This window comes from Nomascus leucogenys, chromosome 21 (genome assembly GCF_006542625.1).
Source record: "Nomascus leucogenys isolate Asia chromosome 21, Asia_NLE_v1, whole genome shotgun sequence".
In the NCBI taxonomy this organism is placed as follows: Eukaryota; Metazoa; Chordata; class Mammalia; order Primates; family Hylobatidae; genus Nomascus; species Nomascus leucogenys.
In genome coordinates, this window is record NC_044401.1 from 55,666,450 (window position 1) to 55,891,094 (window position 224,645).

Here is a 224,645-nt window from a genome sequence, read left to right on the forward strand (position 1 = left end):
TTTTATATTGGATTTCTCTATTTCATTTTTACAAAAGGCATGTCAAAAACGTATGACACAGAAAGGTTAAAGGTAAAGGAATATACACCAGAGAAATACTAGCCAAAAGAATCCTATTTTGAAGCTAACAACTTAGTCTAAATATATGTAGCAAAACTTGACAGACTCACTGGAGAAACTGGAAAATCAACAATCACAATGGGAGATTTTTTTCCCCAATATTTTAAAGTGAAAAATTTCAAATATATCAGAAGTTTAAATAATTTTACAGTGTAAAATAAAAAGTGAAAAAAAGAAAAAGAAAAAATTAGTTAAATAAGAAAGAATCTTACAGTGTACAGCCATGTACTCATTGCCTAAATTCTACCAATAACATTTTGCCATATCTTTATCACATATCTCTTCATCTCTTCATCTTTCTATGTATTAATTCATTTTATTTTTTATTCATTTCAAAGTAAATTGAAGAATCAGAACTCTTCTCCTTTAGGCTTCACTAACGAAGTTGAATATCTGATTGCAATTTTTTCTTTTGAAATAAATTTTATAGAAAGTGAAATGCACAAATATTATGTACATATTTGCTAAGTTTTGACAAATGTATATGCCCACATAACCTAAATCCTTGTTAAGATATAGGACATTACCACAACCCCATAAAATTCCTTCATATCAATTCTCTATTGTCCAGTCAATCATAATGGGAGATCTTAATACATCTTTCTTAGAAACTGATGGATCAAAGAGACAAAAAAATTAGTAATGATCTACAAAATGTGAACAGCAAATTAACAGGCTTGAGCTAACAGACATACAAAAAACTTTCTTCCATTAACAGAGAATGCACATTATTTTGTTTTATTTTACCTTTATGTGTTTATTTATGTATTTATTTATTTAGATAGGGTCTCACTGTGTCACCTGGGTTAGATTGTAGTTGGCTCGATCACAGCTCATTGCAGCCTCGAACTTCTGGGCTCAAGTGATCCTCCTGTCTCAGCCTCCCAGGTAGCTGGGACTACAGGTGGGAGCCACTGTGCCCAAATCATTTTTTTTTTCTTTTTTCTTTTTTCTTTTTTTTTTTTTGTAGAGATGAGGTTTCACTATGTTGCTCAGGCTGGTTTCAAACTCCTGGCCTCAAGTGATGCTCCAGCCTTGGCCTCCCAAAGTGTTGAGATTATAGGTGTGAGCCACTGGGCCTGGCTCACATTATTTTGAAGCACACAAGGAACATTTATGAGGATAGACCATATACTAGGCCTCAAAGGGATACTCACAAATTCCGAAATATGAATATCACACAGCCCACATTCTCTGACCACGATGCTAGCAAAGCCCTATTGCCATGGCTTGGGAAGATCTTGCCTGAGCATGCAGAGAACCATGGACAGGAAAGCAGCGTCCATGGGAAGCGAATAATTTCACAACCCTATCACGTGAGCAGCTGGATCCTGCAGGAACCTATTCCTGCTAATGTCAGTTTTCATCAGTGCCACCTGCACCCCAAGAGTCCCGAATGAGGCAGATGCTTACAAGTAAAGACATGGTACAGTTGTGCAGGCATCTTGCTAGTGTATGACTAATTCCTGACATTTTCCTTTTTCTTAAAGTGTAAAGCACTTAGCTCGGCATGGTGGTGTGCACCTATGGTCCCAGCTACTCAGGAGCCTAAGTAGGAGGATCACTTGAGCCGAGGAGGCAGAGATTGCAGTGAGCCAAGATTGCACCACTGCACTCCAGCTTGGGCAATAGAATGAGATCTTGTCTCAAAAGAAAAGAAAAAAAAAAAGTACCCTGTCTCTACAAAAAAATTTTTTAATTAAAAAAGTATAAAGCACATTATTTTATTTAATCATCCATAAAATAGTATTTTTTGCAATAGCCTCTTTGCAGATGAAGCAACTGAGATTCAGAGAGTAAGTTTAGGTGATTCATTCAAGATCTCAGCTCCAGTTGGCCCATTCAAATGGTTCTCAAAATCTTGGAGTGACCCTCTGACATTCTAACTATGCTCCATCTGTTCCCTTGTTCTTCTGTTATACAGTGTGCTCCTCAAAGGCATGGACTAGGTCTTATTCATCTTTGTGTCCCCAGTGCCTGGCATAGGGCCTGTTATACATAAGGTAGCACTGACATTTATTGACATAGGCATAAAATAGTGTCTACCTGTATTAGTTTACTAGGGCTGCCATAACTACAGACCATATGGCTTTACACAACAGAACTAATTTTCTTTTCTTTTTTTTCTTTTTCTTTTATTTTTATTTTTTTATTTTTTTATTTTTGAGACGGAGTCTGGCTCTGTCACCCAGGCTAGAGTGCAGTAGTGCGATCTTGGCTCACTGCAGGCTCCGCCTCCTGGGTTCACGCCATTCTCCTGCCTCAGCCTCCCGAGTAGCTGGGACTATAGGCGCCCGCCACCACGCCTGGCTAATTTTTGTATTTTTAGTAGAGACAGGGTTTCACCATGTTGGCCAGGCTGGTCTCGAACTCCTGATCTCAAGTGATCTACCTGCCTCAGCCTCCCAAAGTGCTGGAATTACAGGCGTAAGCCACCGCGCCTGGCCAAAAATGAATTTTCTCACAGTTCTGGAGGCTAGAAGTTCAAGTGTTGGCAAATTGTGTTTCTTCTGAGGCCTCTCTCCTTGGCTTGTGATTGAAGGAATAAATGACTCGGTCCCCAAGTCAAAGAGCAAGAGATAATATGTGGGATTGAGGGAGGAAAGAGAAAAATACAGCACTAGCTAGGACTGCCAGGACATGACCCAGAAAGCTAATTCAAACCATTATTTGAAAGGGCGGTTTCAAATTAAAAAGAGAGATCTAAGCAAATCATTGAACGCCAGGTGTAATTTTGGAAAGCCAGGTACAGTTTTGACCACAGCATCTCAAACAGCATTAAGAATCTCTCCATCAGCTGGGCACAGTGGCTTGCACCTATAGTTCCAACTGCTCAGGAGGCTGAGGTGGGAGGATTGCTTGAGCCCGGGAGTCCAAGACCAGCCTGGGCAGCACAGCAAGACCCCGTCTGAAAAATTAAAAAAAAAAAAAAATCTTCCATCTGTCAACCCAGCTTCTGAGAACATGTTGACCTTATTCTCTCAGGCTCTGCCACGGAATTGTGGACATGACCATCTGCAACCTAAAGTCAGCATCTTTACAATGTATGATTTAAGCAATGAAAAACTGAGCCCATCTCTCTGTCTCTCTCTCTTTCTCTCTGTCTTTCCTCTTCCCCCAGGGAAGATGCTGATTGATTAGAATGGGCTCAGTTGTCCATCCTGAGGCCACAGTATTAAAGCCAGGTGGGGCAGGGCAGTATGATTAGCTGAACTGGAACACACATCTGCTGCTATGACCCCAAGAGGGCAGGAGAGGCTATTATCAGAAAAAAAGGAGAGAGTAGAAGAAATCCAGCCAGGCGTGGTGACTCATGCCTGTAATCCCAGCTCTTTGGGAAGCTGAGGCAAGAGGATTTCTTTAGCCCTGGAGTTTGAGGCCAGCCTAGGCAACATATGGAGACCCAGTCTCTATTTAAAATAATAATAACGGCTGGGCGCAGTGGCTCACGCCTGTAATCCCAGCACTTTGGGAGGCCGAGGCAGGTGGATCACGAGGTCAGGAGATCGAGACCATCCTGGCTAACATGGTGAAACCCCGTCTCTACTAAAAATACAAAAAAATTATCTGGGCATGGTTAGCGGGCACCTGTAGTCCCAGCTACTTGGGAGGCTGAGGCAGGAAAATGGTGTGAACCTGGGAGGCAGAGCTTGCAGTGAGCTGAGATCTCGCCACTACACTCCAGCCTGGGAGCCTGAGAGCGAGACTCCGCCTCAAAAATAATAATAATAATAATAATAACAACAATAGACAAATCCTACAGGCTTTCCATTTCAGCATATACTGATGGCTTCATACACACATTTAATTTAAAGACTGATACCTTGAGAGATGACTATCCTGTTTATCTTTATCTTCACAAGCACAAATTAATCTATTTTATGTATTAATGCTTTGTAGACTTCATAAAGGATCTATAAAGAGCAAATTCTATAGGTAAATATGAATCGTTTAGAATTTTCCATCTCTCCCATATTTTCAGAGTAATAATGATATTTTAAAGGCAGAATAGTTGAATGTTTTCACATCTGCAAATAGACTTTCTTGTTTCTTTCTTTAGTCTCTCTCAGTTTTCTCCAACTTTAGTACCTGTGAAGTACAGGATGGGCTAATATACATGAAACCTTGGTTATTGTATTTTTGGGCAATTAAGGAATTTTTCAAGGATAATTTACACGATACACCTCCCCAATTGCATTTGTCTTTAGGACCTAACCTCCTACAGAAGATAAAATCCTCTGTGCTAATGTTAACTAGAGCATCTACTGTGTGACCAGCTCCTTATGTATTTTACCATGTGAGGTTAAGCAGTTGTAGGTTCAATTTTGTAAGTAAGAAAACAGAGGTTCAGATAATTTACATAAACTCATACAAGAGGAATGATAGACAATGAAGAGTCAGAAGGGCGAGGGGATGGGAGGGGGAGGATGATGAGAAATTACTTAATGGGTACAATATACATTATTTGGGTGAGGAGTACCCTAAAAACTCTGACTTTACCACAACACAATCTATGCATGAAATAAAATTGCACTTGTACTCCACACATTTAATTTTTTTTTTTTTTTGAGGCAGAATCTCGCTGTGTTGCCCAAGCTGGAGTGCAGTGGTGTGATCTCGGCTCACCACAACCTCTGCCTCCCGGATTCAAGCGATTCTCCTGACTCAGCCTCCCAATTAGCTGGGAATACAGGTGCACACCACCATGCCTGGGTAATTTTTTTTGAAATTTTTAGTAGAGACGGAGTTTCACCATGCTGGTCAGGCTGGTCTTGAACTCCTGACCTCAGCTGATCCACCTACCTCGGCCTCCCAAAGTGCTGGGATTACAGGTGTTAGCCACCACACCTGGCCTGTACTCCATAGATTTATACTTTTTTTTAAACAACAACAACAACAACAAGCCAAACTCACACAAACTCTTAGGTATCAGGGTTAGAATACAAGTATCTATTTATCTGACTTTAGAATAGCTCTGATTCCTATCCTTAGGGGCTTAGGAACTTTGGAAAGTTTGATGTAAGGGATGCATGCACAAGGTGTGGGTGAAAACACACACAGGTTTCAATCCTGGAACTCCCACTTTCTAACTATACAATATTAATGGCAAACAGCTTTTGAATGTTTTCCAAGTGCTCAGCACTTTGCATGCACAGTATCTCATTCAATCTTCTTGAAAACTTTTGGAAGAAGCACTACTATTGTTATTCCCACTTTAAAGATGAGGAAACTGACACTTAAAAGTAGTTAATAAGGTGCAGAAATGACACTTGAACTCAGATGGTCTGATGCCAGTGCATGTATTTGTAACCAAATGATATGGATATAAAAAGGAAACCAGCAGTTGTAAAGAATTGAATCATAGACCAGGTGGGCCTGGTGGTTCACGCCTGTAATCCCAACACTTTGGGAGGCTGAAGCGGGTGGATCATTTGAGGCCAGGAATTCGAGACCAGCTTGGCCAACACGGTGAAACCCCCATCTCTAGTAAAAATACAAAAATTAGTCAGGCATGGTAGCACGCACTTGTAATCCCAGCTACTTGGGAGGCTGAGGCAGGAGAAATGCTTGAACCCAGGAGGCAGAGTTTGCAGTGAGCCAAGATCATGCCATTGCACTCCAGCCTGGGTGACAGAGCAAGACACCATCTCAAAAAAAAAAAAAAAGAATTGAATCCACTCTTGAGAATGGTTTATATGACATGGCAATTAAGAATGTGGGCTTTGGGCCGGGCGCGGTGGCGCACGCTTGTAATCCCAGCACTTTGGGAGGCCGAGGCGGGCGGATCACGAGGTCAGGAGATCGAGACCATCCTGGCTAACACGGTGAAACCTCGTCTCTACTAAAAAATACAAAAAAATTAGCCGGGCGTGGTGGCGGGCGCCTGTGGTCCTAGCTACTCGGAGAGGCTGAGGCAGGAGAATGGCGTGAACCCGGGAGGCGGAGCTTGCAGTGAGCCGAGATTGCGCCACTGCACTCCAGCCTGGGCGACAGAGCGAGACTCCGTCTCAAGAAAAAAAAAAAAAAAAAAAAAGAATGTGGGCTTTGAAGCAGATTGCTTGGGGACGAACCCCAGCTCTTCTACTTGCTAGAGGTGTGACTGGGTAAATCAAAGAACCTCAGTGTCCTCATCTGTAAAATGGGTGTACAGTAGTGCCTACCTGTATTAGTTTGCTAGGGCTGCCATAACAAAATATTACAGACTGTGTGGCTTGAACAACAGAAATTAATTTTCTCACAGTTTTGGAGGCTAGAAGTCTAAACGTTGGCAAATGTTTCTTCTGACGCTTCTTTCCTTGGCTTATAAGTGGCTGCCTTCTTGCCATGTCCTCGCACAGTTATCCTTGGTCTCTGTGTTGTCCATGTCTTAATCTCTTTTTATAAAGATTCCAGGCATTTCGGATTAGGGCTCACCCGTATGACCTCTTCTTATCTTCATCATCTCTTCAAAGGTCCTGTCTCAAAATATGGTCACATTCTAAGGTACTGGGCAATTGGACTTTAACATATGAATTTTGTAGGGGACACAATTCAGCCATAACACTACCTCATAGAATTATTGTGAAAATTAAATGAGACGATACATGTAAGGCAATGAACAGGGGACCTAGAATGCAGTAAGAGCTACGAGCAAGTTGCAAATCATTCCTCAGCAGGATATTGGCTGGAAGTGCCCAGGGCTTCACTTCTTATCCAAATGCAGTCCAGCATCATCCTTGCTTAAGATCTACAGTCCCCATTTGAATCGCACAAGTCTTCCATTCTGGTCTGGCCCCTCCCTGGGGTCGATAAGATGTTCTTCCTGTAGACAGCTCTCAGATTTTCTTTCTGTAACTGCTCTAAGTTTAGTCTTTAAACTGAGAACACGTCCTGTCCCAGCTCCTTACAGCTCAGCAAGTGCATTTCCAATACTACTGCTATTTCAACTCTTTGGACAAGTTACTTATTATTAAACTTTAATGATAATCACTTACATTCATAGCCTCTTTCAGTTTACAAAGCTCTTTTCCTATCCATTATCTCTTTTAATCCTTACAACATCTGTGGGAAGGAATTACGTTCTTCTCCATTTGACAAATGAAGAAACACGGCTCTGAAGAGTAGCATCGTCATCCTGGGTTACACAGTTGACATGTAGCAGAGATGGGCTTCAAATTCTGGTCTTTTACTTTCAGTCTATCAGGAGTAGCTCACCTATCAAGGCATCTTTCTTTCTTTCTTTCTTTCTTTCTTTCTTTCTTTCTTTCTTTCTTCCTCTTTTTTCTTTCTTTTTCTCTTTTTTCCTTTCTTTCTTTCTCTCTTTCTTTCTTTCTCTTTCTTTCTTTCTTTCTTTCTTTCTTTCTTTCTTTCTTTCTTTCTTTCTTTCTTTTTCTCTTTCTCTCTTCTTTTTTTTTTTTTTCAGAGTTTCACTGTTGTCGCCCAGGCTGGAGTGCAATGGTGCAATCTCGGCTCACTGCAACCTCCGCCCCCAGGTTCAAGCAATTCTCCTGCTTCAGACTCCCGAGTACCTGGGATTACAGGCACATGCCACCACGCCCGGCTGATTTTTGTATTTTTAGTAGAGACAGATTTCGCCATGTTAGCCAGGCTGGTCTTGAACTCCTGACCTCAGGTGATCCACCCACCTCGGCCTCCCAAAGTGCTAGGATTACAGGTGTGAGCCACCATGCTTGGCCCAGGCACTTTTCTATAAAAGTGATATACTAGATAAATAATGCCCCTGCTCTCTCTCTTTCGGAGGAATGTAGGTAAGTTATTGAGGTTAGTTATTTTGATTGGAAGTGATTAAAAACTAACTCAAACTGACTTAAGCAAAAATTGAATTTATCAGGTAACCTTAAAAAAACAATTCAGAAGTAGACTTTCAGGCACAGATGGATGCAGATGCTCAAACTATGTCATCAGAATGCTCTCTCCATTTCTTCTTTCTTTCTTTCTTCTTTTCTTTCTTTTTTCTTTTCTTTCTTTCCCTTCCTTCCTTCTTTCCTTCCTTCCTTCCTCCCTCCCTCCCTCCCTCCCTCCCTCCCTTCCTTCCTTCCTTCCTTCCTTCCTTCCTTCCTTCCTTCCTTCCTTTCTCTCTTTTTCTTTTCTTTTCTTTCTTTTTCTTTTTGAGAGGAGTCTCACTCTGTTGCCCAGGCTGCAGTGCAGTGGCGGGATCTCAGCTCACTGCAACCTCTGCCTCCCAGGTTGAAGTGATTCTCCTGCCTCAGCCTCCCAAGTAGCTGGGATTACAGGTGCCCACTACCATGCCCAGCTAATTTTTGTATTTTTAGTAGAGATGGGGTTTTGCCATGTTGGCCAGGCTGGTCTCAAACTCCTGATCTCAAGTGATCCGCCTGCCTCGGCCTCCCGAAATGCTGGGATTACAGGTGTGAGCCACCGTGCCTGGCCTCCCTCTCCATTTCATAGCTTCCCTTTGTGTCAACCTTATTCTTAGACAAGCTCTCTGCTGAAGCTCTGTCTCCACTAGCTTCAGCTCACAATTCCCTCAGTTCAACACACTCAGTAGAAAGAGAACACCTCTTTTCTGTAAATGGCAGTGCATGAGCTGGATCTGATTCTCAACTCTTTGACCTGGGTTATGGGCCCACTCATGAACCAGTCACTGTGTCCAGGACAATGGAGTATTCTCATTTTCCAGGCCTGATCATTTGCCCCCTCTGGAGTGGAGTATGGGGTGTGTGTGTGTGTGTGTGTGTGTGTGTGTGTGTGTGACAGAGAGAGAGAGAGAGAGAGAGAGAGAGAGAGATCCACTAGGGGATCAAGTGAGGAGAAAGAAGATTCTTCAAATAAAAAGCACTGTTGTCAGAAGTGAGTGGGTGGTAGGCAGATCTCTACAGGGTGTCTTTGCTCTGCAGAGCAACCACAGAGGAACTGGGGGTCCATCTTAGCAAGAACTCTCACTTCTTGCCTTGAGGAAGAGTAATAAGTGGACTTTTATGATTTTTTCCCAGGACTGCTTAGCTTGGCTCAGCAGGCTAGACAATAAGGCAATACTTCAAGCAGAGTATGGAGTAAAGAGTAATGAATAACCTGGTATGTTCGGGACAGGGCAGGACCCAAAACAGGAGCATCCCCAGAGGGGACTCTGAGATGCTCTTTGATGATGGCCACCTCCCTGCTCCCTGCCCCCAGCACCCTCCATCTCCCTGTGAAGCTGTGAGCTCCATGAAAGCTCACCGGCAGGGACCATGTCTGTTTTACTGACCACCTTCTCCCCAGTGCTTAGACTGGTAACTGTGCCTGGCACATCACAGAGGCCTCACACATTTATTGGATGATTGAATAAATTAATGAACCAGGTTGATCAGTCTGACTGGCAGGATCTATCTACCTCTCTGGATAAGTCAACCACCTTCTTTGACCTCTGTTCCCCATCTGTAAAGTGGGAGAAGGTATAGAAAGAAATGCTCTCCACAGACCCTGCAGCTCATGATTCCAGGATCGCAGGGTTCTCAGGAAACAGCTAGGATGCCTCTCGAGAAGCCAAATGGAAGGGTAAATCAAATTTATTGAGCACCTCATGTTCAGGCGCCGAATGAGACTAATTCACATGGTTCCCAGGTCTCCAAATTGTGGGATTTTATGGATCCGTAACTTTAATAAAATTTGGGATTGAAATAGGCTATTTACTTTTTATTTTGGCAAATAAAGACATTTTAAAAACCTCCCATTAACTATCACCACTATTTCTTAAAAGAAGTGGATTTTTTTGCACGAAGCAAGTAGGAAATACACAATTTCAAAACAAAAAGAGCAGTCCGACTTCCCCACTGGAAAAAAGACAATTGGCAATCTTACATGGTTGTTTTTTTTTGTTTTGTTTTTGCAGATAAAATTGTATTTCTTGTTGAAATTTCTTCTAGAGAGGAGGTCTGTCTCTGTAGCCCAGGCTGGAGTGCAGTGGCACGATCATAACCCACAGCAGCCTTGAACTCCTGGCCTCAAATGGTCCTCCGACCTTACCTTCCCTAGTAGCTGGGATGACAGGCACAAGACACTGTGCCCAATCCAGAATACATTTTGAGATTGACCCGTGTATGGGGTCCAGTATTTGAGACCTGCTAACATGGATTGCTTTTTGTCACCCCACCCCACTTACATACCTGTGAAGTGTGACTTAAGCCGCCCACTTTACAGATGAAGAAACAGAGGTTTAGAGAGAGTGGTAGTGCATGGTCACAGAGACAGTTTTAGACTCAGTTTGTCTGGGTTCAAACCCACATCATCTTGACAGATCCTAAGCCAAAGGCTATTTTCCAGCAGGGAAAGAAATGAACCACGCCGGCTCCCCCTTGGGGTGCCCCTGGGGTGTTCTGTGGCCTAACCCTGTGCCTGGCCTTTGATGCTTTTTCCTTAACATATCTTTATGGTGTGCCTTTGTTCTTTAACACATCTTTATGGTGTGCCTACTTCATGCCAGGCGCTGGGCTGGGGGCAGGGGAGAGTGTAGGGAGGGAAACCAAAAATGTCCCAGCCCCTTTCTCTCCTGTCCCCTAGTACTCACTGGGTCTGGTTCCCCAGGCCTCGCTCCTTGCCCTGGCAGCCAACGAATCCCCATCGCAGGCGTGGGCTGCTACCAGTTTAAGGGGTTCCCTCTCCCAGGGGTGTTGGCAGTTTCCTAGGAGACTCTGGGAACCTTCAACGCCTCCAAGACCCAAAGGACTGAAAGCGTAATGGTGCAACTTCAGGCACTGTGATAGGTTCCAGGGGAGGTAATTGGGAGTAAGAGATCCGTTCAAATCCTATCAAATAATACCCCCTCCAGCTCCTCCCCCACTCCCGTAGGCTTTGTGGGGCCTCACAGCCCCTCAGCTCAGGCTGGAAGAAGGGAGTCCCCTACATCAGGGGGCCCTACTGTAGAGGGATGCTTGCTGCCCCGGCTAGGGGACCCCAGGTATCGTGGCCACCCTTCCCCCCAACTGCCAGAACCAGGAACACCCTTCCCCGGTTCCGCCCCGCCCCGTCCCGCACGCCCGCGCGGGAGCGCGCCTCCGCCGGGCCGCGCCGGTGCACTAGAGCGCGCGCCTCGGCGCGGGAGCGCGCTCCGGGGAGAACCCGAGCAAGATGGAGGCCGCGCAGAGGCCGCCGCCTGGGCCGAGGCAGCCGCTGCTGGGAGCGCGGAGCCGCGGCGCCTAGGCCGTGCCAGTTCCGGATTCGCTGCCCCCGGCCGTGCCCAGGTTGGTCTCCCCGCACCCTTTCCCCGCGGCCGCAGCCTCGCGCGCGTCCGGCCTTGGCGCGGGGCAGCCGCCCCCCCAACCCCGGCCCTACTTGGGCCCGGCCGCTCCCCGGCCCCCCGGGGACAGCCCCTGCCCACCGCCTGCTCCTCGCGGGCCCCTCTGCTCACCAGCCCCTGTCTTTCGTTCCTTTGGCCTGGAAACCCCCTCTCCCCAACCCTGGCCCGCCAATCCTACCTCCCTCCAGTCCAACCTACCTCCAGCCCTGGCTTCTGAGGACAGCCCCCCCCGTCCTCGCCCCGTGTCCAGCAGTCCCAGCCCCCGATCCCGCTCTAGCTGTATCCTAATTCTGCCACTTTGCCCTCTTAGACCCTCATACCAGCCCCCATTCCCCGTCCCAGCCCCCATATTACCTTCCCAACCACCCAGTCCCAGCCTCTTAAATTCCCTCTTCCCCCATCCTAGAAGCGCCCACCACCGCCTCATAGTCCCTCCTAGACACCCAATACCAGACCTCCTTCTACCCCTTAATACCAGTCCCCAAATTCCCTTCTGAGCTCCCTAAATTCAGCCCCTCTGCTAGTCCTCCAATACCAGTCTCCAGCCTCCATTCCACCTCCCCTTGTCCCCTCCTACTCCCGTAATACCAGCTCTCAAACCCCCTCCCCAACTCCCCCATGGCCACTTTCAAGCACCTCCCCCCGCACTTACAGGTCTCATATCCCCATCCCAGGCGCCCCCCAACTTTCTCATGGCCCCCTCCTAGGCCCCCCAGTAGGAGACCTTTGCCAGTCCCTCTAGACACCGCTCAACACTCTCATGACCCCTTCCTCTCTCCCCTTATCAGCTCCCAGACGCCCCCAGCTCTGCCCCAGGACCCGCCCTCGCGGGTTCCTTGACTCAGGGCCGCTTCTCGCGTGCGTCCCCAGCTCCCGCCCGGCAGCCCGGCGCTCCGTCCCGGGCCGGCGGCCCCCGCCAGCCGCCGCCGCCGGCCCCGCCTCCGGGCACCATGCTGCCCTCGCAGGAGGCCTCCAAGCTCTACCACGAGCACTACATGCGGAACTCGCGGGCCATCGGCGTGCTGTGGGCCATCTTCACCATCTGCTTCGCCATCATCAACGTGGTGGTCTTCATCCAGCCCTACTGGGTGGGCGACAGCGTGAGCACCCCCAAGCCTGGCTACTTCGGCCTCTTCCACTACTGCGTGGGCAGCGGGCTGGCGGGCCGCGAGCTCACCTGCCGGGGCTCCTTCACCGACTTCAGCACCATCCCGTCCAGCGCCTTCAAGGCGGCCGCCTTCTTCGTGCTGCTCTCCATGGTGCTGATCCTCGGCTGCATCACCTGCTTTGCGCTTTTCTTCTTCTGCAACACAGCTACGGTCTACAAGATCTGCGCCTGGATGCAGCTCTTGGCAGGTAGGGGAGGGGGTGGGCGGAAGCCCCAGAACAAGCGCCAGGGACGGGGCTCCTTCCTGCCAGGTCCCCTTCCTGAAGGAGTCAGATAGATTCTGCTTCTCTGTGCTAAGACACTCACCTCTTTGGCTGACGGACCCTCAGTGGGTACTGGGGGGGTGGGGGGTGGGGGGGTGCGCTGGAGAGAGACACTTTAGGGCAGGGGACAGAGCCTTGGGACTGGGTAGGTGGGTCTGTATGCTTGGATATGGGTACACTGCATTTATTGCTGGGTTGGCATTAAGTTAGTGTCTGTAAGGGTCTCTGTTGGCTGTCTTGGGGGAAATATTTATCTGAATGAGGGGTTACTGTAGGTATGATCGATTTCTGTTATGTTGAAAAAAAGCATGAAAAGGTGAATCAAGAGATCTGGCTTGGACTTTTAATTTGTTGACACTATCAACTTGGGTGTTTCACTTTACTTCTCTGAGGCTCGGTTTCCTCATCTGTAAAACAGTGGAGAAGATTCCAAAAGGACAAATGAAAGAGTGTTTTGTAACCTTTAAAATGCTGTGACAAGGGGGAGAGGCTGTCTATTGTGCTTATCCAGTGTTTGAGATGTGAGTGGTTGAAAGCATTGGGTGACATGGGTCTCTGGAGGGCAGGTCTCCATCCCCACCTCCCACCCCTGCACCATGCAAGAAAGGTCTGGTGCCATGCCAATGGGAGTGAGTCCCTGCGGCCCTCCAAAATGTTTAACCAAGACAGTCATCTTACCCTAAGAAACAGAGAAGGGCCTTTTGGGAATGAGAAATGCTGAGACAGTTTTCCAGGATCCATTAGAGTCCCCCACTTCCACCCACCTTTCGATCAGAGATAGATTTTGAAGACTCAGCAACTTGGGCTTTTGCCTAATTGCTGGCAGGGAAGAGAGTTGGGCTGGGGAAAGTGGGACCAGGGGATGGGAGGGGTGGAGGAGGAGAGCTGGTGAAGGGAAAAGTTTGGAGTCTTCCAGGGATGAGAAAGAGAAGGGGGAAATGTGATTATCATGCAGCAGAGATGGTTTTTTAAAATAAGCACCTCAGGACATTCAACAAGTGACTGCCATTCCAAAAGAGACCCCATGGAGGACGCATTATATCACTTGCTGATGATTCCATTGCTCAGAGCATTGCAGGGAATTAGCTTTGGAGCATGGGGTGTAATCACTTGAATATCTTCATTGAGGAGAAACCTCTATCTTTTAAAGGAGGAATGTAACTTTTGGAAATGGCTGGAAGTCACTCCAGTATAGAGAATACAATGGGTCATCAAATTGATAATTGTCACTTGGAATGACAGCCAAGGTGTGAGGACAAAGTCATGAGGCTGGTCTGTTTCCACAAGAGGAGTTTTACAAATCCAGGGAGGAATTACCGCCTCATTGGAAGAATTGCCCAAACTCCTAAAAGGACTACTTTTAAGAAGGCAGATGTGGACATTCTAATGGGCTTGTTTCAAATTCATCTCACCCAACTCAATTTAGATGTGGATCTTTGAAGAGGGTGAGAAAGGTGAACTATAGGATATGGGGGATATGGCTCCATACTTCTCTGTGGTACTCAGGGAGGTGATATTATGTATTTCCGTTCTATTTCTCCTGCAAAGGCAAGCTGGAATCCTCAATTCATCAACCTTAATTTGAAGTCTGCAGATGGGTTGCTGACCTCTTGGCCTTCAAATTCTCTGTAATCTGTGTGGGTTTAATCTTGGGGATTTGATGAATTGTCCAACAACCCCCATATAATAATAGAATTTCAGGCACCTTAGAGATCAGCTCCTTCAAATCCCACCTTCCCCTCCCCCTGTTTTAGAGAGAGGAAACTGAGTATAGAGACGGGAAGGGCTTACTTGAGGTCACACAGCTGGTAAGGGAGGAAGCTAGTTCTACAGCCGGGGGTCCTTGACTTCTGGCCCAGGGCACTTTTCCTTGCATTACTGCCCCACCCATGTGGGCTGAGGGGGCAGTTGGCAGAGTTGAGCAGTTTATTCCATTTTGTTCAGAGATTTCTGAGTTCTCTGGGTGAGTGACTGATTCACTTTGCTTAATAAAGTGACACCAGGCCAGAGGCCAGAGCACTCGACTACGAGTCTTGGGGTGGGGGTTCTTGGCTGACTTGGGTCTGTGACTCACCTTGCAGTGTTAAGTAAGCCTTTTAGTTTAAATCTCAATTTCCCATTTGTACAACAGGGGACTGGGAGCAGGTAGAGAAGGTGATTTAAAGTATCTCTTGGCCAGGCATGGTAGCTCATGCCTATAATCCCAGCACTTTGGGAGGCTGAGGTGGGAAGATTGCTTGAGGCCAGGAGTTGGAGACTAGCCTGGCCAAGATAGCAAGACCCTGTCTCTGCCAAAAATAACATAAAATAAGTAAAAAATAAAGTATCTCTTTCAGTCCTGTGGGGATCCTGGGACAACTCTTTCATCAAGATCATTCCATTCAGAAAGTGATAAATCAGTCATCCTCAGAGGAACTGTGGCGAATCAAAGGGCTCTGTTTTTGTCAGATAAGAATTAAAGTGCCTGTCATGCGATTTTGTACCTGTTAACTTTTTTTTTGAATTTCGAGACGGAGTTTCACTCTTGTTGCCCAGGCTGCAGCGCAATGGCATGATCTTGGCTCACTGTAAGCTCCGCCTTCTGGGTTCAAGTGATTCTCCTGCCTCAGCCTCCTGAGTAGCTGGGATCACAGGCGACTGCCACAATGACTGGCTAATTTTTTGTATCTTTAGTAGAGATGGGGTTTCACCATGTTGGCCAGGCTGGTCTCAAACTCCTGACCTCAGGTGATCCACCCGCCTTGGCCTCCCAAAGTGCTGGGATTACAGGCATGAGCCACCATGTTCCTGTTAACTTTCATTCAAATATTTTAGGGTCTTCTGAGTGCAGAGCCTGGGGGCATTGGGAAAATACAAAAAGATATTTATTCTTTTGTTTGTTCTTCACCTGCTCTATAACCATCCCTATGCTTAGTCCTGTAATACTGAGATGCATAAGACATCATCCCTGTCTCCAAGGATCTTAGGTCTATAAAATGCAATTCCTGCTCTCAGGGAGCATGCTGTCTAGTTAGGTCACTATATTAGTCAGCAGTCTTTCAGGGGCAAATGACAGAAACCCAACTCGAGCTGGCTTAAATAAATTGGAAAAAAATAAAGAGGCTAGGGTTTATCGGCTCACTTAATTTGAAAGTCAGGAGTATTTGGCTTCGGGCATGGACAGATCCAGATGTTCAAATCATGCCATGAAGAATCTGTCTCTCTCCATTTCTTGGTTCCTCTGTGCTCCCTCATTTTAAATCCACTTCTGTCTTCAAGGTGACAAATAAGGCTACTAGTAGATCTAATTTACATTGTTTCAGCTTAGCAGTGCCTGTGGAAAAAGAATAATTCCAGCAAATGTTCCAGGGCTGAGCCAGATTGGCCCAGCTTGGTCAAGTGTCCACCTCTTAATTAATCATGGTGACTTTGTCTAAGGCCCGAGCCACATGCCTATCCCTGGAACCACACATGGACTGATAGTGGAGAAAGGCCAATTCCCTCAAAGATAAATCAAGTGTGAGCACTGGAAGAGGGGTAGCATGGGCAAGACAAGGGCCAACAGAAGTTTTCCCCTGGGCAGTCTGAGCACTAATATGTGCAGGCTGGAAATGCCGTGGAAACTTGGAGCAGCAGAGGGGGCTGCCAGCTTAGTTGGGAAGTGAGGCTTGACCTGGGCAGGGTGTTAACCAGGTGGGAGGTATGAGAGAGCATTCTGAATGGAGAGGAAGATCATGGGCAAAGACATAGCAGTGAGAAAGACACATCTGGCTTGAGTGTGGCATCCACATAGGGGAGCAGCATGAGGAGAGGAGAGGAAGGACTTATGGGGGCCACAGTATGCTGGGTCAAAGAATTTCGACTTTAATCAGCAGCAGTTGGATACTGCTATGACTGTTATCATTATTAAAGAAAAATAGCTAACATTTTACATGCATTATATAATTTGATACTCACAACAATCTTGTGGAGTAGGTACCATTATTCATATTATATAGGTGAGATCGAGCCGAGCCTCAAAGAGGAAAAAGTCATTTGTCCAAGGTCATACAGTTGGTAAGTGGTGGAGCCCGAATTGTAACTCCATATTTCTGACTCTAAAACCTGAGATCAGCCGGGCTCAGTGGCTCATGCCTGTAATCCCAGCCCTTTGGGGGGCTGAGGCAGGCAGATCACTTGAGCTCAGGAGTACAAGACAAGCCTGGGCAACATGGTGAAACCCTGTCTCTACAAAAAATACAAAAATTAGCCAGTTGTGATGGCATGTGCCTGTAGTCCCAGCTACTTAGGAGGGTGAGGCAGGAAGATCACTTAAGCCTGAGAGGCGGAGGTTGCAGTGAGCCATGATCATGCCACTGCACTCCAGCCTGGATGACAGAGTGAGACCCTGTCTCAAGAAAACAAAACAGAACAAAAAACAAAACAAAACAAAACAAAGAACAGAAATCTCTGAGATCTTGGTTAAAGGAGGATTAATGGTGGGGATAGCAACAGCATGTTTTTGCCAGAAGAGTCAACTGCTAACTAAGTAGAGAGGCAGGATATCTCTGCTACGTTTTTTACCTGGTTGTTCCCATTTACTAAGAATATCCAATGTGCCAGCTTCTATGCTAGACATTTTCACACTCATTGTCATTTAATCCTCATCTGTTAAAATAACTTGCTCCAACATCACACATTTAGTAAAAGATGGAGCTAAAACTCAATACAAGTCTAATACAGATCTAGAACCTGTTTGTATCACTGAACTGGAGCCCAGGAAGTGAATACAAAAATTACAGAGCTATAAGCTCCATGGACTAAATGTTACCTGTAGGCCTGGTGTAGTTAGCCAGGAGACACTCCCAACTGGGTTAGAGATTCAAGCTGAAGTGTGATTAAGGGTCGGGGTGCCAGGATAAGTATGTGCTAGTCGTGTAAGAGCACAGGACTTATGGCCAGGCACAGTGGCTCAGGCCTGTGTAATCTCAGCATTTTCGAAGGCTGAGGCAGAAGGGTTGCTTGAGGCTAGGAGTTTGAGACCAGCCTGGGCAACATAGTGAGACCCCATCTCTACAAATAATTTAAAAATTAGCCGGATGTGGTGGCACTCGCCTGTGGTCCCGGCTACTCAGGAGGCTGAGGTGGGAGGATTACTTGAGCTCGGGAGGATGAGGCTGCAGTGAGCCATGATCATGCCACTGCACTCTAGCCTGGGCAACAGAGCCAGACCGTGTCTCAAAAATAAAACAAAATGAACCAAGAATAGAGGACTTAGAATCCTTGCTCTGCCACTTTCCAACTGTGGGCCTTGGAGAAATGGGTTTGCCTCTCTGAATCTCAGTTTCTTCATCTATAAAAATAGAAATTATCATTGCACCTGCTTTGGAAATGAAGGGGGTAAAATGCTGAGTGTGGTCCTGGTGTATGAGAAGCATTCGATAGATAGTCGCTGTTACTCTTGTGACATAGTCCGAGGGAAGAGCAGTTTGTGAGGGATCCTTGATACTTAAAGTTTGGACTTGCTGGGATGACCAAAAGGCTTTAAGAAGGCATAAACTGTCAGCTGGAAGGAGTCTTATCAACCCACTTCCCCCAACTCCCTCATTTTAAAGATGTAAGGATTGGGTCTGAATCTCAGAGAGAAGGGACAAGTTCATGGTGACAGAGTGAGACTTGTACCCAGACCTCTCCTCATTCCATGGAAGGGAGGTGGTTCTGACCACATTCATTCAATACTAAGTGCTTATTGTATGCCAGGCACCAACCACCCGGTGCCTGGACCACAGCAGAGAATAGAATGTGTAGAATGGAATGGAAGCTGGTGGACCCTGGAGGTGGGAGGAGGCAGGAAGGGGGGTTTGGGGGATCTAGAAGTGAGTACCTTTCAGCCTTCCAGATATGTGTTCTTTTTTTTTTTTTTTTTTTTTTGAGACCGAGTCTCCCTCTGTCACCTAAGCTGGAGTGCAGTGGGCGATCTCAGCTCATTGCAATCTCCATCTCCCAGGTTCAAGCGATTCTTCTGCCTCAGCCTACTGAATAGCTGGGATTACAGGCATGTGCCACCACACCTGGCTAATTTTTTGTATTTTTAGTAGGGACGGGGTTTCACCATGTTGGCCAGGCTGGTCTAGAACTCCTGACCTCAAGTGATCAGCTGGCCTCGGCCTCCCAAAGTGCTGGGATTACAGGCGTGAGCCACTGCACCTGACCCAGATGTGTGTTCTTAATTATCAGGGTCTCTGGGCTAGGAACCTCAACCAGGAACTTCCATCACTATGGCATAGAATATTCATCTACATTTCTCTCCATTTCTTTCTTTCTTTTCTTTTATTTGAAACTGAGTCTGGCTCTGTTGTCCAGGCTGGAGTGCAGTGGTGCGATCATGGCTCACTGTAACCTTGGGCTCCTGGGCTTAAGAAATCCTCCCACCTCAGCTCCCTCAGTAACTAGAACTACAGGCACACACCACCATGCCTTGTTAATTATTTTATTTTATTTTATTTTATTTTATTTTATTTATTTTATTTATTTATTTATTTTGAGACGGAGTCTCGCCCTGTTGTCCAGGCTGGAGTGCAGTGGCATGATTTTGGCTTGCTGCAACCTCCACCTCCTGGGTTCAAACAATTTCTAGCTAATTTTTGTATTTTTTAGTAGAGATGGGGTTTCACCATGTTGGCCAGGCTGGTCTTGAACTCCTGACTTCAAGTGATCTGCTCACCTTGGCCTTTATTCTATTTTTTGTAGAGACAGGGTCTCACTATGTTTCCCAGACTGTTCAACTCTTGGCCTCAAGTGATCCTCCCACCTTGGCCTCCCAAAGCGCTGGAATTACCGGCCTGAGCCACCATGCCCAGCACATTGCCCTGGGTCTTGTTTCAGATTTGATTTGGAATTTTATTCTTCCACTGTCTTTGTTGTATGTGCATGATACTGATAAAAACATTGAGAGAATTTCTTTCCGCTTTCCCTCCTCCTCTCCCTCTTTCCTCTGTTCCTCCCTCATTTCTTTCTTCCTCCCCCAACTCTCCCTTCCTTCCTTCCTCTCTCTTTTTTAGTACTTTTGAGTCACTGTTTTACCTTCTTTCCTCTCTTCTGTTCTCCTTTGCTTCCCTCCCTTTACTTTTGCCTCACTTCCCTCTCCCCACCCCTCTTCTTTTGTTTCTCACACCAACCCTTTACTGACGGTGTTGTGTGTGTGTGTCAGGCACTGTGCTAGCTAGCCTCTAGAAATCCTGAGTAAGAATCCTTGCTCCTAGGGAGCTCATAGTCTGATGGGAGAGGCAGGAACAAAAACAGATCATCACAATATGGTACAATACATGAAATGGGAGATTCATGCACCGGGTATTCTGAGGGCAGGGAGGGGACTTCCAACACATTTAAAGGGAGCCAGGGAAGTCTTCCCAAAAGGGTAATATTTGAGCTGAGTCTTAAAGGATGAGTAGGAAAAAGGAACAGGATGATCACAGGCATGGAGGTGGGAATAGTTGCTGTATCTGGGGACTCTAAGCAACTAGGCCAGGAAAGGTAAGAGTTGAGACTGCGGAAGTGGGCCAGAGCTGGATTGTAGAGCCCTTCTAAGTCATGGTAAGGAGTTTAGACTTTATTTGTTTTTGTTTGTTTGTTTGTTCGTTTTGAGACAGAGTCTCACTCTATGGCCCGGTCTGGATTGCAGTGGTGTGATCTCGGCTCACTGCAACCTCTGCCTCCCAGGTTCATGCGATTCTCCTGCTTCAGCCTCCCGAGTAGCTGGGAGTACAGGTGCCCACCACCATGCCTAGCTAATTTTTGTATTTTTAGTAGAGACGGGGTTTCACCATGTTGGCCAGGCTGGTCTTGAACTCCTCACCTTGGTTGATCCACCTACCTCAACCTCCCAAAGTACTGAGATTGCAGGCATGAACCACCATGCCTGACCCTAGACTTTATTTGTAGACAGCAGTTCATTGTTGAAGGGTTTTTTTTTAAATTTTTATTTTAATTATTTCCAGACTTTTGACTTTTTGGAAAAGTCATACATGTACATGAGACAAAATTTGGAAGGTAAAAAGGGTACACAGGCAGACATAAGTCTCCTTTGCATCTTCACCCCCACCTGTTTCTCCCAGAGACAACCCCCATTACCAGTTTCTTGAGTATCGTTTCCAAGAAATTTCTTAAATATGCAAGCAAATGTAAATGGTGTTTTTACATAATTAGTGTATTGTTTATCTATAGCTGCATAACAAATTACCCCAAGCCGGGCGCACTGGCACTCATCTGTAATCCTAGCACTTTGGGAGGCTGAGGTGGGCTGATCACTTGAGCCCAAGAGTTTGAGACCAGCCTGGGCAACATGGTGAAACCCCATCTCTACCAAAACCAGCTGGGCATGGTGGCACACGCCTGTAATTCCAGCTACTCAGGAGGCTGAGATGGAAGGGTCACCTGAGCCCAGAGAGGTCAAGGCTGCTTTGAGCCGTGATTGTGCCACTGCACTCCAGCCTGGGTGACAGAGTGAGGTGTTGCCTCAAAAAAAAAACAAAAAACAAAAACAAACAAATCACCCCAAAACATAGTCGCCTGAGTCAATAAACATTTATGATCTCTGTTTCTTTTTTTTTTTTTTTTTTTTTTAGACAGAGTCTCGTTCTGTCACCCAGGCTGGAGTGCAGTGGCGCGATCTCGGCTCACTGCAAGCTCCGCCTCCCGGGTTCACGCCATTCTCCTGCCTCAGCCTCTCCGAGTAGCTGGGACTAAAGGCGCCCGCCACCACGCCCGGTTAATTTTTTTGTATTTTTAGTAGAGACGGGGTTTCACCGTGGTCTCGATCTCCTGACCTCGTGATCCGCCCGCCTCGGCCTCCCAAAGTGCTGGGATTACAAGCGTGAGCCACCGCGCCCGGCCTATGATCTTTGTTTCTATAAAGTCACAGTACTTTGGGAGCAGCTTAGATGGGCAGGTAGCTATGACTCAGGGTCTCTCATGAAGTTGCAACCAAGACCTCAACTGGGGCTATAGTCATCCTAAGGATAACTGGGCTAGAGGTAGAGGACTCACTTTGTTTTGTTTTGTTTTGTTTTTTGTTTTTTTTTTGAGACAGAGTCTCACTCTGTTTGCCCAGGCTGGAGTGCAGTGGGGCGATCTCAGCTCACTGCAAGCTCTGCCTCTTGGGTTCCGCAATTCTCCTGCCTCAGCCTCCCGAGTAGCTAGGATTATAGGTGCCCGCCACCATGCCCGACTAATTTTTTGTATTTTTAGTAGAGACAGGGTTTCACTGTGTTAGCCAGGATGGTCTTGATCTCCTGACCTCGTGATCTGCCTGCCTCGGCCTCCCACAGTGCTGAGATTACAGGCGTGAGCCACCGTGCCTGGCCGTGGACCCACTTTTAAGTTCATTCATGTGGGTGCTGGCAGGAGACCTGAGAATGAGTGCTCCGAGAGAGAAAAAGGAAGAAGCCACACTGCCCACCCCCTTTTTGTGGTATCAGTTGTATTGAGATATAATTCTTATGTCATATAATTCACCCATATCAAGTGAACTATTACATGGTTTTTAATACAGTCATGGAGTTACGCAACCATGACCACAACCAGTTTTAGGATATTTTTCATTACCTCAAGAAGAAACCTCATATACTTTAGCTATCACCCATTAACCCCTGACCCTCCATCCTCCTCAGCCCTAAGCAACCGCTAATTTATATTCTGTCTCCATGAATTAGCCTATTCTAGACACTTCATATAAATGGGATCATATAACATGTGACTTTTTTTTTTTTTTTTTTTTGAGATAGGGCCTTGCTCTGTTACCCAGGCTGGAGTACAGTGTTGCAATCATAGCTCACTGCAGCCTCAATCTCGGGCTCAAACGGTCCTTGCATCTCAGCCTCCCAAGTAGCTGGGACTACTGGCACGTGTCACCATGCCTGGCTAATTTTTTTTTAATTTTGGTAGAAACAAGGTCGCTCTATGTTGCCCAGGCTGGTCTTGAACTCTTGAACTCAAGCAATCCTTCCACCTCGATCTCCCAAAGTGGTGAGATTACAGGTATGAGCCAGGTGTGAGTACGTCAGGGCACTATATAGTCTTTTGTGACTGACTTTTTTCGCTTAGCATAACATTTTCAAGGTTCATTCATGTTAGAGCACATATCAATATTTCATTTCTTTTTATGGCTGAATAATATCCCCTTGAATGGACATACCATGTTTTGTTTATCCATTCATCAGCTGATGGACATTTGGGTTGTTCCGCCTTTTGGCTATTATGAAGAATGCTATAAACATTTGTATACAAATTTCTTTTTTTTTTTCTTTTTGAGATAGAGTCTCACTCTGTTGCCCAGGCTGGAGTGCAGTGGTGTGATCTCAGCTCACTGCAAGCTCCACTGCCTGGGTTCAAGCGATTCTTGTGCCTCAGCCTCCCAAGTAGCTGTGATTACAGGCACATGCCACCACGCTTGGCTAATTTTTTTAGTTTTAGTAGAGATGGGATTTCGCCGTGTTGGCCAGGCTGGTCTCGATCTCTCGACCTCAGGTGATCCTCCCACCTCGGCCCCCCAAAGTGCTGGGATTACAGGCATGAGCCACCACGCCTGGCCTTGTGTACAAGTTTCTAGGTAGACACATGCCTTCATTTCTCTTGGGTACTTACCTAGAAGTAGAATTGCCTGGACAAATGAGAACTCTGTATTTAAAATTTTGAGAAAATGACAGATGTTCCCAAAGTGGCTTGCCAAATCCAAGATCACAAAAATTTACCCCTATTTTCTTCTAAAGATTTTGTCGTTTTGGCTCTTACATTTAGGTCTTTGATCCACTTTTTTTTTTTTTTCTTTGAGGCGAAATTTTGCTCTGTCACCCAGGCTGGAGTGCAGTGGTGCGATCTCGACTCACTGCAGCCTCTGCCCTCCGGGTTCAAGTGATTCTCCTGCCTCAGCCTCCCTATTAGTTGGGGTTACAGGCACACGCCACCACACCTGGCTAATTTCTGTATTATTAGTAGAGACAGGTTTTCACCATGTTGGCCAGGCTGGTCTCAAACTCCTGACCTCATGTGATCCACCCGCCTTGGCCTCCCAAAGTGCTGGGATTACAGGCGTGAGCCATGGTGTCCAGCCTTTGATCCACTTTGAGTTAATTTTTGAATATGGCGTGAGATACAGGGTCCAACATCATTCTTTTGCGTGTGGCTATTCAGTTTCCCAGCACCAAGGTTGTTCTTTTTCCATCGAATGGTTCTGGTACCCTTGTCCAATGTCAATTGACCATAGATACATAGATTGCTTTCTAGACTCTCAGTTCTATTCCATTGGTCTATATGTCTATCCTTATGCCAGACCAGACTGTTTTTTAATAATTTTTATTGTGCTGGGTGCAGTGGCTCATGCCTGTAACCACAGCACTTTGGGAGGCCAAGGCGGGTGGATCATGAGGTCAGGAGTTTGAGACCAGCCTGACCAACATGGTGAAACCCCGTCTCTACTAAAAATACAAAAAATATTAGCTGGGTGTGCTGGCACACACCTGTAATCCCAGCTACTCAGGGAGGCTGAGGCAGGAGAATTGCTTGAACCCGGGAGGTGGAGTTTGCAGTGACCCGAGATCATGCCATTGCACTCCAGCCTGGGTGACAGAGTGAGACTCCATCTCAAAAAAAAAAAAAAATTATTTTATTTTTAAAATTGATTTTCATTTCTTATTTTTTATTATTTTATTTTTTTTGAGACAGGGTCCCACTCTGTCGCCCAGGCTGGAGTGCAGTGGTGTGATCACGGCTCACTGTAGCCTTACTCAACTGATCCTCCCACCTCAGCCTCCGCAGTAGCTGGGACCACAGGCATACATCACCATGTCTCACTAATTTTTTTTTTTTAATTTTTGAAGAGATGGATTCTCGCTGTATTGCCCAGGCTGGTCTCAACTTCCTAAGCTCAAGCAATTCTCCCTCTTAGCCTCCCAAAGTGCTGGGATGACAGGCATGAGCCACTATGACCAGCCCAGGCTGTCTTGATTACTATCACTTTCTAGTCAGTTTGAAATCAGAAAGTGTGAGTCCTCCAACTTTGTTCTTCATTTTCAAGGTTGTTCTGGCTATCACACTGCCTTTTATGTCCTGATAGCAGACATCACACACCATCACTTCTGCCACACTCTATTACAAGAAGTAAGTTCCTAAATCCAGCCCACATTCTAGAAGAGGAGAATTAGGATCCTTCTCTTGAAGGGAGAAATATCAAAGAATTTGTGGACATATTTCCAAGCCTCCGCTAATGGTAATATACTAAACATTTGGTTCTGTGGCTTGCTTTTTTACTCAACAATACATCTTGGAGATAGTTCCATATCAGTGTATAAAGAGCCACCTTTTTCTTAACAACTGCGTAATAAACTTTTCTGTAGATGCATCACAATTTAATTAATATTTATTTACAATATTTTGCTATAATAATGCTTCAGTTAATAATGTTATATGTAAATAATCTAATACATATGTAAGTATAAGGATAAAGCCCTAGAAGGGGAATTGCTGGATTAAGTGGTATATACATTTACAATTTGACAGATCTATCAACAGCGTCCTTCGCAGAGGTTGTACAAAGTTATACTCCCACCAGTGATGTATGATAGTACCTGTTTCTCCATGTCCTTGCTAACTGAGTGTGTTATCAAATATTTCATTTTTTTCCACCCTGATAGAAAACACTCTCTTACTGTGGTAATTTGCCTTTCTATTATTATGAATGAGATCAAATACCTCTTTTATATATGTAATTGTTATATTATATATATATATTTTAAACTGTCATTTCTTAAATTTTGAAAATCAATGTAATGGCATTTTTCCACTTTGATTTGTAAGAGCTCTTTACTAAGAAAGGTAGCCTTCTGTGTGTGAGATGAGTTACAAATATTGCTTCTCAGTTTATCTTTTCACTTTGTCTATGGATTTTTCCCCCATGGGGAAATTGTTTTCTTTTTACTATAAGCAAATCATCAATTCCCTCTTTTACGGTTGCTGGGTTTAGTGTTATACCTAGAAAGGCTCTGAAGTGTTTCAAGTCTGAGGGGAACATGATTGGATCTGGTTGTTGGTGGAGAGGATGGATTGGAGGTATCAGGAGGACAAGGGTTGAACTATTCTTTTTTTTTTTTCGAGACGAAGTCTCACTCTATTGCCCAGGCTGGAGTGCAGTGGCGCAATCTCGGCTCACTGCAAGCTCCGCCTCCTGGGTTCAAACAATTCTCCTGCCTCAGCCTCTCAAGTAGCTGGGACTACAGGCGCCCACCACCACACCCAGCTAATTTTTGTATTTTTTAGTCGAGATGGGGTTTTGCCATGTTGGCCAAGCTGGTCTGGAATTCCTGACCTCAAGTGATCCCCTCACCTCAGCCTCCCAAAGTGCTAGATTACAGGTGTGAGCCACCATGCCCGGCCCCAGAGGAGTTTAATGCATTATGAGTGCCCTGGATCAGGAATCTGTACCTGGCACATAGGTGCTTAATTAATGTCTATTGAATGAATTAATGATGATATCTGATTTAAGTCTCAGCTCTGCCACCCATTCCTTTGGAGGCAGCACAGTTTAGTGGTTAGAAAACCTGAATTTGGGCCAGGTGTGGTGGCTCACATCTATAATCCCAGCACTTTGAGAGGCCGAGGTGGGCAGATCACCTGAGGTCAGGAGTTCGAGACCAGCCTGACCAATGTGGTGAAATCCCATCTCTACCAAAAATACAAAAAATTAGCCGGGCATGGTGGTGCGTGCCTGTAATCCCAGCTACTCAGGAGGCTGAGACAGGAGAATCACTTGAACCGGGGAGGCGGAGGTTGCAGTGAGCCAAGATTGCGCCACTGCACTCCAGCCTGGGTGACAGAGCAAGACTCCGTCTAAAAAAAAAAAAAGAAAGAAAACCTGAATTTAAACTCTGACTGTGGTGCTACCAACTAAATGTTCTCAGGAATATTACCTGATTTCTGAGTCTCCGTTTACTCACCTATAAAATGGGGACAATAATAATAACTGCCTCATGGCGCTGTTGAAGGATTGATTGTGAATTTGTGTGCACACCATGGCACAAACAAAACACTTAATAAATGTTAGCAATTATTATTTGTTGTTGTGTGACCAGAATCAAATCACTTTGGCTTCAGCTTTCCAACATTCCATGGCCTGTGCTAGAACAAGGGAGAAAAGGTTGAAAAGTGGGAACAGTTGGGAGAGGAGCCTGGAGAAGTAGTTAGGGCTGGCTTATGGAGGGCCTTGACAGTGGCTTTGGAGTTCGGGTCTTATTCCTAGAAGATGGACAATCACTTTCAGGCATGGGAGTGACCAGGGTCAGATGTGGGTTTAGAAAGATGACTTGGGAGGCTGCTGTGGAGAATGGACCAGTTGGAGGCTTGATGGGAGGAGGGAGCCCGGGAAGAAGGCGGTCCAGGTGAGAGATGCCAAGGATGGTGGATGGAGAGGAGGAGAAAGATTGGAGACCTATTTAGAAGACCAATGGGTGTGTTGGTTTTGAGGACAAGGCAGTTGTTACAATGACTCTAAGTTTCTTATAGATAATTGGGTCTATGGAGTGACATTCACAAAGGACATAGGATGAAGATTAGATCTAGGGTGGAGGAAGAGAAGGTCCGTTTGGGAAACACTGATTTTGAGGTTCTTACGGGATGTGCAAGAGGAAAGGTCCAGTGAGTGTTACTGAGGTCTGGGGATGAGAAGGTCTCAGCTGTGGATGGCGATTTGAGGCATCATTGTATGAATCTGAGCATAGATGAAATTGCCCAGGGAGGATGTATGGAGGGAGAGGAGACAGCCTAGGGAACAGCAACCTTAAGGGGCAGGCGGAGGAGGAGGAGCCAGAAAAACCAACTGCCAGACAGGAGTCAGAGCAGGAGGAGGCAAATTAGCAATTGAGGGGCTCAGGAAGATAGGCTTGAGGAAGGCCACATGTCTGCAGGAGAAGGTGGACTTGGAAGGGATGGTGAGAGCGGTGGGAGGCTTTTCACCAAATCCTAGAGGTGGATGTGGCAGAGGCAGCCTAGGACAATAGGGAGACCCCGAGAAGGGACAGATGCCAAGGTTATTAACAGGCTGTGGACTCCGTGCAGGCTGGGCATAGGGTGTCAGATGAGAGTAAATGCTTTTACCAAATAATTACCCCACAAAGTGATGGGGGTTCCATCTCTCCACAAGTCATCTGTGATGCCAGATGCCATTATTTGTGTTCCCAAAAGTGCCCCCCTCCAAAACTGTGAGCCCCTCAAGGTCTGGAACCACAAGGTGAGACTGAATGACTTAGAGAAAGAGTGTCCCAGGGAGAGGGGATGAATTTGACACGTTTTCAGGAACAGAAAGGAGGGCAGTGTGGCCAGAGCGCAAGCGAGAGGCTGAATGGCACCAGAGGAAATGGAGGGAGGCTGGGGCCTGGAAGCCATGGTCAGCTGTTGGCAAGATTTTATTCTGAATGCCATGGAGAGAAAGTTAAGTAGGAGAGCTGGTTTCTTTCTTTTTTTTGAGACAGGGTCTTGCTCTGTTGCCCAGGCTGCAGTACAGCGGCACGATCATAGCTCACTGTAGCCTCAAATTCCTGGGCTCAAGTGATCCTCCTATCTCAGCCTTCTGAGTAGCTGGGACTGCAGGCATGCACTACCATACCCGGCTGATTTTTTTTTTTTTCTTTGAGACAGAGTCTCACTCTGTCACCCAGGCTGGAATGCAGTGGCACGATCTCAGCTCACTGCAAGCTCTGCCTCCCAGGTTCACGCCATTCTTCTGCCTCAGCCTCCTATTAATTTTTTTTTTTAGAGATAGGATCTCACTGTGTTGCCCAGGCTGATCTCGAACTCCTGGCCTCAAGCAATCCTCCCATTTCACTCTTCCAAAGTGCTAGGATTACAGGCATGAGCCACTGTGCCCGGCCATGATACCATTTGTTTTTGAATGTTCATTCTGGATGCTGAATGGGGAACAGGTGATGGTGGGGCAAGGGTAGAAGCAGAGAAACTAGTTTGAAGGTGACTGTGCTAAGCAGGGAGGAAGGTCATGGGGCTTGGAGCAAGGTGGTAGCTAGCAGCGGAGATGGAGAGAAGGGGTCTGGTGCTGGACGTTTTTTGGAGGTTGAGTCAGTCAGCTTTGTAAATGGATTGTGTGTGGGAGGTGAGGGAAAGGGAGGATCTAGGATACCTCCCAGGCTGGCCTCAGCATCTAGGTTGTTGAATGGGACAGGAGTCGCCTCCTAGGAGCTGATAGGGGCATTAAGATTGGGCCTGGATGTCTCAGATTTTAAAAGGAGAAGCTCAGTCTCCCTTGTAAGATAAGTTCCTGCCCTGGATAGGCAGGAACAGAGCCGAGTGCTCAGACCTGGTAGGGAGGGCCTGTGGACAAGCATCTCCAACCCACTTCCTGAACTTCCTTCTTCTGGGGGATCTCCCTGTGAGACAGTTGTCACCACGGCCCCCTTGTGTCCTGGGGAAGCCATTCCGTTTGAAAGCTGTGGCCCCCCTGGCCAGACCTGGTGGCTCACGCCTGTAATCCCAGCACTTTGGGTGAGGCGAGCAGATCACCTGAAGTCAGGAGTTCAAGACCAGCCTGGGCAACATAATGAAACCCCCTCTCTAAAAAAATACAAAAATTAGCTGAGCGTGGTGGTGCGTGGCTGTAGTCTCAGCTACTCAGGAGGCTGAGGCAGGAGAATCACTTGAACCTGGTAGGCAGAGATTGCAGTGAGCCAAGATCACGCCACTGCACTCCAGCCTGGGCGACAAGAGTGAGACTCTATCTCAAAAAAAATTATAATAAAAATAAAGGAAAGCAAGCAAGCAAGCAAGCTGTGGCCCCAGTGTGGACAGAAATCATTCACTGGACTCCCCTCAGTCCCAAACCCAGCCAGGTCCTTCTGGAAAAACCTTCCTAAATTGAAGGAGGGACTGTCAGCATACACAAACAGATGGCTGTGTATTCTGTGCTACACTGATTCTTTGTATATCTCACCTTTTCTAAGAATTTTATTGCTTTTAAAAAATTATCATTGTTCTTTGTGGAAACATTGGAGAATATATTTTGAGCAGAATTACACCCGTAGTCTTACTCTCTCAGCAATAGTCATTCTTCACTGCATGGTCTATACTCGTAACAGTATAGAGTGCTGGTTAGAAGCAGGCTCTCTGGGTCCAAATCCTGCAACTTAACCAGTTGTGTGACCCTGGATAACTTGGATAACCTCAAACCTCTTGCACCTCAGTGTCCTCATCCGTAAAAAGAAGATAATAACAGTATCTATTCCATTGAGTTGTAGAGATTAAATGAACTAGCATGTGTAAAGTACTTACTATAGTGCCTGGCATGGTAAGTTCTATATAACTATTTGCTGTCACTGTGTGAACATTTTTTCGCAAAAAGAAATTAAGTTGTTTGTTAGTTTTAAAAGCCTTTTGAGACCTAACACATCATGAGTATTTCTTATATATCATTAAACCTTCCTCGGCCAGGCACGGTGGCTCACGCTTGTAATCCCAGCACTTCGGGAGGCCGAGGCGGGCGGATCACGAGGTCAGGAGATCGAGACCACGGTGAAACCCTGTCTCTACTAAAAACACAAGAAAAATTAGCTGGGCCTGGTGGCGGGCGCCTGTAGTCCCAGCTACTCGGAGAGACTGAGGCAGGAGAATGGCGTGAACCTGGGAGGCGGAGCTTGCAGTGAGCCGAGACTGCGCCACTGCACTCCAGCCTGGGCGACAGAGCAAGACTCCGTCTCAAAAAAAAAAAAAAAAAAAAAAAAAACCTTCCTCAATATACTTTTAGTAGCTGAATAGTACTCTGTGGTATGAAAGAGCTATATTCCCGTATCGATACAGTAGTTTTTGTCTTTCCTCCCTTCCTTCATTATTTCTCCTCCTTTTCCTCCCCTTGCTCTTACACTCTTCCTCCTCCTTTCTTCTTCCCTTCCCTCTTTCTCTTTTATAAACAGCAACATGATGAACATCCTCATAGTTAAATCTTAGGGACATCTGTGAACATTTTCTTACGATAAATTCCTGTAAATTGGCAAGCTCAGTCAAAAGAGGTTTAAAGGTTTCATTTTTCTGTTTTTGAGATTAATCCATGATTTCTATAAGTTACATTTGACCTCTGCATTGCCTTTCTTTGCTGCTTTAATTATTTCATTCCAAGCGAATGAAAATCTCTGGTAATAGTCATTTACTAGCAGTCAACCCCCACCCACTTTATGGTTTCTGTCGGTAATTTATTTACCCGGCTTCAAATTCAAAAGGTGCAACAGGTTATCAGAGAAAAATCTGCTCCTCCAGCTACCCAATGCGCCTCTTTAGAAGGAGCCAGGGTTGTCAGTGTCTTATAAATACGTCTGAAAATATTTTATGTACCTGCAAGAAAATATACCCCCACATACATATGATTTCCTGCCTCTTTGCAATGGGAACACTGTGCAGTATTTGTTACCGTGAGCCTTGCCTTTCACTTAGCAGGGTATCCAGAGATCATTCCACATCAGCACACAAGGAGCTTCCTCATTCTTTTTAATGACTGATTTTATTATTGAATGCTACTGCAAAGGGGCACTATACCTAATCAGTTACCTATTGGTGGGCATTTAAGCTATTTCCAATGTTTACTTATTACACATCATGGTATGCAACACCCCCCCCCCTTTTTTTTTTGTTAAGTAAAGGTCTTGCTCTGTCACCCAGGCTGGAGTGCAGTGGGACAATCTCAGCTCACTGCAACCTCTGCATCCCAGGTTCAAACGATTCTCCTGCCTCCCAAGTCCCAAGCTGGGACTACTGCATGGTGGCATGCACCACCATGCCTGGCTAATTTTTTGGTATTTTTTGTTGAGATGGGATTTCGCCATGTTGCCCAGGCTGGTCTCAAACCCCTGGACTCAAGCAATCCACTTGTCTCAGCCTCCCAGAGTGCTGGAATTACAGGCATGAGCCACTGTGCCCGACCCTATGTAACCTTTCTTTTTAAAAAAAAGTCATAAATCTACAGCCCAAAGAAAATCACAAAGTGAACATGACTATGAAAAAAGCACTTAGGTCATAAACCTCATTCCCCCTTCCAGTCATTCCTCCAAAGGTAATCCTGACTTTTTTTTTTTTTTGAGGCAGAGTCTCGCTCTGTTGCCCAGGCTGGAGTGCAGTGGCACAATCTCAGCTCACTGCAAGCTCTGCTTCCCGGGTTCATGCCATTCTTCTGCCTCAGCCTCCTGAGTAGCTGGGACTACAGGTGCCTGCCACCATGCCCGGCTAATTTTTTTGTATTTTTAGTAGAGACGGGGTTTCACCATGTTAGCCAGGATGGTCTCCATCTCCTGACCTCGTGATCTGCCCACCTCCGCCTCCCAAAGTGCTGGGATTACAGACGTGAGTCACCGCACCTGGCCTGACTTTTAACCCTACAGACTGGTTTTGCCTGTTTTTGAAATGTATATAAATGGAATCACACTTTTACTTCATATTAAGATTCATCCAGGTTGTTGCAGGTAGCCACAGTTTGTCCGTCTTCACCGCTGTATACTATTTCGTTGGATTAAACTGCACAGTTTATTTATCCATTACATTGTTAATAGACATTTGTGTTGTTTCCAATTTGGGACTGTGAGTAAAGCTCCTACGAACCTTCTAGCACATATGTTTTGGTGAACTCACCTACACAGTTCAGCTAGGGACAGCCTGAAAAGAGGGGTCTGGGTCTAGGGGATGGTTCAGTGGGTTCAGCCCCAGCAGATGCTATGGCAAGCAGCTTTTGGAGACTGTAATACCTGGTGCTGGATCACCTTCCAGTGCCTGCCCCCTTTGAACTTGTAGACATTTTCCTTCTCTTGCTGAGGAGCATCCTAGCACACAGGGGACATGTGGCGTGGGGTGGGCAGGCGAAGGCTCCTTTGGTAGCTTCTGCAGCCCTGCACTGTCCTCCACGGCCCCTGCAGCAGCAGAATCTTCTGCCCCCACTGAGGCCTGTTTCTTCCCTATAGCTGAACTTCCATCTGCAGGGCCTGGGAGACAGGGACCCAGGTGAAAAAGCGGGAGGTGGCAGATCAGAGAGGCCACATCAGGGGAGAAGGGAGTGGGGCCTCCGGAGAGTCTGTTCAAGGACAGAAGACCCTGAGCACGCCCAGCCTGATCCCCTATAACAGGTGGCAGCTGTGTTGAGTCATGTACAGAGGGGCAGCTGAACACAAAAAAGGCCTCCCTCTAGGAGTGCCCAGCTGAGCAGGGGCCTCTTGAGGATGGTGTAACATTGTTTAATGAAACCCTATTAAAAAGCTAAGCATAGGTCAGGCGTGGTGCCTCATGCATGTAACCCCAGCACTTTGGGAGGCCAAGGAGGGAGGCTTGAGGCCAAGAGTTTGAGACAAGCCTAGAAAGAGAGTGAGACTCCATTTCTACAAAAAAATTAAAAATTAGCTGGGTGTGGTGGCTTGTGCCTCTAGTCCCAGCTACTGGGGAGGCTGAGGCAGGAGAATCACTTGAGCCCAGTTGTTTGAGGCTGCAGTGAGCTATGATCACCCCACTGTACTCCAGCCTGGGTGACAGAGCAGGACCTTGTCTCTAAAGTATAATAATAATAACAATAACTCAAGGCCGGGCACGGCGGCTCATGCCTGTAATCCCAGCACTTTGTGAGGCCAAGGCAGGCAGATCACCTAAGGTCAGGAGTTCGAGACCAGCCTGGCCAACATGGTGAAACCCTGTCTCTATTAAAAATATTTTAAAAATTACCTGGGTGTAGCGGTGCACACCTGTAATCCCAGCTACTTGGGAGGCTGAGGAGCAAGAATTACTTGGACCTGGGAGGCAGAGGTTGCAGTGAGCCAAGATTGTGCCACTGCACTCCAGCCTGGGTGACAGAGACTCCATCTCAAAACAACAACTAAAAAACAATAGCTCAGAATAAAATGTATTATGAAAAGGCTTTACATAAAAGTACATTGATAGCACAAGCTTTAAAGAAAACAAGCACCTGAGTATAAACTATATGTTCTCTTATTCTTTACCTCTTCTTAGGCTCATCCTAGTTTTATTCCCTAAACTCAAGTAATCTTCCTTTGAACTCTCCTTTAGCTTTTTAGTCTTGTCTTTTCTTTTCTTTTCTTTTCTTTTCTCTTTCCTTTTCTTTTCTTTCTGAGATGGAGTCTCACTCTGTTACCCAGGGTGGAGTGCAGTGGCCCATCTTGGCTCACTGCAACGTCCCCTTCCTGGGTTCAAACAATTCTCCTGCCTCAGTCTCCCAAGTAGCTGTGATTACAGGTGTGCACCACACGCCTGGCTAATGTTTGTATTTTTAGTAGAGACGGGTTTCACCATGTTGGCCAGGCTGGTCTCAAATTGTTATTTCAGATGATCCACCTGTCTCGGCCTCCCAAATGCTGGGATTACAGGCATTAGCCATCATGCCCAGCTGAGTTTCATATTTCTTAAAAGCTCTCCTTCCCTGCCTCCTTCCCTCTCTCCCCCAGGCTACTTCTCAGAGGTAACCGTCGTTAAGCTGCTTCCGTATCCTTCCAGAAATGCTTATAGATACTCAAGCTTATATGCAGGCATACCTCGTTTTATTGTGCTTTGCTTTATTGTGCTTTACAGATATTGCATTTTTAATAAATTGAAGGTTTGTGGCAACCATGAGTCAATCAAGTCTGTCGGAGCCATTTTCCCCACAGCACGTGCCCACTTCGTGGCTCTGTGTCACATTTTTGGAATTTTCACAATATCTCAAACCTTTCTATTATGATTATATCTTTTATGGTGATCTGTGATCAGTGATCTTTGATGTTACTGTTGTAATTGTTTTGGGGCACCATGAACTGCACCCATGTAAGACAGCAAGCTTCATAAATAAATGTGCGTATTTTGATTGCTACACCTGCTGGCTGTTCCCCTGTCTCTCTCCCTCCTTTGGCTTCCCTATTCCCTGAGACACAACAGTTTTGAAATTAGGCCAATTAATAACCCTGCAATGGCCTGTAAGTGTTCAAGTGAAAGGAAGAATCATACATCTCTCACATTAAATCAAAAGATTGAAATGTGGGCTGGGTCTGGTGGCTCACGCTTGTTATCCCAGCACTTTGCAGGAGGCAGAGGCAGGAGGATTTTTTGAGGTCAGAAGTTCAAGACCAGCCTGGGCAACACAGTAAGACCCTGTCTCTAAAAAATAAGTAAATAAATAAATATTAAAAAACAAAAGCTGTTAATGATGAAGTAGTGAGGAAGGCGTGTCAAAACTGAGATAAGCCAAAAGTGAGGGCTCTTGTGCCAGTTGGCCAAGTTGTGAATGCAAAGGAAAAGTTCTTGAATGAAATAACGTGCTACTCCGGTGAGCACATGAATGATGAGAAAGAAAACAGCCTTATTTCAGATGCGGAGAAAGCCTTAGTAGTCTGGATAGAAGATCAAACCATTCACAGCATTCCTTTAAGCCAAAGCCTAATCCAGAGCAAGGCCCTAACTCTGTTTCATTCTGTGAAGATTGAGAGAGGTGAGGAAGCTGCAGAAGAAAAGTTGGAAGCTAGCAGAGGTTGGTTCATGTGGTTTAATAAAATAAGCCATTTCCATAGCATAAAAGTGCAAAGTGAAGCAGCAGGTGCTGATGTAGAAGCTACAGCAAGTCACTGGAAGATCTGGCTAAGGTCATTGATGAAGATGGCTAGACTAAACAACAGATTTTCAGTGTAGATGAAACAGCCTTCTGTTGGAAGAAGATGCCATCTAGGTCTTCCATAGCTAGAGAGGAGAAGTCAATGCCTGGCTTTAAAGCTTCAAAGGACAGGCTGACTCTCATGTTAGGGACCCATGCAGCTGGTGACTTCAAGTTGAAGCCAGTGCTCATTTACCATTTGAAAATTCTAGGGCCCTTAAGAATTATGCTAACTCGGCTGGGCGCGGTGGCTCACGCCTGTAATCCCAGCACTATGGGAGGCCAAGGCGGGCGGATCACGAGGTCAGGAGATCGAGACCATCCTGGATAACATGGTGAAACCCTGTCTCTACTAAAAATACAAAAAAATTAGCCGGGTGTGGTGGCACGTGCCTGTAATCCCAGCTACTCGGGAGGCTGAGGCAGGAGAATCACTTGAACCTGGGAGGCGGAGGTTGCGGTGAGCTGAGATCGTGCCATTGCGCTCCAGCCTGGGCAACAAGAGTGAAACTCCATCTCAAAAAAAAAAAAAAAAAAAAAGAATTATGCTAAGTCTATTCCGCCTATGCTCTATAAATGGAACAAAGCCTGAATGACAGCACATGTGTTTACAGCATGGTTTACTCAATATTTTAAGTCCACTGTTGAGACCTATTGCTCAGGATAGAAAAAAAAAAGAGCTGGGCACAGTGGCTCACGCTTGCAATCCCAGCACTTTGGGAGGCCGAGGTGGGTGGATCACAAGGTCAGGAGTTTGAGACCAGCATGGCCAAGATGGTGAAACCCTGTCTCTACTGAAAATACAAAAATTAGCCGGGTGTGATGGTGGGCGCCTGTAATCCCAGCTGCTCGGGAGGCTGAGGCAGAGACTCGCTTGAACCCGGGAGGTAGAAGTGGCAGTGAGCCGAGATCATGCCACTGCACTCCAGCCTGGGCGAAAGAATGAGCCTCTGTCTCAAAAATAAATAAATAAATAAAATAAAAGATTCTTTTCAAAATATTAGTGCTCATTTACAATGCACCTGGTCACACAAGTGCTCTCAGGAAGATGTACAAGGAAGTTAATGCTGTTTTCATGCCTGCTAACACAATATCCATTCTGTAGCCCATGGGTCAAGGAGTAATTTTGACTTTCAAGTCTTAATATTTAAGAAATAAATTTTGAAAGGCGATAGCTGCCATAGATAAGTTGTTCCTCTGTTGGATCTGGGCAATGCAAATTGAAAGCCTTCTGGAAAGAATTTACCACTCTAGATATGCCATTAAGAACATTGGTGATTCATGGCCGGGTGCGGTGGCTCACATCTGTAATTCCAGCACTTTGGGAGGCCAAGGTGGGTGGATCACAAGATCAGGAGTTCGAGACCAGCCTGGCCAACATGGTGAAACCCTGTCTCTACTAAAAATACAAAAATTAGCTGGGTGTGGTGGCGTGTGCCTGTAGTCCCAGCTATTTGGGAGGCTGAGGCAGAAGAATCGCTTGAACCTGGGAGGCAGAGGTTTCAGTGAGCTGAGATAGTGCCACTGCACTCCAGCCTGGGTGACAGAGTGAGATTCCATCTAAAAAAAAAAGAACATTGGTGATTTTCCTGAACCCAGGAGGTGGAGGTTGCAGTGGGCCAAGATTGTGCTACTGCACTCCAGCCTGGTCCACAGAGGGAGACTCCATCTCAAAAAAAAAAAAAAAAAGTTGGGGGGCCGGATGCAGTGGCTTACGCCTGTAATCCCAGCACTTTGGGAGGTCAAGGTGAGCAGATCACCTGAGGTCAGGAGTTCAAGACGAGCCTGGTCAACACGATGAAACCCCATCTCTACTAAAAATACAAAAATTAGCCAGTGTGGTGGCACATGCCTGTAATCCCAGCTACTTGGGAGGTAGAGGCAGGAGAATTGCTTGAACCCGGGAGACGGAGGTTGCAGTGAGCTGAGATTGTACCACTGCATTACAGCCTGGGCGACAGAGCAAGACTCCATCTCAAAAAAAAATAATAGTAATAAATGGAACATTGGTAATTCATGAGAGAAGGTCAAAATGTCAACATGAACAGGAGTTTGAAAGAGGTTAATTCCAACCCTCATGGATGACTTTGAGGAGCTTAATGCTTCAGTGGAGGAAGTAACTGAAGATGTGGTGAAAATAGCAAGAGAACTAGCATTAGAAGTGGAGCCCGAAGATGGGATTGAATTGCTGCTATCTCGTGATCAGACTTGAATGGATGAGGAGTTGCTTCTCATGGATGAGCAGAGAGTGCTTTCTTGAGATGGAATCTACTCCTGGTGAAGATGCTGTGAGCACTGTTGAAATGCCCACAAAAGATTTAAAATATTACATAAACTTAGTTGATAAAGCAGGAGTAGCGTTTAAGAGGATTGATTCCAATGTTGAAAGAAGTTCTGTAGATAAAATGCTATCAAATAGCATCACATGCTACTGAGTAAACTTTTGTGAAAGAAGAGTCAATCGATGTGGCAAACTTCGTTGTTATCTTATTTTCAGAAATTGCTACAGCTACTCAAACCTTCATTGCAACTTGCTGAAGGCTGGCTCAGATGATAATTTAGCAATAAAGTATTTTAAAAATAAGGTATATACATTGGGTTTTTTTAGACATATGCTATTGCACACTATTAGTATATAGTGTAAACATGACTTTATATCATTGGGAAACCAAATAATTTGTGTGACTTGCTTTATTGCAATGTTTGCTTTATTATGGTGGTCTGGAACCAAACTCGCAATATCCCCAGGATATGCCTCTGTGTGTGTGTATTTGAAAAATTAATTTGTACAATTATTGGTTTTCTGGGTTTTTAAAAAAATTATTCCACCACACTGGTCTACTGTATATGGGTTTTGTTTTTGTTTTTCAGACAACATCTGGCTCTGTTGCCCAGGCTGGAGTGCAGTGGCATGATCTTGGCTCACTGCAACCTCTGCCTTCTGACCTCAAGCAATCCTCCCACCTCAGCCTTCCGAGTAGCTGAGACTACAGGCGCTTGCACCATGCCTGACTAATTTTTTGTAGAGATGGGGTTTCACTATGTTGCCCAGGCTGATTTTGACTCCTGGGCTCAAGCAATCGTCCCACCTCAGCACTCCCAAATAACTGAGACTACAGGCACACACCACGACGCCCACTAACTTTTTGTATTATTATTACTTTTTTAGTAGCAACAGAGTTTTGCCATGTTTCCCAGGCTAGTCTCAAACTCCTGAGCTCAAGTGATCCACCTGCCTTGGCCTCCCAAAGTGTTGGGATTACAGGCATGAGCCACGATGCCTGGTCAAAATTATGTTTTTAAATTTCACAAGTAATATATGAATATACCCACTCTGTAAAAAGCTGAAATATTCCAAAAAGACTAAAGTCCCCACCCAAGCCCCACCCAGAGGCCACCACTCTTATAAACTTCATTTCTATCTTCCCTGATCTTTTTCTGCACATTTACATACATATCCATAAGGAAACTGTATCATGTCATCTTCTGTGTGCCCCTACTTCTTTCTCCCTTCCCTTTCCTTTCCTTCCTTCTGTCTCCTTCCCTCCCTCCTTCTCTTCCTCCCTTCCTTTCAGTGAAATACATGTACATGAAATTTACCATTTTAACCTTTTTTTTCTTTTTTTCTTAAAACAACAAAAATTTATTCTTGTTCTGGAGGCTAAGAAGTCCAACATCAAGGTGTGGGCAGGGCCTCACGCCCCCTGCAGACTCTGGGAGGGAAGCTTCCCTGATCTCATCTCCCTTCTTTTGGCTGTCAGCCTTCCTTTGCGTTCTTGACTTACAGCAATCTCCAATCTCTGGTCTTCACGTGTGTGTGTGTTTCTCTTCTCTTCCTATAAGGACACCAGTGATTGGACTTAGAGCCCACCCTAATGACCTTATTTTGTCTTGCGTCTTAATTATATCTGCAGGTGCCCTGTTTCCAAATGAGATCACATTCACAGGTACCAGGGATTAGGACTTAAACATACCTTTTTGGGGGAACACAATTAAACTCATTACATTCACCATCACTGTAAGAGATGCTTGAAGGAGGGAGATGATATGAGGGATGTTAGACCACAGCCGACTATAATTGTGAGCAAAATAAAGACAGTTATTCAAACTATTGTTAGATTCGTCCGGGGACATTTTTTTTTTCCCGCATTTTCTTATTGTGGTAAAATACACATGACATAAAATTTATCATTTTTACTGTCTTTTGGTGCACAATTCTGTAGCATCAGGTACATTCACATTATTACTCAGTCATTACCACTATCCATCTCCAGAACTCTTTTAATCTTGCAAAACTGAAACTTTGTGCCCATTAAACACTAACTCCACATTCCTCCCTCCCCCGAGCCCTGGCAGCCACCATTTCACCTTCTGTCTCTATGAATTTGATTACTCTAGGTAGGTCATATAAATGGAATCATACAGTATTTGTCCTTTCATGACTGCCTTATTTATATACCTAGCAAAGTGTCTTCAGGATTCCTCCATGTTGTATCATGTGTCAGAATTTCCTTCCTTTTTAAGGTTCAATATATTTCATTATATGTATATACCATCCCCTACTTTTTTAAAACTAAAGGAATCATGCCTATGTATAGTCTTTCTACCTGCTCAATATGTCAGAAAACAGAGGTAGTTAAGAGCATGGACTCAGGCCCCAGGAAGGCTAGGTCATACTCATTATTTAACCTTTCTGTGCCTGTTTCATAACATATAAAAACGGATCACGAGGTCAGGAGATCGAGACCACGGTGAAACCCCGTCTCTACTAAAAATACAAAAAAAAAATTAGCCGGGCATGGTGGCGGGCGCCTGTAGTCCCAGCTACTCGGAGAGGCTGAGGCAGGAGGATGGCATGAACCCGGGAGGCGGAGCTTGCAGTGAGCCGAGATTGAGCCACTGCACTCCAGCCTGGGTGAAAAAGCGAGACTCCATCTCAAAAAAAAAAAAAAAAAAAAAAAAAAAATTAGGTAACAGTGAATTAATACATACAAAACAGTTAAAACAGTGTCTGGCATGTTTCCCATTTTTTCCCATTTTTTCAAATGTATAAACACATTTGATTTTTTTTAAATTATGATTGCTTTTTTTCAGATGACATTGTGTCAAAGAAATCTTGCTCTTTCAGTCCTTAAAGTGCTACCCATTCTTTCTCATTGTTGCAATGCATTTCATAGTATGCATATCCTTTTTATAAAAAACATAGATGAGTGGACTTCTGGTTTCTGGTCAGAGATGTAAGAAGCTTGGAAGCTGCTACTCTATCCTAACAGCAAGCAAAAAGCCAAACAAACTGAAAAATCAACACTCTTGCTAGATCCATGAGAGATGTAAGGTCACAGGGCAAACTGCTGCCCCCAAAATTGGAGCGACAAACAGGTGAGTGCAGAGAATCACAATTTACAGGAGCAGAAGGAACCCATGAGCAGAAACCTTTATGGGAACCAATGCCCAGGCAAGGGAAAATTGAATTGTAATGGACAAATTGCTGGAGGCTCAGTGTGGACAAGTGTGAGACATTAAAAACTCCCAAGGGACCCCGTCATTAGGGGGGCTCCCACACTTTTGTAAGTTTTACTTCCTGAAGCTCTACCAAGTTCTCATGGTGAATACTGGAGAAAAATCCCCTCATGGTTCTGGCAAGAGGAGGGAAAAAGGAACAATTCTGATGTATGCCAGGCCTGTCCTCGGGAGAAACTAGGTAACTAGAGCCTAACCTGCTAGGATTATCAGAGAGAAGCTAACTGATCTTGGGGGAAGGAAACTCCATCTGCCCCTAGCCATGCTGTCCCATCTAAGGAGGGCAAGAAAAAAACAGCAGCAACTGAGAAGCATTTGCGAAATTAACAGTCCAGGGCAAAGGCTCACTAAAAGACGGAGACCTCTTTGTAGGACTATAGAATGCTTCCCCTCTTCCCACATCTTACCACCACATCACTAAAAGCCTACTTATAGCAGTTTCTTTTACCCAGTACATTATTTCCAGCTATCAAGAAAATATTACAAGGGATACTAAAAGGCAAAAACACAGTTTGAAGAGACAGAGCAAATATGTGAACCTGGCTCAATTATGGCAGGCATGTTGGGATTATCAGACCAGGAATTTACACATATAACTATAATTAATATGCAAAGGCTCTAACAAATAAATTAGCATGCAAGAACAGATGGGCAATGTAAGCAGAGAGATGGAAATACTAAGAGAGGACCAAAAATAAATGCTAGAGATAAAAAACATTGTAACAGAAAGGAAGAATGCCTTTAACAGGCTTTTAGTAGACTGGACATGCCTGAGGAAAGAATCTCTGAATTCAAAGACATGTCAATAGAAACCTCTAAAAACAAAAAGCAAAGAGAAAAAGACTAAAACAAACTAACAAACAAACTTGAATATCCAAGAACTATATGATGGCTAAAAATGTTGTAACATTTACGTATTTAGAATAACAGAAAGAGAAAAAAGAAAGGAACCGAAGAAATATTTGAAATAATAATGACTGAAAATGTCCCCAAATTATTGTTAAACACCGAACCATACATCCAAGAAGCTCAGAGAACACCATGCAGGATATGCCAAAAAAACAAAGCAAACAAACAAACAAACAAAAAACCCTACACCTAGACGTACACTCAAACTAGAAAAAATCAAGCATAATGAAAAAATTCTGAAACAAGCCAGAAGGAAAACAAGAAACAAACCAACCAAAAACAACAAAAACAAACATCTTACCTATAGAAAAGCAAAGATAAGAATTACATCTGACTCAAAAACTGTGCAAGTAAGAAGAGAGTGGAGTGAAATATTTAAAGTGTTGAGAGGGGGGAAAAATACTAGCCTAGAATTGTGTACTCTCTGAAATTATCTTTCAAAAGTGAAGGAGAAATAAAGACTTTCTCAGACAAACAAAAGTTGAGGGAATTTGTTACCAGTAGACCTGCTTTGCAAGAAGTGTTCAAAGAAGTTCTTTAGAGAAAAAATGGGAAACAGTATAGGTTAGGAGCTCAGATGTCGGCCGGGCGCGGTGGCTCATGCTTGTAATCCTAGCACTTTGGGAAGCCAAGGCAGGCGGATCACAAGGTCAGGAGATCGAGACCACGGTGAAACCCCGTCTCTGCTAAAAATACAAAAAAAAATTAGCCGGGCGTGGTGGCGGGCGCCTGTAGTCCCAGTTACTCGGAGAGGCTGAGGCAGGAGAATGGCGGGAACCTGGGAGGCGGAGCTTGCAGTGAGCCGAGATTGCGCCACTGCACTCCAGCCTGGGCGACAGAGCGAAACTCCGTCTCAAAAAAAAAAAAAAAAAAAAAGAACTCAGATATATACAAGTAAGGGAAGAGTACTGAAGAAGGAATAAGTTAAGGTAAAATAAAAGCTTTTCTCACTTTGGGAGGCTGAGGTGGGTAGATTACCTGAGGTCAGGAGTTCGAGACCAGCCTGGCCAACATGGTGAAACCCCATCTATACTAAAAATACAAAAATTAGCTGGGAGTGGTGGCACACGCCTGTAATCCCAGCTACTCGGGAGGTTGAGGCAGGAGAATTGCTTGAGCCAGGGAGGTGGAGGTTGCAGTGAGCTGAGATTGCACCACTGCATTCCAGCCTGGTGGACAGAGTGAGACTCTGTCTCAAAATAAATAAATGAATAAATAAATAAATAAATAAATAGACTCTGTCTCAAAATAAATAAATAAATAAATAAATAAGAGACTGTGTCTCAAAATAAATAAATAAACAAACTTTTTCTTCTTTTCTTTTTTCTTTTCTTTTCTTTTTTTTTTTGAGACGAAGTCTCGTTCTGTTGCCCAAGCTAGAGTCCAGTGGCGCGATCTCCACTCACTGCAACCTTTGCCTCCCAGGTTCAAGTGATTCTCCTGGGACTACAGCCATGCCCACCATGCCCGGCTAATTTTTGTATTTTTAGTAGAGAGTCCTGACCTTGTGATCCACCCACCTCGGCCTCCCAAAGTGCTGGGATTACAGGCATGAGCCACCGTGCCTGGCTCGCTCTTTCTTTCTTTCTTTCTTTCTTTCTTTCTTTCTTTCTTTCTTTCTTTCTTTCTTTCTTTTTCTTCCTTCCTTCCTTCCTTCCTTCCTTCCTTCCTTCCTTACTTCCTTCCTTCCTCTTTCCTTCCTTCCTTCCTTCCTTCCTTCCTTCTTCTTTCTTTCTTTTTCTTTCTTTCTTTCTTTTTTTTTTTTTTGAGACGGAGTCATGCTCTGTTGCCCAGGCTGGAGTGCAGTGGCACGATCTCAGCTCCCTGCAAGCTCCGCCACCCAGGTTCACACCATTCTCCTGCCTCAGCCTCTCTAGTGGCTGGGACTACATGCACCCACCACCACGCCTGGCTAATTTTTTGTATTTTTAGTAGAGACGGGGTTTCACTGTGTTAGCCAGGATGGTCTCAATCTCCTGACCTGGTGATCCGCCCACCTTGTCCTCCCAAAGTGCTGGGATTACAGGGGTGAGCCACCATGCCTGGCCTTTTTCTTTTTTTTTGAGACAGAGTTCCTCTCTTGTTGCTCAGGCTGGAGTGCAATGGCACAATCTCAGCTCACTGCAGCCTCCACCTCGTGGGTTCAAATGGTTATCCTGCCTCTCAGCCTCCTGAGTAGCTGGGATTACAGGTGGGCACCACCATGCCTGGCTAATTTTTGTGTTTTTTAGTAGAAACAAGGTTTCATCATGTTGGCCAGCCTGGTCTCGAACTCCTGACCTTAGGTGATCTGCCCGCCTTGGCCTCCCAAAGTGCTGGGATTACAGGCATGAGCCACCACACCCAGCCAAAATCTTTTATTTTTGTTATGCATAATTGATCTAACAGATAACAGTTTGTTTAAAATAATTAGAGCAACAGTGTTTTCAATTATACACATACACACACACACACATACACGCTTATTTATGCTTAAAGTGAATGAATGACAACAGTCATACATAGGATTATTCTGTTATTATAAGGTACTTGGCTGGGTGCAGTGGCTCATGCCTGTAATCCCAGCACTTTGGGAGGCCGAGGCTGGCGGATCACGAGGTCAAGAGATCAAGATCATCCTGGCCAACATGGTGAAACCCTGTCTCTACTAAAAAAAAAAATAATAATAATAATAAGGTACTTATACTGCCTGTGAAGTGGTATAGTGTTATTTGAAAATGGATTTGCATTAGTTAGAAATGTATATTGCAAACTTTAGGGCAAATACTTAAAAATTTTTTTAGGTATAACTGATATTCTAAGAAAGGAGAGAAAAATTGAATCATTTAAAATGTTCAGTTAAAACCACAAAAGACAGGAAAATAGAAAATAAAAAAGAGATAGGTCAACAAATATAAAATAGTAACAAATATGGTAGATGTTAATCCACCTATCTCAATAATCATTTTGAATATAATGGTCTAAATCCACCAATTAAATAACAGGTTATCAGAATAGATTTTAAAAAAAGACTCAGTTATATGTTGTCTTTTAAGAAACTCACTTAAATATAAAGACATATATTGATTAAAAGAAAATGAATGGAGAAAGATATACCATGTTAATACTAATAAAAAAAAGTAGAGGCTGGGCGTGGTGGCTCATGCCTGTAATCCCAGCACTTTGGGAGGCCAAGGCAGGCGGATCACAAAGTCAGGAGATCGAGACAATCCTGGCTAACATGGTGAAACTCCGTCTCTACTAAAAAAATACAAAAAAACTAGCCAGGCATGGTGGCGGGGACCTGTAGTCCCAGCTACTTGGGAGGCTGAGGCAGGAGAATGGTGTGAACCTGGAGGCGGAGCTTGCAGTGAGATGAGATCGCGCCATTGCACTCCAGCCTGGGCAACAGAGTGAGACTCCGTCTAATAAAAAAAAAAAAAGTAGAAAAAAAATTAGCCAAGCATAGTGGTGTACACCAGTAGTTCCAGCTACTCAGGAGGCTGAAGTGGGAGGATCACTTGACCCCAAGAAGTCAAGGCTGCAGTGAGCTATGATCATACCACTGTGCTCCAGCCTGGGCAACAGAGCAAGACTGTCAAAAAAAAAAAAAAAAAAGAAGAATAAGAAAAGGAAAAGGAAATGAGAGTGCTATATTAATTTAAGACAAAGCAAACTTCATGGCAAAGAAAGTTATCAAGGATGAAGAGAGTCATTACCGAGTAATAAGACATAATGATCCTTAACATGCATGTGCCTAACAACAGAGCATCAAAATACATGAGGCAAACTGATAGAAGTGCAAAGAGAAATAGATGCATCTACTCTTGTAGTTGGAGACTTCGAGACCTGTCTATCAGAAATGGAAAAATCCAGGCAGAAAAATCAGTAAGGACATAGCTGAACTCAACACCACCATTAATTAAATGCATATAATGGATATCTGTAAACTACTTCATGTGACAGCAGCAGGATACACATTCTTCTCAAGTTCACATGGGACATTCACCAAGACAGATCACATTCTGGACCAAAAAACACACATTAACAAATGTAAGAACCAGAAATTATACAATGTCTGCTTTCAGAACACATTGGAGTTAAAATATAAATCAATAACAGAAAGATAGCTGGAAAATACCAAAATACTTGGAGATTAAACAACACACTTCTCAATAACACATGGATCAAATAAAAAATCTCACGATAGAGGCTGGGCACGGTGGCTCACGCCTGTAATTTCAGCACTTTGAGTGGCCGAAGCAGGTGGATCAGGAGTTCAAGACAAGCCTGGCTAACATGGTGAAACTCCATCTCTACTAAAAATACAAAAATTAGCTGGGCGTGGTGGCACATGCCTGTAATCTCAGCTATTCGGGAGGCTGAGACAGGAGAATCCCTTGAACTCGGGAAGCAGAGGTTGTAGTGAGCCGAGATTGCACCACTGCACTCCAGCCTGGGTAACAGAGCAAGACTCCATTTCAAAACAAACAAACAAACAACAACAACAACAAAAAACCTCAAGATAAAGCTTAAAATATTCTATTTATTTATTTATTTAAATTAGTGATGGAGTCACAATATGTTGCCCAGGCTTGTGTCAAACTCCTAGGCTCAAGTGAACTTTCTGCCTCAGCCTCTCAAAGTGCCAGGGTTACAATTGTGAGCCCCAGTATGCAGCCAAATATTTTGAATTAAATGAAAATGAAAACACAACTTATAAAAACTTGAGGGATGACATGATAGCAGTGTTTAGAGGGAAATTTATAGCATAGAATGCATATATTAGAAAAGAAGGAAGATCTAAACTCAGTCATTTAAGCTTCCATATTAGGAAGCTAGAAAAAGAAGAGCAAATTAAATTCAAAGTAAACAGAAGAAAATAAATAATAAAAATCAACCAGAATGGTGACTCACACCTACAATCTCAGCACTTTGGGAGGCCAAAGTAGGAGGATCACTTGAGCCCAGGAGTTCAAGACCAGCCTGGGCAATATAGTGAAGCCCTTCTCTGCAAAGAAATAAAAAATTAGCCAGCTTATACTTAGGCTGAGGCAGAAGGATTCCTTGAGCTCAGGAATTGAGACCAACCTGGGCACCATAGGGAGACCTCATCTCTAAAGAAAAAAATTAGCCAGGCATGGTGGCACATGCCTGTAGTCCTAGCTACTCAGGAGGATGAGGTGGAAGGATTGCTTGAGCCCGGGAGTCTGAAGCTGCAGTAAGCCATGATCGTGCCACTGCACTACAACCTGTTGATGAAGTAAGATTCTGTCTCAAAAAAAGAGAGAAAGAATGAGAGAGAAAGCAGAGAAACAAAAGTTAGAGCATCAGTTGAATTGAAAACAAGAAATCGATAAAGAAAATTGACAAAACCAAAGTTATTTTTTTGAAAAGATCAATAGTCCTCTACCCAGGTTAACTATGACAGAGAGAGAGAGAGAGAAACTCAAATTGCTAATATCGGAAATGAATAAAGAGGCCAGGTGCAGTGGCTCATACCTGTAATTCCAGTACTTTGGGAGGCTGAGGCGGATGGATCACCTAAGGTCAGGAGTTGGAGACCAGCCTGGCCAATATGGTGAAACCCCATCTCTAGTAAAATTACAAAAATTAGGTTGGGCACGGTGGCTCATGCCTGTAATCGCAGCACTTTGGGAGGCTGAGGCAGGCAGATTGCCTGAGGTCAGGAGTTCAAGACCAGCCTGGGCAACATGGAGAAGCCCCATCTCTACTAAAAATACAAAGAATTAGACGAGATGGTGGCATGCACCTGTAATCCCAGCTACTCAGGAGGCTGAGACATGAGAATTGCTTGAACCCAAAAGGCAGAGGTTGTAGTGAGCTGACATCGTGCCACTGAACTCCAGCTTGGGCAACAGCGAGAGATACTCTGTCTCTAAATAAATAAATAAATAAACAAAAATTAGCTAATGTGGTGGTGAACACCTGTAATCCCAGCTACTTGGGAGGCTGAGGTATGAGAATCACTTGAACCCGAGAGGCAGAGGTTGCAGTGCGCCATTGTACTCCAGCCTAGGCGACAGAGTGAGACTCTGTTTCAAGGAAAAAAAAAAAAAAGAAATGAACAAAGACACATCACTACAGATCTTGTGGACATAAAAAGGATAATAAAGAAATGCTTTTTTAAACAACTCTGTGAACACAAATTTGACAACCTAGATGAAATGGACCAATTCCTAGAAAGACATAATCTGCCAAAACTCACACAAGAAGAAATAGGCAATATAAATAAACCTATATCTATTGAATTAGTAATCAATAACCCTCCAAAAGAGAAAGCACCAGGCCCTGATGGGTTCACTGGTGAATTCTGCCAAACATTAAAGGAAGAAATTACAAGAATTCTCTACATTATCTTTCAGAAAATAGGAACAGAGAGAAAACTTCCTAACTCATTTTATGAGGCCAGCATTACACTAATACTATAACTAGAGAAAGACATTACAAGGAAAAATAACCTATAGACCAATATCTCTCATGAACATAGATACAAAATCATCAACAAAATATTAGCAAGTCAAATCAATAATCTATAAAAAGAATGGTACACCGTGACCAATTGGGATTTATTCCAAGTATGCCAACCTGGTTTAGCATTAAAAAACAATTAATGTAATAGATCACATAAACAAGCTAAGGAAGCAAAATCACATGATTTTATCAGTAATCACAGAAAAAAAGCATTTGTTGAAATTTAACACCTATTCACAATAAAAACTCTCAATGAACTAGGAATGGGGGAAACTTTCTCAAGTTGACAAAAAAACCTGCAATAGACATTATATTGAATGGTAAGAAACTAAATGTTTTCCCACTAAGATCAAGAACAAGGCAAGGGTGTCCCCTCACGACTGCTTTTTGAAATAATGCTGGAAGTCCTTAATACAATAAGAAAAGAAAAGGAAATAAAAGGAATACAGATTGGGAAGGAAGAAGTAAAACCATCTTTGTTTGTAGATGATATGATTATCTATGTAGAAAATCCCAGAGAATCAACCAAAAGAAAAAAAAAAAAAACCCAACCTCCTATAGCAAGATTGCAGAATACAAGGTCAATATAGCAAAGTTAATCATTTTCCTATGTACCAGAAATGAACAAGTGGATTTTTTTTTCTTTTTTGAGACAGAGTCTAGTTCTGTCGCCCTGTCTGGAGTGTAATGGCTCAATCATAGCTTACTATGGCCTGGGCTCAACCAATCTTCCCACCTTAGCCCCCTGAGTAGCTGGGAACATGCCACCACACCTGGCTAAATTTTTTCATTTTTTGTACAGACAGGGTCTCTGTCTGTTTCTCAGACTGGAAAAAGTGAAATGAAAAACACAATATTATTCTAATTACCACCCCCAAAATGAAATATTTAGGTATAAATCTAATAAAATATGTACAAGATTTATATAAGAAAAATTACCAAACTCTAGTGAAAGAAATAGAAGAAGAGCTAAAATAAAGGGAAATATATACCATGTTCATGGGTAGGAAGACTCATTATTTTCAAGATGTTTGTTCTTGCCAACATGATCTTTAGATTCAATGCAATCTCAATCACAATCCTGGCAAGTTATTCTGCCCATATTAGCAAACCGATTTTAAAGTTTATATGGAGAGGCAAAGGACCCAGAATAGCCATACAATATTCAAGGAGAACAAAATCAGAGGATTGATACTACTGCCACTTCAAGACTTACTAAGACTTACTATAAAGCTATAGTAATTAAGAGGGTGTGAGCTGGGCATGGTGGCTCATGCCTGTAATCCCAGAACTTTGGGAGGGTGAGGCAGGCGGATCACCTGAGGTCAGGAGTTCAAGACCAACCTGGGCAATGTGGAAAAACCCTGTCTCTACTAAAAATATAAAAAGTCAGCCCGGTGTGGTGGCGGGCTCCCCTAATCCCAGCTACTCGGGAGGCTGAGGCAGGAGAATCACTTGAACCCAGGTGGTGGAGGTGGAAGTAAGCCAAGATCGAGCTACTGCACTCCAGCCTGGGAGCAAGACTCCCATTTCAAAAAAAAAAAAAAAAAAAAAAAAAAGAATGTGTGGCTGGACGCAATGGCTCATGCCTGTAATCCCAGCACTTTGAGAGGCCGAGGTGGGTGGATCACCTGAGGTCAGGAGCTCCAGACCAGCCCAGCCAACATCGTGAAACCCCATCTCTACTAAAATTACAAAAATTACCCAGGCTTGGTGGTGTGTGCCTGTAGTCTCAACTACTCAGGAGGCTGAGGCTGGAGAATTGCTTGAACCTGGGAGGTAGGGGTTGCAGTGAGCCTAGATCACGCCACTGTACTCTAACCTGGGCAACAGAGTGACACTCCACTGTCTCGAGAAAAAAAAAAAAAAGACAGTGTGATACTGGTGAAAGAACGGGCAAATTGATTGATAGGACAGAATGGAGAGCCCAGAAACAGACCCACATAAATACAGTCAGTTGATCTTCGACAAAAGCTCAAAGGCAGCACAATGGAGAAGAGATAGTCTCTTTAACAAATGGTGCTGGAACAACTGAATATCCACATGCAAAATAATAATAATAATAATAATAATAATATGGACATAGACCTTACAGTCTTCCAAATGTTTCACAGATATAAATGTGAAGCCTATGAAACTCATAGAAAATAATATAGGAAAAAAAAGCTAGATTGCCTTGGGTTTGGCAATGACTTTTTAGATACAACACTGAAGGCCCAATTCGTGAAAGAAAATGTTGGTAAGCTGGACTTCATTAAAGTTAAAAAGTTCTGCTGTCAGAGACACAGTCGAGTGAATGAAAAGACAAGCCACATACTGGGAGAAAATCTTTGCAAAAGACATATCTGGGCCAGGTGCCGTGGTTCACACCTACAGTCCCTGCACTTTGGGAGGCTGAAGTGGGTGGATCACTTGAGGCCAGGAGTTTGAGACTAGCCTGGCCAACATGGCAAAACCCCGTCTTTACTAAAAATACAAAATTTAGCCAGGCATGGTGGCATGTGCCTGTAGTCCCAGCTACATGGGAGGCTGAGGCAGAAAATTGCTTGAACCCAGGAGGTAGAGGTTGCAGTGAGCCGAGATCGTCCCACTCCAGCCTGGGTGACAGAGGGAGACTCTCTCTCAAAAAAAAAAAAAAGACATATCTGATAAAGGACTGTTACCTAAAATATACAAAGAACTCTTGAGGTGGGGTGTGGTGACTCACACCTGTAGTCCCAGCACTTTGGGAGGCCAAGGCGGTCAGATCACCTGTGGTCAAGTTTGAGACCAGCCTGGCCAACATGGTAAAACCCCATCTCTACTAAAAATACAGAAATTAGCCAGGTGTGGTAGAGCATGCCTATAGTCCCAGTTACTTGGCAGGCTGAGGCAGGAGAATTGCTTGAACCTGAAAGGCAGAGGTTGCAGTGAGCTGAGATCGCACCCCTGAACTCCAGCCTGGGCAACAGAGTGAGACTCCATCTCAAAAAAATTTAAAAAAGAACTCTTAAAACTCAAAACTAAGAAAAGAAACAACCTAATTAAAAATTGGGCAAAAGACCTTAACAGACACCCCAAGGAAGATATACAGATGGCATGTTAGCATATGAGAAGATGTTCCACAACATATGCATCTGGGAAATACAATTTCAAACAACAATGAGCTAGCACTACATACTTATTAGAATGGCCAACATCCAGAACATTGACACCAAATGCTGGTAGGATGTGGAGCAGCAGGAACTCTCATTCCTTGCTGGTGGGAATGCAAAATGCTATAGTCATTTGGAAGGCATGTTGGCAGTTTCTTATAAAAATAAATTTACTCTTACCATATGACCCAGCAATCATACACCTTGGTATTTACCCTAAGGAGTAAAAAACTCATGTCTACACAAAAACCTCCACATAGATATTTACATCAGCTTTATTCATGATTGCCAAAATTTGGAAGCAACCAAGATATTCTTCAGTAGGTGAATGTATAAATAAACCATGGCATATCCAGAATATAGAATATTATTGAGCACTAAAAAGAAATGAACTATGAAGCCATGAGGAGATATGGAGGAACCTTAAATGCATATTACTAAGTCCCAGTCTGAAAAGGCTACATACAGTATGATTACAATTACGTGACATTCTGGAAAAGGCAAAAGTATGGAGGTAGTGAAACAATCAGCGTGGTTGCCCAGGGTTGGGAGGAGGAAGGGATGAATAGGCAGCGCACAGAGGATTTTTTAGGGCAGTGAAAATACCCTGTATGATATACTACAATGGTACATAAAAGTCATTACACATTTGTCAAAACTCATAGAACGTACAGCACCAGGAGTAATACTTAATGTGAACTATGATCTTTGGGTGATAATGTGTCAATGTTGGCTCATCTGTTGTAATAAATATGCCACCCTGGTGGGGGATGTCAATAGTGAGGGAGGCTGTGCATGTGTAGGGTCAGGGACTGGATGGGAAATCTTTGAATATTTTACTCAATTTTGCTGTGAACCTAAAACTACTCTTAAAAAAAGCCTATTTAAAAATTGATAGGATTATACTATATACAGTATTCTGTACCTTGACTGCCTTTATTTTTAAATTTTTTGTGGAAACAAGAGTCTTGCTATGCTGGTCTTGAACTTCTGGGCTCAAGTGCTCCTCCCACCTCAGCCTCCCAAAGTACTGGGATTACAGGCATGAGCCACCGCTACTGACCTTCTTTTTATTTATTAATATATCTTAGAAGATCATGACAACATATACAATTGTACCCCATTCAATCAAATGGATTAATACTATGCCATGGCATAGATACCACCATAAGTTATATAGCCAGATGCCTCTTGGTAGACATGTTTTTGGTCCCTTGTTATAGATGGTGGTGCAGTGAACACCCTTGTATTCATCCTTTGTGTATAATCAAGGGTATAGCCATAGGATAAAGTTGAGTCAAGGGGTAAGTACATTTACAAGAGTGCACGTGCCACCGTTACATCCCAAAACCAGTGGAGATGTTCTACCATTACAGTCGATGATGATGACCACTCAGTCTACCTTGTGGCTTGAGAAGTAGGTATCACCAAGAGGTGAAGGGACTTGCCCAATGACACACAGTTAAATGATTTTTCCCAATAAATACGCATGATACAAAATTCAAAAAGAATACAACATTATGCCAGTTAGGACTAGGTTTGACTGCATGTGAAATGAAAAACCAAAATAATTGCAGTTTAATGACCCAAGGCTGGGTGCAATAATTTACATCTATAATCCCAGCAATTTGGGAGGCCAAGGTGGGAGGATCATTTGAGGCCAGGAGTTCAAGACCACCCTGGGCAACATAGCAAGACCCTGTCTTTACCAAAATAATTTTTAATTAGCTGAGCATGGTGGCAAATACCTGTGGTCCCAGCTACTTGGGAGGCTGAGGTGGGAGAAGCTCCTGAGCCCAGGAGTTCAAGGATGCAGTGAGCCATGATCCCACCACTGCACTCCAGCCTTGGTGACAGAGCAAGACCTTGTCGCAAAAACAAAATAAAATAAAATAAATGACCCAAGGTTATTATCTCTTATATAAAACAAATGTCCAGGCCGGGCGCGGTGGCTCATGCCTGTAATCCCAACACTTTGAGAGGCCGAGACAGGCAGATCACGAGATCAAGAGATCGAGACCATCCTGGTTAACACGGTGAAACCCCGTCTGTACTAAAAATACAAAAAAATTAGCTGGACGTAGTGGTGGGCGCCTGTAGTCCCAGCTAATCGGGAGGCTGAGGCAGGAGAATGGCGTGAACCCAGGAGGCGGAGCTTGCAGTGAGCCGAGATCGCGGCCACTGCGCTCCAGCCTGGGAGACTGAGCGGGACTCCGTCTCCAAAAAAAAAAAAAAAACAAAAAAAACCCCAAAAAACAAAAAAAACAAATGTCCTAGAGTGAGGCAGTCCAGAGCTGGTATGCTAGCCCCTGAAGTCATTAGCAACTTCCTGCTTTATGCTCACCACTCCTGGGGTATAGCCCCTATCTTTATTGTCAGAGATGCCTGCTAGATTCCTGACCATCACATCTGCATTCCAGGCAGCTGAATGGAGAGATGGATGAAGAAAAATGGGACAAAGAGTACCCGGTAGCATCCTTATAAATCTATTTATATAAAGTTGTTTCCTTAACACCACAAAACACATCTACGTGTATTTTGCTTAGTCATATGGTCACATCTAACTGCAAGAGAGGTTGGAAAATGCAGTCTTTATTCTCTACAGTCAAGGTCTTAGCTAAAAATTGAGGGTTCTAAATACTAAGGGAGAAGGGATGAATAGATATTGTGGCAAGCTATTTGTCTCTGTCATGGTTAAATTGCAAAAAAATAAACTTACCTCCTTCCCAGGCAGCCATTGTTAACATTTTTTGAATGTCTAGAAAAAGTCCTTTGTTCAGGATTATTTTCCCACTCTGCCAAGAGTCACCATGACCTGCTCACACTCCACCCTTACGAAATTGCCGTGCCACTTCTCCTCTCCCATTTGATTCTCACAGAAGCTCTATGAAATGGGTTGGGCAAATGTCATGATCCTCATTTCCTAGGGGAAGAAACTGAGGCCCAGAGGGGGAAACTGACTGCCTAAAATCGCCATGTAGGCTGGGCACGGTGGCTCACCCCTGTAATCCCAGCACTTTGGGAGGCCAAGGCGGGCAGATCACGAGGTCAGATCGAGACCATCCTGGCTAACACGTGAAACCCCGTCCCTACTAAAAATACAAATAATTAGCCAGGCATGGTGGCGGGCACCTGTAGTCCCAGCTACTCCGGAGGCTGAGGCAGGAGAATGGTGTGAACCTGGGAGGCAGAGCTTGCAGTGAGCCGAGATTGCACTACTGCACTCCAGCCTGGGCGACAGAACAAGACGCCGTCTAAAAAAAAAAAAAATGAAACAAACAAAAAAAACAATCGCCATGTAAAGGATGGAGCCAAGCCTCCTGTGGAGGCAGGACAAAGTGGGGTGTGTTTCCCAAACACCGGACACATGCAAGATGCATCGGGCAGCCAGTGGTGAGCACATGGTTCCATTTCCAATTTCTTCCATAACTTTAAGGAGAAAGTTTCAGTTTGGTGCTAATGCGTCTTTAACTCCTCTCACACTTACTAATAGGTCTTTTAAACAAAGAGAAATCGGCCCTCAGGCTCAGAGCACTCGGCAGGCAAAAGTATCTGGCTAGATTCTAAGAACATTGTTTTGATTTCATTATACCTATATTTATAGTGTTTTTCTATTTATGGCAAATGATCCTGGTTTCCTTTTCTTTTAAATTTACTTTTTAAGTAAATGCATCTAAGTTAAAAAGTGAGTTTATTCAAAGAAAAACATGCAGTAAGGAACTATCTGTGCTTGAATACAGATTCCCTCACTTACAAGCTATGTGACACTGGGTAAGACACTTGGTGCCTCTGAGCCTCAGTTTCCTCATTCGTATAATGAGGGTGGTATTTTTTCCCACCTCATGGCTTTTTTTTTTTTTTTTTTTTTTTTTTTGAGATGGAGTCTAGCTCTGTCACCCAGGCTGGAGTGCAGTGGCGTGATCTCCGCTCACTGCAAGCTCCATCTCCTGGGTTCACACCATTCTCCTGCCTCAGCCTCCCGAGTAGCTGGGACTACAGGCGCCCGCCACCACATGCGGCTAATTTTTTGTATTTTTAGTAGAGATGGGCTTTCACCGTGTTAGCCAGGATGGTCTCGAACTCCTGACCTTGTGATCCACTGCCTCGGCCTCCCAAAGTCCTGGGATTACAAGTGTGAACCACCCTGCCCGGCCGAATTTTTTAAATTAGTAATAGGATTAAATGAGATAATGAAAGTCAGAAACTTAGCACCCTGGCACATAGTTAAGTACTCAACACTATTTATTTATTTATTTATTTACTTATTTATTTATGTTTGAGATGGAGTCTTGCTCTGTCACCCAGGCTGGAGTGCAGTGGTGCAATCTTGGCTCACTGCAACCTCTGTCTCCTGGGTTCAAGCAATTCTCCTGCCTCAGCCTCCTGAGTAGCTGGGATTACAGGCATGTGCCACCAAGCCCAGCTAATTTTTGTATTTTTAGTAGAGATGGGGTTTCACCATGTTGACCAGGCTGGTCTCCAACTCCTGACCTCAGGTGATCCACCTGCCTTGGCCTCTCAGAGTGCTGGGATTACAGGCATGAGCCATCGCGCCCGGCCACTCAACACTATTTTTAGCAATAGTATCACAATATTAAAAATATTAACATTGTTCATCTTAATTTTGTCATAACACCTCCTGGCTGCTTGGAGCAGAGAAAGTCAGTAGGACTGTGGGGTAGCTGGATAGAGATCTCCCATCCTGGAGCCTCTGCCCCTACACCAGTGGTTTTCAGCCAGGGATAATCCCCTACATTAGGGTTTTTTTTTTTTTGAAACCATGTCTTGCTCTGATGCCTAGGCTGTAGTGCAATGGTGCAATTTTGGCTCACTGCAGCCTTGATTTTCTGGCTCAAGCGATCCTCCCACCTCAGCCTCCTGAGGAGCTGGGACTACAAGTGCATGCCACCATGTACTTGTGGTTTTCACCATGTTGCCCCAGGCTGGTCTTAAACTCCTGGCCTCAAATGATCCTCCCACCTCGGCCTCCCAAAGTGCTGGGACTACAGGCATGAGCCACCCATACCCAACTGATATTTTTTAATCAGTATTGACTGGGTTTGGTGTGCCCCTGGCATCTGGCGGGTAGAGGCCAGGGATGATGCTAAGTATCCCACAGTGCATTGGTTGGCCCCTCATGAAGAATCATCTAGCTTGAATGTCAAAAGCATTGAGGCTGAGAAACCTTGTGCCATCCTGTACCCGTGTATGTGCCTAGCAGCAGCTGGCTCTTCAGCCAGCTCATTGTTCCAAAAGAGACTTGAGCTTGGAACCCAAAAGCCTCAGCCTCAGTTTCTTCATCCAGCAAATGGGAACACTGAACCCTACCTTATCTGCAGTCATTCCATCTCCTGATGGTTGGCCCTCTTGGGCACTTCCCTGGCCTAGGCTATCTCTACTGGTCCCTTTCTGTCTTTCCCCTAGGTGCAAGGAACCCATCTAATTGGCTTTTCATTTGTTTGACTTCTGATATTTCCCATTCCCAGAGTGGCCTCTGTGGCCCCACAGCCACCATCTGAAACCCTGCAGCGTGAGTGCCCCAGCCATCTCCGAGTACCCCTGTTATTGTGGGCGGCAGCTGCTAGTCTTTTTCCATTGCACACCTTGACATGTGTAACTCTTCTATTTACGTGTTGACTTGTTGGCTGTATTCCTTCCCACATGCCTCTGCCCTGAAGACAGACACCCAGCCTGCTCTCCTCGGCACACTGCACAGTGCCTGGCACATAGTGGGCATGCAGGAATGTATTTGTGGGATCTTTGAGGTGAGAGGCAAAAAGAGAGGATAAGGTGAGGGAATAGATATAGAGAAGGGAGAAAAGAAATAGAGAGAAGGAGGAAGTTGAATGAATATTAAATGCTGAGAGATCTAAATAAAGGGGAAAGCGGGAGGGGCGGGGGTCCAGACTGAGACTTGAGCACAAGGTAGACAAGCCGGGGCGGGGGGCGGTGGGTGCGAAGAAAGATGAAAAGGGCGGGGAAGAGAAAGGAATGGAGACACAGAAAGAGAGAGAGAGAGACAGAGGCAGAAAGAACGTGCAGGCGGAAAGCAAAAGGAAGAAAACCTCCCTGAGGCCTCAGTGCTCAGGTTGCGGAGGGGAGGAGGACCGCCCGCAGGAGCCAGCGCTGAGCAGCTTGGAGCGCCGGGATGCAGGCGCGGTTTCCATGGAGACGGGGATGCTCCCGGCGGAAGCCACCGACTGCTGCAGGACCCGCGCCTCTGGCACCTTGGGAGTGGACGACCAGAGAGGTGGCGAAGGGACGGTGTGGGTTTGCCCCCTTCTTGGGCTCGTTCCCACTCCTGCCTCTTGCTGGAGATTTAGAGCCCGGGAATAGGGAGGCAGGAGCGCACCCGCCTGGGAAAGTGCCCTGGGAACTCCGAGGGCGGGGAAGGACTGGGGCTGAGATCACTCCTCGCCCTGCCCCGTTCCCTTCCTTGGCGTTTGACCCTCCTTTCCTTTCAGATAGGGTCCTGGAGGGTCTGGCAAAGTGCAGCGCTATGTGGAGAGATGATGGCCAGGCCTTCTCCGCAGGCCCCTCTTCCTTCTCCTGCCCTGTTAATGCTGGAGCATCAGGGCTCAGTCCTAAGCCTTCTCTTCAGTTTCCACCGTGTCCAGTCCTTGGGATTTAAATACCTGAAGTGCCCACAGTTCCCAAATTTGCATGTCCAGCCCTGGTTTTCCCCTGAGCTCTGGCCTGTTCAAAGTTGCTAATTCTTTAACTCATCCAGCTTGTTCCCGCCGCAGGGCTTTGCTTTTGCCATTCCCTTTGGCTGTAACTCTTTTCCCAGCCCTTAGGTGGCGAGTTCCACTGGAGTGGATAATTGACTTGGAGGAGGAGCATTGGTGGGAGGAGGAGCCCTGCTGCAGTGTCTGTTCGACCACAGAATTGTGGGGGGAGCCTGCATCTGGAAGAGGAGCACGTGTTGGGGAGAGGGGGAGGACTGGCTGGAATCTGGCAGTGCCACGATGGGGAGGAGGGCCCACTCCGTTGGAAGCCAGAAGAGGCTGAGGCCTGGGAACATTCCCTCCATTGTAGATGTGGGAGGGAGCTGGCACAGCCAAGGGCCCCTTCCCACCCTGGGGACTAGATGGGCCAGGTGGACAGTGGGCAGAGCTGACCATCACCCCCACTTTGCATTGCTGTCATCTAAAACCCAGGCTAAGCACGCTGTGGGCCTGGTGCAGGCTCAAGGTCCCCACGGTTCCAAACAGAGCCCTATGGAACCTTTGGGTCTCAGATACAGTAACCCAAATGTTGGCAGGACTGGCAGTACGAGGGCCCCATCAAGCCGGTGATGCAGAGCTGGTGGAGGGGAAGACCCCATCTCTACAGTGGCCTGCTGAATCTGGGGGTTCTGACTGCCTTGTGACATGGCAGGTGCCACTCTCCAAGCCAGTCACTGTTACCAGAGGAACGCAATGTGCTGATCAGCTCAGGCTTGGGTCTCATCCACTAGGCTAAGTGCTGGCCAAGGGCCCACCTGGGCCGGGATTGGGACAGGTGGGTTGCTAAATCCAAAGCAGGTGGATGCTAGCTAGGGAACCATTGCCAAGGCCCTTCTGAGCCTGCTCCTTCTCTTCCTCTTTGCCTTTGTCCTCCTAACCTGAAACCAACTCTCCAAATTACTTTCTTATTTGTGTAATTATTACTTTTGGTGTTATGACTGGTTTTGATAACAGCCAAGATTTACCCAGAACTTACTGTACCAGGCACTTTACATTTTGCTGCCTTCCATAATCTTTACAACCACTTGAGGAAACCATCATTATCCCCATTGTACAGATGAGGAAACTGAGGCTTAAAGATGAAGGAACTTGCTCAGTGTGGCATATCTAGAAAATAGCTGAGCCAGGATTTGAGACCCAGCCTTCTTAATCACTTTGCTATTATGTACCTCTCTCCACACTACATTGCAAGCTCCATGCAGCTAAAATCCAAGTCTCCCCACCCCCCAGGCCTGGTCTAGTGCCTGACATATGGTAGGCCCTGGATAAATGCTACCTGAGTGCCTGGCACTGTGCTAAGTGTTTTGCACGCATTACTTCATTTAATCCTCCTAATCGCCCTTGAGGTAAGTACAATGGTATTGATTGAAACAGGCCTGTTCAGGTTCAGCGGCATCCCCCAAGGTCATACAGCCAAGTTAGGGGAAGAACTAGGCTAAATCCTATCACTGGCACTCCATAGTCTGTGCTCTTAGCAAAGTGCTCAACTGCATGAATGAAAGTGTATTCTAGCATCGTGAATAAAAGGAAAATGATGCCCAATAAACGTTTGATGGGTGAAGGACAAGAATTTAAAAAATAACAATGAGGGCAGGTGTGGTGGCTCACTCCTATAATCCCAACACTTTGGGAGGCCGAGGCGGGCAGATCACTTGAGGTCAGGAGTTCGAGACCAGCCTGGCTGGTGAAACCTCATCTCTACTAAAAATACAAAAATGAGCCGGACGTGGTGGGAGGCACCTGTAGTCTCAGCTACTCAGGAGGCTGAGGCAGGAGAATTGCTTGAGCCGGGAGGTGGAGGTTACAGTGAGCCTAGATCATGCCATTGCACTCCACCCTGGGCAACAGAGCGAGACCCCGTCTCAAAATAAATAAATAAATAAAATAATAATAATAATGAGGATGGGAGAGATGGGAGAGGAAGTTGGTCCCGATGCTAGAGGAAGTTGAAGGAGGTGGCTGTGGGTGGCTATGTTCTCATATTCCCAGAATGCTTCCTGGAGGAGGAGTTGATCTGATGGGGAAGGGAGAGGGCATTGCGGGTTCCAGAAAGTTTCTGCTACCCATCCTAGACCTCTTTCTCTCTCTCTTTTCCCTGCCCCTGCCGTCTCTTTCTCCCGCCCCTGCCCTCTCTTTCTCCGTCTCTGGAAGTGGGTAACAAGCATGTGGTTGGGTTGATGTGCCCTCAATAGGGTGGGGCCCAGACTGCGGACACTAGGGAGTAATGATCTTTTCTCTTCCTTCCTGACCGTGATGGTGGGCCCGGTGCTCTGCCCCTCAGCTCTGTGCCTCGTCCTGGGCTGCATGATCTTTCCTGACGGCTGGGACGCCGAGACCATCCGGGACATGTGTGGGGCCAAGACGGGGAAGTACTCCCTGGGGGACTGTTCAGTGCGCTGGGCATACATCCTGGCCATCATCGGCATCCTCAACGCCCTCATCCTCTCCTTCCTCGCCTTCGTGCTGGGCAACCGGCAAACAGACCTGCTGCAGGAGGAGCTCAAGCCGGAGAACAAAGGCGAGTGTGCTGTGGGCTGGGGGGCAGCGGCGGGAGCCAGGCCTGCTCCTGGGAGGCAGGATAATTTCAAATAAAAGGAGTAAGAGGGTTGCATGAATTGGAAACCCTGGCTGGGCGTGGTAGCTCACGCCTATAATCCCAGCACTTTGGGAAGCCAAGGCAGGTAGATCGCTTGAGCCCAGGAGTTCAAGAGCAGCCTGGCCAACATGGTGAAATCCCCTCCCTAAAAAAATACAAAATCTGGGCCGGGCACGGTCGCTCATGCCTGTAATCCCAGCACTTTGGGAGGCCGAGGTGGGTGGATCATGAGGTCAGGAGATCCAGACCATCCTGGCTAACACGGTGAAACCCTGTTTCTACTAAAAATACAAAAAAATTAGCTGGGCATGGTGGCGGGCACCTGTAGTCCCAGCTACTTGGGAGGCTGAGGCAGGAGGATGGCGTGAACCCAGGAGGCGAAGCTTGCAGTGAGCCGAGATTGCGCCACTGCACTCCAGCCTGGGAGACAGCGAGACTCTGTCTCAAAAAAAAAAAAAAGGCCGGGCGCGGTGGCTCACGCTTGTAATCCCAGCACTTTGGGAGGCTGAGGCGGGCGGATCACGAGGTCAGGAGATCGAGACCACGGTGAAACCCCGTCTCTACTAAAAAATACAAAAAATTAGCCGGGCGTGGTGGCGGGCGCCTATAGTCCCAGCTACTCGGAGAGGCTGAGGCAGGAGAATGGCGTGAACCCGGGAGGCGGAGCTTGCAGTGAGCCAAGATTGTGCCACTGCACTCCAGCCTGGGCGACAAAGCAAGACTCCGTCTCAAAAAAAAAAAAAAAACCACAAAAACTAGCTGGATGTGGTGGCAAGTGCCTGTGGTCTCAGCTACTCAGGAGGCTGAGGTGGGAGGATCACCTGAGACTGAGAAGGTTGAGGCTGCAGTGAGCTGTGATTGTGCCACTGCGCTCCAGCCTGGACTACAGAGTGAGAGGCTATCTCAAAAAAAAAAAAAAAAAAAGAAGAAAAGAAAAGAAAAAAAGAAACCTGCTTGACAGTACAACCACCTTTTAAATGATTTGATGTTCTCCCTCAGATCTGATCATTTGCCTGTGACCCAGCAAACCCACCTCAGGTGCAAACCCATGAGAAGCGTTCAAGGGTGCTGGTGGCCGCAGCTTCACTGTAGCAAACAGCTATAAACAGCCCAATGGCCATGGACAGGAGGCCAGATAAATACATGTGACATGTTCACATCACAGAGCAGCTCACAGCCATGAAAATGTCACACTTCAGTTATATGTACCACAGTGGATGTATCTCAGCAATATAATATTGAGGGGAAAAAAAAAAAAAAACAAGTTCCAGAAGATGACAGAGTGATATATTTACTGAGCTCGAAACTAAGCAAAACTAAGCAATGTATTGTTTAAACACACATGTATTTGTGGCAATATATATTTTTTTTTTTTGAGAAGGAGTCTCACTCAGTTGCCCAGGCTGGAGTGTAGTGGCGCGATCTCCGCTCACTGCAAGCTCCGCCTCCCGGGTTCACACCATTCTCCTGCCTCAGCCTCCTGAGTAGCTGGGACTACAGGCATCCACCGCCACGCCCGGCTAATTTTTTGTATTTTTAGTAGAGATGGGGTTTCACCGTGTTAGCCAGGATGGTCTCGATCTTCTGACCTCGTGATCTGCCCACCTCGGCCTCCCAAAGTACTGGGATTACAGGCATGAGCCACCACGCCCAGCTGTGGCAGTATATTTTTTAAAAAAGCAAAGAAATAATAGATATGAAAGGTAGGATGATGGTCATCTGTGGTTATGATGGAAGGGGAGGAAGTCAAGTGTATGAGCTGGAGCATGGAGGTATATGCAAATTATGGGTAGAGTTAGAGTCCTTTTTTTTTTTTTTCTTGAGACAGAGTCTTGCTCAGTTGCCCAGGCTGGAGTGCAGTGGCATGGTCTCGGCTCACTGCAGCCTCCAGCTCCCGGGTTCAAGTGATCCTCATGGCTCAGCTTCTTGCTCTTGAGTACCTGGGATTACAGGCATGTTGCCACCACACCCACCTAACTGTTGTATTCTTAGCCTCCCAAAGTGTTGGGGTTACAGGCATGAGCCACCACACCCGGCTGAGTTATAGTTATTGAATGGTGAGCTCACCAGTATTTATTATTGTATTTTTTTAAAGAGATTGGGGGAGGGGGTCTCCCTCTGTTGCTCAGGCTGGAGTGCAGTGGTGCAATCATAGCTCACTGCAGCCTCAAACTCCTGGGCTTAAGCAATTCTCCTGCCTCAGCCTCCTGAGTGGCTGGGACTACAGGCATGCGCCACCACGCCTGACTAATTTTTGTATTTTTTGTAGAGACGAGGTTTCCCCATGTTGCCCAGGCTGGTCTTGAACTCCTGGCTTCAAGCAATCCTTCCGCCTTGGCCTCCCAAAGTGCTGAGATTACAGGTGTGAGCCACCTTACCTGGCACATTGTATGCTTTATAATTAGTGTATTGCATATAAACTTTCATATATATCAAGTAGCATTAAAATACAATAAAGAAAAAAGACCAGGTTCAGAGAACTCCAGAGCTCCAGTAACTTGCCCAAAGTCACTTAAGTGGTGAAGGCAGAATCTGAACCCAGGTCCAAGTCCAAAATCCAAGCTCTTCCCCTCTGTCATGCTGCCTGTCTCAACCTGGTGAAGCCAGAGATTTCCTGCACGGCTTTGGGAGCTCTCCTGGAATGCTGATCTGCTAACCTGTACTCAGAGGCAGGTTCTAAATACCTGATGCAGTCCTTCAGACCCCGGGATTTCTGTGGTTTTGGTGTGAAGTCAAGGCCTGCCCTCTGGCGGCAGCTTTCAGAAGTGCAAGACTAAGACAGATCCGGCCTTTCTCAAGAAGGGGTGTGGGGATGTGACTGATGTGAAGTGGGCCCCCTCAGTGTCCTTCTCCTCCCTTCCCAAAGCCCCCTAACAACTCGGTGTTAAAAATCGATGTAAAGGAGCCCCAGTTTTCCTCCCTTCAGTGTCCAGGGAGTCTCCGTCCCTCACTGGGAGTTCAAGATGAGTGAGCCTCTCACTTCAGTTTTAACCCAAAGACCTCCGAGTCAAAAGCCATGGCACGCACCTGTGGTCCCAGCTACAGGCTGAGGCAGGAGGATCGCTTGAGCCCACACGTTCAAGACCAGCCTGGGCGATGTAACAAAACCCAGTTTCTATTAAAAAGAAAGAAATATATGTATATTTTTAAAGAAGACCTCTGGAACCAAAGAAAAAATAATTGCTTCCATTTCCAGCATATTCTATGACCAAACACTGCCAAGTCCTTGGCTGTCATTATTTGTCTCTTTTTGACCCTTTGGAATTACCCTGTGAGGTAGGCTATGATCCTCATTTTGCAGATGAGAAAATTGGGGCTCAGAGAGGTTAAATGGCTTGCTCAAGGCCATCCTGCTGGTCAGGTGAGGCTGGGATTTCAGCGCTTGTGCAGTCTGCCCCTCTGACCTTTTTTTTTTTTTTTTTTTTGAGATGGAGTTTCACACTTTTTGCCCAGGCTGGAGTGCAGTGGTGCAATTTTGGCTCACTGCAATCTCTGCCTCCTGGGTTTAAGCGATTCTCCTGCCTCAGCCTCCCAAGTAGCTGGAATTACAGGCATGCACCACCACGCCCAGCTAATTTTTTGTATTTTTGGTAGAGACAGGGTTTTGCCATGTTGATCAGGCTGGTCTTGAACTCCTTGACCTCAAGTGATCCACCCACCTCAGCCTCCCAAAGTGCTGGGATTACAGGCATGAGCCACCGCGCCCGGCCCCTCTGCCCACTTTTGCCCTGGAGAATGTGCAAGGAAAGCCTGAATGCCCCGGCAGCCTCTGACTTTCTCTAATTCTCTCTCCTTGTCTCTCTCTCTCTCTTAGATTTTGTGGGCTCTACAGTAAGCTCCGTGTTGCGGCCCGGGGGTGATGTCTCTGGATGGGGAGTCCTTCCCTGCCCCGTGGCTCACTCACAGGGACCCTGAAAGGCCAGGATCACAGCCCAGGAATTGGCATGACCTCAGCTTGTCCTGCCTCCTGCCCTGTCGTCACTCCATTCAAGCTCTGAGGGAAGACCCTGATCTCAGACTTACTTCTCACCGACTACCCTGCGAGCTCCAGGCTTTGAGGAGAGGAAATCCTGGATGTGGCCTGGGGGAGAAGAGAGGCCCTCCAAACCTTGGGAGGGTCTAATTCTTGCTCCTCCCTCAATTTGACCTAAGGGAGCCTGCATCCGCCTAGGCCCTTGGGCTTCTCCTCTCCTCTCTAGACTGGCCTGGAAGTCCCTGCAGATCCCCAGGGAGAGCGGAGCTGTAGTTCCAGCTCCCCAGGCCCCTTCGGTCTGGAGAGCTGCTGCCTGGCTGTATCCACACCTCTTCTGGTCCCTGCCTCTTCAAGAAATTTATTCTAGATACTGCCCCAGGGTGGGCTGGACTCTTTCCTACTTTTTTTTTTTTCTTTGGCTGATGTTGGTTCCACCACATCTGCCACAAAGCTCCAGGTGCCACCAGTCTCCCCTGGGACCTCCTCTGCCCCATTCCAGCCTGCTCCCAGCTCGCCCTGAGTGAGAGCTACACCGAGGGACGCACAGGGCCCTGCTGTCAGCTGCAGACCGGGGCCCTGATCAGCCCAGAGTCAGAAAAGACCTTCAGGCTCTGGAGGTAGCGGGAGGGGGTACGTGGCCTTGGCAGTTGGAGCTTAGAAGCTCCTCAGCCCGGGCTGGCCTGGCCTCCTCTTCCTCTCTGCTGGAACATCTCGCCGATGACTGAGCCTTGACCTTGGCCTCTTTTGCCCAGGCCTCCTCTCTGCTGAGATGTCTCACCAATGACTGGACCCTTGACCTTGGCCTGTTTTGTACAGCACAGACTTCTTGGCCCTGTTGTCAGGGTTGGGGTTGGGGTTGTGGAGGGGACCCCAGAGGTGGGGAGTTGGGGGATGCATTACCCCTTCTGCCCCTTTTCATGCCCTCCACACCCCAGGCATCTACCAAGGGCAGAGACTGTCTTGTCTCTTTGATACTTTTCTGCATAACTTGAACTTGCAGGTCATCTCTGAACAGGGTACCCCTGTCCCCCTTCCTAGGCCTTGTTACCCTGTCCCAGCCTCTTCCTCCTTCTGGCCCACCTCTCGCCTTGCGATATGCCCAGGGTCTGCACCTATGGGCAGTGCTTGGAGCCGAGGCATGAGTGTATGTGTATGTGGGTGAAATGTGTGTGCGTGTGTGCGCGCGTGAGCGTGTGTGTGTTGGGGGCAGGTGAGAAGTTTCTCCCCCCTCCTCCCACTGTGGGGGCGTCTCCCTTCCCCTTGGCAGGGAGCAGGTGAGGGAGACTCCTGGTATTTTTTGAACACCCCTCATTCCCCTGTAGGTCTGGCGGCAGAGCCATCTCGCCCGGGGAGCCTCCCTGCCCTGGGGCCTGGACAGCTCCCCTCAGCGCTAGTTGCTGGTGCAGACCGGCTTCGTCCAGCGCCCCCTCCTGGCTGCCTGGACCTGCAGGGAAGGGGCGGTGCCCTGCAGGATGCTGGGGAAGCCGCCTCGGGCCTCGGCGGTGGGGAGAGGGTCGCTTGAGCGCCATGTGTTTGCCAACCTTGTGTTCATTTCCACAGGACTTGGACCTGAGAGTTAGGGTTTCCAAGAGAGACCCTAGAAGTCCCCTGCCTGTCTCCCCACTCTGGACCCTAGCCGGAATCAGATGCTGGGACCTGGTGGGTTCCTGCCACCTGTAACTTACCAAGTCCCGACCCCACTCCTCCACTTACTCCTCCCGGGCAAAGCCTCCCCGCAGTGCTCTGGTCCCAGCGCTGGGCTCCTCTTCCCCGCCGGCGCCTTCCCGGGCAGTCCAGTCGGCCTGGGGTAGGGGTGCTGGGGGACAGAGGGTCCGAGTTAAATGCGGGAGCGTGCGGGAGTCCCGTGGGAGGGAGTTGGGGTAGGAGGGAGTTCCTCAAAGATGCAAACCAAAGCCCAGCGTTGGAGGGGGAGAGCAGAGTTAGGAGAGAGTGAGGGGAGGGGCGCAGCAAGCGACTGGGAATGGGGAAGACAGTGGGGTGAGGAGGAGAGAGGTGCAGAGACAGGGAGATGAGAGATGATTGGAGAAGGAGCGAGGGGGACGGATAGGCACAGAGAGAGATAGTGCGAGGAGGAGAGATCGAGAGAGACGGGGTAGAGGCGGAGAGAGATGAGAGACCAGCTGAGAGGCTGCCCGAGAGCCTGGGGTGGGGGAGGGGAAATGGATGAAAAGGCGGAAAAAGGACTCGGGAGCCGGGAAGAGGTAAATGGAGATGTGGGTTAGGGGGCAAGAATGGGATGCAGAGGAAGGAGAGGAGGATGAAGGAGCCAGGATGCGGGGCAGTGGGGAGGGGGTGCTGTCTGGGCGCTGGATGAGGGGAGAGCTTGTTCCAAGGACGCCTGCCACCAGGTGTCCTTGCCACACCTTGTTCCCCAAGGACACCCACCAAACCTGTGCCCTTGTGCGGGGGTTAGAACTGACCCCTCAGAGGCTGGAGGCCCGGGGCACAGGCAGCCAAGGCCGCATCCTTTTGGGGAGAACTGGAGTGAAGGAAGCCACTTCAGAGGACATAGTGGGTCCAGCTGACTTAGGAGTGGGTCAGCGCCAGTAGAAGAGGGAGGCTAGTTCCCTGGTGGGGTAGCCTGGCCACATTCCCATGCCACCGCACTGGGCCAGCTGCCGTCTTGGCAGAGCCAGGGGGAGATACACCAGGGAGTTTGGGGTCAGGAAGTCAGAGTTGTGTGGGCTGAAGTCTGCGGGAACCCCAGGGTGACACAGGCAAGGGATAGAAGTCAGAGTGGGGACCAAACCATAGACCGGGGCCCTGGGTTCTGCAGAGGTGTGGATGGGGCGGGTGGCAGGTGCTCCAGTGGGGGCCCCAGGTGAGGCCCTGATGGCTCTCCTGGGGCAATAAAGACATCATGGGAAGGGGGCTTTGTGGTTTGCCTCTGCTCTCGTCGGGCGATCTGGCTTTAGCCTTCAGGAGGAGATAAGCAGAGATCAGTGCCTGTTTCTGACCCCAGGAGGGCCTTGTTGGGCTCCAACCTAGAGCCTTCCGGCTTCAGGTCCCAAGAGAAGTCCCCCCCAACTGTGACCGGATCAAGGGTCTGCCATTGCCCGCTTTTCTCTGCCTGATCTGGGGACTCAGGAGAGGCCACGGCAGCCACAGCCTAGGGGTGGTTCAGTCCCTGGCCCACAGTGCTGGTCAGTTGAGTCATTCTGGGAACTGGGGCTATGAAAACTTTCGTCTTTGGGGACCGGTACCCATGAAGGAAAACTTTCCTGAGGGGGTGAGGACCAAAGAATCAAGATCCTTTTCAGGCCTAGCCAAGATGATGAGAACTTTTAGATAAGGCTGTGGGGAGAGTCCCTGGCCTTTTGAGCATCCTGCTTGGGCACGCAGGGAATAACCTTTCTCCAGCTTCCAGTGTGAACTGAGAAAGGGAAACCCTGCCTTTGGAAAAGCTGGGATCTTCCCAGCACCAGAAACTTCTGCAAGCCCCTGCCTGGCCCATGGCTAACTTTTGAGTGGGACTGGGGTTTCCTGAACAGGGAACAAGGGAGCCTTCTGCAGAGCTCTGATGGGCAGCCCTCCGAGGGCCTGTGCTGTGTGTTGTTAGGATAGCTTGGTGTTGTCTACACCCATTAGTAAGCTCTGTTTGAGTGTGTCCTCGCTGTTCATTGTCTAATTTGGTAACATTTATTTTGGTCCTGACCCCTTCTGCTGCTGCTGGGTTTAAGCTTCAGTGCAGGTGGAATGACATTCAAATAAAGAAACACTTTCTATCACCCGTGCTGGCTGCCACTTCTCTGAGTCACTGGGATCAAGAGGGGTAAGATTCCGACCCCATGGATCAGGTTTGGTTGGTATTAACAGAGCCCTACTACTGTGGCTTAACAAGATAGTTTATTTTACCATCACATTAAAAAAAAAAAAAAAAAAAAGCCTGGAGGTGGGTAGATCATAGCTGATATGGCTCTCAGTGTTATCCAGAACCCAGGCTCCTATCTTTCTGCACTGCCATTTTCAATCCCGCCTACATGCTCAAGAACACCTCATGGCCCAACGTGGCTACTGGAGCTCCAGTGACCTGGTCCACATTTCATTTGAAGACTTCTGGAAATTTCACAGGACTGTGTCACTTGGGCCACATAACTGTAAAGGAGGCTGAAAAAATGTGGTCTGTTATCTCGGCGCATTCCCAGCCCAAATAAAACTGAGGTTCTTGGCCGGGCAAGGTGGTTCACGCCTGTAATCCCAGCATTTTCAGAGGCTGAGGTGGGTGGATCACCTGAGGTCAGGAGTTTGAGACCAGCCTGGTCAACATGGCGAAACCCTGTCTCTACTAAAGATACAAAAATTAGCTAGGCATGGTGGTGCGTGTCTGTAATCCCAGATACTTGGGAGGCCGAGGCAGGAGAATTGCTTGAACCCAGGAGGTGGAGGTCGCAGGGAGGTGGGATGGCGCCATTGCACTCCAGCCTGGGCAACAGAGCAAGACTCCGTCTCAAAAAAAAAAAAAAAAAAAAAAAAAAATATATATATATATATATATATATATATATAGGGTTCTGTTACAAAGGAGAAAGGAGTGAATAGAGAGAGGGATACAGTAATCTCTGCACACCTCTGACAGCACAGGCACGACTTGTCCAAGTCCACACAGGCAGAAAAGAATGGAGCCTCATTTGCTGTAGCCAGAGTGCTCAGTCCAGTCACTTTGCCTCTCTCTAAAGCCCCACTGAATAAATAGAGAAAACAATAGTGACTCCCCGCAAGGGAAGCTGTAAGCAACACACCAGGGAATGTATGCACTTTGCTCTGCAGGGTGTCTGGCACGCTGTAATGTGCGCAGTACCAGGTAGCTACATTGAAGACTTGGAAATGGAGTCCTCTTTCAACACATTTTAAGCACTTAGTGTATGCTAAGCACTTAAGCTAGAAAAAAAATGAGCAAAACAGAGATGCTGTCTTAAGCATAATTCTGGCTGGGGAGATGAACATGTGAAAATAACGCATGACTTGCTATATGCAGGGTATTGTGAGTGTCCTAGGCAGGGACACCTTAAATGGCTTTTGGTGATGTGGGCAGTGTAGGAGGAGGTCTTGCTGTAGGATGAGAAGTTAGGCAGGAGGGGTCAGGAAGGCCATTCAAAGAGAAGGCAGCTTGAGGAAAAAGACTGAGGTAGGCAGCAGAACTGTGTATGGAGGACGAAAAGCAACTTAGTTTGAAGAGTGAAGTACGAGGCAGGGAGGAGTCAGAGGTGAGTCTAGAGAGACAGGCCAGGGCCAGACCATGAGAAAGCTTGGGGGTCCATGGACAGGAGTTTGGACTTAAGAGCAATGGGGAACCGCTGAAGGATTTGAAGCAGAAGGAAAAATGACTCAATTTGCATTTTAGAAAGAGCACTCATGTGGTAGCATTAGGGGGCTGGATTAGGGGTAGACTGTTAGTCCGTTTTTGCATTGTTATAAAGCCATACCTGAGACTGCATAATTTGTTTTATTTATTTATTTATTTATTTATTTTGAGATGGAGTCTCCCTCTGTTGCCCAGGCTGCAGTGCAGTGGCACAATCTCAGCTCACTGCAACCTCTGCCTCCCTGATTCAAGTGATTCTCCTGCCTCAGCCTCCTGAGTAGCTGAGATTACAGGCATGCACCACCACACCTGGCTAATTTTTGTATTTTTAGTAGAGATGGGATTTCACTATGTTGGCCAGGCTGGTTTCAAAACTCCTGGTCTCCAGTGATCCACCCGCCTCAGCCTCCCAAAGTGCTGGGATTACAGGCATGAGCCATTGCTCCTGGCCTGCATAATTTATTTTTATTTTTTTGAGACAGGGTCTTGCTCTGTCACCCAGGCTGGAGTGCAGTGGTGAGATCACAGTTCACTGTAGCCTCAACTCCCAGGCTCAAGCAATCCTCCCACCTCATCCTCCCAGGTAGCTGGGACCATAGGCACCACTATGCCTGGCTATCTTTTTTTTTTTTTTTTTTGAGATGGAGTCTCACTCTGTTGCCAGGCTGGAGTGCAGTGGCATGATCTCAGCTCACTGCAACCTCTGTCTTCCGGGTTCAAACAATTCTCATGCTCCACCTCCCGAATAGCTGCGATTATAGGCGTGCACCACCACGCCTGGCTAATTCCATGCCGGGCTAATTTTTGTATTTTTAGTAGAGATGGGGTTTCACCATGTTAGCCAAGCTGGTCTCAAACTACTGACCTCAAGTGATCCAACCACCTTGGCCTCCCAAAGTACTGGGATTATAGGTGTGAGCCACCATGCCCTGCCATTTGTTACTTTTTAATGTTTTACCTGCATGTCTTTGGCATACTTTCATTGTCTCTATAGATGTTATTCCACTCATTTTTATTTGTAGGTTTTTAAGACTTGCGTTTTTTTGTTATCCATTTTTATATGGAATTAGCAATTTTGCACTTTTAAAAAGCAGGCATGACTTATGATAGTTTTTCGTTTCATGGTTGTATTCTCATTTTTGGTGTGTATGTGAAATATTGAAATATGGACTGTGTGAACCATAGCTATTTAAATTCAACAATTCAACACAGAATATGCTTGCAACTTTATGAACAATTATTTCTCTCAGGAGTTAAAGAACAAGTTATTTAATATCCTTATATTATTTCTGTAAGGATAGTACATTCTGAATTTTATGGGATAATCATAATTTAGTTTTTCAAAATACTTCATTTAATCTAATAAATTTAATCCCTCCATACCCCCTTCCATCATTGTGCGTGTCCTATTCAGTTTGGATTCTAACAAGGAATTTTGGTGTGAGGCATTGTCCTGTAAAGGCTTTGAATTAAGTTTCTTAGGTCCAGACCACTCCAGCCCTTTCAGGCCTAATCAAGAATCCTTTGTACTCACTGCAAACGCCACCTAGTTTCAGCTGCTGTTCTCAAATTGGCTTGGTGAGCTTTCAAGTGAGTACTTTTTTTTTTTTTTTTTTTTTTTTTTTTGAGACAGTCTCGCTTTGTCACCCAGGCTGGAGTGCAGTGGCGCGATCTCGGCTCACTGCAAGCTCCGCCTCTTGGGTTCACGCCATTCTCCTGCCTCAGCCTCCCGAGTAGCTGGGACTACAGTCGCCCGCCACCACGCCCGGTTAGTTTTTTGTATTTTTAGTAGAGATGAGGTTTCACCATGTTAGCGAGGATGGTCTTGATCTCCTGACTTCGTGATCCGCTCGCTTCGGCCTCCCAAAGTGCTGGGATTACAGGCGTGAGTCACTGCTCCTGGCCTCAAGTGAGTACTTGTTATTTTGAAGTTCTGAGAACCATCAGATGTACCATTGCTTCCACTGGAACAGACGGTGATACCATGCTGGTCTTGTGGCTATTAGTGGTTTATCTCTACCCGTTTTTTGTTTGGGGGTTTCTGGGGATACCTAGTTTTGCTGTCAAGTTGTCCAAGGTTTCCAGGTTTCCTATCATGACTGCTTTGTGGTGCTTTAATGGGTAATTTCAGAAATAGTAAAACTATGATTTCAGAATCCCTGCCAGTTAAGTTTTTAATGCAGGAGCAGGTAAAAGTTACAAGAGCACCATCTCCTTCAATGACTATGCTTTTCTCCAAAGTGTTTCCATCATCTATCTTTAGAACTGACCATTTTAAGAACCCTTAGGTGTGCAGGCCGGGTGTGGCGGCTCATGCCTGTAATCCCAGCACTTTAGGAGGCTGAAGCAGAAGGATCGTTTGAGCCCAGCCTGGGCAATATGGCAAGACCCTGTCTTTACAAAAAAATAATTAGCTGGGTGTGGTGATGCAGGAGAATTGCTTGAGCTCTGGACGGTTAAGGCTGCAGTGAGCTATGATTATGCCACTGTGTTCCAGCCCGGGTGACAGAATGAGACCCTGTCTCTTAAAAGAAAAACAGAACGAACCCTTGGGAAACTCCTTTCTCTCTCTGAGCCTCACAGCAGATTATGGAGGTTGTCATCAATGCAGTTTAAAAGCAAAGGGCCTGCTTCGTTTGGACAACTGCATTTTTTTTTTTCTTCTTGGTAACCTCTGCTAAACAGAGAACCCTACACTGTCAAACTGATACCTGGGGGGCAAAAGGGCCAGACTGCTGTTTTTAAGATAGTAAAGGGTATCATATAGTTTTTCAGCTAGGTAAGTGGTTTCTGGTCATAGTGCCACAGCATCTCTAGCTGTTTCTATTTGTTTTCTGGGTTAACTGCAAAATTTCCAAAACTGTTGGTTTGGGTCTGCCACTTAAAAGAGAAATCTTGAATAAGTTGTATCTTCTGAACTTCTACCTACCTTGCACATTGTTACATGTAAATGAGGTAGCTGATGACTTAAGAGTCCAGGAAAGTGTAAAGTGACATAGAAGGTGCCACTGTTGCACTGGCTTCTTTAATTAATATTGTCTAGCTTCTATTTACACCAAGCTTGTCCAACCCACAGGCCACGGGCTGCACGTGGCCCAGGATGGCTTTGAATGCGGCCTAACACAATCATAACTTTCTTAAAAAAAATTTTTTTTAAAGCTCATTAGCTATTGTTAGTGTATTTTATGTGTTGAATAATTCTTCCAGTGTGGCCCCGGGAAGCCAAAAAGATTGGACACCTTTGATTTACACCATATCAAAAGCAAAGTCCCTAGCAACACAGTAAGTACTTGAAAAGAATAGCAAATAGGTTAACTCTGAATGGGCAGTTGACTGTCTTACCTTGATATTCTCAGCACCTCAGATATAGCCTAGCCCACAGTAGGTGTTCAGCCAATGGTCATGGAACAGAACCTTCTAATTATGGCAGAAATCAGTTAGTTTTATTCATTATCAGAAGCCCAGTGCTATAGCTGAAACACTGTACTAGGTCTCAATTTCTCATCTTTAAGTTCTGGCATTTGGCTTACTTTCTTCACAGAATTATGAGTCGAAGTGAGGCACTGTATATGGAAACACTTTCTAAAGATCATGCACACTATTCTCTTCCTACCCCAGGTGGAATAAGGTTGTGGTTGGTGGTAGGTTACCTAGGTATTCCTAGGGCATTTTGGAGGGGTCTTCTAATAAAACAAGTGGTTTTGTTATGTTTCCACTCTTTTTTTTTGAGACGGAGTCTCTGTCGCCCAGGCTGGAGTGTAGTGGCATGATCTCGGCTCACTGCAACCTCTGCCTCCTGGGTTCAAGCGATTCTCCTGCCCCAGCCTCCCGAGGAGCTGGGATTACAGGCACGCACCACCACGCCCGGCTAATTTTTGTATTTTTAGTAGAGACAGGGTTTCACCATGTTGCTCAGGCTGGTCTCGAACTCCTGATCTTGTGATCCGCCCGCCTTGGCCTCCCAAAGTGCTGGGATTACAGGCGTGAGCCACCGCACCCAGCCTTCCATTTCTAAACTCCTTCAACTAATAAATAGCATCTTCATCTTTGAATCCCTTATGTGCTTTGCAAAATGCAGTCTACCTTAGTTACTCAGTAAACATTTGTCAAACAAATGTTAGAACACAATACTGCCAATTCAATCCATTGGCAAGTTCTGCTGTGTACTTGCAAAACATATCCTGACTCCAATCACTTCTTATCCCCATCATTACTGTCTTAATAGAAGCCACCAATGTATTGTTGCTTGCCTGAACAACTGCTCTATCTTCCAAATCAGTTTCTCAGCTCCTATTCATCTCTTCACCAACAGGATCAAAACAATCACAGTAATTTTTAAAAATCAACCAAATATAAATTAGACAATGTCACTTCTCTCCTTAAAATCCTGCAATGACTCCTCCACTGTACTTATTGAATGCAGATTATTTAAATTATACCTACAAGGTTCTACATTAGAGACCAGCAAACTACAGCCTGCAAACCAAATCCAACTTGCCACTTGTTTCCTGTAAATAAAGTATTATTGGAACATAGCCACATACTGTCTATGCCTGCTTTTGCACTGCAATGGAAGAGCTGGATAGTTTTTTTTTTTTTTTTTTTTTTGAGACAGAGTCTCGCTCCATCGCCCAGGCTGGAGTGCAGTGGAGTGACCTCGGTTCACTATAACCTCCTCCTCCCAGGTTCAAGATTCTCCTGCCTCAGCCTCCTGAGTAGCTGGGATTACAGGCGCGCACCACTGCGCCTGGTTAATTTTTGTATTTTTAGTAGAGACAGGGTTTTGCTATGTTGGCCAGGCTGGTCTCGAACTTCTGACCTCAAGTGATCTGCCCTCTTGGGCCTCCCAAAGTGCTGGAATTACAGGCATGATTCGCACCCAGCCAAAGGGCTGAATAGTTATGACAGAGACCATACATGGCTTGCAAAGTCTAAATATTTACTATCTGGCCCTTTATAGAAAGAGTTTGCCGACTCCTGCTCTACATGATCTGTCCCCTGTCTCCCTCTTACAGGATCTTCTATCCTCTTTCCCAGCCCCATCCACTTATTACATCTTAACCAAGCTTTTTCTACCACAGAGTCTGCAATGTTCAAGAATGAATTTCACTCACATCGTCCCAGGACTGCCTCCTTGTCAATGAAGTCTCAGTTTAAATGTCAACTCCTCAGAGACTTTTCTTGACCAACCAATCTAGAGTGGCTCCTTCAACTGTCTTAGTCACATATCTGCTATGAAACAATTAACATGGCAATGACTATTTAAAATTATATACTAGTTTAGGTCTTTCCTCCACTAGAATGTAAACTCCATGAAAGAAGAGACCTTACTTTCCCCACTCACAATCAGCATTCTAATCACCATAAGCCCAGCACCAAAAACAATGTCCAGCATTGTTTTTGAATGAAAAAGACCAATAAATAGTTGCTGAATGAATGAGGCCAAGGTCAGGAACACCACTCAAGTTCAAGGCAGTTTTTAATGTTCACTTGCCTTGCTGCAGGTTTGCCTTCACACTGTCCTGACTGCAATAATAAAAAGTGAAGGAAGATCAGACAGTATTCCTGGCCCCATTATGATGGGCAAAACAACTCCACCAAGGGCACATTCTCCTCAGATAAAAATGGCATTAGGAAAACCAGGCAAGGCAGGGCCACAAAATTGGACAAAGAAGTTCTCAACTTTATGATTATTATGGTTAAGAATTTTATTATCAAAATTATTACATCTCTTGTGAAAGTTCAAATGTTACAGCAAGGTGTAAACACTCCACTTGAGAAAGAAGTGATACTTCTTCCCTTCCAAGAGTTCCCCCCACCCCCCCACCCCTACCCCCCCAAGAGGTCTGGTCTTGACAGCACCCTGCCCACACAGAGTGGCTGGGGTCTCTGCACGTGCCAGGCAGGGTGAGGGCCGCCTGCCCGCTGGCCTCTCCCCTCAGTTAAATAGCCAAGGGGAGAATGCAAACCCCAGCCCAAATGGAGAGACATTTACATACGTTTTATATAATATACAAAGAAACCAGCATCCCAGGCAACATGATTTCCACTCCCAATGCTCTCCCAGACTGATGGGTTTGTGGGGGAAACAACAAAAAGAAAAGTACTCTGCTGAGGTCTCAGCATTAAAAAAAAAAAAAAAAAAAAAAAAAATCTCCCCTCATTTGAGCAAACACCTGATTTCGATTTTGAAAAGTGAAATTTTGTAACAGTCACACACAAAGAGAGAAGACTGTGCATATGATAGTTGTAGGACAGGGTAGAAAAGAAGGGGATGCAAGAGGCTGGGGGAAAAAGGAAAACAAATTAGAGGGAAGGAAGGAGGGAAACTCACAGTATTATCTTGTCCAAAAGAAAAGAAGGTCCACTGCAGCACCAGGGATTACACCTGTCATATATTCACTACCCCTACCATGGTTATAACTGAATACAAAATTAGATAAATAAAAACACGCCAGATATTACAGTAAACAAGTGAAAGAAATAAGCTGGCAACCATATGGAATTTAAAAAGATTGTGTACCCCACCTGGGCTGGCTCCAGGGCTCCTCCAGGGGTGTACAACAGGCACAATGCACTGATGGGGAGAAGCCGGTCTGCTCTCGTCTCTCATCCAGAACAGTGTTAGGGGTGTGGGTGGCTTGGTAACTCTTTCACTGGGCCCACTCTCACATAAGCATCCCCCAAAGAAATGTGGGGCAGGCCCACACACAATCACAGTCCTGTCGGTGCCACTCCACAAACCTATCTTCCCACTCTTACCCTGCAGTCACAAGTGCATGCTCCCCAATCATGGAGGCGGTCCTGCTCATGGGATCATCAACTCCTGATTAATTGGGAGTAGAAAAAATAAAATTCGAAGCATTCCCAAACCACTCGGTATCCTTCCTAATGAAATTTATTGCCAAAAGCTGGTAAGTAGCAATGCAATTGGCCTATATCATGTCTCATTCCTCTTTTTCTTGTCTACTTACTTCATGGGTTACTGAGCTGTGAAATAGCTTGGGAAGGGGGAGTAGGATGGTAACAGCTGGAGGCTCAGACAATCTACTCAAATAATCTGCTCCCGAATAATCAAGAGCTGACCATAAGCTTTTCTTCAAAGAGCCAGGCACCCTCCAGTTGGTGCAGGTTCCAAGCTTTACTATCCTTGCCTATTTCTTGGTGATCTTAAGACAAAGATAAACAGTATTCTTGGTGGACACACATTGGCCAGATACCTGCTTTTGGAATGGTTGTCTTAGGATGAACATTTACATACCTACCTTTTTTCTTAAGTGCATAAAACCCTAACAGTACTCAGATGGCTTGGGGCTTTGAGATTGGCTCTTTTAACTTTTTTTCCTTTGAAAACTTTTTTTTTTTTTTTTTTTTAAATTTAAAAAGATGTCCTCACTGCACAAGTGACTACAGGCTACAGGCAAGGATGGGAGACGGAGGCTTCAACACAACTCATTGCACTTAGAACCGTTACTAACCGAAACACCATTTGCTTGTCAACAATGTACCCTTGACAGCAGGGAGAAACTTCTTTATAGTCTCTGCTTCAGACAAGATTTACATCTTTCTCCAAGGCCAGAGGCCAACTGTGACCACAAGTCTTGTTTCTTGTCCACCAGACCCAATCCTCTGGCACCTTGTACCCCCCCTTCCCCAGCAATATGCTCGGCCTAGGTTCCAGAGGCAGCTGGAAGGAAGCAGCTATGGGCTCATTCAGTTCTGTTTGCCCAAATCCAGAAGCCCTAGGAAAGTCCTGTCTGAGTCTTGACTCCTGACCCTTGTAGTGGCTGGAGTCGGTACTGGTGCACACCCCCACTCCCACGGTGTGGGTAGTGCTGTGAATTGGAAACTGCAGATACCCTGGAGGCCTGGTAGACAGCTGACTGCCCAGCACTGGGCAGACTGATAGTCCGTAAGTCTGATGGCAATGACGACCTAGAGTTCTGAGGAAAGGAGGTGGAACTCAGAGTTCCTGTGCTGGACTGAGAAACCGAATCTGAGGTTGGCGAGTCTGAGGGTCCCTGCAGGGTAGGGCTAGCAGCACTAGAAGGGCAGCTCCTCCTTGGAAGATTGCTGCCAGTGCTGTTTCCAGAATGTGGCTGGCTGCTAAAATACCCTGGTGTCCCCGTAAATGGGGCCAAGGAGTCTGTGGACACAGGGTGGGCGGGGCTGGAATAGGACGTGGAAGAGAGGGATGATTCTGAAGAACCGTGAGAGGGGGGGTTTCCAGGTCTCAGTGCAGTAGTTCGATAACTGTATCCTGGAGATTGTGTAGGATGTCCTCTGAAGGGGGAGGAACTCTGCTGAAGGAGGCTTTGTGATTCTGTCCGAGGACTATCACACTGCAGGAGCTAGACAAAGTTGGGAGGAAAAGAATAAGGAGGTGAACAAGTCCCTTAAATGGCTGGTGAACGTTTGTAATACCCTAGGTTTTTTTTTTTTTCTTCATCTTTTAACCATGTATTCTTTTTAGGAAACCAAAGGCAGTAAAATGTCTGTCTTTGATCACCTTATTCATTTTCTGGCATAATTTATTACCTGAGGACAAGCAGATGATGACTTATTTCCAAGGCTGCTGAAACTATATGCAAAGACAGCATCTCAAAGGATGACCAGGACAATTTGGGACCCAGAACACACTCCTATGTCTAGAGATCAGCAATTTCTCATCTCACCTGGTAGCTGTATCTGGAAGGGCTGTAAACTGTTGCTCCTTTAGAGAGTGCTGAGCTCAATGTCTCTGGGCCTTCTCCATCTGCAGGGTCTGGAAGGTAACACATAAAAAAAAATCAACTTGGCTTCTTAGAATAAGTAAGAAAGAGCCATTGTTCATTTAAATCACCAGTGCCATCACCAACCCATGCTGCTCTCTTTGTGACAAACTGGGTGAGTGCAGCATGCCAGAAGGGCAAAATGAGTGGTTAATTATGGGCTATGTTCTAAATGCCTGATCTGATTCCCGTCTTCTTTCTCTTCATCCTTCATCGAGGTAGAGTTCCAGGACTTTGGAGAGATGAGTTACAGAAAGGTATTCCTTGGGGAAAAAAGAGCAGACAGACAGCAAGCAATGCTAGATCTTACACCAAATGAGCATAAGTGGGCTGGAACCTAGCATATGGCAGAGCCCAACTGCATCGGAAACTGACTCACCTCAACTCAGCACTTGGCATGAACTGTACAGGACTTGGCTCATGTGTCCCTGAATGTGGTGGCAGTAGAAGCCCATGGGCTCACCTGAGTCTTTCTCTGTGATGTTGGTCTCCCACGTGGGAGAGGGCTCTCCCTTTTGGGCCACCCTTACACTGCTTCGGAGGACCTTGGGGATGCTCCCTCCTTCTCGGAGTCGTTCTACTGATGTGGGAACCATCCTGTAAAGGCAACACAGTGCAAGTTCAAGCCACAGGACTTAACCAAAACAAATGAGGCCCTAACCAAGTGCACAGTGTATTTTCTTAAAACATCCTCTTAAACATTACTTTCTTCAGAACCAATTTAAAACAAGGTATTTCCTCTGCCTCCAACTATGTCAGGCACAAAAGAGAAACAACATCAACAACAACCACTTTTAAAGAAAAAGAAATCAAGGAAAAAGTGGATTACAGATGTCAACTTCCCTTAACCCCCATTTAAAATGTTAAAATTTCTCCTTTAGGAAATCATGTGCCTGATACATAGTAGTGGTTTAATAAAGGTTTCATAGATTAATGAACATTAAACATTTGAGCCAGGACTGTTCTTTCCCAGACTTATTTTTTTCAGTTCAAGATCCTTGAACTCCTGTGCTTCATTCTCTATTTCACACATTTGATCCTCAGTATTTGCCACCAGTATTATTAATTTTTAAATTTGTGGTCTCCCCTAAACCAGACAAGTCCTTTCAGAATGTCTTTTTGCTCTGTATATGCTAGCTGTGTGGAAGAGAGACATCTGTTGTTAATTCATGTGGAACTTGGCTGGATTCTTGACTCACCTTTCATGTGAAATGAGAAATAGGAGAGGCAGTGCTAGTGCCCACCAAATAAAAGAGCTCATCTGCATCCATAACTACATGTCATCCAAAGTGCTGCTCCACAGGCATGTTGGTAATTCTTAATTCTGCAAAGCTGGGGGGTTGCAGCTGACATTATTAAATCAGCTGAACAGGACAGATGGTACTGTTGGCTGGCTGTCTCAGATGTTCCCATCAAGTGTTCCCATAGATTTGAGGTAAAACTGGGAATGATCTTAGATATATACTCCCCCCACCCCCAATTTAACTATAAAACATCAAATATAAACTTACCACCTACTGCTGATATTCTCTTGAGGTCTGCAGTGAGATGAAGAAGTGCCTCTGGAATCTGATGGGCTTACTGCCTCCAAATGGGACATAGAGGAATGAGATGGGGAGAATTTTTTGTGAGGGGAAGATGGAGTTCGGGCTGAGGATCCCTGCACACCATGGGCACCAGTGTCAGAAACTGAGTTACTGCTGCCTTGCCCAGCTCCTGCAGACTTGCTTTTGCTCTGTGCAGAGTCACCTCCCCCACCAGCAGAATTTTCCTTAGCTTCTTGTTTCCGTTTTCGGTACTCCAGCAGGGATACCTAGAAAGGAAAAAACAAACAAACAAACAAACAACAGTACTCTAGCTAGATATCATTAGTGGATCACTAGCAACAGGGAAAGCAGGAAAGATGGTACCTTAGTAAACCACTAGCCAAGCCACGCAAACAAAGCAGACACCAACCCTGACAACTTTTTTTGGGGGGTATGAAAGAGATCTGAGCACAGCTACATATTTAAGACAGCTGGAAATTGGTAAGAGGAAGAGAATAAACTAGGAGACAAGTTTCTAAAGAATGTTTGCCAATTAGACCACCATCTTTTTTTCTGCCTTCAGAAAAACTTGTGAGGTTACCATTACACAGTAACAGAAGCATGCTATCATAGTTATTTGCAACAATGGGAGTACCTAGAGAAGGGAGAATTGGAAGCTTGTATAGTTTAAAAAGCCTCCCAGGTGACTGATGGCTGTTCTGCACTCCTTGGGAACCCCTAGAGTTAGCTGTTTGAGAGAAAGAGAGAGAAGCAGGGAGAGGAGAAGGAGATGGAAGAGAGGGAGGTGAGGAGAGTGAGGTGGGGAGAGGGAGGTGGAGAGAGAGAGGGAGAGAGAGAAGGAAAAAAACAAAACAAAACGAAAGAAAAAGCCAATGCTCCAGGGTACTTAAATATGCTCAATTCTTCAAGATATAAATAGGAATTTATTACTGTTTCTGTCTTACACATAGATGTAATTAATGTAAAAAGAGAGAAAATTATTATTTCCAGTTTATAATTTTAGCAAGCTAGCTCTAGAAAACAACTTGGTAACTTCTCCCTAACTTCCCCTTCATCTCCCTAATACTTGCTCGTTCTTTCCTGACAGCAGACCCCCCATCCCACCCTGCCCACCATAATCCGTGCCCTGCCTAGTACACCTTCTCTTTGTTGTTCTGGCACACTGCTTACACAGGCCGTAGAACCTATTACCATGTCTTGATTGTTCCCTGACTAAACTATAAGTTCTAGGAGGGCAAAGGCCAAGTTTATTTGGCTTTTTATCTTTTAACATCCAGCACAGAATTTGGCATATGCTTAAATTTATGCTTAAATGTGCCCAATAAATTTCAGAAGTGTTTCTGAAATAACATATCATGATTTCTATGACTTTTGCACATAGTAAATATTATAAAACCAGAAATCCAAAGATTGTTTTCATGTTTGTTTCTGGTAGTCAATGCTGTTCATGCAACAATCTTCGAAATCAATTATTATCTTAATCCAAATTATCTGCCAATGTTTCCTCCTCCTTCTATCCCCTTAGGGTTCTCATTTTTCTGTCCAAATGTAACAAAAATATAGACAGTTTTCCATATGCATTTTCTAGAAATAATTTTGGAAAGAAGTTCATAAATTCTGGTAATGAATATCATTATAATGAAAATATAAAAAACCACTAGGTTTCATTTCAATGAGGATACTACAGATGTTTGGCCATTACATGGGACTGTCCCCTACACAGGACATTCAGCATCCCTGGCCCTGCTCAATAAATGCAAGTCACTGGGACAATTCAAAACACTCCTACACATTCCCAAACACCCCTAGTTAAGAACCACTTATACAAAAGCACATTTTTGGCTTTGTGACTTCTAGATCAGGCATTACTTAGAAGTGGAGTCCCAACCCATTAGCAAGCTCTCTATGGCCTGGCTCAGCCCAGCACTCTCTGCACTTTCCTCCTGGCTCCCCCGGCCTTCCACCTGATACAACAACATCCAACTGTTTGCACCATACTGCATGCCTGCTGCCCGCCCAACGGAGTGCCACCTAATTACCTGTTCTACTCCCTCTACTGTAATATACCTCACCCTCATTTGTTGGTTGGCTGACTCCTACTTATTGTTTGAGATTCAGCTAAATCAGTAACCTGCCACCTCTCACTCCAGCCTTCTCTCTCAAACTGGGCAGTATCCTGGTCCTTCCATCTACTAGCTGTGTGACCACGGGAAAGTTACTTAATTTGCCTTAGTTTGCTCATGTGCAAAATGGAAAACTGCCTATCTTATAGGCTTACTGTGAGGATAAAACACATTTAAAGAGCTTAACACAGTGCCTCTAACTTGGGACACACTAAATAATAGGTAAAATTTCTTTTTCACTGTTCTAACCTCTCAATTGCCTAGCAAGTGTATGGCACATACAGGCATTTACATTTGCTGAATATTTACAATACTCACCAAGTTGTACTAAAACAGCCTGTCTTTCACTGGATTCGGCAGAGACTATGTCTCACTTGTCTGAGAGTAGTGCAGAACACATAGCAGAAACTCATGAATATCTACTAAATTACTTGGTTAACATTCTTGAAAAGTTCGCCGATATAACATGAAACACTTACTTTTTTCCTCTGTGGTGGGTTCTGGGGGGCAGATGGGACTCCTTCACAGGCCCTTTCACCACCAGGTGACAAGGATCCACGAGAGAGGTCTTTCATTAAGCCATGTTCATATCTGCTGGAAAATCCTTCTGCAGGGGAACAATATCCCCCATCCAAATGTAAAGGCTTCCTATCCCCCACTAGAGGAGATCCTCGATACAGTCCATCTGCTCGAGGCATAGCGTTCAAAGGGGAGTAGGCATACATCAAGTTGAACTCTGTCCGAAATGCCTGGTCTGAGTTTCTCACGAGGGTCTGATGTCCATCTCCACTTCTGCTTGGGAAACCAGTCTCAGAAGTGGGTCCGATGGAGGGATGAGGAGCCAGGTCAGAATGACCTGAGTTGAGTAGGGAAGGTCTATCAGCACAGCTGTTAGTGTTGGAGTCAAGGTATCCTACTTTTGCCAAATCCAGGTCTTTTCGGTGACAAAGCTGAAGGAACAAAAATCAATGGAGACATGGGGTAGGGGAGAAAGGAAAAAGTCAAAGGGCAGAAAGGAGGGGAGAGGGACACAGGTGAACAGGGAAAGATAAGAGGGATGGAAGTAGAGTAGATAAAGCCATTATATTCTGTAAAAGTCCCACGTAGCAACAGTGTACATAGGCCAGAGTACTAAAGAATCCCGGCCTTTCCAAAATTGCTTTCAAGTCTTTCTGGATGGGAAATACTGGGAAAGTTAGAATTAGGTAATTGGCTAAATGTGACTATTTTGCCTGCTTAGCCTTTCATCAGGTTGCTGAGTCACCTTGTACTACACTAAGGGACAAGTGATATAATTAGGAATTTACCTTAGCCCCATGCACAAAACAAAGGTGAGACTGGTGTCTTAAGATAACTGGCTTCCGGGGTTATCAATTTCTAAATTAATATTGATGGAAGGTAGGGGGAAGGGAAAAAGGTGGAGGAAGGAGAAGGCAGACGGAAAGGCAAGTATTTAAGTTACTGGTTCAGTAAAGGAGGATGGCATTAAAGACATTAACCAACCAGTTCTTCACTCACTTTCACTGTTAAAGAAGCTGTGTTTCTCATACAACTTTCTGGCCACTCAATTCTTCTTTCTTTATCCTCTAATGTACGTCAACATACCACAAGACCACTAATGCTCATCACTGCAGATTCTGAAATGCTGAAATGTACCAAAAATAAACCCCACCTACTATTTGGTTATCATAACCTCCAAACTTCCAACACCAGGTCAACTACAGCTAACCGACAAAGAATGGTACCAGAAAACCAGATACCATACCATATCAGTCTTCAAATTATGTTATCTTAGAATCTTTAACAACTGAGGAGAGAGAGCTTTACTTTCCTAACAAGCTAGAGTCAAAACACCAAGAAAATCTCTAATATACTAGTGGAATACAACCTTTTTCAGTTTCACATTAACCTATGAACTACCACTGATTCAGAACTTAGTAGACTGTCACTGAATTATGCCCTAATTTTTTATTGGAAGGGGGTGGGGTTAAAGTTCAGTTGAATACTTCTGAGAGACTCTAACTTTCTCTTCTAGAGAAAAAAGGTCCCATGTATTAATAGATTCAGAGTTAATGTTACTACATCTGAAAGCTTATCATAGAAACTCTAGCACTAAAATCTGAGTTTGACATATCCACAGCAGTAGCGTTTGTGAGAAAACCACTCTACTGATATCCTAAGAGATAACACTTGTATAGCAACCATATCCTAACCATTGCAGAATGGTGGCCTGTGACAGAAAGCCAGGGACTCACTTGGTTTCCTTGTGTACCCAGTAAGGAGCTGCAGAGAAAATGTAGGAAAGCTGAAAGACAGAATGACTTTCCCTTCCTGAAGAAGCTACTCAATCTATCAACCAAAGGCCAAAACATCTGGTTTTACAGAGCTGTTAGATTAACCCTAAAACAAGGCATAAGTCACCACCCAACTCAAAAAACAGCTCTTATCAACTTTTGACTCAACTTTCCTTATTTATTAGCCTTTCTTTAACAAGGCTCCTACCACATATCAGCATCTTGACTTCTAGATTCTATTCTTTAATAGAACTCCAGCCACCCCCTCCCCCAAACAACAAAAACCAACCCCACCAAACACACACACAACACACACACAGAAACACACACACCCCTACCTTCATTTTCCTCCATCTACATTGACAGTCCTGTGTAGTCAGTCACACAGGAAGACTCATTCAACTTACTGTGACTGAGTGGCCGCCCTCCAGCCCATCACCCCACTGACTCAGATCCCCAGCCCTCCCCACACACTCAGGAACACATTCATGAACACTCACTCTCAGCCTCCAAGTGTGATTGAGATGGTGTGATAACTACCTCGGGTGACAGGGACTCGGGCCTATGCGCAGGGGAACTCTCAGGGGAGGATATGTTCTAGAGGAGGGAAAAGCATCTTGTTATTATTCATCTACTCGAAGTCAAGAAGCAAAACAAAACAAACAAAAAATAAAAGCAAGCATAGATGTTAGCCACAACTTTTTTCAGGGGCGGGGAAGTTGAATAAGAATGCATAGGGGAAATATTTAACTGCAGAACTCATCTCAATGGACAGAATAACTTGTTAAAATGCTTCCTGGTATCTTTGAAAGCATTTAAGGATAAATTGGTTATAATGTTTCATGCTGTAAGTAAACATCTCAAGCACATATAAGGAAAGAGTTAGACTGGTGAAATTTTAGTGTTATACATCTTTGTATTTTAGATGAGAGTTTAGCAACCTATAGTATTTGTTATTGAAGGGCACCCTACCCCTTATTCCTCCTTAGATGGGCCTTGTTCCTTCACCCAATGCCTCTTCTGCTTGTCACATTTCTTTATTCTCTTATATGCCTCAGGCCCTCCCAGTGCTATCCAGGGGGAGACATTAGTGTGCTGGGGGCTGACATGGTTAGGGAGATGGCCAGTTCTTCTTGAATGACAGTTATAGGAAATGTGATTGATGGAATCCCTAGCTCACAGGCTAGAGTTGGTTCTTGGCATAATATAATTAGACCTGAGCCACCCCATTAATGTTATTTTGTAAAATCCATTGTACTTTTGGCAACAGAGCAGACAAAGCACGTATGTATACACTTAAGTCCCTGCATCCTACAGAGGTAGGACTTCACCTTGGGACATTCAGGTGAGGCAGCACTCCCATAACAGAGACTGAACAGTGAATGCTTAATGAAAAGATGTAAATGGGAACATGTGAAGAGAGTGATGGTGGTAGTGTGACAACGACTCAGGGGTGCTAGGGCTGAGTTAAGGAGAGGGTGCCTAATGTAGACTCTGAATAACTGTGGCCTAGGTGGCAGGCATATGCTGAGGTAGGGGAAATGAGGCTGCTTCAGCAAAGCAGGGTTTTGGCTGTGAATTTTACTTGGCATGGAGAGTGGGTGGTGTACATCTATGTGCACATATGTGTGAAATGGCGGGTGGAGTATGGCTCTCAGGGCAAGAATAGGAGGGGAGGGTTATTCTGGTAGAAAGGAGAGGCTAACTAAGCTTGCCCTCCCAATGTTGCTTCCACTCTTCTTTCTAGATGCTTTCCCCTCCTGAAGACCTCATTCTCTTCCACTGTTTATCTTCTTACCTTCTTCCCCTTAGCACTTAAGACTTCTTACCATTTCCCTGAATGCTTTTTTCCTTTTCAAAAATATCCTTCCCCAAACTAATCTGGTAAGGTGGTTTTTTTTTTTTTTTTTTTTTTTTTTTTTTGAGAGACAGTCTCCCTCTGTTGCCCAGGCTGGAATGCAGTGGCGCAATCTTGGCTCACTGCAACCTCCCAGGCTCAAGCAATTCCTGTGCCTTGGCCTCCCGAGTAGCCGGGATTACAGGTGTGTGCCACTGTACCTGGCCTAAGCTGGTCTTTTAATTATTTTTAGAGATGGGATCTCACTGTTGCCCAGGCTGGCATGCAGTGGCACAATAATGGCTCACTGCAGCCTTAAACTCCTGGTCTTAAGTGATCTTCCTGCTTCAGCCTCCCAAGTAGCTGGGACTACAGGTGTATGCCACTGCACCTGGCTAAGTTTTGTATTTTATTTTTGGAGAAATGTGGTCTCACGATGTTACCCAGGCTGGTCTCAAACTCCTGGCCTCAAGCAATCCTCCTGCCTCAGCCTTCCAAAGCACTGTAATTACAGGTGTGAGCCACCATGCCCAGCCTAAGCTGGTCTTTATGTGTGACACCTTTTTGATATTTCACAATGTGTCACAGCCTTTGCTACAAAAAAGCCTCCCCACCTCTCTGTACTAGAACACAGCAAAGAGTATGGCCATTAAAATGGTGATTAGAATGGGTCAGGGTGGTGAAATCTGTTCTATTATTGATGAGAAAGGTAAAATTTCCTTAAATTGCAAGTGAAACCATGCCTTGGACCTTTTACTATTTAATATTTTCCTTCCCTCCTGGTATTCTAACATTATGCATGGACTGTATTATTAAAATGATCACCAAGTAAAAAACAAAACAAAACAAAAAAACCCAAAACCACTTTATATTTGCAGTGTTTAATAGTTATCCCAAATACTACAAGGGATAAGGAATGCACTGAGTGCTGAACCCGCTTGTTTTGCAAAGTGACTTACCTTCTAATTTTCTTTTTTTTTTTTTTTTTTTTTTTTGAGACGGAGTCTTGCTCTGTTGCCCAGGCTGGAGTGCAATGGCGCGATCTCGGCTCACTGCAAGCTCCGCCTCCCGGGTTCACGCCATTCTCCTGCCTCAGCCACCCGAGTAGCTGGGACTACAGGCGCCCGCTACCACGCCCGGCTAATTTTTTGTATTTTTAGTAGAGACGGGGTTTCACCGTGTTAGCCAGGATGGTCTCGATTTCCTGACCTCATGATCCACCCGCCTCGGCCTCCCAGAAGTGCTGGGATTATAGACGTGAGCCACTGCGCCCGGCCTCCTTCTAATTTCCATAATTCCACATTTATAATAAAACCTGTATTGATAAAGTATGAAACTCTATTCCTATAATCTTATGCCCTCCAGGGAGAATTCCTCTCATGATACCTTACTATAAAGCTCTAGGTGCGAACTGCAAAGTCAGTTGCAAGTAGACAAAGTCAAGTTAGAAAGGCCTGAATCAGCTGCTTTATTATCTGGCTGAAAGAATTCTGTAACGACTCTGGTAAAGAGTAATTTCCCTAGATAACTTATATGTAACCAGGAGGTTTTTTTCCTCACCCAGAAAGAATTCTGCTCCAAAAGTAGAGGTCTAGGGTAAGAAAGAATATAGTTCTTTCATAGTGCTTTCAATGTTGCTAGCTACCTCTCAGTTACTCATAAAAGCTAAGTATTCTGAATCCTCATACTTGGAAAAGCTGAATAGGAAACATAAGATTGGTTAAAACGTTCACCTTTCTCAAAAAACACATCTGGAGAAGTGCAAACAAGGGGGCAGAGCAGCAGAGTGTGTTTAGTAGTCAGAACAAATTTTTCTGAGAAGGAAAAAAGAGACAGTGTCCATTTTAATTACAAATCAAAGTAACATGCAATAGATGAAGTGTTTTAAAAAAGTATACATGGATTCTATTGAAACCTGCTGTCACCCAAACCTGAACACTAAAGTGATTCAAAATTACTTTTTGAAACAGCTGACGCAGACATTTCTAACTTAATCCAACAGTGAAGGTAATAAATTTGTCTCGTGAATACATGTTGCTAGCCTCTTGTCTACTTCTGATTCCTAAGACATTATAACAAAGAGGGAAAGTAACCTGGAGTGGAAAAAACCTGCATTCGCCATAAGCCATACCCCAGTGTTTTCTAAATCTCTGCTCACTAAGGCCACAATGAAAATACCAAACAACCTGGAAAAGACACTTCACTTATTTAAAGGCCTAGAAACGAAGACAAAATCAATCAGTATCATCTGTGCTCTCAGGCTGGTGTTACTAACAGATACTACAGGCAGCTAGAGGCCTATTTTGACCAAAGTATACAGTAAAGATAACGATGGAGATCTAGCATGCTTACCACCTAAACTTATGGAGACTGATGGACTGCATGCAAAAGATACACGAATGGGATCTGTGGTAGCAGTATGCCTATTTTGGGAAGCATAGGGGCTGCCAAGATGAGAGGCTACCAGGTAACAGGCCACAATGACCCTGAGGTTTCCCATTCTCTTACTGAGATGGGGAAGGAAGATAGTAAAGAAACATTTGGAATGGTATTATATTTGAAATGAGAAGGTACAAATGATGACTTTCATATCCAGCACTCCCAGCAACCAAACCCAAATCACCTCAAACTGCAGAGGAGTGTTGCAGCGACTAGCAGTAGTAAGAGATGTAACTGGTGAAAACATGAGGGTGTATCCATTTCGACACTCCTCTTCTCCTGGGTGAGATGAGCCAGGTGTGGCCAGCTGGGGGCTCTTTGAGCCTGAATTGGGAGGGGGTGGTGTGACTGGAGACAGAGGCCGAAGTAACTTGGTGACATTCTGCTCCATCAGATAGCGAGACTTCCATTTCTTTAACGGGCTCAACAAGTCTGTGAAACACAAAGCTTGGATGAGAGTTTGAAACCACAGATTAATTTAAGGCTCTACAGTGAAGCATTAATCTGTAATCTACAATGGCTCTTAACTGTTTTCTGTCTCATCCCATTAAGTTATCTCCTCCACTCAAACCAAAATCCCAAAGAAACTCTTTAATTACCATACTTAAAATAACTCTGAAAACATTCTATCTCCCAAACTCCAGGTAAATCGAATGTGACTGATCACTAATTTAATTTCTACCAGTGCAAGATATAAAATTCTTTCATTTATTCATTTATTTATTTATGAGACGGAGTCTTGCTCTGTCGCCAAGGCTGGAGTGCAATGGCATTTACTTGGCTCACTGCAACCTCCGTCTCCCGGGTTCAAGCAATTCACCTGCCTCAGCCTCCCGAGTAGCTGGGATTACAGGCATGCACCACCACACCTGGCTAATTTTTGTATTTTTAGTAGAGATGGGGTTTTACCATGTTTGCCAGGCTGGTCTTGAACTCCTGACTTCAGGTGATCTGCCCGCCTTGGACTCCCCAAGTGTTGGGATTACAGGCATGAGCCACTGCTGAAGTTCTTTCTTTTACATTGAGTTTCTGAAAAGTCTTTGTTACTGTGTTAAAGTTACCCTCTACTAAACTGCTATATCACCAACTACAAGTACTGGGATGCTAAATCCAAATTCCTTTCACCATCTCATATATTTGTGTCCCTTTTCAGAAGCTCTTTCTATTCTTATATGATTCCCTGATCCATGTCTAGCCCCTTTTCTACCTAAAAAGCATGAAATGATTTCTACAAAAACTTCTCCCAACCATTAAAAAATTAGGTTCACATTCTTTTTTTTGACTAGAATAATCCTATTTTCTATACTTCTTAGATCCACTTAAAAAGCAAGTTACTACACTAAATATTTTAGTGACCATTTAGGTCAAAGCACCTTTCTCACTTGATTCTCAGAATAAAAATAGAGTTTTATTCATTTACAGTTAAAAGGATATATATTTAATACCTACGGATTACTGAACTAGGTATGAGGGGAAAAATGGTCATCATACATTCTACTTTCAAGAGGCTTAAAATTTGTAAGAAATAGAAAGAGGGCCAGGTGTGGTTGCTCACGCCTATAATCCCAGCACTTTGGGAGGCTGAGGGAGGCAGATCACTCAAGCCAGGAGTTTGAGACCAGCCTGGCCAATATGGCAAAACTCTGTCTCTACTAAATACACAAAAAAGATTAAGCAGGAGCGGTGGTGGATGCCTGTAGTCCCAGTTACTCAGGAGGTGGAGGCACAAGAATCACTTGAACCCAGGAGGCAGAGGTTGCAGTGTGTTGAGACTGCACCACTGTACTCTATCCTAGGTGACAGAGGGAGGAGACTGTCTCAAAACAAAACAAAAAAAACAACAAAAAAAAGTGAACATATTAGTATTAGCATGATCAAGAAAGGTGATCATACTGCTATGCGTTAGTTAAAAAAAAAAGCTGTATTTTCTAAATTATTATTATATACCACGGACTATGCCATGTGCTTTACTGTGAAATATCTAATTTTAACAACTCTATAAATCAAGCACTATTATTATCATCCCCATATTAAAGGTGAGAAACTTGATGTGTGGAGAGAGACAAAACAGGTATTCTTGCTCCCATATATCTACATTCTTAATTTTTGTATTTTTAGTAGAGACGGGGTTTCACCATGTTGGCCAGGCTGGTCTTGAATTCCTGATCTCAAGTGATCCACCCACCTGAGCCTCCCAAAGTGTTGGGATTACAGGCGTGAGGCACCGCGCCTGGCCCCATCTATCTATATCCTTTATTTTTGAGACGGAGTCTTGCTCTGTCACCCAGGCTGGAGTGCAGTGGCGCGATATCAGCTCACTGCAAGCTCTGCCTCCCGGGTTCACACCATTCTCCTGCCTCAGCCTCCCGAGTAGCTGGGACTACAGGTGCCCGCTACCACACCCGGCTAATTTTTTGTATTTTTAGTAGAGATGGATGTTGGCCAGGATGGTCTTGATCTCTTGATCTCGTGATCCACCCGCCTTGGCTTCCCAAAGTGCTGGGATTACAGGCGTGAGCCACCACGCCTGGCCCCATCTATCTATATTCTTAATCAATAGGTTAAAGTATATCCCCAAGGCTTGGTGGATGGAAGGAGTGACATTTATTCCAGGCCTTCAAGGAAAATTTTTGGGCCAGGAAGATTATCTGGAAACAATGGTCAGTATGAGACTAGTAACTGGGAAACCATCTGGAGTTAATACAGTAGTTAGCAAAGAGTTATGAGGCACTAAACTAGGGTAGGAGATGTTTAGATGAAGAGGGAAGAATAAATGCAAAAAATTATTGAAGATGCATATTTTTCCTTTCTGATATCTCAGGATTTTTAATATTCCTAGATTGGAAGTATATTCACATCTTCCTTTTGTTCCAGATACTAAATTTTCTTCCCTCCTTTTAAAAAGTGCCTAGGTATAAAACAGAAACAAACATGTAATTCATGGCTTATATTCGGAATAACTTTTATATATTTAATATTTCAAGGGTCTTAAACAATGGAATCTTTCAGATCTCTATACTGCTAGGTCCAACACTATTAACTACCAAAGTCAATTATGTTAAGTGATGAAGTTAGTTGTAGAAAAAAGTTATAAGATATAGGTGAAATCTGCCACGTGCAAATCAATGTACATGGCATTCACTCAACATATATTTACTGAGTACTTATTATGATACTGTATTCAACAAGAGACCTGATGTCTGTCCTTAAGAAGTTTACAGGCCAAAGAAGGCCAAGTCATTTGCCTACTTCTTCTCTTTTTCCTGCATATATAGTTTCCAAATTTTATGTGGTCAAATCTATCCAACTTTTATTATTTTTATTATTATTATTATTATTATTAATTTTTTTTTTTTTTTTTTTGAGACGGAGTCTCGCTCTGTCACCCAGGCTGGAGTGCAGTGGCGCAATCTCGGCTCACTGCAAGCTCCGCCTCCCAGATTCATGCCATTCTCCTGCCTCAGCCTCTCCGAGTAGCTGGGACTGTAGGCGCCCGCCACCACACCTGGCTAATTTTTTGTATTTTTAGTAGAGACGGGGTTTCACTGTGGTCTCGATCTCCTGACCTCGTGATCCGCCCGCCTCGGCCTCCCAAAGTGCTGGGATTACAAGCGTGAGCCACCACGCCCGGCCTATTATTATTTTTAACCTTTACTCAAAAAATTACCAAGGTTATACAAACACATACACAACCTGAAAATCATATCCACAAATAAACGCATGCTAATATCCTGGTAAATTTTTATCCAGACATTGCTTCACTGACTCTTGCCTTACCTAAACTACTCAAAAACTATTTTCACTTGGAAATACATGGTCGACATTTTTTTTATGACAATGAATAGAAATCTACAGTTCAGGTTTAATGACTGCGTGACATTATTATTATCAAAATTTAACCAACTTTTTTTTCATTTTTTGCTATTAGAGCAAATGGCTACATGTAGGCTTATTAAATCAAAAGAATATCTATATATGTGTAGTTTATATTTAGTCCTGTGAGAACTGCTAGCTCATGTTCTTCAGCCTGCATTCTACTGGGGTGTTGGGGTCTTTTTCTTCATCTGTAAGGGCTCTTTAAATAGTAAGAATGTTGACCCCTTGTCAATAAAATTACAAATGTATTTTCCCAGTCTACTGATTGCCTTCAATTTTATTTGCAAGTCTCTGCTATATGTTTTGTTTCTATTTAGTCAAATGGACCACTTTATTTTCTGCTTCTGATATCATGTCTTTGCTAACCCACCCTGACACTGTAGAAATGCCAGCCTATTTTCCTTTTATCTCCATGCTTAATTTTTAATTTAGATTTTAATCAAAAAAGAACATTTTATTCCACACTGACAAACTGCCATTACAAAAAAGGAAAAAAGAACATACTTAGGTATGGGGTAGCAATTAATCCATCCTTTCCCCATAACAAATAGCCAGCACCTTCTTCCAAAATCTTCTGTAATTGCAGAATAACTATAATTTCCCTATTAATTTGAAATATATTTATCTTATTAGATTCTTACATACACTGGGCTTATCTTTGGAATGTTTATTTCTGAATGTTATTCTTTCCACTTATTGTCCAATACCGAATCAACACCAGCATACTTTTTATTAAAATTGTTAGAGAAATTCCGGTTATTCTATTCTAGTTCTCCAAAATATTTTAGCTATTCTAGCAATGAACTATAGAAGTCATTCAATGACCATGCTCATACTATTGAAAAAAAAAAAAAGGTTAGGATTTTGATTGGTGTTACATGAAATTCAGGAGTAATTTGAGAAGCATTCTTACCCAGGAACATGGCATAATCTTTGTTATTCACATATTGATTTATGTCCCTCTTCATCTATACATACCACATGTCTAATTAAGTTTACTCTCCAGAGTTCTTTAGCTTTTTTTTACTACTATGAATAAAACGTATCTCTCCTTTTGTTATCTAAATGTTATTAACATTTAAAAAGTTTACATACTTATTTTTTATCCAGTTACCCCATTAATCTCTAGCAGTTTTTCAATTTATTCTCTAGGTAGATAAATAGTATTTGTACATGATAACACATTAACCCTCTTTACCAGTACTTATATCTTATGTTGATTTTTTTTGGGGGGGAGGGGGGATTGGTATAATTACTTTGGCTAACAATTACACACTATATTAAATAATAATGGTAATAGGATAATTTGATAGCCTATTTTGATGTTTAACTAGTTTTCATGATGCATGACAACTGGCAATTTTTTCAGCTAGATGTTAAAAGATCGTAAGTATGTTATTTTACCTTTAAATTGATAAAAGTCACTGTGTTATGACTTCTCCTCCCCCATTTGACCTGCTAACAAATAAATATTAAATTTTCAAATATTAACTCATCCTTACATTCCTAGAAGGAACCTTAGTCACGTATTAGCCCGGATAATCTCGATCTCCTGACCTCGTGATCTGCCCGCCTCGGCCTCCCAAAGTGCTGGTATTACAGGCGTGAGCCACCGCACCTGGCTATTCTTTTAATATTCTTACAAATTCAAGGTGCTAGGTAAGATCACAAATCTAATTCAAAAGTGGTACTATGTTGTTTTGGGGGGTAGAGGGATTTAATTTGATAAAATGAATCAAAAATAAAATTTTCAATAAATAGTATATGATACTCCATTACAAGTATGTGCACAAGCAGATAAAATTACAAATTCTACCACTCCTGGGGTTGGAATTCAGATTATTTTTAACCTATAGTTTTTGCAGTTGTTAATAACTAAGAATTAGTTATTCTAATAACCAATTCATTCAATTTTTGAAGCTGCTGAACAACTCTGACTACAGAGTTTTGTCTCACCCATGTTCACCTGACCTCTTGCCAACCAAGTACCACTTCAAGCATCTGACAACTTTTTACAGGGAAGGTGCTTCCACAACCAGCAGGATGCAGAAAATATTTTCCAAGAGTTTGTCAAATCCTGAAGAATGGATTTTTATGCTACAGGAATAAACAAACTTATTTCTCATTGGCAAAAATGTGTTGATTGCAGTGGTTCCTATTTTGATTAATAAAGATGTGTCTGAGCCTAGTTATAGTGATTTAAAATTAACGGTCCAAAACCGCAATTACTTTTGCACCAATCTTATATATGAATTTTGGTTTCTTTGTCTATTTCTGTAGGAAAGATACCAAGCAGAACAAATGAACGACTACTAGGTTAAGGATTATGAATATTTTTAATGCACATGATAAATTTTATCAGATTGCTAGCAGGGATATTACTCTCCTGTCAGTTTTACTGCAAATCCTTTCCCCAAGGTATTAATCCTCTATTAATACAGAGGCAGTATAGACACAAAAACATGGTTAACACAGTTTGAATTATTTATTTTATTATTTTTAGAGACAGATGTCTTGCTGTCATTCAGGCTGGAATACAGAGGCATTATCACAGCTCACTGCAGCCTCAAATTCTTGGGCTCAAGCCATCCTCCTACTTCAGCCACCTTAAGGCTACAGGCAACACACCATCATGCCTGGCTAATTTTTATTTTTTGTATAGAGATGTGGGTCTCTCTCTGTTGTCCAGGCTGGTCTCAAATTCCTGGCCTCAAGTGATCCTTCTGCCTTGGCATCCCAAAGAGCTGGAAATTGCAGGTGAGAGTCACTATGCCAGGCCCAAGTTTGAATTAAAAAATATATATATATTTGAATGTGCCTAGAATTTTCTTTGGCAAAGGACCTAGTTCTTTTGAAGACAAGGTCTTGCTGTGTTGCCCAGGCTGAACTTGACTCCTGGGCTTGAGTGATCCTCCTACCTCAGCCTCCCAAGTAGTTGAGAGTTACAGGCACATGCCACCGTGTCCAGCTAGAATCTAATTCTTTTTCAATCTCCTAAGTAAAAATTCCACGACAATTTACCAACTTTTCCATTTATATTTAGGCCTGTTCTGAGTATTTTGTTCCATATATACATCCATTCTTGCATCAATATTATACTAAATTTAACTATTAGCTTCATACTAGACGCTAGTCTTACACCTCAAGAGAAAGTACTTCGTTATTATTTTTTCAATTTTTTTCTTTTTTTTTAAAGGTAGACTTCAGAATCATTTAATCAAATTCCAAAAACAAGGCAGTTTCATGGGAATTATATAAAGACAGAGAGAGAGAGAAAGATATATATACACATATATATATTCTTTCCACAAAGAACATGAAATTTATCAAAGGCTCATGTATGATTCATGAAAAAAAAAGAAAAAGAAATTTCCATTTCCTCAGACTTTAAAAATACTTCTCAGTAACAGTTTACTCCATATACCCAACTAAGGTTATTCCTAGGCAGTTTCTTAGTTTTGTTAAGTTTGGGAACAAAAAAATTGGTATTCATTTACTTTCTTGGTATATAAATGATTTTTAAAAATATATTTATACTTTTTATATATTTACTCTTCTATCCAGTGATATTAATAAACTCTTACTATTATTATTATTAGTATATATATATATTTTTTGAGATGGAGTCTCACTCTATCACCCAGGCAGGATTGCAGTGGCGCGATCTCAGTTCACTGCAACCTCTGCCTCCTGGGTTCATGCTATTCTCCTGCCTCAGCCTCCCAAGTAGCGGGACTACAAGTGCCCACCACCACGCATGGCTAATTTTTTGTATTTTTAGTAGCAATGGGGTTTCACTGTGTTAGCAAGGATGGTCTCGAACTCCTGACCTCGTGATCCACCCATCTTGGCCTCCCAAAGTGCTGGGATTACAGGCGTGAGCCACCACGCCTGGCCTAAACTCTTATTATTAATTCTAAGTTTTTCAACTGATTACTTAGGCTCTTTTAAGAATAGATCCACATCATTTACAAATAATGAACATCATGCCCCTGCCCGACTTTGATAATAACTTTTATTTCTATAAAGTTTCAGCTTTTAGGAACTTAAAATCTTTAATGTATTTCTTTCTTCTTTTCTTTTCTCTTTTCTTTCTTCCCTCCCTTTCTTTCTTTCTTTTTGAGACAGAGTCTCACTCTATTGTCAGGCTGGAGTGCAGTGGCACGACCTTGGTTCACTGCAACTTCCGCCTCCCAGGTTCAAGCAATCCTCCTGCCTCAGTCTCCCGAGTAGCTGGGACTACAGGTGCACGCCACCACGCCCAGCTAATTTTTTTTGTATTTTTAGTAGAGACGGGGTTTCACCATGTTGGCAGGATGGTCTCAATCTTTTGACCTCATGATCTGCCCGCCTCAGCCTCCCAAAGTGCTGGGATTACAGGCGTGAGCCATTGCGCCCGGCCAGAATCTTTAATGTATTTATTAATCCACAAATACTCTACAAGAAAGAGTATTCTGTGTAGAATAATGACCTTATAATAATTACTCTTACAGGCCTGATACTATACGGAGAACTTTATATACATTATTCATTCTAATGTTAGCCCTATAAAGCAGGTATTGCTATTCCCATTTTACAAATGAGGCTCAGAGACTTTTTTTTTTTTTTTAAAGACAGAATCTCCCTCCGTCACCTAGGCTGGAGTGCAGTGGCGCAATCTCGCCTCACTGCAACCTCCACCTCCAGGTTCAAGCAATTCTCCTGCCTCAGCCTCCCAAATAGCTGGGATTACAGGTGCGTGACCAGGCCCAGCTAATTTTTGTATTTTTAGTAGAGACAGGGTTTCACCATGTTGGCCAGGCTGGTCTCGAACTCCTGACCTGAGATGATCCGCCTACCTTGGCCTTCCAAAGTGCTGGGATTACAGGTGTGAGCCACCACGCTTAGCCTCAGAGACTTTTAGTAACATCATATAGTTAGTAAAGGGGACAGCTGGTTTTCAAGTAAAGGTCTGTTTGATTCTTTCTATTATAGAAATCCTTTCCCCTTTCTTAATGTCTCTTTGGTATTCTTGAAAAAAACAAAAGAGAGCCAACAAATAAAAGTAATTCCTCAGAATTTATGCTATTTTGTAGCAATATAACTTGCGCATTTGACTGCTGCTTGATTTTAAAAATCAAATATTTTCCTACGTTGCTTTTTAAGGGCAAGGTGTGTCCTGTGAATGTTTCTCACTGTGAGACTAGGGCAGAAGCTCAACAACAACAAAAAAGGCTGGTGACTAGGAATCCTAATTTCCTTCCAACCAGGGTATGCGATAACAAAGACACTTTTCCTATAATCCTTTGCTAGTCAGGATGTGAACTGCTATACAAACTCCTGTTCCCAACCTTAACTATAAACATGCATTAACACACACACCAGATAGATACACAAACATGATAGTCTATTTCAGCTAAGTTATATTCTTACTACACCTTAAAAGCTGTTAAAAAAGAAATAATACAAATGGAAATCTGGTACCAAGATTTCTTTATACTATTCTTATTTGACTAAATCTCCCTAATTTTTGGTGAATACTAGAAGAAAATATTTTAAATAAACAGTATAATTTATCTTTCAGATAAATGGAATTTTATTATCCTGAGGTATATAGGTGGTAACTTATGAGGTATAATCTTTTTTTTTTTTTTTTTGAGACGGAGTCTCACTTTGTCACCCAGGCTGGAGCGCAGTGGCGTGATCTTGGCTCACTGCAAGCTCCACCTCCCGGGTTCACACGCCATTCTCCTGCCTCAGCCTCCCGAGTAGCTGGGACTACAGGCACCCACCACCACGCCTGGCTAATTTTTTTGTATTTTTAGTAGAGACGGGGTTTCACTGTGTTAGCCAGGATGGTCTCGATCTCCTGACCTCGTGATCCACACGTCTCGGCCTCCCAAAGTGCTGAGATTACAGGCGTGAGCCACTGCGCCGGGCCCTTATGAGGTATAATCTAATCTAGAGACAGAAGAATAAACTAAATCCATAATTTAGAAACTGGCAATTTACAGCCAGGCATGGTGGCTCATGCCTGTAATCCCAGCACTTTGGGAAGCCGAGGTGGGCATATCACCTGAGGTCAGGAGTTCGAGAGTAGCCTGGCCAACATGGCAAAACCCTGTCTCTACTCAAAATATAAAAATTTGCCGGGTGAGGTGGCGGGCGCCTGTAATCCCAGTTACTCGGGAGGCTGAAGCAGGGAGAATCACTTGATTCTCCATCTCAAAAAAAAAAAAAAAAAAAAAAAAAAAGAAAAAAAGGCAATTCACGTTTTCCAAAATAAAATCTAAAAAGAAGTAAAATCCAAATGAAATAAGAACTTTAATAAAAGTTCTGATTTTAGTTGCAATATCTGCTACTAAAAATTTATCTAATTAAATTTAAGTTCATTACATTTATTCAGCAAGTTGGTAAACAGGAACATGAAGTGGGTTTTTTAATGAAAATTTGAAATATTCTGTTTGTTGCAACCTGAGAGGTTGCTTTAGCATCTAATTTACTTTGGTATTTTGATTGTCTAATATTTAAAAAACTGATCTAGAGACAAAGTTATGAAAATCACAAAGAACTTTTCAATTAAGCTGATATTTGCAGGAGAAACTGGTAAAAAGATTGTCACAAAATACATTAAGGTATCACAAGTGCTTTCAATTACATCCTTTGCAAGTCACTGTCAAAACCAATGGACCAGATGATTTTTCATTGACATCTAGTTTAAAAATGCACAAGGACTTTAGATTTAAAGCTGTCTTAAAAAAATTTGGTTTTTTTTTTGAGACGGAGTTTCGTTCTTGTCGCCCAGGCTGGAGCGCAGTGGCACAATCTCAGCTCACTGTAACCTCCATCTCCCGGGTTCAAGTGATTCTCCACTGCCTCAGCCTCCCGTTTAGGGAGGGATTACAGGCACCTGCCACCACACCCAGCTAATTTTTGCATTTTTGGTAGAGATGGGGTTTCACCATGTTGGCCACCTTGGTCTCGAACTCCTGACCTCAGGTGATCCACCCACCTTGGCCTCCCAAAGTGCTGGGATTACAGGTGTGAGCCACACTGCCCGGCTGTTCTTTTAAAAATTTTATGCTAATTATACAAGCCCCTTTGAAAACAATCAATTGATAATAATTTCTCACTTATTTCATTCATCCCCTGCTCCCTCAACCATGTCCCACCCAACTTAATCACTCAGAATTTTAATTCTTTGCTGAATATTAGTGTTCCACCACTTTCCTGCCCTCACCCCATCTTATAAATATGAATATAAATTTCCTAAACTTACTACTTTAAATGTATCTAACCTTTTTTATAACCATTTCTGCTGTTATCTGTACACTGTCTAGTCCTTCTTTGTCGTCCTGGGAAAACTGATCCCTGACTTGAGATCTCTCTCTTCCTCTGTAAAGACAGATGTAAAGTAACTATTTAGAAAACACGCCATTTCTTTTTGTATCAGAAATACTCATACTGAAATTTTTTATGCAGACCTGAAACAATCATTGGTCATATATTCAGAAAGGTTTTAGATACGTACCTGCATTGTCTTTGCAGATACTAGAAGAGCTACTATTCTCATTGCTTTGGTATAGGTGCTGAGTTCTAGTCTCTTGGGGTACAGATGATGTTTGAGTCATCCCTTCTTCTAAGGCTTGTTTTATCCAGCGCTATAATCAGAAAAGAACCAGAGAATTATCAATAATTATTTAAAACTATTTAGTACACCTGTTTTAAATGTACATCAACTGGTGAGTGATACAATTCAACACACTAATTCAGTTACACAGTCAAGCATTTTATTGTCTTGTGTCTCAGCATATTGGCCCTATCAATTCCTTTTAATGGACAAAATTGAGGAAATCTGGATTACATATAATGAGATCCCATCAAAAGACAAAAACCAATAAAAAATGATTACTATTCAACTTTTCATACTGTTTGGGATGGTGTAAAATGGCAAGACTTAGAAAGAAATCTTAACATTTATTTAGGAGAGACTGTGATCATATAGAATAAAACTAATACATAAAAGAAGTGCCTAGAAGGAAGATAAAGATCTCTTAAAAGTTGTCTGCCCTGTGCTAGAGACGTGTGAAGAGGTAATAAAAAAGATTCACAGGAAGATTTTGGATGAGGATTAATAGCTCTTCACTACAGGTACCAAAAGTGTTTCCAAAAGGTTTATTTCAATCAAATGAAACAACCTATGGGAATCCCCCCTCCAACAAGTAGTTTGGTTAAATTATGCATGAGTAATGCAAATCACGAAATGAACTTCAGTAGAAATCAAAAAAAAGGGAAAAAGTCAAAAAGAAGACCTATCAGTCACAAGTTTTTGGTAGTAAAGATTAGAATAAATTGACGAGAAATAAATTTAGGCCAGATAGTAAACCTGCAAAGATTAGGATAAGATTATGCATCCTGTGGAAGAGAGAAAATTTCTTACCTGTAATTGTGTTCTCTTAAGATATACAGTTGTAGGTTGCTCACCACTCTGTGGCTCTCCTGCCCTGACATAAGACAGATCGAATTTTGATAAACATCAATTTCTGAGTAAGACCCTCCCCCAATAGGAAGAGCAAAGGTGAATTATTATAATTTATACCTTTAGAGAACATGTATTACAGGTAAGTAAATATTCTCTTCGCCAAAGAGAGCAATTCTCATAGATTTTCCCTCTTAGAAACCTAGGAAATAATCCACAAAAATTTTACCAAAAAAAAAAAAAATCTTACATCATACAAACGTCATTGTGGCTGGCCAAATGAAAGCAAAACTAAAACTGTAAACACTTGGAAGGAAGAGTGAACAAGGATAAAAAAAGAGCTCTTAATGGTAATTTGAATCACGTAAACATTTTAGGATACAACCAGGTCTCTGAAAAGCAAACACAAAAACAAAATAAAAAATCCGAAGAATGAACTATCTTAGATACAGAATATTGATGTAAAGCTGAATTGTCAGAACCACACATATAGCCTTAAAGCTTAGAAGAGAACTTAGAAGTCATCTTGTTCAAAGCACTCATTTTATAAATGGAAAAATTAGGCTCAGGAGTGAAAAATCTTTTGTTATAGCCACCTTTAAGTTTTTCTTTTCAAAGCAGAAAACAATCATTTGGGGTCACTGAGCTTTCCTATCTGAGTAATTTTTTAATATTTCCAGGGTCTAGTAGATGTACTCGTAAAATAATTTACATTCTGGATCTGATGACTACAAAAAGGGAACATAAAATCAGAACAGGAGTATTCTAGAAGAAAGATGCTACCATGGTTAGCTATGAGGTGAAACACAGCAAATATGATCAAACCTACTCCTCCAGGTTCTGCTGTATAATTTTACAATATTTCAGGACTCATATAAAAAAGGAACATGGACATTTGTTTGTATCTAACAAGATACAATTAACCTCATGGATAATAAGTTAATTTTAGATGCACCTACTCGGCAAGTTGTTAAAATCAAAAGAACACTTCTCCCTTCTCTGAAACTCTATTAAAGTATATTGCAAAGGAGTTTTCTGGGAGGCTTCAAGATGGATAAATATTTTAAAGGTCTCGTTATTATGGGGAAAGAGCAAGGAAGTAATACAGGTTTTGGAGTCCAGAAGCCCTGGCTTGACACTTGGCTGTGAGGCTGGGCTCAGTAGCTCCTATCTGTAATCCCAGCAGAACGGGAGGCCAAGGTGGGCAGACTCCTTGAGCTCAGGAGTTTGAGATCAGCCTAGGCAACACAGCAAAATCCTGTCGCTACAAAAAATATGAGTATTAGCCAGGCGTGGTGGTGTGCCTGTGGTCCCAGCTACATGAGAGGCTGAGGTAGGAGGACCACTTAAGCCCAGGAGGTCAAGGCCGCAGTGAGCCTGTGATGATGCCACTGCACTCCAGCCTGGACAACAGTGAGACCCTGTGAACCCCTACTACCCCCAACCAGAAGAAATTTGGCTGTGTCACTTATTAGCTGCTTCACTTTGGGCAAGTTACCAAACATTTCTGAGACAAAGCTTCTGGATATATAAATTTAGGACAATGATCCCAATTTCATGAATGGTAAGTGAGATAATGTATGTGAAGAAAGCTTATAGTACAGTACTGAATGCTCAGAAGATTTTCAACGAGTCCTGGTTCAACTAAATTTCAATGCTTTATTTGGAGATCTACAGATAATGCTCCAGTGTATAAAATAAAATATTAATTATCAATGCAAAGCATCAGTCAGACTGGTTTTTCTAAGAAGTCTGGAGACCAAATGCCCTATACACAATAGGAGATGGAGGTTACAGTGAGCTGAGATTGTGCCACTGCGCTCCAGCCTGGGCGACAAGAACGAAACTCCGTCTCAAAAAAAAAACCAAATTTTTTTAAGACAGCTTTAAATCTAAAGTCCTTGTGCATTTTTAAACTAGATGTCAATGAAAAATCATCTGGTCCATTGGTTTTGACAGTGACTTGCAAAGGATGTAATTGAAAGCACTTGTGATACCTTAATGTATTTTGTGACAATCTTTTTACCAGTGTTTAGAAGAGGAGTTTAGAGAGAACAAGGTGAAACACTACTGAAAGCCTTGTTGGCCACTTATAAATGTTTTTAAAATAACAACTGAGGATCTGAAAAATGTAAAATGCTTTTTAAAAACTATGATTCAATTTAGAAACTCCAGGGATATCATAAAATGTTCTGTCAAATACTTGAACTCCTCCTCTTTTCAGAAGTTGCAAAATAATAATGATAAAAATAAAAATAAGTAGCATAAGAATCTGAGTACAACTATACAGATACAACTTTAATTTGTCCTATACTGGTAAGCTTTTAACTTACGAGGCCAGGCCCTTACCTCTTTAGTGAGATATGAAACAGTGAGCCTATTAGAAATACACATTGTTCTAAATAATCCCATGGAGGGTTTCCTCATCTATATGATTAACTTATACTCTGAGGGATTTTCAGAATTTTATTACAATTTTGTTGAATAATGAAAATGTTCTTAGGTTCTGCATTAGGTAAGTCCTTTCTAACCAATTTTAAGAATTCTTCTTCACTGCCATAAAGCCAAGTTCAATTCTAGCTAAAACATTCCATTTCATTTTATTTTGCCTCATAAAAAGCTGTATTTTAAAAAATAGAATCTTGATATGTGAACAGCACACAATAAAGCAATGATTTAAACTTAAACAGTTTTTAAAGATCCTATTTAAATAGTCTTGTTATGATAATCCTGTGTATGCAGCCTAAACTCTTCCTAAAGACTAACCATTATACATAGATAAAAGTGCTTGAGTAGAGCCTGTATAAATGAGATTAAGGATAGTCAGATACACTTGGAGAATATAACACGGACTTGTGTTAAATGGAATTTCTATCTGTTGCCCGTAGAAATTTAAGGATGTGCTACAGATACAAGTATAAAAGCAGAACCAGGTTAAAAAAGCTTAAAGAAATGCATTTTCTACCAGATTTGAAGTTATAGTCCTAGACACGTTTTTGGTTTTCCTAAGTCTCTGCTAGTTGGAAAAGATGGAAACAGAAAAACTGCAAGCCAGCATTAGAATTATCAAGAAGGAATTTCAATTCAAGAGCCTAGTTCATATTATTTGCAGCTCAGACTTCATTACTCATCTGTAATAAATAATTGCCTACACTCCTTAAAGAACTAAAATAGGAGATTGTACGACCTGGCTTGATAAGATGCTTCAACAGTTAACATCCTTAGAAATGGTCAAATTTCTCTTTGGGAGTTCTACGAGGGTTTCCCCAAACAAACCAATAAGTGATTCTAATATTTAGGTAAGATGTGCAATTAGGAAAAGACTTTCTGCAATGTGCTGCTCATTCAGCAGTAGTGTCCTTCCTTTTTGCAGGTTCCTATTGCCCTCCTCCCCTCCATATCCCACACCACTTTGGCTCATCTTTCACGCCCCCCTCCCCCCGAGAAATAATTTCTGTTCTTTGGAGAAAGAGAAAAGCTTTAAGTTTGGAGGAGTCAGGGAAGACCTGCCTGGAGTTGGAGACTTCATCACATCAAATAATCTACATGCAGCATCCTCATGTACGTGATGCCAGTGGAGGAGGGCAATGGCAGACACTGAGGAAGGCAGCCTGAATCCAGATCTGAGGATAAGAGAAAAGGGTGTTCCAGGGAACAGACTCTACCTCAAAGGAAGACCAAATGAAAGGGTATCCTATACTTCTAGAAACACGGAAAACGACATCATAGATCTGAGGGAGTGATCTATTCCTAAGAGACACCTTTAGAAAATATGCAGGGCTTCTGGGAATTAAGAAAGAGCATTCCAAAAACACCACCAAACGCTATTGCCACTAGATCCAAAAACAGTAAGTAACTAGAAAGAGGAGAAAGAGGCAGAAACAGAGAGGGAAAGAGAGTCTTTAAGGGTAGATTCCGTATTCTCTTGGAATAAACAGTCCGACTTGTCATTTGATCAAGGAACAGGAATTATGCCAATTACAATAGGATTTTTCCTCTAATTTCCTTCAAGTGATGATAGTGGATAACAATGGTTGAATTGATTCAAAACACAATTTAATTTTTTTCATTTATGCAACAGTGTTCTAGAGGACCCAGGGCCTAATCTCACACAATAATCATAAATGGACATGTTAACCCATATCACATGAGCACACACAAAACATATCCGTCCCTACCCAGTCATCCACTGCTGTGTGCTCTCATTCAGGAACCTCAAGGGTTCTCAGAAGAGACATCAGTGACCAGTCACAAATCTGAGCACCAAAAATGCAATATATTCATTCCACCACAGCCTCACAGACTCTTGATGAATTAGTATTTATGGCTGAACAACTAATTCATTATAAACTCACATGGGCAAAGTGGCTATCTAGAGAACATGTTATTTATGTCATGATAACAGGAATCTTAGGCTTAAAAAAATAAAGCACACACGCAAACACAACAAACACACAAAAACACAGACATACCTTCTTACAGGAGCTGAATGTGCCATCAGGCAGAAGGGGCCTTCGACGTCTCTCAGGAATAAAGGGTGAGCCAAAGCGAATGTAGTGTTTGGGGGTGGTGCAAATTAACGGGGAATGGATAAGACCTGGTAACATGTTTAGGGTCGTTGCCAGTACAGTTGGATCCGTCGTGATACGTAAAGGGCACTCAACAGGGCACTCTTGCTTCTCTGCTTTGTCATTCAACCATTCTGTAACTAGATACTAAGGTAAAAAAGAGATCATTAGTTTATAAATCAAGAGGTAGCAGTGTAGTTCAGAAAGACAAACGTCATCTAGAAACTAGGACAGAAGGAGATGCAGCAGCTGCAGTTAAGTATGAATTGGGCAACCAGAACACAAGGATATCTTCCTTCACCCTCTCCATGCCCACTAAGAGAGGAATAATTTCAGCTATCAGTGATTTAAGCTGACTAAAAATAAGGAAACAGGTAGCAGGATGACTCCAGCCTTTTGTGTCAAAGCATTTTAGAACTTTCAATCTAGTAATATTGAGATTAGTTTCTTCTGGGGATTATAGGTCCTCTCATTTCACTAAGACAGCCCTTGCCAGACTGGACTTATACAAGATGCATTTGTGACTTACCTTTTTGGTTTTGGGGTATTTAGATGCAGCACGGTTGACATGGGATCCAGTAATTGACACCACAGTTGGGTCAGACCCTGTTAATGGCCTGTTTTCTCCTGAACTGTCTATACTTCCAGCTTCAGTAGGAGTTACTAAACTGTTGCTTCCTCCCTCTTCCAAGGCAGCTTGTGACAATTCTGCCTGCTGTGCATTGGCCTGCTTCTGACGCTTTAGTCTTTGGGCTGAACTGGTCCTGTACCGAGAAATTCGACTCTTCGGCCGGGGCCTAGAAGGCTTTGCTGGAGGTGGCTTGGGGACTGGTTTTTCTGCAGCAATATCCTGTAGCAATAATAGGGTCAGATGCTTTACCAGAAATGTTTTATCAGCAAACAGTCTAATTTCCTATTCACTTTAAGCATGCAGAATGTCTACTGATGAAAAATATAAGGATTAGAAACACTAATTTAAAATCTAATTTTTAAATACAAAAATGTATACACTTAAAGCTAAAAAGGCTAGGGACAAATGTTTGCGTTAATTATTTCTAATAAGCATTTATAAAATAGGCCAATGAAATGGTTCCAGTTAAGCTGTTAACGGCCTTATTTATTGTGATATGGAGCAAAGCTGAAAATACTTATTTTAAAAATTCCAAAAGTTAGGTAATTGACATTAGCAAAGGTGAGGATGAGCAAAGGTGTTGAAGTCTTTTCAGCTCTTACCCCTGCTTGGGAAGACCTCCGGGTGTTCACACCAACACTCTGTGGGGTGCTTGGGATGGTAACATTTGAAGCAGAGTTGCTAACTTCAGATTCAGGGGCTTCAGTTTTTGTCTCTTCACCAAGAGGAGTCTCTGAGGTGGTTGTAGTAATCTCTACATCAGAGTTGCTCTGTTCCAAGGGCTGATCCCGCCGCTTCTTTCTTTTCTCTAAGTTTTCAAAAGCATGCATGATGGCTTCTACCTTTCTATCTTCCCTGGTCTAGAAAGAAATAGTATTGGTGTAGAAGGAAGCTTCAAATGAGGACGAGTGGATAGCCTTTATAAAAGTATTTTTAATGGAAATTTATAGAAATTCATTTAACTACCAGTAAGATGACACATATAACTTGGAAAACACAAGATTAAAAATAAAATATTTCATTTTAAATGTGGGGAATAGTTGTAAATAAAGGCAAGGTCAAACATAAACTTTTCAAAAAGGGTCAGTTATTTTGAAACTTTTTAATATGAAAGAAAAATAGGATGGGCGCAGTGGCTGACGCCTGTGATCCCAGTACTTTGGGAGGCTGAGGTGGGAAGATCATGAGGTCAGGAGATTGAGACCGTCTTGGCCAACATGGTGAAACTCCATCTCTACTAAAATACAAAAAATTAGCCAGGCATGGTGGCGCATGCTTGTAATCCCGGCTACTTGGGAGGCTGAGGAAGGGTAATTGCTTGAACCCAGGAAGCAGAGATTGTGATGAGCTGAGATTGTGCCACTGCACTGCAGCCTGGTGACAGAGCAAGACTCGGTCTCAAAAAAAAAAAAAAAAAAAAGTGACAGGGTCATAAACACACAGGATTGGTTTCAGCATAAAAGTAGAAAATTTTAGTTCATATGACTAAAAGGGTTTAAAAAAACTTCAAAACTCACACAAACCTAGAAAATTCCTAATTCAGAGCAAACCAACTATAATACATTTTGATTCTGACCAACCAGTTTTTCGGAAACCAGATTTTTTTGTTTGTTTGAGACGGAGTCTGGCTCCGTCACCCAGGCCGGAGTGCAGTGGTGCTATCTCCGCTCACTGCAACCTCCACCTCCCGGGTTCACGCCATTCTCCTGCCTCAGCCTCCCGAGTAGCTGGGACTACAGGCACCCGCCACCGCGCCCGGCTAATTTTTTGTATTTCTTAGTAGAGACGAGGTTTCACCGTGTTAGCCAGGATGGTCTCCATCTCCTGACCTCGTGATCCGCCTGCCTCGGCCTCCCAAAGTGCTGGGATTACAGGTGTGAGCCACCGTGCCTGGCGGAAACTAGATTGTTAGTAAAAAAACAAAACAAAACAAAACAAAAAACCTCTTAAAACCATCACTAGATAATAATCACTAGAAAACTACTGTGTGTATAGAGAAAAAGAAATAAAAAAATTATAATAAAATCTTTATTATGGAAAAAGCCCAAATTATAACCTCCAGGTCAAATCAATGAGATGATACAAAGTCAAGAGAACAGAAGAGGTTCACATGATGGAGGTAGCAGGAATGAGAAGGAGCAAAGGAATGTCAGACAGTACTCACCCTCCTGCTATGAGCTAGGTTCTCCTGGTCATCTATAACCTCTTCTTTCTCTTCTTCTGGTTTTTCTTCTGGATTGTCTACTTCCTTTAAGATAGAGGCAATATTCAGCTGTACTCAAGCTCTGAGAAAAAATCAATCTGTTTTATTCTGGTAGCTTAAAACTCTCTATAACAATCTCTAGTGCTTTAAAGTGTTAACTCATGTGAGGCCACATGGTAAACACAGATGATAACCCCTACTCTCTGGTGCAAAACCAGCAAAGGATGTTTTTGACTTTGTAAAACAGAAAGAAATGTATGAACACAATACACCCACATTGATATAAAGGGCATTAAGTGTTACTATAGCTCCCCTACTTAAACCATGTGGCAACCCAGGTTCCTCTCCCTTTGGAGGACTGATGCCATAGCATCATCATTTGACCATGGGCAATTACCTCATGATCACTGGATACAGTTACTTTTTCTGGAACTTCTTGTGATTGCTGGTCATTATTTTCCTCCGAAGCCTCATTCTGCTGCTCCATCTCTAGCTCTTTCCGTCGTGCTTTTCTACGTCTAGTCTCTGCTCCAATGGTGGGTAGGCTTGGAGGAGGTGGTAGGAGTGGCAGTTCTGTAGCATTAGGATTCCTTTTTTGTATAGGACAATTCCGGTTTCCCTTGTGACAGGCACAGTCCACTTTATAATTACTGCTCCAAAGAAACAACCAAAATGCCTGTCTCAGTACCCTTGAAATTCAGTTACATTATCCATTCACCCTCTTAAAATTATTAGTACAGTAACTTCCTCTGATACTGTCTCTGAATAAGTTAAACAGAGACATTAGCGAGTCCTATAAATACTTTTGTTTTTCTTTTTATTGGAGACGGAATCTCGCTCTGTCATCCAGGCTGGAGTGCAGTGGTGCATCACAGCTCACTGTAACCTCTGCTTCCTGGGCTCAAGTGATCCTCCTACCTCAGCCTCCTGAGTAGCTGGGACTACGCGCCCAGCTAATTTTTTAATTTTCGGCAGAGACGGGGTTTTGCCATGTTGTCTAGGCTGGTCTCCAACTCCTGGACTCAAGTGTTCCTCCAGCCTTAGCCTCCCAAAGTGCTGGGATTACAGGCATCAGTCACCACGCCTGACGTAACACTTTCAATATTCTGTCTTTCTCTGTGTAACCCCAATTCTACTCCATGGTCAGTGGAAAAAAAAAAAAAAAAAGAAAGCCCTCCCTAAATTCAATCCCCCCAATGGTTTATTGCCTATTTAGTAGGCAGTTTATCAGTGATAAAGGCTGATGTGGCCGTACTCATCTTGTGCCCACCATTACCATGTCCTCACTTTTACCTAATTCCCTACTTCTTAAAACCTTTTAAAACCTCTTAAAACCTTTTCTTTTTATTTTCCTTGATGAATTAAGCAGAACATCTTTTTTCCTTATACCTGGGCCAAACATCACTTTACTACATAACCTCTATTTTGCCCCAAATGACCAAGGGACAAAAAGCATATACTTTATAAAATCCACCACATATTCATCTATGAATTGCCATTTATGGTTTTCTGCATTGTCATATACAGCTAGATAACATGGTTTCTGTGGACAGGGTGGATCTTTAAATCTCACCCCTAGCTTTATAAGGGTATAATTGACAAATAGTAGAGATAACATATTAAATTATCTCTCTCTCTCTCTCTCTTTTTTTTTTTAAGATGGAATCTCCCTCTGTTGCCAGGCTGGAGTGCAATGGCACGATCTTGGCTTACTGCAGCCTCCACGTCTCAGATTCAAGTGATTCTCCTGCCTCAGCCTCTTGAGTGCCTGGGACTACAGGCATGTGCCACCACGCCCAGCTAATTTTTGTATTTTTAGTAGAGACGGGGTTTCAGCATTGGCCAGGATGGTCTCGATCTCATGACCTCGTGATCCGCCCGCCTCAGCCTACCAAACTGTTGAGATTACAGGCCTGTGAGCCACTGCGCCTGGCCTAAATTCTCATTCTATATGGTCCCTGACATAAGTACTCTGTGCATAACAACAGGATGCTATTGTAATTTCCAGGAGTGTCTCATACATATATATATATATATCCATTTTGCTATTCTTGCTAAAAAGGCATAAGCGAAAACACTTCTGTCAGGAAACTTGTGAGCAGTATCATACAAGGTATCCATATCTCTAAAAAAAATCTTGTCTGTCTTTTCCTTTACAATTTCTAGGCAGAAAATTCATTAGTCATGAAAAGATTAAGTAAACAAAGGAAAAGGCAAGAAACAAAAGCAGACTTTAAATAGAGTGAATAGCTTAATATGTAAGACAAGGATATTCCTGTTAGGAAAGGTTTCTGAGGTCTTACCAGTTACTATACTCATAATCAAATGCTATGGTGACCTCAGCATCCTTGGTGATGGCAGACACAGCATAGATGCACAGGTGAATCATCCCATCTGCAATCATGTGTCGCACCTGTGTGAAAAGGCTTCTGGTTAGATTTTTCATAAAGACCATGAATTTTCCGTAAGAGATAAAAAAACCACACTTTCTCTCCATTTAGAGTTATGGTAATCTGTTATTTAACCCCTTCGTTTCATCTGAAATTATTATACTGTACTGGCTTGAAAATTTATAATACTTTCTTAAATATGTAGAGAAACCTTGAGATGTTAGAAATCAGGGTAAAATCTCTACTTTCACATCTTTTTTTTTTTTTGAGATAAGAGTCTTGCTCTGTCGCTCAGGCTGGAGTGGAGTGGCGTGATCTCGGCTCACGGCAACCTCTGCCTCCCGCGTTTAAGGAATTCTCCTGTCTCAGCCTCCTGAGTAGCTGGGAATACAGGCACAGGCCACCATGCCCGGCTAATTTTTGTATTTTTTTTTTTTTTTTTAGTAGAGACGGGGTTTCACCATGTTGGCCAGGCTCGTCTCGAACTCCTGACCTTGTTATCTGCCCGCCTCAGCCTTCCAAAGTGCTGGGATTACAGGCATGAGCCACCACACCCAGCCGCTTTCACATCTTATAGCTGTTTCCAGCTCCACCAGAGAATTACAATTCCTTAGCCAGTAAGTAAAGCTCTGTGTATTTTCTTGCTTTATTTGATGTGGTTGCTCTGAGTAATCAATTCTAGAAATGTCTAGATCCTCTCATAGAACACTACTTAATAAAATCTAAAAAAACCGCAACCAAATAGCTTAGTTAGGCCTAACGACATCTACTTCCACCGTATGGCAATTTCTTTAATATAACTACACTTGATTTTCTTATTCAGTCTAGCTTTTTCTCCTTAGCAAATGCTAACTTGCTCTTTTCTATTTCTGCCTTCTCTAAAGAAAATTCTTTCCTTGCTCCCATTTTGTCAGTATAAAAGCACCATTACTTTTGTTTTTCAGCTCTCACGATGAAATATCACGACTATTATCTACAGACCTTTATCTGAGTGAAGTTTTCACACTGCTTCTTCACTAAGCTTGTCATTTGATGGTTCCAGTCAAAGGGAAGTTGCTACAGACATCTTACCTCTGCATTTGGTGTACATGATCTTCTGATGAACCGAGCATCATTACCGAAAGTACGGGCATCCACACACATCTCTACACCATTGAATTTTGAGTAGAAGAGCACAAAGGGGTATGGTCTAGGGATACAATTAAAATTCCTGTAATTCTCAACACAAATAAGAAGGCCACCCCATGACTCCAAATATGAAGCATATGCTGAGAGAAGCAGCAGCAGTCTTTTGCAACGCCTGAACTTGGAAAACATCACATGCTTGTCTGCTTTTGATTAAAGAACAAGCACAAAGCAAGGAATGCTTGGCTTGGAAAGGAGCTGTCACCATTTTATACATTAAACAATTTGCAGATTTACTTGCACTTCTCTACAAATAGCAGACAGGCGTGAGCTTATCTGAGTTGTGATTTTTTTCTCCCAAGAGCATCCTATCAAACAGAATGATTTTTACAACACTGGTCCACCAGGTCCACCTTAGCCCTCACTGCTCAATGAATGACGTTCTTACTTTTTGAAGAAATGCCCATTGACCTCAAATTGCTGTCGTAACATGACTTTCCCACGATACTCTATTATAAGAGTGTCCAAAGCCAAATCTCTTGCAGCCCTCAGGATCTTCCGGTGCTTTTGAACACGAGTGACTCTTCCCAGCTGTAACTGAGTAAAACCAGAGCAGTAACATTAAACAACAGCAAGAACACCTTGGCAGACACTCAAGTTATTTCATAATTAAGGAAAACATGCTAATATTTTCAGGTTTTATCTGTATATGTTATTTACATCAATGATGAGAAATTTTAAGATGTGATGAAAGCTCAATTTTTCTAAGAGACATGCCACATCTAGTGAAATTGCCTCCCCAGAAATGGCAAGAAAATATTAAAAAAAAAAAATACATGATTAAGATTTCAGTGACTTTATCTCTAAAATAAAGATGAGAAAGAACATGCTTAACTTTCTATAAATCTTACATAATTCCTACCTAGGGTATATAAAATTTCCCATACTAAGTCATCTCTCTCTCTGTTTTTTAAATAGAGCCAGGGTCTCGCTCTGTCACCCAGGCTGGAGTGCAGTGGTGCAATCATAGCTTACTATAACCTCAAATTCATTCAAGTGATCCTTCCACCTCAGCCTCCCCAGAAGCTGGGACTTACAGGTGTGTACCATCACAACGGCTAACTTTTAATTTTTTTTTTTTGTAAAGAGAGGGTCTCACTATGTTGTACAGGCTGGTCTTGAACTGCTGGCCTCAAGCAATCATCCCACTTGGCTTCTTGCCAAAGTGTTGTATTATAGGAGTGAGCCACTGCACACAGCCTCAATTCATCTTTTTTTTTTTTTTATTAATAAAGGTAGTTTAGAAATATGTATCCAGATAGTTTTCAGTTATAACCTACTTTTGGTTACATATGATCAACACCTGGCTAATCTGTTATTCTATGGCCTTGTACATTTGGAAGGAACAGTAATTCCAATCCATTACCCTCTTCCTGGGTTCTTAAAATTTCAGCTACTTAGTCTTCAACCCTTTGGTGCTTACCTGCATTTGGGAACCAATAACTGTGTTATTACAGGCCAATTCAGTCTTATTAATAGTGTCTAAAATAGTAGGTTTGCCCACAAATTCCTTGCTAGAATGTAGGTGCTGTTCAAGTGCGTTCTGTACATCTGCACTGTACTGATTAGTGAAAGCTTCTTCATACTGGTCAGTCCATAGTCTTATCCGATTTTCCCAGCCCTCAGTTGTATTCTCATCTAAATTCTGTGCTTCAGAGGGAGAATTCTGTAGAAAACAAATTCAGGGAGGTTAGTAAAGTCCATGCATAAATAGAGGGTTGGGAATGGGGGTGGGACAAGCTGGGGTTCCAGAGAAAATTTATCACTTGGCAATTGATGTGGCATAAAAGAGTAATGGACTGGGAGTCAGAGGATCTGGTTTCTATCATGCTTTTGTTACCAATGAGAGGTGAGACCTTGAATAACTTCTTTAAATGGGGAAGCTCAGTTTCTCCATTTATAAAGTAAGAAATTAATCTGGATCATAGTTTCATCCCATCACTGTGATTTTATGACCGTTTTAAAGTCACAAAAATCAATTTTCTTATCAAAAGACTGACATCAAGTTCATAAGAAAATTTTCATAAAAATGAACAGTAGAGACCTCAAATTTATCACTGCTTAAATTTTTCATACTCACTGAATATCTGTGTTAAGTGTTAGCCCAAACTGGTTTTTTTGACCATTCTCCAGGAGAATGCATGTTTTTGTGTCACTTATTATTTTCATAATACATGTTCATTCTAAACCTACATGTGACCTTAATCAATCTCATCAATCCAATCCCAATCTTACTACCCATATAAAAAGTTATTATTTGAGTATATCTTTCTAACACTCTATTTTCAACAATTTAAATTACCACATTCTAAATAATCTGAAGAGGTGAAGTGAGGGGAGAGGAGTAGGTAGGGAGAATACAGAACATGTCTAAGAGATACTTTGCTATACTCCTCTAGGAAAACCATTGCCCTCTATGGTGACAGTATTGAGAAAAGATTACTACAACTCAGGAACGGCTTCCTAGGCAGACAGTGCCTGAGCTACAGAGACAAAGCGTAAGCCTAATACATGTTCTCCTTCATGGTGTTCAAGACTTAAGTGCTATCAGAAAACAAAACAAACACTGACAGTGATGATGTCATGCTACTGATGATTAGAAGGAAAAGACACTGTAGTACCAAAGCTACTTGAAAATCCATGTCCACATTAAACTTGCAAACAGGCACAATAAAATTAAATATAGTTTCCATGAATGGCACAGAAAACACTGATGCTTGTCACGACACTTTCTTTTACCACTTTTGCATCACTGTTGCTGACTGATTATTGTCTACCATCCTTTCTGCAAGGAACAGGAGTATAGAAGAAAAAAAATCAACACTATTGTTTCCACATTTCTTACTAGAGTCCAAAAGACTGAACAATAAACAAAGGGATCTAAAGAAACACCTAAGGCCAACGTACTGACCATCAGAGTATCACCTGCTTGACATCAGTAGCAGTTGTGCAAAAGAATAGTGCAAAACCTTAGGCTTAATGGAGCCTACAGACTAGGGGGATTGGCAGTGTCCAAACAATATTCCCAGCTTTAAGTGGCAATCGTTAAACTTACGACTTGATAAGTGTACTGTATTCTGGAAGCCTCTGTCACAGTATTAGCCATTATTCACTAATCTCACTGTGTGTTTACTCTGCTGTCCCATCCTTCAAGGCATTAGAGACTCTACCTCAGTTGGGTTTAGAGTAGTGGTTCTCAATTGAGGGAAATTTTGTACCCAGGTGACATTTGGTAGTATCTGAAGACATTTTTGATAATCTCAACTGAGTGCATGAGTGTTACTGGCATCTAGTGGGTAGACACCAGGGATCGTGTTCACATCTTGAAAGCACAGAACAGTCCCTTCCACAACACAGAATTATTTGGTCCAAGCTGTCAACAGTGTCAAGACTGAGAAACCCTGATTTACAATTAAGTCTTCAGTAGGGAAGCTGCTCTTGACACTGGTATTAAAAATCCAAATGGTAATTTTTTCTAATTCTTATGGCTCCCACCTGGATCACTGGAGTTTTAAACTAGTAATTCTGAGCATAAAATTTATAACTCAATTTAGAATTAAAAGAATCAAAATGACTAGTAATATTTTTTTCTAAATTTTAACACACCTGTGAGGCTGTCAACCTCCCAAAACTGTAAGCAAAATATGGGGTTTATGTGCAGTTTTCTGGTAAAGCCAGTCTATAGCTTTTGAAAGGTTTCGAGCTTCTGGAGGTAAGTTATGATAGTTGCTTGATAAGAGAAAAGCATTTAGAAGCCAGGATTAGGGCTATTGATCTGCCTGCAAAGTCTATCTAAAAGGTCCCTCTCTAAGCAAATGAGACAAAAATAAAGGGGCAGCTAAAGCAAACTTGGCCACTTGCAAGACATGGATCCAGCAAAGAAATGATTGATTTGTCTTCCAAGACACATCCCAGCCCTCTGATGCTCTGTAGCTCTGAGTCCTCTCCCAACTCTTTCACAGGTATGTGCAAGTCTATTTAAAGATAGATACTAAGTGGGGCCTTCAAACTTTAGGTAAAGTGCTACCTGTAATCTTTGCTAACACCAGTCACACTGGTGCTGCACATAAAGCAATCCTAAAAAGCTTATCCTTACTGAATTTTTTTTTTTTTTGAGATGGAGTCTTGCTCTGTTGCCCAGGCTGGAGTGCAGTGGCGTGATCTCGGCTCACTACAACCACTGCCTCCCGGGTTCAAGTGATTCTCCTGCCTCAGCCTCCCAAGTAGCTGGGACTACAGGTGCCTGCCACCACACCTGGCTAATTTTGGTATTTTTAGTAGAGATGGGGTTTCACCATGTTGGCCAGGCTGGTCTTGAATTCCCGACCTCAGGTGATCCACTTGCCTTGGTCTTCCAAAGTGCTAGGATTACAGGCATGAGCCACTGTGCCTGGCCTTACTAAAGATTTTAATATTTATGCCCTATAACTCTCAATAGGAAAGATCCTGCTTTTGTATCATTTAGGAATATGAATACTCATAAACTCGAATTTAATTCTAATTAAATGCTTTGAAGCCCTCAGTAATAATTTGGGAGGCATGTTTTCCTCATACACACACACACACACACACACACACACGTAAAGGAGGATACCAGACAGCATAATCTTTTTGGCAAGCTATTTTTAATCAACCAGCACCTTACAGTTCTTTTAAACCATTCCACATACTTGCTCTATTCTCCAAGTTCTTTACAAAATCATACTTCATAAACTCTTTTATTTGATGTCTTAAGAAACACGCTAGCATTACCTAAGTCTTTTCCACCAAGCAGATATGCTAAGAGAAAACAGTAATTCTTATCAATAATACAAGCTTCCTGCAATTAAAGCCCACACAGTGCTAGGGTAGATGCACAAGAGATCCTATATCATTACCAGAAAAACTCCACTCCTAAAGTTGAGTTCAATCACAGTGACAGAACACACCAGCCTCATTTTGTTTGGAAAAATGTCACTTACCCCCTAGAAAAGCAATGAATGAAAAATCAATCAATGAAGGCTGATTACAGAAAGGGAAAATATTTCAGAAAATGGCCAAGAAAATCTACTTTGGAGAAAAGCTCTATGAAAACTGAATGGCAACAACTATAAACTAATGAAAAGCAGAGTCCAAGATTCCCAGACCATCAATGTCAGGAAAGAAGCTGACCAAAATGCAAGATCACAGTGAAGTAAAACACAGCATCAGCGAAGATTACCCCTTACCTTCATCCGCAAGGACTTCCGGGATCCCTCTCGAAATGCCTATCCCAAGGAGGAAAACAAGTAGAACAAACAAAACTTGGTACCAAGAATGACAGTTATACCTATCTGAGACTAAAACTAAGGCACAAACTAGTGTTCTATTCTGTCCCCCTTTCTCTAGGTAAAAAATACAATGGAATTCCCCAAACTATTATCAAGAATAGGGGTAGCTCAAGGCCAATGAACTCTGAGACTAATTTTAATACTTTCTACTGTGAAGCTAGGTAATTAACAGGGAAGAGCATGCATCTCTTAAATCCTATATGCACCTCTGATACTAAGAGAAAAAGTAAATAAAAAAAAAACTTTAAAGTTGCAGATTTACCAGTTTTGAAACTAAGAAGGAAACAAAGACCAATCCCCTTAACAAGGGATGGATGAATAAGTCACCTAGAAGCAACAAAGTTGCTGTGATGGGGAAGAAAGAACACAAACCAGAAGAAGTTTCTCCCATAGACATTTTAGCTGAGAATACAGGAAAGTGACCATGACACTGAGGAAGCCTAGACCATTCAAGAGATGTTTCCTGATTTTTATTTTTTTTGAAACAAGGAAAAACAATCAACCCAAAGACATGAGGCATGTAACCAGGACAAGAGTTTCAGACTGTACTTTGGGGTTGAGAGGTGGGGAGATACTGTAAGGATAGTGGAAGCCTAGACTTGAGGCTGCAACACATATGGGCTTGTGCCAGGTAGGGCTGGAATTTCATACCTGGGATGGGGACTGGAGTAGAAGAAACTTTGAGCCAGTGGTGATGATATGGTGTGGCAGAAGAGAGGTTGGTCTACATGTACATAACACAGATTAGCTGATTTTTGCAAGTAGAACAAAAGTGGCCCTTCAAACACCTGGATCAAACTTCTTAAAAGAATTTTGGTGCATTCTTGCTCCAAAATTTAAGCTATTTCAGACATTTCTATTTAAGATATTTTTACCCTCCATACCTTGATTTTCTTCGTCTTTGGTGCTGCACGACCCTTTTCTGGACTCTTTTTCCGCTTCTTGGGTTTGGTTCTTCTAACAGTTAAGGTGATGCTTGTAGGTGTGTGCTGTGTTGCTGTATACAACACAGTGGAAGGAGAAAGCTCCTCATCCCAGCTTTCTGTTGCACTGCTATCCCCACCTGAAAAACGATGATTTCATAGTTCAGGTACTAATAGCCTCAAAAGTACATTAAAGTAGCTTATTCTTTTAGGTGTGCCCCACATGCAGTAAGCCATTACTTCCACTATTAACTCTTATCTATAAAGCAACGTTAAGTACTCATCTTCCTTATGAAAACAAGATTCTATGTCATTGGCATTAAGCATATAAACCCTACTCCTCATGGTATTTATTTCTCCCCTTGTATTCAGTCCCTAAGCTTCGCTAACTCAATCTATAACAATTTAAGACTGGCTAATTTTTACAACAGGAACCCATATTTTTTGTGTTCACAAGGAATACTTTGCTACAGGGCTAAAATGTTCTCAATACATTTCGTTTACAATGAGAGAACTATACAGTGGTCTTGAGAGGACTTCTATCTCTTTCTGTGAAAAGAGCTGGCTGGGGGACCATGGGAACTTGTAAGAGGGGTTCTTTTTTTTTTTTTTGAGACGGAGTTTTGCTCTTGTTGCCCAGGCTGGAGTGCAATGGTGCAATCTCAGCTCATGGCAACTTCTGCCTCCCGGGTTCAAGCAATTCTCCTGCCTCAGCCTCCCGAGTAGCTGGGATCACAGGCATGCGCCACCACACCTGGCTATTTTGGATTTTCAGTAGAGATGGGGTTTCTCCATGTTGGTCAGGCTGGCCTCAAACTCCCGACCTCAGGTGATCCGCCCGCTTTGGCCTCCCAAAGTGGTGGGATTACAGGCGTGAGCCACTGCGCCTGGCCAAGAGGCATTCTTTAAATGAACATTCAGATCACAGAATATTTATATGTCAAACTGTGGACCTAACCCATCTTCTGCTCACCTGATATGTTGTCCTGCTTCCGCCGATGAAGTCTAATAACCTTCCCCCTGCTCATTCCCCTAAAGAGGGAAAATAAACTTAAAGTAGTCCTTCCAACAGCATGCATCACATCATAGCACACATGGGCGAAGTGTCTCTGCATATGCTACCCCCTCCCTCCCACCTACCAAATGTTTCCAGGACATTAAATTTCATATCAAATTCAATAGCTTTAACATCAATCTCTCATTCCTTGTTGTCAGCAATTCTCACCTAGTGCAGAGAATTCGAGCCAAGGAGCACTAAGGAATCATCTACATTAACAAACACAAGAAAGAATACTTTGAGCTTTTCCCTACTTGTAAGAAACCCTAATCCCAGCAACCCAGACTTAAATTTAGATGGAACAGGATCTTACCTGCACTTGTCACAGTTGAGAAGGAAGCCATCCTGAGAAAGACCACAAGGACACCAGGTAGGTACAGTTTCTCCTTCAGAGTTCGGGCTGTCTCCACAGCGTTCCTCTACAGGCGACGGCAGGCCATTCAGGTCAGAACGAGGGATGATCGTCTGGACAGGGGGAGAAGCAGGAGGTGTCGGAGGAGGAGGGGCTCCGTAATTATGATCCTGAAAATAAGATTTTTTAAATCAACAGTGTCCAAACACTGGCCCCTCTCTCCCCTAAAGTATGGTACATATGGAAAGAAAGAAGAAAGTAGTACCCTTCGTTTTTTGGCTTCAACCAGGAAAGTGATAAAACAAAATGCCAAGGTCAACTGGGACATAAAAACAAGAACAATGATGCAGGGCTAGACGTCCGCTGGAGTCAGGGAAGTGCAAAAGGGGCAACTTCGTCATGCTGCATATAAACATTTCAAGAAAGTCACAATGTATAAGAATGGATTATACTCCAGGAAGATCACTGTTCTGGAGAGAAACAAATGCATACTCACAGCATAAGGCAGTCCTCGACACCCATGCCTCTGAGTGGTCCCATAATTATGAGTGGAATACACGCTCTTCTCATTAACTGCTGGACTAGCCTCCACAGATTCAGGGCTGCACAAAGGCGAAAAGCAATGCATGATAGCATAACACCTAATCTTCGCTTAAACTAACACTTCATTTCCCATTCTAACCCCTCCTCTTTCCACAACCACTAGCCACTAGGATAAGAGAAATAACTCAGTGAAACAATCTTATTCACATAACTAAGCCTATAAATAACAGTAGGAGTGTTATTAAATGTGGATTTGTGTGTAACATGAAGCCAGTACAGGCAGATGTCTGAAGGCAGGCACCTGAGATACAAGGTGTCTCTAATGACAAACACAAACGTACCAGCTGAGCGGGGAGTTTCCCCTAGAGAAGCCACTCTGGGCTGGTTTAGACTCAGAACTATTCTTCTTAATTGGATCTCTTAATACTTCCATGAAACCTCACATGACATTTGCAGTGAGTGAGATGATGAAAGTGCCTTCTGCACTGCCCCAGGGACCAGGCCCTCTTCCATTCACTACCAAGACAGGATACCCTGAAGAAAGTACAGGTAAAAACAATGGCATCTTATATTTATCAAACCTCTCATCTTGACGAACCCCCAACACCTTTCAAATATTAGAGTAATAATTTCTCATCCACCAATGACATGCAAGCATATTATGGACAAAATTATTTATCAGCTGCATGATAATACCATAGAATTTCAAAATAAAAACTAAACTGGAAAGTTCTAGTGACAAATAATAACAACAGTAATGGCTACCATTGTGAACTGCTCAATATTTGTTAGGTGCTTTAAATATATATTAATTCATTTAATTTCAGCAACCACTAAACATGGTATATACCCCATTTTTACAAAGTGGGAAGATGTGGTGGTGAGATGACTTCCCCAAGGTTACACATTGACACAGCTAAGATTTGAAACAAAGTCTGACTCCAAAGTCTATGCTCTTTCCACTACAGAAACGAGAATGACATTCAGTCCTTTAAAGAAAATTATTTGAGACCTTTATTAACCAGGCTTAGTGAGAAGCTTGGTTTAGTCTCTTTGTACCCTTTGTGAGTAGAAAATAAACTATTCAAGAGCAATGTATTATTGCAGAATTATACATGTATTCAAACTTAGAAAATTAATGTTAAGCCTTTACAATAAAAAGGCTTTAACGGCAAAGGATAAAATTCAGGTTTATGGGAAGAAAGAACCTCAACTCTGATTGTTACCTGGTTAGGTTTTAGGGAATACTGAAGGATAATTCAAAAATATAAAGTTTGTATGGCTTTGCAGAATAGAATAGTAATTTGTAATTTATATTAATTAGAACACAGATTCACAAATTAGAAACTCCAATGATTGGTATAACTCAAACTTAGAGATTAATGGGTCTTTCAGGGAGTCAAATAATGCATATTTTTTGCTTGAAATAATAGTCATTTTTTCCTGCTTAAAGATATACAATATATAGTACAGCAGGAAGAAGTGTGCAGTTCAATGTGGTGCAATGTCAATTGAGAAGTGAGGGATCAAAGAAAATTCTGAGATATGTATCCAACTCACCCAGTTATATGCTCCAAAACTGTGAGAAGGGATCTTATTAATAACAGCAAAGGAAATTTCTAAGTGAAGAAGAACTTTAGACAGAGGAAAGTATTCTCTGTTAGTGAGGTGCATGCATTTTATTACTTAAAAGTGTCTGCAAGATGGAAACAGGGGAGGGGTACATCAAGAATGCAGGTCAGTATTCTTGAGAAAAAGATGATCTGAACATGGCTCACTGAGAGGCAATCATCTCTGAGTATTAGGAAACAGGTGGGGTTTCCTAAATGAAACCAAAGGCAGACAAGCATTAATAAAATGAAGGTATAATTTAATTTCTATGATGGACAGTTAAAAGTAATAAATTTATACATTATTAATTTACTAGGTACATTACTAGATAAACAAGTATTCCAAAAAGCTGTACATATTTTATATAGATTTTGTACCACTGAACACATGGAGTGAAACATGATAGCTGTTTATTAGGAATGGATTTTTTTTTTGGTGCAGGGGGGACAGGAAAAAGGAAAGTTGCATGAAATCAAAGATGGCCATGGAGATGGAGCTATGCTGGTTGTATCTTACCCATCTCCAAACGGGTAAATATGAACATATGCACTTCATGTGCAAGTCTAGGGAATAAAAATAAAATGTATATTGTGGAGGTTAAAAGGCCATCGCACTGCCCAATACTTTCTAGTTAAGCACAGCATTTAATATATTGCTGTGCATGCCAAATCTAAAATTTCAACTCATATCTTCTGATGAAGAAACTCTGCAATTTCCATATTGGTTACTGATTAAATACATAGTTAGACACTGACAGGTAACTACAAGATTTCCTAAAATATTCCTTGATATATATACTAGTTTTTATATTTTTAAATATGAATTAAAAGTTTGGAATAATGGAATTACATCTCTTTAGCAGCCAAACACTTTATGCAAATGCAATTACAGCCTTTCTTCTCCTATCACTAAACTGGACACATACACAGAAACCAGGCTCACAACAGATATACTCCATCAACGGTGTTCTAAGTACAACATGCAACCCAGCTGCTATCATGCCATTTGTTGGAAAATGCCTGAAATTCTGTTATGGTAGAGTTGGAAATTCAGAAAAATCTTTGTTTTGCTTGTTACATCTACAAATTTTCCTATAAACACACACAAAAATAAATGCATATTGCATATAGTTGCCATCAGATTTAAAATCCTATGAAGTCTACATCTAGTTGAGTATGCTGCACTTAATACCAGGTTTAATCTTAAAGTGCCCAGAACAGCGAAATAGGCATGATGAAACATTAATAAATATCATTAATAATTTAACAGAATGGTACGTAGCTAGTTATTGACATTCTTTCCCTTTGCAGAAATGCATAACTATGTAGCTAGTTATGACCACAGTATCATAAATCTGTCTGGAGATCATGAATGAAAATGTTTCAGGAAATCCTAGGATATGCTGGTGTTAACAGAGATAGCGCAGTCACATTTGTAGACCAGAAGTATTTTTATTTCTGGAATTACTCCTAGACTCCCTAGCAGTATTTATGGGCAGTCATTTCTATACTTTGGGGAAAACACCAATTGTAAGATTAACTGCTCTGGGTCTTTTATCTACCAATTCCAAACGTATTGGTTTAACTTCTTTGTTGAAATTTCTCACAAATGTTAATGCTATCTATCTATATAGTTAGACAATCTACATAGTACCAGGTTAGTAGCTGACTTTACAAAAACCTATAAACACAATACAAACTGGCTACCTACTAATGCAGGAAGAGTTTTAAGTACTTTATTTGGGGAAAGAGTTGTAAAATGGTAAGTAAGTCTCAGTTACTGACATAACTAAATACCTTTTGCATGCAAACAAAACAAACAAAAAAAAAAAAAGAAAAGCTCTAGAAGAAACAAAATCAACCCTTCCCCACCCCCAACCCTCCTTTCTATATGGGAATAAGCCCAAACACTGCTTTCCATTTTAGACTACCCCAGAATATTATATACTATTTCTCAGGGTAGCTTTACGTCTTCCTCTTTAAGGAACTCAGAAACAGGTAAGTTATATTAGGTGGCTTTATGAAGAAATATACATGCTCTTTAATAATATTGTTTTAAGGAAGAAAACCACTTATTAATCAGGGATGTCATTCAACCCAGAAATCTGGTACAGTTGCTTTGCTTTGCTGAAGGGGGAAGAATCCCCAGGGACTGTGAAAATGGCAAGAGAAACAGGGGAATTAGAGCAACACCCACCTCACTCAAGAAGTGGCTGTGGGATCAAGAGTCTGAACTGGACCTGAACATATTCAAAACACCAGGATTTTTCCAGCCCAGACCCTAATCCCTGGTACTGCCTGGAATAGACTTGGCTTCTGGGGGTGTGCTGCCCCCTAGGCCCCTTGGGTCTCTTTCGCTGGACTTTCACATCCTGGTGTAGTGCCACTTCGTCTTGAAAGGTAGGGGGCTTCCACTTCCTTTCTGTAAGCAAGGAAGATTGGGTACAAGGGAGGTAAAAGGACAAGAGGGGGAATCTGTGAGCAGGGGGAATCTCGGACAACTTAAAAGAGAAGGGATACAAAAGACTAAAAATTTTAAAACTGTGAATAATATATATAAAGTTGTATAATGAAGGCCTACCTTCATTGTCATTTGGCATTTACATTCTTCAAGAATTGAGAGTATAATTTTAGGGATTGGGCCTTTGGACAAACTCTGAATTCCTAAAGCTGCTCTTAGCTGAAAAAAAAGTTTGGTACCACTGATTTTGAAGGTCCTCTTTCTAGGCAATGAATATTATGAAAAAACAGATGACGCTGCTCTCCATGTTTTCTACCCCAGATGTCAGAAGGTCTAGGCAACCTGCCCATATAGTTTCGGCCCCTTTACTCTAGAACAATGGGAAGTACATAGGAAGAGGACTTCAAGGAAAATCAGTTGGAAAGAACACCTTCTTATCTCCCTCCATCAGAATCATTAACTCTACAGAAGCAGGTAGTAACACCTACTTTATTCCAATTTTCTCCACCCATTAAAACAAATGAAAATGAATTCCTACTTTGCAACTTTGGTTCTATTAATTATTTGCCCAGAAATACCCCTCTGAAAACTTTTCCTTCCCCTTCTAATTCCTTTTTTCCACCAGCTTCAATGGGGGTAAAGGGAAAGGTCTAATGTTAATTACAGTGGGATAGGATCTAGTTAAGAAAATACTACATATTATCTTATTAGCTATCCATAAGAAAGTTGTCTCCACACAGACTGGTAATGTACCTACTACCTAGAAAGTAGCACTTACTCTGATCCAGCAGCCATATCTGAGTAGGATGTATCTGGTGTGGTGACTCCCAGAGGGATTGCAATGCTCATGACGTCCAACACAGCAGAGATTGTAAATCACGGGGTCCAATTAATGGAGACTGACCACTCTGAGAGTGGGGGTGAGCTGCAGAGCCTCATCCAACATGTTATGGACATGAGGAATCCTGCAACAGAAAAGGAAAATATCTAGTAAAATAAATAGCTAGTTATCAGATAGCTCTTCATCTTAAATGCTACTGAATATTTTTCTGCATTCTTGAACAAGGCTTTTAAGGGGTAATTACAAAATAAATACAGCCACAGTGTCCCATGTTTACTATGCATTTCATTAATGCTTCACAAAGTAGGGGGCGAAAAGTTATGCTTACTTTTTTCTTTTCAGTTGAAGGGAAAGGAAGAGTCTGCCTATCTCACTAACCAACACATTCTTCCCATTCTAAAACTGCCCAAACAAAATTTTCTGGCAGCCTAGGATGTAGCAAACAAGTTTTAAGATAAAGGATGGTTATTAAAAATATCCTAGTTTACCTAAACTCTTTAAAAATTCAAGATCTTCATTTTTTTCCTAGGCCACAAATAAATGCAGTTTCACAAGCAGTCAATAATGTTATTTCTTCCAAATTAAAAGAGATCAATTTGTTGCTTATACTTGATTGGAAACAGCTGTTTCTTACTGCCTTCTTTTGTCATTGAATGCTCTCTTTCTTCTTTTAAATCATCTTAACTATAATTTAGGGAGAAGATGCAATCATCTTAGCAACTTTATTTGTGGGGTAATAATACGCTGCTAAATATCAGGAGGAGGCTATGCATGCGTGGGTGCAGAGGGTGCATGGGAAATCTCTGTATCTCCTGATGAATTTTCCTGTGAACCTAAAACTGCTCTAAAAAAATTGACTGTTTTTTAAAAACAACGAAAAAACCCCCGAAATCACGAAGAGTACAGTTTCATGATAAAGACTAAATAACTGTGTATGAAAAAGAGGTGAGGATAGCTTGACATGGTGACCATAAACCAGTGAAAGCTGGGAACAGAAAGACTCAGAAATTACTGAAGTATAAAAAATGCAAAAATAGATTAAGAGATTTGGAGGTATGGTGCAGAGGGAAACAAGTGTTCTTTGTGTGACTTTACATTAGTAGTTTTACAGTAGTGTAAAAAAACATTAAAAGGATGAAACAAAAAGCATTTTATCTGGGGGGGAATAAAGTCAATGTGAATGTCAAAGACCCATGTTAACAAGGACTTTTGCAAAAAAGACTACAAAGAAAGTCATGACTGATACACTGATTCATAATAAGACATTAGAACAATTATTAATACTAAAAAAACTAAAGGAATAAAAAGTACATGATACTGACTGAGTCAACCCAGGAGGTTAATGTAAATTTTATTTTATTTTTTGAGACAGTTTCACTTTTGTTGCCCAGACTGAAGTGTAATGGCGCAATCTTGGCTCACTACAACCTCTGCCTCCTGGCTTTAAGAGATTCTCCTGCCTCAGCTTCCCAAGTAGCTGGGACTACAGATGCCTGCCACCATGTCTGGCTAATTTTTGTACTTTCAGTAGAGATGAAGTTCCACTATGTTGGCCAGGCGGTCTTGAACTCCTGACCTCAGGTGATCCACTCACACCTCAGCCTCTCAAAGTGCTAGGACTATAGGCGTGAGCCACCGTGCCTGGCCGGTTAATGCAAATTGTAAATGGCAGATGGTCTGAGATGCTCCAATCTTACTTTGATATTAATGCAAATAAAAAAAATTGTGGGCTGGGTGTAGTGGTTCACAACTGTAATACCAACACTTTAGGAGGCCAAGGTGGGAGGATCACTTGAGCCCAGGAATTTAAGACCAGCTGAGGCAACATAGTGAGACCCTATCTCTACAAAAATAGTAAAAAAAATATCAGCCAGCCATGGTGATGTGTGCCTGTGGTCCCAGCTACTTGGCAGCTGAGGTGGGAGGATCACCTGAGCACAGGAGGTAGAGACTGAGGTGAGCCATAATCATGCACTGCACTCCAGCCTAGACGATGAAGTGAGACCTATGGGTATGACAATATGCCTGTTCCTACGCCCAACCGGAGGTGACATATAGCTGGGCCGGGAAATGACTGGGCCAGATGAAGTGGCTCATTCCTGTCATCCCAGCACTTTGGGAGGCCGAGGCAGGTGGACTGCTTGAGCTTGGGAGTTTGAGACCAGCCTGGGAAACATGGCAAGATCCTGTCTCTACTAAAAATACAAAATTTACCTGGTGTGGGCCGGGCACAGTGGCTCACACCTATAATTCCAGCATTTTGGGAGGCCAAGGTGGGTGGATCACTTGAGGTCAGGAATTCAAGACCAGCCTGGCCAATGTGGTGAAACCCCTTCTCTACTAAAAACACAAAAATTAGCCGTAGTGGCACATGCTGGTAATCCCAGCTACTCAGGAGGCTGAGGCAGGAGAATCTCTTGAACCCAGGAGGTGGAGGTTGCAGTGAGCCGAGATCACGCCACTGCACTCCAGCTTGGGCGACACAGTGAGACTCCATCTCAAAAAAAAAAAAAAAAAAAATCTGGTGCGGTGGCATGCACCTGTAGTCCTAGATAACTCAAGAGGCTGAGGTGGGAGGATTGCTTGAGCCTGGGAGGTGGCGGTTGCAGTGACCTGAGATCATGCCACTGCACTCAGCCTGGGCAACAAAGTGAGTCCCTGTCGCCAAAAAAAAAAAAAAAAAAAAAAAAAAAAAAGAAAAGAAAAAAAGGACTGATGAAATTTTTTGCCTTTAGGCCAGTCTTACACATGTATGTTTCCTTTCCCTAACAGTATATCCAAACAGAGACCTTGGCAGTACATCTTCTAAGCCTTTGGGAAATTGAAGTAAAATCTGTAAATGATAAAACAAGAACACTCATCAAGTAAACCCAAAAGACACAGTTAATACTGGGGGCTGTTGGTTACAACTCTTTCTATTAGTATTACTGTATAACTCAGATTAAAAGAAAAGCCCCAAAGCTGTCTGAACAGATAATCATATGAAAGTCTGATTATCACCATACCTCCCCGATCAGCAAGGGGAATCTGAATTGTATTATATTTTTCAGTAGAAGACTTAAACCAAAAACCGTACTCAATATCATTAAAAACCCTTTGTTGTAGCCATTAGTATTGTACACCCATTTAAAAAATGCATGGTTTCATGGTGAAACCCTATCTTTACTAAAAATACAAAAATTAGCTTGGCATGTTGGCATATGCCTGTGATCCCAGCTACTTGGGAGGCTGAGGCACGAGAATCGTTTGAACCTGGGAAGCAGAGATTGCAGTGAGCTGAGACAGGGCCACTGTACTCCAGCCTGAGCAAAAGTGAAACTCCGTCTCCAAAAAAAAAAAGTACAGTTTCTAGATAAAAGACAAGTTATAAACCCAAGATGATAGTTGATATTTTTCCTAGAGCAATTTTTAAAAGATATACTAAAAGGAAAAGATGGAAAAGTTACTTCAGATAACATCTTAATGAGTGAATAAATGACTGCTACATTCACTAATGAAACACCAACCCAGCTATTTTGGATAGTTGATAAAATAATTTTAAGAAACATTAAGTCAGCTGGGTGCGGTGGCTCACGCCTGTAATCCCAACACTTTGGGAGGCTGAGGTGGGCGGATCACCTGAGGTCAGGAGTTTAAGACCAGCCTGGCTAACATGGTGAAACCCTGTCTCTACTAAAAATACAAAAAAATTAGCCGGGCACAATGGCGGGCGCCTGTAATCCCAGCTACTTGGGAGGCTGAGGCAAGAGAATCGCTTGAACCCAGGAGCTGGAGGTTGCAGTGAGTCGAGACCGTGCCATTGCACTTCAACAAGTGCAAGTGCAATTCCTAACAAGAATGAAACTCCGTCTCAAAAAAGAAAAAAAAAAAAAAAGAAAAGAAAAGAAACATTAAGTTGGTAACTATAAATTTCTATTTCATAAAAATTATTCCATTTTCCTTGTGTCTAGTTTAACATGACTGTTTCATTCTTCTGATGAAAGCAACCATAATAGGTTAGCTTGACCATCTCATTCTAACTAATGCTTTAATAATGATGAGGCTTCTTAATTCAAATTCTGTTAATAATCCCAAATTTCTCAAATATTACCCTAAGAATAGTTCCCTCCCTAAGTAACTCTGTAAAATGTAGCTATTAAAATGTTAACTGAGGAACATTTAACAGATCATCTAAATGCAGTATTTTCTTATTATAATTTGTTTGTTTTTTCCTACCAGAATATAAACTCTATGAGGACAGGGATTTTTATCCACTGCTGTAGTTCCAATGGCCAAAACAATAACTGACACATAGAGAAGTTCAAGAAATATCTGCTAAGTAAATTATAATCACAATTTACTACAACATGATTCCAGCAGTCATTAAAATGCAAAAAATAAAACAGAAATTAAAAGGATTTACTTGGGTCAGTCACCTTTATATAGACTTCTGAATATGAAGTCCCCCCAAATGATCTGCTAGTAGTTCTGAAGACCTAGAAAAAGTTGAGACACAAATTAGTATAGAAAGAAATAACATTGATGAACACACAGAATGGAATTCTACAGCTATATTATGTTTCTGTATACTGTCTTGTTTATCATCCTACATCTATACTATCTTGTTTACCACCCTACGTCCATCCAGCACTGAATTTTTTGCCCTTTTTTATTTTTCCATAAAGCCAGAAATGAGAGGGTAAGGAAGGAAATTATTTGACTTAAATGGTAAATACTTATATCACTGGCTAATTGTTCCCCTTCCTTCAAATTAGAATTCTCTCATTTTCCAAGGGATCCCTTCTTTTTCTCTCTCCTAAAAGGTGCTTCCCTTCTTCATTGAACACTTCTCAAATTCAGAGATCTTTCTTTAACCCAATGTCTGACAACTGTCCAGCCAGACAAGGGCCCATCATCACCCATTAAATTACAAGTCCATATTTATTACTCCTTTCTTTCCCTTCATTCCACACCATCTAGTTTCTTGTCCTACTATAAAAAAGAGTGATAAAAAGGAGTCAGTTCTATTTGTGGTCAAATGGAAACATGCTTAAAAAATGGGGCTTAAATTAATTTTCTACCTTCCAAAAAGGAAGGGAAAATAGGTGATCCAGGACTTTGGGGGGAAAATGATCAGTATCCTTTAAGCCTCTCGTGTTTTTTTCCTAAAAGTCAAATTTAATGCTAGCCAGAGTTATTAACACCTTAAAGATTAACATATCATAAACATGAAAAGAGCTGTTCATAGGATTCCAGTTACCAAGCATTAGAACACACGCATTTCATTTATGTTGATGTTTTATGATTTCTAATTTAAAAAAACTAGAAAATAAACTATTTTTTAGAAATAATTTAAAATAGTACACCCAGAATTAGAGAAATAAAAAGTATCAAAGTAACAGTAAAAGGAAGGAAGAAATAAAGTAAATCAAGGAAGAAGCAATAGCAAATAAGAAAGAAAAAAAGGAAAGGAGGAAAAGAGAGAAATAGATGTGAGTGTACAGTAGGGGGTAAATGAATGCATCACAGTTTCAATTTATTATTAATTTAACTATTTCCAGAACAATCCATCAGAATCCACAGGAACACTAGTAAGTTCTTGGATTCAGAAACAGACATAGCCTATATCTTCCAGTAGTACCGAGTACTCTCTTTAGGAGGTGCCATTTACATACAGTTTCTAGGGAAACGGATGTTAAATAGAACATGCCAGAAATGTTTCTTAATTACCCCATCTTTTTAATTGGGTTCAGAAATGGCCAACAGTCTCTGTATCATCATTCTGACAGTCTCTTCTCTATATGACTTGCTGAAAGCACAAGACCTGTATGATCTCCCTGCTCACTCACAGAGAAGACAAACAAAAAGTGTTTTATGAACAATTCCAACAGAGATTTCAGAAGAAGAAATTGCATCAGACAGGTGAGGCGGAAGCAGCTGGCAGACAAGAGTCCAATAAACAACCAATCCAATGAAAGAAATTCAGAACAAGTCTGCTTCAGTAATCCTGTGAAGAGGACTGGCAGGAAGAGGAGTGCCGCTTCAGAAAGAGAACAGGCCTCATATGCTTCAGACAGTCTTTGTACTGAGGCTGTGGACCTTGGCCATTCTCCCAGAAATGATGCAATCCTGATGAACAAGATCTGCTGCCAGAGAAACAATTGTTAACAGCCTATGCAGACAGCAACTCAGCCAAGGAGCAATCTCTGATCAACTCTCTCCATAAACCAACAGAATGCCAAATCTCTCTTCCTCAATTTCAGTGTCTGACAAAACATAAGTGAACACAGTATATATTAAAATACACAAGAACAAGCCATTTTCTCAAAGGGTCCTTTTTCTTTTAATTCCTTAGGCTGTACAATATCCATTATTAAATTTCAGATAAAATACTGAACATTTTTTACTTTTATAAATACAATTATCCAAGCACATCAATAGTAATAACACAAATATGAAAATTTACACTTATGTTCCTCATTCTCATAAGAAAACCTTTTTGGGAGGTAGTGGCTTCCCTAAGCATAAAAATTGCTCTGAAATCTATCATCCAGCTATAACATTTCAAGTAAAGACAAATATACACACACTCTAATTCAGGACAGAAAGTATATTTCATAGATATTTTTGAAATTAGATAAAAGTCAATGTTAAATATTGGCATCTATTAGAGAAAAGAGAAAATCTAATCTTGCTTAGGCTGACATAAAAGGTAGACTGAGCAGTATCATCTCCCAATAGTACTTATAACAACCACTTTTTTGCAGGGCAACAATATTACTTCAGATCTTACTAAAGGATCAGATTATTTTCATCTTATTAGCCATGATTTACTAATTTAGAATCTAACTTAAAAATATCCTCAATTTAATAATCTTCATCTCCTAGGCCTGGTTTCTTTTTCAGAAGTTTTGGTATCAGGTTTTTCACACAGTATTATAAAATTATAAAAAGTTGTCATGACTAACCAAATTTCTTCCTTTTGAAAGTAATAACCCTTAAACTGGGATTCATCAAAAACACAAATATCTAAGATATATCCTGAAATAAATCTATTCAGCCTAATCTACTACTTCTACATACTACTAAATAACGAAAATGAACAGATATACAGAATAGCTCTGAAGCACTAAAAAAATCTTTAATAGGTCAATAAATGAATAAATTTAACTCAGGAAGAGAAAACACTTTTTGGGAATATTTCAAAAGGGTTAAAGTAGCTAATAATTTTTTAAAAATCCAATTTCTGAACTTGATTATTCAAAATTTTGTTATTGCATATAGGCTGAATTTCTTCTTAAATACATCTATAGTTCTTTGATTTATCTTTTGAATGACTTTACAAAATAGTAAAAAGGGGAAATGGGGAAACAATATTGGGTTTTCTGGTATGATGATTTTTACTCTCTACTTAATTTTTAAATCACAGAACAGTCCAGAATACAATAAATATATGATGGCATTTTATCTACATGACCAACTTGTATGAGAATGAATGTGGCAGCTGCATTATATACTTATCTTCATCTCCATCTCAAAGTCAAATATCTCAAGTAAAATCACTGTAGCTGTACCATGACAAACAGCCTTTTACCTTAGGAGAAGAAAAGTATGCTAGGAAAAAGCACTATTAGAGGCCAGGTGTGGTGGCTTGCACCTGTAATCCTAGCACTTTGGGAGGCCGAGGCAGGAGGATTGCTTGAGCCCAGGAGTTCAAGACTAGCCTGGGCAACACAGTGAGACACATCTCCTAAAAAAATAAAAAAAGAAAAGAAAAAAAAAGGCACTATATTAGGAGTGAGGAGACTTGAGTTCTAGCCTACAACATAATTAGTGACCTCAGAAAAATCACTTTACATAGATGAACCCTAAATTCCTCAAAGTAAAATCTTCATTGTGTGTCTTCCTGCTCCAAATTTCTATGAATCCTGGCACTGCTGCCAACTAGCTTAGGCAATTCATAGAATGTCTCAAAGTCTCAGTTTTCTCATCTGTACAATAATAATAAAAAAAATACCTGTTGTGCTGACTCATAAGAGCACATGGACTAGCATTTGTAGCAAGTAAGAGCTTAAATAACTTTCTGGTCCCTTTAAGTATAAGTGAAGAAAGAAGAGCTGCTGCTAATAACCTGAATATGGCTAAACACTGTTTTTATTCTTCTCCAAAAGCATGTATTTCAAGTTTGCTACAGCAGATAATGTGGAAAGAAAAAATGTGAGAAACAAGAAAAAAAAATGAGAGAGAAGTGTTAAGCATCAGAAGAAACAAATATGAGTTACTGGAAAACAAAGAGATAAACTCTAAAAGAGCACTCAGAGATACAGTGAAAAGTTCATGTATTTGGAACAGTATAAATTAGGCTTATAATCTGAAGCAAGTTAATGCAAGCAAAGAATTTTAGGGGTTCGGGACTGAAGGGAAAAAAGAAAAGAGAGAAACACTGATTGGGGTAAGCACTGAGAGACAGGAAACATCATGATTTAGTAATTTAAAGCAAAAATAAAAATTTCCTTTTCTCCCATCTCTTCTACAATACCAGTTTATTCCTTGATTCCTTTGCCTAAATTTATACTCCCTCTAGGAGCTACTGAGCTCGGCACAATAAACCGATGTCTATAAGAAATCTAAGTTTACTAGAATAAAAGGCCATTAAAAGACAACTTAAAAAAATCCTACTTTAGTCTATATTAAGAATTTCCTTCTCCATAAAAGACTTCATAATTAGTGAGTATTATAGAGACCAAGTCATACTTAGTAGTACGTGGAGCAGAAGAGGGGAGTGGCAGTAGGATAAGACTACCTACCATAAATAACAGAATTATTTTTATGATCTAAATATTGTGATCATAAATTATTTTAACACTGAAGAAAAATATTTTATTTACAACCCATTTAACAATGATAAAAAGGTATTTACTGCTCAACTAACCAACAATACACAGACTCTTTATAACCTTAACAAGAATCAGGAAGATTTTAGACTTCTAAGTGCCAAATAAAGATGATGCCCTCAGATAATTCAGACTGACTAAACCTCTTTAAAGAGTTATACTCTCAACACTTTCTGAAGGTTCTGTCCTACTGTGTTCTGAGGCTCAGAACATGTGTTAGAGACCAATGTACCAAACTAGCGTAGGAAAATAACTTCTCATATCTCTACACGTGCCTCCTCTCTGTGAATTCAGATCTTCTTCATTTTCGAACCCCAAAATGGGAGCCACTTTTACTTACTATAGATGAAGTGGGTTGCACACATTTATGAGCCATTAATATCTGTATTTTTACTTTCATTAATTTAGGCAAAATTTCTCCAACCGATGAAGAAACAAAAATAAAGAAACAAAGCTACAAAAAGATTAACTTGTATGAAGTCTACTACACACCTACAGTAGTAAAGTTCAGAGGAAAGAAAATTAAGATTTTGTTTATTATAGTAATTACTTACCTTAGATAGCAACATCTGAGTTATAACTAATTGTTTTTATTTTTATTTTTGAGACACGGTCTGTTACTCAGGTTGGAGTGCTTTGGTGCAACCACAGCTCACTGCAGCCTCAACCTCCTGGGCTCAAGCGATCCTCTCACCTTAGCCTCCCAAGTAGCTGGGACCACAGACACGTACTGCCATGCCCAGCCTTGTTTTTATTAAGTACCAATTGGTGCTATGTTAGACAATTAGGTCCAGATAAAATTCCTGGCTGTCTTGGGATTTATATTATGTAGATTTGCTACTTTTTTCATTCATTCATTCAACAAACATGATGTAACTACTATTAATATATATATATAAACTATGTTAAGTGCTATTTTAAGACATTTATTTTATCCAAAGTAGAAAAGGGTAGGCAACTTGCAAACTGTTCAGGTTTGCCTATGTGCCAAGTATTGCATTATACAACCATGAAGGGGGAGAAAAATCCTGTAAGTGGGCCGGGCGCGGTGGCTCATGCCTGCAATCCCAGCACTTTGGGAGGCTAAGGCGGGTGGATCACCTGAGCTCAGGAGTTCGAGACCAGCCTGGCCAAGATGGTGAAACCCCTTCTCTACTAAAAATACAAAAATCAGGCCAGGCGCGGTGGCTCACGCTTGTAATCCCAGCACTTTGGGACGCCGAGGCGGGCGGATCACGAAGTCAGGAGATCGAGACCACGATGAAACCCCGTCTCTACTAAAAATACAAAAAATTAGCCGGGCGTGGTGGCGGGCGCCTGTAGTCCCAGCTACTCGGAGAGGCTGAGGCAGGAGAATGGCGTGAACCCGGGAGGTGGAGCTTGCAGTGAGCCGAGATTGCGCCACTGCACTCCAGCCTGGGCGACAGAGCGAGACTCCGTCTCAAAACAAACAAAAAACAAACAAACAAACAAAAAAAAAAACAAAACAAAAACAAAAATCAGCCAGGCATAGTGATGGACACCTGTAATCCCAGCTACTTGGGGGGCTGAGGCAGGAGAATCGCTTGAACCCAGAAGGTGGAGGTTGCAGTGCACCAAGATTACGCCACTGCGCTCCAGAAACCCTAAAATGAAAGTTATCTGCAAATTCCTCAATGTTTATGTATGTGATTCACATTTTTTTTTTTTTTTTTTTTTGAGACGGAGTTTCACTCTTTGTTGCTCAGGCTGGAGTGCAATGGCATGATCTCGGCTCACTGCAACCTCCACCTCCTGGGTTCAAGCAATTCTCTTGTCTCAGCCTCCTGAGTAGCTGCGATTATAGGTGCCCACCACCACACCCAGCTGATTACTGTATTTTTAGTAGAGATGGGGTTTCACCATGTTGGCCAGGGTGGTCTTGAACTCCTGGGCTCAGGTGATCTGCCTGCTTCAGCCTATGTGATTCACTTTTAAGACTACTACTGACTGGATGTCCTGTAAAGTTCTTACACACTAAATATTAGATCTTAGTTGCATTTCTACAAATTTGGGCTGGGAGCTTCAAAATAAACCCTAGCTGAAGCAATATTCAGAACCAAAGTACTTTCTCATAGTTGTCCTTTGACATAACCTTTAATTCTTTTAATAGACCGCACTAAGCTCTAAATTTCTTCTTTCTGTAATGAAAATAACTTATGCTAGCCATCTGTAATCTAGCTGGCATCTGTAGAGGTCTGACTGCAAATGCAAGTAAACTAGAAGATTTGAGTGCTTCATCTCAAATTATCAAAACTGTTCTAGCAGTTCTGCCTCAGAAGTATAAAATATGATGCTTCATTTTTAATCACCTTTGGAAAGAAACCTAGACACTGTAAGAGACTTATCTTAGAATATGTGGGAAAAAAATAAAGAAGAAAATAATTAAAAAAAAAAAAAGACTTGGCCAGGCACGGTGGCTCACGCCTATAATCCCAGCACTTTGGGAGGCTGAGGCGGGCGGATCACGAGGTCAGGAGATCGAGATCATCCTGGCTAACATGGTGAAACCCCATCTCTACTAAAAATACAAAAAATTAGCCGGGTGTGGTGGTGGGCGCCTGTAGTCCCAGCTACTTGGGAGGCTGAGGCAGGAGAATGGCATGAACCCGGGAGGCGGAGCTTGCAGTGAGCCAAGATCATGCCACTGCACTCCAGCCTGGGCGACAGAGCGAGACTCCGTCTCGGGAATAAAAAAAGAAAAAAAAAAAGACTTATCTATACTGATTTACTAAAAGACAGGAGACAAAATACGGACTTCACTTTCATCATAGGAAGAAAATCACTTGGTATACTCCATTATGACACCCACATGGTCCAAATCCATGCCCTGGCCAAATGAGGGAAAAAACCCTCTTTTTTGTTGTGCTGGCACTAGCACCTGACTGAAGAGCTATTCTCCTTTGAAATTTTTGCAGACTTTTAGCAATCCACATCAGTCGCCTCCCTATGATTTCAAGGTAGCATTATATAATAGCAGTGAACTGGTCTCACTACCTCTGGGGTGTGAACCCTCCAATCTACTCTATATTCTTCCATGACGTTATCCCTTCTAGAACATAACTTTGGTTACTATCATTGCATTATTTGAAATCTACAAATAATGGTTTCCTTAATGCTTAGTGGGCTAGTCCAAACTCCTTTGCCTGAATGGAAAAAGAACTTTTTTGTTAATTAGCTACTAACCTGTTTCCTTCTCCTTCAAAACTTTGTTTACACTATTCATGCTTTTTTTTAATCTTAAAAAAAAAAACTTTATGGTGAAAAACTTCAAATAAATATAAAACCAGAGAAAACCCAATGGTCCCTACCCAGCTTTAATCAACATTCAATTCGTGGCCAATCTTATTTTATCTATAACCTCTCTTCCTTTCAGGATTAGTCTACAGCAAAATCCCAAAAATACCAGTTGTGTCTATGACATCTGGTGGGTGGAACTATCCCTTGTTTATCCTTATAATGGGTATAAGGATACATAAGAGGGGCATGGTTATCACGATAGGTCATGGTGATAAGAAATCAAAGGTCATCATTCTTTAGCAAAAGTTCCGATGAACAAAAAGCTTATGCAGTTCAACAATTGCTAGATTTGCTGAGTAATGCTTAGGTTTTACAATTATACACTTGTGATTATTAAAAAAGTCTTAATCACTGAAACATTTTAAGAAAAAAATCACTGTAAACTATTTTTATGACAGGAGTTTGTTGATAAATTTCTTGCATTCTTGGGAAAGCAAATTTCTCCTTAGAGCAGAGCTAGCTGCAAGTATATACATGACCCACAGCTGTGACATAGCATTCCTGTATTTGCTATATGCCAATATACAAAAATGAATGACACAGGAGAAACACCCCAAAACAGGCAGACAGTGAGTGTGATATTCCATAAATCTGTGTACTAAAGATAAGGAACTGATTATATCACAAAAGTGATGGCTCACATTTGAGGTTGATGGCCAGCTGTTCTTATTTTTAGTGAGCAATCTCTTAGAGTACTTGGAGTCTTAGAGTGCTGACAGACTTAGGGCAAAAAGGCTCACCCACTCTGAGGCACACCTTCCAATGGAAAAATGACTCAATAATAACCCTAAGTGTCACAAACCAAAAATATTTTGGATGCATGTGGAAGATTCCTATTTGAACCACAAAAAAAATTACAAAGAAAGTAGCCAGGCATGGTGGTGCACACCTATAGTCCCAGCTACTCAGGAGGCTGAGGTGGGAGGATGGCTTGAGCTCAGGAAGTGACGCAGTGAGCTGAGATTGCACCGCTGCAATCCAGCCTGGGCAACAGAACCAGAGCCTGTCTAAAAAAAAAAAAAAGTTCAACAGCAATGGGGCTGGGCAGGGTGGCTCACACCTGTATCCTAGCGCTTTGGGAGGCTGACTTAGGAGAATCACTTGAGGCCAGGAGTTTTGAGGCCACCCTGGGCAACACAATAAGACAGCCAGGAATGGTGGTGCATACCTGTAGTCCAAGCTATTTAGGAGGCTGAGGTGGGAAGATCCCGATCCCTTGAGCCTAAGAGTTGAGACTGCAGTGAGCTATGACTGTGCCACTGCACTCCAGCCTGGGTGACAAGGAGATCCTGTCTCCAAAATTAAAAAATAAAAATAACAGCAATGGAAGACAATGACCAACTCAAACAAACACTAATATACGTCTAGTAGGTTACTGAGCAAAATAAAATCTTCGAAATGGTAAGCACATTTGTCTTCCTAGAAGCCCATAAGGCCAAATGTCTTTGGATCAGCTAGGTAGTGGCTTGTTATGAGATCCAGGACCTTCAACAGTTCCTGTCATCTAAAGCATTACAAATATTTAACTTACAGATTACAAAAGCTTTCTCTGGAAATCTTAATATGAAAAATGATTTTAAAGCCTTGACACATATGCTCATCTTTGATCCAGTTTCAATAAACATTTCAACTGTATTTGGGCCAAAATGCTCATGTCATTAGTTAACTTATAATAAATTAGTCCCAGGAAACTGATAAAATAGTACTTTTTAGTTAGGAATACAACTGGTATAAACTGCTTTAATTCTTATACAAAATATAATTACAACCATATACCATATTTAAACTCTCCCATTTATGTTACTCTCTTTTAATCATCTGTTAGTTTTCCTGTCATATCAGAGTCTGACCCCAAACAAAGCCCAGAATTCTAGCACTAAACAGAGTGAAGCAAAACACAGGCTATCTTGGATTTCCACAAATTTCCTATTTTCCTTTTCATTAAAACGTCTATTTATAAACTTATTTTTTCCTCAGTAAAACAGTTCCAAATCCTGAACATTATTGTTTTTGAATACTGTATTTCCTTTTCCAATACTCAGTAACCAATAACAAAAAAATTAACAAAAAAATCCATGCTCCAGATTTTTAACAAATCCATTGAAGACCACCATTAATAACTTAAAAGCAGTGGTTCTCAATTTTTTGGAGAAAAACGCTTGTTTTTTCTTCTAAGTTTAAAAATTTTCCATCTGTTGACGAGGAAAATACAGTAAAAAAAATACACTACGGAGAACTAGTACTTCTTCCGCACAATATGCTTCCATTTTATGTCCTTAAGGACCATTACCTATTTAGCCAAGACAGGACTAAACAATGTATATCCTGGTATATATATAAATACATGGAATGATACTACTATGGGGGAAAAGGAAAACCAAGATCCCTGCTCTAGAAAGGGTTCCCCTTTCACCTGTTGTGCCAAGCAGCAAACTATCATTAAGTTGCCTTGCAGAAGCAATGACAGCCTCATACTCATCCCTGAATTCTTAAAAACAACACTCCCCGCCCCGAAAAAACACACACGACCAATGGCTCTTCAATGAATTAAGAATTTAAGAATCTACTGAGATTCAAGACTGCTTTTCACATTTTGAATTCCAACTCTTCATACATCTGAATATGAAAGTAAAAAGGAAATCTAGTAGCAATCCATTTGTTCTAGTACCCATATTCAAAAACATCCTAAGCATAACTACCTTGTGACTGTTTTCCTAGAAGATTTCAGACTTAATACTTAGCTATTATTTGAGCACACATACTCATTCCTCAGAAAACTGCAGAGACAAAATTTGACGTAAAACTTGTAGGTCTCGGCCAGGCGCAGTGGCTCACGCCTGTAATTCCAGCACTTTGGGAGGCCAAGGTGGGCAGATCACGAGGTCAAGAGTTCGAAAACATCCTGGCCAAAATGGTGAAACCCCATCTCTACTAAAAATATAAAAATTGGCTGGGCATGGTGGCACGTGCCTATAGTCCCAGCTACTCGGGAGGCTGAGGTAGGAAAATTGCTTGAACCCGGGAGGCAGAGGTTGCAGTGTGAAGAGATCACGCCATTGCACTCCAGCCTGGGCGACAGAGCCAGACTCCGTCTCAAAAACAAAACAAAACAACACAAAACAACACAAAAACAAACAAAAAATGAAACTTCTAGGTCTCTGCTGTATACTCTTTCCTGAACTGCAGCCAGTCTGCGATAAAGGAAGTCCCAAACTGACTGAAAGGCAAGGTATTGATGTTTGGAAGAGGCCAATTAACTTAAATAAATAAATAAAATACACACACACACCCCACCCCCCCACCCGAAGAAGCTAGAATTTACAATCACTCCCATAAGGGATAACATCTGAAAAACATTCATCCTCTTCCTTCATCGGTGTTCCAGATCCAGAAGGCCCATGCAATTCTAGGCAAAGAATCCTAGAGAAAAAAGATCAAAACTACAGATGGGCAGCAATAAAGTCAGGGGGAGAGAGAAGGGCAGATTATATCAGTAGAGGTGGAAGCCTCCTTAAATAAGGTCTGATATTTATAAGATATCTTTTCAGAAATTCAACCATATCATAAAATGTTACCTATTGCATACTGAACACACTATTACATTAATTAATCCATTTGCTTCCTCAATCTTCTTTTCAGGAATGCTCTCCAGAATCTGTATAGACTTCTTTATAATATTAAAATTTCTCTCTTAGTATAAACTCATTATGTATCTATGTAGGCTACTCTGTTTTTTCAGTTGATTGGAAATAGCAGGTGATGATCAGGAGAGGAAATGGGCTCAGAGGGCAAGCAGTATCAACAGGGAAAGACTGAAACATCTGATTATGTTCACTAGTCTGCTTTACCAGGATCCATGATAGCCAAGTCTATGAATACTTTTATTTTAAAATTTAAAACTTTCTATTATGGGCTGGGCATGGTGGTTCATGCCTGTAATCCCAAAGCTTTGGGAGGCTGAGGCATGAGAATCTCTTGAGGCCAGGAGTTCAAGGCCAGCTGGGCAACATAGCAAGACCTTGTTTCAAATAACGTATGAAAGTAAAATGGTATAAAGAAGTCCATTTATTCATCATCTAGTATCGACAATGACCAACTAATAAGTTGATTGTTTCATCTATTATCTCCTCTCTATCTAAAGCAAACCCCAGATAACATTTCATTTCATCCATAAATATTTCAGCATGTATCTCCAAAAGATAAAGACTTGTTTAAAAAACAAAATGTGGGCTGGGCATGACGGCTCATGCCTGTAAACCCAGAGCTTTGGGAGGCTGAGGCGTGAGACCACTTGAGGCCAGGAGTTCAATCAAGACCAGCCTGGGCAACATAGTGAGACCCTCACATGTACAAGATATTTTTTAAAAAATTAGCTGGGTGTGGTACCACATACCTGTAGTCCTAGCTACATTGGAGGTTGAGGTGGGAGGACTGCTTGAGCCCAGTGGTTTAAGGTTACAATGAACAATGATTGTGCCACTGCACTCTTGCCTGAGCGACAGAGTACGTACGACCTTGTCTCTTAAAAAAAAAAAAAAAAAAAAAAACACCCAAAACTGTGCATTGTAGTTTGCTCCTTATTTTTTTGGTGGTGGGGGAAAAGGGAAGATAACTTTAGTGTACCATTTTGTCCTTTCCTAGAATGCCCATATCTAAAATACTATCTTCTAATAGGAATTCCTTATAGCACTCTACAACCTCACTCCAACCCCAAAGTATTAAAAAGAAAAACAAACAACAAAAAAACCAAACCTGAACTAATGAACAATCTGGTGTTATATAACTTACTTTGAGGGCACGTAAAGACAAATGTATCTCAAAATTCTAGAGTTAAACAAACCAAAAAACCACATGTGACTCTGGTCAGCATACACAATACCCTAAAGTCACATCAAAGAATACAATTTCAGGATCCAGTGTTTGTAAAGGACCCTGGATCCTGAAAAGGAGACTTGTTTCCTTAAAACTTTCTTTATTAAATTTTTAAATATGATTATATTTATATAGTAAGCACTGGTATACCTGTGAAGTCAGAGGCCTCAAATTTTAACTAGATACCAATTATTCCTTTGTTAACAGTTGGCTCTTTTCATATAACCAATGAAGTATTGAAAATCAGGGGTTATTTACAGCATATGAACATTACTAATTCTAAGTAAAGTTCAGACAGAGTTTAGAGAACTGATCAAATACTCGTAACAATAACCACTTCCAAAATAAAGGCAGCATTTACTGGATGCTTATGTTGCACCAGCCACTGTTCCTTTAACCACTTCTCATGCATTAGCTCATATAATGCTCATATGTTTAAGAGAAAAGTATTATTCCTACTAGGCCAAAGAATTAAACTAATCTTGGCCAAAACCAAAGCAAGAAAACCACAGCTGGAATCCTCACATTCTTAATCACTATTTCTTCACCTTTGGTATATCTTGATTTAGTATTTTTAAAGACTATATTAGTCATTAGAAAGTGATGTATTGCTGAAATATGATAACTTTAAGATACTGTAATTAGGAAGGATAAAACATTTAACAGGTACAAGACTTTAAAAGTTTTAATATTTAAAACACATAAAACCAAATAACTTGGATTTTAAATGACGAAGTTAAAAAATATACGACATCCTTTCTAAATAACTTACATTTCAGGTCTAAGGGCAAACCATTCAAGAAATGTTAACTGATGAGCTCTCTACACTTCAAGTAGCACCAGTGTCCCAAGTGTACCTGAAATTCCCAGAGACAAACATGGTCTGGCATTTGAAGAGAGAGAATTTTGGCCAGGTGCAGTGGCTCACCTGAAGTTAGAAGTTCAAGACCAGCCTAACCAACAAGGTGAAACCCTGTCTCTACTAAAAATATAAAAATTAGCTGGGCGTGGTGGCAGGCACCTGTAGTCCCAGCTACTTGGGAGGCTGAGACAGCAGAATTGCTTCAACCTGGGATGCCTAGGTTGCAGTGAGCTGAGATCACGCCACTGCACTCAGCCTGCGAAACAGAGCGAGACTCCATCTCAAAAGAGAGAGAGAATTTTACTGGAGAAAGTCAGTCTCTTATCTCAAACTGCTTATATTAAGCCAAGAAATTCTGGTTCCAAAAAAAAAAAAAAAAAAAAAGAAGAGAAATTTCCACATTCCTCTTCTACAGTGTAAAAATATTAGTTACTGAAAAAGCTAGAAGGAAATAGTTTTAGTAAATGAACTAACCTAAATGCTTCTTGTGCTAAAAGGGGAAGTATCGACACAATATCACTCTGAAAATTCTTGATGACTCTGTTGAGTCTAACATATAGGGACAGGGAGAGAACCAGCTGGAAGACGCTAGGATAGAAGCTCAATTTTTCTGATTATACCCAGCTTCATAAATTTCACTTACTAACCATTTAAGTATTTTACATAATTATAAAACAAAACCTAATCCCTGAAAAATCTGAAAGTAAAATGTAACAAATTAACCTCACTGTGTATCAAACTGGTGGCATAACCATAGAGAACTATTCTAAGGGGGATTTCAAAATACTGTAATCTGACTGTATATGGTCATGTGCCACATAATATTTCAGTCAAGGATGGACCACATACCATAATGATCCCATAAGACTGTAATGGAGCTGCCCTACAAAGGTATACCATTTTTTATCTTTTATACCATATGTTTACTTTATCTTTTCTATTTTTAGATACACAAATGCTTACCACTGTGCTACAACTGCGTATAGTATCCAGTGGTCACATGCTGTACAGATTTGTAGCCCAAGAGCAATGGGCTATACCATATAGCTTAGGTGTACCATCTAGGTTTATGTTAGTACATTCTAGATGTTCACACAATGACGAAATCACCTGACAACACACTTCTGAGAAAATATCCTCATCAAGTGAGGCATGACTATCTCTCTCTCTAAAGGGATATACCCTATAGGCAAAAAGACATGAGAAAACAAAACAATAAACTACTTTCTAGTAATCATATTGTTCTGTCACTCTAAAACTGTAGTGTGTGTATTGTGGCACAAAACAAAGAGAAATTACATTGGTGTTAGTGAAAACCAAGATTTTGGGCATGGGGAAAGGGAGAAAGATTAGGTTTACATAAACATCATGTAGTACTGAGTTTGAAATGCAGCTTTTAAAATACCAACAGCTGATATTTTTAAAAAGAAATAAAATACTTTTAAACTTTGTCCATTGAAAAATCTAGAAACAAGGCCCAATCCAAGAGCAATGAACACTCCTACCATCCATACTGTGGTTTCTAAGTACCATTTCTCATTAAAAGAACGAAGAGGTTTCTGCAGAAACGGCTGATTCCAGGTTTGGGGCAAAAAATGTACAAAATTATCCTAGAACATCTAGTAATAGTAGGAAGCAAGGAAACAAGTGAGGAAAGTACTAACAATGAATCAAAAGAATTTAGTAACCAACAGACAAAGGTAGGACAACCTGAATGTCAAAAATAGTAACTGCCAGAGATTGTAACATATCAAACACGTTTAAAACCATGAGTACACAATAATAATACTTCATTCACGTCTTTAGACGTTCCTAAGTTGCCAACCCATTACTTTGAAAACTGGTAAACAAGGGGGTAAAAAACCCAAGTGCTTATCTTACCTTCTGTATATAAACTATCTTAGTATAGCCAAATAAAAATGAGGGTGAGTATTCCAGACAATAAATGAAGAAGTAATAAAATATCATCTAACACGAAGTAAATCATGAATATAGGCCAGTGATTCTCAAAAAGGGTGGTTTGAGAATGCCTCAAGTCCTCTAGATTCTGTCAGAGGGTTATATGAGGTCTTCCATTTTCCAATCAATCATCTGTACAAGGCCAGATTTTCTTCAGTCTTCAACCAAAACAACTTATCACAAGAAATTAAATGCAGAAGGAGTTATGAGAAAGCAGCTGTCTTCTATTAAGTCAGACATTAAAGAGATTTGCAAAAATGTCAAACGATACTTATACAATTAAAAATGTTATTTTTATTAAAAAATCACATTACTTGTATTAGCAGGCTTTATTACCCTTATTTTAATATTAATAAATAACTTAAAATTTTTCTCAGTTTCAGTTTCTAATACGGTAAATCTTGACATAATTCACACAAACAAAAGCTCTTCCAGGTCTTCAATTTTTAAGACCACAAAGTTTGATCTAGGCAATGAATAACAACAGCTGCTTAACATTACATAGACAAGCAGAAATTATGTAACTCTTAATGGAAATACACAGTACTATTATAAAATATGCTTACAATCTATCTAATCACTAATTTACATGAAATACAGGTGGGGGGAGGTTGTTTAATAGAGGAATGTGTGAAATGATTATTCAACCTTCAAAATCCAGAGTAAGAACTCTACAAAATAATGAATTTCTTTAACAAGAATCCTACACGGAAAAAACAGAAAGAATCTATAAAGATTCAAACTTACCAATCAGTTGCAATGTATGGACCTTATCCAGAACAAATGGAACCTTTTAAACTAACAGTTTAATAAACTCCAAAGTATTTTTCTATTTTGTAGTAATTGGAGTTAATAATAAAAAATTAAAAAATTAATCAAATCTATACCTACCCCTTCCCTTACTACCACCTAATGGGAAAAGAAAAAAGACATTCTAAAAACTGCTCATTTGGAAATGGGGGTTCAGAGAGGTCAACAGATAAATTGCGGCACAGGAGACTCCAGAATAAGAAGAGCTCTATCAAGAAAAACTAGGTTGCTAGGTAGTGACTGAAAGTCTCACAATCCTCTACAATTATGGTGAGCATATAATTTATGGTCCAAACTGAGACTTTTTTTTTTTTTTTTTTGGATTTGTTGAGCAACATTTTTTTTTTTTTTTTTAATTATACTTTAGGGTTTTAGGGTACATGTGCACAATATGCAGGTTTGTTATATATGTATCCATGTGCCATGTTGATTTCCTGCACCCATTAACTCGTCATTTAGCATTAGGTGTATCTCCTAATGCTGTCCCTCCCCCCTCCCCCCACCCCACAACAGTCCCTGGAATGTGATGTTCCCCTTCCTGTGTCCATGAGTTCTCATTGTTCAATTCCCACCTATAAGTGAGAACATGCGGTGTTTGGTTTTTTGTCCTTGCGATAGTTTACTGAGAATGATGTTTTCCAGTTTCATCCATGTCCCTACACAAAGGACACGAACTCATCATTTTTTATGGCTGCATAGTATTCCATGGTGTATATGTGCCACATTTTCTTAATCCAGTCTATTGTTGTTGGACATTTGGGTTGGTTCCAACTCTTTGCTACTGTGAATAGTGCCGCAATAAACATACGTGTGCATATGTCTTTATAGCAGCATGATTTATAGTCCTTTGGGTATATACCCAGTAATGGGATGGCTGGGTCAAATGGTATTTCTAGTTCTAGATCCCTGAGGAATCGCCACACTGACTTCCACAATGGTTGAACTAGTTTACAGTCCCACCAACAGTGTAAAAGTGTTCCTATTTCTCCACATCCTCTCCAGCACCTGTTGTTTCCTGATTTTTTAATGATGGCCATTCTAACTGGTGTGAGATGGTATCTCACTGTGGTTTTGATTTGCATTTCGCTGATGGCCAGTGATGATGAGCATTTCTTCATGTGTTTTTTGGCTGCATAAATGTCTTCTTTTGAGAAGTGTCTGTTCATGTCCTTTGCCCAGTTTTTGATGGGGTTGTTTGTTTTTTTCTTGTAAATTTGTTTGAGTTCATTGTAGATTCTGGATATTAGCCCTTTGTCAGATGAGTAGGTTGCAAAAATTTTCTCCCATTCTGTAGGTTGCCTGTTCACTCTGATGGTAGTTTCTTTTGCTGTGCAGAAGCTCTTTAGTTTAATGAGATCCCATTTGTCAATTTTGGCTTTTGTTGCCATTGCTTTTGGTGTTTTAGACATGAAGTCCTTGCCCACGCCTATGTCCTGAATGGTATTGCCTAGGTTTCCTTGTTGGATTTTAATGGTTTTAGGTCTAACATATAAGTCTTTAATCCATCTTGAATTAATTTTTGTGTAAGGTGTAAGGAAGGGATCCAGTTTCAGCTTTCTACATATGGCTAGACAGTTTTCCCAGCACCATTTATTAAATAGGGAATCCTTTCCCCATTTCTTGTTTTTGTCAGGTTTGTCAAAGATCAGATAGTTGTAGATATGTGGCATCATTTCTGAGGGCTCTGTTCTGTTCCATTGATCTATGCAAACTGAGACATTTTTGAGAGTGAAAGGGGTGCTATTACTAATTATGCTAGGATAGCAGGTATAAACCAGGACTGTCCCAAGGAAAGTAAAACATGTGGTCACTATCTATACAAGATTAATTTTTTTTTTTTGAGACATAGTTTCGCTCTTGTTGTCCAGGCTGGAATACAATGGCGCAATCTCAGCTCACTGCAATTTACGCCACCTGGGTTTGAGCGATTCTCCTGCCTCAGCCTCCCGAGTAGCTGGGATTATAGGCATGCGCCACCACGCCTGGCTAATTTTCTATTTTTAGTAAAGATGGGGTTTCTCCACATTGGTCAGGCTGGTCTCAAACTCCAGACCTCAGGTTATCTGCCCACCTTGGCATCCCAAAGTGTTGGGATTACAGGCATGAGCCACCACGCCCAGCCAAAAGATTTTAAAATTAATTTTCACAAGAGATATTTGACATAATCCTTTGGGGGTAACTATTTGCCATAGAAACATATTCCTAGTATTAAAGTGTTTTAAAAAAATGAGGTGTACTATAAAAAAATTGTTTTTCATCTCCCTTGGCTGGCATGGTCATTTCATGAAGTGGATATGTTTACTTCTCTTGTTGCTCAGTGTACTATTGCAAACTTCCAGCCGTTCCTTTTCATACTAACTGTTCATGATAAACTGTAAGAGGAAGGTTACACCTACCTAGAGCCTTCCTTCTCTAAAAATACATGTCTTCTCCTGGGACTCCACACATGGCCTAGAGTTTAAGTAAGAGTGGTATCTACAGTAATTTCTTTATTTTTTATTTATTTGAGATACAGTCTTGCTCTGTCTCCCAGGCTGGAATGCAGTGGCACGATCTTGGCTCACTGCAACCTCTGCCTCCCAGGGTCAAGTGATGGGATTACAAACTCGCACCACCATGCCTGGCTAATTTTTGTATTTTTAGTAGAAACGGCATTTCACCATGTTGGTCAGGCTGGTCTCAAACACCTGACCTAAGGTGATCCACCCGCCTTGGCCTCACAAAGTGCTGGTATTACAAGTGTGAGCCGCCACGCCTGGCTGGCTACAGTAACTTCTGAGATCTGTATATGATGTCAGCATAATTTTCATATTTTTGGATTAACAGTAAATATCTGGCTTTAGTACACTTACATAATATGCCACCAATAAGGTGACTACCTGATTTATCTGTGAATATTTTATGTCACTTTGTTTTTAAAGGTTTTTAAATATTGGGTAAACATTTTCAATAAAAGTAGCCAAAATATTAAAATGTGTAACAATTTGGTATGTAGACCCTATAATTTTTAGCTCCATCCTAAGATGTGCATGGACACGTAAACCCACCCTTATTTTGTTCTATTACTAAATTACGACATTAAAATTCTATTTGCCACAAATAACACTAAATTTGTCTAGGAAAAAATAACATTTCAAAAAGGACTTCAAAATTTTAGACTTGCTTTTACATTTTCCTCAGATCTATTCTTTTTTAAGGCATTCTACCGAATATATTTCAGGCTGTGGGCATAAGCACATACTTCCATGGGCATAGTAGTTTGTACCATAGAAATTGAGAAAATAAAAATTTATGCTTTCATACATTTTAATGCTACATTGAGCATACAATCAATCATACTGCTTCAAAGCCCCTTCTCTTTGTTCTCTTTTAGGTTAAACTCTTTTGTCTTTAGAACTGAAAGTTTTTAAAAAATATGCCCTTTAGATTCTGCCCCAGATGTTACCATAATAAACACATTTATTTTTAAAATAACACTATCTGATTGGGGCTCTTCTCTGTCAATCTGGTTTCTCTTATAAAACAAGTCAACTCTCAACAGCCTACGTTAATAAGGGAAAATGTAAAAGAAACGCAGAAGTAGTCTAATTGCCAACAGGTCCTTCCAGGTTCTTCCTTCTAAGTAAAACCTTCCTTGGATACCAAGAATGCCCAAACAGTTGATTATTAACTGCAGATCATCCTCCTTCACAGAAACTGTGAAAGTACAAATTGTATGTGTTGTGGCATGTACAGAGGTTGGTGGTAGGAAACAGAATTTTTGAAACATAAGCCAAAGAACAAAACAGGACACGGAGATGGGGAAGAAAATCCAACAACAAAAACCCGCTTCATACAAAACGACAAACAAGGGGCACAAATAGAAAGCAAGGAGATCCACCTAGGCATGTATTAAAATTAACATATCAACAGTATTAAATATGCTAACATGATACTGGAAACCAGATTCAAACCAGATCGTAATATCTAAGAATGACGAAACAATCGTCTTACTATATTCAGCAATGCATATACCTTATTAGATTACTCAGTTTTATTTGAGTCTTCACATTTCAGGAGTGGGGAGGGGAAAATCTTACCACTGAAAGACAATAAAAATGATAAAAAATAAAATTTCCCCCTTTGTGGGGGTGGTATGGGATAAAAATGGCTTGAAGAACATAAATTATGCAGCTTGAAAAAAGAACTCTTAGACATGAAAAATTTATATTCAAAGAGCTAATTAATTTCACCCCCACTAAGGTAATAGGGTAAACATACATAGAGATCTAATTTTTAACCTTATTTTAGTCATAAATCAGATTTACACAAATTAGTATTTTCCAAAACGAATTGCAGATATTATGTATAGAAGAGAGTCCACCTTTCTTCAAGCTAATAATACAGTGGCATCTGGTGGTAATAATGACTGTGTGAACGGCCAACGAAAATTAAGTATGCTTAAAACCTTTCTTTCTGTAAGGCTGAGAATCTGAAATGGTTTATCAAGAAAGAAAGTAGAAGATACAGAAGTTATAAAATCTCTATCACTAGAGACTTTTAAGAATGGGGCAAATTAGCTTCGTATTTAAGTACATATAAACAAGTCCACAACCTAAGCATAATAAAAATCACATTAGCCCATCCAATTTTCCCCCTTTGTCCTAGTTTCTTTTTGCTGGGAAGAGGCGTTGTGAGATAATAATAGCAGGAAATAAGGTGGAGCAGCTGCACAGGCAAGATGAGGTACAGTGCTTGTGTTTCACCTCCATTCTAGCCCTCTGCTGGCTAAGTCTTAGTGAAAATGAGATTAGCTGTTTGGGGAGCCCTAACAGTTATCAAAACCTTTGGAATCAAAATGTGGTCCCTTACTGTCTCACTTTTACCAGGAACTTCTTAGGGCCTCTAGCAAGATCCAGGTAATAGGAGCAATGGAAGCTACACTGAAGAGATTTCTAATTATCTGGGAAGGGGGAGGGTGTAAAGGATGTTTAATACTGGCAATGTGGGTCATAGCACATGCAGAGAAAACTGTCTGGTATGGAGACTGGGGCTTGACTAGATGGCTTCTATTTTAGTCCCACAAATTTATGGAAATAATCCATGTGAATAAATTATAAAGGAAGAAATGACTATCCTAAATTTCTGCAGTAATATAAAATATAGCTCATTAGATTTTGTGTTAATGCTGTTGCTATTTTACTGATGAGAAACTTCCAACTAATTACAATAATAATTAATTACTCAAAATTTCTTTTTTAGGTCAAAATATTGTATCATTACTGCCAAGACCATTATATAACAATATAATGTTAAGTAGTAACACATCCAGTTTTCTTTAACAGAGAGAAATAACACAAAACTTGGTCAGGCTTGCTTAATATTACGTGTACTAAAGGCGGTTTTTTGGTTATTAATTGGTTAAAACATCTCCTTTGCTAATTCATAAACGGAAATTAGCATTCCAGTTCCCTTTATCGTTGCATGCAGTATAGACAGAAGGGAAAACTTTAAGGCTAGTTTAGTAACATTGCAATATAGGTGGTACCTCAACCCAAGCAACAAATGTGCTCTTGGAAAACTGTTCAAACCAATTATTTCTAAAAATTAAAGTCTTTTAAAATACATTAAGCATTTTGATTGTCATATATTCCTTCATAAAAGAGAAATCCTATCACAATTCAAATAATTGCCAGCTAATTTGCCTACAAACGAAATTCTTTATTTTTAAAAAAAGAACTGACAAAAAACATTTATTTTAAAAGTAACTAAAAACGTTGTTCAGAACACTGATCCTTTAACATTTTAATGAAAACTTCAACAGGGACCCAAATTTCAAAATATCTCATTATGATTTTGGTTTAAAGGACCAGATAACCAACAGATCTTTTCCAACTCTATGATTCATACTAAGTCTTAATAAACTGGATGCAACCATCCCACTTGTATGCGAGCTGAGCACAAATGTATCAAAGGAGGTTGCCTAAACTAAAAGGTGGGGGAGGGAGTAATCTCCAGGAAATGTCAGGTTCTCCAGAAACTAAGGATGAGACTGAAATTAAAAAGTAGACTTTCTTCAGTTAGCATTTTACATATGGCAACCCAACACATGAATGCTGTAAGGTGCTCTCCATCTTAATGAAATAAAATTGTAGACAACGACGTGCAACTATTTCATAAAGAGAAACAAATTATTCTACATGTTCAGGTCCAATCCCAATCCAAATAAACACATTGTATTACAATGTGTTTTTATTCAGATAGAATATTCTTTTCCATTTCTTAATGAGAATTCAGCTCTAGAACGGGTCTACTCGGGAGGTGACTTGTACCTAGGAGGGTGCAGAGGGTGGGATTTATTTTATTTTAACCTATACAGAGCTTTGTTTTATTTTTTTATTTTTCCTTGGCGAGAATGGATCCCTACAAGATATTCTGAAATGTATCAAATTTGGGGTTAACAGTATGTGGTTGGCAAAAATTCAATGCTTGAGTGGGAACTAAAAATGATTTCTTTAATTGTATGCCAAACTGAATAATCTCCCAGGGAAAAGAACCTCTTCCTCTTGCCTTTCCTACCTCCTGCCCCTCCCCCACCAACATTGCCTCCCTGCTGTGCAAAGAGCCCTTTGTCCTGCCCTGCACTTATCTAGCTGTTTGGCCATATTGACAGGCCTACTGGAGGCATAATAAGGGAGTCAGTCTGACATAAGCAGCTGGCAATTTGAAACAAAAATCTTCCTTTTTTACTTAGACCAAATCCTGCTGCAGAGGTCTCTGGCTCCTCCCATGCTTCCATCTATTTCTCAAACAGAGCAGCAAGAAATTCAGCATTTTTCCCTCCATTAGGTAGCACAAATCAAAAACTTGATTCCCCAGACAGAAATCTATTTTGTATACATTCCTATAGATACCGCTTTTTGTGATTCATAACATAGGCCAAAAGTGTACATGTAACTAACATGGCTAAGGCAATGCTTCTTATTACTTCATGTTGCCATGAAAGCTCTGGGAATCCTTATACCACAAGGAACCCAGAAGAACACAGAAGAGAAAGCAGCAGCCCAACCAAAGCAACAGACATGAGCATCAGGCAAAACTGGCCTGATGTGAAAACTCAGTGTTTTAAAAATACTAAGACATTATTCCAAGAAACAGAAAATTCCTTTCCCTGTCTTCATATCAAACGTACTTAATGTGACCTTACATTAAGTAAGGTATTCCCTCAGGTACTCAGCAAACAAAATCAATACGATGGAATAACCGAGTGAGGCACGATGGGATTACAAATTCCTTGCTCAGTGAGGGCACATATAAAGCAGACTGAGCTTACCTTCATTGTTTGTTTATTTTATCCCATAGTTCCCTTCACTAAGTATTAAAGACTCAACGCATTTTGTCCCAGGGTAAGGGAATTCTCTCCAACGTAATGCTTTCTAACAGCACCTCCCCCCAAAGTTACTGGGTATCTTTTACACAATTCATAATTAAAGATATAATAAAATAGTTTTCCTAAGACTTATTTAACAAAATGTATATAGATAAGTGAAGGAAACTATATTCTCTCCACCTTTCAAGAACTTCCTAGAATCTCACCCATAAGATAAATCAATCATTTTACCACATATTTTAGAATTTTTGGCAATAAGGAATGGTACCAATCCCTGCCCATCATAGGTACATTACACTTACTTTCTAAAGAATGCCTTTGAAAGAATATTTTAAATTACAAATGACTACCAGTTATATTACTAAATATACGATGCACATTTTGCAAAGTTTTATGCCTCAAACGAAATATATTGGTCAAGAAGTTTCAGTTTTCAACACTTGAAATACAATTTTTATAAATAAAATTCACTGCTAGACCTTCTAACTTCAAATTAAACTGATGAATCACCAAAGTTCAGCCAAAAATTATTTTTAAAATTTTATTTTATTCATGATCCAGTTCCCCTCTGATAAAATGTATCCAATAGTCATTGACTGCTGTTAACTATGGCCTAATTTTTCATAAGTTATTTCAACATGGAGAGGATAAAGCAAAAGTAATTATCCGCAAATCTGTACTTTGCACTTTATTATTTCCCCATTCAAAGGTAAAAATGAAATAGTCATTCTCCCCAGAAAAGCCAGAATAATTTCAGAAAGTCAGTTCCTGGACACAAAACAGTATCAAAAGATATAAAAAAGTTTTCAAGGGTATAACTTAAGTAAATCCTTCTATGAAAAGGGCCTGTATGATCCTCTAGAAAATGACTGTATCAAGAGCACAAAAGGTTCCAAACAACAGGAAATTCGAGTGTAAAAGCAATTATTTTATATAGCAACTTCAGGCACACAGTAAAAAACTACAAACATTTTTATCTTAAACCTTAAGTATGTCAAACAGCCAGTATACATGAAATTATATTTATCTGCTATTGCATCTTATCTATGTGATAGTAATAAGAATCGGAACCTCCTAAAACAGTACCCATTAAAGGTTCTGTTTCATTGGTCTGCTTTTATTACTGGGAAAACAATGTGAGCCACATTTGTGAATGACAAAACTCATTTCCATTCTTTTTGGTTCTCTGCCACAAATGCCAGAGTCATACTACAAATTATAGATGTTTGTGAGATTTAAGTACATTTACACAAAAATGAACAAATTAAAATTCTGAGAGGAAAAAAGTATAGGATACACGAGTCTTGGGGGAGAAAAACAGCACACAGGAATATGTCCAGTATTGCATATAATTGGTGGTGGTGGTTCTCCTTCAAGTTTTTCCACGCTCAGATTGTTTTGCTTAATCAGAGATCATCCTAATGTTCAGGAGTTGTGGGGGAGGGGAGATCACCTAAGGGGCTCAGAGGCCATCTTCTCAGTATCCTGAACTAAACTTATTCGATTCCTGCATATTTCTTCTGGTCTGTCCTACATTTCAGATGGATTATGGCCAAAAGACATATATTTGTGATGTCAGAAGGCTATATCCAACATGTATATAATGAATCAATCTTATAAGTAAAACTCCAAAGAAAATATCTAATCTGGAGAATTTTATTACTAATACACAAATTAAGAATATTTATTTAGAAACCACTCCAAAATGGCACCTTTTTAGAGTTTAAGAGTTCAAGCTTAGTAAAATGTTTAGCAAATCATCTATAAGGTAAATATGGTCTAATCGAAAGGATGGAGACACGTAACAAAATAATAAGAATTGATTCTATGATTAAAGAGATGGAGGAAAACATGATATGTCAGTTGCAGGAAAAAATTCCTGTTATTTTCTTCCCATTGTGGTTATCAGAAAGATCCTTAAAATTATTACTTGGGTTTTTAAACTGATTCAAAAATTAAAACTCTAATGGAACTTTTAGTCCTATCCAAGCACAAATGTCTAGATAAAAAACAAAAATCTGCCAAAAAACAAAAACCAAATCAAACAAACAAAAAAAGAAAGGCTTTAACTATGATCCATTTTCCAGATGCCAATATCCATAAATGGGTAGGAGGTTATGAATTACTAATTCCTATCTCCCCACCAATAAAAAGCAAACCAGCTCAGCAGTGAAAATTCCCAGAAAAGCAAGGTTTCTTCTTAGTCCTGAAGCAGCCATCGCCTAAGTGCTGCTCCCTGCAGCCAGCAGCATTAATGGACGCTGCACTGCTGTCCTTCCCTGGAGACAGCAGCCAGCACTACTCAAGCTTCTCACGTAGCAACCAGAGCTCCAGAGCCAGCAGCTGCTGCTGCCTTGTATACTCACCCCTGTGATCCAACCCAAAGGAACAACCTTCTCTTTACCCCACCCCCACTCCTTACACACACTTTTTTTTTTTGGACCAGTGCTCCATGCCAGAAGGGCTGGAATTATGCTTTTAAGAGAGAAACAATCCTAAGGTCACCCTTTTAAACCAAGGCCTTTTATTAGAAAAGTCAACATTTACCAAATTCTAAATATCCATTTTAATTAAGCCAGCAGTTTAGGAGTGAAGATTAAGCTTTGGTCTTTTGAAAGCCAATTTCCCAAGCACTCTACAATCTAATTTAAATTTGCAGCTAGAAACAGAGCCTTGTGTCATGTCCTACCAAAGGGCATAATTCATTTTTCTACACATAATGACAGTCTGAGTAAACCTTAAAGACTCTAATCCCATAACAGGCCAGAATTTTTGGCTACAGAAGAGGACTAATGATCCTGAGAAAACTGGAAGAAATCCAATAGAAAAAAAAAAAGCCCTACGTCCTCCATGGAGCCCAGAAACCTCTGATTATGTGAGTATTCTCTGCTTTAGTCCTAGCTCAGATCCTACACATCTAAAATTACCACTTAGAACTTTCTCTGTGACCTAAAAACATTAATAATATAAAATTAACAACCAAAAAATAATTTCAAATAGGGAGTACACACTCTCCTGAAAAGCTCAGCACACTCCACTCAGCTGGATCCTCCCCAATCACAAGTATAGCTATGTAACATCTGCCCAACAAAGAAATGTAAATATGACCTTGGTCACAAATATGTCATCTAAAAACAACTTGTTTAGTCAAGTGATGAAGGTAATTAGCAGAGAACTTGGAGATTCGTTCAGTACCTATGTGCACGAAGGAAATTGGAGAAATGAACTTAAATATAGACAAAGCCCAGTGGAACCCAGAGGTCTGGGAAAGAAATGAGTTACCGGTGAATACATTGCACAAGTAACATGAGAAAGCAGAAAATGCAGGTCAGACACGCACCCCTGACCCAGACTAGCAGAGCTGACTGCAGCATCCGTATCCAAGAGAAAGACCACTGACGCCCAAGAAGTGAGACAAGCAAGGGCTCTATAGAATCAATTAGCATAGAAGGGGCTTTCCCAACAGTTAAACTTTCCCTCTCACGCGATTTACCTACTTGAACCAGGGTTCTTTCCTACCCTCCTCTTCACATTCCCGACTTACACGCAGATGGAAAGAGAATTCATAAAGGGTATATTTTTCTGCCTTTGAAGATATTCTCACAAGATCGCTCTCCACGCCCAAGGCAAGTAAAACGACACAATCTGGCTCAACTCCAGGCTCGAACCCTACACATTCAACGAGGCTATCTCAGACACGCTGGGGCACACGCCACGGGGAGCCAGAGAACGTGTGGTGGGGGTGGCGAAGGTAATGCCTTTGGGAAGCAGCCATCTGAGGTGGGAAGCCAGAAAACGAGAGGGAAGGCGTCCAGGAAGACTACGGAGGGGAGATCGAGGCCCCCAGAGCGATCAGAGTTGTCTGTCACAAGGCCGCGAGAACGGGGGTAGGGAGTGGGGAATCGGGGAGAGAAAAAAAGTGTGCCTGTGTATTTCGAGCGGAGGGCAGCAAGTGGCCTCTCCTCAAGGGAAAGGTAAACGTGGAGTAGGCAGTTCCCAGGAAAGGGGGTGAAGAGGCGTTGGGGGAGGGGAAGCGTCCTGACCCAGGAAAGACATGAAAAGGGGAGTTGGGTCGCCTAGATTAGAGGGGGCCTCTCTCCCTGGGAAAATGGGGTGTTGCAACGGTGTGTGCGAGGCGGCGAGGGGTATGAGAAGGGGCAGCATCCTCCTAAGAGCTTGGGGAGGGCCAGGCCCACGACCCAAGGAAAACGAGCGCGGGGAGACGGAGGAGGTGACCCTTCCCTCCCCTGGGGCCCGATCGTGAGGTTCGGTTTCTTTTCTGTCGGACCCTTACCTTGTCCCAGGCGCTGCCGGGGCCTGGGCCCGGGCTGCGGCGCACGGCACTCCCGGGAGGCGGCAGGACTCGAGTTAGGCCCAACGCGGCGCCACGGCGTTTCCTGGCCGGGAATGGCCCGTACCCGTGAGGTGGGGGTGGGGGGCAGAAAGGCGGAGCGAGCCAAAGGCGGGGAGGGGGGAGGGCCAGGGAAAGAGGGGGGCCGGCACTACTGTGTTGGCGGACTGGCGGGACTGGGGCTGCGTGAGTCTCTGAGCGCAGGCGGGCGGCGGCCGCCCCTCCCCCGGCAGCGGCGGCGGCGGCGGCGGCAGCTCACTCAGCCCGCTGCCCGAGCGGAAACGCCACTGACCGCACGGGGATTCCCAGCGCCGGCGCCAGGGGCACCCGGGACACGCCCCCTCCCGCCGCGCCATTGGCCTCGCCGCCCACCGCCCCGTACCCATTGGCCCACTCGCCGCCAATCAGCGGAAGCCGCCGAGGCCGCCTAGAGAAGAGGCTGTGCTCTGGGTCTCCGGCTCCTCAGAGAGCCTCGTCTAGGTAGGGGAGCGGAACTCTGGTGGGAGGGGATGTGCGGTGCACTGGGGGGGATGGGTGGCTGGGGTGGCTGTCTGGTGGCTTGAGGGGGTTGCCTTTCCCGTGGGAAGTCGGCAACATAATGTTTGTTACGTTGGGAGGGAAAGGGTTGGTTGGATGCAGGCGGGAGGGAGGCCCGCCCTGCGGCAACCGGAGGGGGAGGGAGAAGGGAGCGGAAAATGCTCGAAACCGGACGGAGCCATTGCTCTCGCAGAGGGAGGAGCGCTTCCGGCTAGCCTCTTGTCGCTGATTGGCCGTTTCTCCTCCCGCCGTGTGTGAAAACACAAATGGCGTATTCTGGTTGGAGTAAAGCGCCTGTCAGTTACAGCGTCGGGAGTGCGCAGCCGCCTAGCGACTCTCGCGTTGCCCCCTGGGTGGGGCGGGTAGGTAGGTGGGGTGGGGAGATGCTGGGTGTGCGGGCGCGGCAGGCCTCCCGCGGCGGGAGGGGAGGGTCAGTGAAATTGGCTCCGGCGCGGGCGTCCTCCCACCCTCCCCTTCCTTCGGGGGAGTCGGTTTACCCGCCGCCTGCCTGCCTGCCTTCGACACCTGATTGGCTGTCGAAGCTGTGGGACCGGGCCCTTGCTACTGGCTCGAGTCTCACATGAGCGAAACCACTGCGCGGGGCGCGGGGGTGGTGGGGAGGCGGGCGTTGGTACGGTCCTCCCGGAGGCCCAGCGCCGCAGTGTCTGGCCCCGCGCCCCTGCGCAACGTGGCAGGAAGCGCGCGCTGGAGGGGGGGGGCGGGCTGCCGGCCGAGACTTCTGGATGGCGGCGGCCGCGGCTCCGCCCCGGGTTCCCACCGCCTGAAGGGCGAGACAAGCCCGGCCTGCTACAGGCACTCGTGGGGGTGGGGGAGGAGTGGGGGTCGGTCCGGCTGGTTTGTGGGTGGGAGGCGCTTGTTTTCCAAAAACCGGCGCGAGCTGCAATCCTGAGGGAGCTGCGGTGGAGGAGGCGGAGAGAAGGCCGCACCCTTCTGGGCAGGGGGAGGGGAGTGCCGCAATACCTTTATGGGAGTTTTCTCTGCCTTCCGTCTTGTAAGGCCCGCCCTGGGCCTGGAAGAAGCCCTGCCTCTCCTCCCCGCGTGATCTCGTCATCGCCTCCATGTCGAGTTGCTTCTCGATTATGGGCGGGATTCTTTTGCCTGGGCTTAAGGGGCTAACTTGGTGCCTGGGCGTTGCCCTGCAGGGGAGTGAGCAGCTGTAAGATTTGAGGGGCGAGTCGGATTAGTTATCTTCCCCACCAACTTGAGTTGGTGTCGAGGTTATTGTAATAAGGGTGGGGTAGGGAAATGGAGCCTAGTTATTCACCTGGGGCTGATTTTATGCAACGAGACTGCAGATTATCACTACTTACCGTTTTTGGAGCGTTTTTCTAGAGACAGACGTAAAGCATGATCACCTGAGTTTTATACTATTTGCGACCCTTGCTGCACCACCAAAGTGTAGCATTAGGTTAAATCTTAGTAGAAAAATTTTAGCCTTTGCTTGAGAAACCAGTGCTTCCCTCCCTCACGTTCTCTCCCCAGGCTCTCTACCCCTTTGCATCCCTACCAGGCATCTTAGCAACTCTCACTCATACTTGATCCCATTTTCCATTTGTTGTACTTGCTCATCTAGTATTCAGACATAGCACTAGCTTTCTCCCTCTCTTGATCTTGGGTAGCTTGGTGACTCGCGAAACCAGACAGATTGGTTCCACCACAAATTAAGGCTTGAGCTGGGGCTTGACTCTTACCCAGCAGTGCTTTTATTCCTCCCTAGTTCACGTTCTTAAATGTTTACCTTGATTTTCATTTTATCCTTTTTCCTTAGCTGGGATTCTTTCCCTGACCCTCTTCACAGTCCAGGTGATTTTGACTACTGCTTTACAGAGAATTGGATCTGAGGTTAGGTAACATCTCCCTTTCTCTTCCCCTAAATACCTCTCATTTTTGTTCTCATCAGGTTAGTAACTGATCTTAGATGCCTGTGTGATAGCTTCCAAATTGCTGTCTCTGTCTTTAGTGTTATCTTTTGATCCATCTTATATCTTGTTAGGATGATTGTCCTAAAGGAAGAGCATGAAAATGACAGATGAAACTATTACTGGCTTGTACTGTTTACAGCAAGTTGTCTAACCCGCGGGCCGCATGGGACCCAGGACAGCTTTGAATGCGGCCCAACACAAATTCGTAAACTTTCTTAAAATGTTAGGAGATTTTTTTTGCGGGGTGTTTTTTTTTTTGTTTGTTTTTTTTTTTGCTCATCTTCTGTCCTGTGTGCCCAAGACAATTCTTGCAGTGTGGCCCAGGGAAGCCAAAAGATTGGACACCCCTGGTTTACAGGATGAATTCTGTCCTCGTGAATGTGATGCATAAGGTCCCTGGATAGACTTTCCTCAATTTAACAGCTTTTTCATTTTTCACTGTTTTCCACATGCGACACACACAAACATGACCTCTCTCCTGAAGTCACATGGAACGAATTGCAGTTACCCAAATCATAGAGACATTGTCATATATCTTTGTGGGGTGGTTCTTTTTGGAATGCTACCCCTTGCTGCTTTTAATCCTGCAGATTCAAATGTCATCTCCCCTTTGGTCATGCCTTCCATGGTCTGTTGTTCTATGAGCCAAATTCCCCTTTTAAAAAAGCAGTTTTCTCCTGACTCCTGAGCAGTTTGTACTGCGTGGGTCATAGTACTTCTCGGGTCGTTGTCATTGCTGATTTAAATTATCTTAACTATTCTGAGCTTTTTGAAGGAACAGTGTCTTGTTGTGTCTTGTACTCCTGAGATCCTAGTATACTCTGATGTCTAGCCAACTCTAAATGGAGTGAGCGACATGTAAATGTCTTTATGGTTTGACATTTTATTCATCTTGAGCATTGGAAAAGTGGCTGGTATGACTAAAGAACTGAATTTTTATTTTTTATCTAATTTAAATTGCAACTGTGGATAGTGTAGCTGTAGCCCCAGGCTTGTTCTGTGGATTACAGAATACGTGGACGTTGTTTTCTCTTTTTACTGAGCAGTAAGGAAATCAAAGCTGAAGCTCTCTGGCCCATTAAATTTCATTTAACTGCTTGTTTTGTTTTATTTATTATATATTTAGCTGAAAGCTAAGTCCAACAAACCATTTTTAAACATGTGCCTGCCTTGGACAACAGTGAAAGCAAGTGTTAATGAGTTTGGATTTCAAAAAAAAAAAATGCGTAATGAATTTTAGGGAGGGGAGATTCCATTAAACTGTTACAGGAGCTACATAGTTAAATATATTAGAACTTGAATGAAGAATAGGTCTGTATGATACAAATGAACCCAGTCTAAATTTCTGTCCTACAAGTTTTCACTTCCTGGAAACATTTGATTGGAGGAGCTCTAAGCATCATATCTTGAGTTATAGAAAACAATCACAAAGTAAGTTTTATCCTGAGGAATTATAATACCAACATTTTAACACCAAATGCTTTTTATGTGCTAATACAGTATCTTATACATTGTAATTATCTTTTTTTTTTTTTTTTTTTGAGACGGAGTCTTAGTGTCACTTACTGGATTGCTATGGCGTGATCATGGCTCACGCAGCCTTGACTTCCTTGGCTCAAGTGATCCTCCTGCGTCAGCCTCCTGAGTAGCTGGGACTACAGGCACACGCTTCCATGCCCAGCTAATTTTTTTTTTTTTTTTTTTGTAGAGATGGGGTTTTTGCTGTGCTGCACAGGTTAGAACTCCTGGGCTCAAGTGTTCTTCCTGCCTAAGCTTCCCAAAGTCCTGGGATTACAGGTGCGAGCCACCGCCCTGGGCCATTAAATATACTTTTAAAAATACATTTTAAAAATACATTTTAATTTAAAGTTCTCTTTAGAAAATAAGACCCTTAGGTCAGTGGTCTTCAAACCTCCTATGTGTGGAGACAGTTGTCTTAATGCAGATTCTCAGACCACCCAAAAATTCTGAATTCTTTTGGGGAAGGTGGAACCCCACAGGGCAGGCAGTATAATTCAGTATCTTCAGGTTCATTTGCTGACTCAGATATGCCTATTTACCTGCCAAAAATGATTACAATTTCAGAGAAACTCTTCTCAATTGTACGCTATGTGTCCCTCAGTTTTTCCTCAAATGAACTGTTTTTTTCCTCCTCCTAAAAAATAACAGAATGGGAATTTTGAGAGGCAAAGAGGAATAGTAATATTTTTGGAAACTTGCAGGTCAGGTTTTCCTTTTAAAAGGAATGCTGAAATATATTCTTTCGAACAAGAGAAGTGCACCTTACGTGTGTTTCTCCTGCTTAATTGCAGTCCTTAAGGAAAGTGATTTTTCAGTGCCTAAGCACAGAGCTGAGAGCTTAATAAATGTTAGTTTTGTTGGTTTATATGTGAAATTAATTCTCACATTAGTAATAAGTAATAAGAAATAGTAAGCTCACAAAACATATAAACAGGGCTACTTTTTGGGAGAGACTTCAGGGTCCCATTTAACCTACATCTCCTAATATTCTATTCATAGAGGAAACTGATGCCTCATGGTCTCTGAATACATCTATCCCACCATTCAGTTCTTCTTTGGGTTTCCTGTACTAACCACTGCAGTTATCCTTTTCCTGTGCTTTACTTCCTTGGGCTTTTTGTTTAAATTAACCAGCTACCTATCTCCTTTTCAAGTGGTTATACTATTTCTAACCCTTATAAGACAAATTTATTAAGTATATTACACGCTTGTACTTGCATGAGAAAGCTGGTGAAACTTTCGTCAGGGCTAGCGTGTGTATGAGATTTGCAAAATGTAAACTTAGGTCACTTCCATATATTTTTTGTGAGTGGAGGTTTGGCATAATTATATAATTCTAGTTTACAACACTCTAGTTTGACTGTTACGTTAATTGTAGAGCACTTTGTTAGGTCACAAATCCAGAAGTCTGGTACTGGACTTGGCAGGTTGCTTTCTTAGTGGCCTATTAGTTTATATTAGAGCACATACTTCTCAAGACGACTTTTTTTTCTTATCCGTGACTCTCTCTTCTTGAGATTGGATAATATATTGGATTACTAAAGAAGTGTTAGTATTGAATCAAATAGTTTTATTTTCTCTAGACCAGGGTTAAACCTGATGAATTGTTTCTACTCTGTTATGGAGTATATCTTCTTGGTGACAAAGACTTTCTGCCTCTGATTTTTATCTTAGTCATGGTTACATTTAATAATCCTGCTTTCCAGCTTTTTTCCTAGAGATCAGTCATCAGTGACTTGATACTTTGTCACCCTTTGTTTTCTGGTTTTGGGTTTTTTTTTTTTTTAAACATGTAACATTGGCTTTTCCTGCTGACAACAGTAACACAGTTTCAGATCATGTTTATAGAATGGTTATTTCATCACCTAACTAATCTCACCTCTAGTGTATGGATTCTGGTAAACTCAGTCAACAGTCTTCACAGCCTTTTCTATTTTTACTGACTTTGATTTAAAATCTAATCTTGGACCTTGAGGTATTGCTTATGAATAATGTAATAATGAGGTACTACTTAGAACAAATAATGGTAACATACTCTAGTGCATACTATAGGCAAAAGCTAATGGAAATATAGGTAGAAGAAATGAACCAATAGTTATTGAATGCCTTTTGTGTACCGCAGATGTGGAAATAGCAAGAAAACTAGAATTGAAAGTAAAGCGTTGAAAATGTGACTGAATTGCTGCCATCTCATGATCAAATTTGAATGGATGAAGAGTTGCTTCTTAGGGATGAGCAAAGAAAATGGTTTCTTGAGATGGAATCTACTGGTCCAGTTGTTGTGAACATTGTTAAAATGACAATAAGCGATTTAGGAATTACAGAAACCTGGTTGATAAAGCAGTGCCAGGGTGTGAGACAGTTGACTTCAATTTTGAAATAAGTTCTACTGGCTGGGTGTGGTGGCTCACACCTGCAATCCCAGCACTTTGGGAGGCCGAGGCTGGTAGATCACTTGAGGTCAGGAGTTCAGGACCAGCCTAGCCAACATGGTGAAACCCCACCTCTACCAAAATTAGCCAGGTGTGGTGCACACCTGTAGTCCCAGCTACTTGGGAAGCTGAGGCAGGAGAATCTCTTGAACCAGGGAGCAGGAGGTTGCAGTGAGCCGAGATGGCGCCCCTGCACTCCAGCCTGGGTGACAGAGTGAGACCTTGTGTAAAAAAAAAAAAAAAAAAAAAGGAAAAGGAAAAAAAGGTTTTACTGTGGGTGAAATGCTATCATGCTATCAAACAGCATCACATGCTACAGAGAAGTCTTGTGAAAGGATGTCAGTGTGGCAAACATTGTCTTTTAAGAAATTGTCACAGCTATCCCAATCTTAAACCACCACCACCCTGATGAGTCAGTAGCCATCGTTAACATTGGTGTAAGACCCTCCACCAGCAAAAAGATTGTTAGCATTTTTAGCAGTGACATATTTATCAATTATACATAATGCTGTTGTACGCTTTTAATAGACTATGGTATAGTGTAACCATAATTTATGCACTGGGAAACCAACAAATTCATGAGATTCGCTTTATTGTAGTGCTCTGGAATTGAGCCTGCAGTGTTTCTGAGGTACACCTGTGTATTTAGTATGTTCCTTGTATATAAAACCCCATTTTACAGAGTAGGAAACTAAGGCTTAGAGTTTGAGCAGTTTTCCCATAGATACACCAATAAATTGAGGGCTGCAGAGACCACTTAAGTGGTTCTCTTAACAGTAGTCTAGACATGACACGATGAGATTTGGCTTAGGAGTGACAATGGTAAGGAAGCTAAAGGATTCAGGAACCAAATACCAGTTACTGAGAAGAATGGCCTCAAAACATCACTTCTCAAGGAAGCCTTGATACCCTCACCCTTAATACACTGTATCCTCCATTTGAATGTTGTCAAGAGCTCTTCTCACGATTGTAAATAATAATTGTGTAATTTTGGTTTTTTTTCCTACTTTAGGTTGATCCTTGAGGGCAGGACAGTTCTTACGGCTTTATCCGTTGCCTAAGCACAGAGAGGTCTGCGAGGTCAAAACTACTCTCATGATAGCAAGATGCTTGTCTTTTTCATTTATTCTCACAGTGTGCAGAGGCTACATGATGTGTGATGACATCCTCATTGATGTTAATGAATGGTGCTATACTTGAATTTACTACGGTGTCGTTAGGTAGGTTTAGGTATGCATACTTGTTTTTAGAAATTATTTTTTCCCCTTTTCCCATTTTTAGAAATCAACTCACTTTTTAGGTTATGCCTTCAGTAATCTTTGCAACCTCAATATTGTGCAATTGTTACTTTAAAATACTGTAGTTTTCTTTGTGCCTAAGCATAAACTTAAGTACGTTTTGTTTTGTTTGGATAGTGGTTTAAATATTTTCCCAAAATATCCAAATTTAAAAATTTTATAACTTTAGAATTTAATAAATTTATTCTAAAATATTTATTTTTTTTCATTTAAGAATGGATCATTGGCTTAGAAAGACTGCTTCTCATTTACTTATTGGCTATACCATCTGTATACTAATAAAAAACAAGATTTGATTTGGAAGGACTGACTCAAACTAATGAAAATATGAAACCTGTCTTTCTGCTTTGGAGATACTTATCATGTTCTGCAGTAGAATAATTTAGTTCTTTTGTCTTTCTTTGGAGATAAGGTCTTGCTGTGTTGCCCAGGCTATTCACAGCTGCCATCATAGTGAACTACAGCCTGAAACTCCTGGGTTCAAGCGATCCTCCTGCCTCAGCCTCCTGAGTAGCTGGAACTATAGGCATGCACCACCAAGCCTGCGCTTTTAAGAAAATTTGAAAACGAATTTTTTTTGAGATAGGATCTTGCTCAGGCTAGTTGCTCAGGCTAGTCTTCAACTCCTAGCCCTGAGTGATCTTGCTTTGGGCCTCCCAAAATGTTGAGTTAATAGGCGTGAGCCACCATACCCAGCCAAAAATTTTTTTAGAGATGGGAATGGAATGATTTTGAATAGTGCTGGTGCCACCTATGTTGTGGCATCATTTTGAAACCAATCATTCAGAGTGCTTTTTTTGGTAAGGCATTACTTTTTAATGCAGGTATGCCACTACTGAAAAAAACAAAAAAAACCAGGTTTTAAAGCTGCAAATGAAAAAGCTACTTAAGTATCTTAAAAGATAAGTTACTTTATTATACACTAGAAACATACACAATAGCTGAAAAACGTAAAAAAATCTCACATTGCTGAATATCTCTGCTGGCTGAAGTGTAAGTAAAAGATCATAGTAGTGCCACTGTTGAGTGATAACAGCAACTTGTCATTAAAGATGTGTGTGCAGACATGGATTCTGAGTTAATATCTCATCTGTAGAAGTATACATTTGTCCCTTGCCTTAGGATTGGTTTCAGGACACCACTACCCCACTCTTGCTGGCCGTTCGCCAAGGACACCAAAACCCAAGGATGTTGAAGTCCCTTACATAAAATGGCGCTGTATCAGCATACAACTTAACACACATCCTCCCATATACTTTAAATAATTTCCAGATTTCTTATAATATTTCATACAATGTGAATGCTATGTAAATAGTTGTTACATTGTGTATTTATATTTGTACTATTGTTGTATTAAATATTCTCAAATATTTTCAAGCACATTTGGTTGAATCTGCAGATGCAGAACCTGAGGATATGGAGGGCTGACTGTGCTAATACCTTATAAATGGATGCATGCATGAACGTGGCTGGACTTGTTACTTGGCTTGTATTTGCCAGGCATCAGCATCAACTAGTTAAAGATACTCTTACGTGAAAGCTTGGCAGTAAACACATGTCGTGAAGTAATGCAAGTGTAGAATAACTTCTTAAAATCTCATGGTTTATCCTAAACTATATGTTGACATAAGAGTGGTGATAAGGCAACAGTAGGTAAAAGTAAAACTTCAGGCACCTTGGCACAAACTGAGGCAGTGGTATCAAACTAAGTTATTCTTCACTGCCATGCATTTGTGGTGTGAACCCCCACGAAAGAAAAAAACCAGTTTCACTCAAGAATGTCCTTGTGAAAGCAGTGACATTTTGTTAAATCTTAAATCCTCCAGTACATAACTTTTTGAAATGGTTGTCTCAAGAAAAAGCACTCATGTAAGCTGAATTATCTGCTATTTCCTTGGAGCCTAACAACTGACAGCAATTGTTTTCAATGATAAAATCCGAACGTTGAGTCAAAATCAGAATTTTGGGAAAACTTGTGCCTAATACCAGGAACTTGACAGCTTCCCAATACTTCATGAGATAGTGATATTGAAAATAATTTTTTTTTGGGGGGGGACACTTGGCTGACTGCAACCTCTGTCTCCTGGGTTCAAGCAGTTCTCCTGCCTCAGCCTCCTGTGTAACTGGGACTACAGGCGCGTACCACTGTACCCGGCTAATTCTTGTATTTTTAGTAGAGATGGGGTTTCACCATGTTGGCCAGGGTGGTCTTGAATTCCTGACCTCAGGTGATCCACCTTGGCCTCCCAAAGTGCTAGGATTACAGGTTTAAGCCACTGTGCCCGGCCAATGATATTTTAGGTACTATACAGTAAAATGGGCCAACATTTGGGAGATTTACATAACTCAGTGAACCTATATTTTCCTAATGACTAATACATGAGATTATAGAAAACTGCTAGTAACATTGTAACCAATGCAAAAGAAACAATTCAGTTGTCTTCTATTTAAGGCAGACATTTAGGGAAACTGAATTGCCAAAATGTAAAACAATGCACCTATTTTTTTTAAAAAATATGCGTTTGTTGCTATAATATTTAAATATTTTACTTTCTAATATGGTAAAATACTAAGTGATTTGGGGCCCTCAATCTTTAAGAATGTGAAGAGATTCTCTGAGGCCACAAGGTTTAAGAAATGGCTACTCTAGCACAACGCATATAGTAAATATAAATACTCAAGTACCTGTTGAATGACTTCATGGAGTTAAAGTGACTCCTGGTATTAAACCTGTATGGCTGGGATAATGGGCATGCTAGGACAGGAAGCAGATTTCCTTAACTTCAGCATTGTAACTCGTTAACAAACATGTTAGCCTGAGACAAAAGTATTAAGGGGTGACAGGAAAGCCTTTCATAAGCAATGTGATACTTATCACATTATTCAACATGTTATAAAATTTGGTATACAGGCCTATGGTGTTTCTCCTGAACTTTTGCCAGAGTAGAATGGTTCATGTTTTTCCTCATAGATTTTCACTCCTCACTAAACTTCATGTCATCTAACATGAACTTATTAGAAAAGGCTATGCTTGAGAATAAGGATATCTTTTTTCTATGCCTGTTGTTAACGAGTATGAAGCGCTTAGAGGCTTTAATGTACTTCAGGTTCCACAAACATTTCCAAATTTTCCCATTTTCAGTCTTCAACTTAACATTTTGGTCCTCGCAGTGGAGACCTGAGTCCTATCTGACATTGGGCCTACAGTTAGGGCAGAATTTCCTAAACTGCCATTTTTAAAGAAATAAGGGTAACCAAATGTTCCCCCTTAAAAGCACTCTGGTACACTCTAGTATTGGGAGATAACTATCTTCCCCAATTAGATTTGTAAAATCTTTCTCAATATTTACATTTTTTTTCCCCTCAATTATATTGACTTTTTCATTCCCAGTAACAATATGTCTGGTCTGTAACTGAGTCATTCCGTGTTTAGATTACAGATTCATTTCCCCATCTTTTCACATTCTTTTAGTCCAGGAGACCCACTTTGAAGGTTAAAACCAAGGTCACACAATGAATAGGCGGCAGTGTCACATATAACTCAACTCCAAGCCTCATGAATCCTGCTTATAGCCCACTGCCTATTCTAATCACCAGATTGAAAAACACCATACTAGGGAAGAAGATGGCAAACTATTGCCCACTACATATTTGCATCAGTCTTGTCAAATTTTTATTGTAGTATTTAACAGGATTAAAGCTATGATGAATCAAGTCAAAAATTATTTCCTTAAAAACTAAGCTAATAGGCAAAAATACTCGTGTGTTCAACAAATACCCACTCTGGCAGATAGGATACCCTGCCCTTAGTGTGGGCGGGGGGGGGGGGGGGGGGATGACATCACGGTGAAAACAGACATGGTCCTTGAACTTCCTGGTTCTGTGGGTTGCTTAATTTGAGGTTTAAATGGTTTCTCCCACCAGGTGAAAAGTTTTGTGTTCAGCCCATAAATAAAGCAGCTGTGAATTCTGATAGTGGTAAAAAGGCCAGTCTAGGATATAAAACCTTCATAAACATTTCCTATTCATTATGAAGTGTGGGGTAGGAGATCAGAGAAACCAGATGAGGATTGCTGGCTGTGCTGCTAATGTGAACTCTTCTTTCAAAAGTATTGTGTCCTTTTATTCTCAATGGAGACATCAAAAAGTATTAAGAGGAGTACTATTATAATACTAATAGGATACTGAAAATCTATGCTGAATGCAGCCAGAGGCTCCAAAATAAACAATACTATGATGAGTTCCACAAAAAAACCTCAACTACTCTTTGTTCCAGGGAAGCACCATTTTCCACAAAACGCTCAAGAAGGACTTGTTGCAACTAGAAAAGCAAATGTGAATCGTGATCCAGGAGAAAATAACAACTCACATAACTCCCAAATTAAAAGTTTTCCAAAGATGCATCAGTTTTTTTCTCTTGGCCTTTTAAGAAACTAGCCAACAAATACTCTGACAGGCTTGTGTTTGGTTTTGAAAACACACACCTTAGTGTACTGAAAGAAAAACAGTTTCTTTTAATTTGGTTTGTTGGTCCCATACCCCATCTATCAATGTATGTGCTATTTACAAATAGAAATGTTCTATACTAACAGTATTTTTGCAGTACCTTGGATAATTCCTAGATCTCTATTTTCATTCTGTGTATTAATGTGAATAACAGATGGATATTTTAATATTTAAGGCAGATGGTAAACTTTCCTATAGGTCTTGTGAGACTTCGTCTTACAGGCTGAACACCATTCACAAAATGTAATAATGCTTCATGCCTTCAGGTTGAGGTAAAGAAATTGAGCAACTGGATTAGCAAAGCTGCAAAGACAATGAAATGTGGCCTAAGATGTAATTATGTTCTCTGCCCTTCCTTTGGGCCAGGGTAGTTTTGCACTTAACACAATGGAAAATAGGCCATAAAGCCTGAAAATAAAATGTTCTAAACCCCAATCTCACAGCACTTTAGTAGGCTTTTCACTAGACACCTAATTTAAAGTATTTTCAACAAAATACTAATTAAGCTACCACTTCAAAAGAGCTTCAAGGAAAAGCTCTGCTTTCTTATAAAATCTTTTTGAGACAGTTTTGCTCGTTGCACAGGCTGGAGTGCAATGGCGTGATCTTGGCTCACCGCAACCTCCGCCTGCTGGGTTCAAGTGATTCTCTAGCCTCAGCCTCCTGAGTAGCTGGGAATTACAGGCGCCCGCCACCACACCTGGCTAATTTTTGTATTTCTAGTAGAGACGGGGTTTCACCATGTTGGCCAGGCTGGTCTCCTGACCTCAGGTGATCTGCACACTTCGGCTTCCCAAACTGCTGGAATTACAGTCATGAGCCACTGTGCCTGCTCTCATAAAACTTAAATTTCATCACATTACATTCACACCTTTTGCTAACCAGGATGAAGAGCCTTAAACAGGTTTAAAGAGTGCAGACTGCACTTTTGTTAATACTATTTTTCTCTCCAAGTTCTTTTATGCTAACATTTCCAGTCGTGGGAAGTACAAGTACTATTAGTCATCTTCATTCTTTGCATTACCAAAGAGTTCCTCTTTCTCCATCTTGTTCTGAAGGATGAACAAAAGCTTGAGGTGTACGTATCAGAACATAAACTGCAGCACGAAGACCACCAACGTTCACCCAGACTGTATCCACCTTTCGCCATACATGTCGCATTCCAGATAACGCCTGTGTACACACCAAAAGCATAACAATTAGGTTGACAATTTACTTTTACATCAGCCAAGATTCTTAACTGCCAGATAAGAAACCTCAGGGGAAGAGAAAACAAATCTTATCCAAACAAACATCCCCAAATCTCAAACAGATCCCAAAGTTGCCACAGGCTGCAATTTTGAGCTAATGTGTATAGCACCTTGGTAAAGCATTTTGTGTCTTGAGTAAGTAGCACAGCTCGGCCTGTGGTAGGTGTGCAGACACGGCTCATCTCCCGTAGGCAAGCTGGATAAAGGTTCCAGTTTCTCTTCTTGGATCCCATCCTATAATAGAAGGTCTCATGAGTCAAACACTGTTGCAAAAGATACAAAATAGAAGGACTACATGAAACAAAAACAGTTTCATGCGTCCTGAGGCATGAAAAATAGCTGTAGTTTTAGAAACCAGACCTTTGCCATTACATGTCAATGAAATAAGCTGAGTTAGTAAACTGCTTAGAATTCTGAATCAAAAAAATTTTTTTTGGACAACTGTGTTAGTTATATGACTTGTCCTCTTAGTATATATAATAAGCAGTCAAACTATATAAACCAAACAAATGATTAGAAATCATTTAGGCCGGGTGTTTTGGTGGCTCATGCCTGTAATCCCAGCAGTTTGGGAGGCTGAGGTGGGCAGATCACCTGAAGTCAGGAGTTTGAGACCAGTCTGGCCAACATGGTGAAAACCCGTCTTTACTAAAAATACAAAAATTAGCTCGGCATGATGGCACGTGCCTGTAATCCGAGCTACTCAGGAGGGTGAGGCAGGAGAATCCCTTGAACCCGGGAGGCAGAGGTTACAGTGAGCCGAGATCGTACCACTGCGCTCCAGCCTGGGCAACAGAGCGGGGCTCTGTCTCAAAAAAAAAAAAAAAAAAAAAAAAAAAAATCATTTATGCTGAGAAACAGAATCAGAACCAAGTCTTCTACCACCTTTTTGTGTAAGATATATAATTCAAGAATGGGCTAGAAAGTGAATTACAGGTAATTTAAAAATGAACCTCCTATGACGGTCAGGATTCAAAATGTAGTTAATACATTCCTGAGTTCTCAGAAGAAACATAATGGGTGAATCCATCATGTTGTTAAGTGAAAAATAGCTCTGCTAAGCCTGCCACAATTCAAGATTTTTTTCCTGACTTAGAATAAACACAAGGAAAATAATGACATATTTAGAAGACAAGCAGGTACTACTATAACAAGTGAAAGTAAAATTCATTAAAAAAAAACCCAACCAATTCTCACCTTTTTCCAAATGGCAAATCTGTTACAATAATATCCACAGAGCCAGTTCTCAATGGCAGATTGCAGATATCCCACTGAACAGCATCTATGGGCAAGCCCCAGGATGGTTTGCTGTGGGGACAAAGGAAAGGTGCTTCAACATATTGTGAAGCATAAAATTGTTACAATTTTTGTTTCTGAAAAGAGACTGCTACAGCAAAATATAAAATGCTAAGGATATCAGTGATAATATCAACCTATTCGAAATTTAAGAAGTGGCACAAAGGTAAAAAATAGAAGGTCAGGCTGGGCATGGTGGCTCGTGCCTATAATCAGCACTTTCATGGGCTGAGGTGGGAGGATCACTGGAGTCCAGGAATTTGAGACCAGCTGAGCAACACTGTGAGACCTTGTCTCTAAAATACTTTTTTATAAGTTAGCAAGGCATGATGGCACACACCTATAGTCCCAGCTACTCAGGAGGCTGAGGTGGGAGGATCACTTGAGCCCAGGAGTCAGAAGATGCAGTGAGCTAGGATTGTGCCGCTGTACTCCAGCCTGGGTGACAGAGCAAGACCCTGTCTCAGAAAAAAGGGAAACAAACTGAAAACATGATTGTCATGCAGAGAACTGCAAAAGACAACTTTAAAAACAATGCTGAAGCAGTAAATTACATAACCGATGATACAAAAATTTAAGTTGCTGATAAAACATACACTGGAAAAAAAAACACTGAAGAAAAGATTATGGGGTGACATATCTGAAGAATAAAGTTTGTAAAACTAGTAATAACAGGAGGCCTAAAAGAAAAACAGATAGTAAAATTGGCAAATATATATGTAATTGTTTCAAGATGAAAAACCAAAAGGAAATATATGTGCCATGCTATATAAAACAAGACTAAGAAAAAAGTTAAGATAAAAAAATATAGATGACAGAAGACAGAATGAATAATAATAAATACAAAGGATTTAAATCCTCCCCATTAAGGCAAAGCAACTGGTTTAAGAAACAAAATAACGCACAGGCTAAGAACTGAAGGTAAGTCAAAGGTTATCAGCAGAAATTAAGGATTTAATTGACATTTAATGAAGAACTTAAGAAAAAAATACAATAAAAGCAAACACTACATAATTTTTAAAAGTACATATAAAATATGTATTATAACCGCATACCAATAACTGCACAAAAGGCGAAAAATATTAAAAACCAAAGTAAAATGGATAGAAATGTACAGGTTGAGGCCGGGCACGGTGGCTCATGCCTGTAATCCCAGCACTTTGGGAGGCCGAGGTGGGCAGATCATGAGGTCAGGAGATTGAGACCATTCTGGCGAACATGGTGAAAACCCGTCTCTACTAAAAATACAAAAAAAAAAATAAGCTGGGGATGGTGGTGGGTGCCTGTAGTCCCAGCTACTTGGGAGGCTGAGGCAGGAGAATGGCATGAACCCGGGAGGCGGAGCTTGCAGTGAGCCGAGATCAAGCCACTGCACTCCAGCCTGGGCGACAGAGGGAGACTCCGTCTCAAAAAAAAAAAAGGACAGGTTGAACAGACAGTGTAGGTACAAACAAGATAAAATATTCAGAAGCTAGAAAAGAAAGTTTGTTTAAATGTTTATCAGTTTTAATAAAAAAAAAAAAAGACTGGCCATATACTAGGCTCATAAAAACCCTCAATAAATATGAAACAACCATTCAAAATTAATTCATCACAATAAAACAAATCCATATTTAAGAAAATTGAAGCCTTCCAACTACTTGTCTTAATACACGTAAAAGGATTTAATGTTGATCCATAGACCAGCAGCATCAGCATTGTCCCGGAGTTTCCTGGAAAATGCAGACTCTTAGGTCCCATCCCAAACTACTGAGTCAGATCTGTGTTAACAGTACTCCCAGGTTATTCACATGTACATTAATGTTTGAGAAGCACTGTCCTAAAAAATTAGAGAGACAATGAAATATATAACCAATAACTTAGTAATAAAATAGAGGACAGGCTATATAAACTGCAGTATTTCTATATGATGGAATTTATGTAGTGACTTTAAAAGACTATGGTCCGGGTGTGGTGACTCATGTCTCTAATCCCAGCAGTTTGGAAGGCTGAAGCGGGAGGATCTCTTGAGGCCAGGAGTTCGACACCAGCCTGGACAAAACAGCAAGACCCCCATCTCTATGAAGAATTTAAAAAATTAGCTGGGCATGGTGGCACATGCCTGTATTCCTAGCTACTAGGGAGGCCAAGGCAGGAGGATTGCTTGAGCCCAGTAGGTTGAGGCTACAGTGAGCCATGATCAGGCCACTGCACTCCAGCCTGGGTGACAAAATGAGACCCTGTACCCAAAGCAAAAAAGAAGCCTATGTAAAAATATACTGTTTAAAATTTTGTGAAATTGAGTCTATAGAATATTCTTCCAATATGTGGGGGAAAAGACATATGAATAAGACAGAAATGAAAAATTGCATATGGTGGGGAAATTATAGCTAAAATAATGTTTTTAAAATATAAATTATTTTCAATAAACTTTAAAAATGTAAATGGAGTCTCATAGTGTATTCATTTTGGTTACAATGATGTCACAATGCACTGGGAGTTTTAATTCATAAAGTCTATATAAAAAGTTATTCTCTAACTCTAAAAGATGCTAAGAAATCTTTTAAATTTTTACCCTTCTTTAATTTGGCTCTTGGTCAATAAAGATGCAATGTTATTTGCTGCTCTATTCACAGCCAGTGGATTATTATCACCAGCAATATGGAAACAGTCAGACCATTCAGTAGCCCCCTAAAAGATAAGAGTATATGTTAAAACAAAAGTAGCAAACTGTAAAATATGATTAAATTGTCAACAAACAAAGACAATCCAGTGCTTTTCTAGAGTGGCAAAACATTGCATGTTGTCAACTGTGCTATTTCCGTGGCTGAAAATGCCCTCTTATTCTTTCTCTACTTGCTGAACCTCTACCCATCTCTTAAGACCCAGCTCAAACCTCATGCCCTTTCAATATCAACCTTAACTCTCCAAGCAGTCGCATGTGCCCCTCCCAAAAGCACTTTGTATGTACGTACCTCTGCCAGTGCACTTGTTCTACGGTTAATTATTTCTTCCCCTTTATGCCTCCCAACTAACCTGGGAGCTCTCTGAGGTCTAGTATTTTATTCACTTGCTCATCCAGCAGTGTCTGGCACACTAAATAAATTCTAAGTTAATGCAGTTTGAAAATATTTGAAATTTGTGGTTGTGGGAGTTTACATAATCTGATATATTTGAGAATTGCAAAATAAAATGCTATTTCCAGCTGGGCATGGTGGCTCACACCTGAAATCCCAGCAATTTGGGAAGCTGAGGCAGGAGGATTTCTTGAGCCCAGGAGTTCAAGACCAGCCTGAGAATATGGTGAAAGCCCATCTCTACAAAAACACAAAAATCAGCTGGGTGTGGTGGTGTGCACGTGAGTCTCAGCTACTTGAGAGGCTGCGGTGGGAGAATGGCTTAAGCCAGGGAGGCAGAGGTTGCAAGGAGCTGAGATCACATCACTGCACTCCAGCCTGGCTGACAGAGCAAGACCCCAGGTCAAAAAAAATAATAGTAAAATGCAATTTCCTTTGTATGATAGGCTTTTGAATGGTAACCACCATATCACTGGAAGGATTTTGTAATTATAAAAAACCTGTCAGCAGAACATAAATACCAAGCTGTCACATATCATTTGTGGAATGAGGTGACATGTGATCCTAGGCCTGAACAATGTTCTATGCAGAATAACAGAAGGTTTCTGACATGAAAGCTGGGAAAGGTCTGCCTCTGCTTAGGGGTGAGTACCAAACACCTTTGTGTTCCTTTGTGAACAGTAACATACTTCTCATCCATGAGTGCAGCGCTTCGTTAAGTTTTTCTTTTGCCCAGACACTTGAGGGTGATAACATACTCCTGTCTACAATCCTACGATGATGTCAAACAAAAGGGAAGTTGAAGTATCCCAGAATTTTGGGTGGGTGGGGATGTAGAGGGGACCTAGAGTTTGAGGAGGACTCTCAGTGATTCCGATTCCCAAATATTCTTTTTTTTTTCTCCTAAACCTATTCAGATTTTCAGCATTGGAAAGAATTGGGTTTTATAGTATAACACTTCTAAATTAAAAAAAAAAAAGTATTCTAGATCAAGTATTTTATACTTTGGTGAACAAATCTTTATATATACCTTGTCAATTTCTTCATAATTTTATTTATTTTGATCATATATCAGCTTAGGGTTTTCTACATTGACATCTGCATGTCTACTCTTACATGGAAATGGCTCAAACCTCATGTTTTAATTTTTTCGACCTTTATTTTTACGCGGAGCTCTGTTGTGTATTTCTTGACATGCGGTGACCTTACCTGCTATTTCATACACATATCATGATTTCATACTAGAAAAAAAACACTCCGCTTTGTTCCCAGAATGCTTCTTGGCCACAAGAAGGACTGGGTTTTTACTGTGCAGTCTCTTTACGCCACAGTAATTTCTCTAGCTCTCACGGAACACAGTCACATGTAGACTTCTATGATTTCAGTCTTGGATTTTAACTCCCAGAACACAGATATCATTTTCTAATTACAGTTTGGATTATTTCTCCCCTTGTAGGCTTGCTTTGAACTTGCTCATCTGTCCAGTTTCTACCCAATCATATAATCTGCTGTGTCTCCCTGCAGTTTATTCAAATTGGCTGTCAGTATACTATACAGAAGAACTACTATGTTTCACACAAACTTCAGTGATTTTACTGGGAGCTCCCTCTTCTAAATTGTTTAAAAACATATAGATGATACTGATTATTCAAGGGGAATCTACTGTGAAATATTCTCCATTTAGAAAATGCCTTTCCATTTCTTGCTTTGCTTTACACAATTTTTATGAGTCCTCTCAATATCATGGTAATTTTGAAAACTATTTAGGAGCATTTGGTATTAAGCTTGTTAGACTTCCTAAAAAATCCAAGTAATGTTCATAAGTTTCCCCTTTTTACAACTATACTTATTGCCTCTAGGAACTTAAGTGGATTACAGAGAAGAAAATTGCCTTCCTCAAGTTTATGCTTATGCCTTCAATTATCTTTTCCCATTCAAGTCTACCAGCTTGTCTGTTACACAAAGAGGACTCATCAGCAGTTTGTAATTCTCAGCTTCCTCTGTAATCTAGTGAATAGATGTCACTAACAATGTATCTAGTACAGTGGCACATGGCTCTTTGAAATAAGTAGTTACATTCTTTACAAAAAAGTTCCAACTTTTCTATCGTTAATTATTTTAAAACTCTTGGGTCCGCTGATCCAACCATGGACATTTCATTATGTCTAATTTGCCCATTAGGTCTAGAATATTCTGGATGTATCACTCTTATCTAAAAGCTAAAGAAATATGATTACCTCTATTGGTATTGCCCCAGTTCCACACATTGGGTCAACTATTATATCATAAGGTAGAGGATCACAGAGCCTAGAGAAAAGAAAACAGCCTATGTGAAGACGCACTCAAAAGCTGAGGCTTCTATACTGATGATTCCTGAAGCTTTAAGATTGAGGACCTATCACACTAGCCTGAAGGAACACCAATCTACACATATTTTAGAAATCAATTTGTGGCCGCACACGGTGACTCACGCCTGTAATCCCAGCACTTTGGGAGGCTGAGATGGGTGGATCACTTGAGGTCAGGAATTCAAGACCAGCCTGGCCAACATGGCGAAACCCTGTCTCCACTAAAAATACAAAAAATTAGCTGGGCATGGTGGTGGGTGCCTGTAAACCCAGCTAGTACAAAGGCTGAGACTCGAGAATTGCTTGAACCGAGAAGGCGGGGATTGCAGTGAGCCAAGATCATGTAAGATCCAGCCTGAGTGACAGAGCAAGACTCCGTCTTAAAAATAAATAAATAAATAATAAATTTGTAATGATACGTTGACTGTATATTCTATTACTTGGGAAAAAAAATCATTATAACTAAATTTCCTTTGACTATCTTCCAAAATCCCATTTCACTCTCAGATGAAATTTAGTTTGCAGACATCTTAAAGTACACACGTATACACACACACACACACACAAGCTCATGCATACTTTTAGACAACAGTGTTGTTTTCAACAGAAACCTGTATTACATTAAAAAGACTGAAAAATGTCTCAAGTCAAACATGCACCAATATAAGGTTACTGGCAATGGGACATTCAGTATTCCTTTCCTTTTGAATTTAAAGATAATCTTGATATAAAAAAATTGCTCTGTGGGACTAGGTAATAAAAAAAGGAAAAAAATGCTTTACTTTGAGCACTTAGTATTTGCTGGGCATGGACTTAAGCTCTTTCCATGCATTATCTCACGGAATCCTCAGTAAGGACCCTGTTAGATAATTATCATTATTCTCATTTTAAAGGTAAGCTGATGCAAGGAGACATGAAGTTACCTGCCCAGGGACACAAAACCAGTAGATAACAGATTCAAGATTAGAGGCATTACTGTTAGTGGCTTAATTGTTATCCTCTTTATGAAGCATCCCACCCTGAAACAGGTCAGTAGGTTTCTTCCCTTCTCTTGTTCTTCTAATCTTTTCACGTGTTGGTGTGGGACTTATCGCATGTATGATAACTACTTATGTCCCTCACAAGACAGATTCTTCGGGGTTAATAGTGGGTTCTTATTGTAACATTGGTCCTGCTCTATCTCCTTGTTCCTACTCCTCAACATATGGCAACAGAATCCTTGGCAACCCTCTTGAGGGGGTAAGCACCCTGTACTCCAAGCCATTCCTGATGGTCAGGGGTGAATATCTGACCAAAACAATGTCAATCAGATCCTCTCTTCCAGGAATTTGGAACAAAGAGCTAAAAGCCCTAGGCAGTGTGGGTTGGTCCTTTGGAATTGGAAATACATAAATTTAGATGAGAAAGCATGTAGATGAGAAGAGACAAGAGTCCACAGGCTCTAAGGGGAGATAAAAATGGCTGCCTACATTTCTGGTGGTTTTCCAAGATGTGGTTCCTACCCTTCTTGAGAACCGACATTCAGTTTTTCTGTAGAATCCCCAAGATTTCTCTTTATCTTTCCAATAAACCCCTCTCTGGCACAATTATCACTTTTTTATCCTAAACTTGATTACTTAGGTTTTAAATTTGCACGCAAAATAACACCCTCTCTGTATCCCTGGTTTCTACCATATGCCTTGCAGTAGATAATGCATATTTGTTAAATTAACGAAGACTAGAAGATTTTCCTTTATCAAATGGGCCCAATTTTCTATTATTGTCATTGAATTAATATGTTAGGAAGATAAGAGATTGGAAGAGAAGGGCTGGGCGTGGTGACTCACGCTTGTAATCCCAGCACTTTGGGAGGCCGAGGTGGGCGGATCACGAGGTCAGGAGATCGAGACCACAGTGAAACCCTGTCTCTACTAAAAATGCAAAAAAAAAAAAAAATTAGCCGGGCATGGTAGTGGGCACCTGTAGTCCCAGCTACTCAGAGAGGCTGAGGCAGGAGAATGGCGTGAACCCGGGAGGCGGATCTTGCAGTGAGCCGAGATCGCGTCACTGCACTCCAGCCTGGGTGACAGAGCGAGACTCTGTCTCAAAAAAAAAAAAAAAAAAAAAAAAAAAAAAAGAGAGATTGGAAGAGAAGGAATACAGTCATGCATTGTATGACAACCTTCCAATCAATGGTGGACCAAATGTATGAATGCAGTAATTATAATACCATTATTTTTCCCTACCCTTTCTATGTTTAAATACACAAATACCACTGCATTACAACTGACTACAATATTCAGTACAATAACATGCAGTACAGGTTTGTAGCCTAGGAGCAATAGGAGATACCATATAGCCCAGGTGTGTAGTAGGCTACACCATCTAGATTTGTATAAGTACACTCCATGAGGTTCGCATAATGATGAAATTGTGTGATGACACATTTTTCAGAATGTATCCCTGTCATTAAGTGATGCATGACTGGACTTAACTACCAGGACATACCAGGCACTGTACATAATAGGTATTTTGCATATGCTTCAGCATTTAATCCTCACTAATAATCCTTTAAGTCTCATATCAAATCCATTTTGCCATTTGGAAAACAGAAGCTTTAGAGAAAATAAACATTTTCAAGTGGTGAAAAGAAGCACCCAATAAAAGAGAGAAGGGCAAAGGAGAAGGAAAGATAGGTCGTGTACTCTGAAAAGTAAAAAATTCTAGGATGATTCCTGAGTTGCTGTGAGTATAAAGCTTAAAAATATAAGTAAAAGCTCTTTCTGTTCATTTACACATTATACACATAAAAATCTCTGCTTTCATCTTTTTCACTGCACAGAAATGAAACAGCAAAATTTGCTCTATCTCCCAACACACATATCCTTGCTAAACAGAAACGTGGTAACCGCATTCAAGAGGCAGGTGAAAACTATTACTCTCAATTTAAAATCAAGAAAACTGGGCGCGGTGGCTCACAACTGTAATCCCAGCACTTTGGGAGGCCGAGGCGGGTGGATTACCTGAGGTCAGGTATTTGAGACCAGCCTCGCCAACATAGTGAAATGTCGTCTCTATTAAAAAAAACACAAAGATTATCTGGGCATGGTGGCAGGCACCTGTAATCCCAGCTACTCGGCTGAGACAGGAGAATTGCTTGAACCCAGGAGGCAGAGGTTACAGTGAGCTGAGATCTCGTCACTGCACTCCAGCCTGGGCGACAGAGTGAGACTTTGTCTCAAAAAAAGAAATAAAGAAAACTGAGCCACCTATTAAGCAGTATTTTCAGATCACAAGGAGTCAATATTGGATAGAAGGGAAAGAAATAAATCATTAGCTTTCCATTCTATTCTTTATCCACTACATTCCAACATAGTACCTCAAACACTCACACACACAAATCAGTATTTTGAAGGGAATATTCAAACCAAGGTGCCACTTTAAGCTGGATGGCAAACTCATCTTCTTACCTGAGCATCCCATAGGCAAGAGTTGATCTAAGAGTTGTAGGTCCAAAATGTGTTATATTTCTTCGGTGGAGACTCTCTTCAGTCAATGCAATGCCCACAATGACTTCATTATCATGGATGTTCAAAAGAACCTATAGTAAAGTGAACAAGACAAAATAGTTTTAGGATTGTTCAAACTGCACTTAGTAGTAAGACTTTTCTGACCTGGGCCGGTTCACCCCGCCTTAGGCAACCTGTTGGTCCCCCACTCCTGGGAGGTCACCATATTGATACCAAACTTAGTGCAGACACCTGATCGGCATAGCGCACCACAGCCCAGAACTGTCTAAAAAGTTAAGACATTTAAAAAATACATATTAAAAAACCTCTAAGTCTTCAAAATATGTTTGTGTTATAAAAATTGGGGTGAAATCTGGTTGTAGCCAATAAACATAGTGAATTAAAAGAAAATAATAGATGTTAAAATGAACGAAAATAACTATATACTATATGATTTCATTTATATGAAGTTCAAAAATTGGCAAAACTAATTTTTGGTGGTAGCAGTCAGATTAGTGATTGCCTTGAGTGGGTACTGACTGGGAAAGGGCAAGGGGAGCCCGAGGTATTGGAAATACTTTGTATCTTTATCTGGATGCTATTTACACATCGTGTATTATAAGTAAAAACTTACTGAAGTGTACACTTAAGATTTGTGTACTTAAGGGGTGCAAAGTATATCTCAACAAAAATGTTTTAAAAATTGGTAAAGTCTCAAATGAAAAGTCTTATTACACTGAGTGCGGTGGCACAGGCCCATAGTCCCAGCTACTCGGGAGGCTGAGGTGGGAGGACAGCTTGAGCCTGGGAGGTCAAGGCTTTAGTGAGCCACGATTGCACCACTGCACTCCAGTCTGGGTGATACGGCAAGACCCCGTCTCAAAAGTGAACTAAACTAAACTAAAATGTTCCCCAATCCTTCACCGAAAGACTTCCTGAGCTTAACCACAGCAGAAGCACAGCTGATACTCATACAGCACTTCCTAATGCAAAGCACTGTTCTACACATTTTACATACATGGCCTCATCTCATATTCACATCCCCTAAGCTAGGTATTATTCCCCTTATAAATGAGGATACTGAGGCACAAAGACAGCTCCTCAGGAATTCCCTTTTTTTTGAGACAGGGTCTCACTCTGTCGCCCAGGATGGAGTGCAGTGGCATGATCACAGATCACTGTGGCCTGGACTTCCTGGGCTCAAGCAATCTCTTACTTCAGCCTCCCAAGTACCTGGGACTACAGGCCTGTGTCATCATACTCAGCTAATTTTTTTTTTTTTTTTTTGTGGAGACAGGGTCTCCCTATGTCGCCTAGGCTGGTCTTGAACTCCTGGCCTTAAGCAATCCTCCAATCTCGACCTCCCAAAGTGCTGGGATTACAGGTGTGTGTCACCACACCCAGCCTCCTCTGGGATTTAAACCAATGCAGCACGGCTCCAGAAACTGTCCTCTGAATCACCTTGCTAACTTTTAGACATCACTGTTCTAGTTAACCTATTCATTTTATTTTTAAAAAAATTTATTTTATTTTTACTAGAGACAGGGTCTCACTATTTTGCCCAGGCTGGTCTCGAATTCTCAGGCTCAAGCGATCTGCCTGCCAAGGCCTCCCAAAGTACTGGAATTACAGGTGTGAGCCACCTATTCATTTTCATGGCAGTATATGAGGAAAAAAAGGAATGGGGAATTAGACTCCTGATTTGACATGCACAAAAAAGTTAGAAAGAATCAGTGACTTGCCCCAGATTCAAGTGTCCCAAAAGCAACAGAAATTGGCTCTTTGGTAAATATATCAGCTGCTAGAGATGTTTTAAGCCGTCAGAGACTTAAAGACTTTAGTTCCTATGGTTCACATGTCAATCACCTAGATAAAAGAGGATTAAGACCAAGGAAAGTAAATATACTAAAATGAGGTACCTCGCTTTGGAAATCTAGCAGAATTTAAGAAAGAGGAGAGCTGACTCTAGGATGAGTATTAGCAATGATGTCCTGATTTGAGGTGGTCAGGGTTTGTTTTGTTTAAAAAATGGACTTTTTTTTTTTTTTTTGGAGACGGAGTCTTGCTCTGTCACCCACGCTGGAGTGCAGTGGCATGATCTTGGCTCACTGCAACCTCTACCTCCCTGGTTCAAGTGATTCTCCTGCCTCAGCCTCCCCAGTGCTGGGACCACAGGAGTGTGCCACCACACTGGGCCAATTTTTGTATTTTTAGTAGAGACAGGGTTTCACCATGTTGGCCATGCTGGTCTCAAATTCCTGACCTCGAGTGATCCACCTTCCTCGGCCTCCCAAAGTGCTGGGATTACAGGCATGAGCCACTGCGCCCAGCCTTATTTTATTTTTTCAGTAGCAAAGCTCTGCAACCAAGACACACAAAAACAAAATAACTATTTTAATTCTGGTTGAATTTTATAATATGGAAGTCCACACAATATAGTAAAAGAGTACTCTATTAGAAATCAGGCCAGGTGCGACTATAATCCCAGCACTTTGGGAGGCCAAGACAGGCAGATCACTACAGGAGTTTGAGACCAGCCTGGCCAACAGGGTGAAACCCCAAGTCTACTAAAAAATACAAAAATTAGCCAGGTGTGGTGGCATGTGCCTGTAGCCCCAGCTACTTGGGAGGCTGAGCACAACAATCACTTCAACTAGGAAGGTGGAGGCTGCAGTGAGCTGAGATCGTACCACTGCACTCTAGCCTGGGTGACAGAGCAAGACTCTGTCTCAACAAAGAAAAAGAAAACAGACAACTCAACCTTGATAGCTTCCATCTATGGAGCACTTAGTGTATGCAAGGTATTGCACCAAATATTTTAAATGTACCTCATTTATCCTTCAGGATAACCTTAAAGGTACATAATATTATTGGCTCCATTTGAAACAGAGGCTCAGAGACTACCTAGTCCAAAGTTATACAGTTGTGGAGTCAAAATTTGGATCTAAATCTGTCTCCATAGCCTATGCTCTTCTTAACCACACCCTACTATTTCCTCAATTTAATTGTGCATAACATTGGGTTAGTCTGAAAATTCTACAAATCTGTGACAGCATTCTTCAATCACCACAGTCAGAGCCTATACCTACCTCCACATCAAAGTTGGTCATGTCAGCCTTCCACTTAAAATAATCTTGAACAGCACCCCCAAAATCTCTTGCAGCCTCATTTGAGGTAAAGCAATGTTTCTCTCCTGCCCTGTTGCATGTGACTCTAAACTTCAGCACTTGAGGCTCAGTTTCTTCTTTTGAGCTTTCATCAGTCTCATCTTTGCAAGATGCCAAATCATCACCTACTAACGTTGATACGTCCTCTTTGATGGCTGGATTTTCATAATAATCTAAGATATGAGAATCGAAAGCATGGCTAGTGAACTCTTTTTTAACATTTCTCTGATCGATTTTGACTTCTTGTCCATTATTAATCTTCTCTTTACTTGAATTCTGATTTATCTTTTTGCGCTTTGCTTTTTTCTTTTTAAAACTGGCGTTAATTTTCCACACTTTTAAGGGGTTTGACCATGGGAGTTTTCCAGCCAAGTCTTCAAAATCCTTTAGAACTTCTTCCTGTAAAGGACAGAGAAAGAAATTCATTCATTTCTTACCACTATAATCAAACAAATAAACCTCTATTTTGCTTACGGACAGTTGGTATCCATGGAGGACACTGGTTCTAGGACCGCCAAAGACACCAAAACCCAAAGATGCTCAAAAGTCCCTCATATAAAATGGTATAGTGTCTGCATATGACCTACACACATCTTCTCAAGAGTACCTTAAATCATCTCTATCTTACCTATGATACCTGATAATACAATGTAAATGCTATGGAAATAGTTGTTATACTGTATTGTTTGGGAAATAATGACAAGAAAAAAAGTCTGGGCTGGATATGGTGGCTCATGCCTGTAATTCCAGCACTTTAGGAAGCTGAAGCAGGTGGATCACTTGAACTCAGGAGTTTGAGACCAGACTGGGCAACATGGCAAAATTCTGTCTCTACAAAAAAATAGAAAAATTAACTGGGCATGGTGGCACGTGCCTGCAGTCCCAGCTACTCAGGAAGCTGAGATGGGAGGACTGCTTAAGCCTGGGAGGTCAAGGCTCCAATGAGCTATGATCACGCCACTGCACTCCAGCTTACATAACAGAGCAAGATCCTGTCTCAAAAAATAAATCTTTTACAAAAGAGAATGAACACTGACTACAATATTCTTAAGGAAAGAAAGCCTAACTCCAAATTTTACACCCAAACTATAGCCAAATATAAAGGTGAAAGACAAACATTTCTGAACTCATGCCATTCAACAGATACAAATTATAACAAAAGGACAAATAATGTGCCTATAATCTATTTAATTATGTCACTAAAATGAAAACAAATGTAGGGATCATGATTATAAAGCAGAAGGTAAATGTTACAAACTGGCATGTAAATGGGCATACTGATACCCTCATCTCTTATACCCAGAGGTCAAAGGATAGAAGTTAAAGCTCATAAATAAAATGTAAGTATATTTAAAGGTTTAAGGGTGAACACTAAGAAAAATAACTGAAAAATAAAGGAAAAAAGTATAAATATGCCAATTTCATCATTGCTTTTAGGAGGGATTCAAAAAATACTGTGTATATATGGTAGATAAGGTAGATAATCTCGAACTGTAGTTACAAAGGTAACAGCTAGAACACACACACACAAACCTTCCAAACTATTAGAAAACACAGGCACATGAAAAAAGTAAAGATATAATGTAAAGATTTTTCAAATTAAGAAAAAGCAAAAAGTATAAGCATGACAAAACTAAGACTAAACAGTTGTCATTATCAATAAGTATCAATGGGATTAACACAAAGATGACACTCAGTTTGAATATGTACAAGAATTTACATAGTGTATTTGTTGCACCACTGTCATAGCAAAAGAATGTGAAAAACCCTTACGCCCTAAAATGGGACTGGTTAAATTATGATACAGCCAAACAATGGAGTATACGCAGCCAATTCCAGCAATGATACTGCCAGGATCTCCAACATATAGGTTGAACATTCCTAATCTCAAAGTCCAAAATCCAAAAGCTAAAATTTTTTTGAAGTGCCAACATGATGCCACACAGGTAGCTGAGATAGTGACACCTTTGCTTTCTGATGGTTCAGTGTGCACAAACTTTGTTTCATGTATAAACTATTTTAAAAATCATATAAAATTACCCTCAAGCTATTCGTATAACATATATATGAAACAAATGAATCTTGGGCTTATACATAGGTTCCATCCTCAGAGTATTTCTTTTTTTTTTTGAGATGGGGTCTTGCTCTGTTGCCCAGACTAGAGTGCAGTGGCGTGATCTCGGCTCACTGCAACTTCTACCTCCCGGGTTCAAGTGATTCTCCTGCCTCAGCCTCCAGAGTAGCTGGAATTACAGGAGCCTGCCACTGCACCCAGCTAATTTTTGTATTTTTAGTAGAGATGGTGTTTCACCACCTTGGCCATGCTGCTCTCAAACTCCTGACCTCATGATCCACCTACCTTGGCTTCCCAAAGTGCTGGGATTACAGGTGTGAGCCACCACGCCCAACCCAGAATATTTCAAAAAGCAAACAAAAATCCAAAACATTTCTGGTCCCAAGTATTTCAGATAAGGGATACTCAACTTGTATATGAAAAAAAAGCATAGCACAGAAAAGTATGTATGCTATGCTTTCATTTGTGTAAATAAAATACATTTATTCGTAAAATATCTCCAGAAGAATACCCAGGAAATTGGTAATAGTTGTTGCCTCCAAGGAGGGATCTGCATAGTATGGGGATATAGGAACAAAGACTTACTTTTCACTCTGTGTCCATTCAGTCTTTACAAGTTTGCTCCAAATACATGTATTAACTAGTTTTTAAAAACCCATATAAATCACAGATTTGTTCATACTTTTAAAAAGGCAGATGGAGGCCAGGCGCAGTGGCTTACGCCTGTAATCCCAGCACTTTGAGAGGCCAAGACAGGTGAATCACGAGGTCAGGCGTTCAAGACCAGCCTGGCCAAGATGCTGAAACCCTGTCTCTACTAAAAATACAAAAATTAGGCCGGGCGCGGTGGCTCACGCTTGTAATCCCAGCACTTTGGGAGGCCGAGGCGGGTGGATCACGAGGTCAGGAGATCGAGACCACGGTGAAACCCCGTCTCTACTAAAAATACAAAAAAAATTAGCCGGGCGTGGTGGCGGGCGCCTGTAGTCCCAGCTACTGGGAGAGGCTGAGGCAGGAGAATGGCGTGAACCCGGGAGGCGGAGCTTGCAGTGAGCCGAGATTGCGCCACTGCACTCCAGCCTGGGTGACAGAGCGAGACTCCGTCTCAAAAAAAAAAAAAAAAAAAAAAATTAGCCAGGCATGGTGGCATACGCCTATAGTCCCAGCTACTCGGGAGGCTGAGGCAGGAGAATTGCTTGAAACCGGGTGGCAGAGGTTGCAGTGAGCTGAGATTGTGCCACTGCACTCTAGCCTAGGCAAAAGAGCAAGACTGTCTCAAAAAAAAAAAAAAAAAAAAAAATGTGGGGGTGGAGGTGGGGAATGGGTGCCAGGTGCAATGGCTCACACCTGTAATCCCAGCACTTTGGGAGGCTTAAGTGGGAAGACCACTTGAGCCCAGAAGTTTGAGAACAGCTTGGGCAACACAGTGAGACCCCATCTCAATATTTTTTAAAAGAGGGAGGTGGGGACTAATAAATTCATGATTATCATCTGAATACTTAAGAGAACTCATTAGAATGCTTTAAGCTTTTCTAAAAGTTAGATTTTTACTTAATACAATTTTTATCTATTTTCAGTCTGACTTTTTTTTTTTTTTTGAGATGGAGTCTCACTCTGTCGCCCAGGCTGAGTGCAGTGGCGTGATCTCTGCTCACTGCAAGCTCCGCCTCCTGGGTTCACGACATTCTCCTGCCTCAGCATCCCGAGTAGCTGGGACTATAGGCGCCCACCACCACGCCCAGCTAATTTTTTATACTTTTAGTAGAGATGGGGTTTTACTGTGTTAGCCAGGATGGTCTCTATCTCCTGACCTCGTGATCTGCCTGCCTCGGCCTCCCAAAGTGCTGGGATTACAGGCGTGAGCCACCACAACAGGTTCTTAAGTCTGACTTCTTTTAGGTCTGGTCTTATTTTTTTCTAGGCTAGGGGTTCATACAACTTTGACTGGTGTTTGAATAACCAGTTTTGGAAATCAACATGCTTGCCAATAAATAAAAGTTAGACAATTACGTAGCGTATCACAGTTGTTTTTAAAAAGATTATTTCTAAGATACGTAAAACTGATAGAAAAATGTTTTTAAGCGGTTAACTCTAGAAACCCAACCAAAAAGCAGTGTGGAAAAAACCTAAAGCCTTGCTGCAATCTATTTTCAACCTTCAGCTTAGGCAGCAGCTGAATATTTAGGATTCAGACGCTAAATACATATTGGAGACAAAGCTGTTGTCCTAACAACTGAAGGAGTATTTAGATATTACTTTGGCTTTATTTCAAAAAATGAAGAAAGAGAAGAAAGCAGAGCAAAAGCAGGATGGCGAGGAAGTGTTATTTGTAGAAGACACAAACTGTCACTTGTTCTTTGGTTCATGTTCTGGAAGCAATTCTATTTTGGAACTAAATATATGTAAAAGCAAAGCAAATCTAAGGTTTATATCTTTTATAAGTAAAACAATGTGTTTTCTTCTTTCTTATAAACTTTAATGGTTTTCAATACTAATTTTTAAAAAACATCATTTGGGATACACTGTCAGCAAAACTCTAGATTTTATTGTAAAAGCCTCCCAGTATTCTCTATTACAAAGGCCACAGTAATGCTAAATTTTCACAGATTATGAAAAGTGGAAATAATCTCTTTGTGGAAGACAGCCAAAAATCAGCCACCATGTTTAGGATAGCTCACCTTTGTTTGTTTGAACTGGTAATCTTGAAACTCCTGAACCACCACAAATAAGTTATCAACTGATCTCAGACAATGAACCTGGGTGGAAAAAAAAGAAACACATTTCTGAGAAAGCTTTTGAACAGCACAAGCTATCAGCAATTAAGTATTTAAAAAATTAGGAATGATAGTTTTAAAGCAGCTACTAACTATATTTTGTATTTTTAAAATGTCCCATCTCCCTAGTTTCTCATCTCTTTGGTTACCAATCAGCTTTCCCCTAGAGAAGGGGAAAAACGGCAGATGGAAAGAGAGAAGCATGAAGTGTTTTGTGGGCAACACGCCTTTTGTGGGAGAAGAGAAAGGTGAAGCCACTCAGGTGGGCTCTATCATATTTCCTCGATGACTTTCTATGGTACACTGTATGCTGCAATGGTTAAAAGCAGGGGATTTGAGCTCCAGTTCTGTGATTACGAGCTGAGTGGCCCTGGGGAAATTATTTATGTGTCCTAAGCCTAATGATTAATGAGGATAATAATAGTGTCTATCTTCACAAAGCTGCTGAGGGTATTGGCTAAAATATTGGATGGAAAACATTTGCTTACCAATTCATCCCACAGATATTTTCTGGGTACCTACTATATGCCAGACACTAAGAGCGTGGGATATATTGCTGGAAAAAAAAAATAGACAACAATCCTTGCCCTCTCACTGCTTATGTGGTAATGAGATATATCAGCTTTATGATAGATTGCAGTTTTCTGACCTTCAGTTTTTACCTTGAGTGAGTCCTAATTACTTCTGAGCAAGAATTTTTGATGCACATTAAAAGGAAAATCTCTTTTATGTTTCATCACCAAAGGCTAAACATCTGCTAGATGCTGAAGTAAATACTGAGATACTTAGAGAATTTCTTAAGTTGAACAGTATTCTTTCTGGTGAATTCAATCCTCAAGAAATACTAGATCACCTCTAAAAATGTAGCAGTCCTACTACAGGTTGAGCAGCCCACATCTAAAAATCTGAAACCTTTTGAGCCCCAACACAATGCTCAAAGGAAATGCTCAGTGCAGCATTTCGGATTTTCAGATTAGAAATGCTCAACTGGCAGGCTGGGTGCAGTGGCTCGGGCCTGTAATCCCAGCACTTTGGGAGTTCAAGGCAGGTGGATCACGGGGTCAGGAGTTCAAGACCAGCCTGGCCAGGATGGTGAAACCCCGCTTCTACTAAATATACAAAAATTAGCCAGATGCGGTGGTGGATGCCTGTAGTCCCAGCTACTCGGGAGGCTGAGGCAGGAGAATCGCTTGAACCTGGGAGGCGGAGGTTGCAGTGAGCCGAGATCGCGCCACTGCACTCCAGCCTGGTGACAGAGCAAGACTCTGTCTCAAAGAAAAAGAAAAAAAAAAGAAATGCTCAACTGGCAAGTATAATGCAAATATTCCAAAACTCCCCCCGCCCCTCTCCAAAAATCTGAAACACTTCTGGTCCTAAGGGATACTGAAACTACAGTCAAAATTACAAATCAGTACTCAATAGAAAATGCAGTAACTTTAAAATCACCTGATTTGGGGCACAGCAATGAAAATCAGAAAGGATTCCAGAAGGGTCTATAAAATGAAAAGTAACCATAAAATGATCAACTTAGAAAACTATTTTAAATATTGCTTCATTCAAACCTGTGCCAGACTTTCCACTGAAATGACAAAATATATCTTGCCACGGTCTCTGCTGATTTTGCATGATGACCCAAGTTTCTCTCTCACTTCATCTGCAGCTGTTTGCTCAAAGCCAGTAGGTACAGTGGCTCCAATAGTGACTAGAAGCTCAGATGCACTTCTGAGGTCACTTTCTGTCACTTGTACAGACTTCTGGTTCTCATGAAGGTTCACATCTAGGAGTTGGTTAGTGGCTTCTTCAATGTCACACATGTTGGCTGTGCTTCCGAGATCCCTAACACTGTCTCTTTAAAAGCAGTACTGTCCTTTAAAAGAAAAAGGAATAAAGCCCAAATATTGTCATCTCATATTTCAGTTATAATTAAAAACATGGGCTCTGGAGGGCAGGAAGAACAAGGCAACACAGCTGATAAACAGTCACCAAAGTAAAAAGGGTTGAATAAACATGGGCACAGAGTGCAGGCTGTAAAACATGATGTTATTATTAAAGAAGCAATACAGATACCATGGGAGAAAAAGAGACAAGAAGTATTTCCATAGCATGCAGTGTTTGCTTTGGGGTAACCCATGTTGACAAAAGCCATTTCATAACTACATTAGAAACTACAGATCACATTCAAATCCATTTCTGCATCTAGATGTTAAGAACATGGTTAGTTAAGAATATAGGGCTTGGCTGGGCGTGGTGGCTCACACCTGTAATCCCAGCACTTTGGGAGGCCGAGGCGGGCAGATCGCCTGAGGACAGGAGTTCAAGACCAGCCTGGCCCACATGGTGAAACCCCCTCTCTACAAAAATACAAACAATAGCCAGGCGTGGTGGTGGGAGCCTGTAATCCCAGCTACTTGGGAGGCTGAGGGAGGAGAATTGCTTGAATCCGGGAGGTGGAGATTGCAGTGAGCTGAAATTGCGCCACTGCATTCCAGCCTGCGTCATAGAACAAGACTTTGTCTCAAAAAAATAAATAAATAAAATAAATAATAATAATAATAATAATAATAATAATAATATGGGGCTTTTGGAGTTTCAGACAGATACAGGTTTGAATTCTTGCCTCCACCATCATAGGTTGAATGACTTATGGCAAATTAATTCTCCCAAACCTTCAAATGTAATTAAGTAATTAGTAATACCTCTTTCCTACAGTTGTTAGGAGACAAGTGAGAATTAAGTAATACCTCTTTCCTAGAGTTGTTAGGAGACAAGTGAGAGTAGTACATGGCTAGGCCAATAATTAAAACTTATATTAATAAGTTTAATAAGATAGCCTATTAAGGCTATCTTCTTCCCTCCTGTGAAACAGCATTTCATGCATTTAAAAATGATTAATTGGGCTGGGCACACTGGCTCCTGCCTGTAATCCCAGCCCTTGGGGGGGCTGAGGCGAGTAGATCGCTTGAGGCCAAGAGTTCGAGACCAATCTGCGTAAGATGGCAAAATCTCATCTCTGCCAAAAATACAAAAAATAGCTGGGCGTGGTGGTGGGCGCCTGGAGTCCAGCTACTTGGGAGGCTGAGGTGGGAGGACTGCACTCCAGCCTGGGCGACACAGTGAGGCCCTGTCTCAAAAAAAAAAAAAGAAAAAAAGAAAAATGGCTAACTGTACACTTACTACCTAATGATTACAAATATTCAAACGCCTACTACTTGCCAGGCTCTGGGATCCATAGATGGGCATCAGGAGAGAGATCTTGGAAGTAATCCGAAATAGTAAAACAAATTTCCTATGCATAAGCTTTTGTGTGTGCTTGGGGCGGGGGCCGGGGGAAGTATTAGAGAGGTGGAGGGGCCATAGCTTACACGAGATTTTCAAAAGGTCTGTGACTCAAAAAAACTTATATTGATTACAGAATACCTATAATGTCCTTGTGCTATGCCAGCGATACACGACAGTGTTTAACACTACGTCAGTTCCCGCCGTTAAAAAGCTGACAGTCACTGTGAATACAATCTACATCTTCTAAAAAAGGCAGCTGAGGTCAGCTAAAGGACGCGTTCCACACAAGGTCAGAGAGCCAATGAGAGGCGCAGAATGGAAGGGAACTCACGTCTCCCAACTCCCACCGACAGGGCCCCGGGAATCCTAGGGAGTGGGTAAAGGCCTGGGAGAGAGCAAGATGGGCTCCGCCACGAGACCCGGCTGAAGTCCGGTCCGGCGCCGGCCTCAACTGCAAGAGGAGGCCCGCCCCTCTCTCCCCAAGCTGAAACACCAGAAGAGCCACACTCGGCCGTTCCCAACCGCCGCCAGTTACCGGCCGCCAGCGAAGACCCTTTCAGCTCGCGCACTCCATTGGCCTCTTGCGGTCAGGTCACGCCGCCGGAAGCCGCCCCCGGAAACGGAAGTCAGGCTACGAGTCACGGTGGCTCCGCGCTGGCGGCGAGTTCCCGCACAAGGTCGTGAGGAAAGGAGCATGCGCTGGAAGCTGTGTGCTGTTGGTTTTGAGGATCTTCAGCAAGCTGAAAGCGGAGAGTCAGGGGCCTTGTCCCCTACCATGGTATTTGCTAACGTTTAGAGAGTGCTTCCCCTTGCCGAGCAGTGGGTAAGCGCTTCACATGCGTCATGTCATTTGGAACAAGTCTCTTGTCCTAGCACCTATGAAGTGGCAGAGGCTGATTTCTGTTTAAATATCTTTCCCAAAATGTCATGCCACTAGTTCCTGATTTCTGTATTGCCATCACTATTTTAGCACTGTTTACTTAATATTTTTCTTTAGTTTAAAAAGAAAATAGAAATAGTGGGGCTCACTATGTTGCCTAAGCTGGTCTCGAACATCTGGGCTCAAGTGATTCTTCTGTCTAGCCCTCCTAAAGTGCTGGGATTACAGGCATGAGCCACTGTGCCCAATCAAATCAATCAGATGAACTTTATTTCTCATAAAGCGTTGAACCTGGCCGGACACAGTGGCTCACGCCTGTAATCCCAGCATTTTGGGAGGCTGAGGCGGGTGGATCACTTGAGGTCAGGAGTTTGAGGCCAGCCTGGCCAACATGGTGAAACTCCGTCTCTACTAAAAATACAAAAGTTAGCTGGATGTGGTGGCCTGCACCTGTAGTCCTAGCTACTTGGGAAGATGAAGCAGGAGAGTTGCTTGAACCCAGGAGGCAGAGGTTGCAGGGAGCCAAGATTGTGCCACTGCACTCCAGTCTGGGAGTAAGACATCATCTCAGAAAAAAAAAAAAAAAAAAGGTTGAACCTGCATGGTAGCCATTTTGTCAGACTGAGAAGCCTAGCTTTCAGTCAGAAGCCAAAAACAGGCACTTCCAGGGTTGGGAGAATAAGACAGGGATTTATGCTAAACACAGTGGCCAAATATACATGTTAAATAAACTGTAAGAGGGGTCACGAATATTTATGAAAGGAGCAACTTGTGCATGTACAGCTTCATGCCTCTCTATGGATCCCATGTTTTAAAAACGGTGGCCTTAGCATGATCCAAAGGTAGAGTTTTCTACTGCTTGACTTCAAAAGGTGAAGCAGGGGACGTGAAAACCCTCACTGCATGTCCTCTGTAGACTGGCCAGAACCACTCCCTGGATGGTGGGTGATCTCTTTATCAGGAAGGAATGCTAGTCAGTTCTATTGAAACTGCAAATGGGAGGATCAGCATCAGGCTGGTGGAGTGAATCTTTCAAAAGGGCTGGTTTCTGTTTAACCCTTAGGAAAGAAAATCTAATGGCGATTATAGAGGGAGGGGTTATAAAGAGGTGTGTCCGACTTCCCATCCTGTCATGAGTAGGAACTCAGCTTCCAAGTTTTTTCTAGGGTCTCCTTGGCCAAGAGAGGGCCTGTTCAGTCAGTTGGGGGACATAGAATTTTATTTTTATTTTTCAGTTGACAAAAGTTAACTTATTGTAAAAGGAAACTTAACCCAACAACAAAAAGATAAGCCGAATTTAAAACAAAGCAAAACCAAAAAGAACACAACTTATAAATGTGCAAAGGGGCTGGGAGTAGTGGCTCATACCTGTATTCCCAGCATTTTGGGAGGCTGAGGTGAGTGGATCGCTTGAGCTCAGGAGTTTGAGACTAGCTCTGGCAACATGGCAAAACTCTGTCGCTATAAAAAAATAACAAAAATTAGCTAGGCATGGTGGCACTCACCTGTAGTCCCAGCTACTCGGGAGGCTGAGACAGGAGAATAGCTTGAGCTGGGGAGGTTGAGGCTGTAATGAGTTATGATCACACCACTGCACTCCAGCCCAGGTGACAGAGTGAGACCTTGTCTCAAAAATAAAATGAAAAATATGTAAAGGGCTTGAATAGATATTTCTCCAAAAGATAGACAAATGGCCAATAAGCACATGAAAAGAAGCTGAACATCAGTAGTCATTAGGGAATAGCAAATTAATCAGAATGGGATACTCATCAAAATGAATAAAAGTAAAAAACAAAAAAATCAACAGTTCCAAGTTCTAATGAGTATATGGGGCAATGGAGCACTTATGCATTGCTGATGAAAATACAAAATGATATATGCCCTGGTATGTTTTAGCTCTGTGACCCCACCTAAATTTCATCTTGAATTATACTCCCATAATTCCCATATATTGTGGGAGGGACCCAGTGGGAGATGATTGAATCACGGGGGTGATTCCCTGCATACTGTTCTTGTGGTAGTGAATAAGTCTCACAAGATCTGATGGTTTGATAAGAGGTTTCCACTTTCGCTTCTCCCATTCTCTCTCTTGCCACCACCATGTAAGAAGTGCCTTTCACCTTCCACCATGATTGTGAGACCTCCCTAGCCACATGGAACTGTAAGTCCATTAAACCTCTTTCTTTTCCAAATTGCCCAGTCTTGGGTATGTCTCTATCAGCAGTGTGAAAATGGACTAATACATGTCCATTGGAAAACAATTTAGCCTTTCGTCAAAAAATTAAACATAGAACATATTACTCACCAATTCCACTACAGATGCTTTCTGACTTAGGATGGTTTGACTTACAATTTTTTGACTTTACAATGGGCTTATGGGTTATAATGCATTTTTAACTTAAAATATTTTCTGCATATGGTGGGTTTATTGGGATCTAATCACACTGTAAGTCAAGGAATATCTGTAATAGCTTTATACCCAAGAAGACTGAAAACAGGTGTTCAAACAAAAACTTGTACACAAACTGGGCATGCTGGCTCATGCCTGTAATTCTAGCAATTTGGGAGGCAGAGGCGGGAAGATTGCTTGAGCCCAAGAGTTTGAGACCAGCCTGGACAACATAGGGAGACCTGTCTCTACAAAAAATTTAGAAAGTAGCTGGGTGTGGTGGCACTCACCTGTGGTACCAGGCACTGAAGAGGCTGACATGGGAGGATTGCTTGGGCCCAGGAGTTCGAGTCTGCAGTGAACTATGATTGCACCACTGTACTCCAGCCTGTGCAACAGAGAGAGTTCCCATCTTTAAACAACAAAACAACAACTTGTACACAAATGTGCCTAGCGGCCCTATTGATTTAGTCAAAAAGTAGAAACAACCCAAATGTTCATCAGCTAATGAATAGACAAACAAGTGTGTTATATCTATACAGTAGAATATTACTTGGTCATAAAAAGGAATGGAATACTGTGATATGATACATTGGTTTTCATCCACAGTTCCTAGCTCATAACTTTCCTAGCCCATTTTGCAGTAAACAGAATCTCTTTCTCTGACCTTCTCTTGCCCTCCTTTCACCTGCCTACTTGGCAAGACTCTAATCTGATTGTGATCATAAGGCACCCATTCCAGAGAGGGTCCTACCCCATACCCTGGAGGAAGGAATGCTGCACAGAGAGGCCAAGAGGCATCTGAATAGGCAGACCTTGCTGGGTTTAGAGCATAGATTTTTTGTCCAATCACTTTTTGATATGGTTGTCCATGCTTCAATCATGAGCAACTAATGAAGTCTTCATGAAAGGCCAGAGGGAGCATGGGGAGTTTCATCCCAAAATATGGCTCCCTGGTATAATGAGGATTTTGAGTTAAAAACTCTTAGGTATCAAGTTGGAAGAGACTTTTTCCCTATCTACATAAAGATAGTATGGATCCTCCAAGGAGAACAGTTGCTCCCCTCCTTGTCTCATTATCCATTACAGGAAAGAAGACCAAGAATGTACCGGAAGGGACCCTTTTATAAGATCGTGACTGTCCCTGAGGATCATTTAAGTTCCAAAGAGAACTATTAACGAATTAATTTCTGTTCCCCATCCAATCATTCTCCCTAGTAACCATTTATTGCCCCTAAATAGAATTTATATCCCCCCACAATAATCTGTTTTGCCAGGATCCAAGTCCGTGTTCTTTCTGTGACCTCAAGATGGTATATAAGCCTCTGAACCCCATTGGGATATTGGGCAATCACTCTGTGATTCTCCCTGTGTACATGGTTTAATAAATTTGTATACCTCTTCTTTTATTAATCTGCCTTATTGTGAGTAGATTTTTCAGTGAACCTTCAGAGTTCACTCTGATGGGCGTCCTTTCCCCTATCCCTTGCCCTATGCATCTCTTCATCTGTATCCTTTGTAATATCTTTTGTAATAAACCAGAAAATATAAGTGTTACACTGGGTTCTGTGAGCCGCTCCAGCAAATCAATTGAACCCAAAGAGGGGGTCATGGAAACCCCAACTTAAAGCCTGTTGGTCAGAAGTTCTGGAGACCCAAACTTGCAACTGATATCTGAGGTGGGGGCAGTCTTGGAGACTGAACCCTTAACCTGTAGGATCTGACATTATGTCTAGGTAGATAGTGTTGAAATTGAATTGGAGAACACACAGCTGGTGTCTGCTGCAGGACTGATTGCTTGCCTGCTGGCTGATGAGAAATCCCCACATATTTTGGGGTCCCAGAAGTCTTGACTGTTTTTGTGTTGGTGTGAGAGCAGAGGAGAAGCGTGGTTTGAGAGTTTTTCCAAAGTACAGATATATTCTGCAATATGGATGGACTTTTGAAACATTATGCTGAGATGGCAGACACAAAAGACCATATGTTATACAGGCATACATTATTTTATTCGTATGAAATACTCAAAATAGGTAAATATATAGATACAGAAAGCAGGTTAATGGTTGCTTAGGGCTGGGGGAAAGAGAGGGATTGGCAGGTGATAGCTAAGGGGGATAGAGTGTCTTATGGAAGTGATGAGAATGTTCTGGAATTAGGTAGTAAAGACGGTCACACATTGTTATGAATATACTAAGAAACACTGAATTTTACAGTTTAAAATATTTCAGAGTTTGAGACCAGCCTGGCCAACATGGTGAAAGCCCATCTCTACTAAAAATACAAAAACTAGCTGGGCGTGGTGGTGTGCACCTCTAATCCCAGCTACTCGAGTGGCTGAGGCAGGAGAATCATTTGAACCTGGGAAGCAGAGGTTGCAGTGAGCCAGGATTGTGCCACTGCACTCCAGTCTGGGAGACAGAGTAAGACTCCATCTCAAAAAAAAAAAAAAAAAAAAAAAAAAAAAAAAAAAAAAAATTCAAATGGGGAATTTTGTGTTATGTGAACTTCTATAAAGGAAAAAGGAAACTTTGGTCTTATGGGTAACTCATCATTTCCCTCCTAGACTTATTGGGAGACTTACATGTGATTAACACATTACCAGGCAAATAATTAAAATAAATAGTATCCTTAAGAATAAATACAGTGAAAACAAAGCAAAGTTATTAAATTCTGGTCAGACTCTGTTCCTTGCAAAGGCTCTTAGGCTCTAATGTAAGGTCCATTTTATACTCTTTTTTTTTCTTTTACATACTCCCCAGAAAAGTAACATTCTCTATTCCTTAAGGATAAATTATCAAGCCAGGTATGGTGGCGTGTGCCTGTAATCCCAGCTAATTGGGAGGCAGAAGTGGGAGGATCACTTGAGTCTAGGAGTTTAAGACCATGAGATGCATGCTACAATATGGATGGACTTTTGAAATATTATGCTAAGACGCCAGACACGAAGGACCACATACATACCTACATGATTTCATTTACATGAAATACCCAGAATAGGCAAATATATAGAGACAGAAAGCATAGTGAGATCCCATTATCAATAAAAAAATATATGTATATATATTTTGAGATGAGGTCTCACTCTGTTGCCCAGGCTGGAGTGCAGTGGTGCGATCTCAGCTCACTGCAGCCTCTGGCTCCCAGGCTCAAGCGACTCTCCCACCTCAGCCTCTGGCTGACACCACCATGCTTGGCTAATTTTTGTATTTTTAGTAGAGATGGGGTTTTGCCATGTTGCCCAGGCTGGTCTTGGACTCCTGAGCTCAAGTGATCTGCCTGCCTTGGCCTTGCAAAGTGCTGGGATTACAGGCATGAGCCACCACACCCACCCCCAAAAATAAAATAATATAAAAAATATAAATTACAAATATTAGAGACAAACTAGCAATAATGAGATTTTCTTGACATAATGAGAGAGATTAAATCATCAAAAAGAAAATATTCTCTTGACCTGATTCGGTGTTATTTAATGCTTATCTTTGTACTATCTAAAATCATGTCCCAGGCTGGGCACAGTTGCTCATGGCTGTAATCCCAGCACTTTAGGAGGCTGAGGCAGGTGAGTTGCTTGAGCTCAGGAGTTTGAGACCAACCTGGGCAACATGGCAAAACCTCATCTCTACAAAAAATACAAAAATTGGCCGAGCGTGATGGCTCACACCTGTAATCCCAGCACTTTGGGAGGCTGAGGCGGGTGGATCACGAGGTCCGGAGATCGAGACCATCCTGGCTAACTCGGTGAAACCCCATCTCTACTAAAAATACAAAAAAATTAGCCGGACGTGGTGGCAGGCGCCTGTAGTCCCAGCTACGCAGAAGGCTGAGGCAGGAGAATGGCATGAACCTGGGAGGCAGCTTGCAGTGAGCCCAGTTCGTGCCACTGCACTCCAGCCTGGGCGATAGAGTGAGACTCTGTCTCAAAAAAAAAAAAAAAAACAACAAAAATTAGCTGGCCATGATAGTGCATACCTGTGGTCCCAGCTACTTAGGAGGGTGAGGTGGGAGGGTTGCTTGAACCTGGGAGGTGGAGGTTGCAGTGAGCCAAGATCGTGCCATGGTATTCCAGCCTGGGTGACAGTGAGATCTTGTCTCAAAAAAAAAAAAAAAATGTCCCATAAACAGGTCTCACAGTTCAGGAAATATCTCTCTAGCACATGTTGTTCACAAGTAGTATGTTACTGTGGTTTGAATGTGTCCCACCAAAGTTCATGTGTTTGAAACTTATTCCCCAATGGAACAGTGTTGAGAAGTGGGATCTTTAAGCTGTGATTAGATCATGAGGGCTCTGCCTAGATGAATGAATTAATGCTGTTATCATGGAAGTAGGTTAATTATTGCAGGAGTGGATTCCAGATAAAAGGATGAGTTTCGCTCCCTTCTCCCTCTCATGTGTGTTCTCTTTCCCTTCTACCTTCTGCTGTGGGGTGACATAGCAAGAAGGCCCTCACCAGATGCCAGCATCTTGACATTGGACTTTCCAGCGTCCAGAAATGTGGGAAATAAATGTCTTTACTTTATAAATTACTTGTGTTCTAATGGAAGAAGCAGATAATACAGAAAATAAATACATCACATTTCTGTGGTAATAAGGATTATGGAGAAAAATTAAGCAAGGTGGTTGGTGGACAGTGCTGGAGAGGTGGAGGAATATGTCCATTGTATGTCAGGTGGTCAGGTAAAACCTCTTTGATAAGGTGACAAAGTAGACCCTGAATGAAACAACAGAGCAAGCTATTTAGATAGCCAGGAGGGGAGCATTCCAGGCAGAAGGCCTCAGCGTACTCAGCAGGGCCTAGGAAGAGCCAGATGGCCAGTGAGGCTGCAGAGGAGTGAGCGGGATAGAGGTAGAAGAGAGATGGGATGGATACATCATACAAGTCAGTGTTTCACAAATTATCACCATGCCTTACCAAAACAAACAAACAATCACTCTGGCTGCTGCCTGGACAATGTTAGGGAGCAGGAATGGAAGCAGTTACTAGGCGATTTCATTGGTCCAAGTGAGAGATGATGATAGCTCAAACTAGGATATTAGGGGTGGGTGTGATGAGAACTGTCAAATTCTGGGGTGTTTTGAAGGATGGGTTGTCATTGCTGGTGTATTAGATTTGGGTTCGAAAAGAAAGGAGAGGAAATTTGAGAGTCAGACTTAGCAGATTTGCTGGTTTAGAGTAACCATGTCCTGCTGACAGATGCATGGCCAAGAATGAGGCTAAACTGTCACAAAGTAAGTACAAGTGGGCACATGTGCTCTTTATGGTTCTGGTTTATTACAAAGAAAAATGGTATGTTAGTTTATATCAGAAAGAACCGGATGACCTCCTTGGAAAATATTGACTAAAATGGATCTTGCTAGAAAATGCCAGTTTGAGACAGGTAACATTACATGTGGAAATTGAAGCCACTCATTTCTTTCTAACTGGAAGTAGTGGTTATATTAAACTAAAGAGTAAACAAGCATATGATTAAGTGTGATGATTCATATCAGATATAGTGACACAAATGAGGAACTCAGTGGTGCTTGTTCCCACGAACCTAGATATCTGTTTTACCTTAATATCTTCCTATCCTTGCCTATTCTTTTTTTTTTTTCTTTTTGAGATGGAGTCTCACTCTGTCACCCAGGCTGGAGTGCAGTGGCGCAATCTCGGCTCACTGCAAGCTCTGCCTCCCGGGTTCATGCCATTCTTCTGCCTCAGCGTCCTCAGTAGCTGGGACTACAGGCACCTGCTACCATGCCTGGCTAATTTTTTTGTATTTTTTAGTAGAGACCAGGTTTTACTGTGTTAGCCAGGATGGTCTCAATCTCCTAACTTCATGGTCCGCCTGCTTCAGCCTCCCAAAGTGCTGGGATTACAGGCATGAGCCACCACGCCCGGCCTGATTTTTTGTATTTTTAGTAAGATCGAGTTTCACCGTGTTAGCCAGGATGGTCTCGATCTCCTGACCTCGTGATCCACCCGCCTCGGCCTCCCAAAGTGTTGGGATTACAGGCGTGAGCCACCGCGCCCGGCCTCCTTGCCTATTCTTAAAGTTAAACAAGGTTCTGGGTAGAAAGTCAGATAGTACAGCCACTCCCTTGCCCACCTCTTTCCTCTCTTGCAGAGAGAGGCAAGGACTGTTAGCCATTTCTGCTTTTCATTTCTATGGTGATTACCTTCATGGCTCTAAAAGACATGTTTGTAGTGCCATTTCTTGCTTTTTCAATTTTTGCTATTATCTGTGGACTTTGTTATGGTACTTGAAGTTTAGCCTATTAACATTACCACCATCCTGTCTCCCCCTTCCTCCTTCTGCCATTATAGCTACAACCCAATGTAGTTTGTTCCTCTACATTAAATTTACCTTTGTAAGTGTAAGGGATATATTAGTATTAAACATCTTCTTGTTCTGTCAGTTATATACAGCATCTCTTGATCCCCCGCACTGTGAGACAAGGGTTTCATTAGCACTCCTGGCCTTTACCTCTCCTCTCTTCCTTGTACTCCCCAATCTATTTTGTTAAAAGAAGATCCCACTTGGCCAGTTGGATTCCTGTGGGGATGTAATTGAAAGAAGGATGCCCCTACACCTGCTTTTCATTCAGTATGCTACTGAAATTCCATCTCCCCCAAGAAAACCTTTTGGGACCTCTTTGGGAAATAAGAGCTGTATCTATTAATATAATCTTATTAATGAAATAATAGCCTAGGAGTCCATGAATCTTTAACCCGCAGGACCTTTGTCCTGTGAGGTGTTAGGAACTAGAGGGAAATACAATCAGCTTTGACTGTGCCCTAAGCAAGCAGAGGCTTATTTACTTTTCCCGTGCCCTTTCAAGCCAAAGGCTATGAAACCGCTTTAGTAGCATAACCTCTGTGAGAGCTTGCTGGTGGACTTAGTGCCATCACAATAAATTTTTAAGAGAATGTATATGAAATTTATTCTTCTCCTTGAATTTCATATTGATAAGTAAGTTGATTTAAAAGCAGCTCATTCGTTTGGAAAGGAACTGTATCCTTATAACTGAGATTACTGTAAGAAGGTCATGAGCTGGGGAATGCAGCACCCCTGCCACCTAGTGGTTCCTCTTGCTGAAACACTGCTCTTGCAAAGCACAGAAAACACAAACTGAGTTAGTGTAAGAGTCAAGTACAGCGAATGTCCTGAATCTGGGAAACTTCCATTCCCTCCTCCCTTTGTGAAATCAGAGGAACGAAAAGAGCACTGACAAGGGAGAATGTTGTAGGTAAACACGGATAGCCATCAGGTCTCCTGCACAAAGGGGCAGCTGCAGGAAGCAGGAAGTGCGACAAATGAGCAAAGAAAGGGACAGGATCCCTCAGCAGTGGTCACTGCAGCAGCAACACGGGGCCAAAGGCAAAGCAGAATCACCAGCGAGATCAGCAGGGACAATGATGATAAAGCTACATAGGCTCAGCATCAGCAACAGCCCTAGAGACTGTGGCCTTGGGACTGTAGTACTGCTTGATTCAGGGTAAACCAATCAGGACACTCAGGGAACAACAACAGAAATCAGCATTTACAGAGCACATACTCAGTTGAGGCAGAGTTTTACCTGTATATCACATAATAGTCTATGGGGGTAGGTATTCTTATTAGCCGTGTTATACAGGTGATGAAATTGAGGCTAACTAACTGGCTGAAGTCATGGAGTTGATGAGACTTAGAGCCAAGATTCAAACGCACACCAAGGTGGCCTGACCCCAGCTGCAGAGCTCTTAACTACAGACATGCATTGCTAAAAGAAGGGGATATATTCTGAGAAATGTGCTATTAGGTGATTTTGTCATTGTGTGAACCCATAGCTAGCTACACACTGTTAACAAAAGACCATGAGGCCAGGCATGGTGGCTCACACCAGTAATCCCAGCACTTTGGAAGGCCGAGGTGGGCGGATCAACTGAGGTCAGGAGTTTGAGACCAGCCTGGTCAACATGGTGAATCCCTATCTCTACTAATACTACAAAAATTAGCCAGGCGTAGTGGTGCATGCCTGTAATCCCAGCAACTCAGGAGGCTGAGGCAGGAGAATCACTTGAAGCTGGGAGGTGGAGGCAGCAGTGAGCTGAGATTGTGGCACCGTGCTTCAGCCTGGGTGACAGAGTAAGACTCCGTCTCAAAAAAAAAAAAAAAGTCCATAACATCTGTGGAGGAAAAAGGGAGAGTTTTATTTTCTGTAAAAAACAATCTGCAGATTGGGGAAATGCAGCTTCAGGTGTAAAACAGAAGTGGGCTCCAAGCAGGGTGGAAAGTTAGAGATTATAAAGGCAAAAACTGCAGGGCAGGGGAGGGTGAGCAGGGGAGTCAGAAACAGAATGTCGATTAGATGGCCTTAAAGCCCCAAATCACCAGTCTCTCTTAATTGGCTGGTTCCAGGTCATCGGTTGGCAGGAGGTGGTCTTGTGGTGGTCAACTGGGGAATTCCCAGCTGCCGATGTTTCCAGGAACTCTTCTTTGACTTGGTTGCAGAAAAACAGGTTTTGCAACATTCTCTAAGGACACAAAGAGCTTGACTGCTCACTCACCCTTCCATGGCCCCTTGGGTCTGTTTTTACTCTTGAGCCACAGGGAATCCATTTTGTCTGTTAACTGGGGGTATAATTTGACAACACCTAGGCTGTTTGATATAGCCTATTGCTCCTAGGCTACAAACCTGACAGTATGTTACTGTACTGGATACTGTAGGCAATTGTAACACAATGGTAAGTATATGTGTATCTAAACATAGAAAAAGTACAGGAAAAATAGAGTATTATAATCTTATGGGACCATTTTTGTATATGCGGTCCATGCATTCACTAAAACTTTGTTATGCAGCACATGACTGTACTAGGCTCTTCTTCTTCCCTCAGGGAGGAGGGAATGTGGGGTTCAATCCCTCTAACTCTACTGACCTTCATATTGAGGGATGCTTGTGAATTGGAACTCTAAGGTGAATAAGATTGGTCCTAGATCTTCCACCAACTTGCAAAAGGATATTTAGCCTTTCGGGAACATTTTCTTTGACTGGAAAATAGGGATACAATGGTGACTATCTCATAAATTGCTGGGAAGTTTCACTGAGATAAGTTAAAATTTCTGGCACATGGCAAATGAAGTAGATTGCCTACAGAGGTTTTTCAACAATTCTTCTCATGGTTGTAAGTACCACTATTGCTTTCTACAAGAGGTGGAATCTGGGCTGGGTTTATGATTTACTTTGACCCCCTAGAATGTGGCAGATGTGTCACTGGCTAATTCCAAGTCTAGGTTGCAAGAGCTTCCTTTTTTCCTCTCTTGGACTGCTCTTGCCTCTATGTAAAGAAGCTCAGCCTAAACTCTTGCATGTTGAAAGACCACATGGAAAAAGAGGCATGAGGGAGCCAGCATCCTAGCAGAGCCCACCATCTGACTACAGTCACATGAGCAAGCCTAGGTGAGCCCAGAACTCACCTGCCAACCCCCAGGATGACAAGAAATAATAAATCACTGTGGTAAACTACTAAGTTTTGGGGTAGTTTGTTATGTAGCAAATAATAAGTTCTCAGTTAATGGTATCTAGTAATGTTATGGTTGGTGCTGGTGAGAAATTCAGCCAGCTAGCTGGCTCATCATTTCTTAGGCCATTGATTTTTTTTCCCTTTCACCAGAATAGCTGGAAGAAACAAGAGTTACATGTGCAAGTGAACACTGCTTATTACAAATGTGTCTGATCTCTTTATTAAAACAGAAAGACTATTTAGAAAGTCTATTCAGAAAGACTTTGTTAGCACCTCAAATTACCGTCTACATTTGAAATAATGTGGAAGCATATTTCTTCAAACATAGTTACAACTCAGACTTTTCACTAAATCCATTGTACTGGGACCCTCCTAGCCATTATGTTGAAGAGTCTGAGGCATGGACAGGGATTTACCCATTTCATCTAGCATCTCAAAGCCCTGAAGATGATGCTTTACTCTAACCTTCTCCTTTGTATTCCCCTCCCTAAATTCTCTTTTTCTGTCCATACATATCCTTTCCCTCTCTCCTTGCCTTTCCTATTTCTTTTCCTTGTTGTGATGATTAAAGAAGACCTTCCCTACTGAAATGTAAGCTCCAAGAAGGAGATTTTCATCTGTTTTGTTCTCTACAAAAATATTCTTTGCTTAGAAAAGTACCTGGCATACACAGGTGTGCAGTGAATATGTGTTGACTGAGTTAAATTATGCACGTAAAGCACTTAGGACAGTGTCTGACATGGAGTAGATGGCACTCAATAAATATAACCTGTGGCAACTCAGTGCTGTAATAAATGAAATTATTCACATTTGTCTTTTTTTTTTTGCAGATCACTCCTTTATTATACAGATCAGGAAAAAGGATTTAGTACTGTTATACTCAAATGAACACTGTACCCATGTGTCAGGGCCAAGCAACTAGAACATGATTCAGAAATCAGTCACAGAAAGACACACTTGGACAGGACCAAGAGGCATTTCATTGTCACGAAACGAGGTGGGGGAGGGATTCCAAAACACACAGCAGAATTCTAACCCTCAGAGGTCAAGGAGCTTATCCCATATTGGTATGAGGAATGGCTTATTTTCTGATGACCACATGTGGGACTATTTCAACTGCCACGAGAAATCCCAGAAGGGTTATTGTTTTGTATTGTTTATATATACTATACCTTTTTTAAAAAATAAAATAAATGTAACACATAAACTAAATTCAGGATTGATCCCAACCTTCTAGAGCTAGCTTCTCTGGAGTCAGGGAAGAAACAGTTGTCACATCACCATAGAGGTTATATTCATCTTCCACTGGAATGACTAGAGCCCCCAGGCAGTGGCTTAACAGGCTGTCTTGCTTCATTGGTCATAGCTTAGCATGGTTCCTCCCCACAAGTCCTTAGTGAACAAAGCACTTGTAAAAACCCAGGTCACTACCTTTAAACTCTCTTGGACAAGAGGAGCTTTTCCACAGCTTGGGCTGAGAAGCTGTGCCCTAGAAGTGCTGTTCTGACTAGATTGTGTGAAGGGAGTGGGTGCAGGAGACAAAATGGCTAAAATGAAAATGGGAGCCACTGGTGCCCATCTGCAGCTACAGCTCAAGATGCCTACAGATGTGGTCAGTGTGACGTGCAGGAGGGAGGGGCAGAGGGACGCGATGGGCAGGGAGGGTGCTCCTGGGGACAGTAGCCTGCCCGCTGGCCTTTACTTCTTGGCCTTGCCCTGGGCAGCTACAGCTTCCATGGCTTTATGCATGGTCTCTTCCTCCCCCAGGAACTGTATGGGCTTGATGGGTTTCAAGTTCTTCTCCAATTCATAGACAACGGGAATGCCAGTGGGCAGGTTCAGCTCCATGATAACCTCTTCAGAGAGGCCCTCCAGATGCTTGACAATGCCCCGGGGGCTGTTGCCATGGGCTGCAATTAGCACCTGTTTCCCCTCCTTGATCTGGGGAACTGTTTCTTCATTCCAAAAGGGCAGAGCCCTGGCAATAGTGTCCTTCAGACTCTCACAGGAGGGTAGCTGATCTTCAGTGAGGTGTGCAAACCTGTGATCCTTACTGATGTTGTTGTAGAAAGGATGGTTGGGCTCCATTAGAGGTGGTGGGACATCATAGGAGTGCCTCCAGATCTTCAGCTGGGCCTCACCATGCTTTGCAGCAGTTTCTGCTTTATTGAGACTGGTCAGACCCCCATAGTGCCTCTCATTGAGGCACCAGTCCTCACTACTGGCAGCCACGTCTGATGAATGGCATCTAGCACTGTCCAGAGAGTCTGGATCACTCTCTTCTGCACTGAGGTGAAGCAGATGTCAAACTCAGCTGGCTTCTCACAGCACCTGCCTGCCACACTTCGCCTCCTCATGACCTGCTGGGCTCAGGTCAGCTGCTGATGCGGTTCTCCAGATTCCACATGCTCTTGCCATGCTGGATCAGCACCAATTTGTAGGCAGCCATGGTGGCGGGCTGGGGATGCGTCTCCGACTGGGGTTCGCGGATTCTGGAGGCACATTTGTCTTTTTAAATGTTTGATTACTTTTAGTCTTTCTCCCTTTTCTTTCCACTCTTCTTTTCACTCTTTGTCCCTTTCTTCTTTTCTCTCTTCCTTAGTCATCGCATATTCTCTGCTACCCTTACTGTGGTCTGCCAGGGACTCTCATAGATGTCATTTCACCTACCACAGAGAATGTGCAGAGAAAAGGTTTTGGAGCTTTGTCTTGGATGAAATGTAACTATTTGTGATTCATAGCTGACTTAGTACTGCACATAAAATTCTACTGTTGCGGTGAACCCAATTTTGGTGCTACTGAATAATGAGCCTAGATAATTGAAAATGGCAAGCTCATTAGGTTGTAGCCTAACAAATGCCTGGCAGTACATGTCTGTGAGTGTGTGGGTGTTTCTAGGGCCTGTTGGTGAGTAACCATGCTACTCTTGGCAGTAGAAATGTGAGCAAAATCAAGTCGTACTGATTTAGCCAATTTTCTCCTCTTCCTCCATAAGGGAATGGAAATGTATTACTCAGTAGATTAGTTCTTTCTCAGGCTGGTAACATTACAGAATCCCTGTTGAAGTGCAAATTGGGCTAGTGGAAATCAGATTTCCACATCCTTTTATAAGCTTTGTTTGTCAAGGTAAATCCCATACATTTTAAAAGCATGACTTCCTAGGGCTAGATGGGAAAATAAGCTTTGAACCTGTCACCAGAATCAATTGTACAGATGTCTCCATTTCCTTGGATAGGAACTTATATAGGAAGATCTGTCTCCTCTTTTCTGCTAGTCTTTCATATTTTAATAAAGAGTATGAATCTGCAGGTCAGTGGCTGAGTAGCTTGGGCCGAGCACAGAACAGTGTTAATGCAGTTCTCAACACAGCCTTGTTTATGCTTAGATTAGGCTCATCGGTAGCTCAGACCTCGTAGCCCTACTAATATTTAGCAGAGTCCTGCATATATTCTTCTGTAATGTAAGACCAGTGTTTCAAAAACTGAGAGTTGGCCCTGTCTCTACAAATTAAAAAAAAATTATCATTTAAAAAATTATACATAGATGTATGCCTACTCACCAGCCAGGCATGGTGGTGCATGCCTGTGGTCCCAGCAACTTTGGGGGCTGAATCTCTCGCCTAAATCCGAAAGATTGAGGCTGCAGTGAGCCGTGATCACGCCACTGCACTCCTGCCTGGGCAGCAGAGCAATACCCTGTCTCAAAAACAAAGAAACAAAAAAAGCAACAGAGTTGGGAGGGAAGTGAGTCTTTGAGCCTCCCTGTCATCTTTCCTCAAAATTGCTTTCGGTTGGCTGGGCGCGGTGGCTCACGCCTATAATCCCAGCACTTTGGGAGGGTGAGGCGGGCGGATCACCTGAGGTAAGGAGTTCAAGACTAGCCTGGCCAACATGGTAAAAGCCCATCTCAACTAAAAATACAAAAATTAGCCAGGTGTGGTGGCAGGCGCCTGTAATCCCAGCCACTCGGGAGGCTGAGGCAGAAGAATCGCTTGAACCCAGGAGGCAGAGGTTGCAGTGAGCCAGGATCGCGCCATTGCACTTTAGCCTCGCAGGAGAAGAGCGAGACTTTGTCTCAAAAAAAAAGAAAAGAAAAAATTGCTTTTAGTTGCTCTGTTCTTGTTCCTCCCTTCAAACATCTGATCATCTTATAGTCAGTAACTTACCAGCTCTCCTTAGGAGATAGCCAATATAGTAAATCTAGGAAACAAACATAGACTCAGGGTGGGGAGATTTGGAGGCATCTAGACCATCAGTTCTTGAACATGCTCACTTAATTGGGTCAAAAGACTCCAAGATACACCTATCCTAAATTCATTTCACTTCTGGTGGGGGAATAATTTGGTGAAATAAAAAATGAAAGAGGAACAAAATAACAACCAAAAATGGCTTCATCATAGCATGTTTAATGAACAAAATGATTAAAAATAGAAAAACAAGTCTGGCATGCTGGCAAGTGCCTATAGTCCTAGCTACTTGGGAGGCTGAGTTGGAGGATCACTTGAGCCCAGGAGTTCAAGGTGCAGTGAGCTATGATTTCACCACTGCACTCCAGCCTGGGTGACAGAGCAAGACCCAATCTCTAAAAAATACAAAAAATAAAAAAAATTAAAAATAGAAAAACAACATTACACTTTAACATACTGAAAAAAAATCTTTGAAAATTGTGGGAACTCCAGCAACCTATGTTTTCACATGTGCAGCAAGAAATTTGCATCATTGCCAAACTTTCTGTGAAGAGCAAAGTTTTCAATACTTGGCACTACTTTGTGAATATAAAATTTTAATTACCGTTAATAATGAACAAAGGAAGCTATTAAGGACTTAGTCATATGTAAAAATGAAAGTCCTTGGGCTGGCATTTGCTGTAAGAATTAAAGAACTTGGATTTTAAAATGTCTTCTTGGTTCATCCAGAAGACTAATGGGCCATACTGCGCTTAGAGGCACTATGGCCTAGATGACTATGACAGTCTTGTTTCTGGGCCTTCTCTGCTCTTCTGTTCTCTCTCTCTTTCTTTTTTCTTTCTTTCTTTTTTTTTTTTTTTTTTTTTTTTTTTTGAGATGGAGTCTTGCTCTGTCACCCAGGCTGGGGTGCAGTGGCGCAATCTTGGCTTACTGCAACCTCCATCTCCTGTGTTCAAGCGATTCTCCTGCCTCAGCCTCCCAAGTAGCTGGGATTACAGGTGCCTGCCACCACGCCCAGCTAATTTTTTTTGTATTTTTAGTAGAGACAGGGTTTCACCATGTTGGCTATGGCTGGTTTTAAACTCCTGGCCTCAAGTGATCCACCTTCCTCAGCCTCCCAAAGTGCTAGGATTATAAGTGTTAGCCACCGCACCTGGCCTCTTTTTTCTTTTTTTTTTTTTGAGATGGGGTCTTGCTCTGTCACCCAGGTTGGAGTTCAGTGGTGCGTTTATGGCTCACTGTAGCCTTCACTTCCTGATGGGCTCAAGCAGTCCCCTCACTTCAGCCTCCAGAGTAGCTGGGACTACTACCCCTGGCTATTTATTTTTATTTTTATTTTCGCTGGGACAGGTGTCTCCCTATTTTGTCCAGGCTGATCTCGAACTCCTGGCCTCAAGCAATTTTCCTGCCTGGGCCTCCTGAATTGCTGAGATTACATGCGTGAGCCATCATGCCTGGCCTGCTTTTCTGTTCTTGAACCTGCAACTGTTTTCCAAGTCTTTGAGTCACAATCTGGCTTGTACATTAAAATGATCATTCTACTGGTAGAAATATTGGATAAGACCTTTCTGGGAGAGTATTTGGCAACAGGTTTAGAGTCTTAAATATGTATCCTCATTGGCTTTTTTTTTTTTTTTGAGGTGGAGTCTCGCTCTGTCGCCCAGGCTGGAGTGCAGTGGTGCGATCTCAGCTCACTGCAACCTCTGCCTCCCAGGTTCAAGTGATTCTCCTGCCTCAGCCTCCTGAGTAGCTGGGACTACAGGCGTGTGCCACTACACCTGGCTAATTTTTGTATTTTTAGTAGAGACAGGGTTTTTCACCATGTTGGCCAGGATGGTCTTGATCTCCTGACCTTGTGATCCACCCGCCTAGGCTTCCCAAAGTGCTGGGATTACAGGCATGAGCCACCATGCTTGGCCAATATTTTTTTAATATTAGGAAATATAGAAAGGTAGTAGGGGGTTGGTTAAACAAATGATGCTATTTCCATTGGATAAAATCCCCTGTTTTCTTTCTTTCTTTTCTTTTTTTTTTTTGTTTTTGAGATGGAGTCTGACTCTGTCACCTAGGCTGGAGTGCAGTGGTGTGATCTCAGCTCACTGCAACCTCCACCTCCCGGCTTCAAGCGATTCTCCTGCCTCAGCCTCCTGAGTAACTGGGGATCATAGGCGCCTGCCATCACGCCTGGCTAATTTTTGTATTGTTTTTATTTTTTTATTTTTTTTGAGATGGAGTCTCTGTTGCCCAGGCTAGAGTCCGGTGGCACAATCTCGGCTCATTGCAACCTCTGCCTCCCAGGTTCAAGCGATTCTCCTGCGTCAGCCTCCTGAGGAGCTGGAATTACAGGCACCCACCACAACGCCGGGCTAATTTTTGTATTTTTAGTAGAGACGGGTTTTCACCATGTTGGCCAGGCTGATCTCCAACTCCTGACCTCAGGTGATCCGCCCGCCTCGGCCTCCCAAAGTTCTGGGATTACAGGCGTGAGCCACCGTGCCCAACCAATTTTTGTATTTTTAGTAGAGATTGGCTTTCACCATATTGGCCAGGCTGGTCTCCAACTCCTGACCTCAGGTGATCTGCCCGTCTTGGCCTCCCGAAGTGCTGGGATTACAAGCATGAGACACCGTGCCCGGGCTGTTTTCATTATAAAAATGATAATGAGTGTTACTGATATAGAAAAATTGTTCCCAAGACTAATTCTTAATTATAATTTTTAAAAGTAGGGCAGGCTGTGTGTGGTGGCTCATGCCTATAATCCCAGAACTTTAGGCAGATTAGAAGTTCGAGGCCAGCCTGGGCAATGTGGCAAAACCCTGTCCCTACAAAAAATATAAAAATTAGCTGGGCATGGTACTGTGCACCTGTAGTCCCGCTCCTCGGGATGCTGAGGTCAGAGGATAGCTTGAGACTGGGAGGTCAAGGCTACAGTGAGCTATTATTGTGTCTCTGCACTCTAGCCTGGGTGACAGAGAAAGACCCTGTCTCAAAAAATTAAAAAAAAAGTAGAGCATATAAGAATATGCATAATATAATGTTTTTTAATATAAAGATGTATGCCTATTCATAGAAAATGGCTAGAAGTATATACAATACAATGCTACTAGTAATTGTCTTTTTGTACTATCAAGGATTTTTCTGAAATGTCTACAATAAACATATATGACTTCTATAAAAAAGAAAAAAGTATTTACAAATACTTGAAACAGAAAAGATTACTTTGGCAGCATTTATGAGAATGTGAATGAGAGAGACTAGATGAGAGATTGTTGTAGTAGTTCGGGAAAAAGGCAATGTAAGTAAGAACCAAGGTCATGGTGTGGATGGAGAAGGAAAAGCTGATTTAAGACATATTCAACAGCCCTATGAGGACTATAAACACATACCACACCTTCAAGTCAATAATAAAATTGGTCTTTCAAAGACCCAGCATGATTCTTCCATATCCTTAAAGTATCTTCAAATATGCATTTGAAGAAACTTGGGGTTTTGGCTTTCTAGTTTGTTTAGCTACGTTAATGGACAGACAGTTGAGCAAAAAGGAGAATATGAGAGGAGGATCAGACTGTGGAAGAAGACAATAAATTTAATTTTGCATATGTGCAGTTTGAAGGGCTTGTGGGAGATGTACTAAGAGCTGAGCAGGGGATGCCGGGGGACAAGGAGTCCAGTGAGAAGATCGAAGAGGTGTGGTGGGCCCGGACAGCCCAGAATGGGCTAGTCTGGGTTGAAAGCCTGGCAAGAATGACCAGTTGGACAAGTTCGATGTGGCTTTCATTTCAGCTTTCTGTGAAACCTGCAAGTAATCAGTGGAACAGGCACAGGAAATGAGAATAATAAAAGCGAATGAGTACACTCTGGAGGTTCTTCTGCCTCCTCATGGAGTTGTAACCAAAGTTCAAGGGTCAGTGAAGCCTTTCTCAAATCTGAACTTCAATTCACTGTTTTTCAGATGGGGAAAGCCCTCAAGAGTCTAAGTAAAGGCACCGAAGCCACTTTATTCCTTGCTGTGCCATAGGCACATGTTGATGTGTTTTCTTTTCTTACTGCCTCTTCACTGGCATCAGGCCCACCCATGGTATACAAGATGGTCAGAGAGACCAGAGGAAGAAGTCAAAGGAAGAGAGAATATCAGGGAAGAAATTGTCAACAATAGCAGCTGCCAGAGAAGTCAAGAAATATAAGTACTGAAAAGTTCCTGTGACATTTGGCAAGGTACAGGCTATTTGCAGCCATATATGTAGAGTACCACCAAGCTCAGATTCCCATGAAAGTCATTTTCATTCTCATGAAATACAATCAAAATGATTTTTTGCTTTCCTTTTTTTTTTTTTTTTTGAGATGGAGTCTCGCTTTGTCTCCCAGGTTGGAGTATAGTGGCGCAATCTCGGCTCACTGCGACCTCTGCCTCCCGGGTTCAAGCGATTCTTCTGCCTCAGCCTCCTGATTAGCTGGGACTATAGGCATGCGCCATCATGCCCAGGTAATTTTTGTATTTTTAGTAGAGATGGGGTTTTGCCATGTTGGCCAGACTGTTCTCCAACTCCTGGCCTCAGGTGATTCGCCTGCCTTGGCCTCCCGAAGTGCTGGGATTACAGGTGTGAGCCATCACCCCGGCCTGATTTTTAGTTTTCCTATTTGACTTTTAATTGAAACTTCGGCAAAAGTTACTGTTGTTAGCAAAGTGTTAGTAAAGCCTGTATCTAGATTCTCAAGCAGTTTGGGATAAGATGATTCTATGAGTCAGTGATCTGTAGGGTGTTAGGAGAATGCCGGTAGCACAAATGTCTCTTGGCCTTACCCACTAGTGAAGACAAATGTGACATTTACAGCCATACTTCAATCCATGTCTACCAGAAAGCCTAGTCAGTCTAGAAATCAGTGGCCCAGTCCCAGCGCGGTGGCTCACACCTGTAATCTCAACACTTTGGGAGGCCGAGGTGGGTGGATTGCTTGAGGTCAGGAGTTCAAGACCAGCCTGGCCAACATGGTGAAACCCCATCTCTATAACGCATACAAACAAACAAACAAACAAACGTAGCAATCAGTGGCCCAAGTTGTTGACCAAGTTGTCTGCCAGCCTCCTTTGGGTGCTGACCTGCACCCTGCTCAGGTAGGGACCACAGCACAGCCTGTGTTGCTGCCGACCTCTTCTCTCAACACTTTCCCCCCAGAATACCGATCTCCAGTATTCTTCCACAGCTGTAAGCAGCTGGGAAATATTTTCCTTCTCCTGGGTATTTATTTCAGGGGAGGCTCCTATAGCTGAGCTCTTGAGCCCTAGGGACACATTCTCTTCTTCGTGCTTTAAGCTTCTCTTTCCCAGAGCAAAGGAGCACTTGAGTATGGAGGGTAGGGAAGAAAATCCTACTGGATTGGGGGATAATCAGGCAACTGTTCTAGGAACCTTCAATGTCCACATCGTGCTGCTCTCTCTAGCCCACTGCTATGGACTGAATTGTGTTCCCCTCCCCTCCTCAAATTAATATGCTGAAGCCCTAACCTGCTATGTGACTCTGTCTGGAGCGAGGGTGTTTAGGAAGTAATTAGGGTTATGTGAGGCATTAAGGGTGGTGTCCTAATCACATAGGACTCTGGCTTTATAAGAGGAAGATTCCCATTCTCTCTTTCTGTCTCAATCTGCTATGTGAGGACACTTTCTGCAAGCCAGGAAGAAGGCCCTCACCAAAACCCAACCATACTGGCTCCTTGATCTTGGACTTCCAGCCTCTAGAATTATGAGAAAATAAATTTGTGTTGCTTAAGTTACTTAGTCTATGGCATTTCGTTATAGCAGCCCAGGATGCCAGACTCCTTCATTCATGGTGATTTTCTTTTAGTGGCCCCATTGTCTCTTCTATAGTCCAGCCTTTTTTTTTAAAGGAACTCCCAGTCCATCATACAGGGTTGTATATCTCAATTGTGGGCGGAGTCCAACATCTCTTCCACAGGGCTCTTGTACACATCAAGAAATGGGGCTGGGTACTCATTTTATTGTTTCTAGATCTTCCCAGCCAGTAAAAAAAACTACTGGATGTTGGTTTTCCCAGAGCATATGATGGACTTCTGGGATGACTCAGGTCTATCAGGGTCATCTCTGATTCATGGAATCCTCAGTTACCCTTCTATGGCTGAACAAGAGAAACACATTAAAGGAGGGCATGCGAGTCTCTAGCACAATTATAATTACTGGGGTTTATAAAGCCAGGTGAATGTCAGAGTTAATAATGCTTAGACTTTTCTGGAAGGGATGAGGCAGCTCCATTCTAGTAGTCTATTGGACCACCTTCATTTGGGGCCTTAAAGCAAAGTAATACAAATCTTTTTACATCTGTCACTGTTTATTATTTGGTTTTCCATCTGGCCTGCTCTGAAGCAGGAAGGGGAAGAGAGCACAGAGGGAAATCATGAGCTCTTTGGAGGAATAGTGCCAGATATTAAATCTATAAACAAAATAGATTGAACTGGAAAGAATGAGTCAGAGACAAAGGAAGCAGTAAAAGTAGTGAATATCACCCTAGAAAATATCACCTGAAAGTGCTGGCAGAATCTTCCTGGTGTATTTGTGATTGTCCCTGTGGTAGATACCTTTAAATCTGATCAGCACAATTTGGTGCCTGGACTGCTTGTGCTTCACTCCTCTCTGTTGGGGTCCCTTTTCGTTGTTTCCTCCTGTCTAGCCCTTATATTCATTTCTATAATGCAAGCTGATGACCCATGGTGAGATTTTTCTTTCCTCTGCTGATAATGATCCTGTCACTCCAGGTTCCTGTTTCAGCAGAGCATGAAGAGAGTTATACTGATTGATTGAGACCAAGCTGGAGTGAAATAAGGATTTTACTTGAGGGTCCATTAGTCTTCCTGCATCATGCCCCAGAGAGTACTGAAAACTGGGAGTTATCTGAGTGCCTTGCCTTCTTGGGGTTAGCTTGTATAGAGGTTGCAAACTGGCAGCCCCTAGGTTAGATGTATTTTATTTGGCCCACCCAGGGTTTGAAATTAGTTGTCAACATTTAAATATAGGGATATTTCCTGCTTCTCTTTAAAAACTGGGAGAACACTTAATCTGCATCCCCTTCTGGAAACAATCAGTCGATGCTGACTGGGTCTCTACCCTTTAATGAAGTCATGAGCTCTCCATATCACATTGCCACAGTCACATATCACATTGCCACTGCTGCACATGTTTTATGTTGGCCACCATAGGCACTTGAGTTTGTGTCCTCTGATCTACAGGAAAGAAAGGAACTGGTGTTTATTGAGTCCCTTTTATGCATGAACCACTGTACCTTGTAATCTGCATACATCATTTGGTTTTTTTAAAAACCCAATAAGATTTAAGCTCACTGCCTTTAGGGACCATGCCTGCTTCTTTTGCCACTGTGAGAGTGCTCAAGACTTGGTATAGTCGTAAGTGGGAGCTGAAAAGTATTTGCTGAATGAATGCATGTATGAATGCATAAACAAATGAATAAGATATTTTTATCACATTTTTGTAGGTGAGAAAACCAAGGCCCAGGGCAGTTAAGTAACCTGTTCAGAATCATAATCATATGGCCCATAGGGCTGACAGGATTCAAATATGGGACTGTGCAACTCCAGAGGTCCAGTGTGGAGGAGAAGGGAAAAGACCATGGGTCATTGCAAGGCTAAGTACACAAAGACTCTTTGTAAGTCCTTGCAGAATTGATTGACAATGCACAAACATATTTTCATAAGTACCAGCTTCCAGAAGAATGCATGTTTTTTAGCTTATGAAATTTGTCTAAAACCTACTGTGTATGGATACCTTCAGCTTTGGGATTATATAATATTGAGGTTCTGCAGTAGAGGGTATGTGCCATTGGTTTGGCATGTAATGAGAGCAGAATATTTCTGTCTACAGTTGACTTGTGTTCTGTAAATGTGGTAACATTGCAAAGTTAATTTTCCTTGTATATCTAAGGAACTCCTTCCAGGGCTTATTTTCGTAAACTTCCTGCTGATGGTGCATGGTTGCCACTATACAGAGCAGAGCTGCGTTCAGGAATGACTATAATTAAAAGTGCTTCTTTGTGAGGCTTATCAAGAGGACCTGAGGCTGATTGGGGAAGCATGCCCCTGAAAATGAAGCCGCTTGCAAAGAGAAGGGATTGGTCTAGCTGAGGGAAATGGGAAGGAGAGTAAGAGTTTAATCTTATGACTTAGTTTCCATCCCAATGCTGGTGATTTCCAAATTGATCTATAATTTTGACATCCTTCACACAAGCCTCATAGTTCCAAAAATGGCTAGATATTTCTTACAGACCTTTTCTACTGTGATTCTAAACTGAACATATCAATAACTGAACACATCACATTTTGCCCCTGAACCAGCCTTTCCTTTGGTGGCTATTTAGTCTTTCACCTACCAAGCTCCAAACTTTGGAGTTTTCTACTACTCTTTTTTTATTTAGAATCTATATATGCAAGCACTTTCCATAAAATGGCTCATTATCTTCCTTTTCTGCCCCATTCCCACCCAAATGCAAGCCTCTATCACTTCAGACCTGGATTGCTAAAGTAGCTTCCTAGCAGGGCTCTAGCTTCTAGGCTCTTTCCACTTTAATATCACTGCACATGACTTCAAATTTATCTTACTAAAATCCTGTTTTCATGCCCCTTTCCACATTCCAAATCCATGTTATCTTCTACCGGCTTAGAGTAGCTTTTCTCAAAGTATGTTATGTGAAACTTTAGTTCCATGGGAGATTAATAGGTGTTAAGTAAAAACTGGCATTGTAATCAAATGCCAGAATTGACAAAGTTATAAACCATTTCTTTCCTGCAGGATGATTCATAACTTTGATGTGTTAATATGCCTTAGTATGCATTGTTTTCCAAGACATGTATTTTCACAGAGCCTCTTTTGGTGGAGTATTTAATTGGCCTAGGTCTTCATAAACTACACTTTGTGTCTTAGTCTATTTTGGGTTGCTGTAACAGAATACCACAAACTGGGTAACTTGTAAATAATTGAAATTTATTTGACTCAACAGTTCTTGAGGCTGGAAAGTCCAAGAGCATGGCACTGGCATCTGGTGAGGGCCTTCCTGTTGCATTATCCCATGGCAGAAGGGGGAATGGTAAGCAAGCATACAAGACACAGAGAGAAAATTGGGCCAAACTTATCCTTTTTATGAGGAACCCAATCCAGTAGTAACAGCATTAATCTCTTCATGAGGGATTCTCTAATCACCTGTTTATCATCCTACCTCTTAATCTCATCAAAATGGCAATTAAATTTCAACATGACTTTTGGAGGGGACATTTGAATCATAGCATTTGGGAAATGCTAGTCCACAGATATAAGTCCATATTCCCTGTGATGATAAATTTTATGTGTCAAATTGACTAGGCCATGGTTACTCAGATATTTGGTCAAACATTATTCTGGGTGTTTTTGTGAAGGTATTTTTCAGATGACATTAGCATTTAAATTGGTAGACTGAGTAAAGCATATTGCTCTTTTCATGTGGGTGGGCCTCATAAAACCAGTTGAAGGCCTGAGTAGAACACAAGGGCTAAGAGTAACTTTGCCTGCCTGACTGACTTTGAACTGGGACATCAGCTTTTTCCTGCCTTTTTGCAAGGGCTCACCTGGGTCTCCAGCTTGCCAGTTTACCTTGCAGATCTTAGAAATTATCAGCCAGCCAGACTCATGCCTGTAATCCTAGCACCTTGGGAGTGAAAGGTGGGAGGATCGCTTGAGCCCAGGAGTTCAAGACCAGCCTAGGCAACATAGTGAGACTCCATCTATATTAAAAAATAAAAGAGAGAGAGAAATTGTCAGCCTCTATAATTACATGAGCCCATTCATGTATAGATATATCTCCATCTTATTGGTTCTGTTTCTCTGGAGAACTCTAACATACTCTCTGTTGTCTTCTTCAAGGCTGTTTAAGGTAAGACTCTTATTCCACCTATCTGAGTTTATTTACTTCCATTTCTCAACACATATCTTCTGCCCCAGGTAAGATGGTCTCCTCATTCTCTAAATACTCCTTGCAGAATTCACCTCCACCCTTTGCTCAAGTTGTTTCTTTTGTTCAGAATGTGGCCCTCCCTTTTCTTACATATTCACATTCTACCCATCCTGCTTTCTTTTTCTCCTTTCCTCTCCCAACAACATTTCTTTAAAATTAGAAAATAAAGTTCAACCAGGCATGGTGTCTCATGCCTGTAATCCCAACAACTTGAGAGTCTGAGGTGGGATGATGACTTGAGGCCAGGAGTTTGAGACCAGCCTGTGCAATATAGCAAGACCCCATCTCTACAAAAAATAAAAATTTAATCAGGCACAGTGGTGTGTGCATACAGTCCCAGCTACTCAGGAGACTGAGGAAGGAGGATCCTTCCCCCCAGGAGTTCGAGGTTACAGTGAGCTATGATCACACCACTGAACTATAGTCTGGGTTACAGAATGAGACTCGAGAGGGAGAGGGAGAGAGAAGGGGGGGAGGGGGAGAGGGCTTCCAAAAGACAAGTTCTGAAAAGCATTGAATTGCATTCATTCCTGTGCACTGTGCTTTGTGGGGATGACCAAAATACTGGTATATTTGAAGTTCAAGGAAGGAAGCCTCCATTACAAATGAATAGAGAAAAAAGTGAGTTTATTTCCTAATGTTCTAATTCCCCAGTGTTTTTCCCCAGAGAGGTAGAGTCTCAACCAGCTTCTTTTTTCCCCTAGTTTCAAGGTCCAAGTGAAGTCCCATGGCTGCAAATTAGAGTCATTTAAAAATTCTAAAGGCTGGATAAGCAAGAGACTGACTAGAAAAAAAAAATAATAAGAAAACGAAGAAAAATCCTAAAGTCCAGGCTGCATCCCAGACCATTTAAATCTTAATCTCTGTGGCTGGTACCTTGGCATTGATATTTTATAAAGTTCTGCAGGTGATTCCAGTGCATAGCTAGGGTTGAGAACCAGTGTGAAGTCTTCCCAATACCTGAGTTTCATCCACAGAGTATAAGAATCAGTAGATCTGGGGTGGGGCTCAATAATGTGCATTTCTAAGAAATTCAGAGGTGATGCTGATGCTACTGGTGTGGGGAACCTCACTTTGAGAACTACTGTCCAAAAGGACCAGGACTAAGGAAGAGAGCCCAGATGAGCCTGATATGGCTCCCTGTGATTGAGGAAAACCTAATAGAATGGACAGAAAAGTAAGGACCAGCTGGAAACATTACTTGGAGGTTACTAATTGATGGCCCAAGCCCCAAATCTTCTAGTCCATAGATATGTTTTGTAGAGTCACATGATGTTTTCCATTTAAAAAATTAGTTAATATTTCAAATTCAAAGATTTATACACACATATAAATTCACTTACATGTACAAATCTTTTGACTTTTCAAGAAAAATAGGCTGGCAACAAGGAGCCCAATTTCCTACATGGCAACATTCAACATTAGCAACAAGTAGTAGCAGCCCTGCTATCCCAAATGAGCCCAGCCCCCAGGCAATCTTTCGAATCAATGGAACCATATGAGTGAGCCCAGGCAAAACTAGCAGAAAAACTGCTGAGAAAACCCACAAAATAGTGAAAAGTAATTATACATTGTTAATGTAAGCCACTAAGTTGTGGGATGATTTGTTATGCAAGAATAGCTAACTCATACAATTGGCAGAGTTCCCACAGGCCTGCTTTGCTCAATTTTGTTACCTCCCTGGCCCCTGTAGGCAGGTACATTTCCAGCCTGGCTCTTACCCTGAAGACACTTGACAGATTTCAAAGCCTTTTCCACACCCATTATCCCAACAACCTTGCATGGTCAGCTGGTATTAAATCCCCATTTTGCAGATGAGGAATCTAAGAACCAGAGAGCTAAGGGACATTCCTAGAGCCACATAGTAGCAGAGCACGATTTCTCATCCTATCACTTCTCACTTCTGGTTCAGTGTTTTTTTCTTTCCATTTGAGTAGTTGACTGTCAGTCTCCTGAGGCCATTAGACCTGGCAGTCGCCAAGGCCAAACTCTGTAAGCTAATGGAGTGGGATGTTTTCAAGAAGGAGGACCCTCCATCTTGTCTTTGTTTATGAGAATATTATCTGCAAAGTGCCTAATATAGTGACTAGTACATAAAGGGCCTTAATGAGAGATGATTACTCACGTTATTACCCACTCTGTTTCCATAGTATCCCTTGATGTTTCTTTCCTTCTTTCCCTTCCTCCATACCCTGATTGGATTAGTTAATCTCTTATCTAAGACTGGATACATTTTCTGTATATCTAGTACAACACATATCACATTGTATTATATTTTTCATGTGTCTCTCTACTGCCTCGGCCCTTGGGTGCTCTAGTTTCAGGAATCATGGATTTCCTGTTTATTTCCAATCTCCCTAGCACAGGACCTGGATGAATAAATGATGATTGAATAGAATTGAAATTGAACTACACAGTTGCAAGATACGTTCAATCACATTCTTGTTTAAATTTTTTTTAAAAAACTTTATTTTGAAATAATTATAGATTCACAGGATGTTGCAAAAACAAAATAAATCAACATTCACACACACATTCTAGTTTGACTCTTACAGCAATCATCCTGTGAAGTATTATTGTTAATATCATGTTAAATGATATTAATATTAATATTAAAATATTAAAATATGAGGAAACAGAGGCTCAGTATCCTGAGAATTTCTTTGCAGTTGGTGATGCTAAAGGGATGTTTGTGAGGTGATTGCTATTCCTTGCATTTCTTTACTATTTCTGCCATGTTTTCTTCTTGATGGCAGAGCCCGAGTCTTATGTTGACCTCTATTCCCAGCATGAGGCATAGCAGGTGGGAGACACTCAGTAATTGTTGATTTGAATTTAATTTTCACTTATATATGTTAGAAGTTATGTCTAGTATCACTCTAGGGAAATGTTTAAAAATTGCTTATGATTTAGTCTACCAAATTGTACCCTCATTCTTTTATCGCAGATCAGATGCTTGAGAGAGAGAGAGAGAGAGGGAGAGAGAGTGGGAGACAGAAAGAAAGGGAAAGACAGAAATCTTTGAGAAAAGAAAGACATGGGAAATTGCTGGGTAACCCAACCTTGTCTGAAGAAATAATTGTTTCTTTGTGCCACCACCGGAGAAATGCAGGACTGTTATGTGAGGAGCAGTTTTGCTTTTTGTGTATCAGGTAAGGCAGAAAGGACAGGAGTAAGGTTCAAGGCAAGGAGGAATTAGAAGGGGCCAAGTGATTGAAATCAACAAAGGGAACAGACCAAGAAATATGAGAAATGGAGAGGAAGGGAAGGCTGAGAGGGTGTAATGTTGATAGCATTTAAAAGGGAGTAGGGAATGCAAAGTGACCTGCTGTGAAGGAGCCCTAAGATACCATCTGAATTATTTTTCCTGTGAGATACTTTCTCTTGAAAAGAATTCTTGTCATCCAACCCTAAACACCACTACAGTATTTTTTGGGTGTAGTTGCTTTTAACAAGTTACACAGCTTTATACCAGGGAGTCTGATGGCTTTATTATTGTTTGCATTCTTCCTTTCAAAGAGTAATAACAAGCTTTAAAAAGTAGACTGTAATTTTAATTTAATAATTTGATTAATCTGTGATAATATTCTGGTTTTTATAAAACTAAAATATGCTAAGTCATTCTGTCAAGAAGCTAGCGTATTTTCTTCCCCCGGCCATTGTGGTTGCGAATGTTGATAAGGAATTACCTATATGCAAGAAACATCTCTTGGTATAGTGGGTTCCATATCATGCTTTGAGCTAATGTGATTTTCTAGTGTGGAGCCACTTGAGTCTGAATAAAAATGACAGCTACGGGAACAAATTGTCATATTCTCCTTGCAGCAAGTTCCATTTGCCCACGAGTCTATTATTATTGAAGAAGCATTTAGTTGTAGGTAAATGACCCTTGCCTTCTGTCTTTAATTGAAACTCAGCCTGCCACAGTTAATATGTTTCATGAGTCAGTAAAGCTTGGAAGAAAATCCTAATGTGTTTTTAAAAGCAAAGGAAAAAAATTAATTGGTTTCAGCACACGTTTTCCTATGCAAACAATTCCTTGCTTTTATATAGAAAAAAACTCTCTTGACATTCTTTTTTTTGCATAATCTTCTGCACTGTCTCATCAGTATCTGTTCAGTTGCACATAGTTGTGTTTTGAAAAGAAGAAACCTTTGGTCTATTTAGAAGGGAGTGTGAGACCTGTAATCACTCTCTGACCATGGAATTTGGGCTTGATCTGTGTACTAGGAGAGGAGATACAAGATAACCTCACTGGGGCTGGGTGCGGTGGCTCATGCCTGTAACTCCAGCACTTTGGAAGGCCAAGGCAGGTGGATCACTTGAGGTTGGGTGTTCAAGATCAGCCTGGCCAACATGGTGAAACCCCGTCCCTACTAAAAATACAAAAATTAGTTGGGTGTGGTGGTGCACACCTGTAATCCCAGCTACTCGGAGGCTGAGGCATGAAAACTGTTTGAACCTGGGGGGTGAGTTTGCAGTGAGCCAAGATGGCACCACTGCACTCCAGCCTGTGTGACAGAGTGAGACTCCATCTCAAAATAATAATAATAATAATAATAATAATAATAACCTCAGTGAAAGGGCTTGTGCCACATTGAATAACTTTAATATGTCTTCATAGGTTGGCCCAGCATAGGCACCTCAATGACTTGAGATCTTCTTTCACTTTGTAAATTCAAATTGTATCAGTTAGCTATTGCTCTATAACAAATAATCCCACAACTTAGTGGCTTAATTAACAACCGTATATTACTTTTCACTATTTTATGGGTTTTCTGGGTAGTTTTTCTGCTAATTTTGTCTGGGCTCACTTATATGGGTTCATTCATTTGGAAGGTTGTTGGCTGGAG

General features: G+C 42.1%; 3 protein-coding genes and 2 pseudogenes across 25 annotated transcripts; 2 read left to right on the plus strand and 3 right to left on the minus strand.

Moving 5' to 3' along the window:
- The first annotated feature begins 11,170 nt into the window (after nt 1-11,170).
- LHFPL4 (LHFPL tetraspan subfamily member 4) lies at nt 11,171-68,479 on the plus strand. 2 transcript variants are annotated; one of them, XM_030801791.1, is made up of 4 exons: nt 11,171-11,300; nt 12,145-12,712; nt 60,440-60,676; nt 64,569-68,479. In XM_030801791.1, the coding sequence occupies exons 2-4, from the start codon at nt 12,307-12,309 to the stop codon at nt 64,667-64,669; spliced, it is 744 nt and encodes a 247-aa protein (XP_030657651.1). In that variant the 5' UTR covers nt 11,171-11,300; nt 12,145-12,306; the 3' UTR covers nt 64,670-68,479. The 2 variants fall into 2 exon arrangements, with proteins under 2 accessions (XP_030657651.1, XP_030657652.1); XM_030801792.1 differs by having other exon boundaries at nt 12,227-12,712.
- A 7,254-nt stretch (nt 68,480-75,733) lies between these two features.
- SETD5 (SET domain containing 5) lies at nt 75,734-158,171 on the minus strand. Of its 21 annotated transcripts, none has more exons than XM_030801525.1 (27): nt 157,826-158,171; nt 129,884-129,943; nt 125,406-125,592; nt 124,364-124,588; nt 120,898-121,090; nt 120,510-120,615; nt 119,975-120,183; nt 119,578-119,636; nt 118,566-118,744; nt 117,580-117,618; nt 113,796-114,038; nt 112,761-112,909; nt 112,259-112,376; nt 111,101-111,210; nt 109,195-109,447; nt 108,759-108,842; nt 107,197-107,454; nt 106,493-106,813; nt 105,868-106,110; nt 100,448-100,577; nt 89,246-89,493; nt 85,326-85,382; nt 82,971-83,441; nt 80,333-80,634; nt 79,285-79,418; nt 78,726-78,814; nt 75,734-78,401 (listed from the first exon to the last, which is right to left on the minus strand). In XM_030801525.1, exons 5-27 carry the CDS (start codon nt 120,987-120,989, stop codon nt 77,793-77,795), a joined length of 4,503 nt encoding a protein of 1,500 aa, XP_030657385.1. In that variant the 5' UTR covers nt 120,990-121,090; nt 124,364-124,588; nt 125,406-125,592; nt 129,884-129,943; nt 157,826-158,171; the 3' UTR covers nt 75,734-77,792. The 21 variants fall into 21 exon arrangements, with proteins under 21 accessions (XP_030657385.1, XP_030657383.1, XP_030657384.1 ...); XM_030801523.1 differs by having other exon boundaries at nt 120,898-122,730; XM_030801524.1 differs by having other exon boundaries at nt 122,117-124,588.
- Nucleotides 158,172-158,802: 631 nt separating this feature from the next.
- On the plus strand, nt 158,803-206,805 carry LOC101177539 (annotated as a pseudogene). Its single transcript, XR_001114680.2, has 3 exons — nt 158,803-161,793; nt 165,328-165,535; nt 206,433-206,805. The product of XR_001114680.2 is annotated as an uncharacterized LOC101177539 (transcript).
- Nucleotides 169,269-193,670, minus strand: THUMPD3 (THUMP domain containing 3). Its single transcript, XM_030801814.1, has 10 exons — nt 193,387-193,670; nt 191,135-191,439; nt 189,477-189,554; nt 184,647-185,123; nt 181,519-181,649; nt 177,959-178,028; nt 175,220-175,335; nt 172,567-172,677; nt 171,480-171,603; nt 169,269-171,292 (listed from the first exon to the last, which is right to left on the minus strand). Exons 2-10 carry the CDS (start codon nt 191,384-191,386, stop codon nt 171,140-171,142), a joined length of 1,512 nt encoding a protein of 503 aa, XP_030657674.1. The 5' UTR covers nt 191,387-191,439; nt 193,387-193,670; the 3' UTR covers nt 169,269-171,139.
- Nucleotides 206,806-207,300: 495 nt separating the features above from the next.
- LOC100592771 lies at nt 207,301-208,051 on the minus strand (annotated as a pseudogene).
- Between the last annotated feature and the right edge of the window lie 16,594 nt (nt 208,052-224,645).

Excerpts from the sequence above, each read along its gene's own strand:
- LHFPL4 (XM_030801791.1), top strand. The coding sequence starts at position 12,307 with ATGCTGCCCTCGCAGGAGGCCTCCAAGCTCTACCACGAGCACTACATG. Across the intron at positions 12,713-60,439 it reads CTGGATGCAGCTCTTGGCAG|CTCTGTGCCTCGTCCTGGGC; the intron begins GTAGGGGAGGGG and ends TCTGCCCCTCAG. Across the intron at positions 60,677-64,568 it reads GCTCAAGCCGGAGAACAAAG|ATTTTGTGGGCTCTACAGTA; the intron begins GCGAGTGTGCTG and ends TCTCTCTCTTAG.
- SETD5 (XM_030801527.1), bottom strand. The coding sequence starts at position 120,989 with ATGGAAGTATTAAGAGATCCAATTAAGAAGAATAGTTCTGAGTCTAAA. Across the intron at positions 118,745-119,577 it reads GAAGCAGGACAACATATCAG|GTGGGGATAGCAGTGCAACA; the intron begins GTGAGCAGAAGA and ends ATCGTTTTTCAG. Across the intron at positions 117,619-118,565 it reads CAAAGACGAAGAAAATCAAG|GCATTTCGAGAGGGATCCCG; the intron begins GTATGGAGGGTA and ends TCCTTGGGATAG.
- THUMPD3 (XM_030801814.1), bottom strand. The coding sequence starts at position 191,386 with ATGTGTGACATTGAAGAAGCCACTAACCAACTCCTAGATGTGAACCTT. Across the intron at positions 185,124-189,476 it reads ACCAGTTCAAACAAACAAAG|GAAGAAGTTCTAAAGGATTT; the intron begins GTGAGCTATCCT and ends TGTCCTTTACAG. Across the intron at positions 171,604-172,566 it reads GATTTGCCATTTGGAAAAAG|GATGGGATCCAAGAAGAGAA; the intron begins GTGAGAATTGGT and ends CTTCTATTATAG.